The sequence below is a fragment of the Alligator mississippiensis genome, chromosome 5 (genome assembly GCF_030867095.1).
Source record: "Alligator mississippiensis isolate rAllMis1 chromosome 5, rAllMis1, whole genome shotgun sequence".
Lineage (NCBI taxonomy): Eukaryota > Metazoa > Chordata > Crocodylia > Alligatoridae > Alligator > Alligator mississippiensis.
Window position 1 is genome coordinate 217,762,524 of NC_081828.1, and position 242,890 is coordinate 218,005,413.

Genomic DNA, 242,890 nt, shown 5'->3' on the forward strand with positions numbered 1-242,890 from the left:
CACCAGTCCCCTAGCTCGGGCAGGCGAGGTTGGCCAGCCGGGACGCGGAGCCTAGCCGTCCACCAGAGCTGCCGTTTTGCCCGGCCCTGCTCTAGCTGGTTTCTTGCATCTACTGTATTTTAAAGAAGTTTTAATTTCTGCCGTTAGTGTCTTTGGCTAGCTCTTTCTTGGCCTTACCGCACTTTTGCACATGACCGGACAGAGGTTGAGCTTTTCCGTCCTCTGGGCACACCTCCCCGTTTATTTTGAAGGCTGCTCTTCGGCCTCGAGCGGCCTCCTTCGCTCTTCTATGAAACCATTACTGGTCTGCCTCGTCCCCCCCGGAGCTGCGGTAAACGCCTTTCCTTGGCTGTCAATGCTTCCCAGGTGCCGGTGGGACGCCCCTTGAGCCAGGCCAGGGTCCAGACGTGCTTCCCCTCGCATTGGTCCCAAGATGAACGGCTCTAGAAAGCAGTTGTGCGATTGCATTTGGAAAAGCCGTGTCAGCGTCCCGCCCGTGTGAGGTTGTTACCGGGTCGGCGTGGGGAGTTGGCCTCTCCCATTATTATTGCCCACCCCATTGCGGCAGCTTCGTTAATCCCCCTGAGCGTTTTGTAATCACCTCCGCCTTCCTGCGCGGTCACAAGCCTCGGCCTATATTTTTTATTATTCGACTTTGGGATTCTGGGGGTTTTCCTTTCCTCTGCTACACCCGGGGTAGAGCACCGCTCCCCCTGCCGCTCGGCCTACTCCCCTCCGCGCTGAGACTAAGGAAAGGCGGCAGAAGAAATGAATCCCGAGGAGTCGGGACGTAGGAGTTGGCTGCACGGTGGCATCCAAGCTCCTAGAAGTAGAGGAAAGGACGGTTCTCCGTCCAGCCTGGCTCTGCCGGGCATCAGTCTGTGCAGATAACCCGGCAGCGCTGTACCCTGGCAGCGTCCCCCTGGCAGGGCTCAACGCGACCTGTTGTGTCGATGTTGCCTGTGTTCCCACACCTCATCTGCTGGCATCCGGCGCTGCCGTAGGAGCGCATACTCGTGTTTTCCTGGCTCCTGCATGTGCCGTTGATGGGGGTTCCCACGCAGGGGGCCGTGCGCTGCTCCCTGCGGCACCAAATCCAGCGCCCTCGGTCCTGCCTCCTGCTTTGGGCCTGGGGGTGCTCCGTGCAAGAGCCGCGGCCCGTAGTATCATAGTAGCTTGGGTCAGGAGGGACCTGGACACATCATCTCGCCTGACCCCCTGCCACAGGCAGGAATGAATGCTGGGTTCACAAGACCCCAGACAGGCGATCGTCCAACCTCCTCTTGAATATGCCCAAGGTTGGGGCGAGGACCACCTCCCTGGGACGTTGGTTCCAGATTTTGGCCACCCGAACTGTAAAATATTGCCTTCTGATCTCTAACCTAAACCTATTCTCCATCAGCTTATGACCATTGTTCCTCGTCACCCCAGGTGGTGCTGGGGAGAAAAGGGCTCTGCCTATTTGCTGTTGATCTCCCCCGATGAGCTTGTAGGCAGCCACCAGATCCCCCCTCAGCCTCCTCTTGCTGAGGCTGAACAGGTTCAGGTCCCTCCATCTCTCCTCGTAGGGCCTGTCCTGCTGCCCTCTCACCAAGCGGGTGGCCTCCTCTGACCCCTCTCCAGGCTGTCCACATCCCTCTTGAAGTGCGGTGCCCAGTACTGGACACAGTACTCCAACTGCAGCCTGACCAAAGTCACATGGAGGGGGAGGATCACCTCTCTGGACCGGCTTGAGATGCACCTTTGGATGCGTGACAAGGTCTGGCTGGCCTTGCTGGCTGCGGTCTGGCATTGGCGGCTCATGTTCATCTTGGAGTCAATAATGACTCCGAGATCTCTTTCCCCCTCTGTGCTTTCAAGAAGGGAACTCCCCAGCCTGTATGTGTGCTGTGGGTTCCTTCTCCCCAGGCGCAGCACCCTGCATTTGTCTGCGTTGAACCCATCCTGTTCTCGTCTGCCCACTTTTGTAGTCTGTCTAAATTTAGTTGCAGCCTCTCTCCCGTCAAGTGTGTCCACCTCGCCCCACATCTTGCTGTCATCAGCAAACTTGGACAGTGTGCTTTCCACCCCCTCGTCCAAGTCGCTGATGAAGATGTTAAGAGTGCGGCCCGAGGACCGAGCCCTGGGGGACCCCACTGCTCACATCTCGCCAGGCTGAGTACAACCCATCCACCACTACTTTCTGGGTGCGCCCCATCAGCCAGTTTTTTTACCCTTCCAACTGTACAGGCATCAATGCCGCAGTCACTTAATTTATTGATGAGGATGAGGTGAGAGACAGTGTCAAAGGCCTTCTTAAAGTCTAGAAAGACTACGTCCACGGCGACACCATCATCCAAAGATTTAGTTACTCGGTCATAAAAGGCAATCAGGTTGGTCTGGCAGGACCTGCCTTTGATGCCCCCGAGCCTGATCTCCCCTGCAGCCCCCACAGATGTGCTCCTTGATGATCCTCTCCAAGATCTTCCCAAGCACCGAGGTGAGGCTTACAGGCCTATAGTTACTTGGGTCCCATGGATGGGCTCATGTCCCTCTGTCCCAGCCTGGTGCCTCCCTCCCCTGAGACTCACCTCCCTTGGCAGCATGCAGGGCAGGAGCCACAAGCATCGGCTCCGTGCTCAGCAGCCGTCACAGCGGTGGGGAAGATGAAGAAGGGTTTGTAAGCAAAATGGAAAGCACGGTGAAAAGCAAAGTGCGTGTGAGAGCAGAAGATGAGACGCCAGGGAAATGGTGGCCGTGGCGTGGCTGGGGGTGGTCACGCTGATCGGGGGGCAGGGCGGGGGTTAGGTGCAGTGATGTCTATTTTCTACCCCAGGGATGTACCGGGGGTCTGTGCTTGGCTGATTGCCCCTGTTCCCCACTTTCCCTGCTGTGTGTCAGGGTGTTTTTAAGCTGCCCCAGAGGCTCCAGCCAAGGGTGGGGGCTGACTGGGTTGTGCTAATTGCTGCCTCGCAGCTCTGGCCTCTCTGCTCAGGCTCAGCCCCATCTCCACGTTTGGGGTCAGGAAGGATTTTTTCCCCATGGACAGACTGGCCGGGGTGGTGTTTGCCTTCCTCTAGTGGGGGTGTGCTCCTCAACCCAGGACCTCGGTGCATGTTGGCATTGCACAGATGCAGGACACGGGCTGCTGCAGCTCCCCCATGGCTTCGGTTCGGTTGGGATGTGGGGGCACTTGCAACACAACCCCCCCCCCCCCCCTTGGGACCGCACCCCGCCTCCAAAGCCCTCAGTCCTGGGGATCTTGGGGATGCCCCAGCCTGCCGCAGCTGGGGCTGATGCCAGGCCGGTAGGAGCTGCAGGGGGTGCATGGTATGTACACACACCTGCACGTGCACACACTTACACTCCCACTCTGTACTGCCGTGCTGCTCCGAGGAGGCCTGGCACCACTCCGGCCCCGTGCTTGGCCATTTTCAATTGTCCGTAAATACACTGAGGGCTTGCAAACCCCCAGGCGAAATGCCCCTGTTAGTGAGGGGAATGAACCCTCCGTACAAATCAGGCTGAAGACATCAGGCTGATTGCAGCTGCAGCTTGCAGGGAGGGCAAGGGGCAGCGGGAGCAGAGCAGCACCCATGGAGGTGGGGCACAGCACCCCAAGCTTTGTAGGGCTCGCGGACCCCCGTTCTCCCCTTCCAAGCCATGTGCTGTCACTGGGACCCTTTCGCTGCCTCGGAGCTGGGGGCTCTCGGCGTTTCCAGGCTCCCGCTTTGTGGGCTCGAGGTCCCCTTGGGAAACGCCAGCTCTTCATTTTCACGCCTTTTGGGAGTACAGAAGAGCCCTAGAGCAACCCTGCTGCTGCTGAGCCTGCAGGCAGAGTGCTCGCGCCGTTCTGGGTGTATGGACAAGATGGTTTACTGGACATTTTACTGCTTATTAAATTAGTCTAGTGTCACTGTCTAAATATGTGAGCAAATCTTGCATGGTAGATTAGTCCAATGTGCTGTTTTCTAGCACCTGTAGCTACAGGTACTAGAAATCAGCACATTACACTAATGCACCAAAGTGCACGTGCAGATGCCGACCAGGAGCAAATTGCCACAGCAGATGGGGAGTGTTGTGGCAGCTCAGCAGGACACTGCTTGCCAGCCCTGTGGAGATAAGGACCAGCCCCCATGCCCCTGCCAGTCCTGGGCTGGCACCCAGCAGAGCCTGGAGCTGCCCCTGGGTGCTGCAGAGGGCAGAGCAGGAGCAGCCCTAAACTGAACTGCTCCCCATCAGGAGCAAATTTGCTCCCAGCAGCCACAGGTTCAGATTGTTGCAGGGGCAGTTTAATGCACCTGAACTATCTGCACAGAAAATTCAGGCGCACTCATTGCACATATAGACGTGCCCTCTGGGTCCCTATTTGCACTCCCTGGGTTTAGTGGGCAACTCCTGTTGGCCTGCCTCACAGTGCTGACATTGTGCGGCACCCCTGAAAGAAGCTCATGGCACCCCTGGGTGTCGTGGCTCCTGCTTGGGAATCGCTGCCCTGACAGCTGCTCACCTGGCACGTGCCAAGGCAGAGGGATGTGGCTCAAAGGGAGCAGCGGTGTGCTGGGATGGGGGCAGCAGGGACACAAGTGTGGGGGTGAGCTGCAGGATCACTAGGGCAGGGTGAGGGCTGTGGCGCTATCCCAGGCCTCTCTTCCCCAGCAGTGACACGCTGCACAGCTTGATCCCAGGTAGCCAGGACCACAATGCATCTGTGGGGGAGGGAAGGGAATGGGGAACTAGCTCAGCTACTCAGCCCACGTCTCCAGGGGGCCCACGTGCCATTCCCTGCAGTGCCTTGCCTTGGGCCACAGGGGCTTTCAGAGCCCCCCCCCAGAGCCAGCCCAGGCCCACTCCAGCAGGGCTACGGTACCAGGCAGCACATGGAGGCCATGACCTCCGTGCACAGAGCAGGGAGCTCGTCTCTTCCCCAACACATGCAGGAGGATCCTGTGAGCGATGCCAGGCTGGCCCCACAGCCCAGCGTTGTGTTCATCAGAGACCTGCAGGATGTGGGGCTGGGCAAATGGAGGTAGAAATACCCTTGCACTTGCATTTATTTTTTATGGACATTAAAAGCACGTCAGTAAAAAAAATTCCATGTCAGTAAAAAAAAAAATAATTCTTGGGTTGGCAACCGTGGCCAGGCCAGGCGTGAGGGAAGGCTGGGGTAGGAGGCTGTGAACAGATATCACATTGGTCCTGGGAGAAATCCGCTTGTCCTGGGAATACAGTGCCAGACATCCGCTGTGCCACTTCAAGTCCCCCTTGCCGTGTGGTGGAGCGATGTGCCAGTGCTTCCCAGGACACCCTGCTGTCCATCTGTACAGGCACCACGGTTCATTGCAGGAACAAGCCAGCCAGGGTGTGGGCTCTCACCGGCCGGCTCCCTGCTGGCGAAGGAGCAGCAATGCAGCGCGGAAGGGTGACGTGTGTAAATGACCATGACACACGGTCATTTTTTTGATCTGGGCCAAACCCGAGACAAATCAGGCAAATGAGACGTCTGCTTATAGCCTGAGTGACTCACCCACGACAGCTCAGGCCCCTCTGGGGATGGCCGGTGCTACGGCAGGGAAGGAGCAGAGCCCGGTTCGTACAGCACCAGGCACAGCCTGGGGGTTGGCTTTCCAGCGGCTCCCTCAAGAAATGCGACCTCACACTGGGGCCAAGGTTGAACATCTAGAAGCTTTATTTCAATCCTTTACAATAGTAAGAATCACAACGTCAAAAATCAGGAAATGCTGCTAATGGAGACAGTCGTACACAGCCCGAGAGGAGGGTGGAACAGAAAGGCAAAAGCAACCACGATGAACTCCCTCCCCGGTGGCGGCAAGAGGGGCAAACCCCCTGCCCCGTCCCACGCCTGTCGTCTCAGCCTTTACATCCATGCAAAACCTCCCCCCTCCCATCAGCGTCGCCCCCCACAGCACTGGGCCATCAGCACCACTCGACATTACAGCAAGAGCTGGTTGCACGGTCGCGGCCGTGCGGGGTCGGCTCCGTGCTCCCCTCCAGCGTTAGGGGGAGTCTGCCCGACGAGAGGGGCTGGAGTGTCGGCATACTACGCCTACAACACAAAATCATAGTAATACTGAACACTGAGAGCGTCACACACACACTGAGCAGCCTCACAGCAGCCCTGCGAGGCAAGTATTATTCTCCCCATTTTGCAGATGGGGGAACTGAGGCAGGGAAACAGAGTTGCCAAGACCAGAGGGAGCCAGGATTCGAACTCCAGGCTTCCTCGCTCCTGGCACCATGCCCAGACCACGCCTGCCTCTGCATCCACCTCCTCTTCCAGTCTCCTTCCAGCCTTTCCCCACCACGTCCTCATCTCTGTACCTACGTGAAGGGGGAGCGGAGTCTGCAGGCAACACTGAGTGCTGAGGACGGGGGCCTGGTGAGTGGGTCACACGAGACACCAACCTGTTACTAAGTGAAATCGGTGAGAGAGAGACTCGTGTCGGCCAACGCCGAACCTAGAGCCCAGCTCGGCGCTGGAGGGGATCGGGGGTGCTGCTTGCTGCTGCCTTCCCACGGCAAACCTCCAGCTCAGCTTCTCCTGCTCTCCGGCACCTCCCCGGTTCCCCAGGCCTGCAATGCCGAAAGGACGCCCACTGGCAGCCCGTGGCCCGGGTCCTTCTCCCTGGTGCCAACTGCACGAGTGGCACAAGGAAAGGGCTCTGAGCAGGAGACGCCTGCGGAGACCGTAGTGCCTGCCACAGGCCACCGTGCCCACGGGGCTGCTAGCCTAGCGCCCCGTCCACACCCCCTGCCCAGCACGGGCCTGAGGCAAGGAGCAGAGGGATGAAACCCCACTGGGGAGGCCGTGGCACCTGGAGGGCAGACCCAGAGCCCTGCCATGCCAGCTGCCAGCCCCAGGCTCCTGCCCCGCGGCCACGAGTCTGGGCACCCGTGTATTTGAATGTCCTTTGCTTGGCAAGGGAAGAAGCCCCCCGAGTGCTGCTGATGTCCCCGAGCTACAAGAGGATGCAGGGCCCCGGCATGCACGAGTCCACCAAGCTGCCACCGGCACCGAGAAGCCCTCTGCTCCTGCCAACGCCCCAATGTTTCCAGCTAGCGCACGCCCATGCTCAACACACGCACCGCTGCACGCCATGCCCCAACGCCATCCACACCGCTGCCCGCCCTCGCCACGTACTGCTTCAGCCAACCACGGACCCCTCCATGCTGCGTCCGGCGCTGCCCGCAGGAACGCCATGGCACGGCCACCGTGGAGCTGCTCCTTGCCGACGGGGAGGCCGTCACGTTCCTGCGCAGACGGGCGCTTTGGGGGGTGACTACGCCCCAGCCGGCAGGAGTCGAGTCCACCGTGGCCCGGACATCCCCATGGGGCGTGCTCCTTGCAGCCCACACCTGCCTTCAACCAGGTCCCTGTGCTCCCGCACCCAACAGCCCCCTTGCTGCCCGCGCCGCGCCGCCACCTTGCCGATCCCAGAGACCCCGCGCCAAGCAACCCGCAGGGAGTGCTGGGGTTTGCGAGAGGAATCTCAGGCCGGGAACTTGCACGTACACACCTAATTCAAGCCGCACAGGGAATGTCTGACCTCGTCCTTGGACCACCCCGAGAGCCCCCAGTACTCTCCTGTCCTGCCAGCCCAGCCCGATTCACCTGGGACGCCAGGGCGCTGGGAGCCCTGCACGTGGACCGTTGCCCCGCACGCACAAGGAGGCAGCTGGAGGAAGCCTCCACCCCGGCCAGGAGTTGTGCCGACCCTGCTACCCCTGCCCTCGGCAGGGAAGAGCGATGGGAGCAAGGAGGTGACCTCGGGGTCGATAGTCTAATGACCGAAATGCCCCCTCGCTGTTACGGTCTCTGCCTAACTCCGCTTTCGCTCCCATCCCTCCGCGGGGAAGCAAGTCACGTCCACCGCAGGCTTCGCCCCGTTCCCGGGCGAGCAGCAGGTCCAGCTCTTTCTTTAAAACAAACACAAAAGATGGTTAAAACAGGAAACCTCCTGACCTCCGGGATCCAGGCCTAGCTCGACTCAGCCCCACGCAGGCACAGAAGCGGAGGTCGGTCTGCGGCCGGGGCTGTAAGACGGCTCTGCACCGCGGCCCGGGCTCTTCTCCTAGACCCGCACCCCGTAAATTCGCCGGGTCACATCCTGGGGGGAGAAATGCACCATCCTTTGCAAAAAAAAAGAGGGTTTTGTTTCTGCAGCCATAAAACCTGAAGTGCGACGTTTCCACCTGCCCTCAGCACAAGCCTTCCCCACCACCCCCAGGGACCCCGGGGACCTCGAGGAGGCCCAGTGCTGCCCCGTGCTCCGAACCAAACGCCCCCGCGGCCTGCCAGCATCCCGCTTCCCTTTGCCGCGCTCGAGCCCAACCTGCCCGGCTGGGCCCTGCCTCAGAGCTGCCCCTGGTGCATCACCCGGAGCCGGCGTCTCGGTGCCCGGGGTTTCTTGCTGCCCCGGCCCACGGGGAGGCCTGTTCCAGGTGATGCGCGCCCACCCTCCTGTCACCCCGTCAAGCTGCCCGTCTCCGAGCAGACCCCGTTATTGCTTCGGGAAGCAAAGCCGACGCCGGAGACCTCCGACCCCCTCTACCACCTTCTCTGCACTTCAAGTGTTGGCATCGGCAGGTTTCAAAGGACCGGCCGGTGTTTAAAATTTAGTAACCGAGGAAGAGGAAGCCTCAAAGAAGGGCAGTGATATATACACCCGCAGGCCACATGCAGGGGCGAGGGATGGTAAGAGCCAGCAGCTTCGGAGGGAGAGGGGCTGCGGCGGTGCCTCGGGCATCGCAACGCAGCGCCGCTCTCCCACCCGGGGCCGTGCTGGACGTCGAGGGCTCCTCGCCGGGCCGAGGGAGAGGGACAGCAAGCGCAGCCGCTCTGTGTCCTCCACCACGGAGGCTGGGGAGCAGCTGCTTGGGTTTGAGAGACATGGCGCTGCCCTTGCTGCCTCCACCTGCAGCCCGGCTGGCACACCCGCGGAGCAAGCGCGAGGAGAGCAGACGGGGCGAGGGGGGACGAGGGTATTAGTGCTTTTCCGATGGCCCCCCTAGGGAATGGCGACAGAGGCAGGCAGCCACACCGCAGCCGAGCACACGGGCAGGCGAATGTGAGCAGCTTGGGTGCTTGTCCCTGGTCCTGGGATGAGTGTGCATGTGCAATGAAGGGAGGGGGAGAGGTGGGGGAGCGGTGTGAGGGCTGGGGTATATATAACCGCCCCGGTCAGGTGCAAATCTGCATTGCTTATCGAATTTCGCCTGGAGAGGAAAAAAGCACTTAACGCAACTAGCAGACCACTTGGATGCCAACTAGCACACTTTAATGCCGTTTTATTAGAAATCATGCAAACTTTAATATAAAAATACAAGTGCAATAAGAGTCTTTGTGTGTAAATACAGGCTCCGGGCGGTCGCGCCGGCGGCAGCTTCCCAAACAAGTATTCCCACCAGGCGGGGATGCCGCCACCACTGCCTCGCGGACCCCCAGTCCCACCCAGCCCAGCCCAGCCCGGCCGGCCCCCGGTGGAAGTCTGCCTCCAGCTACCTTTGATCCCAGTGTTTCGTTATCTGCTTGCTGCTTCGTGTTAGTTGGACTTGAGCGCACGAGGTTTATTTACAGTTCCTTTCTTTAGTGTTGTTCGCAACGTAAAACAAGGAGCTCGGACCACAACCCAGAACCCTCCAGAGCAAGGGCCGGCCCCCACCGCCTGCCGACCCGACCCGCGCCGCGCCAAGGCTCAGCCCCCCCGGCCCTCCGCAGACTTCCTGCTCCCCACTTTCTGGACGGGAGGCGGCTTCTCCGTTCTCCCGCCAGGTCTCGTCCCAGCCGGGTGATCGGGTCACCTGGCCCATCGTTGCCAACCTTTCCCTTGCCTCAACACACAGCCCGCGCTAACCCGCGGCACCCTCGTGCAAGCAGCCTCGCGTCTCTCCCAGCCACCAGCCTCCGGCCAGCGAGCAGGGCGGTGGTTATCCGAGTTCATAAATAAACCGCCTTCCCCCTCGCAGGAGCTGCTGCACGGGCAGGTGCTGGAGCACCCACTGGGGCTGGCAACGCGACCCGCGGGGGCGCGCCAGGCACTCGTGCCCCGGCTCCCCGCGAAGTCAGCGCGGGGCCTGGTGGAACGGCTGCGGCAAGAGACTTCCCGCTAGCTTGTTCTCGTGCCCTTCCCTTCAGACATGGCTTATTCCCATGAATTTGCTCCATTATTTTAAAATATTAAAAACAAACAAACAAAAAAATAAATCTCAACAATAAAGAAAAAAAGAAACCCAGTTACAATGGCTGGATATGTCGGTAAGAAGCCAGCACTGCAGCAGCGGTTAATGTCTTTACTCTCCTATGGTTAGGGGAAGAAGGGGAAAGAGAGAGCGAAACGGGGTGAGAGCGGGAAGGGAAGGGGCCGTAGCTTGAGAAATCATCAACACTGTCACGAAAAGAGTAAAAGGTGAAAGTCAACAGTTAAAACAGCCTAGCGTGTGTATGTACGTGTGTGTGTGATCTATACCGTCAGTCAATAGGAACAGCAGAAACTCAAGCAGCAAGGGGGACACAAAAAAAACCAACAAAAAAAGAGAGGAAGGTCACAGCTTTTCCCCATTAACTCCAGCCTGGCTGTGGCCCGCAGGCAGCGACGGAGCAAGGCTCAATGGCCCCCCGACCCAGGGCTGGCTTAAACACCCCTTCGGCTGACAGATCCCCGGCCCCCTGTCCTGAAGGCAGAAGCCTGACCCTCGAGCTCGCCCTGAGAGCCGCCTCAGCGCAAGGACGTCGGGTGAAGAGAGGAGAGGGTGGCGCGGGACAGGGGGCGGCTGTCAGGACGATGGAGACCGAGGCAGCCTCCCCGAAAGGAAGCTAGCCCTGCTCGCGTGCGGTGCCCTTCCCCTCTAGAGCCAGGCGCCGGGTTAAGGGGGCCAAGCTGAGTCCCCCTGGGAGCGCGGTGGGGGGGGAGACTGGGGGAGTCACAAGCCTTGCTGAGAAAGCGCTGCAGAAAGGTCTTCTGCAAGGGGAGCCGGCTGGTGCAGTGGTGACGAGGCGGCGGCCGCGCCGCGCCGGGCGGAGGTGCTGCTGGGGAGGTTGGGGGTTGGCGACGACGGTGTCCGCTCCGTGGTCCGTGCGAGCCGTGGCCTTCTCACGGAACGTCAGCTGGTGGGGTTCAATCTGCAGCGACACAAGGGGGGGGGAGGGAGGGGACAGCAGAGGAGACACAGGCAGGGGGAGGGACAGGGGACGGAAGACGATACCAGAATGTCATCATTAGATGCCTGGAAAATAAAAGGCAATTTTCTCCATTAAACATGAGGCGGCGGCAGCAGCGGCAGAGACATTGCTACAAACAAGCAGAGGCAAGCGGGGTGCTCGGGCACGGCCAGGCCACGGGGCGCTGCCACTCACTTGTTTCTTGTATCTGAGTGTCGAAGCTCTGACTGTCCCTTTGGTCACCACCACCCGCAGCCGCGGGCACAGCCGGCCCCACTCCGTTCTCCTGCGTGATGCCGCCCGCCTGGGGCACAGCCGCCGCTCCGTCCAGGGGGGCCACAGCTGGCAGCGCTGCCTCTTTGCTCTCCTCGGTCTACAACGAAACAATGGGATCGGGAAGGACAAGGATGAGTCGAGGGAGACGGATGTGGCGTGGAACGGAGACCGGGCTCTATCCCCCCCATGCTTGCCAACGTGAAGGGCTGTTCATGCAGCAGAGGCACCCTGCCCTCTGCCCCTCTTCTTGGGGTTGGACTAGATGACCCATGGAAGTCCCTTCAAGCCCTGCTCCTCTACGATTTCTTCCCCGAGCCTCAGTCCTTACAAACACGGCCATAGCCCTGGCTGATGGAAGCTGTGTGGGACTGGACAAGTCCCTGCATGTCCAAGAAAGAAGACCCAGATCCGGGGGCTCCCACATCAGCCCCAACCAAAAGCAACACCTTTCTCAACTGGAAGCCGTGCTGCCTGCACGCTTGCAATAGAGCTAGGCTAGTCCGTGGGCAGGGTCGGTGGGAGAGCTGCTAGCTGCACGTGGGAATCCCACAGCAAGTCAGCCAGGGCTGGGCGTGACGGACGTCTGTGCGACCCGCACCCACCACTAATGCCACAGGTTGACTCTCAACGGGCAGGAGCAGCCCTCAGCACGCTGCACTCAGGTCGTCAACGTGGCACCGGTCCATACAACCCACGGGCTGGAACAGGGGACTGCGAATACACGTCTCCTACCTCTGCCTGAACCTAACAGCTGCTCAATGCCATTCGCCAGCCAAGCTCCCATTGCCCGGAAGCTAAAACCGACCCAAAAGGATTCCAGATGCAATAGCGTTTTGAATTAAACCATGGGCACCGATGACCAATTGAAGAGGCAATCTCCAGCACCAGGTCGATAGGTGCTGCATCAGCCCGGGCACTGACTATTAACACAAGGACGTTTTAGAGGACATATTCATACCCACATGCAGCCGTCTCCCCGTTACACAAACTCCAACATGCTGCCCCGAGATTCCCAGAGCAGAGCTGGGGGCATGGGATGCCACATCCCTATGGCAGAGAAGTGTACACTAAGGGCAGCAAGCCATGGGAAAGCAGGGACCTACTCTTCCTCGTGTGCAGAGGAAGGCTTGGAGCCAGCCAGCTCCTGCGAAGGATTCCCAGCTGCTGTGAAATCCCTACCAGAGCACCGCACACACACATCTCAGCAGCCCGGTGTGGGGAGAGTACTTTCGATTAGCGGCAGTGGCTCCGAGAAGACAGACAGTTATGCACACACACAGCTTGGACTCGCGAGCTCCTACTCCATCAATCGCCACCATGGAGGGAGGGGGGCTGGAAGGCAGGTTTCCCCTGCACTCATGCCACCCCGGGCCTGACTATGGATCTAGTGCAGAAGGTTTTGCATGGTGCTGGCATCACTAGGGTCGGGGTGGGCTGCGCCCTGGAGGGGGTCCAGCAGCAGACTGCTCGAAGTGGAGCCTGGGCTCGCAGCTCCTGCCCCGGTCAGGGTGGTGATGGGCAGGAACGAGACAAGGAGGTGGAAGGAGCTCGAGGCCCGCCTGGCTGCGGGTCAGCACGTGGCACCCACCTTCACCGGGCCTTCAGTGGGGGTTTGCCCCGCGCTGTCCACGGAGCCCACCTTCCCCTGCGGTTTCTCCTTGAAGTTCAGCTTCTGGTTCTCAGTCTTGATGTCTCCTCCCCCTGCAGCGAGAGCGGGAAACTCAAACATCTGCTGGCTTCAGAGCTGGGGGTGCTCAGAGCACATTAAGTTGATCCAGGCCTGCCCTGGTCCCCCTTCCCCATCACCAGTCAGCCCACAGGTTCCTCTGGAGGCCAGGGAAACAATGCCCATGCCTCAGCCTTTCACCAACTCTGGCCCGGGCTCAAATCTGATCCCTGCCAAGACAGGGACCTGGAGGCCTCCCTCTGTGCAGACAAAGCCACGGTGGAACCAAACGTGACTTCCAGAATCAGACCTTAGAGCAAAAACTGGCTCAGAGAAAGCCAAGGGTCAAGAGAAGTGCATCGAAGCAGCGCACGAAAAACCTGCTGTCACCACCACCTGCAATCCTCATCCCCAACACGCTCCTTCAAAGGGGCTGAAAGGTCGAGATCAAGCAGCCTGACATGGTGGGCTGCTAACCCCAGCTGTCCTCTTGCATCTGCCTCTGCCCCGTGGCCAAGTCTGCAACCTCAACTCTCTTCTGCAGGGGTCTGCAAATGGCCTGAAGCCTGGCCTTCGGGGTGCCTGAGCTGAACTGCACTCCCTTTCCCTTCCCCCCTCTGCCAGCTGCAGCGGAGGAGCTGCCTTCACAGACCACCACTGCCGGGGGCAGAAAGACGTGTCCCATTCGGCCAGACCCCAGTGCCCGCAGTGCAATCCGTGCCGTGACCCCACGGCGCAGCCGATACGGAGGGGAGGCCCCTCCAGTCCCGAGGCTGGGTGCCCTAATCTTAGCAGGTGGCCACAAGAGTGACCTGGTGTTTCTGCCAAGCGCTGACTGAACTCAGTCAGCAACCTGTGGCCCACAGGCTGGATCTGGGCCACGGAGCCGGGGCTTCAGCCACGCTCGGCAATGGGGGCTGCAGCTAGGGGCTTTCCCGTGCCGCACAGGCCCCGAGCTTGGCCATTCCAGCCTGCTGCTGCTTTAAAGAAATGCCCCAGCTTTACACAGACGGACCGGCCAGCATCCTTCTGGCCCGGCAGACTCCATTCGATATCCAATGCAGCAGACAAGTCTGGCAGGGACGCTGCGTTTTAATCAGCCCTGACAAGAGCAGTTATTGTTGGGTCCGACTTGTGACTGCCGCGGGCTGCCCAGACAGGGGTCATGTTTGTGGCACCGTGTTCTCAAAGAGGGAGGCAGTTTTGGATGCACTGAGCCGTGATCCTGTGCACAAAGCTGGCTCCGGGCTGGGCACAGGGGCTTCTTGGGAACAAAGGCACAGGCAAACTCATGTTCAAGCAGGCACACTTCCTTATTGGGGTCTCCTGGGTGCAAAAAACTGCTCTGTTAGCAAAACTAGCAACCATCTGGGGCCTGCCCATCTGCTTGTAGAAACAAGCAGATTGAGGTAACTGGCCACCAGCTGTTACACCCTGCATTTGAGCTACACTGAACCCACATAACCAGGTCTGGTCAGTGCCGGGTTAGGAGCCCAAAGGAAACCTCAGACATGCAGGAACTGGTGCAGCGAGACTGCTGCGTTCCCATCCAACACATCCATGGTGTGAACAGCCCCAGGATACTCCAGAGACAGGTCTTCTGTACATGATACATAGAGTGGCAGTGCAAACAGTGCCCTGAGGAACTGGAGGGAAGCGACTTTACGGCTGAGAGCTAAGCAGCTTGCCTAAAGTTAAACACCGAGCTCCTATCACCAGCCAAAGTCTGAGGCCAGGCCTTCCGATTCCCAGCCCCTTCTCTACCATGTTATGTTGCATCCATAAGTAACTAGGCACCGCTTGACGACCATCCATCTGCCTCACCAGTCCCTTTGCAAACCCAAGTTATGTAGTAACGACACGCAATATTCACAGCCTGGCAGAGCATACGGAGGATGTGCCAGGAGACTCACCTGGCTTGTGCTTGATATTCGTTTTGGAGCCGCACTTGGAAGACACTTTGGAAAGGTCAACTTTCTTGGTCTGGATCTGCACCTACGGAGACGAGGGAGAACAATGCAGTGCACAGAAAATGTTTCTTGTGGAGCCAGAAACCGTGGTCAGTCCTACTCAATTAACCTTCTTCTGTCCCCTCGCCACTCAAACACCTTTTCCTATGAACTCACTGGCTCAGCAGTTCTTAAAAAGGCAAATATTCACCACCACTACCAAAAGCCCCGGCATAGTCAGCAGAGGGATAGGATGCGTGCAGACAGACGCATGTCACGGAAAGCTGATAGATGGCCAGGGGCCAGAGAGGAGTCACAGAGCAGAGCGCACATCCATGCGAGTACAAATGCACCAGCTCCACTGCTGGGTGCCCCAGAGTCTCTCCCCAGCGCCAACCCAGGCTCTGGGGATGCAAGGCCAGTACAAGGATGCCTCCAGCCCAGCATCAAGGAAAAAATCAGCAGCACTGCCCCAACTCCCTGTGGAGGGTCAAGTTCATACCACAAGTTCATAGCCTTTTCTTCACTGCATTACCAGCCAGCAAACCAAGGTGTCAACAGACCTCATATCAAATGTCCAATGGCTGCTTATAGGCATCCGGTCTAGGTTTGTACATCAGCTAAGAACGGGGAGAGTGAGCAATCCCTGTGCCCACGGACGTGTCTTGCTACTCTTACAACCAGGTCTTGCTTGGGGTTCTTGGAAATATGCTCTGAAACCCCTTGTCTTTCCCCACTGCATTTTATTCACTTCAGCCACACTTTCCCCACGTTGTTTCCTGGCCGTACCCCGTGACATATTTGGGCCTGGTCCACAGCCGGCTGGGAACCGCCAAGAAAAAAAAGGAGCGATGCAAGTAGTGATGTTAGTAGTTTAGTAAATGATCCGGAGTCGGTAACGAGCCAATATCCCACCCACCGTGGCACCGCAACAGAACAAGGGGGAAGAGGCCTCGTCCGTCAAGGCTTCACAGGCAATCCTGAAGAGGATTTCACGGCCTTATCCTCATGGGGAAGGGTTTGAGTCCTGACACCCAGGCTCAACTCCACCTTCGGCAGCTGCGTTCTGCTTGCCCCCGAATCCAGGCGGCAGCTGCAGCTGGACATGAAATGCTTCTAGTCTTGCTCTTTTACTCACAGTTTCATAGTAGCTAGGGTCAGGAGGGACCTGAACAGATCACCGAGCCTGACCCCCTGCCACAGGCAGGAATGAATGCTGGGGTCACAAGACCCCAGACAGGTGATCATCCAACCTCTTCTTGAATTTGCCCAAGGTAGGGGCAAGGACCACTTCCCTGGGAAGTTGGTTCCAGATTTTGGCCACCCTAACTAAAATATTGCCTTCTGATCTCCAACCTAAACCTATTCTCCATCAGCTTATGACCATTGTTTCTCGCAGAATAGTTACAGGTAGGCAGAAGTAGCACAGGGTGCTGCTACGTGGACCCCGTTCTCATGCCGATCAACCCCTGAAATGGAGAGCTGGGCTCCTTCATTGAGCTTAGATGCTAACTCGGAGGTGATCCACTGGGCAGAGACTGCCAAAGTTCCCAAAGCTTTTATGACATGAACATTTGTTTGCTTAGGACTGGATTCAGACTAACTTGATTTCACTGAAGCCACTCTAGTGCCTTCAGGTGGTGCTGCTCACTGTCACTACTGCCGTCACAGAAGTCCCATCACATCTTCCCGTCCCTTACCTGCCTACTCGTGTGTCCAGACACACGAATAAGCCCGTCACAGAAGTCCCTTGGCAGCTGTTGCCCGAAAGCTTCTCATGTTTCCCAAAGCTAGTTTCATAAAACTCACTGCCACCTGGAACAAAGCTTCCCCCTCGGAGGGTCAGGTCTTTTGACCCAGCGGCTCCAAGTTAAATGCTGTCTTTGCTGCCTGAATTCAGGGTAGGAAGTTTGGTCCTTTATTAATTTCTGTTAGTTGGTCACCTCTCTGCCCCTCTCCCCTTCCAGACAGGGTGCACAGCTACAACCCAAAGAACGCTACGTGGTCTCAGATGAGCCCCAAACCACCACACACAGCCTGACCGCGCAGAGAGGATGCACGTACACAGCAGCCAAATGTTCTGCTCCAGGATTAACGTCTGCTTGGAAGTGTGGCCTTTTCTACTGCTTCACTGTTGCATTTTCCACTTATTTTTTAAAAGCATAATACTACATTCTCTTCCTAGGTGGAATATAACACTGCAAAGGTGTCAAACTTGCAGCCCACGGAGCTGTGTTGTAGGGCCTGTGAGGTTCATGGAGGGGCCAAGAATTCAGGTAGGGGTAAGCAGGAGCAAGGCCGACTGCTCAAATTCAGTGCACACAGCCCCCTTGGTGCTGGGCAGCAGCAGTGGAGGGCGAGCAATAGCCGTGTTAACGCCCACGGCCGCTGCTCACCCTGTGGTCCAGATCCACAGGAGCAGTTTGACCCTGCTACTGCAAAGTGTTCGTACCAGACGTAACATGAAAGCAGCAGCACCACCTACAACCCCCAGATCCCAGCTTCTTGGGTATCCGCGCACACAACCAGCCCCTCTGTGCAAAAGAGGCAGATCAGATGTAGCTCTTACAGCATTTTTCCCAGAACACCATAGGAATTAACGGGCTAGGAAGTTCCAGCCATTTCTACCACGGCCCCACCATTTGTTTCAAATGGCACCATCAAGCCTTAACCTTGATCGTTGCTAATGACCGGTCCAGAGGAATTCCCAATAGTCGCTACTGGGGAGACGCGAATGTTTGAAGAGTCCATGGCTTCAGCACGGCTCATCCGCTGTCGGGTTCAAGGATTTCAAGGTGGAGCTGCCTTGAGCAGGACTAAATGAGATGGACAAGAACTGTCTTGGAAGCAGACACCTATGTTAGTGCCAAGCAGTAGCAGCGTGACGGATAAAAGGAAGCGCTATCAGGAGCAGCCAGCTAGGCCCCCCGGGGCTCTTCCACTCACACTGGCATTGCCCCGGCTGTGTTTAGAGATGACAGGCACCTGGGAACACTGCTGTTAGCTTTTGGGCATCTGCAACTTAAAAGCAGATATGCATTTTATTCTCTGTTCTCAGAGCAAGCGGCTTAGCTGGTGTACATACAGGAAGAAGTGCGGAGAGAAGGCAAGAGACTGGGAAAACCACGTGTGAAAATGGAAGCACCCCTCTTCTCTGCAAGAGGGGAAGACTTGGAGACTTCAGAAAGGTTTTAAAAGAAGAAAAACACAGGCCACAAACTAAAGATTTACCATGTACCACTTCTGCTGACAGCCAAGGAAGAAAACGTATGTGCAAGACCCTACTATAAAGATGCCAGTGATGGAACAGGAGCAGCTCCTAGAGAAAGCCCCTCTACACGCGTGCATGAACACTTTGGTAACAGCAGCTGCCCTGCAACCATTTGGTTTATTTTGGGCTGTAAATCCAGATGATAGGTACAGTCTGTCCAAGGCCCAGGGAGACAATCTATGGTAAGAAACAGGAACATGCCAAAGCTAGAGAGCCATACAGCGCGTGCACTCCCCACCCAGGTGGTGTGCTGGTCTAGCATGCCCCCCCGGCCTTCCCAACTGGGCTGCGCTGCTGGGTTGTCTTCATGGGAGATGACAGACACACGCTCAAACTGTAAGAACATGAAGACGCAGTGAAGGGTACAAATGGCTCACATTATTGCTGCCAAATAGTAGCAAATTAATTGCATAAATGTAAGTCTGAGCACCCATGACCCCTCAAAAGAACTGAAGCCCAGAAAGATAGAAATTACAGCCTTGCTCCTCCTAGCTGTACTCTGCGAGACCAGCTCTGACCACCCTCCAGAGAGGATTAATAAGGCTTTGGCTTGACAGATTTACTAATAAAACCATCACGAAGGATTCCTTTGCAGCATCTGGTGGAAAAATGTGTTGCCAAGAGAAAAAAAAGCAGAATCAGAGACAAAAGCATGTTTTCCAGGGAAGGCACTCACAGTCCACCATGCGCCAAGTCCTAGGGGGGCATCTAGAGCCTTCAAACTGAACGGGTGGCAAGCACTTAGGATGGATACAGGAGCAAGCAATGCTGCTACAAGGTACTCAGCACAGAGGGCTTTTCCCCATAGCTGGGATATTTGCAGAGGAGAAAAGGAGGCTGCCTCCACTGGAAGTAGTGAGAAAAGGATCTGCCCCAGTTTTGTAAAGGACATTTTGTGGCAGCACTTTTAAATCCTGTCTTGTTTGCAGCTGATGGATTGGAAGAGAGAAAGGCAGGTCACCATCCCAGGCAACAACCCCACTCACCAGGGGAGCAGGATTTTGTATGGCAGGGGCAACAACTGTCAGCATGGGGCACGGAGACGGTGACATTTTGAAGACACAAGACTTCTACATTTAAGCAGTAGTGAAGGTTGCTTGCTATCATTACTACGCTGCCTATTTTGAAACATCCAGAACATGCAGTCCTAAAAAATATCACCAACAACCGGGCAAATCAGCTCTGGCATTGACTTAAGGTAATGCAGGCAGTGCTCAGTGGGAAAAGCTGCCCTGACAGGTCAATACAGGATCACTTTAAAGCCTAGACTAGCGCTTTACATCATCTGGACAAGCATTCAGAGTTACCCAAACCCACTCAGCTCTGGGCACTAGGCAACAATACTGTCATATACTGATTACGTTCACAGCATCTTATCAGCTCCCCACGTCCAAAGAAACTAGATGTCTGGAAAGTTAGCAGGTTTTTTCCCTAGCTGCCTTCATTCCCTGCAGATGCAACACTCTGGAGTTGCCGCTTCTAACTGGTTAGTCGTGGCACTTTTAAACCATTCCAGTTTGCCTGGGATTGGCTCAGATCCTGGGTAATGCAGTTCAAAACCTCTCAGCCTTAGAGCCTAACTTTGGACAAATGAAAAGTTGTCAAAACCAGCAATTTAACTAACTAACCGCAGATCTCAATTGGTGACACCCAAGCAGCACGGCAGAGAGTCTCTCTTTTTGATACAGGATTGCTTTAGATGGCTGCAAAGTGGAGCAAGTATATTTGCAACGCCGTGAAGACGTCATGAATGTGCTCCTAACATTCAACCTATCGCATCTCAGAAGTCTCCTACCTACACGCCTAGCTGGAGGTGTTTAACTCTGCCCTGTTCATCTGCCTGAAAACAGAATAATGTCAGGAAACCACATACAGAAAGCAGTACATGAAAAGGAAGTTAGTAGAAAGACAGTGTGTCCAGAGCCCATACTTACATTCCCACCTCCAGGGACATGCTTAATATTGTCCTTGGAACCACACTTGGACTGGACATGGCTGTAGTTCGCTTTTTTGGAGACTATCTGGACCTAGAACGTTACAGAACGGAAAAAATGACATGGGATAAGGGCTGGTTAGAATCGTCACGAGACAGGCTGGAGCGGAACGGACACGGTGGGTGGACAAGGAGCCGTGTTAAACTTAAACCCAACTTCAGTATTAGGTGCGAAAAAGCTCGGAGGAGGAGAGTGAGAAAGCAACAAGCAAACAATGAGGCAGAGTGACTGAACAGACGGTGGTAGTGACAACACAGCTTAAGCACTACTGCAGAGGAAAACTCTGTCCTACGTGTTGCACAGGTCAGCATTTCACGAGTGCCTAGCTACCAACAGGCCACGTGTGTGTGCCCTAGCAGCTCCCTGTGTAAAGCTCGAGAACAACCTACTCTCTCTGACAAGGGCGTCCTCAGCTGTACGTTCAAGCAGAGAGAACTGCCTTCATTCCCCGCAGATGCAACACTCTGGAGTTGCCACTTCTACCTGGTTAGTCTCTGCACTTTTAAACCATTCCGGTTTACCTGATATTTCATAGATTTCATAGACATTAGGACTGGAAGGGACCTAGGAAGATCATCAAGCCCAGCCCCCCGCCCCAGGGGTAGGAAGTCAGCTAGGGTCAAAGGATCCCAGCAAGTTAAGCATCCAAATGTTTCCTGAATGGGTCCACAGTAGGTGGAATTGGCTCAGATCCTGGGTGATGCAGCTGAAAACCTCGGCATTACAACCTAACCTTGGAAGAATGGAAAGTTGTCAAAACCACCAATTTAACTTGGATGGCAGGAGGTCTGGTGCCAGCTGGACAAGACTCATTGTTTCTTTTCTAACAAGCTGAAATGGTTCCAGAGCCCACGACACACACAAGGATTATGTTAAAAGACCTGACTTGAACATCCCAAATTCAGGTTGAGAGAAAGCAACAGCTCAGCTGCAATCGGTTCGGACAGTAGTTTCCAAACTGCGCTCCATGAAACCCTGGGGGTCCATGAAAAGAGACTGGCGATTAGGGCCAAGCGGGCCGAGAGGTGGTACGTTACCATCACCCGACCTGGCCCGGCTGCCTGGCTTCATGTCAGCTCAGATGACTCGAGAGCCAGGGGCAGGAGAAGTGATATCAAAGGGTTCTGTGACATGAAGCAGTTTGAAAACCACGGGGTTAGGACAAGTGCCCAAGGTCAGTCCTACAAGTTATTTACTAGAGAAAATCTTCTGAAACACGGTACAAGGCAGAGGCTAGAGACCGGGTGGAAGCATCACACTGGAGCTCTTTTCTTGCATGCTTTCGAGTTATCACGTAGCTAGAAACACCCCCAACCCCCACTTCTGTCTTAGAGGGTTTTTCACAGGACACTCAGCCAACCTAGGCAGATTGGATTCATTGCAACAGGGCCCCTGGTATTACCCAGCTATGGGAATGTACTCATTTGCTCGCACTTACCCATTAACAGCCAGACCAATGCTGTTCTACATATTTGTAAGCCCCCCCACCCCGATGGTACCCAAGAAGATGGCACAAGATCACAAGTTAACGGCTTATCAGTCACCCCACCTCTCCTCTACTCCTCTCCCATAGCTCAGATGCTGGGATGAGATTGTGCATCAGACTTCCAGGTAAGAAGTCAAAGCCACGGTGAGCCCTGGCTGTGAGAAGTCCGAGAAGACTACTGATGCCATGCCGTCTGGATAGTCACAGGGAGGACTTGGGTCATAAATTCTCAATGATTGGGAGGGAGGGGGTGGCAGGGGTTTGGTTAAAAGTGCAGGAACTACTGATCCGTCTCCCTAGTCCATGAAGAAGGGCAGCTTTTCTTCAGGCTACCTCAATGTTTTGCTTTGCCCAAGGCAAATATAGAGGGCTTTCCTCCAAGAGGCTTTGGGAAAGAAAAAAAAAACCAAACTACATGTGGAGGTCACCAGCAAGGATACTTCTACACAGACTCCACTAACAGTGTCATGGGATTCACAGGAAGGAAGTGGAGAAAGGCGTGTGGAGGAACAGCAATACTGACGAGAGAAAGGCAAGAGTTCAGGAGAAGGGAAAGTGACTCGAAATAGAAAGTTTTCCTTTCGCCTTCCACAGGTAAAAGTCTGAAATCCAACTCACTTTCCCATTGGGCTGTTTTTGTGCACTCTCTTTTGTGACAGTTGTTTTAGTAGTAGCCATTTTAGAGACTGCATTGGACTCAGGCTTTCGTGCAGCACCGGCTGATTCAGGTTTTTTCTCTACTTTCCCCTAGATGGAGACAAATGGATGATGAATTTAACCAGGGAAAAAAAAAATCAAAGTAAATGTTGGAAGGAAACAATGGAATATAAAACCCGCCACTAGAAAGGTAGTGGACTGGACCAGACGCCCAAGACTTCTGTACAAATCTGAGAACTAGGAGGCCAGGTGGTCTCTTGGGTCTAGGACTGCTACAAGAGAAACCACGGAGAGGCTGCGTCTTGCTCAGGCACAGGCACTCGAGGAACCAGGCACTCGAGGTGTGCATGGCAGTATTTGCAGCAACTTCTCCACTCCTCCAACAGGACTGAATCTCAGAAGATCCCATCAAACATCAGCATTGCAGCACTTCCTCACAGGAACGTGGGGAAATGGATACGACTGCTAGAATTATATGTAGCGTCTTAACTAAGCAGTTGTGTTCAACCCTGCCCTGCTGACTGGGCTGGGCTACAGGTTTTAAGCTCGACTGGGCTACCTGGAGACGCCTTCACATCTCTCCACAACTACATGTGCCTACCTCATTCTTGGCTGCTTATTTCCCCCACATCCTGATCTGACTCAGGCGACAGATTGACTCGACTCATCCTACAGGTTGAGAGTTAGTTAATTTAGGCTGGGCTAAAGCAAAAAGTTAGTTTGACGCGATGATCTGCAGTTTTGGAAAACTCTAGTTCCACCCTGGGAGATCCCATTTGCTGCCAACTTGCACTAGGGTTCATTACAAAAAGGTGAGAATGTGAGGCCAAATTTAAGACCAGCAGCCATCCTGTACTCTAAGCTAATTGATAAAAAAAAGTAATAAAACAGGCAATGCATCTGCCATGATCTTATACTTTGCATATGTCATAAAAGCAGATCATAATTTTAAAAGTCCTGCAAGCAGCAAAACGATTCTCTAACAGAACAGTTCATCACAGCTTTGCTGCTGTCATGCAGTGGAAATGATCTGATAAAATAAGGGAGACAGCACAAGCAATGTTCCTTAGTGCCCCAAGGTCTTAGCAGAAAGCCTGGCAGCCGTCCCAAATGCTAAAACGGGTCTTTTCCCTTTATTCTTATTTTTTTAAACAAGTAGCGAGGAAGTGAACCTCTGAGTGCCTGCTGAGCAGAGTATGAAGACCCTCCCAAGCTCTCAATCTGGTCTCCACTTGCTTTACAGGTGGGAGTTCCTACCTTCCTTCGCACCCCAAAGCCCCCCAGAGCTAGATCTGGTTCACCCTTTTCAGATTCAAGGGTGCAAGTTTCTCCCTTCGGGGATACCAACTTCTAAGGATTATGCTATGACCTTCTACAGCCGTAAGTCTGAGGTTTCTTATAACTTATTTTCAAGCAGCTGATGCCATTTATGGCATGCTGCAGTGGTGCCTAGGCGGGCCCGTTGTTTTAATGTTTCTAATAGAGGTTACAGCTCCCAGCAATAAAAATGTTCCATTTTAGTGACATATCCTGAGAGGGAAGTTTACACAGCAGGATCTTCACTGCAGGAAAGCATGACTGCGATCTGCTCTAACCAATGCAAGGTAAAGCCTCTGATTATAGGCAAATTGCCAACACAACCTTTGGTCAGGCAAGGAGTAGGATATAGGATACTTGATAATGTAGAATGATCATGCATCTCCACGAGATGTATAAGATGGACGATGTTAATGACCGACTTCCAATATGCTGATGAATGCATACAGTATGTTAATCTCAGACTCCTAGAAAGGGCTCTGAAGGCACTACAAAGCTCTTTGCCTTTTCATGGTAAAGAGTCACAGTGAAAAAATTCAACAGAAAGCCCCTGTATTGAGTCAAAAGCTATGTCCTAGCCACACTTTCAGTTGCCTTTCCTCATGCAGGTCTCATGAGCCACTTCTCTCTTACAACAGCTGGCTCCAAAATTTGCTGTGGCTACCAGGGAGGGTGTCCTGAGAACAGGACACAGACTTCATTTCAGCTTCAGAGCTGCACATTCCCAATGTCATTTGGGACCGCCTGTCCTGGGACTTGCCCCTGAATCCAGATCTCCCAAGGGGTAGCACATGAATCTACCTTGCACATCATTTAGCACAGCGTTTCTCAACCTGTGGGTTGTGACCCAAACATGGGTCACAAGAATATATGAAATGGTTGTGAATAAACTTTAAAAATAGATCAAACTTAAAAAATGGATTCTCCTTTAAAGGAGAAGAACATGGGAAACTGTAGCTTTTCTCTTGCAGGCTGGCAGAGCTCCAGCCTGCAAGGGGCTGTACACCCCCTCCCCTGCCCACACACTGGGGAGCTGGGGCCTGGGGGCAGTGGGTCGGGAGTGAGGGGCACTGGGTTGGGACTGGTCATCAATGTGTACAAATGGGTCCTGGTACAAAAAAGGTTGAGAACCACTGACTTAGCAGACTGAACTCCTCTATTTGAAATAGAAAAGTGAGCTCTGAGCTTTCTCGCAAGGTAGGTTCTAGATAAGAAGCATGCCTCTGTTCTCGGCGGTGAAAGGTTTTCGGAGTCTTATTAAACATCCCCAATAAGAGCCTGTTATGTGTATGTGCTTGTCCTGCCACCTCGCTATTGCCTTGTGCAGACTGCAGGACCCAAGAAGAGCTCTGCAGGCACAAACACAACCAGGCCAGGGAGCGGTGGGAAGAGCGAGGAACACCAACCACTCTTAAATGCGAGTACACGTAGTTCCAGACTTACCTTTCCTCCCCCAGGCTGATGCTTAATGTTATCTGTGGATCCAATTTTGGAGCGTACGTTCTTCAGGTCTGGGGCAGAAACGCTGCTGGTTGGGCGAGACGGCTTGGATGTGGTGCTGGTTTTCAGCGGAGCTTTGGCTGCCAATGGTTTTTTAGCATCTGCATTTGCACTAGAGGCTGTGGTGGGTCTGGTGGCAGCTGGCTTGGGTTTGGGGCGACTGGTGGCAACTCCAGGTGAAGTCATAGTAGTAGTAGGGGTGGTAGCAGTAGAGGTTGTGGTGCTACTCTTCAGCGAGTTTCCAGGAGCACTCCTTGGGCGGCTCAAGTCGGCTGCAGTAATCATAGGAGAAGGGAGAGGTTGGGGGAAATGCCGTTCATGTCAAACAGAACATGTGCAGCTGTGAAGAAGCTAGCAACCCACTGAACAAACACTCCTGCCATCAAACAGACATGGGGTCAGAGGCAGGAACTGATCCAGGTTACCTGATGGTGATTTCACAGGGGTCTTCTTGGCATCTGCAGGCTTGGTTTCAGTCTTGATAGCTGCAGAAGAGAAACAATCAGCCTTCCCTGCATTATTTCAGCATAAACAGATTCATTACCAGCACTCGGAATGAAAACCAAAGCACACAAGCAACCCCTCAGGGTGCTGGCACTATTTCTTGGAGAGGCCAGACATTCTCTAGCATTACTCTGGTATCACGACTCCCACAGCACTTATGGGTGGCAATCTTCTTCCTTTGCTACTTGTTTTAGGGTTACACTCTTGCCTGGCCTTGGGAGGGAGCATCTTATTGCACACAATACAGCGCAGCTCATGTCTCAGATCAACCCACGGGCTGAGGCAAAAATAATTCTTGAAAACTCAGGAACGTTCAAACATGGCGAGGGCTGCAGATGGGGAGAGGGGATTTGGGGTTTTACTCTCTTCTTTTTAAATAGAAAGCGTTTTCCCCACCTTACAGCAGTTACTCTTTCTAGAAACATTCACCTTCCAACACCTTTAAATCAGCCTCTTTATGCACCCATTCAGGTTGCCTTTATTCAGTTTATGGCCTTTTCTCAACTTTCTTCACCACATGATAAAAGCAGGATTGTTGCTCTTTGAAACCTATTTGCCTTTATTTAGCCACAACCACAATACCATTGCTACCACGATCATTTTACCCAATAATTTTCTAATACACAAGGTAACGCACCCAACGTGAGATAATTATTTTGGACCTCATAATAGCAGATAAAGAAGAATTAATCACTAGACCAGAAATTGGTGGTTGCCTAGAGACCAGCAACTATGACCTGATTGCATTCCATATGGGCAACGAGAGGACAGGCACAAGCAGCAATAGCTATATTTGGCACACATAAAGGGCACATTTTTCAAAGATAAGAAAAATTATACGCAAAATTTGTTAGGAGGAAGAAGATAAATGAGAATTGGGGGGGTGTGTCAGCAGGAGTTTGATGGGCAGAAAGCCACAATTCTGCTATCAAGAAAAGGCAACTTTGCCCCTTCTGAGTCAGTGACAAAGTGCAGACAGTAATTCAAAATGTAAAAGTAACATGTAACAGGTGGGGGAAAAAAGGTAAATTATGAAGTACAAAATAAATGATAAAGGAAGCTGAGGGATTTGATAAAAATCTGTGGCTGGAAGAGCTAAGGATGCCAAGAAGCTTTTTTATTTACAAACAGATTAAAATCAAAAAGTCCTACCTATTGGACATGGCCCGGAGACTAGATAAAGTTGGGAAAGTCATTAATAGTGGTACAGAAAAGGCAGAAGTGTTCAATAAACATTTCTTTTCTGTACCTGAAAAGCAACGGGATAATGTCAGGGGGTGAAGCTGAAGTACATGCCTGCCTATTAATAATTAAGGAAGATGCTGATCGTCATCTAGTAGGGATCTGTCTTCTTAAATCGACTCCTCCATGTGACATACCCAGGAGTCCTAAAAGAACGGTCTGGTGAGATTTCTGTCCCATGGATATTTATTTTGCATTCAACATCCTTGAACTCTGGGGAAATCCCCGACGCCTGGAAGAGCGCTAATGTACCAGTGGGCAAAATGGGCGCGGAAGGAGGTGCTGGTTTACTCTAGGCTCTTAGGCTGACAACAGCCCTCTGGGCTTCAGTAAGGACTTGATATGTTGCCACATGAGAAATGACTAGTTGGGACACGGTACACTGACTACCACAAGAACCGCAAGGTGGGGAAGGGACCTGCTGAAGGGCAGGCGCTGAAGAGGAGCTCCTGGACTGGAAGGGATGTTTCTAGTGGAGAATTGCAAGGATCCCCCTTAGGATCAATTTACTCGTTCCCCCCCAGCAACCTTGGCAACAGACAAATAAAAACCAATGCTATTCTGATGAAAGGCTGGGGGAGACTGTCAGCACAGAGGAGAATCAGATCATCACACAGGAAGAACCGGGTGACCTTGAAGATAGATGTACCCATACAAAAGTCACGCACGTAGGAACCAATAACTAGGATTTCTGCTCATAAATTGGAAACGATGGAGGATGAGAAAGACCCGAGTGTACTAGTTAAGTCCCAGACAAACAATGTGATGCGGTTACGAAAAGGGCAAATGCAACCTAGAATGAATCAGACGAGGCAGCTCCACAGCGACAGGGAAATACTAATGCCCTGGTGACACGACTTCATTTGGAGCACTGCGTACCAGCCGGCAACCCACGCGCCAGGAAGATGGATTCAGACTGACACAGGACACAGCAGGGCTATGAGCATGATCGGGGGGCTGGAGACTTTGTTTTAGAAGAGCTTGGCTTGTTTAGCCTCAGGGAATGAAGAAAGGTGGTATACGATTGCTGCCTATAAATACAACAGGGCAGGAAGCACTAGGGGAGGGACAAAAGAGCTATTTAAGCTAGGGCTGTTCAACTTTTGAGTGCTTGGGGGTTGCAGAGCTCCCAGCCACAGGCTGTGTCATGCTGTGCCATGCCACACCAGGTGCGTTGCTCACCTCTCACTGTGCCATGTCGCAGGTACCCCACTGCACTGTGCCCGTCCTCCCATGCCATGCAAGGTCCCCGAGTCCTCTGGCTGTGGGCTCTGCTGCTCTGTCCACAAACAGACATGGGTGGCAGAAGCTGGAGGGCAGAGGGAAAACCCAGAGACTCCAGCAGCAGAGCCATGGGGGGAGCAGTGTCCTGGACCAGGAGCCTGGAGACAACAGGCTGACCCACCTTGAGGGCTGCAGCAGCCTGAAGACCACCTCTTGGGCAGCCCTGATTTAAGCTGAATCAGTGTGGGCACCCATTAAGTATATGCTGGCCAGGAAGGTGTTTTGGCTGGAAATTAGAAGAAGGTTCTCAATGATATGGAGTGAGATTATCTTTGCCAGGCGATGGACCTTGAGCAGTCCAGTAAACAGGCCGTCCAAGACGGCTGCATGGCACAGCAGGCGATGGACCTCCGTAAACCACAAGATCCCTGCCACTCCTCTGTTCAAACCCCAAAACAACGGGAAAACCAAGATGAGATTCAGTTAATCAAGAACAAAAGGCGAGGAATACCATTGCAATCCGCATGGTTTCATGGGAAACGTGTCTTGCCAAAGGACCCAGTTTCTTCCTTTGAAAAGTCCGTTACCTCTGCGCAGCACTCTCAAAGGCCTAAAGGCGAGTGTTGGCTCTGCACGCAGGAGAGTGGCAAACAGGAAGGCAGTGATTTGAGCTTAGTATATGGCCTTGGTGAGAGCGATACAAAACTGCGTGTCCAGTTGTGGCATCTATTTTTAAAAGGTGGCTTTAAAAGCTAGAGAAGCAGCAGAAGAAAGCCACAAAACTGGTGTGATGGCTAGAGAAGATGCTTTACAGCAGGGGTGTCAAACTCAGATCAGTAGGCAGGCCTCATTCCCTGCCAGCAGCCAGGGGATTAACATGACTGCTGCTCCTCCCATCACTGATTGCCTCCAATTTCTGCTGATTTTCATCACTGATGGCAATCAGAAAAATGCTACCTTCAGTGGTGGCAAGAGGGGGAAGCAGGGGTGGTGTTAACCCCCTGGGTGCTGGCAGGGAATACGGCCCACCAAGTAATATGGGCTCTACACTGCACCTGGGAACTGGCTCTGCTCACACAGCGGTCCCAGACACAGCAGTCTTTCCTTCTGGTTCCCCACAAGCCAGTGCAGACCCTGGGCACCGTGAGAAGCCCAGCTGTAGGTCCGACACCCCTGCTTTACAGCAGCAGACTTTGGGCGCACAAACAGATGCACATCTTGTCCGGGTCTCAAACGATGCCGATGGAAGGCTAGGTGGCGATCCGCCAGCCCTTTGATGAAGGTTAAAAGTTGCATCCGTCCATAGCCTTAGACAACTCCGACTGTCTCTCATAACAATATGACCGAGAGGTGACAGAGGGAATAAGTAGTTACTTGGGTACAAAGCCCAGGGTACTAAAGGACTCCAATCCAGCAAAAAAGAGCAAGAACAATAGGTCGACGAGTGAAGCCAGATGCTTTCCAACTAGGAATAAAGAGCACGCTTCACAGTGGCAGCGATTAACCACTGGAACAGGCAGATTCTCCACCTCTTGAGGTCGCGACATCCAGGCTAGAAGCCCTTCTGAAACGCAGTCTTTACCAAGCAGAAGCTATTAGGCTCCACGCACGGTGAAATTAAGTCTTTGATCCACAGGTCAGGCTATGTTCTCTCACATGCTTCTGGCTTTGAACTTCATGGACCTACAAGCCTTCAATTCTGTTTCTCAGATCTATGAATCACCGCGTGATTCCACCTCTCCTGCATTTTTCACCGCTATCCCAAACGCCCACTCCCCAGACACCCGCGGTGCGTTCTCTGCCATCACATCCTCCAGCAACAGGCTCTCCACCTCCGCCCATTGCCTTAGTTGGCTTTTTTCCCCCCCATTCCCAGTTCTAGACTAACTCTGCTTTTCAGCTCCTTCTGGATCTGCTCCGGCGGACCTTCACTCTCTCTGCCCCTCAGCCATGCAGCAGTGGGTCTCTTGCACTGTCAGTGCCCCTCTGCAGATCCTGCCATCTGGACCAGGCTTCCTGCACCTCTGCTCCTTCATCTTGCCTCCCTTCGAGATCTCATCTCCCCATGCTTATTATGCCTCAAATCGCTGCAGAACGAGAAGCTAACTGAACTGAAATCATTAAAATCTAGAAAGCCTTCTGGACTAGTATTGGCACAAAAGACAAAGGTGAAAGACCATGTGGACTAGGGGCTCTGCTGTATGTCACAAGGGATCCAGCTCAGCTGGTTGGTTCCTCTCCAGCTCTGTAATTGTTCGTTACAGGGTTTTTTCCACCTTCCTCTGAAGCATCCAGGGCTGCACTCCAGCGAGTGCTGGTCTCGCAGGGGACTGCAGTCCCTCGGTTTCAGTGAAGTTGAGGCTGGCTGCTGCTGTCCTTAGAGGGAAGAGGGTTTATAAATGCAAATACTGGCACCTGTGGGCCAGACCGGCTACCGTCACTGGCAAACTTCACTACAAGACACAACGGCTGAGCCGCGCTGAGGCACCATCACTTTGCAACGTCTGCTCTACGCTGATAATGCTGAATGGGATCAATGCCTACGTGCACAAATCTCCAGCCCCCTCTTCACATCACAACTTTCTCAGCTGAAGCAAGAGGGTAGGCAGCACTCACACCAAGACACCAGCCTGGCCTTCTTCCACTTCTTATTTCCAAATGTTAACCCCAAAACGGTGTGCTAGGTCAATCTGCCCGATACTCTATCGGCAGCGCTTTAACAGACTACAGCTTCGAGACAAAGCCAACGGGGTCCTTGAAGTAGCCTTTTTTGCTTCCAAGGCATGTCTCTGGATTTAATCCTTGGCCCCAATTACTAGATACCCTGACAGGCTCAGCCTGCTGAGAGTACGTGGCCCTCTTCCCTCACAGTTGTACTTATATCCTCTCTTTTACAAACAGATTCTCAGGCAGGGATTCACCAACTAGGGTGCCACAGTACTCTCGGGTGCCTTGACATCCTTTCAAGGGTGCCCCGGGGTGCTACAAGGTGTTGTTGGCACCATTAGGTTTATAAAATATGGTTCACAGATAAACCCGGAGACTTCAAATAGAAATCCATAGTTGTGGTTTTTCTGAGTTCTTTGCAACAGGAAAGCTGCTCTAGTATTTTTCCTGGGGCAAAAAAGGAGTGAAGAGAGCTGGCATTTTCCAAGGGGTGCCTTGAGCCTACCCAACGGTGCTTCAAGCCTAAAAAGGTTGACTAGTTTCCATCACCAGACACCGGTGGTGGCTATGAAGGTTGAGTTTAGTGAGGCTAACAAGCATCTAACCCAAGCAAACATGCATGTGAGAATCTGGTTATTAAAGTGATAATTTTTTTTAACAAGTCAGTTAATTACTGAAACCATCAAGAGACTTGTAGCTCAGCTCTCTGCATTAGACGTAAACAAGCAGAGTCATTAGTTATAAACGCATCGAATCACCAAATATTGACCCCTTGGCTATTGTTCTCAATTTTCAACTGGACCTGTAGAAGATGCTAGGTCCTGTGCACAACTCAGACCGATGAAAGAAAAGCCAACGGCTTCCACCTTTTAGTTCAAGGATTGGGAGAAAAGTGCTGGCCCTCTATTTGAGTTCATCTCACCATTCCAGACTCTGTTCATACTTCCAAGAGTAGCTACATGTTTCTTATAAAATGATCATCCATGAAAGCACTTAAGGTTCACCAAATATTTGAGGCTGGAAGGGACCAGCCTGCCTCCCCAGAAACAGGCCCTAACATTTCAGCCAGTGAATCCTGCATCAGGTATACAGCTTTTGGGTGCTCTACTGCACCTGTCTGCAAAGCACATCCCATCTTGATTTAAAGGCTTAGGGACAGAGAATGTATCAGGTCCCTAGGAGACTGTGCCAATAGGTAACTACTCTGTCTTATCTTAGGGTTCAATTTGAACAGCTTCAGCTTCTAGTCATTTTCTCTCATTATATCTTTGTTGACTAGACAAAGTCTACCTGTCTACCTTGTAGTCTAAAACATCACCTCAGCCTTCTTCCAGGTAACCTAAATAGACTTAGCTTCTTAAGTCTGACTAGGGGGCGTGTTTCCAGGCCATGAATCAGTCTTGTGGCTATTGTCTGAACCTTGCCAATTTTTCAACATCCTTTCAAAAAAACAGCTGCCAGAACTGGATGCAGTATTTCAATAATGGTTTGACTAGCAGTGTAGACAGAAGTTATAACTCTGTTTCTCCTGGTTGTTTCCCACTTATACACTTAAGAACTGGGTTAGTCCTGAACCAGAGCTGTATGCCGAGAGCTCAGGCCCACCAGAAGCCCCAAGCTCTTTTCAACGTCACTGCTTTGATAATCACGTGCTCCCAGCCCGCACCTATGACCTGTGGTCCTTATTCCCAGACGCATGACCCTGCGTGTGTGCATATTAAAAGTCCTGATGTTCAAATTGTTATTAAGCCTTCAAACTCATACACAACTGAGGCGAGTGGGGCAGCTCTCAGCTCCTGGAGCAACAACATCTGTCTGGTTGCAGACCTCACTGTTTGTGGCCATGTGTTGATAGTTTTATTTGCAACTTAGGCACCCTTTAAACCTATATTTAGAAACCCAATGAAGCCACCAGAAAAAAGTGAGAGCGTGCCATCTGCGGAGTGTCAGTGCAGTCAGCAGCACTACAATTTGCGAGAGCGCTCTGCATTACATAAGCTAACCCCAATACAAGAATTATCCAACAGAAATGCAATCAGGCAATACTTACACGTTGGCCTCTTGGGTGGGGAAGCAGAAGTATTTTTCATGCTAGATGTGGTTGTAACTGGTGAGGCTGCGGTTGTCCTGGGTGCGGCAGGGCTGCTCTTCACACTAGTTCGAGGTGTTGTAGCAGATGCTGACTTTGACAGTGAGGTCCGCTTTTCTGTGCTCTTGGCCTCCGCTACCTGGTAAAGCAAAGGCTACACTGAAGCCCAGAAACAGTACCTTCAACCCACTTAGTGACATGAAGTCTGGAAAAACGGATTCTCTCTCTCAGGGACTGAAGCACAACAGTCTGGATTCTTAAAATACATAAGCTAATTGCCACTAAAAAAAGAGTGTGCTGAAAATGATGAAAACAAGCATCCTAACTGATGCAGAAACATATGGGTGACCAGGTCTAGCGCAGGATAGATGGGACAGGGAGGGTGATGTATGGTGCCATTCGTTAGCATCTAACCATCTCCCCAAGATGCCTTTGCATAATGGACAGGAGTAGTGCATTCAGATTTGCAGAGCACTATGAGCTCTGCTGCTCTCTCACAGCTGTTACTTCACTAACTGTACAGGACTCCTTGCCACTGGGAAGCAAAAGCTTTTAATTATAGGAAAAAAATGCTTTCTAGGCTAGAAGGGCATTTGTCAGATAATGTGCACTGCAATAGATCAATCGGATTGTCAACAGTCAAAGCATGAGGGGAAGATGTAATCATTTTCCAAGAAGGAATGAACCATGCATACTTGATCGTGGAGTACTTACTCATTATTTTAGTGCTTCAAATAGATGGGATAAGTTTGACTACAACGTCGAAAGGATTTACTTTGGATTAATTTGGAATGATTTAGAATATTTTTTTAAAAGACACTAACTCATGATTTAGATCCTTAGCGCATCTGTGCTAGTTTGGCTTACCTAAAAATCTACTAGAAAGAGTGCAATAATCATGATAAATTTAGTCTAGTAACTATGGAAACAGGAAACAAAGCTAGAATTGCCTATTAAACGGGCAAAATTTCCATCAAGAGAGAGACAGACTTTGCTCAGACAGACAAAGGAACAAGTAAGTATTCCCCCTTTTACAATGATCTTTAGGACCAAACACTCAAAAGAAATCATTTGGGCCCATTGTGTGTGACGGTTACAGCTTTAACAGAAGTGCTGAAATGGAAAGATTAGGTTAAAACAGCTGAAAAAAAATCACCTTAATCTGCTCTTGCTGTTTTCAATTTTGTTGTATTAGACCATGAAAAATTTACACACGATACTGAAACAAACAGAGATGCCTCTCTTCAAATTGGATATAAATGTAAGCAGCTAAATGTAATGTATTTTTTATTAAGCGTAAGTGTCTAATAGATGCTGTGAGAGATGAAGTTAACAGTTTTATTTTCCAGTCTGAAGCGACGAGCCCAATGTCGATCAGATTTTTCAATTGCTTCACTCAAACTGTTGGATTTACAGTAACAGACTCAGACTCGGAAAGGTGCACTGATTAAATTAAAATCAAGTCTGGTCCCCTACAAAAACAAGCACGCTGGCAGCTGGCTCAGTTGTCTCACACCCCTGTTGGGAAAACAGAATGGGTTTCCCATGCTCTACCCCGAGCTGGACTGAGGCACCATCAAAACGACATGAAGTGAGATTTGAACTGGAAGCACTGCACCCAGTCCTCATATATACCAGGAAAGGGAAGGGCAGGTTATTTTTGCTGCTCTTCCCAAGTGGGGCGGTGCTAGGACATGCTTCAAGGCGCTTGGGAAGATGCTGGAAAAGAGCTATCTACCACTGGGGCCTGGCTACACTCAAATGAAAGCTGGATGGAAGCCAGCTATTGAGTTGTTACAGATTTTCAAGCACTAACTTTATATCTGGTTGGCTCTTTTGGTAGCAGGAGACTAAGTTCCATTTTGTGATAATTACTGTATTTACTTGCATACAACACGATCCTGATTATAAGATGACCCCCCCAATAATCAGATTCTATACAAGGAAAATGTATAAATTTGATATAATTTTCCAGGTGTTTCCTGTTTCTATAGTTTCTACAAAGCTAGAATTTGGAGTTTTGCCTTGCATTTGTCCCCCTCCCACTGCTAGAGCAGGGAAAATAAATATGGCAGATCAAGCAACCCCTTTGCCCACCCCCCGCCCCCTTCCTCTCTGCTTATTGTCAGACCCTGCTATCCCTGAGCACGCGGAAGTGAGGAACAAATTTGAAAAAACTGACCTTGAAATAAACATGGCTGTAGCAATTTGCATACAATACCCATAGACTTAGTTCACCCAGAAATGATGCTCTTTGTGAAACTGCTGCAAGTTTTAGCACAGGTACGCTATAAACACACTTAAGTAGCATGTAAGCACCTACTTGAAAGAGTACTTTATTTTTATTTATTTTTTTTAAATAATGCCCCCCCCCCCGGCCAAATCAGTTCCAGATTCAATTGGGCAAAGCCCAACAGTCAAGTTGCAAAATTTGACTGAGCAGAGCTCAATAGTTAAGTCTGTGTGGCTCTCTCTTCCCAGACCCATTGGTTTGGGGCTTTGGATACTCCCCAAATCCAGGCAGGCATGCTATGTGCAAGCCCCAGGCCCGGAGGCCTTGGGATTCAGATGCCCCCAATCTTGCTTGGTCTTGATCTCACTTGATCTTAGCCACGTGGCTGAGAAACAATGAGAGAGCACAAACTATGCATGATATTAGCCCAAAGCTAAAAGGCTCATGGATTTACCACATGGTTGACTGGGCTTGGCCCCACCAGTCAAGAGCGTTTCAAGCTAGTGACCTCAGAGCTCAGCATGTGTGTGTACTCCAGATACCTCCGTCCCCTGTCCCACAAAATAGGATCCTTGTCCTAATTGCTCCCCCTCCCCCGCAACTCATGACTAAAACTGGGTGTTCTTGTCATGAGTCCTGGGATCCTCCAAACATTTATATGCAGATGAAGCATAGGACAGCCTGGTCCAGCTTCCCCTCAGACGGCAGGGCCACATTAATCGTGTGTGACATGCTGAAAGAAAGGCTGACAGAGGGATTCTGAGTGAACTGTTTGGGAACCCATTTGGTGATGTTTGCCAGACATTTAAGGCTGGACAAAAAATAGGAATGGTTGGAAATGGGAGAGAGAGGCACAGCTCAGCTGTAGGAGTGAAGAGGAAATTGAAATGTATTTAATGCAGTGGCTCACCATGACTTGAAGTTGGTACTAAGAGGGACTGCACTCAATAGGTTCTACCATATTGTTTCATTCAGATGGGCTGCACTAACCTATCCTTGTAGTGCCACACAGACTTAAATCAGGGGTTTTCAACCTTTTTTGGTCAGTGTACCCCCAGTGGCCAGTCCAGAAGCAGGGAGTCTCCTGGTAGCCAGTCGACAAGAAAACCAGAACCAAGGCCCAAGACACAAAATTTAAAAAAGAGTGGCAGGTTCCCATGGGCTCCTACAGGCCATGTTTTATAGTTGTACTCAGTGCTGGCTGCATTTCATCAGTTTCATGCTTCTTTTAGCAGTGGATCAAAGATAAAGTGATGTATTTAATGTGGGTTCTTTGTATGTAAATGTAAGACGAGGGGCTTTTACATTGCCCAAGAGAAGGATTCTTTGGGTGACTGGCACGCAGGAAAGCTCTGCCCCTTTCTATCTCCCTATATATTGTATGTCTAGATCCTTAGCCTTTGCCTTGAAATGCATCTAGCAATTGCAGACTTCCATAACCTTTTTAGCAGCTTCCTCCAGTCAGTTGTTAACTGTCTACTCATGGATTCTATAGTATTTCAGATGGCTTGCCCATACTGTAAATTCAACTCATTAACTAACTAGGGTAAACAGTTTCTTCTTTGTCTCGCCTAGACTGCAGCTCTCTATTCCCTAGCACTTTTCTCCAATGGTCTCATTTACCTCCTGGTTCTGAGTCCTTCTTGCCGACTCATCGCTCTAGCTCTTTTTATAGACTATGGTGTTTAACGCCCACGCTCAGTTCTCAATTCAGTATTCCCAGGTCCCTGCCACAAACTCAGCCATACTCCAAGGTGAGTAACGCAGAACAGATTTGCTTATAAACTTTTGGAAATAGAAAAAAATAATAATTAAAATAAAAAGAAAAAAGAAGTCCTAAAAGTACCTCTGGGTAGCTCACGAGAACAACTTCTGTAAAAGCAGAACAGGTTTTATCCATTTCCTCTGCCTATCCCTCCATGTCACAACATGTACAATAAAGTATTTAGGCCTTGACTGATCAGAGCCACCCAGGCTGACCATGCCAGCTTGTGCAGAACCAAGCAGGGCATTCATCTGATAGCTCCACTCTCTCTGGAATTAGACTACTTCTTTTTGCCTGTCAGGTAAGACAGGTTTATTTAGCTGGTGGCCTAGGAGCTTTCCTGGGACAGCAAAACGCTTCTTACCTTTGGTTTAGTCTCTTTTGCAGTTAAAGTGGAGGGTCGCGGGGTACCGGTGGCCGGGCGTTTGGGAGTGGCCGCAGCAGGGCCTGTGGTAGGACTGGTGGATTTTTTGTTTTGGCCAGGCGTAGTGGAAGCTGGCCGCTTGGGGCTGGTAGCGGACAGTGGCTTGGCCTTCTCTGCGGCGGGCTTTGCTGACGGTGTGGATGCTGAAGGCTTTACATTTGACAAAAAGCAACATCCAATGGAAAACACAAAACAGACAAAAAAAGAAAACAGCTCGTTGTAAACAAAAATGTCAAGCAGCCAAGAACAGAAAGTGCTATCAAGAGGAAACAAAATAAAAATTACATTCTGTTTTCTGAGTGTAATAGAAAAAGGACGGGAAGTAGCAGACTAGCTGTGTTACAGACGAGAAGCAGGAACACGGGGCCAAATCCTGATCCACTGGAGTTGCGCCACTGAATTCAGTGGACACAGGATGTAGCCCGGAAATGTCCAAGGCAACACAGTCAGCAACAGGGTAAGAATGGGCACGAATGAGTTCTTGGCATGTAGGCCTACGCTCAACAAAAGCGCTGGGCATTGCTGCCTAGTGGTATGCATGGAGCCAACTGATTACTGGTTTCAGCAGGATCAAGAGTGTGAATCTCTTGAGTTCTGCTTCACATTCAGCTGAAGGCTGGAAGCATCCTGAAGCAGGTCCCATCACTGACCCTTTGTACAATACTGAGCATAACAGAGCACCAGGGTCTGAGCATGGCCTCTGGAAGGCGCTGCAATCATTTCCTCAAGTTATCAAAATATGAATTTTCAGAATACTTTGTGGCTTCAATACAGACATCACCTAATGTGCATTAAGTTTAGGATAAATTTGCCGAATTAAATCCGGTTCCAGGCAGATTTACTGCAGGCCGGTTTGTCTCGAACGGCACCATTTGTGTTCTAGTTACGTGGACTCCGGCTCAGAAAACAGAACTGTGTCATCACAGCTTGAGAAGCAGAGAAAAAGCGGGGAACCCAAATCAGCGCAAGGCAGAAAAGGTCCGAATTGATACCGACCTTGGTCTTCTTCTCAGGACTTGGGGGAAGTTCTTTGTTTGGAGGAGCTGTGATGTCACTCCCTGTCACAGTCTCCACTGGTTTGATCTCTTCTGGTTTTGCTGACAAAAGAGAGAAATTTATTTTAAGCAATGTATAAATTATTTTGAAATTCTTATTTGAAAATGCCAGTACAATGCCAGAGGAGGTTATATGGTGGCTGCTCCTGGAAAGGCTCTTGGGAGCTAGACTGATTTTTGGGAATAGTTTCCCACTGTGGTGGAACAGACTATCACTACAAAGCCTTTCCAAAGTTCAAAGATTTCCCAGGTACTCAAATGGTTCAACTGGGGAAGGAAAGGTTACCTAGAGAGGTTGCAAAATCTCCATCCTTAAATGTTTTGAAGACCTGGCTTGGCAAAGCCCTGGCTGGGATGATGTAGCTGGGTCTAGTCCTGCTTGGAGCAGGGGGTTGGACTAGATGTGACCTCCTGAGCTCCTTTCCACCCTCATTTTCTAGGCTTCTGTGAAACCGCCGATGGAAGGAAGAGCCACGTGTGCTAACGACTAAGAAAACCTTCCATAAATATCATGTGCAGGATGCTTCTCTAGTCTGTTCTTTCAGTCCTTGATGTGTGGCTATTATCCATCAGTATAAAAATCACTTTACACTGCCCCTCTTAGGTTTACGCTAGCGACACTGCTTCTACTTCTCATTCTCTTTAGCTCCTCTTGCATTGCAAGATGCAACAACTATCCACAGGGCTCTGAACACGGGCCATTCCCAGGAGCCAAAGGAACGCGACTCCTACAGCAGCCAAGGTTAGCGAGAGAAAGTAGGAAAGAGAAAATGCTGTTCAGACATGCAAGAGACACTGCAGATACTCGTTAGTAGAGAAGTCACTGGAGATATCATGCTTGGGTATTGAGCGTTTCACACTACTTAAAGCTTTAATTAATGGGTTGCTGAGTTACAAGTCAAGGGTTGCCAGGATTTTCGCTGTAAGTTTTAATTCTCTACATTGTTCTAGTTCCGCCAAGTTATTAAATTACCAGTCGTCTCCCATGCCCGCATTTCCCAAACAGGGACAACAAACGTAACAAAGTTTTCTGTACCCTTCCATGAGCAGGGTCTGAAAGCTCTGTCCGCATGCTACTGAAAGGCAAACAGCGGCCTCCAATTAAATGAAAGTATAAAGCAAGAAATAAGAAAAGCCTAAGGACGTTTCTCTAAACCTTTTAACTTAGTCTAAAACTACTTCAAATCCTCCAGTGTTTTGATGAGTTGCTGCCATGCACGCCCTGCAATACATCAAAAAGTGCAAAACCTACTTGACTAAAGACCGTTTTAAAATATTGGAACTAGATGCAAAATCTCTGAATCACTACCACACTGCTTTGGAGTATTTTACTGCTGTGCTTCCTTTGATACTTGAAGCCCAGAAATCTCATGGTCCATACAACGGTCTTGCCGCAAGCCGATTGTTTCATTCCCACGTCAGATGGAAATTAAGATACAGAATACCCCTATTGGGTGGGTTTTTTTAATAAATACACAACAGACTGATAGGCCACCACCCCACAGTCGACTTGGTGTAGGAGGTACGGAAAGTCGAATAGCAAAATGATCCCTTCCTAAGGTCTTCTCAGGATTACATCCTACCTTCCATATTTCCCGGCTTGTCCATTTTAGAGGCAAAAAACTCTGAAATCACAACCTGCCAGTGCAATATTTTGCTCACCCAAGCACTCTGAACGTCTTACCTGCTTTTTTGTCTGCTACTTCTTGTGACACGATGGGTAATGGTTTTACTACTCCATGCTAACAGAGGACATTTGTCTTTCATCATACTTGACTTTTCATCTCCTATCCTCTAAACAATGCTAAGAGCTGCACAGTCCTGAAGGTACACACAAAAATACTTCCAGAGAAAAATCTAGCGCTATTTTTTCTTTTAACTGAAGAATTATGGCCAAAAAATCAAGGACCAACTCAAGCTGCCATATTCTGACAGTCCATTTATTTTTGTTAACTAATCTGTGCACACAAGTAACTTTTTCTCTACTGGAGTTCAATAATCCATCATGTTATTCCCCTAATTTGTCAGCCTTTGCTGTAGGCAACACTGCAGGAAATAATTATTAATCAGTAGTTCTGGGATTTGAGGAGCAAAATTTCTGTCCATTAGTTGGCTAAAGCTAAATCTCCAAGAGGATTGTGCGTCTTGGAACTTATGTCTGGAGAGAGCTTTATTTATTTGGATTTGTATAAAATTATGACCCTCGTTGAAATACGTGTCGCAAATCATCTTATTGTCCCCAGCCAGCAGATACCCCAAGGCGATCCCCCACCAATCAAATTACCTTCATGCAATGTCAGCTGCTTAATGTTTCAGTTAATTCAGCAGCAACATTAAACCTCTTGTCTGATGAGAGCATTTGAACGCTCCGTGAATCAGCCTGAAGCTGCTAGTTCAGACCCGGATGAATCCTATTTAGATTCATTTGAAAGTCTCATCAACTTGTCCACAGGGCCATCCTGCTTTTGAGGATCGAAGTAATGCAAGAGTATTCTTACAGACTCAGCAGAGTATTTCATGCCTAAGGAAGCAGTGGACTGCCTAACTGAGACATACTGTCAGCCAATCTCACTGCAACCAAGATGGACTCAAGTGACAGCTAAGACAAAAAATGGGGGCAGAACCCTAAAAACAAGATAAAAGGTAAAACCTCTGCACTGTAATTCCTTGTGGGATAATGCCAGTGCCTCCCCATATGTAAGTCCTGGTTTGATGTAGACAAGGTTGCTGGGTACAACCGCCAGTAAAGCATCTGTTCATGTCCCCCCTCTCCCAGTATAACCTCCGAGGGTACTGGGCTACAGTGCCTTATACAGGCCCTTCAAAGGGCATTTTTGTTTTGCACTCTCCTCCTTCCGTTTAATTAACCACCCGGTTTACTCATCAGTACGTTTGCTTTCATTCAACGTTTAATTACCAGGCTGCTCTTTTCCCAATACCGAACAGAGCGCTGCCTGGGAAGGTTGGCTACTTGCAAGGGATAAGGAAAAGCTGCCAAATCTTAATCAAATGTGTTCACTGTCCATTAGAATAGAGGGGACCCTTTCAAAAACAGAACAGCAAAAGGTATCCTAAGGACATTTTGTTCAAAGCTACCGATGAACACGGCCCCTTTCCCGTGAACAGAGTTCTCCCTTTGTCTCCTCCAGCTCCTGCTTGCCACCGAGTTTGCTGATGGTGAAACAATTCAGCTCAGCTGATTCATCACCGAGAATCCAATTTCTCCCTGCCGGGGAGGCGAGAGGGGGGCTTGAAGGAGAGCGAAAAGGACATTCAGCCGAGCGACACGCTGTACGGAGAACCTGACTTCTGTAATGCAGGAATCGATAATGTTGACAAGGGGATAACCCATGCAGCTACTGCAAGGGGAGCAGAATGAGGGATCCTGTACTTCCATCTTTCTTGTCCCCAAACGCACCCATTCGCTAATCTGGAAGTAAATCTAGATGAATGGAAATTTAAATTTCAGTTCAGGGCCCTGCAGCCTGCTGTGGTCTCTCACCTCCTAGAAAATGAGCTGTCTGGAAAACAATTTGCAAGCACAAATTCGACTAGCACCATTGGGGCACCTTTGACGTAGCAATAGCTTTCCTCCGTTCTTCCTGGTCTTTTGCAATCCTTGTACAAGCAGTCAGTTTTAATTATGCCCAGTCTTTGATGTTGGTGGTCCAGTTTGTCCTAGGTCTTCCTTCTCTTCGTCTGCCCGCAGCACCCTGCAAGATGGTGTTGGTACAGGGGCCGGGCCTTCTTGTTACATGCCCACATCAAAGGTGCCCCAATGGCTGGTGTGACCTCGACACTGACTGGACTATCACAGAGCACTAGGGAAAGTCCACAAGCCACGTTTTGTTAAAGTTTTAAACACTTATCTCTAGGTCTGTCACTGTCTTTATTACAACCTTGGACATACATAACCAGCTCCAAGGGAAAAGAGCAAATGTGGTTCCTGCTTACTCAAGAAAGGGGTCAGTGTCCCTTTTACGGCTGCCTGACACTTCCTATTACACAACCCTGTGTTTTAGATGGTTATAATTTAGCTAAATGTAATGGCTTACGGTGAGGGTTTGATATGCTAAGCGTCTGCCTCCAGCAGATTTATTTGTATTTATTTTTTAATACCAGCCCAAACAGTCCAGCCATTTCCGAGAGTGAGGCTAAGGAAAAAAAAAAAAAAAATACATTTTGCTGATGCTAAAATGCCGGTGACCTTTTCTCCGAAAACCTCTAGTGTATGCTGTGGAGAACGGACCTGACATTTGGCAGGGGGAGACCTTCAGGTCAGGGATGTTTGCTTTCACCTTCTCCATAAAAATCTGTTCAAAGAAAGCCACGCTATAAACTGCTGAAAGCCTGCACTGCACACACGCTCAGAAAAGCCTTTGCTTTCAGTAGCTCAACTCCCAGACAACTCCATCCTCAGCGAGCATGGTCAAATCTGTCGGCAAGTACTGCTTACAAGTCTGTGTACATGCCAGCACAAAGCGGCGAACCCAATCCTTCCCTTTCCAGCTCCCACGTGCAACAGGACTGTGCATGCACCAGTGCCTAGCGTGAAAAACAAATCTCCCTCCAGCCCAGTGACACAGGCCAGGGACACAGATTACACATAAATGGGTATAAGCGATCGGAAACCGGTTCAAATCTGTAACACAACAGAACGCCAGAGCTTTCAAAGTGGCTGAAACTGGTTTAAGATAAACTTGGATGAATGCAGTATCAGACTCAACTGATTTAGGTTAAATTGCTTTAGTGAACTTCTCTTGCAGATCCCCTCCAGGTTCAAGTTAACTCACAGTCCCCCGGCATCCCAGGATGCTTTGCACCTCCCCTGTATACCCCCCCCACCCCTTTGCAGGGTGGGCAGGCTAGCCTTGGCCCAAGCTGTCTGCTCCACCCAGCAGGGTGGTGTGCTCTAGCACCCCCTGGTTTCTGGCCTGGCCATTTCTAGAATCAAAAGTGAATGTCTGTTCACTTGCTTATGGGTTCAATCTACGCAGTTTAGGCTAACCTGAGAAGACTGAATTGCTTCAGCCTTGGGCTTTTCGACTGTCTGTACTTAGCCACAGACCTCACCTGTGAACAGCTGGGCTCTGAACTGGACTGTGACTAAGCACTAGAGCCAAGACCATGGAGCTTCCTAGGATCCTTCTAGAATCCAGGCCATACAGAGAAGGAAGCCACCCAATTCAAACACAGAAGGAACAAGTGAAATCAGGAGGAAAGGGAAGGAGAAAACTGGGACAAGGAGACTGGTGAGATGGAAACTAGAGGAGAGGGAAACTGAAATTGGGACTCTTTAGACAAAGAGGCCTGGAACTAGCAAGAGCAATGAGAGCAGTGATGGGACCTGAATCCCATCAAGTTTTACGGGGAGAGAAATGATTGGGACTGGGTAGGCAGGGAGAAGAAATCAGGGTAAGGAGGGTATACAAAGATTTGGTAGGCAAGGAGAATAGGACTGAAGCAAGGCCAGGACTAGAACAGAAGAGGCTAACTCAAGGACTCTAGGGGCTTTTGCCTTCCTTTGTAGCACTGCAGGGGAGGACTGGGCCTTTTCCTTGGTTTGCACGAATGCACTACTTGCAGTCCTTGCAGCAGCAGGACAGTGACAGTGGCTCTGTCCCCCTGCTCTACCTGTGAGATTGTTTTTGATGTTTTGGGCACCGTGTCTTGTAGTTGTGTAATAGGCTCGTCTGTGCAGTCTTGTTGGGAACAGGCTAGATGGATGCTTGAACAGGATGGCTGAGACTGCAATGACCTTGCCCTGAGGAGGGAACTGGATCAGACTAGGGATTGCCAACCTACAGCCAACAGCTGCATCCGGCCTACAGTGCCATTTGACACGGCCCATGGACATAGGACTTCAGTCGTGGGGAAGCTTTAGTAGAAGTCACTTTCCCATGCCACCACAAAGAAAAGCGCCAGCAGCAAGCGCTCTCCCAATGGCACTGCAGAGAAAGTACCCTTGGTGGCTGGGTCCTAGCATCCACCTGTCCGCCTCCAAACCGAACTGTCAATCTGTCCAGCAGCCTTAAGAGGTTGCAGACTGCTGGACTAGATGACCTCTCAAGGTCCCTTCCAGCCCTGCTTTTCTATGATTCTTACACCACAATTTTAGAACCTGGAACGAAACTCAAGATTTTTGAGTCTCAACATGTTGTAGAGGTACCTCTAACCCAGTGCCCTTGCTTACCCAAGTGAATGTCATATTACATTATAGATTTTGGGGGGAGGGTTAAATCTGGCAAGTTCGCACCAAAAAGGGACACAGAAAAAACATGGTTAAGGTCACAAAAATCAAGCTTTCAAGTGAGGACACTGGAGAAGTCCAGTTGCTTGCGCAACCTCAGATTCAGCCAAAATTTAGTCAGATTCAAAAAGGGATTGGACATATTCTTGAAGGAAAGGGACATCACTAGCTATTGAGCATGGGAGCGAGAGGCACGACCTCCGAATCAGAACTTGAGACCTTAAGTCCTGGAGGCTGCAAGCGAGAGAGGAACAGTGGGGAAAAAAAACAAAACTGTGGTCATATCCGGTTCTCTCTCCTTCCCCGCATCCGTTCTCTGCCATTGTGTGAGACAGGAGACTGGGCGAGATGGGCCCACGGTCTGACTCAGTAAATTGCAGTTCTTATGTTCCCAACTCAACCTCCTCAATGCAAAGGATGTGTAGTTATGAAGAGGGGCTGTTCGCTAAAGGATCCTTGACTCATGCCTTTGTTTTGGAGAACTGGATTTTAAACCTGTCGCCTCCACAGAGTTCCCATGGGATGCCAGGCACGTCCTTTAAACCATGTTTTTCACAGGTGGTCACTAACTGCACGTTACTCATTTTGTGGAGGCTCAACTTGAAAGCCTAGCGTCTGGTGCACAAAAGGGCCGAGTACTCAAATGTGAACGCAGTCAATGGGAACTATGCTCAAAACCTAAGAGCAGTGTATTGCTAAAGACAGTGAAAAATCTGATCCATGTTGCGAACTGGACATCCAAAATTAGTGGAAGTGCTTGACTTTCTGACCATGCCTCAGCTCTGCCTCTGCGAAGCAGGGAAAAGATTATTCTTTCCCATCACAGGATTGTTGTGAAATGAAAGGCAGGTTCTCATATGGTGGTGATGAATGCTATGGAAGACTTGGGAGGAAATTCATAACTGCCTTCAAAGCAAGGTTGACATGCTCAAATGGGGCATGATGCCACACAGCCGACAGCAAGAAGAAGAGAGACCTGAACAGCTGTTTAGCTGAGCACTGTTTATGCCATGAACTGAATGAGGCACGAGCCCTTTGGAAATAACTAGGTGAGTAATCAGATAATTAAAGCTGCATTATAATGCACAGACCTCAGGGAGCCAAATTACAGTTGGCACAGGCAACCTTCACTCAGGCCTTAACTTTCCAGTCCTAGACTCTGCAACCTTAAGAGTAACATAATTTTCCATACACAGTATTTTTATTTTTGAACAAGACTTGACTTTTTGAAGGCAGACTAGCATGAGGACTACCTCCATAGGCTGACCGAAGTCAACCATGTCTCAGACATGCAGACTCTCCCAATGCTAGTCTCACAGAGCAGGGAACATCCACCTATTTAAACTCTAGCTGCTACTCATTTCAGCACAAAAGACTACTTAAACATGGAAACTATCCTAGTTCCTGTATCTAAACGTGTGTCCAGATACTTGCATAATTATGAATTGTAAACCAGCGAGGAACTCTGGTATCCAAGCAGATTCAGGATGAAAATTTATGTTTAACCGGCTAGCAGTCACAGGAAGAGGCAGAGGTCACTATCGCTGGGTGAAACTTAGCAGTCTGCAATCCAGAGGAAATCGGACTAGATCCAACTGTCCCTTGTAGCCTTAAAGTCTGCCACCTAGCCCTGCCGCCTCAAATCTAGAACAACCAGGGCCACAGGATGCCCACTGCACCATGCTATTGAAGATCCGCTGTATATCAGAACTAATGCAAAACTGAGTTTTGGAGCTATTTGTACTTTTCCCCTAAAATAGTTCTAAAACATTACAGGGGGTCACTTTCTACATGGCAAGTCTTCATGGAAGAATTAAAAGTCCATTCAAGGGTCACAACGCACACTAGACCAGCCACAGAGAACTGCTGCCTAGATTCATAGATGCTAGGGTCGGAAGGGACCTCAGTAGATCATTGAGTCCGACCCCCTGCATAGGCAGGAAAGAGTGCTGGGTCTAGATGACCCCAGCTAGGTGCATATCCAACCTCCTCTTGAAGACCCCCAGGGGAGGGGAGAGCACCACCTCCCTTGGGAGCCCATTCCAGACCTTGGCCACTCGAACTGTGAAGAAGTTCTTCCTAATGTCCAGTCTAAATCTGCTCTCTGCTAGCTTGTGGCCATTATTTCTTGTAACCCCTGGGGGGTGCCTTGGTGAATAAAACCTCACCAATTCCCTTCTGTGCCCCCGTGATGAACTTATAGGCAGCCACAAGGTCGCCTCTCAACCTTCTCTTGCGGAGGCTGAAAAGGTCCAGGTGCCCCAGTCTCTCCTCATAGGGCTTGGCCTGCAAGCCCTTAACCATACGAAATGCAGGCTTCTCAGAGCAGTGGAGGTCGTCTTTTTCCGCTGACAAAACAGAAAATAACAGATCCCAAAATAAGTCTTTATCAAGAAGATTCCAGAGTCAGTTTTCTCCCAGAGGAATCAAGCGGCATCCCCTTTACTGCATTAACCTGCAAGACAAGGTTCTTTGGGTAAATCTGATATCTTTTATTAGACCAACTCAAATAATTGGAAAATTCTTCTTTGCAAGCTTTTTCAAACTTCTTTGCAATTTATCTTTGCAAGATGATTTTTTCCATCTATTTCAGTTGGTCTAATAAAAGATATCAGATTTACCAAAGTACCTTGTCTGCCTGTGTCCTTAGACCAACACGGCTACAACCCATACAACCTGTAAGACAAATGTAATACATTACCAGATCCTCTCTGCTTGGCAGGACTCATGGAGAACTCAAAAACCTGAGGGTGTGAACTGAATCCACCCAAACAGGTGGGTTTTTTTAGAATACAAAGTTTAGCTGATGAAGAAATGCATTTAGTGATTTAAGGCAAATCTTTAGTGGCCATCTGTCACCATAGGTGAAGGTATTACACACTGTCATGTGTAGCATGCGCAGGGTAGAGGAGCAGACAGACAGGGATAAAATCAGGGATTCTTGCTAAAGCTTCGCGGGGGAGACCTGTACACCATGTCAACGCTAGCGGCAGACAGCACAGCCAGGTTCAAAAAGGGACGGGATAAGTTCAGGGATGATTGATCTATTCCTGGTTACTGAACACAACGGTTGGAATACGGGCAAGGAGGACCACTGATCCGGCCCAGTGTGGCACTTCTTATACTCTTATGTTTTTCTGCAGTCTTCAAAGCTCAACATGAACTGAAGCCCCCTCAACTTCCCATCAAACCTGAAACCTGTTCAGCATGAGGGTAAAGGGTAGGGCACCAAGGTCTAACACGCCTGGACAATTTGCTTAGTAAATTAAATGAAACTGAAAGTTCAACTCTCAGTTGGAGTTGTCCCAGTGAAAGGAGACACTTTCTGTACATCCGTATCCAGTTGGGTTCATCTGACGATACGATTTCTCTTCTCTATCTAGACCTCCTGTCCCAATCACTGGCCGTAAGGAATAAAGAAGTTAATCCTGCTACTCTACACATCTCTGGAGTTCAGGCCTAGACAATACAAGATGCACAAGTTCCATATGCCAAGGCATCTGCCTCCAGCTCCACAGAAAGTGAACAGCAAGGCTGTGTAACAGCTTTCAGTATTAAAAGGAACGTAACTAAATTGTTTATTATTCATTATTTGTCTGATTGTAGCACCTAGGAGTCAGACTCGTACACCGGGCCCCCGACTGGACAGACACAGAACAAAGCCAGACTCTGCCCTGAGGAGCTCCAATCCACATATAAAAAAGGAGCCAAGAGATGAACAACAGCCGGGAGTACCAGGAAATATAGCAGTGTTGGACTGGAGGGAGCTACCTGGGTCACTGAGGCCAGTCCGTACCACCACAGGTGTCTGTATCATGCAATGCTATAGAAAAACTGAATGCGCTGGTTTTGAATCCACCTGGAAATGCACACAGTACTCCAGATGAGACCTCACCAGTGCCTGGTACAGTGCCATTAGTGCTTCCCTGCTGGAGACTAAATATATTCTAGGATGATCAGTAGAGTGGCAAAGGGGAGACGATGGGGGCATCAACATTGGCAGAGAGAGGGGAGCTGTAACAATAGCAGCAGCTATGCTACTAGCATGGCTGCACCACCAGCCACACAGCCACTGATGCTGCCCCGTGCATAGCTGCTGCCCAGGGTGTGCAAGTGCCATTATGCCTTCGAGGGCAGTGTTGGACTTTTTCGTATCTGCATCACACTGGTGACTCAGTCATCCCGTGATCAAGCAATGCACCCACTTCCTTCTTCCCCATCAATTCCAACTAAAGAGCACTTACATTAATAGAAAGCCTTGCTACAAGTCCCCCAAGTATGCCTTTGCACTGTGTATTAGTTAATCTAATTAGACTCCTATTAACCCAGTCTCAAGGATACCCAACACTCCCTGCTATCGCATTCTGATAACGCCTCCAAAACTTTGCAAGATCAGAAAATTTCACTTATACACTCCTATATTTTGTAACCAGGTCAACAACGAAGAGAATCAAACTCTGGGACTGATTTCTAACAGCTCTACCTGTAACCTCTCCTCCAGCCCAGTCTTTTCAGCACAACACAGTTATTAGCATTTCAACCATTTCTCTATCCACTTACAATTCTTCTACTAATCTTCTTCTTGACTAGTTTAAATTAATCATCTCTTATCCAGCATTGCTTTGATTTGCTTTACTGAAGTCCAGATAGCTAGATCTACCCTGCCTCCTTTGTCTAAGAAAATACATTTTCTTTTCAAAGGCAGCAATTATGTTATCTGACATAATCTAGCTTTATAAAGGAGGACGGTGAAGCACTGGAACAGGTTACCCAGGGAGGTGGTGGACTTTGCATCCTTGGAGGTTTTGAAGACACAGCTAGACAAAGCCTTGGCTGGGATGATATAGTTGGGGCTGGTCCTGCTTGGAGCAGGGGTTGGACTAGATGCTACCTCCGAGGTCCTTTCTAACCCTCACTTTCTATGATTCTATTAAGGCCTGCTATATTTGATCCATTTTCCATTCACTCCCATGCCTTTATATTCTCAGCTGAATAGCATGCTATACTATAGAACAAAATTTGAAGGAAAGAACAGAGACATAGGAGTAAATGGAAAAGGGATCAAATACAACAGGATATATAGATACGGTTTGCTATCCTCCATCCATACAGCTCCATTCCTTATTTGACAGACTCAGCTTGAAGATGCTGAAACTTGATTGCACCAATCTTTGAGCTAGCCCAAGCACGACTTCCCTGAATAGTCTGACAATAGTACGGGAGTCTGCCAAAGACGTCAACGAACACATGATGTTATACATTGAGAAGAAGCTTCATAAGCTTTTAATTTAAAGGTAGTTGATCAAAATGGAGTAACAGCCATGACTGAAAGGACTAAGTGCTCAGGGTTTGTATGGCATGGTGGAAATCAAGATATTGGCAACTGCTAAGTGTGCAAGTGAATAAATGGGGCAATTAAAGGGCTACCAGAGCTCCACATCAAAAGAATCTGAAAAGGAAATGGTTTAAAACAATGAATAAACTGATATGGATACAGCTGAATGGGCGACTGACTGATTATGTAAATGTTACTGCCTAATGTAAAAAAAAATATTTGAGACTAGCTCAAGGCTACCTCGGGAACCGACTGGAGAAAGATGTCCAGACTGTACATGATTATGTATCTTCTTGAACTCTGGTGATGTGAGCAAGGATATGAAACGAGTGATTAAATCAAGAAGCCTTTCCCCACACAAAAGAAGAGAAGAGAATCAAACGTACTGGATCTGAAAAGTCCCCCATGACCTGAGAGCGGGTGATACAAAAACAGTCTCAATCACGTCTACAGGTTTCAAAAGGACTTACAAAAGAGGACTAGGCACTAATATTTCCACTTTTACAGAAAAGTGAGACACAAGGAGGTGCTGAAGTCCCCTGGGTCATATGGCAAGTCAGAAGCTAAAGGTAGGAGAGATACACACATGGGCAGTTAGCCGTGTTAGTCTATAAGGTGTCCTCTGCCTTGCCTTCTGCATGACCAGACTAGCTACTTCAGCAATGCATAAGCTTTCATAGACAATAATAGTTTGCTTCATCAGATGCTATGATACAGAATACAGGGCTCCAAATTTCTAATTCCTTCTACAATCCATTTAAATACAACGGCCTCTCAAAGAAAATACCACCAGGAGTGAAACCGTATGCTGGAAAGACATTGAACCTGAATAGCTGACATTTTCTGTTCTTTTCCCCCCAACTGTGCTTACAAAGATGGGTGCGCTACAGCGTGCTCATAGGAACATTTCTATAAAGGACATATTAGTACTGGAAATGCAGGTACTGCATGAAATGAAGTCATTTTCTAAATACTGTGCACTAAATGGTACGTTTAGGAAAGGCACAACCAAATCCATTCTCTCCGGCCCAAAGGAGGGAGACATAAAACTAAATGTACTAAGCTCGACTCAAAAGGCTCACAGCAGGGAATCTGATTTCCAGATGCAATGCTTAATTATCTGGGGGAAGCCTGGCAGAGCTGGGGTAGGGAGCACGAGAGGGGGAGGAAGGGTTTGAGGTGTTGCCCACAGCACATTCAAAAAAGCTTTCTGACAAAGTCAGCTCTTACCCCTCGCACCTTTTTTTTTTTTGTTTAAAGCTTTCCTGACTGCCCATGTTAAAGAGTATCTGTGAGTATCAGTTTATCACCACGTAAATCCGAGCAAAAACCCGTCGGGCACATGATCACAGCTACCATTTTATGCGTGTGATTTATTTCACCTGCCTGGCACCCACTCGCTGTTGTATCTGGCTCGTTAACACACCTCGAAATGGAGGTGCAGCTGTACTCGAATGCGACTGTGAATGAGGCCACGCACTCATCCCCTGTCCTCTTCCCAGCAAGGGATATACCGCAGGCTAAGCTGGACTGAAACATCATTCACGGAAATAGCTCCATAATTCTCATAATGGATTTCTGTTGATGGCTCTAATCCTTAAAACTAATAGATTAAGCAATAAGGGAACAACTATCTTTATGTCCCCTCTTCAGCTCATCCATGGCTAAACAAGTGAGAGCTTTTGGACCCATATGTAGACATTTTTGACAATGATTTTAGCCAGAAATGTTGGCGCAAGATGCACCAGTTTACATTTGTCCAGAAGGAACTGCTGCGCCATCTCAAACTCAACATTAACACTGCTTCTTCTGTAAAACTGTTTAGGAAAAATAGAGTATCTATAGATATAACAAAGCTTAGTTTAATCAGAAGTACAATCTTGGTCCTTTCCCTTATTCACAAAGAGTCTAAAGGAAATTTAAATCTTTCTTGACCCAAATGCACAAATCACTAAGTATTTTATCTGTATGTGTTCACTTAATATCAAGTATTGAGGACATCATATTTATTCTTCTGTGCTTGAATCTTATGTACTCAGGCTGGTTTGCTGATGCACTCTACTTTTATCTAAGCAAGTATAAGTCGAATAAGAGGAAAAAAAAGGGGAAAAAAGATTGCTCTGTCTCTTATCAACCATAATATCAAACATACTTAGGAATTACAGGAAAGAAAAAAAACCAAAAAACCAAACCATTCTGCAAACACAGCTTCACATCATCACCTCTGATTAGACTACTAACATTACAAGATAATTAAAATACATCTACTGAATGCTAATTTGTGCGCTAAAAACTGGACCCCAGGCATGAACAGAACCTACTAAACTCCTGCTACGTCTCTCATCACGTCTTTTTTCCCCTCTTCATGTTAATGAGATTCACAAAACAGCCGCATCTGCGTGGACGTAATTTGATGAATTGCTGAACAGCCTGCAATACAAGTGGCCCCCCTCGTCCCTGCCATTTAAACCGTAGTATTTCAAAACTGAAACCGCCTCACAATGTGAACTAAAAGGAGAAACTGCAAGGGATCTGCCAAGACACCGTACACCAAGCGACGGGGCAAATGGCTCTTTGTAATGATTTTTAAGGCCAGTCTCAGGGAGAGACTAAACACCAGGAGAGCCTCACACCGATTCGAGATGACTGGCTGTACTTCTGCTAGACCTACAGCACTGGGTAAGGCAACTCATTGGGAGAAGAGAGGCATACACCTGCCACTTCAGGCATTGGAGTCTCCTAGATAGCTTTTAACATTTGAAATTTCACGTGGCCAGAAACTAAACCACCCCCCCACTGTTTTGAATCACTAAGTAATTAGGGGCAGGGGCCTCTCTATACAGCAATCAGGCATTGCCACGTCAGACCTATGTTCGTGCACTTCACCTGAGTGATAACAAGCAGCTATCAAGTAACCTGCCCATAAGGAAAGTTTCTTCCCATCAAACCCCTTATTGGTTTATGTGCATGATATAACACCTTTATTCCATGCATCCACCACATCTTTATTCTATCTAACATTACTGGGTAGTTGTTATTTATACCAGGGGTGGCAAACTCATCTGGCCCAACAAGCTGGATAAGCAGCATAGAGCCTATCCATGGGCTAATTCAGGCCCTGGGAACCCAGCTGGATGCCTGATCCGGAGCATCTCCCTGGCCCTAGTGAGTGCCATGATGGGCGCAGCCTGGGACACCAGCCCCAGTGAGCACCGCAGCCCCTGGGTGGTATGTCTGATACCCCCGATTTATATAAATGTCCAATCTCGAAGATGCAACTAAGCTCCCCTAGCCTCAATGAAGTCGTGGCAACAATCTGACAGGTTAACCATATACCGTGGCAAACAGCTTTGCTCAAATTTTGAAAAGTATTGCTTTGCATTACTACTGAAAGTTGTGCCACAAGAAAGGGTAAACAGAAATACCCATTTTACTTTCTCTACAACCTGTCGGGGTGGGGGGAAATGTGTATATATATATATATATCATATTAGATATTAAATAGGACGTCCTCTTATTACAGGAGACCAATGTGGCTGCACAAAGAGCTTCTTCAAGGTCTCAAAAATCACAAGGAAAACAGACAAGCACCAGAAGGATGGGAGTGTCACCCAGGAAGCACACCAAGAACTTGCGGGGCCCGAATCAGGAAAGCGAAGGTAAGGAGTTAGACGTGTTGAGGGAAGTTAAAGACAATGAGAGGGGTTTGATAAATGTTGAGAAAGGAAAGAAAGACCAAAGCAGCTGCAGGCCCACTGCTTGATAGCCAGGGTGAACTATTAACGCGAGACAAAGAAAGTGACCGTTTACTGGTGGCTTTTCCTCGGCTTGCACAACAAATCAGGTGCAATCAGATAGCTAACCAACATGATACAGATATGGAAGGGGTCATGACAGCGAATAAGAGCATCAGACCGCTTTCTGATTCATTTAAACGAATGTGTTGGCACTCCCTGGTGAAAACCATGCTACAGCACTGGAGGAGTTTTGGAGCCATTGGAAATAATATTTAGAGTCATGGGAGATGGGTGAGGTTCTGGAAAACCAATCAAGTACCCATCTTAAAAAATAAATAAATAAAGGGAAAAAAGAAGGAATCTGTGAAATTACTGACTGGTCAGCCTGACTTCAATACCCAAGAAATGATAAAGTCAATTTGTACACATCTGAAGGGGGGAAGCCTGATCACTGGCACCCACAAGGGATTTGTTTGTAGATCATCTTCTTTGAGAAAACTTGATCTTCTTATTTGAGAAAGTAAGTGGAGCGGATGAAGTGAATGCAGTGGACAGAGCACACGTGAACTTCCAACACAGCCCCACATGACGCTCGTAAGTAAAGTGGAGCAAGGTGGATGCATAATTGGCTAAATAACCCCAGGGAAAGAGAAATTAAAAATGGATAAGTGTCAGAATGACAAGAGGTTTCAAGCATGGTTCTGTAGGCGGTTGTCCTGGGTCCGGCGCTGTTTAACGTGCTTATTAACGAACTGGATTTTGGAATAAAGAGCACTCGGATCAAGTTTGCAGACGACACGAAACTGGGAAGGACCAAAAGTACCTTGGAGGGCAGGACTAGAACTCAAAAGGAGCAGGACAGATTGGAGGGCTGGACTAGAGGCAACAAGGCACAACTCAACACAAAGTGTACGGTCTAGACCCAGGGAAGCATAACCCAATGTGCAAGTAGAGAATAACTAGCTGGGTAGAAGCACTGCTGAGAATGAGCTATAGGTTTTGGTGGAGTACAGAAACACGAATCAGCAACGGGACAGTCAACATGCAATTTTGGGCTGCGTTAACGTGAGTGCTGGGTAAAAAGGGAGGCGATATCACCACTCTACTCGGTACTGGTTAGCTATGGCTCCACATTTTAAGAAGGAGGAAAGAAGCTGGAGAGGGGGCCAGAGATGGATGACAAAAGGGATAAAAGTTTGGGAAGGTAAGCCGTAGGAGGAAAGGTTGAGAGAGATGGGTACGTTTAGCCACCAAAAAAGAAGAATAATGGGGTGGGGGTGGAAGGGATACATGATAGTAGTTTTCAAACCTCTGAAAGGCTGCCATAAAGAAGAGGGACAACTGTTCTGCCTTGCTGCAGAGGGCAGGCAGAAAGCAGTGGTTTGAAATTGCAGCAAAAGAAGATTTGGAGCAGAGCTCATCTCAGGGACAACTTCCAGAACAGATTGCCCAGGGAGGTTGTGGACTCTTCTTCTCAAGAGGCTGGATAAATATTTGATAGGAGATTGGACCAGATGGCCCTTGAGGTCCCTTCCAACTCAATGATGACATGATTTGTCTTTTCTCTACACTAAATCCTCCCAATCTTTTACTCTTTCCCTGGTGAAAACCTTCCCCCGATTCTGCCACAAGTCTATAAAATACCATCCTCTTTAAAATTTGATAAATGAAATGAAAATAAAATAAAAATAAAATGAAAATCGCAGCAGTTCATGTTTTTAGGTAATAGGACTGTGGTATTTTCTACTGTCTTCTAATTATGAATTCACTTTTAACATATTGAACCTCAGTACCACCATTTTACTCATTAAAATTGTTTAATGTTGGTCTTTAAAGGACATCTGATTGGAAACTTGGCTTTCCATCTACTTATCCAAACTGCACAGGGAACCAAACTTATTTGGATGAAGACAGCTGGCAGCTGCACATTACATGCAGTAGGATACATGCATGCCAATGAAATGACCTTTGGGATGGAAGGTACTTGAAAGGCAAAAAGGAACCATGAAGTGCTTGTAGATGGTATATATTTCAGACGTATTTTGTGACAAGTCTGACTGCCACCCATCCAGTGAGGTTTTGGATTACAAGATATAAACGTGGGGGATCAGAAAAGCTCTAGTCTGTTTGCACTGATGCAACAACACAAAACGGGGACATTCTGAAACCCCAAAATAGTCCAATTATTGGAGGAAGTTCAAAGAAAAGGGGCCACAATTTGTCAGGTGGAAAGCCGCCGGAGGAGGAGAGATGCACGTATATAGTGACAAAGCCAACATGGCAGGGGGCAAGGAATGTGGGTGCATGTAATAAAACTGCAATAAATGTCATTATCAAGGATGTGAACACCGTGGCAGTGGAGGCTGAGAAAGGGTGGTAAGAGTTGAGCACCAAGACAAGTGATTAAATAATTTGGGGCAGGGAAGAAGTACTGCTGCTCCAGAGAGTTATTTTGTAACTTGGATTACAAAGCTTTTGATAAGTATGGTGGTGCAACTGCTGTTGTAGCCATGATGGTCGAGAAATTATGTCAGAGGCAAGGATTTCTTAGTGCGGTATCTTTTACTGGACCAATGATGTAGTTAGGATAAAAGTTAGTCAAGCTTGTAGCATAAGTGAGTATCTCCTGTTGAGGCTGATCTCTTTTGGAGCAGGTTGGGCAAAGAAGATGGTTTCTCAGTTTTTCCCAAGTTCTCCTGAATAGCTGCGTTGCAAATATGGAATTGTGCATGTTAGCCAGAGGGCTGTAGATGATTAGCTCCTTTGGCATGATCCTCTGGGTATCTTTGGTGCAAAGACCTTTTGGACTTAATTATAAATAAACTTGCAATACTGCCCACATCTGGGTTCAGGAGAGAAAAATTCTTTAAAGTGACCCAGTGTATATTATATAGGAGTAAGTGGAAGCAAACACTGCAAAGGAAAACTAACAACAGTACAAAAGTCTACCTGACCAAGGTATAATCTTCCAAAGAAAACAGGCAGAGGAAACTTTTGAATCGTTCAAAAGTAACCTGGACAAGGCACTCCAGAATATTCGGAAGGAAAAAAAATGGGTAGGTGGAAAGAACTGCAAAGACTTAAAAATAAGGACTGTAAGTTTGAACTCAGTACTAAGAGCAAGAAGAAACCAGGAGAAGACTTCCAAGGGGGAGGAGGAATATGGCTGCGTCAGGGAACAATAAAAAGATTATTTTGGACAGACTGTCTTGTGCCAGGGGGCAGCTGCAAGGTGGGTGTGAATAGGACCAGAGAAGAGGATGCTGAAGATGATTAGGACGTGGGTGAGCAATTGAGCTGCAAGAACAGATAGGGAAAGGACAGATTTTGATTGATGTTGTACCTAAGCCAGAAGTCAAGGCGGCTTGCTTGGCTGCGTTGCTTCTAATTTCACAACCTCACCATTCAGAGAGGCAAAAAGCTCTTCCCAGATGCTTTGCAAGATTTGCACAAACTACCATGTTTGTCCAACTTCCTTTGCATTCCAAAAGGTCTTACTAAAATGTGGAAAGATGAAGCATTTCACTGAGTTTATGACCTATCTGTCCTACATATAAACAGAATTAATTCCTTTCCATAGCTTAACCTCTTGCTCATAGAAGAGTAATCTCCACACTGCTCCCAGGTGCCTGGATAACCAGATGGGCGAGAACGGTTGGTGTCACCGAGCACTCGGTTGGGAACGCTGGAAGGGGAGGAAGATACTTAAGCTGTCCGAATTGTCAGTGCTGTATCAGGTTGTGTGGCCTGGGCCCTACACGCTTCCTCCCCTGCGTTCCACTGGGATCCTAAAGGTCTGCTGAGAGCAAACTCCCGCGTGGCCCACCTGTGTGCCAAGTTTATTCAGCAGATATGCATGGGAGGTTGCTCTCAGTAGTTGCTCCTCAACTTTGGAGCTGCCTTCCTGCTGAGGCCTGCCAGTGCCTGGACACCTGGAAATGTTGTAAGATGCTCCCCCCACCTTCTATCCCCTCCTATTTTTTAGCAGGCAGGGTTCAGCTCTTGGGCCCTGCTTGGAGAACTGATCTGCTAACAAAGTACTTTTTATTTTTATCCGTGTCATAGTTGTGACAAGTCCCAGATGCCTGTCAGCTCTTTACCTGAACTTGCATTTATAGTCAAAGAAACAAGACTTGGGCTGGAAACTTCTCTTTCCTGTTTGCTTCTCTCACTACCTCTCTCTTTTCCTGGAATAAAAGAAAAACACAAAGTACCCGTGTCTTCAAAGCTTGCAACTATCATGTTACTTTATCAGGGAAAGACCATGACTCAGGTGAACTGGAAACCAGGCACAGATTCATAGACTTATGCAACAAACTACTGAGAGACAGTGGCTTGTCAGTGGGCCTCAACCTTTTTGCCAGACGGGCAGTGCCCAGTCCATCTGCAGGCTGGATCCTGCCAGTGGGACTGATCAGATGGGCACAGCAGGGCACAGCCCGGCTGCGTGGAGAGGACTGGGGCACTCTCACCCCAATCTAGCAGCTCAGGGAGAGGCAGCTTGGTCCAAGCTTGATCTGGCCGTGGCCCAGCCCCAAACCTGCTGCGTGAGGCTTGGGAATTTTGCAGTGGAGAAGGGGTGGCAATATTAATTGCCACCACCACCTTCCCTGGCCTGGGGGGAGCCCTGGGGACTCCATAGGCCACATTTGGCCCATGAGCTGGGGGTTGAGCACCCCTGGCTTAGGTCATGCAGCAGTCACCCCAGAGTTTCAGGCCCTCTCCCCATAGTCTGCTGTATATCCTCTGGCCTCTGATCAGACCTGGCTCGTGGGAGGCCCCTCCCTCCTAGCAAGCCTTTGCCTCGCCAGCCCCCGACCAGACCTTACAGCTTGGAGGAGGGGAGCCCCGAGGACACCTGGGGTTCCCTGGGTTTGCAAAGACAGGTCTGCTGTCCCCGTAGGAACGGCGCGCCTGCTGCCCCCAAATCACTCTTGTCACAAGACAAACTGCAGAGACAAAACCCCACGCAGGTTTACAGCATAAGACAGAACCATCTAGGGAAACCGGTGCTGGGTTTGGGGACGGTACGCAGGAACGAAACAGAGCTGCCTTACTGCTGCCTTCCACCTGGAGCAGCTTCCAGGGGCTCTCTCCGTTTCAAACACCGAGCCGACGACGATCCCCTCAGCTTTCCTGGCTGGGTGCTGCCCCCCGCCTAAGAATTTGGTGTCTCCTCTTCAGCCTACGATTTGGGCATGTCGCCCCCACCCAGACTTCCCCATCTAATCGGTCTCTTCTCCCGTCAGGTCCCCAGAACATTCTCTGCACTTCCCTAATGATCTCCTCCAAATCCCCCCCCCAATACATATGCTCACGGGCTGCCCATTGATACAGACCCAGCTATTATGCTGCGATGCCCTTCATCTCCAGGCTAACACAGGAGCAGACCATAAATGAACTGATCATTGTTTAGGTCTCCCTGGATTACTGAAATGCACGGTTTATACCGAATACATTTCATACAAGCACATAAACAATACGTTTTTCTCATTTATTTCATTTTTGTTTTAAGTCTCCCTGAACCTTTTTCTGGGGAAAGGCACGCGTGGCATCAAAATCAGATCAATTGATAAATAAAACAATCCAGATGTGCAACCATCAGGTATGAAAATTCTCTGTTTTTGAAATAATAAATTTAAGCCAACAATTTTTACCTGGGTGAATAGGAAATCGGGTACCAAAACGTGGATATAGGCACCTACGTAGAAGTGATCTAATGGTCGGGGTGGTGCACACCCAATAGCTTTGCTGACCAGAGTGATATCACGGACACTCAGCCTCTCTGAAAAAGGAGTCCACTTGAAGTGAAGAGACTATATGGCTTTTGAAGACTACCTTTACACACCTGTGGTTGGGAGCGGTTGCCCCTTTAGCTCATTCAGTAGGATTTCATGGCTCAATCGCACCCTAATTTCCCACTTGCCACTGGGCTTTTTAGTTCTTGGATATAATCCATTAGTAGCTACTGTCATTTGGCAAACTAGACTTCAGGTGCAGAACAGACTTCAATCACCCACGCCACCACAAATATCCCACAACCAAAGAGGTGTGTGCAAACACGATCTTGGTGGCTGAACATTTTCTCTTTTCTTGATTCTGCCCAAGGGCTGATAAACATTTGAGATATAGCAGTTGAGATGATGCTTTAGGCTGCTATAAAGTGTGGGGTCAGTAATGTTGGTTTCAAGAGCAAAATTCAGAGCAACTAACTTAGCAGCACCAATACTATTTTCACATAAAAAGAGCTGAGTTTCTAGCTGTCCAGTTCAAATACAGCTCATAACTCTGTTCCCGTCTGATGGCTCTTTGTTGGCCTCTGCGAAACAAGCAGACATCTCTGTTCAGACCCTAACGACCAGACATCTGCAATACAGGACACCACCGCTGGCGCTACCCAGTTCTCCGGGCTGGGAAGCACAACTGCAAACCCAAAGACAGACCGAGACTAAAGCAAATGAATTCTCATCTCTCCTCCCTCATCCACCCCAGGCTCGAAGCATATGAGCATTTCTGAGTGGGAAAGCCTATACCAATGCTGCACTCAATGTTTTCTCTGTGGATAGATGGCTTCAAATCTCAGGATCTCAGCCATGTACCCATCACTAGTGCTAAAAAGCTCAGATAAGAAGAATGAAAATAAAGAAAAATCCCTAAAGAAATTTAAAAGGAAAGAAAAAAGTAAAATATGAACTATGATGCATTAGCAGAAATATCTGTAACAAGACAGTTTTCTGGGTTGTTGCAGTAACTCTTTAAAACATCTGAGAATGAAATCTAGGGCAGGTTAACACTATGGATTAATCTAATCGGCCATTGGGTGTCTCTAACACTTCAAAAAATGGAGGTAGAAGATACTGAAGAGGATGGGTAAAATGCCATAAAACCTTGTTCTCCACAGATCATCATTCAGTTATGAACGATTGCTGTAGGGATTTCAGCACAGTGCCATACAGGATTTAATGGTAATTAGGTATCCTTTCCACTAGCAGCATATCTATTCTCTTGTTCTTGTGTTTTTTCCTCCTCACAGGAAGAACTATGTATAATTTAGTTGTAAATTCAAAATTTCCATTTCTCACCCATCCCAATCACTTTGATGCTTCATTCAACGGTGAGGCGACTACCAAGCAGCCGTTGGATTAAACATGAACAAGCAAGCCTTTATCCTTTATTCTCGCCGTCTCCCGTCTCAGGGATGAGGTTCTTCACAAACACAGCAGGGATCAAAATATCAATGTCGGGGGGAAAAGGAGCTGCACCAAGAACGGAGCAAATCAAACTGACCCCGAGAGGGACCACCCCCTGCTCCCCCCAAGATTAACTGCACTTGTTAAATCCTAGCAGACTGACCTCATGCATCATGCTGCTGTCTGAACAACGGGACACTAAGGAATAAAACAAGCTCTTATTGACACTTTGCGGTGGGGAAAGGCACTATTGTGACCAAGGCTGTTAGCATTTACAAACACTTGCGGAGAGGAAATCCTATTTTGGACGGCAACACAAAACTCCCAGGAAGAGACCGACTGTGTAAAGCATCACATTTCTCTGTTCAGACAAAGTCTGCTAGTTTTGCTGGTTGCTCCGGGCAGAAACGCCCCCGCCCCGCTACAAGGGTGCCAAAACCTAAACCCAAAGCACAATTAAGACCGACGACATGCTCCACGCCAGGCAAGGAAGGCCTGCCAGCCTCCAGAGAAGCGTGGCAGGCACAGGGTTAACCCTAAAGACAGACCCAAGAACAAAAACCTTTTCTTCGAGACAAACTAGCTGGAGCTTCTTTAAATCCAGCCTTCCTCTTTAAGCCTACAAGCAACCCGCGGTCCCACAGCCCCCGCCATCACTAACCGAGCGGCTGCTGCGAGTTTATTTTCTCCCTTACATCCAAATTTACCCTCTCGTATCTATTCGAACCTAAGCCGCTGTCAGTCTCCGGAGGTTTGCAGAGCCGCCCACCCTCCTGCTCGCAATCTGTCAAGTCGGTTAGTTCCTTCCCAGCTCCTGTCTGCCCGCTCCCGGGAGAGGTAAAATTTAGCAACATACCATCACGTGGTAGGTCTCCTCGCTGGGAAGATGGAGTGCGCTGCACATCGCTGACCTCAATTTCTTTTCTTTCCAGTACGGCGGCTTTGCTGGGCTCCATCTCGCTGCCTCCGCTTCTCGGAGAGTTGAGCCTGGCCGCTTCATCGGGGAGATTTCTCTTGTCCCTTTTCGTGGCTTCCTCCTCCTCCCTCCCTTTGTCGTGGCCGCCGATTTCAGGGATCTGCTCCAGTTTGCTGAGATACAACCCCGGGCTGCCCAGCTCCTTCTTGCCCAAGCCGCCGCTGCTGCTGCTGTTCCGCTCCTCTCTCTTCTTGGCAGCTGGCTCCTGCGTGGCCAGGGAGGGATGCTCCCGCACGACCAGGCTGGGCAGCTCTGCATTGTTCTGCTCAGCACCCTGGCTGCCAGATGTTTGCTCTTCTGATACGGTCATTGACCTTTTCATTGGAGCGCTGGGCTTCCTCGGCGCAGGGCTTGGGCTCTGCGTCAGGCTACTACTAGGGGAAAGCAGGCCAGTGGCGAGGTCCTCTCGAACTAGCGGCTCGGGGTATTTATCTGCCAGGTTAAGGGTTAGGGGCACGGACAGGTGGGAGCACTCCGACATGGCACGCCTCATCGCCTTCCTTTGATGAGTGGCTCTGGTCATGAAAATGCCGCCCTCTGTACTGCTCAGCTTCTCTTCCACTTCTTCCTCCATTTCACCGATACTATTGAAGTAGGCACTCTTGGAGTCGTCCTGGGCAAGCTCTATTGTCGTGGTTGGAGGCTCTGGCTTCGGAGCTGTGGGGGAAGAAGGAAATTCGCTCTGGACGTAGTTATCGTTAACGACCCCTATTACACAATAGCTGGGGGCTCCGTCTTTTTTCACGCTCGCTTCTTTAGAGCCCGAATGGTTCGGCAGGACGGGGTTGAAATTTGGATTCCACACGCTGATCTCCCGCTCCTTCGGGGATTTGCCAGGCTCGCTCTCGGACACGGACAGGTTGGGCAGGCTTCGCTCTGGCTGGCACTTGGTCTCCATGCCGCTCTTACCTGCTGCTTTCTCCTGATCAGTGATGGCTTCATTTTTACCCAGCCCAGCACCCGGTTTCTCAGCTCCTTCTTTCCCCAAATGGGAGTCTGTGGTTTTGGGGTTTCCCAAGTTCCCCTCTGCAGAAGGAAATGGGTCGGAAATCAAAGACCAGCTTTCAAGGTGACCTGGAGCTGCTGGGTACGTTTTGCCCTGCACTTCAATTTCTCTTTTGTCTTTCTGAGCAATTTTCAGTTCTTTGTCTAGTTTTCCTTCAAAGAAGCAGAGCTTATCCTCATCCGTGAAGCCAGCATTTTTAACGAGCCCATCTTTAATCTGTCCCCCCGAGTTCACGTTCAGACCAATCTCATTAAGCTTGCCCTCAGTCCTCTGCCATTCAAATTCAGTTTTTCCGAAGCCTTTCTGGGTTTCCATGCAGCGGTAGCTTTCAGAAAAGCTATCTGTGTTCTTGGCTTTGCACAACTGGCTGTATTCGGAGAGAGACGCCGGCTGCTTGTTTGAGAGAGACATCTCCGACTGCTTCTCTTTCTCCCGTAGCTGTAACACCACCTACAAGCAAGCGGAGCTTGCAGGCTGCCGGAGCCTGTGACGACACACCATGCCCCCTGTATTCATGATAAAACTCATTCTTCCCCATCCCCCTCCTGCCTAAAGCACTCATTTACTGAACTCAGCCACTAGTCCAAACAAAACGCACCAGTTCGGATTCTAAAAATCTATTTTTTCCCCCTTTCCTAAACACACCATGGACATTCATCTTGCAAATGTAATTTTTAATTTTTTCCCCCTGTGGAGTTATTCTGATGTGCTTCTAATAACTTCACCGAAACAGATTCTTCTGTGAACAATGCACCTAGTATAATTATACAGGTTCTGCTGCCCATGTTTTACGGTTATGGAGAGCCTGCGTTGCATTTTTCCCTTCCAAAGAGCATTGTGACAGACTGTTCTTTAACAGGCAACATGGATTTTTTAAAATACAAACAGAGGAGAACCATTCCCGAGGCTTGCTGGAAAATCCGCTCGGTATCATTTCCCCCCAAAAAACCCGAAAGGAAATATTTGCCTACCAAAGGCAGAGTTTTGCCATCAGAGGAAAACATTCGATATATACTTCCTGTATCAGCAGAGATCACAAAAGACGCCACTATGGAGAGTCATTCATTCAAGAAACAGTGTCGATCACACGAGTTTAATCCTGAGCAAAGATCAAGGCAGAACTGAACGGGACGGGTCTGGAGTGGGCTCGTGGCTCTCAATGCAATGACTTCTGGCAGTTGTCAAAAGCAGTTTATTTTTCATTCACTACAGGAAATGTTTCCAGTATAAATATTTTACTCTCAGAATTGCACACCGCGCAGATCTGTAAGACAAGCCCCCTGAAGTGTAATAAGTGTATAATGCAGCTCTCTCAACATTTCTCTTTCAAACAGCTCTGTGGCAAGACATTTCTGGCTCCTACTCGGAGCGAAGATATCACCTTCCTCTGAAAAGAAAAAATCCTGCCTTTTTCTCTTCGAACTGTCAAGATCATTCAAGGCTTGCTCTTTTGGAAAAGGTTGCAGATGGTGCTGTCTACTGAAGCCATTGATTTGCAATGGCTCAAGTTATCCTCTGAGCTACGAATCAGTCTGCTGGGAGCAGGAGCAGTCAGCAATGTGAGGTGAGCGGGGAGGACAGCAAGACTTGATGGAGAACCAACTGCGTGTAAAGGTACAAGGCCAATTAACTGCAGATAGAAAAGACAGCTGGCAAAGGGAAGCTGGACTGATCCAGATTCCTCCACCCACCCGCCAAGTCCTTCCGCGGGCATCGCGAGCTCCTTCCAGATACGAGTGGAAGAAATGACAGATGCCCCCGAACGAAGGCTTCCAAACTCCGACGTGGTCAAATCAGTGAGCGAGGAGCAGAGTTGTCCAGAGTCTGCTCAATCTGTTACTAGCCCGGGATCCTACAGAGCTTTGTTCTCGAGGCATTTCGGCCTTCAAATTCCTCTCAACTATCCTCATGAGAGAGCCAGGTTTGATTCCCAGCACCTCCCTCCCCACCTTACCCAAGGCAGAGATGCTCCACCCCAGAAATTCGGTGGGACAGATGCAGGCTCACTCTGACAGCAGATAAACACCCCTTTGGACCATTTATATCACTCTGTCAAACTTTAATTAAACTTGGGTATTAAGGACGGGCCAAATTACCACTTTTAATACTTTACAGGTTTAATTAAAGGAATGTCCAAATCCAACCAGCTGCATTTAATTACACATGATCGACTCCCCAGCAAAACCTGGAGACTCGCTGAAAGTTGTAAAGATTACCTCTACCCCTTGGTCCATTCACTCCCTGTTACTGGGAGTGACGAGGACCCCGACTAGCAACGAGTTCTGGAACTGCCTTCTCTCTGAGCCACGGCCACGCTGGGGAAAATGATCATCAGAGACCATTCAAAAGTGCCGGTCCAGGAGGAATTTCTTCCTCCTTGCTAGCCAGCAGTAAGGAAGAATTGCTGCTTCAGTTTAATTGGGTAGAGATTTATTTTTAGACCTCAAGAAGCAAAACTGGAGCTACATTACAACCCCTGAATTCAACCTGCTCCAGACAGATGCTGTGATCCCCGCATTTATTCGGGATTTGAAATGTTCCTATATTTTAAAAACAATGAGTAAGGTACTGTAAATTATACCCATCCGTCATGACACCCTCCAATTAACCAAAATACTTCCACCCACCAGCCCCACTCTTCTCAAAAGAACTAGGCATTTTTAAAAATATTTAATATTCATAGACATCTTGCTACATTGACATTCACATTTGTGTTTTCTCGCATAACTAATGCAGGACTAGAGCATCGATGTGCTAGCCAAAGTGTTTATAACTGCTCTGCTGAAGTGCCTGACTTGTCACAAGATTTCAGACTTTTAAAGTCATTTTATTCCCATCACCTACACTGCTCCCCTTTCACTTCAGTTTATTCGGAAAAGGATTTTAGCAGCTCATCTCAACCTATCAGTAGGGACCTACTCGTATCGCAATTGTGCAGAAATCGCAAAAATCGGGTAATCTCTGCAAAATCTGTGCAGAAAAAAAGCCTCATTAAAAATAAAGTGCTGGCTCCTCCATGGGATCCACCAGTCCTCCCGGCTTGCTACGGTGAAGGGCAGAGGGAGGCTGCTGGTGCAAGGCAGGCAGGCTAGATGGCTGCTGCCCTGCCCCTTGCTACTGATTGGCTGAGGGCTGCCCGTCATGTGGCCCTGCCCATCTCCACCAATCAGCAATGAGGGACAGGGCCACGAGACAGACAGCCCTCAGCCAATCAGCAGCAAGGGGTGGGACCATGATAAGCCCTTGAAAATTGCAGCCAGACCCACGACCTGCCCATATCGCCCAGCTGCCTCCTCCAGCTGGGCAGACCCCGACTTACCGGCGATCGGGTCATGTTCTCCACCAGTCGAAAGCCGACTGTTAACCTTTTCTAATGGTCAGAGCATTGGTTTCACGTTCCAGCAAGTCGTGAAAAGAATCGTTGGTTAAATTAGGTGGAAAACAAAGCAAGAAAGATAAATTAAGGTGGCAGGATCCGACTTCACAGTCACTTGGGGTAGAGAGGAATGCTTGGTGCCACTGGGAAGCAGACCAATTCCCATCACTCTTACAGGAGAAAATACTCTGGAAGAGATCTCGTGCAGTGGCCCTGAACTGGGGTGCTACGAGAGCCTTTCAAGGGTGCCGCAGGGCAGGCAGACTCCTGCTGGCATCAGGGTTATCTGATAAACCTAAAGCAGGCAAGAGTGCTTAATCCTGACAAGCCCTCCCCATCCCACCTTGTATGCTCCTCCCAGAAACAGAGGCACACGGGACACCTCCTCCTGGCCTTGGCAGAGACATCATTGCAGCTGAGAACCGCCGAGGCAAGCCAAGGCAGCACAACAGTGACTCTCAACCGGGGATGACACCAAATTAAACTGAGGGAGGATTGAGAACCATTGCTCTAGTGGTTTGCAATACATCACACCCACGAATTGTCACCAGATTACACTGCACTGCTTTTTTGTTATGGGTCCAAAATTAAATATCAAGTCCTGGACCTTGAAGCAATGTAAAGCAGGTAAATGAAGGCATGGTCTTCCCCCCTCATGTTCCCACCCTCTAGGATCTTGTGAGCTTCACACCGCTCTCGAAAAGAGAGACATCAAAACACGCTCGAGACAGTCCAAAAACTGTTTTGTCCCAAGGCTGAATAGCTCCGGCCTAACAAGTACATTATGAAGACTTCACAGAGCAGAACATAGGTGACCGGCTCATGAATGGATGTTTTCATTCCTTTCCAACCGAGATGGACGCCGTGCAGCATACTTAATGCTACTCGAGAAGTTACGTTCAAGCAGCTATTGGCAGCAATACCGAGTCGTGCAGTGCCCTACCAAGCAAAATTAAGAGCCAAAAGCCAGAGTTTTTGCTTTGATCTTCTCCTTTTAAGTTTTAGGTTTTTTGTATGTTGGTTGATAAGCGTGATTTATTATTTGGATCCCGGCAGAAAATCCCCATTATCCCAGAAAGTGTCAGCTGTCAATCAGGATTTAATAATCTTATACAGCAGCTACTATTCTGAAAGGACAACATCAAAACAGAAGGATCCCAACTGCTTCAGCACACGCTGTGCAAACCCTGGGAGGACGACCTGCCGCGGTCACCAACAGCTCGCTGTCCCAGAACAGGCGAGCGATCTACTCTGCTGTTCCTTCTCCCATGAAGCCCCTTGGTAGCTTAATTCAACACACACCTGTCCCTGTTTAAACGCACACAGTCCTTTCCCTCCGATTTCCATGTGTATTTACAACCCCCTGAAGCCAATCCAGCCTGCTAATCACCATCATTCTCTTCCAAACACATTTTTCCTGAGCATTTCTTGATGCATCCCTTTTCAGGCTAAAAAAAAGTGCATTTCTTCCTGCCACACCTAGGCCAGAAATCATGGTCTAATGACTAAGGCAGAAGATGGGAGTCTTGAGACTTAAATTGTGTTCCCAGATCTGCCACTGGTTTCTTTGTGGCCTTAAATATTTAAAAAACAAAATCAGGTGTTGCACCGGCAGAAGAAAACATGCCATTCTGCAATGAATGGCCAAGCAGGAAAGGGTAAGTGGATAAAATCCCAAGCCTCCCTGCTTATTCATGGATCCCTCCGTTATGTCTCAAGACAGACATAGGAATTTCTGGAAGTCTGAATTCTGCATTTCACAATCCCCATCACTCCCCATGGCTTTCCTGTTGTGTGCGTCAGACAAAAGCAGTGAGATACTTGTGAGCTGCAGCGAGTCAGACTTCGGTGATGCTTCAAGGCACAGAGAGGGTTTACTGCCCAAGCCCTCTCCCCCTTCCAACAGGGAGCATATCTCCTTAGGGAGATGGCAACTGGCTTGTATTTAGTCTACAGACTTGATCCAGCATAAAATGACAAGAGCAATTCTATTGATGAGGCTGGCAAAACCCCCCAAAAAACCCAGTGAGCCCTGTGTACTAAAATACGTTTCCTTATGACATTAGAAAACCCACACAGATGTACAGACATCAGCACCTTCAGCTGCTTAAAGATGTTTTGAGGTTTCTGTTGTCTCTCTGAATTTAAAGGACAATTTTCCAGAGAAGATGGACCTTTCAGTTCAAGAAACTGCAAGGAATTGCTGTTCATTTTACTAGGACTTTTCGGACAGGTGTACAAGATGGTTACCGAGGCTCTTACAGTGCCAATACCAAAGCAGACCAAGGTCACTATATATCAATACATCACGAGCTAAAGCCCAACATGCAAGCTTCCATCCTCAGCAGATGAATCAGCCTGGTGTTTCTATTTCTGTTTCGTTCCTGAAGCTATCACTTATCCTGTTTAATGCTTTTTTTTTTTTTAATCTAACACGATTGTTTCTATGCAGTCCTTTGCACTGGTTACCAAGGCAACATCACTCTCCAGGATGATGAACAGCTCCTCACCAGCTTGTCCAAGTGACACGATCGTTAATTAAGTGGTATTACCGATAACAGTCAATGATCGGTTTATCAGATCCATCAAGGATATACCCCCTTCATAATAAAAGCCAAGCCCGTAAAATTGCAATTTGGATAATCACTCAAGTGGAGGTTCATACAGACACATACCTCCTGCTGTTCAAGCAACCATTCATCGCATATAAAACAAACTCATTAAAACACTGCCGCGTGGTATCTGCACCCTGAACTCGCACGCCTCGTTTCTTCCCACACTTTGCAAGAGGTCAAGAAGTAGACGTGAACTTTCAGTAATCAAGCTAGTATTGCTTTAAAGCAAAGCTGTAACGTTTAGCAGGTGCCTGGGAAAATACAGTCTGCTGCTACCCATCTGAGGCAGGGAATTTATCAAGTCTGACTCACTTTAGAGTCTGTAGGAAAAATATTTAAAAATCCCCAAGAGGAGCAAAAACAAAGCGTCTCCTTTCTTAATTCCAATACAAAACAGCTTTCATGAAAAAGCGTCCCTACAGCGTTTTGTAACCGAAACACTGCAACATGGGGCTAGTGAGCAAGAGCCTGAGCGGAGAAGCGGGATGGAAACCAAACAGCTTCATTCTCACGGTTTGGACTGGGTGTCGTATAGGCGAGCAGATAAAGCTAATAGGAAAAGAAATATTATAAAGTTTTGTTCTACTGGTATTCACCACCCACTGATCCGCTGTCATTTTGGCCCATTCTGGAAAAAAAAAACCATGGGCCAGACGGCTGTTGAAGGGGTGCAAAGCAAAACTAAGATGTGAAGTTGCAAGATGAATATCCTGAGACTCCAGCTTTTGCTTTACCTCGAGATGCGCGTTCCTGACTAGCCTGGGTCAGATATAGGAAGAGCCATTATGGGTACAAGAGAAAGCCAGATGGTTTGCGCACAAATGAACATCCTCTTACCAACCCTGAGAGCTACAACCCCCCCCTCCCCACCACACAGGAGATGCAGAAGTATTTGGGTTGGCAAACAAGAACGAAGTTTAGAGGAATTACAAACCTGAAGAGATTTGCCTGCACCAGCATTAAGAGGACATCAAGTACCCCGCTATTTTCTGGAGGCAGAAATCACCTAAAAAGCTTTTGCAACTAAACGACTATTTTTTTTTTAAATTAAAGAACAAGACTTGCTCTAAATAAGACATGAGCTTCTTGTCTCAATGGGACTGAGTACAAACCCACAAGCGTGCAGATATAGGGGGCAGAGAGAAGATGACAAAGGCTCTTGATGTTTGGTAGATACACACAGCAGAGAGTTTCTCTTCTATAATGCAACACTTGCCTTGTGTTACTCTGTGCAACTCACTGCCACCAGATACGGAGGCCAAAAGATTGAACAAACAAACACGTGCAACCATTTTATTAGCAAGAACATCTCCAGCTCTCCGAGACATGCTAATGAACGAGAAGCCACCACTCTTCAGGATAAGCTAACCTCTAATTGCTCCTTGGTTTGAAGAAATGCCTTCGAGTCACGGGTGAAGCACACCTGTCCAAGACGGGGGCTCCAACACATTCCCACGGGGTGCCGTCACAGGTACAGACACATGAATTCGAGTCTTGCTCCAGACTCATGCCAAAGGCTGCCCGCTTAATCGCCCCAGCTATAAAGGAGTACCCAATTGTTCTAGCCGGAGAAGCAAAGGCACCTGAAGGCGAGGCTGGCCATGCTCCATCCCTTGCGCTGCTGCTGGCTACACAATCTGGCCTGCCTCACCCACCCCAACGAGCCACCTACGCTCAAGGCAGACCTCTGCCTTTTTCTTGAACTCTTTAATCAAATTTCTGATGCCGGCTAATTCTGCAGATCAGCTGCTGGTAAGAACACAATATTAGTCTGACACAGTACGGCACGACTAAGGCCACTAACAAAACGCAAGCATTCATTTTATTATGAAGCATTTGGGCACAGAGTTCTTGTGCTCGAGGTCCTGAGGCGGCAGTAATTTCAGTTACATCGCCAGGTGTAATTATGCCTTTATATGGTCCCAAAACCCGTTGTGCTCCGTGCCTCACCAGGCTGATATCAACTATAACCCGTTATAAGCTCAGAGTAAGTCACAGCAGAGTTATAAACCATTAAAAGTGCATGTGAGGGGAGTTATAATGGAAATGCTAACAGACTTAAGAGCATGAATGGCACCACTATAATTCAGCACTGCCAGGAAAAGAAAACATTCAACAAAAGGGCATCATTGTGGCTACTGAACAGAAGCAAACATTGTAATTAAATAGGGGTGGCTCTTTTGGCTGCCGAACATATTTTATTTACATAGGAGGGATATAAAACTGTCAGATTAAAAAATGGGCATTATGTTACACACCAAGAGATTATGCCAATGATGGGTATTGGTGAGCACTGTGAAGACAGCTGGCTGTCATCAGCTAAAGGAATGGGTACTGGAAGGACTCCAGCGGAGGGCAGCGAAAGGAACGGGACGAAAGCTTCCGAAAAGAGAAGGATGCTAAGGAAGAGACCAGCCCTTCAAATCCCTGTCATTTTCTGAAGCTTAATAATCAGTGTTACCCACCTGGTGTGCAAAAAGTGGCTCAGTTTCAAGCTAGCTCTGAGACAACCCAGTCAAGAATGGGGTACCATTATAACAGATGCTGCAAAAACGGTAGGGAAAGCCCTGGTCCCAAGCTGACACAATGCAAGTGTGGGAGGCCAAGCTGCAGGTGGACATGATCAAACACACAAGGGCTAAGAAAGACCGTTCAGAATATATTGTTTCTTAAGGCAGAGGATGGAAGTCAGCTTTTTTCTAGGAAGCCTGGAGTGGACACAGATACTGGCAGAGCATAAAAGCTAAGCAAGAGAAGGGAAAGGAATACTGTCTGGAAGTCCTGGGGCAGAATGGCTCAATAGCGGGAGAATAAAAATTTAGTCCAAATGATACTGCTGCCATCATTACTATTAAGTTAACTGCACTATTATCAGTAGGAGTATTTGCCTGGAAATACCTACATGATTGAATTCCTTACATATCATCTACTACTACCAGTAACTCCAGGCAGGAAGAAGCAGAAAGGTTGCTCTAAAATCCTGCTGGGAAAACAGCATTTCTTGTCTAATAAACATGGATCATCAGCTTGGCAGGTTTGGGGTATGAAGTTAACTGCTCAGCAGTACTAAAGATGCGAACCAGGTTTCCAGAGTAACCTGGCATATTTCTATAGTGGCAGTAATAAGGAGCCGATGCACAAGGAGCAGAATTCACATTGCACAGGCAGCCGCAGATCTGACATTTCCCAAACCCCAACAGTGCAAATTTGCAATCTAAAGCACAGGGTTTTGCATATAATCCATGTGAAATGCAACCGAGGACATTACAGAGCTGCAGCTGCCACACTGTCCAAGACATATACTGTATGAAAACCTCTTGTGGGCAGGCATGAAGAGTCATCCTGTGTTTCATAAAGCCACAGCACTCCCTAAACATTTCCATGTAATCTAGAGGGAGCCATCCCAGTGTACTGAAGTATATACAAAAGTAATAACCCACAAAAAATAGGCGCTTTAAATTTCAGTTCAGCAGAACTTCTTCCGATGAACCCAGATTTGCTATTCTGAGAAGGAACATGAATGGATAACAAGCAGGAAGAACAAGAGATGCAACGTGGACAGTAGACATCTGATCCAACATTAAAAAATGCAGCTATATATGACAATGCACAGGGATCGTTAAATGTCCTTCAGGTCATTCTAAGCCATTCAAAACCTTACTTTTGAGATCTGTATCACTCTCAGGAACACCTGAAAATAGCTTCTTTTTTTTTTTTTTAAACCCAAAAGTTACAGTTGAGCAAAACCACACTATATAGCTAGGTTGGCAATACTTACAACGCTTCTGCAGCATCTTTTTTTCAAAGATTTGACAGTACACAATTAAATGCTACAGGAAGTAAAGTAGAGTACAGGAGCTAGGCTCATGGCTTATGGTCAGAGCATCAACTCCTACACTAATGGGCAAACAAGAGCACTCGCTGTATGCCATTTCCAAACTCAGACCCCTCATCTCATCGATAAATGTTTTTAACATGCATGGTTTGGACCTGATTGCTTGCCACCCTGCCATCCATCCTAAGCTGATTTTGCACAAAATCATTTCTTTAAACTATGGAAAGACCTACTTTTTGTAGGAATTCGTTAAATGGTTATTTCATTCGTAGTTGGAGGGTGCAGATGGAAAGAGCAAGACAAACACCTGGACAAGCGCCAGCCCAAGGAGCCTGCCTCTTTGTCCCTACGCTGTTCCGCACTTTATTGAAAGCGCCATTGTCACTCAGCCGGATGCTGTGCAGTCACCATCAGACTGCCTACAGCCATGCCAAAGGCCAGATCTGTCCCTCAAGCCTTCCTTGCCAATCCTGTACCCGACAGCCTGTGCATTCAAACTGGGGTGAGGAAAGTGTCAACAAACACTCCCAAAATAATCTCAGTCGTTCACAGCTTCTCGAAAAGGGAACTGCAAATCTCCCAAGTGTTGCTTGGTGTAGTCAAGAACGAGGGCAAACGTGATTAATTAAAACCCTGTTACCATATATAGTACCATCTTGACAATGCAACCTGCACATCAGTCTTCACATGAAAGATTCGGTATTGTGCTGGAGCCCTTTGATGCACTGCACAGTTTACAGCAAGATTAAACTTGTGCAACATCTTCAGGAAGATTTCTTTTTTGCTGTAATCCCATAGCTTTAAAATTGGCCCTTTCTGTATCGCACTTTGCAAAGGGAAAAAAGCAATTCTAGCAGATCACAATAAGTGGGTTTGTTCGGTTTTTAAAGATGCTGCCTAGAGCATTTTCTCTCCTTTTGTACCATCATGCACCAAAGAACAATATTCGAAGGGCACAAGTTCATGCACAGCACACCACTTTACCAAAATAGAACCACTTGGGGTTACGAAACACTCATTAAAGTTACAAAACCTCTCCAAACCCTAACCCGAATGGGAAAGCTGACTTCAGCTACACATCCGTTACGTTAGTGACTGCATCATGCAAGCTGACAAGGTGGCAGTCTACGGAAGGAGAAACGGGGAGTTTAAGCCTAAGGACAAGGCCAAAAATCAGAAGGACAAGGCAAGGGTGAGCTTTGCCAGGTTACCTCATTAGATGGCAATCGGCCGATAAGAAGAGACACCTCATTTCTAAGGGGGTCTGTAGTTGTCAGAAGCCCCCGGGCGTTGTTTTGCTTCCTCTTTTTAAATATATATCTGCATGTACACACAGCAAGTAACAGAAGTCTGGACATCAGCCCCATATCAACCCTAGACCTACAGGGCGAGAACCGTGAAAAGCTCTACTAATCCTCCCCAAAGTGCTTTGAGACCTGAGAAATCTTAAAAATTGCATCAATGTGATTACTGTTTTACTCAAGCTGGTAGAGTCAAGTTAGTGTCTCAAGTTATCAGCAAAACCCACAATGAAATACAGATTTCTCCACCTACCAAAGATCGGTAGGAATGTTTCCCGCTGTCGAAACAGGCAGTTCCCTGCTCCCCAGTGGTGTTCCAGGTGCTTCACCTGAAAACCTTTTCCCCTCAACCAAACAGTCTGTGTCAGGTCCAAGACAGAACAGAGTCCTGCATCTTGGCCAAGTGTCACTTACAGCCCCCGGTTTGGAGAAATTTAAATGTCATGGGACAGTCAAAGTACAGTTTAATTTGTAGAGTTACAACACACACGGGTAAGGTTAACTTGGACTGCCGCACAAAGAAACGGAGCACTGGAATTTAAACCAATACTGTCGATTCTTCGAACTCTGGGAATTAGCACCGTGAGACAGGCAAGCAGAACTAACAGCCTTTTAAGATCAGCCAAAAACAGTCATGCCATGTTTATTTGTGCCACGAAGGATTAACAGTTATGTACTCATGCCAACGCACTGACAAGTAGCAAGGTCTTGCACGCAAGCTGTCTGCGTTACTGCTGCTAGCTCAAATCACAAGCACACACCTCGTTCGTGCCGTTGCCGGTTCATACCATTGCTTTTCAGCTGCCTTTGCTTCTCTCGGTCTTGGACAGCAGGCCTGGGCGGTGGAGCTGGAAGTCCTCTCGATTTTGTGGGTCTCATGTAGCCTTTAATCTGTTCTGCAGCTTTGACTTTCTCTTCTTTCTTTTTCTCTTTCACCACTTTTTGTCCAGATCCAGCTACTTTTTTCTGCATCAAGTCTGCTTGCTTATCCTTTTCAGGCTTCAAGGCTCGGACGTCCTTCAGGCCAGCTTCCAACTCAGCAGCACCATCCTCCCGGGAGGGCTCACAATGGCCCTTTGCTGCATCAACAGGACTGATGTCTTCTGTCGGGGCACCTCTCCCAGCTGCATCGGCTACCTCTGCCTCGTTTCCTGACCCACGCGAGCTCTCGAGGAGGCTTGGTTCACTCAGCCCGGTTCCTTCAGCTTTGTTCTCTACCAAGGCTGCAGCTAAAACTTGGAGTGCAACCGCTTCTGCTTTGTTTTCCCACAGCATCGGACGCTCGGGAGCCACAGACCCAACACCCTTCTCAGCTACAAAGCCAGTCTCTCCCGCTTTGTCCGTCACTTTGGCACCTGGAAGAACCGTTTCATTTTTTGGGTCTGCCTCCTGCACTACATGCTCCAAGGACGTGCACTCACTTTGCCTTTTGTCCGCGAAACCTATTTCTTTGTCATCCTTCTCTGCCAACGTGGGAACGTGCACGTCATCCCTTCCTACCTTAGCGTCCCGTATACCTTTACAATCCGGGGAAGGCTGTTTCCCCGTCAGCTTATCCTCAGCAGCAGTTTCTTTGGCTTTGTCACCCTCCATGCCTGAACTGGAAGCCTCTATTCCAGCCCCTCTGCTTTCCAATTTGACAGGATGCTCATATGGTTTCTGCTTATGTTTCCCCTTTTTATCCCTGGTCCTGGACTCTCTGCCAGTGTCCTCCAAGGCTACTTCAGGGAGAGGGAGCACCTGGCCTCTTCCATCCTTTGCTGGGTGCTCTGGCAAGGTACTTTCAAGCCCTTGATTTTGATCAGAACAAACTTTGCTGGTTTGGCCAAAGCCAGCTGCTCCAGCCTGCGCGAACGGTGCGAACAAGTCCACTTTATGATCCCAAAGCATCCGATGCCCAGGTGGAAAGTTTCTAATATTTCTGTTTTCATCTACAAACCCCATTTCCTCCATGCTATACTCCAGCTCTGCGACCAAGGGAGGCTGCACTTGTCTCTTGTCCGTCTTAGCCTCCACAACTGGCCAGTCTGAGACACTTTTAACCTTTTTGTTTTTTCCCTCACTCCCCCTCTTTTTAGGTTTATCAGGCACCAATCCTGGACTGGGATCTGCCACGGCTGGATACTCGAAAAGAGTAAATCCTACTCCCTTCTTCTTTTCCGGGCAAGTGCCTTCTGTCATTTTGTCACCTATCTCTGTACCGCTGCCAGGAAGCCCGGCTGCACCTGCCCTAGGCTGCAAAAAGAACGGCTGCTCTAAACCAACCTCAGCTTTTGCACTTTTCCCCTTACCATCTAATTCGGTTTTTTCTGCTTCCAGCGGCATAACGGGAGCCTGAACTTTAGCCGTATCAGTTAAATCCTCCAGCAGACTCTCTAAAGCAGCAAAATCAACCTCCTTACCAGCAGCACAGGGTCCTTTTGTTTCATCTACCTTCTCTGCCATCCCGGGACTTTTGCTTTGGTCCATCTTTGCCTCCAGAGCAGCATGAGGCTCAGGCCTGCTCTCAACTTTTTTGCTTTTTACACCGACAGCCTTTTTCTTAGGTTTTTCGGTCATCGCTTCTGGAATGGGAGCGTGCGCCTTAGCTACATCTGTCCTATCCTCCACGAGGGGCTCTAACATAGCAAAATCAAGCTCCTTGCCCTTCTCTATGGGAAGAGGTTCTTTACTTTTGATGACCAGCTCTGGCTTTGCTGTGTCCATTTTAGGATCTGAGGGACCCAAGTTCTCACATAAGCTTTTGCCATCACTCCCTTGGATTTTAGGTTTTTCCTGCACTGGTTCAGCAATGGGAACATGCACCTCAGCTGTATCTGTCAAACTGCCCAGCCAACACTCTGCTGTACTTGAGTCAGGCTCTTTGCCTCTATCGGCAAAGGCCGTGTCTTTAGGTTTTTCAGCTGTCTGCACTACAGCAGGAAGGTTATGTGCCTCTACCTTAGTTTCCAGAGGAAGAGCCTGCTCAAAAGCACTTTTTTCACTTTTTTTCCTTCTCCCATCACTCCCCCTCTTCCTAGGTTTGTCCATCACAGGTGTCACACTGGAACCTGTCACAGGCGGTTGCTCTAATGCACTACATTCAGAATCCTTGTTTTTCTCTGTCATACTTACTCCCTTGGTTTTACCGACTCTCTCGGCACTAGCAGGAAATCTGGCTGCATCTGTCTTAGCCTCCAAAACAAAGGTTTGCTCTGACAAGCTCAAGTCACCTTTTCCAGCAATACCCTCTTGCCATGTTTCAGTTACCAGTGTAGTGGGGCCTTGCACTTGGGTTGCATCTGTGCTGCCTTCCAGCAGGTGTTCTCCAGTAGTTAAACCACTTCCCTTGCTTTTATTATCAACACTTATTTCTTTAGTTTTGTCATCTGTCTCTACGACAGCAGACAGACCACTGGGGTCTGCCTTTGCCTCCAGAAAGATCGGCTGCTGGAAATAAGTCTTTTCAACCTTTTTGCTTTTTCCATCACCTGTCCTTTTCTTTGGCTTGTCTGCTGCTTTTGGAGCACTAGGATATGTTATCTTCTCTAATAAATGCTCTGCAGTTTCCTTCCCTCTCTCAATAAAGCTTGAGTCTTTAGTTTTGCCATCTGTCTCCACTACAGCAGTAAGTTTGCTGGTATCTGTAGCCTCCAAAAGACCTGGTAGCTCAGAGGAACTTTTGACCTTCTTGCTTCTCCCTTCACCACTCTTTTTTTTGGGTTTGTCCATCACCACGGCTATGCTGGGGTCTGTCACAGCCTGTGGTTCCAATGCCATGAAGCCAGTCTCCTTGCTTTTATCAGTGACATACGCCCCCGTAGCTTTGTCAGCTGGTAGAGGAGGAGCAGGGAGTTTGACTCCATCAGTCTTGGTCTCCCAAAGACATGGCTGTTCTGAAAAATGGGTGTCAGCCTTCCTGTTTTCTGCAGCAATATCCTTGGGTTTCTCTTCTACCAGTGGTAGGACTAGTTCTTTGGTTGTATCTGTGGTAGCCTTCAATAACTCCTCTGAAGTGCTAACGCCAACCTGCATGCTTTTAGCAGAGGAATCTGTTCCTTCAATTTTGTCAACTGTCTTCAGCACATCAGGGAGCTCGGTCATCTGTGCCTTGGTGTCTAAAACAGCAGCCTGCTTGGAGAACCCATTTTCAGCTTTTTTGTTTTTTCTATCACTACCTTTTTTCTTTGGTTTCTCATCCATCAAAGCCCCACCGGGAGTTTGAATTTCACTTGGAACCGTCACATTTGCTTCTCCAGCCTTGGGAGACGTGTATTTAGCCTCCTGACTTTTATCAAAAGGGAAGATTTCTGCAGGTTTGGCCTCTGAAGGACTTTCCACTTTGTTTAGACTGATGCTTTCTGAAAGAGGTGCCTTGAGGTCAGAATACCCCAACTCTTTATACTCCATCTTTTCATTTTTATCAACAGGACTTCTCTCCAAAGGCTTGAGCTGTGTCGGTGCCGAGCTGGGTTCCCCCATCTTAGTCTGTTCTGTTTTGTACCCTGGCTGCTCCATGGGTACCCGTTTTCTTCTGCCTTTGGATTGCAGCATCAAGCTGTCATCTTTCATTTCCTCCGCTTTGACGACTTCTCCAGTTTTTGCATGCGGCAGGAGTTTAAGTGGTCCTTCCTGCTGCCCTGCTGCTGAACCAGAGACCACATCTGGACTATCTAAGAAGTGGCTTTTGCTTTCTGTCTTTGTATTCCTCGCCATGTCAGAAGCGCCCGTTCTTTGCCACTCCCTTGAGACAGTCGAGTGCTCTTCAGGAGGTAGGGGGAAGAACGCCTCTGGTTTTTGCAGCTCAAGAGCAAGCGGAGGAGCCTTGAGACATTTAGAAGTCTCTACGTTTTCTTCCCCCGGCTCCGCTGTTCTCGGCTGCTGGCTCCTCTTTTGCTTTGGTTTCTTCTTCTTCTTCTTTATAATCACTGGAGAACCTTCAGAATCCCAGCTCTCTCTCTGCACGTCTCTCTGGCTGTCCACGAACTCGGATGGCACGCCAGATAGCTGTCCAGCTGCCTTTTTATGTGGCGTTCTGGTTCGAGGTGGCGTTCCAGTGACGTATCCACATTCTGCCACAGAAAAAGGGTCAGCGCTCTTCTGGTGAGGCAGACCTACTAGAAGCTCCTCTGGGACATCTGCAAAAGGCACTGTTCTGCCAAACCTGCGTTCACTTGATTTGCTAGCTTGCCTTACTTGTGCAGTAGGTACACCTGCAATACAGGAAGTGTGCTCAAGTACCAGAGCAGCTATTTGGTAAAGTCCGGTTTTAGGCAACTTTTATTTTATTTAAAAAAAACCAAAAAATAAAACCCCACAAACAGGTCTCGTCTGTCTTATGTGCAGAACTTTTAAAAGACAATAACCCCAAATCCATTTCAATAGTGCTGTTTAAGAGAGCTAGACTTACATAGCACTTATGTTTACTTTCTACTACTAGTAAATCAAACAGCTCAACATAACGAAGATGAAATTTAAATAAGTGGTTTTTGATCCAGTAAGTGGTCAACTGCCCCCCCCACCACCCCGAAAAAAGTTTTGCAGTGAGAAATTACCAGTTTAAGAAAGGCATTAAGAATCTGTGTTGTCTTAGCAAGGCAAGACAGCAGAGACACTAGTTAAACCCCTCTAAGTTTGAAAACTTTCCATATTGAGGTAAACTGTAGTTCAGTGAAAAGACAAGACTCAAGAAATTAGAGTTGTATGTAATGGAAAGAAACAAAAGCTAAGCAATTTCCCCACAAGACCCATAAAACAGCAGAAGACAAAACCTCTGGCTAAATGAAAACCGTTTGCGGTAATCAGATGTAGACAGCACTAGTTTCTTCCATTACAAGACATGGAGTTTAGAGTAGGTCTCCATCATTTCTTACACAGCCCTGGCCCAAAAAACAGCCTCCAGTCAGAAAAGTAAGCAAATCTAAGCTCAATGGAGGGGTTGGGTTAAGAGAGCAGGAAGAAAATTGCTTTCCTTTGATAGCTATGCAACTCAATTTGGAAAAGGGATTCACCATAAATAGTATTTTATTGAAAAACAAAAAACAAATCAAGGAATGCTGATTTGTCTGTCTTAATACTAACATAAAAACCATACAGGAAATGGCACAAAGAAAAGAGGATGAGCTTTTAAATCCTGTAGCAGTGGAGACACAAGTCACTCCTCAATGATAGCATAATAGTAGCATCCCAATTTGTACTCAGTTGTAAAAAACAGGAAGAAAAAATCATTTGCAGGAGGGATCGGACGGGCTATAGGTAAATGCAGGTATGGTCACTGTGGTAAATGCACAGAACCACAGAGGAGCTGGCTGTAGAATGACCCATTTGCTTGCCATGTGGCTACAGAGTAAGACCAATGCAGCCAGCAGAAGGAAGAACAATACCCAGAGAACATATCCTGCACTAAAATACAAGCTACTGCCAATTTTCTACCTGTAGGCTCCTGGGGAGGTTTATCATGCACCGGTTCCAAATGCTGCACGTGGCCATTTTCAGGTTCTTCCTTTGGCTTCTCCACTGGGGTGAAGTCACCTAAAGGAGCTGATTTTTCTGGAAGAGTTTCTTTTGCTTCTGCTATTGTCACTGGTTCTTTAGCTTCTGCTATTGTCACTGGTTCTTTTGCTTCTGCTATTGTCACTGGTTCTTTTGCTTCTGCTAGAATTGCAACACAAAGGCATAAATCAAGAGACACAGTAAGATGGGTGTTTCACATCTGATGAGTTTGCATAATCAATCATGATAATGAATTACAATGGTGGTGCCTTTAGGTAACGTTGCAGAAGTTTCTAACACAGCCCTGCTTTCACATGCTTAGAACATGACAAAACATTCAGGTCGAGTCAAAATCTTCCTTGCTTGGTCTGTGCTAAAGATAAAGGAATGATGTCTCTGGGTGCATAGGGGGTGACTGACGGGGAGAGGGAAGTATCATTAGCTCAATGCTGACTCCACAGCAGAACACCTTTCAGTTCTGTACTATGGTTTAGACTTCTCACCTGCTGGCTCTGGGACACAGGTGACTGGCTCTGGAAGATGTTGGTTGGGTGATGGTGCTTTGTCCTCCAGCTTAGCTAGCACAGGAGCATGTTCTGCCTCAGGAACAGACACTTCTGGGACTGGAACTTCTTGTTCCCTGATCACAAAAGGTGCTGAAGATCCTGTTTAAAAAAAGCAAGCAGAAGTCAGTGCACTTTTCCATTTGTGATCAGTTCAGATCCCACTTTGCCTCTCCAAATAGCATCCTCCCCTTCCCCTTGCCTTCCTGCCTAACTCCCTGAAAGAGTGGTCGATTCCTACTGCCTTAAATTCCTGTCCTCCAGTTTCCTCTATGCCCAGGCATCTCCTCCGGTGGAACTGCTCTTCTCAAATGCCTGGAAATATATGAAGCAAATGGCTTCCTTCCAATTCCATCTAAGGGAGTTTCCTAAGCTCATTCTACAGTCCTTAATATAATTGGTTATTCATTCCTGCTTCTCTTTAGGCTGGGGTTTTCAACTCCCCCCTCTCATTGCCCAGGTAGCTCCTTCGACAGTTCCTCCTGCCTTCTATGATCTCTTCTCAGTCCTCTTCTTTCTCTCTTCCCTCTCCATATGACTGACCCCATTTACTCTCATGGCTTCAGATATCATTTTTACCCATATAGTCCAGTCTCACTTCTGCCAGCACCCCTCAAGACTTAATTCTGGCTGCCCTGAGACCATCCTCAACCTCCTACCAGTGTCAGCATGTCACGCACACGATTTGATTCCTTTGCTCTCTTCTCTCCCTAGACCTGCCAAGGCAAACTCAGGTTACTCTCAACTACAACCAATAAGTGACCCCTTACAAGTTCATTCCCCTCTGAACAAGTTTAACTATAAGGTGGGGTGCCACCCTACTCTGCTTTCCCCCCACCCTCCTTGCCTCTAAGCCTGACTAGCTCTCTAGATGCCTGTTTAAGCATTTTCCTACCAGGTGGTTCTTTCACTTGCACAGTCTTTCACCCCATCAATGGTTCTCACTGAAACCTCTCCCCTTACATCCTATTTCTGTCCTAAAACCTATAAATATTCATATGTGGCACAAAGTAACAGCACCATGTCCAACAGACCAGGGAGTCAAACATAAGGTCTTTGGGCTGGATCCATTTGTAGAGAAGTGTCATCTATCCCATGGACCTCCTAGAGACGCCTGAATTTGGGAACAGGGTGACTCAAGGCAGGGCCCACTGCTGAAATGCAGGGTATAGAGCCCTGCTGAGGATGTGTGTAGGTGAGCAATGGGTGCATTAACCCCTGCAGCTCCCTGCCACCACTGCTGCTGGTCTAGATCTGGGTCCTAAAGAGTCCCACAGCTCAGGTGAACGTGACTTCCTTGGCCATCACCAGACAACCAGCATTTCCCATGTTACTGCTACGCTCATTTCCTGAGCCTGGGGGCTCCCCATGGGTCCAGAAATTTGGCGGTGGGAAAGCAGTGCCACCACTCCCTGACTGCCAAATTTCCAGACCCACGAGGAACCCCAGGCTTTGCACCATGGATCCCAGAGTGGGGGGTGCTGGGTCCTGGGACTCTATCCCAGCACATGAAGAGTGGGAAGGGGCAGGGCCAGGCCTCCAGGATCCAATCCCAGCATGCACAGGTGGAAAGGGATGATGCTGGACTCCAGGCCCTACCTGCCCCTTGCCACACATCTGGCCTGAGAGGCCAAAAGGTTTGCAGACATCCATCTACCTGCTGGAGGCATATGAAGAGCTGGCCCTTGCTGCTCAATGGAATGGTCAAACGTCAGCAGCTCTTCCATGGCAGAAACAGCCCCAGCCTCGGTGGTGGGGACACATGCTGCAGGCGAGGAGCCAGCATCTGCTGCAGTGACGGGCACTGCAGGAGTCACCCAAGGATCTGCTGCGGGACCTGCCCAAGAATCCATGGTGGGAGCAGATGCAGCATTTGCTGCAGGAAGGGACCAAAGACCAGCTGCAGGAGCTGACCCGACTCTCCAAGGATCCATGGCAGGAGCAGTCCCAGCATCCACTGCAGGAGCAGCCCACGAATCTGCTGCAAAAGCCAAGGCTGGAGGAGCAGGAACAGACCCAGTGTTTGCTGCAAGATCTAGCAGAAATGAGAGCAATCAGAATATTTAATGTTGCTGAGGATGAAGCTGGCAGACGGGGGAGGCAGGAAGAGGGCAAAGACCCCACGAACCATTTTAAGAGGGAGGTGTTCCCCTCTCTGCACCACTGAACAGTGGCAATGGCATTGACAAGGCCATGTGCAGGTGGCAGCTGCAACTAAAATACGAACAAACCCAAGACTTCCTCTTTGCTTCTGCTCCTTCCACGTTCAACATGAGACCTCAATCCACTGCCCATTCCCGTATTTTAAATATGCCTAATTTCTAGTCCTTTACAACTACACAGTACTACATAAAGGCCACTCTGAAGATAAAAGCATCAGCAGGGACATCCAGACACATACCAAGGTGTACTACACACTGCCCAGGGATGATGATGCTTTTTCTTTATCTAGTATAACATAAAAGGATCCCTTGGGTGGGTGCATATGAATGCACAGTTAGCTATACTCTCCCACCCTTGAAAAAAGAGAGATGCCATAAGAACTATAGCAATCACAGGTGCCATTTGTTGTGATGCTAGCACATCTAGCTCCAGTGTCCATGGACATAGCGAACTGGAGCAACGGTTTGCTTTCCATGTAGACAGCAGTGCTATCCCTGCTGCCACCACATTCCCATCCAAGCAATGGCCATGCCTGACTACACTTTTGGTAACATTACAGCTTATTCAGAATACAGCTCGTACATTTTTTTCTTTCCAATTAAAACATCAATTCTGTCTCCATGTTCTCAATTACTTCAAAAACTGTGAAAAAAATCTTAAAGGATACTGCTCAGTCAGTTTACACCCAATTTCAGCTTTTTGGAACTAAAATTGCCCACGGCAAAGTTAGTTTCAATTTAAACATTTCCCTTTTGCACATGTGCCATTACAGGAGGTAATAGTCTGAGAGCATTATGATTCAGAATATAAAACAGGTAAAAAAAATGACACAAGCCTATCTTTACTGTCTGCGCAGAATGAAAATCCAGTATAAATAGTGGGAGGGGGAGAGAAATCACACACTAAACAATAATGAATATTAACAAGCTCCTTTACACAAAGCTTTTTAAATTTGAGAGCCACCTTCAATCAACATTTCAGAATCCACTTGCCCAGACACATGCAATACTCTCTGTTTACAGGCATCTGAAAAGCAGCAACAATGCACTATGCTTCGGTTTACCCCAAAACAGGGCACGAGCCTGTCCAAAATGAGCCAACTGATTGCTATTAAGTAGATAATATGAACAGGAATGGTGTAGTTGATTAGTATTATGGTGCAAGAAGCACTCCAATAAACCCTGAAGTGAACCATACTGTAAAAGATCACCAAGAAACTGGCCCTACACATACATGTATTAGACAGCTGATCACAAGAATAACTTACATAAAAATAATTTAAGCAGAGCATTAAATCACAGATAAAGACAAGCAGGGAACTTCTTTTGCAGCTGTAGGTTTGGTGGCAGCAATCAGCATCTGGAGTCATGTAGAGCAAGGGCTGATAACATTCAACATTAGCAATCTCCTAACTGCAATTCATCCCCAAATATCTGCCTAGGAATTTTCAGTCATGGCTGGCTTTGCTGAAAGCTTTAACACCACGTTGCCTTTATCGCACTGGGCTCAACCCCTGATCCCCAAGCCCCCAGCACTTATTGTGGGGGGCTCAGGCCTTCCCCTGATCTTCAGCAGGCAGAGCCAAACCTTACCTGCTGGTGCGGCTTCCTGGGGCGCGGCGGTAGTTTTGGTCTCTTTCGTGGGCTCCGCTACTAGAAAAGGAGCATCTGCTATTGAACTTTCTGGCAAACATTGCTCTGCTGCATCAGGTATCCTGATGGGCACTGGACATACAGAAGGAATAGTTATTGATTACATGCGAATGAAAATGGACACTACCAGTATATACTGCGATTCCTTCAGCAAACGACTGAGAGAAGTGGAGCCTGCACACAGCCTAGCAAAATAACTGGGTCCTGACAGTAGTCACAACTGAAACAAAAAGATATCATAATAGTAATGTTAAACCATGGAAGTAACAGAAATGTGGCTCAGTTCTGAAAAGTGACACAAAATACCGCCAGGCTGTTCCATATTAATGGCAGCTCGGTGACGAAACAGCTAGCTTACTTCATTTTTCTAGGTAGGAGCACATCACCACAAACCTGCATTCTGCGCTAAAATACATTTTCCTGAACAGGGATGATTTAGGAGTAGCATTCCTGACTTTGCCAGGAACTGGATGGACCAGGTGTCCCTCAAGGTCTCTTAACCCCACAATGCTGTGACTCACCATAAATCAAATGGATTAGATATAGCAGGAAAGAAGGTGCCACATTACCCACCCATCACCTGGGCAGACGTACAGGACCCTGATGCACATATCACAGCTTTGGACTCCCCCTGCCTTGAGGCCCACCAGAGCCCAAGCTTGGACATCTTCATTATGACCTTCCCATTTGGGCAGACTTTTATCAGATGGGTTTAGGTTTGTTTGGGACTGTGTTTTTTCATTCACCACTTCATTAAACCTCTTGTCTGCTTTTATGACTTGACCTGTTTTCACTGCAAGATGCCCTGCGCCTTTTTTGGCTAGTATGAGGATTGTCAATCAAATCAATCAATCAATATTCCCTCCATTATTAATGTACTTACTATACATCCACTAGTACAGAACTTGGATACAAATCTGATACAATGCAATTAATTTTGTATTTTCTCTTACACACCCACACCCTGCACACAGCTCTCCCGTTTCATGGATCCTATGGAATATGCAGGACTTAATTAGGTTGCTCTGTTGACCCAATTATGGTTAAATACTGGCATCATTGTGCCAGACAATATCCTTAAATAGGTGCTTCTGGCCAAATAAGGAATATTTATAACACCACAGACAGAATAAGTACGACTCCTCTTTCCATGTGCTATTTTACACTGTCAGAGGAAAACTGGATAAATAGGAGTTAAGACTTCAGAACGCAGTTTCAGGAAGAATGACTAAGTCATCACTGAAAACATCAGGACAGACGTTGCTTGAATAAAAGTTGCCCCAGAAAGAGGTTTTCGGTTCAGTAAGGGTATATTTTCAGTTGGGCTGAGGGCCAGCGATCCTGTCCAGAGTGCTGAATCTACGCCAGCAAAAGCAAGTCATCTACGCAAACCAGTGATTTTGGCCTGCAGGTGAACTGCAGGCGTCAATAATAGGGTTGGTAAATTGGAGAGAGACCAAATGAAAAGGCAGCAAAAAGCCAAGAGGAGAAGAACAGTCCTGTACAGAACGGTCAATTCCCTTTTTCCAGCAACTGCCCGAGTCTCTGGGAAATTTACTGAATTTGAGATTGCCCCAAAATGCCGACACTTCACTTCATTAAGCAGAACTAGAAGCAAGATGCCTCAGTTAGTTCACAGCTCAGTTTGCTTTTCCCACTTTTTTTTTTTTTTGAGCATTGTGCTGCAAGAAACATGCTGCGACCGCGGATGTTTTCTATTCCACGACTGTCAACAGAAAGAAAACACCAGCGTCTCAGTCATGCGATACCATTTCCACAGAGCATTCAACCTTCCTTTTGAGGAGGCAGAGACTTGCGTTTCTGCTGAAAAATCCCCAGAAACAGTTTCCTTCAGAGGAAACCTTTTTTTTCTTTTACCTGTTGGCTGAACAAAGAACGAGGCATCCAGTGTCTCCTCAGCGTACTGACTTCCAAACCAAGGTTCTTCAGGCACTCGGTCTCTTGCAGGTGCTAAAGGAAGCAATTAGCACATATACCTCATCAGCGCCAACAGTATTGGCCCTAGACTCGGAAACTAAAGCTCAGTTACATTCTCTGACATCTTCTCTCACGACTTGCAGATCCTGCTCTCAAATGTTGGCACTAGAACTGCAGTCTAAACTATCTACAGGGGGTTCCTCTGGCCATCAGGAAAATACCCAACATGCAGAGTGGGCTGTTAATCCTTCTAGATCAACTCAATTACCATCAGGGTTGGGCTATTAAAAACCTTTAAACAGTGATTTCAGGGCCACTATCGGGGGCAATGCACTCTGAGTAACCATGTAAGCAGCCTTAATGAGGTGTGAACAGCAGGGAGGAGGCTGATCCTCCATGAATCTCCAGCCAAATTTAAATCAGTTTAAGGGATGCCATTTATATTTAAATCAAGGGAATTTGGGAAATCACTAACACCATCTGCATGATTTAAATGGCTGCCTGTCTTAGAGCAGGTTACTCTCTATTTACCAGGAAGATTCAAGATAGGAAGGATTTATCACATGTAAGCAGTGTCTGTATGTACTTACCACCAAACAGAGGAAAGCTAGATCAGATTAGGCCTGAGGGAAAGCGTATGAGGCTGCCACAAGTTAGTTTTTATCTACTGAAGGATGAGAGCGCACAAAAGCAGTTACTGGGCACATCTACACATGCATTAAAGCGCTTTTTCTAATGCGCATTAAATGTAGTACCTCCAATGCGAGATACTAAATAAATGCGCATTAGGCTGCCTTAATGTGCAGTAACAAATGTGTATGGTTTTTAAGTGACACTTCATTCACAGTAGCCTACTTCATTGCGCATTAGTGTAATTGCATGGTTTTTTTACATGATGCTTTAATGTGCAGTAAGATAAGCTACTGTGCTTTAAAGCGCACGTGTAGTCGCACCCACTATGAAGCAGGTAAATCCCTGGCCCCTGCTACATCACAGTAACTGCTTCCTCAGCAGGTACACTCACGGATCATTTGAGGACAGTCTCTGGTACTTAAATACTCTCTGAAACATTGTGGATCAATGAGATTGCTTCAGAGACAGGTAGTGACTGAACCCTAGGATTCATCCTCATGGGAGGGTGGTTACACAATGAGTCTTCTGCCCACTAACATCTGCAGAAATCCCTCCGGAGATGAAAAGTCACTTTGAATTGAGTCATTTCCTGCCATTCCTAACGAGATTTTTCCTTCATAACTGGAAGAGTCTCAGAGAAGACTTTAGAAACAACACACAAAGCTTTTGATCCACAGATGCTCCTAGCTACGAAGTAACATGGAAAGTAGCAGAGGGGCGTTTCACCTGCTCTTTCCTGCAGATATTCTGCAGCCGAGTCCATGGAGAAGACTGATGAGTCTAGGGCTTCTGCAGCAAAATATGGGGCTTCGGAGGAAGGTTGCTCTGATCCCACCATAGCTGCATAGGGTGCTATAAGAAATAAAACACTCGTCATTACTGCTAACATCCTATTGCTTCCAAAACTTAAAATTACTTATCAGATCCATTTACTTCCAGAGTAACCTAGTTTCTTCTAATCACATAAACAGTGCGCACAAATTCTGCAGATAAACTTCCCAGGATGTGTCCTCTGGGAGGCACTCAACCTGCTTTATAAATTACATGGTGCACCGAGGAAAAGTTAACGAAGTATTACTGGACAGGAGAAGGGAAGATATGTGCCTTTCTGGTACTGCGCCCAAATAAACTTTTCTTATGGCAGCTTTCAACTGCCACGTTCCAAATGTCAAAAGTGTGTTCATGGAAAAACCGACCATTTGGGACTAAAAGGAAAGTATGAAGGCAAAGGTTTCTCTGTAACCGAGTTTTTCTGAGCGAAAACAGATTAAATAAATATAGGAGAAAAGATGCAATCTACTTGATAAAGAGAATTATCACAAGGTGTGACACTCCTTGTTAACAAAATGGGAAGTGAAGAGGGACGATTTTCATTGTTTCCAGTTCAACAGATTTTAAACACACAGCCTGGAATTTCATCTGGAAAAGCAGAAAACCAAAGCCCTGAACAAATGCGGTGGAAGATTATACCATGAACTTCTTCTGAAGCATCTACATGTTCGGCGAGTGGTGGAAAAGTCTTCGTTTCAGAAGGAATTATCAGATCAGACAGGTCAACTTCTCTGTACATCAGACCAGGCTCTGAAGAAAGAAAGAATAAGTCAAACATTACTCCAAGGAGAAAACACCACGCAAAATAATGTACCCAGGTATCAGTATTCTTCTGGAAGATGTTATAGCAAACTAGAGCTTGTTGGGTGGCTGCTCACAAGACGACTTGTCCAAGACATCTTCTCTCATAACAAGAGCTTACATTCAAAAGGAAAACGTGACCACCCAAACTACTCTGCAGCTAAATGCGGCTACGTTTTAAAATATAAATATTGTAAGAGGTACCTCCGTCACGCTCCCCAAGGACTAGCAGCACTTCATTTCTGGGTCAAGGGACAGCCCAGCATAGCCAAGGTGAGTCAGAAACAAAAAAACAATCTCTGGCTCAGTTCACAATGCTGTTATATCCCCCACAGTATATAGAAAAAAGTCATACTAAACTAAAATGCTCTCCCCTCAGAGCAGCATGGGGATACAAATGGGCCATTAAAAGAGGAGATTTCAGCAAAATGATGGGCCAGGCAAAAGGTGACACCTAGTTATTCTCCAAGTCAGTGGCTCCACCCAGACCGGGGCAGAAAGGTGGATGAAGCAGATGATGGCCTACACAAGCTCGTGCCTCCCTGAACCAGTTCGTCTAGCAAATGCCTCCCTGCCCTACCTTGTGTGAGAATAACACATGTCAGCAGTCTTCAGCGTTGGCCCAGACGGACACACTGGTTATAGCATCTCTACTGGCACACATCAGCAACTTGCCCGAGGCAACAAGTAACTGAAATCTCTCCTGTCGAGTCAATTTTTAGTTGGCTTCCACTTCAGCAAAGCTGATGACCTGTGCAAGTGTACCTCCCCTCCCACTCCAAAAGATAGCCAGCGCATCCACTTCAGTGAGGCACAGCAAGAGCTCTACTATATTGCTTATATTCAATTATTTAAATGAACTGACAATGAACAATGCATAATACAGGGAGAGGGAGCTGAAAGAGAGGAATTGAACAGGGACTGGTCATTGTATCTTAACATAATCAAGAACATGTCACTGGGCGAAGGGGAAGAAACAACGAGCGAGGGCTCAATCATCCGTGACCTCTGAACAGTTGTTAGGATCAAGGATTGTACATTATAGCTTGCTGGCTTGCACCAGGTATCCATTACAACCTTCACTAGGTGAATGCAACTGTACAACCTTTAGCTGTTCATAGAATAATACAGGAGGTCACGTTTAACCCAACCTCCTGATCAAAGCAGGACCAACCCCAGCTAGATCATCCCAGCCAAGGCCTTGTCTAGCTGGATCTTAAACACCTCCAAGAATGGAGACTCCACCTCCCCTCTGGTAACCCACTCCAGTGTTTCACCACCCTCCTAGTGAGAAAGTTCTTTAATATCCAACCTCAACTTCCCTTGCTGCAGCTTGAGCCCATTGCTCCTTGTCCTGTCATCTGCCCCCACTGAGAACAGCCCAGCTCCATCCTCTTTGCAGCCCCCCTGCAGGGAGGTGAAGGCTGCTATTCAATGCCCCTCAGTCTTGTCTTCTCCAGACTAAATCAGCCCAGGTCCCTCAGCCTCTCCTCAGATAAGCAACATTTCAGATGACAGTATATCCCCCAGCCTATGGAACAGCACACTATCTGAAACCATGCATTTCTGAAAAGACAGAATAAGAGCTGCCACAGCTCAATTCTGATGTATTCTGCATACAGAGATCATAAGATGCAGCATAATTAAAAGGATCCCAGTCACGTGTTCAATTCAAACAACAGCTTTGATGTCAACTTGAAGGGAGAAGTTTTAAAACACATTTACATACGTAGCGTGCCAGGCATGGCATGATTATGAACCTCAGACAAAATTCCTCTACCTGTAGTCATGAGGCTAGGTGAAATGCAGAAACAGAAGTATGGCCTCAATTAAAATCTTGGCCAATTTTAGCTCGCCTGTCGCTCACCAGCATAAATGCTACTGCTAGGGCTATGTGAATAATTGATTTTTCAGTTCAAACTGCACTCGTGTCACGATCCCCAGGGCAACTATCAAAGTACTTTGCAAATTTCTCCATCATCAACATGCGAGACCTCTTCCCGCACAAGCCCAGCCAACATATTTCACAGCAGAATCTGAGAACCAGCAACGCGCAGCCAGTGCTAGTCACAACCGCTCCTTTGCCGAGTGTCCATTGTGCGGCTCAATACGCTCGCTGCTTCCACCGGTTCAAGGAGGCGATTGTGCTCTGCTGTCAGCCTGAATAGCCATTTTCTTCTGGGGGGTGGAAATCAGACGGTCCTGTGCAACCTACACAGACCCCCATAAAAGGGCACTCTCATCTAACAATTTTCCTTTCTGGCAAAAGTGCTTATGTACACAGGGCCTACAGGAAACCGCTTCTATAGTTCGGGAAGCCGTGATAATAAGGATATATTCATTCTTCCAGTGTGAGAATAGGGTGGTGGCCTGGGAAAGAGGTTAATTAGATGACAAGAGTACAAAGCAGGGACTCTTTCCAACTGCAGAGAACCGGTGACTTCTTTAGTATCTGAATTAGTCATATTTATAAACTGTTCGGTAAAAAAATTGTTTCCTACAGCCTGAGAACATACAAAGAGCCTATAGAGCAACTGTAACTACAGGAACGCTAATGCCAGAAGTGCAGCTTTTCTCATGGGTTTTACTGTTACATAAAGAAATGGGACACTTGATGTAGCTGGCAATACTAGTCAGATGATATGCCAGTTTATTGGATACAGTTTGTACCACTGCTGGGTTAATCCTTTACTATTCGAGGATCATAGGGCGTTTATACACATGGTCTGGGAGGCAGGAGGGGCACTTTAATTAAAGCGTCTGCAGCATCACGTGCACCAGCATCCCCATGCTGAAAAATGGTGGCACGGGCACTTTGATGGATACATGTGACGGTGGAGCCTGCTGGAGCGTGGCAATGACTACGCTCCACCAGACTCGATTAATCAAGTCTGTCCAACGCACTGCAATTACAGCATGTTGGAGCAGCCTCAATGCACATATATAGGTGCCCCTAGACTGATAACTGATGCCTTGGTTAACTACTGTGTGAAATTGCATTGCCTCTGGATTTCAAGACCACGGAGTGCCTTATTCTTTATCTACGCATAGAGAATGGCATTTTGCCATCTGTTGTGCTGAGAACGAATGCCCAATATTACACTTATTGGTGCTATATGAATAATAGATAAGCTTTAGATCAGTGATTCTCAGCCAGGGTGCCAGGAGCTCCTTTGAAGGGAGCCCCATGAAGCATGAAGAAATGAGGAGATAAGCAGATGAGGGCAGACTAGGCTCTCCCTGCCTAGCCAGTCCCCTGCCAGGAGGCAAGGACTGTAATAAATAAATTAGGTTTTGAAATTGCTACTCAATTCACAAAAGTTACAGTGGGGGCCTTGAGTCTAACAAGGCTGAGAACCACTGCTTTAGACAGAGACATGAATAGAGACAGGCAAGCACAGGGAAGGGAAGAAAGGGAAGCTTTATCTTTAGCAGCTAAAAAAAAAAAAAAGAGGTATAAAAACCAAATCTCAAGGAGGGCTTCTGTTTAATAATCTATTTTTATCCAAACTCCTAGGAAAGTAACAAAGACAACATTATTCCTCCCAAAAAGAGTGCTCTCAATTAAACGTTTAGCAAGCATGAGGAGCACCAACTGCATCTGCTAGCCTCCCTTGAGGAGACCGCAGCAAGTGGCACTTCAGCTCAGTTCGGGGAGCTCTCCAGGGCCCAGGAGCAGGGGCAGAAAGCAGCGCATTTCGTTCCAGTTTGTGTGCCATTGTTTACACAGTAAAAATCCCCTCCGGGCTCAAATCTGGCAGTAGCACCCGAGCCTGGAAGCAGTCTGACAGTTGTGAACGAGGGGGTCAGAAACATTTTTTATGTTGTGTCTCTGGTAAAGACAGATGTGTTTTTAAAACAAATCATTGTTAATGCAAAGCGAGTATAGGGCAGATGCTAGCTGATTTAAAAAGGTGCTGTGACTCATCACTGCAACTACAGATAGGAGCCTCCCAGCGTGGAGCAATGCTAATTTAAGGGTAGAGTTAAACAAGCAAGTCACCATGAGGCAAGCCAGCTTTGTAAGTTCACAGAGCATTAGTTCTTCTGTGGGAGCTACCCACATGCACGCTCTTAACTCCCGCTAAATGCATGGGAACGTACTCCACTTTACTCCCCCCACTCACTCAGGGGCAAGAACAGGCCCCGGGGCCGTTACAGTCAAGTAGCTAATGCAATGTAAACTCCTACCTCCGCGCTGGCTAACCTGTTTGTGCTGCCAAGCTAGAGGACTGGCAGACTCGAACGACATGTCCCAATTTCCAGCCCTGTGCTCCCCTGGGCAGTGTTCAACAGAGACACTACAATCCTAACTAGGCAAAACTGGTGACACCCCATGCAATCATTAAACATGAGACAGGAATACCAAGTCATCAATTCTGGTTTAAATATGTAGTGTCTCATGGGAGCTTAAAGATGCAAGCCTGGCACTCTACATTAACTTACTGCTGTCCAAGTCTTGGTGGATTTTTGAAATACTGGGAACCAGATCGCAGAAGGGAGGTAAGAAAGTGAGCATGTGATGAACATGCACTACCAGCGAGACTCACACGCCAATGCTTTGCCACGTCAAGCCGCAGCCCAAAGTGGATTTCAATTATTGTGTTGGGTAATACAGCTGTACCTGTTGCCTCCATGGGCTTCAACACTGCCTGCGGATCAAAGCAGAGGTCTCTCTCATCCACTGCCCAGGTCTCTTTGTGATCCATAAACTCTTTGTGGGACAACTTCTCATCCATGATCTCTTCGTGGGATACTGAAATGCAAAGAGAAAGCACTAAATCACTAGGCCAAATGACTTTCATGCATACGGTTAACGTTATATGGCGGGTCAAGGCTTTTGAGAAAGCCGAACGGCCGCGTGATTTTTCAATGAAGTGTTCTTCAGTTTTACAATTTCAATATAGCTCTTAAAAAGGAAATGGAAGGATCTTGATACAGGTACGACATGAACGAAGAACGTATACCTCACGCTGTGCTGAGATTCTTCTTTGTTCTGTTAAATACGGAAAAGCACAAGACATCCACTCAAGCCCTCCAGCATGTACATTCACTAGCAAGTTGCATCAAATTAGACTAATCTTAATTACCAATAGTAACTAATGCCACATTGACTGTAGTCAGGGTAGACCTGGACCAGTTGTGTTCAGCACTGCGAGCTGGTTGTGTGGAATATCAAACTCCTTTCCCTTCCTACACTCTGGATCTAACTGTAACTGTATTACCGTCAGAATAGAAAACTTAATACAAGTGCAATTAAGGAAGAATATGAGGAAACACAAGTGCAAAGTGTTAGGAGCAGATAAGGCAAACAACAGGGGCTGGGAGTCCCAGACAACTTAGGGAAAGACAGGAGATATTCAGGAAGAGCACTAATACTTTATTAGTAGTTCACAATTGCAGAAGACAGCTACAGACAGATAGATGCCAATGAATGATGATCAGTTATACAGCATCAATGCAAATATACTGCTTGATTCTAGAGGTACCTGTGGAGGGACAGAGAGTGGGAATTTAAAATGAATACTTATAGAATGGAGTGATCTGAGAACACAAAAAGCAACTCTTGTAAGTGCACGTGGTTCTTCAGTGACACCAGAACAGGAACAACATTCTTCAGAAAATAAATTCCTGTAGAATAAATGAGACACCCGACCACCATCACAGGGGGCTTGCAGCTATTGCAAGAGAATCCCGCAGGTGCTCCGAGGTCTCCTTCGATCACTCCCGAGCTTACAAGACTGCTGGTTTGCTGCCAGTGGCTCTCAGCTCTCTTAAAAGACTGAATCCAACATGGCTCGGTTCAGCAAGGAGCAAGCTTTCCAGGCCAGGCCTTAGCACAGCAATGCTTATATGCAAAAGACAGGGCTGAATTCGAGCCTGAAGCCAAATCAGGGAGGGCTGATATGGGGAGGGAATGACTTGCCAGCCTGTGGTAGGGGATCAATACAGACAATGCTGTAGGGAAAACCACTCATACTGGATGAAAAGGAGACCATACAAGGGCAATATTTTATCAAAACAGACATCATTAAGTTTTGTAAGGGCTTTGAAGATGTAAAGCACCCTTATAAATGTCAAGAGACACCATTATTCACAGTTATTTGCAATGTGGAGTAGCAAGGGATTTAATTAACACCTCTTGTAAGGCCCCCTGGACAGGACACTGCCATTCTTTTGGCTGGATATGAAGTGTATTTGCCAAATAGGATGCAAAACATGCAAGCAGTGAGAGGATTTAGTTGCAAGAGGTCTGGAGGAAGCAAGAGACATTTTATAGGGATTTCCCCAGTGGGCGTTTCCCTTTAATTTCGGCTTGACCAAAAGGTCTATTAAAATCTCAGGCCCAGCCTACACCAAAGGCAGAGCAGCTCTGCTGCCGAGTGGGGCCCAGCTTCTGCCATTGCTCTGCAGCAAGTGGAAGGTATCTGGAGGGTTGTTGGTACCCGTGTTGGTCTAAGGACACAGGCAGACAGGGGTCTTTGGGTAAATATGATATCTTTTATTAAACCAACTAAATAGTTGGAAAAACTTTCTGGCAAGCTTTTGGACACAAACACCCTTCTTCAGGCATAAGGCGAGTCTGTCCCTGAAGAAGGGCGTTTGTGCCCAAAAGCTTGCAAAGAACAATTTTTCCAACTATTTAGGTGGTCTAACAAAAGATATCATATTTACCTAAAGAACCTCATCTGTCAAAGGTATCTGGAGACACCCCGCACCTTCAGGCAGCTGGCATGGCCCGTTCAAAAGCTGGCGCCTTCTCAGACTGTACTCCGACAGCACAGCTGTCGTAGCGGCATTGCACAGGACCCCCAGTAGTGCCCAGATGTCAGTAGAGACCCCCCAAGTACAAACAGGCAGTCTCAAGGACCCCAGCAGACACTGATCAGGCTCCAAAAGTTGAAGGAGCTTCTAGTGCTAGAGCTGGACTAGCAAAGACAACCGTATCGCTGCTGTTATGGGGAAGAGAACCCAGGACTTAACAGCAGGAGCAGCTGAGCAGGAGGAAAACACTTGGAAATGTTGCCTTCAGATGTGTTTGTAGATGGCAGGTGACTTTAAAAGGGAGCAGGAGCTTCTCTCAAAGAGAGGGCACTCCGGAAACGGAGACAGGAGGCAAGAAACCGGCACACAGCTGCTGTAGTTTGAGGAAGCCAGCCCTCTAGGAACGAACAGGAGACCGCTTGCTTTACCTTGCAGAAGCACTCCTCATGTAGCACATCTTATCAGTACACCTTGGAGCCCTTTACAAAGGCTGTACCATTACCCCCATTTTACAGATGGAAGAACAGAGACATGGCAGACCCTTGGGTGCCCAGCAGACCGATGGCAAAGCCAAGACTAACACCCGGAGGTGTGGGTCAGGGCTTCATCCACTGCCTCCGTTACACCAACCAACACTTCATTTAACCTGTGCTCAAGCATCACAGGCACCAGGCAGGGCCCCGAGTGGGCCAAGAACAATGACAGATTTTCACTTACACATTTTGCCAGCAATCAGCGCTCAGGTCAGGAGTTCAAACATAAGGCTTCCAGTCCGCCCTATTAAACACACTGCTTCTCCAGGCAAAATTTCTGTGCACTTAAATGGACTGCGTTATAATTGAGCTAAGCTGCAATGACTCCTCAAGCTCACTTGGCTCTTTTCCACGTACAATATTCAACACTGGACCTCGGGAAAAGGGGCTCCTGAGTCTAGGAAAGAGCAAGGGAAATCTTTCAATTTGACCCACTGCCTCCCATAGCAAATAAAGTAACCGAGGGTCAGTCAGAGCCTTGCTTTTCAACTGCACAAATGAGATCTTCCCCAGTCGAGAGCAACGGAGCCAGCCTCCAACAGGGGCAGGCCAGTTCCCAACTACTAGCAGACCTGTGATCTAATATGATGCGCTAATGCCAGTTTGAAAACTATCGGAGCATCCCCACTGGTGCTACAGCACCGGCTGGAATGGCAATGCAAGATACTGGACTGGGGGAAATGCTGCATCCAACATACTCACAACGGAGCTGCTCCTGAAGGCAGAAAATGGAGTCCATGCAAGCCGCGCTTTCCATGAACACCTCCTGCCGCCGGTTCCAACGACTGCGAACGTTCAGTACAGTTGCTGACAGCGGCGATTTGTTTGTTTTATCATCTGCTCTGCAGAGATCAGCGTGCCCGCATAAAGCCAACTGCAAAGTTAATCCATATAAAACAGCACTTCTGGCAACCTACAGCACGGACGCTCCCGAAGTGCAGAGCCCGCTGTGCTCAAACAAACACTCGTGTGAAGCGCTGTGCCCACTATCCGGCATGCCATCGCACAGTGAACTTTCAGCAAGGAGCACTCTTTGAGAAGAGGATTACCATGATAAAGCCTTCTCCCTGCAGGAGATCCTAATCTCCCTAGGTCACTGACCAGATATTTAACTCGAGGTTAAGTATCTTCAATATTAATGAGTCTGCAATAAGGAGCTGCACCTGCCAGCACCAAACTGAGCTCGAGGGCGAAACAGACTGGGTTTAAGGCTTCATTTCCTGCAGTTGGCAAATCCCAAAGCTAATATATCCAATCACTGTGGCGATTCAGTCCTCTAAGCGGATACGAATTTGTCTGGCTAAAATTATTTGCTAGCACAATACTTCTACTGCCTTGTAAACTCTTAGCAGCAGCAAAGGAAACAAAGGAACTGCCCCCGCATTTCTCGGGGATGCAGCGTGCTCGCATATTTTGGAAAACATCATTTCAAAGGGCTGCTAAGAGGCAGATGGTTGAAAACTGGCTGTGAACAATTCCCTACCCAGCTTTCCAGCCATTTGAGCAGTCAGCATTCTGGTTTTAATGTCTTGCATGGTGCCAGACACCCCTCTCCATAGTGCCACAGTCCCACATGCTGCCGTGTAGATTTGCTAACCCTGGAGAACCTTTACAGCTTCACATTCCTGTTCTGGGCCTTCACGACTCAAATCGACGTATGCCAGGATATTATTTGTTCTTTTTCCCCCCCCTTATTTGTCAAGCAAATGGTTATCTTGAGCACGTCACACTAATACGCATTTCTGTATAGCGACTTGTGATATCGAGAGTGCCACTGAAGAGTGTCTACAGTTCCGGGTTGTAGTCCTCGACTCAAATATAGCCTAATCGTATGATCTGGAAACTGTCGCTAGAAGACCCTATTTTGGTTGCTTAAAAACTCTGCCCAATTTGAATGGGTTCGGATGAGATGATTGTTTTTCATGTCAGATGTTGGCCTCGGGCTGATTTTTCAATTGTCAGAATGCTTCTGGAAATAAGTTCAGGGGAAAATGAACCATTTTCCCCATGTTAATTTAGCTGTGAGAAGTCTTCAAAGAGTTTTCCTGCCCCACGTCTCATTATAAAGTCTCGAAATACAGCAAAGGAAGAGGAGTTGCCTGGTGTTTCACGTGCTTCCTGCTACTATGCATGAACAACTGCTCCAAATTGACCAAGCTATGAGTCGCTGAAAAGAAATCCTTACTGAACTGACTTGTCAGTCTGGCAGCTAAATTTCTTGAAGACTCCCCATGAACCAAAACCCTGAAGACTCCCCAAAACCAAGACCCTGTTTCCCGCCGGGTGTTTCTGGTACAACAACCATCTGGACTTGATTTCCCAGCTGGCCCCTGAGAAGAGATAATACTCCTCTTCTACAGAAAGGGATGTGAGGCACAGGGAGAGTATAGATAAAGTCATGAGGAGAGTTTGCTAATCTTGGGTGACCAATTTGACACACCTAGGACCCCATTCTCCCCCCGAGGACTTTGCATATATAGTCAATTTTCTTTATATCAGTGCCAATCCAAAATAACATCTCTGATATCTATATAATATGTCATCTACCTGCATTTTAGGAAGGCCTTCAACACAGTTTCGCATCCTATTCCCACAGAGAAGCTAAAAGGCCGTGGAGTGGACAACTACACGGTCAGGTGGGTGGCCAACTGGCTTAGGGACGCACCCAGAGTGGTGGTGGACGGGTCGTTCTCGGCCTGGAAGGAGGTGGGCAGTGGGGTCCCGCAGGGTTCGGTCCTTGAATCGGTGTTATTTAATATCTTCATCAGCGATTTGGACGAGGGCGTGGAGAGCACCCTCTCCAAGTTCGCTGACGATACCAAGTTATGGGGCAAAGTTAGTACACCGGAGGGCAGGGAGCACATACAGGCTGATCTGGACAGGTTGGATCAATGGGCAGAACGAAACAGGATGCAATTCAACAAAGATAAATGTAAGGTACTCCAGCTGGGAAGGAGGAACCCCCGCACACCTACAGGTTGGGGGATGACCTCCTCAGCAGCTCAGACGCTGAGAGAGGTCTTGGAGTCATAACTAACTCCAAGATGATCATGAGCCGGCAGTGTAACGAGGCCATCGACAAGGCCAATTGCACCTTGTCGTGCATTAGCAGGTGCATAACCAACAGATCGAGGGAGGTGATGCTCCCCCTCGATGCGGCACTGGTCAGGCTGCAGTTGGAGTACTGTGTCCAGTTCTGGGCACCGCACTTCAAGAGGGACGCGGGGAATCTGGAGAGGGTCCAGAGGAGGCCACTCGCATGATTTGTGGCCTTTGTGATAGACCCTGCGGGGGGAGGTTGAGAGGGCTGAATCTCTTCAGCCTTCACAAGAGACAGCTAAGGAGAGACCTTGTAGCCGCCTATAAGCTTATCAAGGGAGGACAACAGAGAATTGGTGATGCGCTATTACCAGAGCGCCCCAGGGACTAACTAGGAATACTGGGTGTAAACTAGTTGAGCGTAGATTTAGGCAAGACATTAGGAAGACATTTTTCACAGTAAGGGTGGCCAGGACCTGGAATGGGCTTCCAAGAGGTGGTGCTCTCAGCTAGCTTGGAGGTCTTCAAGAGGAGGCTAGATAGGTGCCTGGCTGGGGTCATCTGACCTCAGTCCTCTTTCCTGCCAGGGACAGGGGGTCGGACACGATGATCCGTTGTGGTCCCTTCCGACTCTACAATCTACGTACACCAGGAGGGAATACAAGCCGAGGTCGCAGACATGCAATCTGGAGTTCCCCAGCTCGAGTTATTGACTCTGCCCTTAACACTTGCTCAGCGTAGCGCTCTCACGTAATCTATATAACAAGTCACGTTGCAGTGCTTTGAACTAAATACGCGCTCTTCCTTTTCCTTACTCTGCACAAGCTGTATGTTCCTTCAGGCCCAAATGCCCTACAATCAAACATGCACAAGTACCTGCAAAAAATAAAACTATTGCTCTGCTTTACTGCTCAGCCAGCAAAACTCACTCTCAAGTGCACGTTTCCCAGTGGGAAAAATCCGAGGTTTAGGAAGCAAGACCTTCGGTTCCTGCATTTCAAATCAAACTAAGCAGCCCCGTCAGCGACCTGGCAAGCCTCAGGGCTGCAAAATAAATCTACCGTTCAGCCTCCGCCGTGGACGCATTCTTCCAGGTTCCTGTGCAGAGAAGCCCATGCAGCTGGGGCATCAGTCAGATTCAGACATTGCCCACAGCCTCAGACAGACAGTTGGCAATTACCTACTGAACCATACATGCACGCGGCGCTCTGGAAAGATCACTCATTCTCCAGCATGCTCACCCTAGATTTTTAAAATAGACTTTTGTGATTTCTAGATACTGGCGTTCCTCCACGCACACAATTCAAACGGGATCCGTCTCTCTGGGAAAAGGAAAAGAAAGAAGGTGCACTGTGCAGGGCAGGCAAATTGTGTGCGTGTGGGGAGGAGGGTGGGGAGCTACATCCAAAAATGCATAATACAGGCCCAAATCAATCTCTAATTATAGGAAGAAGGAAAAATGGCAGGTAGCGATCTGAACTGGATTGCTGAACAGCCATTGCTGAGCCGGTTTGTATGACAGTGAGATACGTGACCCATGAGAGAGCATCTGCTTACGAGTAGATTTTTTTTAATCTAATGAAGGCACTTCAAATCCTATTTTTATACTAAAAAACAAACCTCTTTGGCGAGAGTCTCACAATTGTTGTCATAGGTACAGATGAGAGTGCAACAGCTTTACTAAAGATCTTGCTTCTACCCATAATGCCAACTCAGTGCTGTACTTTAGAACAAGACTTTACCTGAAATTAAGAGACAGTCGCATCAATCTTTTAGAAAAAGGCTCTTTACCTTTGGCTACTAAACCCCTTTTGGCAGCGGGGGCCAACCTTTTTGGCAGGCACAGGTGTCGCTCCACTTCCCTTCCCTGAGCTGCTGCTCAGCTTATTGCTCCCTGCCTGGGCTGCGGCTCTGCTCCCTGCCCTGTGCTCCTTCCCTGGCCTGCTTTCCGCTCCCTGCCCAAACTGGGAATCTACTTCTCTGTGCTCCCCTGTCCAACTTGATGCTCTGTTTTCTACTCCCTCTCCCAACTCCTTGCTCGATCTGGTGCTCTGCTTTCTGCTCTGTCTGCCGCTGTGCTGCCTGTCCCCTCTCCAACCTGCTGCAGACCACAGGCCGGCCACTCCTGTCTTAGAGATTTACATGTGGGATGCATGTGTCAGCTTTACTCTCTGCTGTTCATGCCCCTTGCTTTCGGAGGTGATTTTTCCAGTTAATTTTTCTGTAGCCGCTACAGGGGATGGTTCAGCTCAAAAGGGAGAAAATGAAAAAATTAAAATAACCCCATCAAGAAAACCTGCACCGATTTCTTGTGCATAAAACCTAAGAACCTGAGAACAAATGGCTCAACGTGATATGCACAGATCAGAGCAGGATGCTCAGGGCTTGCCTGCACCGTGGTTTCAGCTAGGCTGGCATGGCTCAGCAGTCCTCTACTGTAGACACAGCATATGCCGACAGAGGAAGCTGATCTGCTAGCGTGCCTGCACCACCTCCTCAAGTGACATAAGCCAAGATGACAAAGGCGCCCTTCTGTCAGCATAAGTGCATCCACAACAGGGGCTCTGCCAGCACGTACATCAACCAGGGGGTGGATTTTTTCAACCCTTAATTGACCCAGCTAGCCAACAAAACTTTGTAGTGGCAACCCGGTCTTTCAGTTGGTGTAGGGTGAATTCCTGGGTGCTGTGACAACAGACACCTTAAAGGCATCTCAAGTAGGTAGTGGATGTCCTGCATGCAAGAGGTGTCCAACACAGCCCACGGACTGGATCCAGCCCACAGCTCGTTAATCTGGTTTACTGGGCTGGAGGAAGTTGTGGGGCATGGCCTGCCACAGATTCAGGGCCCTTCGGCCCCGCTGGCCTTGGTCGTTGACAGCAACCACGGCCACCCCCATACCCTTGTTGAGTCCTGGACCCCGTGTCCTTAGAGCCACTACCCCCCCTGGACTCACCACTGTTGCTACAGAGACCCCCGCAGCTGTCCCTCTGCCCCAGGCTGGATCTGGCCCACAGGGAGCCCCACGGTCTGGTTCCAGTCTGGGGCCCCAGATGAATTTAATGTCCCCACCATATGCCAGTGGCAACACCCCCACCGACTGCCAGGGACATGACTCAGCCTTTAAAGAATCAGAGTCCTTACAGACTATTGCACATACAAAGGATGCTGCAGCACTTGAAACAGTCCAGCATGTACTGTGCCTTGAGTTACAGATGCATTTCTCTTTAGGGAAACAAAAAAATAAAAATAAAGCTGTAAAGATACAGCGGGTAATGCGAGCAGCATGAACACCTTGGGGACAAAAACAAATAGAGATTGCAATATGTTTTGGTAGGGCTGGGATGATGATGTAGTCATGGAGGCCCAGGAGCTATGCAAGAGGCAAGGATTTCGTGGACAATATTTTTCATTGGCCCACTGCATGGTTAGGAAAGACTTAGACGAGGTTTTGAAAGCAATGCAACCTTCTGGTCTCAGACTCCATCTTCCCTAGGCCTATCCCAACCATGCAGCTGATCCAATAAAAGATATCACATGAAGATCATTGCCTTTTTACACAGACTGCGATATCAGATTTCCTCTCAAAATATCTGACGGGGATAATTATGAGACACTTTACATGCAACAAAGGCCGCTCTAGTTGACAGCTTGGGGAAAGGCGGTAGTGTCACACATTGTTTGGATTATAAAATAAGAAGTTGAGAGACCTTGAAGTGAGACTGGGGCTCCACTGCGCTAGGGCTTATTAGAGTTGATGCTGCTGTAATAATTTACAGAAGCAAGCTGCTCCCAAGTATGCTGCTAATTCCTAATTTGAAGCAAGGGGGAGATTTATTGCTTCTGAAGTAGCTGCTGGCAAATTCTAACACACACTGATGCAAGGGACAACACACCCGTTCGGCTACCTGCTAGCAACAAGCTCGGCGGGGCAACGAGATGGGATGGCAACTCTTAACCCTGGCAGTGAGTTTTCCACCCGAGGGGGTGATCTTCTGGCTCAAACTATCACGAGTCCAAGGCAGCTTTCCCCCAAACACTTACTCATTCAGGAAGTGGTTTTTAGTCATCCAGTAGGCTAGCCCTAAACCAGCTTTCTAACGTGAGAGTGGGGCTCTGGAAGAAATCATCTTCCAGGAATGATTTCAAGATATTCTGACAGATCACTTTATGAGCAAAGAAGAGTTTCCTTTGGTCTCCTGTGATGAACTAGAGGGTTTCACGTTTCGTCGCTTCTATAGATCAAGCTCAGTACATCCGCTGGGGGCTGGTCGCCGAGCCCCATTTTAGTTCCCTTGGTAGGAGCAGGGGATACCACAGGCACATCTATCCCAATAGCTCACGCATGGGGAGTGCTGTGCTGGACACGCCGCTCCTTCACACGTGCTGCCACCTGCACTGGAGACGGTGTGCGCAGCTGACTGGCCTCTGCACCAAGGCAGCCCTTGCAGAGCAGCACAGGGCATTGCAGCACGACGCCGTTAGGAGCACTATGTCCTGGCACGGACTTGCCCTCAGACAGCTCACAGGGACATGGAGAGACCAGCAGAGATTCACCAGAGAGGCGGTGGACTCTCCATCCCTGGAGGTTCCCAAGACCTGGCTAGAAAAAGCCTGGGCTGGGATGATCTAGCTGGGGAGGAGAGCGGGGGGTCGGGTCGGACTAGATGCGACCTCCTGAGCTCCCTTCCAACCCTCATCCTCCACGATCCGAGGATTTCCAGCTTCAGATCCCCGACTGATGCTTCCCCCATGGGACCCGGGTTCCACAGACTTGATCTGCAAACTAAAAGGCACCGAGCTAGAAAGGAGCCAAGAGATGTTTAAAGACAAGCAGTTTTCATGTAATGCAGTCTGGCAATTTGGCAATTTATACTGAATAGCTCCAGCAGAAATAGACACCCACCAGCATTTGAGAAAAGTGAGTGAATACCTCCGGGGAAGAAGCACGTGGCATTCAGACGCTCTGTAGTGACAGGATTTGGAATCAACGGTTGTAAGCGAAGGCAGCACATTACCTATTCCACCTCTCTGTTTTGATTGTGTTTTACACGCACCACCCGCATTCATCTAACACAGGCTTATCACCACCGGTGAGGGAGATTCAACAGCCTTCCCAGGCAGCCTGGGAGGTTTGACCAATCTCCCCTAAACCTTCGCTGCGAATTAAGCCGATTTCTTGTTGGCCTATTCCCTGTACGGACAGAGAACAAATAATCACTTGCCTCTTCTTAAAGAGCCTTTCGCATGCTGAAAGACTCCTGTCCTCTCCCCAGTCATCTCGTTTTCTTGGCTAATGCAATTCTGACAAGCACAAGGTGCTGCACCTGGGGAGGAAGAGCCAGCAGCACACCTACAGGCTGGGGAATCTCTTCTCATCAGCGCAGAGGCAGAAAAGGATCTTGGAGTCATTACTGACTCCAAGATGAACATGGGCCGCCAATGTGGGGACATAGTCAGGAAGGCCAACCGCACCTTGTCGTGCATCCACAGATGCATCTCGAGCAGGGCCAAGGAGGTGATCCTCCCCCACTGTGCGACACTGGTCAGGCCGCAGCTGGAGTACTGCGTCCTGTTCTGGGCACCGCATTTCAGGAGGGATGTGGACAGCATGGAGAGGGTCCAGAGGAGGTCACCCGCATGATCGGGGGCAGCAGGGCAGGCCCTACGAGGAGAGGCGACGGGACCTGAACCTGGTCAGCCTCCACAAGAGAAGGCTGAGGGGGATCTGGTGGCCGTCTATAAAAAGCTTACCGGGGAGACCAGCAGGCATTGGGAGAGACCCTGTTCCCCTGCGCCTCCCAGAGTAACAAGGAATAACAGCCACCAGCTGTTTGAGAGTAGGTTCAGGCTGGACATCAGGAGACGCTACTTCACAGTCAGGGCGGCTAGGAGCTGCAACCAACTTCCAAGAGAAGTGGTGCTGGCTCCTACCCTGGGGGGCTTTAAGAGGAGGGTGGATAATTACCTAGCTGGGGGCATATGAGCCCAGTTCTCTCTCCTGCCCAGGGCAGGGGGTCGGACTTGAAGATCTACAAGGTCCCGTCCGACCCTACATCCATGAATCTATGAATTCTTTCAACCCTTCTGCACAGCTTGTTTTCTACACCCTCTGATCCTTGCTGCTTTCCTCTAGACTCTCTCCACGTTGTCTACACCACCCTTAAAGCGGGGTGCTCGAAACCAGACCCAGTGCTCCACAAAGAGCCTCTGCAGTGCCAAGGAGAGGTCTACTCACCCTTGGCACCTTGCATGACGCTCCTTGTCCTAGGTCCCCGAATGTCATCGGTCCCCGAGGTTGACTCCTGTTCTGGTTGTGATGAATTAAACCCCCCTGAACCTTTTCTGCAGGCGGACTTCCTAGCTATTTAACCCCTGCTTTATATTTCTGCGCTGAATTTAGTCTTCCTAAACATGTAGCCTTAAATGTTTGAGAATTTTGAATTATTTCACCAACTGATTAAGTTTATTTTGAGTTCTCAGCCAATCCTTTAGGAGAGAGATCGGGTAGTTCCTCGTACTTCATCAGTCAGCTGAACTGAATAACTCTGACTTTTTTTTTTTTGGTTGGTTTTTTTTTTAAAAACAGCTTTTTCTTTCCGTCTTCTGGCCTGCTTTCCTACTTCTTGTTAAAGCCACAGTAAGCTGTGGTCAAAATGAAAATTGTCAGAAAATCAAAGCAAAGGAGGCAGTAAATAACCTCAACCCTCCGTGCTTCATCTCTTATTCACTTTTCTCTCTCACCAAGTGAAGGACAAATGTTTTCCCCAGTCTTCCTCTTTCATCTGATATATCCAACACAATTTTTTTCCTGTGGCTTTTATATTCTTTGGCAACTGAAGGTCATTTTGCATGTTAGCCTGTCTGACTCCTGCCTGCATACATGTGCTACTTCTTTGGTCTCATACTTAATCTCGCACCATCGTTTCTACAATACTGGTTTGATTTTTCAAGTCCAAAAAACCACATTTGCACCTCTAACAGCTCTAGATTGCAAGCACTATTTTGCCAAAACACGGCTGAAAAAGGAGCCACTGTCTATAACAGAAGTCCCATATATTTCCTCATGGACTGAGCTACGAAAGAACAGTGCTGCACTACAAACCAGGCGGTCACAAGATACGATCATCTCCAATCCCAACCACAGCATCACTCCTGCTCACGCGGTGCTCAGACTTCAGATGCTTTATTTCCCCCTTTCCCCATATGCTCCTCCTGTACTTTCCCCCTTCCCAGCCCACCTCTGCATTCGACCGTGGATGTCTCTCTTCACACCAGTCCCAGTCAAGACTGACACAGCAAGACTGCGTTCAAGCAGCAGCTTATTAAAAACCATTGTGGGTGCAGCACACCGGAGTCCCCATATGTTTGTTCTGCAGAATCAGAATGATCATGGAAATCTGTGCTTAAAATAGCAAACTTCCCTTCAGCACTGCTTTGTTTAATACTGAGATTATAGTCTGTTCCTCAGCCTATATTAACACACACTGCTGCTGACCTAGTTTCGGCTCTGAAAATCCCATGGCAAAAGCAATACGCTCCCATGCTGAATCAGAAGCCGTCAAGAGAAATTTATCTACCGCGTTTGAAATAGATTTGCAAGGCCATTAATTCCAGATAGTGTCAAGCAAATGACACAAAGGGCATCAAAGCAAGGAGCCATTTACATAATACTAGCAAAAATCATGATTCTATTTCTATGTATCCGGGAAGCATCTGCATAGGGGGATGACGGGGAAGTGACAGGCTGCTTCTGCTCTTTTGAAATCACTATCACTTCCAGCCTTAAAGAAAGGGTTATCCAGTATTCAGGGAACCCTGAAATCCCTCAGAGGAGAAAACTCTTTTTTAATTGAATAGGATTTGGTAACATTTCCTTCTGCGTGCAGACGCAGGATCTAACCAAAGTCGGTTATTATTCTGGCAGACAAGCCACTCAAGTTAATGCAAAGCAATCGTTTAAAAGGACATCCACCGCTGTTCTTCACCTGGAACGAAGGACTTGCGTCGGTCTGCATCCAGGCCCTTTATCGTAGCACTTGCTCCAGATGGGCAAATACAAGGAGAGCGCAGAGTGCGCCAAAGAGTAGGAGACTGATCTCTTCGGCAGATCTTCCCCCGGCTGCGGCACTGTCTCACCTTCATGTTTTTGACAGAGGCAGGTTGCAGGCATACGGCCAAAATAGAACAGCTCATGCCCCCTGCCTCTTCCCGCGTGACACTAACTAGACTGGACATTTCCAGGGTGGTCGGAAGACTTTCACGGGCTCTGCAGCTCCAGCTACATTAAGAACGGGAGCGGATGTACTGCGGGGCTTGTCTCTAGTCAAGACGGATGATTCTTTGGTTCTGTTGTAGGAAAAATCCAACATTGCAACAAATAGCAGCTTTGCCCTTGAAACATAACTCGAGGACTGCAGCGCACTTGCATTCTGCAATCGTTTAGCCCAAATTTGGGGAGTTTACTGCAAAGACGACACTGTGCAAACAGCTTTTACACTGCTATTCCCATGTTCTGCTATACTTCGGTATCGATAGTAGTATGTTGCCAATGATTTGAATGTCTATTTGGGCACTGTAAGTCCTGAGCCCATTCCAGCAACAACAAAAATTAAATACTGATTTGCTCCATCCACACAGCGGCTGAATCTCAACTGATACCAGTCGGCTGCTTTGCTAAATATATTTTGTAACAGGTCAAATTGAAATTTTGGGTTAAGTAGGGAGCACAAATAGGTGCCCCATGGTCCAAATGACTGAATAACATCTTGCGTTACGGAGATTTGGTACTGCTTGAGTTTTTACGAAGCAAGATCTGAAATCGTTCAGAACGTCGCAGAGAAAGAGCCCAAAAACCAAAGCAAGCTCACGGTGGCAACTACACGAATGAAACAATGCTATTCACATGCACTTAAAAACCTTGCATTGAGACTAAGAGGTTGGAAAGCCAACAAAAGGAGAGAGAGAAACAATGAAACCTCTGAAAGCTTGGTTCACTAGTAGAAAAAAAGAGCTTTCAAAACATTATTCATCAAGCCTAGAGTTCAACGCTCTCATCTGTGGCAGACCATGAAAGCTAAGTAGTAGGTATCATGGAAAGAAGGTCAAGAAAGCACCCCTTTTTTCCTGCTCCGTAACTTCCGAAAAGATATATCACCAGGAGTGCTACAAATACCTAAACTTATAAGTTGTTTCTTTGCAATGCATTTTTCAAAAGGAATTTTTCAAAATAATTTTTGGTAACTAGATCACTTAAAATTGAACGCGAGAACAGATATTAGCAAGTGGTATGGATGGGCAAATGCATTTCATTGGCTAGTCTCCCATCTTGAGGCTATTCATCCCATAAACCAACACAAGAATCAGCATAATTAGCAGCTGACTATGTTTATCAGTTTGCATATTTTTTTCTGACCTGAGACTAACTCGTTCTGACTGTGTTGGTCACCAGCCCTCACCATGTTTTAATACCTCCATCTGTGCTCTAAGAAAGCAAGCTGGACTTGAAAAAAAACAAAAACCAAACAAAAAACCCCCAACAAAAACACCAACCCCCATCCAAAAAAATCCACTTTTGGGTAGACTCATCTGAACCAGACACTGTGCTCTCTCTTGAAGGCATTCGTGTTACCCTCCCCGATGTACAGAGTGCAGCCGCAGGTTTTCCTATTGCTCACGACCCCAGAGCACGGCACCGATTCCAGGATAAAAGATACCCAGGTTATTTTGTTTTAAGATTCTGTTCGGTTCTCAGCTGCGCGCTGCTACACTTCATCTGTCACCATGCAAAGTTGTATGAGGATAACCCTTTGCAGCTCTGCTTGGGTTTGTATAATATTTTCACTTCCCCCACAACAATACAAGAGTTTTCTCTTCCCCCATGGGCCAAACTGGAAAGGCCTTTAAGCACAGAAGTTCAGCTTTGAGGACTCTTACTAACACATCCTTTGGTTTGTCCTAGTTTTTCAAATTAGCCAAGACAAACATCCAAAATTTCATAACGAAATGGGATTGGCAAATTTTGGCTGGAGGCTTCATCTTTCAACACTCCCTTTTTTTTTTTTTTGCACATGCCTTATCCAGTCCTTTACGCTCTTACCCTTCTTCTCCAGTTTAACTAATTTCATATGTGGCACCACGGCCACTGCTCCACTGAAGTCCACGAGAACTAAATGATGCTGACGACTGGAGAAATGGACAGGAGACGAAATTCATTAGAAATAAAGAAGGTAAGGTCAGGCACTTAAAAACTAGTACGAATGTCTGCTGTGCAAGGACTTGAAGAGAATGGCCTTGGTGCTTAGACCAGGAGGCAGCAGCTTCAGGCCCGTGGGCTGATGGTGGATCCGGCACCCCCAGCAAATCGCATCCGAAACAGCGCAGGAGCACGAGCAGGGCCGGACAATGAGGACATCAGCGCCGGATCAGAGGTTTCCCCCACCTGCTTGTGCCCCTCCCTCACCCTGCTCTCTCATATATAACCTTCAGCCACTGTTCCTTTCACCACTAAATTTGTCGTGGAACAGGAATCGGTGGTGAGGGTAAGGGCAAAGGTGCTGGCAGCGGCGGCAGGGGGGCAGAAGAGTAGCTCTCAGCTCAGCGTGGCCGCAGCTGGGTTGCAAGCGCCAGCCTGCCTGTAGACTCAGCTCCCTTATTTCACTCCTTCAAGCCTGCTGGCTCTTGCATTAGATGATCAGAAGCTGTCTGTGGATCAGAAGATGTCTGTGTCCAACGCATTTAGAGCCTGAAGGTAAAAGGATATTAGGACTGCACTGGGGATCTCAGTCAGGACATGGGAGCAGTTTTGATCATCCATATCCAAGTAAGATTAATTCAAACTGGAACAGGTACAGAGAAGAGCTACTGGGGGGAATGGAGAGCCTATAATGTAAGACACGACCAAGAGTTTGGCCCACTTAGCGTAGCAAGATGAAGGCTTGCTGGCTGGAAATCCATCAGGGGACACGTCCGACAGACAAGGACAATGTGGAATAAGAACAAATGTGTCCAAACTACTTGTGAATACATCTGGGCTGGAAATCAGAGCAAGGCTGTAGCTCTCCAAGCAGTGGAACAGCTTTTCAGCAGGATTAGTATGAGCAAACCCTCCTCCCCGCACTACTTTTAAGACGGCACTTGTTCAATTATAAAAGGGACTGCGTGATGCGACTCTCCCATCCAGTCTGACATCTTTTTCTTTGTTCCTGTCACCACTTTGCAGAGCTGAAAAGTCACATCATTTATTTTAAGCTGTAATAAATACTGTTAGCTCCCGATGGCAAGACCCAAAGGCAGATACGACAGTTTTGTAGGAGACCACAGGCAGTCTGCAGCTTCACAGAAAATCCTCCTAAGGTTGGTGCTTACATAGCATCTCTCACAGGATCTGAAAGCACCCCCAAAATTAACTTTCATGTTAACCTAGCTCTGTGGGAAAGGACTGGCCCGTTGTACAGCTGGGCAAAGCGAGGTACCAAGGAAGGAACCCACTTGTCCAAGGTCATGCTGGATATCAGCAGAGCCCAAGTAAGGGAAAAGACCCAACAGGTTCTGTATTTTCAGCTCCGTGCTTTTAGCAGCAGACTGAGCTGCTTCTGTGTTTCCTAAAGAGGATTCACCCTACTCAGGCATCAACATTTGGAAATGGGCTCATCTTGCAATTTGGGTGCGACAATGGGAAGAGTTACAGAAAGGAGTGCTCTAAGAAACAGCTCCAGTTGTGCTTCGAAAGGGCTGCTCCGATTGTCAATATGTTGGAAAGATTTCCTTTTCAAGATGTAAATGAGGCAAATGTATTTTTCTAAAGGCTCAAATACAGTGAGCTGCAAATAAACTGCTCAGCCCTTTGCTTTGATAGGTTAAATTGAAAGTACCAGGTTGGATGCTGAATCACGACACTGCAAGACGTCGCATTTTAAACAAAGCTAGAGGATGCGGGAGATCTCTTCTGAGCATACAACAGAAGTCAGAGGTGGAAAAGATCTATTAAGTTATCTGCTGCGTGCCAAAGGACCACCGGGCTATTTATTACCTAAAGTTTTATCTGGTCTAGTTTAAAGCGGACAATCAACTTGTAAAATTACTCTCCTTTCCAAAAATGCTATATCTACTATCTTTATTAGTAACATCTAACGTTACTAAATCTAGAACTGGAGCATCTTTAAAGCATTTCCTCCGGTGGCCTGTGCAGGAGAGCCCTGCATCTCCCTCAGCTGCATTGCTGTCCATGTCAGCTGCAGCGTCGCGAGGCCACTCGGACCATCCTGGAGCCACTCACCTACGCACTGCTCCCACAGGGAGAAGCCTAAGAGTGGTAAGAAATAACTTCAGCTTAGCCGGGTCTAACTGTGAAGCCTCTCTGGACTTAAAACCTTCTGACAAATGGTTCCCAAGGTTGCTCCTGGTGGTAGTGCCCTGTGGGAACAAGTCTAGTTAAAACTCCCGCAGCTGCCGTTTTTGACAGTCCCTCTGGTCTGCTGTCTGCACTAGCACTCCCGCCAGGGAAACTATTTGCCCCAAACCCAATCCAGCAAAGCTTCAATCTGCCTTTTTCCCCCCCTCCCACAAAACTGTCATTCTGTCCACCCCAAGTCCTATTTGTGTTTAAACACTGAATCATACAGCTAGAGAAGTGGGGCTGGAAGGGAGCTCCAACCTGTGCCCGAGGCAGGGTCAGCCCTGCCCAAGCCATCCTGTATGCTGGCGTCAAGTCGGATAAACCAACGGCTCACGAGCCATCGTTTGGTAAGAATCTCACCACCTTTCCATTCACATCAGGTTACCAGAGTAAATGCGCTTCACCAACACGGCAAAAAAGATACGTATCCAGACAGGCTCGGAAGTGACCGCCGTGGGATGGCACCTCTCGCACCAATTCTGACGGACTCGGGGCCAAGATGCTACTATATCACCCCTTTCCAAAGTAGATTAAATACCTACTCTCTCTCTACCGGATCAGGAACAGTTTTGGACTTTTCTCCACCTTTGACGAATTTAATCCTGCCACGGCATGTTTCAAGTTGGCACCAAGAAAGGAGTTTTGACAAACAAAAAGCTGTGTACCGACTCGGGAAGAATTGCTGGCATCCTATCAAGAACCCTGGCACCTCTGACCTCTTTTCCCGACTGCCAAGTTCCTATTACACAGAAGCAGTTTATACAGCCATTACAGATTGATGATCTGGGATCCAAGACTGCTTTCTGCTGGCAGACACTTTGATGTCTTAAGTCGCTGACGCTTTGCCTGCCAGTTTTCATATACGAGACAACGCTTTTAGTGGTTGGCTCATGATGTGGGTCCTACTCCCCGCTCTGCATTAACCTGCACTAACAATCAGCTTCTCCATGCACCTGGCCCCCTTCCAGACATCTGAAAAAAAAGTTACCTATTTATCTAACATACACATATGCATGCACGTGTGCCCTGTGTGATATACATATGTATAAATTATCTACAGACATGTACATGCACAATTCTGTTATAAATGTTGAGATGCTCAGGAAAAAAAGGCAGCACCAGAGCAGGCATGAAATCTCATTCTTTGCTTTCCGTGGGAGCTATGCAGGACTTCAGTTCTCACTCTGTGCAAGACGAACACATCCATGTAGACAATGGTACCACTTGCTACTACAACCCAGTCCAGCCATTACACAGCACTGGGCAGCCTGCTGGCCAGGACATAATGCTACAGTCCAAGAGCAGAGTGCAGGACGTGAGCCCCCCTCTTGCCAACTGCTATCTGCTCAGGTGGGGAAGAGCAGGACGATCAACCTGGCTTACAGTTTAATGAAAACATACAGGATACTGCAATTCTGCTTTAGTTCAGCAAGGAGCAACACTACATGACCAACCAGACGGTCTTCTTCCAGACAGCCTGTTTAAATGAACTGTGTGCTATTCTGCTTCCTGCAATCTCATGTCACTTCTGTTCCTGCTCACTAACTCGTTTCTAATTATACAGTTGCCTACAGCTTCAACTGTCTGCAGAAGAGTCTGCAACCCCGAAGTTGGATGTTGGCTCCTAAGGGAATGGTTAATCTTGCATAACTTAACTGCTACTGATTGCATGTAAACAGCTAGATGCGCGGCGATGGCTTTTGGTTTCTACTCCTCATCTCTAGAAAGTGATTTTGCCATTTACTGTTACTGAAAGGAAGTCAAACGTCCCCGATGAGCCTCCCACCCTGATGTTACAGCAGTAACTCGTCCCTGAAGTCACCGCTCTGTGTTGCTCATTAAAGTCAAGTATAACAGCTTCGAGTAAAAAGGCCACATTGACAAACAAGGTGAGCTTTTATGATACTATTTGGAAGAAAGGAGATGCCTATTTTGGGGCAGCCTCTCTCTTGGAAGGAGTCGGATAGTGTGCACTTGTGCAGAGCGCAAGGACCAAAAGCCATTTTCCAGACAGACTCCCGAGGGAGCAGCAGGAAGCCCATTCCTGTGGCTCTGGCTAAAAAAGCAACAGCAGCAGACAGGTCCCTCGCAGGTGGACGGGTAAACAATCACAGAATTTAAACATTTTATAGCCAACCTCTTCTTCTGCTTTGAAGAGTCTCAATTATGGGCCCCTGAGGATCTGTCCCTACTTAGTCTCCCACACACACACGATTTACAGAACTAAAGTTTTACGATCACTAACATCAAGTTTTACCTTTGGAAGAAGAAAAAAAAAATCCCCCCTACTTGACTAATGAGTGCTGAGACATTCACAGATATACCATGGCACTAAGGCAATTGAAAGCACTACATAAAGCAGCCCTGCTCCTATTTTCCAGGTGGTGAAACAAAAGACGGGAAGCTGAAATGTTCATCCTTGGGAGGAGCAGCAGTGGAGCCAAGATGAGACTTGCTTCCTGGGTTCATTCCCAGTGGTACCTCATGGCTCAGGGAGGATTTTGAGAATCAAAGTTAAGAAAGCTCTTGCCACAGAACCTCTCTCACCAAGAAGCAGGCTCTCAATTGAGGGCATAACGTTTTGCTACAAGAAAAGCAGTCTTCCCCCATCAACCCCAGCTGTCCAGAATCACCCCCAGCTCCGAGGACATCGGTGCTGGCAGCTGGTGGTCACCCTCCCCCGTTTGCACTCAGATGTGCCATCATTGCACTTTTCCAGAAATGCTGCTATAAGAACAAAAGCACCAGCTTTAATTCACGGCACGATTCCTCTCGCAGCCTACTTTGTGGCAAATATTTTTTTCCCTATTCACTCCTGAGGTTTGGGCATGTTACCAAGACAAACAAAACCAAATATTTAGTTAACTTACCTACCATTCACAATTAATCCTTGCTACTCTGATCTTTAAGCTCAACTAGGTCTAACAAACAAAAGTGAAACTCGAAGTCTAGGCTCAGCATAACGGTGATATTTATATCTTGTGACGTCCTGGTTCGTTTCCCTTGATGTCTCTTTTGGCACAAGTCTTACGGCAGGTCTCAGATCAAGCCCAGCAATCTAAAGGTCAACACAAAAACCTCAGATGGAGCAATACCAACACGTGAAGTTAACGGATGGAGCGCCCGATACAGAAAGCTTCTCCTGTGCGCAGGGCAGAGACCTTGGCTAGTAAAAGAATATAAAAGGAAGACAAACGCAAGGAATAAGCAGTCCTATTTGGTTCAGGCTGTAAAACCCAGACTCTTTTCCTAGCTCATACATCTTTAAAAAACCCCAACCTATTCTATTAAAAATGCAGATGCAGCCTTTAATAGCCTAAGGAGGTTCAATTTACCCAGGTATTTTTACTAGGAAAGATATATTAACAGGTACATGAAATTTAGCTTCAGTTTACTAATGGCACAAGACGACCTCACACCTGGGTTGGTAAGCTCATAATGATGCAAGGAAAGGGGTTCACATTTATCCTGAGGTCTTGGTTTTTATATCCTTCTGTGCATCCTAAAAATTCAATTTGATACATCAGTACCATTTTGAATGTGGAATATGTATATTAAGTCTTAAACAGCATCGTAAAAACCCCCACATGGATTCATCCAGCCATCAGCTGCCAATTAAGATACCTCTTAAAAGCCACTAACGGAGACAATTTTAATGAGGCCTTAGATTGCCAGGCCTTCTTTTGAACCCCTACTAAACCTTGTCATAACGCTTTTAAATATCTTTCCTAACACGTGTAACTGCTCTCACTAGAAACTCTCCATAATCTGTTGAACAGTCCGAGTCAAGGCTGTTTCATCTCTGAAATGAGCCTTCGCAAAAAGTAAAACGTAAAAGCAGCAGGTTGCTAGGGAAAGTACCATTTAACAAGGCATGGCCATGACAACAGTATTTTTATTGAAACAAAAGGTTCCTCCCTTTCACTCCTCGTCGTCGTCGCAGCTTTCAATGCATCCCCTGGAGCTGCACACGTTCCAGCGCTGACTGTCCTTCGTGCGTCAACGAGGAGTCTTTTTAAGGAGCCGAGAGTGGCAATCACTACAAAAAGAAAGCTGCTTTCCTGAAAACCCTAGGTCCTTATTAGTTTCCACCTCCTTCCTCCCTTCTAATTTCACAACTTTCCCTGCCAGCATTCAATAATGCTGCAGTACAGAAGTGCTGGCACTTTCCAATTACACACTTGAGTCTTCAGATTGGTAGGGAACAGTGCGTGTGTGGGTTTCACTTTTGTTCTCCGCGAACCGGAGCATCTCGCAAAAAGTTCCAGCAGGTCTCTGCTTGCTCACAAATGACAGACCTTGCTACCCAACTGCATCAACTAATAAAATGTGGGCAAAAGCCTATGGCGTAGGCATGAACAGGGCAAATGAAACAGGGTGGAGCGACACAAAATAAGAATAGTTTGACTCGCTTGATCTTAAAATCGCAGTTTAATCGGTTCTCTTGGTCTTGCATTTATATTTTTGTTCTTTTCCTAAGGAAGTTTTGGTTCTCGAGTGGCAACGGATAAATCGGGATTCTGAAACTGCGCAGCTGTTACACCAAACACAGCACTTTCCACTGACCAGGAGGACAGAAAAGTGTATACACAGTCCTTTACACAATTATATAGCTTACATCTATGACAGTTCTTTATTTTAAAACGCATAACGTCCTGTGTTGCAAGGTTGTTGGTAGCAGGCACAGTGGTCGAAGGACAGAAGCAGGCAAGCTTCTTTGGGTAGCCGTGCTCTCTTCTACTAGACCAACTGAGTAGCTGGAAAAAACTTCTTGACAAGCTTTTGGGCAGAAGCTCCCTTCTTCAGGCATAGGGAGTCTCCTCAGAGGGGTGCTTGTGCCCCAAAACTTGCAAAGAACTTTTTCTACGTGCTACCTGATTCACTTGTCAAGATGCAAGTGAAGAAATAAAATTTGGGCAGAAATAAACCACATTTTAATATTAAAATTAAATAAAATCTACCTTAAAGGTGTTGAACAGAAGGGAGGCAAAACTACATCAAAACATGTTTTCCATTTAAAATAGACTCGAACATCAAAACTACTATATATAGCTCACAAATTGAACTTGGTTCCTGATAGTCATGCTCATCAAGATTTTACAGTCATGAGAGTTAATTCTTTCACCCCTCATTTTTTATTTATATAGTGGAGCAGGAAAACAAGTTTTCCTGCCTTTCCATTTCTGATATGGTTTTTCAATATTTGGTTCTCTACTATGACTGCTCAACTTTCTTGGCAGGTCACTAACTGAGATACTAAACTGAAGAAAATAACACATTTTCTTGCATACAACACATACAATGGCATCCTGGGCTGCATTGGTAGGAGCGTTGCCAGCAGATTGAGGGAAACGATTCTTCCCCTCTATCCAGCACTGGGGAGGCCACATCTGGAGTGCTGTGTCCAGCTGTGGGCCCCCCACTGCAGAAAGGATGTGGACACATTGGAGAGTCCAGAGGAGGGCAATGGAAATGGTTGTGGGCTGGGGGACAGGACTGATGAGGAGAGGCTAAGAGAACTGGGCTGATTTAGTCTGGAGAAGAGACGACTGAGGGAGGATAATAGCAGCCTTCACCTCCCTGCAGGGGGGCTGCAAAGAGGATGGAGCTGGGCTGGTCTCAGTGGGGGCACATAACAGGACAAGGAGCAACAGGCTCAGGCTGCAACAAAGAAAGTTGAGGTTGGATATTAGGAAAACCTCTCATGAGGAGGGTGAAGCACTGGAACAGGCTACCCGGAGAGGTTGTAGAGTCTCCATCCTTACAGGTTAAGACTTGGCTAGACAAAGCCCTGTCTGGGATGGTGTAGTTGGGGCTGGTCCTGCTTGGAGCAGGGGTTGGACTAGATGTGACCTCCTGCAGTCCCTTCCACCCTCATTCTCTATGATCCTATCATCTTTTTTCTTGATACTCCACTCATCAAGGTAACTCGTCTTAGGGCAATTTTGCTTTCTGTTAAGTGCTTCTTGTTTTTCTCCTCCTATTTCACAGAGTTGGAGACACTTCAGCTCTTCAAAAAAATCACAGATCCACCACAGAGACCAGTCTGCAGCAACACCTCGGGTTTCAGGTTTAGTTACACAGGAAAGGGAAGATGAGTCAGCTGAAGAGTCTGCTCTTTACAGCTGTAACTCTGGAGGAAAAAATCTTTTTTCTCCCCCTTCATTCTGCCTTTAAAAGACAAAGGTGTATGTTATACTCTGGGGCATGCTATATGTGATAAAATGCAATATTCTTTTCACACCTTCAGAAAATATTCCTGCAAAAAACTGGTTTAGCGCTTCAATAAACTCTGGCTGCGTGCTCACTGCCAGCAAATTCCACCAGTGCAGGGGGCCAATTCTCTTCAAAGCTTCAGCATCAGATACATGCATTGGTGTACTAAAAACCACTTAAACTGCAGTAAAGTTTGAGCCTTAATGTAGGCTGTACAATTTAGTTTTAAAAGCTTTTTTTTAATGTTACTTGCATTTAAATTAATTGATACTTATATGTCATTTACTCATGTGTGTGTAACGTGCATGAAGTGCAGGCAGCATTCAACACACCAGAAGAGCTGAACAAAGCGATTCCCTGGTAAGGACATAGCTATTTGGGTAATTTGTTGAATCTACCCACTGCATCCCAGATATAGTTCAAGCAAGTAGTATATCCCAGCTGGCAAGCAAGCAGCACACTATACAAAGATCAAGTAATCCAGGCTGTCTGTTTTGACATTTGTTAACTGATTTGACACACTGCTAGCAAGACAGACTTCTCTTCACCTTGCAGAACAATGTCATTAAAAAGGAAAACCCCGAGGTATTTAACAGCCTGAGCAGACAGGCTTTTTTACAAATATAAAGGCAAGCTCCTCAAGGGAAAGGGCCTTACAAACTTCAGAGCCTGAACGACACATTTATACCAGTGTAATGTATACCGGTTTTGTGCAGCAATGGAAATCCCGAGCGGACAGACAAGCGGGCTCTGTTGTAGGACCTCATCATTAGTCTGGCCTACAACGAACGGCTTCCCGAGGACAGATCCAGACAGGCCCTTACACCAGCGCTTTTTCCCAGGCTGATTCCAGACTTTGATGAAGATTGCTGCAAAAGAGCATCCAGCACCGGCATCACTCCATCCCGCCCTGAGCACTACAACACTTGGGAGAGATTTGGAAGGGTCGGGAGGGAGGAACAAGCACAAGAAGACAAGAGCCAGATAGACAAAAATACACAAATTGCTCTTGCAATCTCCTCACCCAGGACAGAAGCAGTACAAACATCCTGGAGCAGGGAGCTGGAAAACACTTTTGACTGAAGCAGAGAGAAAGAAAGAACAGTTATTAGAGGAAAAAAAAGTATTCCTTTTTCTCATACAGTCAATCTGTCGTGTTAAGAAAACCCAAGACCTCCAACGTCTTCACTGTTGTGTCACAGGAGCGCTGCTATAAGCAATAGCAAGGTCACCCCAAGGGGAACATGTCTGCAGAGGTCACTCCTGAACCTCTCAGATGTGGCAGGCACAGCAGGACAGCACCTACGTGTGCGAGCCACGTACACAGAGCAGAGCGCTCACCAGCTCCAGAAGCACCTGGAAACCGTCACGCTCGTCAGGCTATTGATCATCTCACTACAGCCTCACACAGGTGCCATTTTGAGTTCGTGGTTTTTTCTTTAAATGATATTTCAAATACTTGTTTTATCTCAGGATTTCAGTCTAAGTATTCAATCTCTCATAGCCGAGCCTTCCTTATTAAAAGGGCATTGCCACAAGCAAGTCACTGATGAGTGGTTTAACTGAAGCTGCAAAACGAGAGGAAGTTGTCAGATTTTTTTTAAAAAGTCACAGAGCATCTGTGCTGTTTATCATAGGACACTGGATGGTGCAAAGGTCTTCAAGGTCATGTAAGACTAATGTCAGAGCACAGAAAAGTAATAATTCCTATTCCCCACAGCCAGATGAGCCTTTTAACTGGACTCCTCACTGCCAATTTTCCCGAGCTCGTCCGATGCCTCAACACCAGGCTCGAAACTCAATTTGTCAGATGTACCACGCTGCCAGCTGGAACATCAGTTACTTTCTAATCATGCCCAAGGTAAGACCAGGATGGTAGCAGCTCTCACAAATGGAGCTACTGACTTCCCTTCCATCTCCGTAAAAAGCTCAAAGATGGAAAGGACGCAAGGACTGGATTACCTCCTCGCTTCCAGATGCGCTGTGGCACTAGCAGCATGTACGTGAGACACCGGGGCCTGCAGTGATGCACGTCATTGTGGTTTAATGGTCTCCAAGGCTGTCACAATCCAGTGCTGGTTTACAAACAATTGTATCATTAAGAAAAAAAGCCCAAAACTATTAAACATCGTGAGCTTTTCATTAGAGGTTATAATCAAAGATTAGTGCACCAGCTTGACAAGGTAGCTGCGTGTTTTAAAAGAGGTTTAATTCCAGTTGCTGACATAGGATCATATGAAAGTAAGACAGGAACGGACCTCAGAAGGTCATCTATTCCACCCCTTGCTCAAGGCAGGATCATTCCCAACAACACCATCCCAGCCAGGCATCTGTCCATCCCGTTCTTGAAAACTTCCAAGGGTGGAGACCCCACAATTTCTCTAGGGAGCTTATTTCACTCTCTGACCACCCTCATGACCTCCAACCTAAAAGCTCCCCCGCTGCACCTCAAGGCTACTGCCCCTAGTCCTGTCCTCTATGACCACAGAGAAAAGCTCCTCTCCATCCTCTCTCTAATCAGGTATTTGAAGACTTATCAATTCCCCCTCCAGTCTTCTCTTCTCCAGACTAAATAACCATAGCTGTCTCAGCCTTTCCTGAAAAAAGTCTTGCTTCCCAGGCCCATAATCATTTTTGTTGCTCCTTACGGGACACTTTCCAAGCTGTCTACATCCTTTTTGAAGTATGGGGCCCAAAATGACATCGCACTCCAGAGGAGGCCTCATCAGTGAAGAAAGGAGAAGAATCACTTTGCTTGATTCGCAAGTGCCATTCTTGTTAATGCAACCCAATATGCTGTCAGCTATTTTTGCAACAAGAGCACATTGCTGGCTCGTATTCAGCTTATGGTCCATGTAGTCCCCAGGTCCTTCTGTGCGGTCCTGCAGCCTAGTCCCCAGGTCTGTATTTGTGCATGCAATTATTCTGTCCAAAGTGCAGGACTTTGCATTTGTCCTTGCTGAATCTCATCCAACTAACTGCAGACCATTTGTCCAGCCTAGTCAAGTCATTCTGGATACTCCACTCCCCTGGGTATCTTGCAGCTCTGCCCAACATGGTGTCACCCACAAATCTGCCAAGCATGAACTCAATCCCATCATTCAAATCATTAGCAAAGGTATTAAATAAATCCAGGACAGACTCCTGGGCATGGGGGTCATGTGACCCCAGCGCTGTTTGCTGCCCGGGGCAGGGAGTCAGACTCGATGATCTGCTGAGGTCCCTTCCGCCCCTAAGAGTGCACATTGCTGCAATCAAAATCATACTAACGTTTTAAACTACGAAAGGTCAAAGCATGATTGCACCTCCATTTTTAAAAGGAAAGAAAGTGGAGGCACAGAAAAGAAACAACTTGACCATTTCAAATTTTGGAGTGATGGAGCTATAAACAGAATATTGATCCAAACCAGGTTCTTCAGTTTGAAGGCTGTATGGGCAGATTTACAGCTGCTCCATGTCATAAGGAAATTTAAATCTGAGCTGTAAAAATATTACTTTAGTTCAGCTACAAGAAGTCTGAGGTGGCTAAATGATGGTTAAAAAGCAATTGTACGTAAAAAAAACTCCCTACAGAAGGGTCTTGAATCTACAGGAAAACTTATACTGGTCGATCTTGTTTCTTTGGAGCTAGACCAACTTCAGAGTAGAAATAAGGAAGTGAGCTACATATAAAAAAAAAGTCAGGAATCAACCATTGGAACAACTTACCTAAGGAGCATAGGTGGAGTCTTCATTTACTCTAATGCTTTAAATCAAGATTCAATCTATTTCTTAAAGATGCACTACATCTTAAAGAACCTATTGGATTTATGCAGAAGCGATGTGTTGGGGTTCTTTGGCCTGCATTGCATAAGTTTGACCAGGAGATTATAGAAACACAGAAAATGAGGGTGAAAAGGGACCTCAGGAGGTCACATCTAGTCCAGCCCCCTGCTCCAAGTAGGGCCAGCCCCAACTACATCATCCCAGCCAGGCCTTTGTCTAGTCAGGTCTTAAACACTTCCAGGATGGATATGCCACCACCTCTCTGGGGAGTCTGTTCCAGTGCTTCAACACCCTCCTTGTGAGGAAGTTTTTCCTAATATTCAAATCTCAACTTCCCTTGCTGCAGCTTGAGCCCATTGCTCCTTGTCCTGTCACCATCAAGAACATCATAATGGTTCCTTTTGCTTTTAAAATCTATGAATTTAAATTACAAAGTACATTTTCAAAACTTTCATTAGGCCATTTTTCTAAATATTTCTGAAGTCCCGTCTCCATCCTACTCCACCCTTTCCTCTCAACCTTACAGATTCAGGACTTCTCAGAGGAGTTACTATCATTGTAATAAGCCATGTAATTATTGTATCTATGATTTATCAATCAACGGTTTATTACCATCATTGTAATACTCCATGTAATAAAAAAAAGTGCTTCATCACCACCACAGGATTAAGCTGAAACAGGACTTTCAGAAGAAAAATATTTCTAATCAAGATACAAGATGTTCATAAAAATGGGAACACTGATGTCAAAAACAACTATCACAGGAGTGTTACACTTTTTTCCCCCCTGTATTTATTCCAGATCCAAATCTCTAAAATTTATATTTAATTGATGCAAGTCACTAAATTGTACACAAGGCAAAAGAATAGAAAACTCTTTGAGGGCCTTTTCAGTGAACCAGGAGCCATTGAAAACATTAAGATATTTATACTTGGCTGAAAATTAGCTTATAAATTGCTCTACTCTTTAGCTGTTTCAAATGTTAAGAAGAGATCTCAAGTAGTGCGGTCAAAAAGTCAACCCACCAGATGTATGGAAAACAGTGATACAATGCATTATTGTTCCCTTTTCGTGAGATGCCAGCTTTACATCTAGGTCCTTATGCGTCACCCTCGAGTTCTGTGGGTGCCTGACTCTACCCGCTAGGCAGCAGCCCCTTGGAAGCCCTATTAAATAAGAATTATCCTATTCATGGCATACCCATAAATGTGAAGTAGGAGGAACAGTTCAAGCTGCACTTTACAAATGTAAATTTATAAGCTTAATGATAGACCAAGTTACAACATTTGAAAAGGGTTTTCAACTTCAACACTATTGAGATTATGCTCAATCTCACTGCTAGTTTAAGAAGTTAAGCTTTTAATTAAGTTTATGCCCTCCGAGTCCCAGGCAGAGGAAAAAAAGAGGTTGCAGGACAGGGACCTTCTGTCTGCTGAGCTTTGAGTGGGTCTAGGAGGGCATCATGGGGTAGCAAAAAAAAAAAAAAAAAAGCAGCAAATATTCTCTCACCACCCAGGGCTTTCCTCCGTCATGCAGAAGAGTCATTTACTGGGCCCTTCTGGCTGCCTTACGTAGCTAACAACACTGCCGAAGCCCTGCTCCCAAGTTATGATGTTCTCCAACTCTTTTTTTGTCTTACTCCTTTATCCCTTCAACAGTCTGTAAGGAATAGGACTTTTCAGCAACTCTTCCTTGGTGAACGTATACTTTGATGAAACGCCGCTCAACCCCCCCAGAGAGCCAGGCGCAAGGTGTGAACAGTGGAGAATTCTGAAAACCCACCATGGCTCCAAATGTAGGAGAAACTCGGCACAAGATGCAGGGGAGCAACTATAATTGGAGTAGGAAACCAGACTCTTTAATGCCCTGCCTTCAGTTCTCTCAGAAGAAAGTCTTCATGGGCACATGACAAACATTTTTACCTGCAAACCACCTGGTTTATACAACCTGAAGTTACAAGGTAGTGCAAGAGAGACAGATTAGATTCCATCTTGACCATGGGGTTGCAGCCAAAGCTCTGTCATATTCATTATGAGATTTGGTACAAATACCCTTTAAGAAGTTTCCTCCCATTGGAACAACATGCAGTTTTACTCTTTGCAGGTATCTCCTCTTTCTGATGAACCCTCCAAAAGAGGCGTTTTCCTTCAGACTGCATGCATCAGTATTTGAAGTGCCAAAGGGACCAAGGCCCCTGGCAAACGTTCATTTAATGACACAACAGGATCTGATCCCCGATCCCAACAGTTGTGCCACCTGTTATGCCACACGTGCACGGCAGGAGGTCAATTGTGGAATCGGGGATGAGATCCAAACTGCATTATTGCTACTTGTCAGTGCAGAGGAAGCCTGAGATTGTATCCAGGCTTCCCCCTATATGGGCAAGTTGGAAAAGTGCCTGCGGGTCCAGCCTGGCCGACAATTAGCGACTGTCAGCTGGTCCCCAGGAACCTACAGGGGACTTGAACTGGGACCAGGCTGGTAATCAAGTGACTGTGAAAACCCCACAGCCCACAGCAGCTCAGGCCAGGCTGCCAGCTGCAGGGAATCAGAGGCTCCCCGCTGGGGAGAGGGAGCCGAGGGGTTTCCCTCCCTGCCAGGGACCTCCGATTCCTCCTCCCGGAGCTGCTGAGCCTAACATTTAAAACCCCCTATGGGGAATGCACCCCTGTGGCTCTCTGGAAAGCTTCCCGTGTGCCGAAACCCACAGTGCACAGCTGCAGACCCCGCTTTTAAAAGGTCTGAGCCAGGGAGCCAGATGTCAGGGACATGCTCCTTCATGTCAGGCTCAAGGCATTGCCTGCAGGGATCAGACAGGTCTAGGACCTGATGCTGCCCCCAGTCTGAGCCCGCTGATCAGGTAGGGGACAGTTGGGTGCCAGACGTCTATGCTCTGCCAAGCACGGGGATCCGTCATGGGTCAGCCCTGACATGCCATACGCTCAATTTAAGGCAGAGTACGAACGAGCCACAAAAACGTTACAGATGTGGAATCTCTTTGTGGTTTGTTTGATGTATTATCACATCATAAATTGGCTCTAACATGGGACAGGTTACTATTTATATCATGACGAACACCTTAATCGTGTCTCAAATGTAACGTGTGCCAGGGCCCTAAATGTCATGGGCAATCTGGTTTTCACATGCGGGTGCCTATAAACAATACTTGAGTGGTTAAGTACTTAGTGGCCCACATGGGATTGAGCAGCTAGCTCAGCAGCCCCCAAGGGACTGTTTTGTTCCCTGCAAGTTGCAGAAGAGGCCTAATTCTTGGAAGTGGTGTTCTGTGATTTAAACAGTGAATCAGACTGGACTTGGAGCCAGCTTTACTATACCAGCTACCCAAAAATGGTTCTTCAGTAACTAGAGAGCAAGTTCTTCCAACCTTCAGATCACTTTCTCTTTCGGGAAAACGGCCTCTGGCAAAGCCATATTTGCTGGTGGCAATCAAGGGCAGTCTGCATGGCTTTAGCTACAAACAAAAGTCCCTCCCATGTGCTTGCCAAAAAGATTTGCACTCACCAAGGCATTATTGAGAGGTTAGTGTAAGATGTTTATTAAGCCAAATGGTATACAGCATCACAATACATACACTACGAGAATCCAAAATCATAACATACAGGCTCAGAGACGTGAATCAAGTTATAAAATATTCTAAGAAGTTTCTACATCATCTTTAGCAACTGGGCAACACACACATGGACAGCATATGAAGTTTAAATAAAAGCAACTCACAAGCATGGTAGCTTCCTGGCTATTTGTGAAGAGCACTTCGGCATGTTCTGTTACTGCACTGAGTCATCGGCAAGATGCAGAGTACATTTTTCTGTGACTTACAAAAGGCATAATTGGAAAGCAGTGCCAGGATTAAAGGCCCCCTTCCCCCTCCCTCCGAAAACATGCATTACATTTCACTCCAGAAAGTCACAGCATCAAACGTGCATGACGTCTTTGATCTGTTTGTTAGTAAATTCTCCGTCAAGAACATTTCAACGCGACAATGAAATCAAAAGATTTTTTTTTTTTTACTTTCAAAAACAAAAATCCCAAACAAACAAAAACCATGATGAAAAGAAAATACAGAAATAAAGGAAAAACAGAAAAAAATTAACTCCATAGGTAGAGGCCTCGTGATAAGTATAAAGAAATGAATAATTTACTGTAGTATTTGACACAGGGACTGGATCCACAGGGGTGCCCCAGTTTAAGATCAAATTTTGCTTTGTTCGGTGGGGCAAGTGCCAAGCCGGGAACTTGCTATAGTTCTTTGAGTCTTTTGCAAGGCAAGCTGACCTAGCCAAATGTCACCAGAACCAGCCATTTCCTCCTAAGCAATCCTTCAGAGATGCCCATTCAGCAAAAGAAAGTTGTTATTGGGAAGCTGCATCTTTAGTCACTCATTCCTGGCATCTGGCACTATTGCCCAGGTACAGAGGAAGACTTACTTGGCTCACCTTGCCCAAACGCTTGTCTGGTAACTCACCAAACTATCCGCTGGTTCAATAATATTGTCTCTTTCCTCTCCACCCGACTCCCCAGTCACACCCCACCCTGGTCTCATCACTAAGCCAAGTCCCTTCCAGCTAGGCAGAAGTGTTAACCTAATTTCAAAGAAAGTCTAGATAGTCGTCGTCTCTCTACAAAAAGGCCTACATACTTTGGGGTTGAGTAAATAAAAACCGAGGGGAAATTCTAGGTGCTGATAAAGGAAGCTCTCACTCCACAACTAACCAGTTTTGCCTCTCACATTTTGACTGCAGTGACAAAGCAGTCACCACCCACTCGAGACAGAGGGAAAATTGCTTTTTTGTTCCAACAGAAAGTCTACAGTACTCGAGTATAGAGGTATCCTTCTCTGGTTTCCTCTCCCACGCAGCACTTACCGGTCCTGCTTCATACAAGCTCCTCAATATTAGCAGAATTGCTCCCTTGCACTTTTAAGAGACCAACCTGCCCAAGATGAGGAAAGCTCATCAAATCGATAACGTTTTTCACACCCCCAGAGAAGTGGAAATCCAGTGGTCATAACCAGAATATTTCTGTCTACAAGGGACAGACAGATTGCTGCTAAAGACTGCTTACCACAAAAATGCAGAAAGGCCGAATGCTGAACTTTGGCAACACAGCTTCAATCCTAAGTGCCATTTTTACCCCATTCCTCAAGACAAATTATTTTAATAAAATACTTCAGTCACGACCTAGTAGTCTAGTCCCGACCGCTAACGAGACTGCCAGTCTGTAGAAACCATACGGCAGTTCTGCAATGCCTACAGCCACGGATCAGAACAAGACTACCGAACGCTTTCATTTTCCTACGTAAGCCATTGTCTGATCTATAACATCTCATCAGAATAAACTGAATGTGCACCCATCTCATAGGGCAAAGCTAATACCGGCTGTTCAAAGACCTGGAAATTGGTATCATGAAGCTGTCAGCCTTAACTAGGCTTTGAATGGTGAGTAAAGGCAGCAATAACTTCCTGTCAAACTGAAAATTAAAAAGTCTCTCAAATTCTGATACACATCACTTAACAGGCTGATTACAAGCAGGAGTCAACATAGCAATTCTGATGCGTTATCTTTTGGAGGGGCAGGTGAGCCCTCCAGAGAGGGATGCGGCAGTACATCTCCAAAGAAAACCCCGAGAGCTGCAGCCAGGGGCCGCGCCAATTCAACAAGCGACACGTGCAGCAAGTCACTACCGAACGCCGTGGTACCGTGTTCGGTACCGCTCTGATGCTGTCAAGTGTTTGGGTGAAAGTCTCCTCATTAAAAGTTGATAGATGCCTTTACCCAAATCAGAGGACTGGCCTCCTAGCTCTTGCCTCCTGCCAATTTGAAAAGTCTCATTCTACTTCAGACTGAATTGCACATGGTATCCTTTTCTTACAGCATTTGTGACAGCTCTGTGCTCAGCCAAAGCAATTGTGCTCAACCCCAAAAGTGGCTTTATTTGGAGGGTAGGTGAAAGGAATACAGTGGCTGAGTGATAGTGCCTCCACGAGACAAACTTCAAACCCAAAAGACCAGAAGTGCAAGAGGCTCGCTCTCACGAACACTGCGTAAAACTTAGCCTTGACTTGGTTTTTGATTTTATAGCAGAGCAATTCAGAATAGTTCCTGGTCTAGAAAAACCTTAAGTCTTCATCCTCTTGAGTTTATAGTTGTTCCTATGTTCTAGCAGTTTATGCCTATGGAACGGACTGTATTGACTCGCATACCAGATGCACCTTTGAACAAAAAAAAATAAAAAAAATAAAATCAGCCCTCCAAAATTGGGGTGGGTCTGGAGCTGATTTTTCTTCGTTGGAATAGAAGCACGGAGATGCTGTGCTACAGGGGCCAGGAAGCTGCAGGGATCGAGTCCAGTGTTAATGCTTTCACAGCCACAGCCAATGCGGTGAAATGGTTTCAATACTAGCTGTTTTGAACAAAACCTAGTGAGCTGACTGAGGGCAAGTGAGCTGCTGCATGCAGCCAGGTCTCTCGGCTGCGACTTTGGAAAAAGTCTCTTTTCCTACCTTCTGCCTTCCAAATACAAGATGTGGCCTTACTGGGATAGAAGCAGGGTGGTATGCAAGAAAATACAGTTATTTTTAAAACTACATTAGTAGCAGGAAAAGGCGCATGAAAATGAGAACCATAAGAGCAGGTATATATAAACAGAAACAATACTAACCCCCTCTGAGCATGGAGACTAAGGGGGGGAAAAAACCCTTCAAATTTGCATGCCAGTTCTACACTCGTAGTCATTTTTCACGTGAATTGCAACTACGTGGGGACAGAACTAGCCACTGCCAATGATCTGCCAAACCTACAGAGCGAGCTATGGGAGGCCAGAGGCGCTGTCGCTTCATTCGATACGGTTGGCACCACATCAAAATTACTAATGGGAGAATCATTCCAAGTTAGATGCAATTCTTGACAGGTGGCCTATATTTTTGTTTCTCCATTAGTCAAATTCATTCTTCAGATATTTTTTGCCAATGACAGGCAAAAATGAATTTGTAGCCTAGTCTCATGCTATTCCCACAGCAGCAGTCAACATGCATTAAACTTTAATGAGACCAGAATTCTTGTCTTGCTTTCGAGGTTGACGTAACCAGTATGGGATCAAAGCAACCGTGCTTTACTGAGACTTGCAGTCCAACAGCAATCGCTCTTTTCCTTTTCCCCACCCCGCCCTCAATTACTGATTAGCAGACACCAGCTGGATGACAACGGGATTGTGTGCGCCCCGAACGGGAGATCAATATACTGATGTCTCAGGAGATACCGATTTGAGATGCAGTTATCTTTAATGCTTTTATAGTAGAGTCTATGAAGGAGACACTTGTTCAGATCAAAAAGAGTAGTTAGAAATTAAAATCTTATCAAGGTGTCAAAGCAGTAGGGTGAATGCAGGTGCAGAACAGGATTACTCCCAGGGTGTGGTCAGTGGTGGGGAAGAGGGCAGGAGAGCTGCAGTCGTGGTGGACCCACCCCTATGAAAGCACAGCCTAGATTTATTGGTTAGCCCCAGTGAGAAAGGTTTTCAAATGAAATTAAAAATAATAATGATTAAATAAAAAAAATGGAATTATAAAAAAGGTGACTGGAAAAAAAACCACACACAAAGACACTGATGAGTTGCTAAAACAGTGCAGTTAAATCAGTCATGCACGTTTGTGCTTACACAAAGAAAGGAGGGTTTCAACAAGCACTGCAGAGCAGAGGGAGAGGAGGACTGATCGGCCGACAGCAGTAGTGGGACAGTACAGCTACCCTTTGGTTTCTTCTACACGTAAAGTCCAGGGATGGAAAGCAAGAGCTCTGTAAAATGCTGAAGGTTTTAGAAGTGTAATAGCAGGTACAAAAGTACATTGGTCTTGTGTCAGTAGCAGCCCCAGTATTAGGAGACAGTCTAGGCTTCTAGGAGGAGAAAATAGAAAAGGAGGGAAAGAAATAGGAGAAGGGAAAGGGACAGGGATAGGGGCAAAAAAGCGGAAGTCATTAGTAAACATGAACATTAACTCAACAAACTGCGCATCAAGCAAGAGTTCATTTAGTGCAGGCAGCAGATTTTCCAGACACCAGATTAGGCGCACAGGAAAAGTTTCCTTTATTATAAATCTGAAATCTCACTCACGCTGCAGCATGACAACCATCTGACATGCAGAAATTGAGCATGTATCTGTATTCGCAGCAGAGTTCTGCTGGCAGTATTCTGCCGGGTTCAGTCTCACGCTGTAAACTGCCTCAGCAGCGACCGACATCCCTGCGTGTTGGAATAGCCAGACACTATCTAGGGGAGTTATTGCTCATTTGGCAAAAAGAGAGGGGAGAGGACGGGAGGGAAGAGAACAGAACAATGCATTTTTCTGAGATCTGACTAATCCCAACTTCTGCACACATCAGATATCTGCACATAACACTGCATGCAATAAAACTCAGCAAGTCAGCGTGCCGGTCAGACTCCGCACACATTCCACAATAGAAAAAAAATGGCATGCGACCACCTAGACCGGGGGTTTAAAAGTCGCATGCATTCATGCGCCCAATTCCCAGAATTACATTGCACCCATCTCCCGAACACCTCCAGTAAAGCCTGTTAGTTTCAGGAACCCATTTAAACGTGGCTTAATTTTTTTAAAGCTCTCCAGGGCCTCATTCTAGTCCATCTATTCCTCTAGCAGCTGTCTGTCTCAACTGGTCTGAGGGTCTAGAACATGAATGTCCTTTGCTGCGCCTGCTTTCTGAAACGGTCGGCTTGCATTTTTGCAGCTCATCAATTCTGCATCTCACTTCCAACCCCTGAAAACTCCCTGTGTCTGTGCATCTAAATAGCATTCTCTGTCTATTATTAACTAACAAGCCATATGAGCTTCAGTGTTTGAGATATTTTGAAAAGACGAGGAAATAAGCTGGCATTGTGTGCATTTCCCATCACTCTGAAAACCCTAATTAAACTGATGCCTGCATAGCAACTTAGCTTTCCAGAGTGCCATTCCTATCCCTCTGATGTTGCCTTTAGACAGGCCTCACCAGAAGACTGCGAACTTCACCTGACAAATTCAAGTTCCAATCTGAGCCTCAATTAACAGGCTGCAGATGCCTACAAATATTTGATCATGTTTTTAATATTTGGAACCTGAAGGGTTAACATCCACTCATTACTGTCCAAGACAGGCCCCTATGGAAGGTGATTCCCAAACTCTCAAATCAACCATTGAGAAGAGAAAAGCACGAGCTGGTGAGTCTTACATACGGTGTCACTGCGGGCCAAGTCTGGATTTCACTTTTTCCAACATCTATATAAATACTGAGAAGAGCATCCAAAGCATTTTTAGTGAAGGTCAGGGGGACACCTTAACTGCAAGATCCGCAGCCCTACATTGCCAAGTAGGTACACCCCCCCCCCCCCGTTTTAATTAAAAATTCTCATCCTTTGCCAAAAATGTAGGTATGTGTGGGTATGACCACATGCAACTAAAGCTTGAATATTGACATGCATAAGAGTTTTCCGTTCCCTTCAACCTCAGGTTTGCCTTCCTCACAGCTAGACCTGCAGCAGCAAAGAATGCTATTGCTGGACAACACAGATTTGAGCCAGGCTGGATCACTGCCATTATAGTGCATTTGGCTTTAGTCTGCCAGGGAAACACCTCTGATTAGTGCCAAGGATGATAAAGAACTGCCAAGAACCCCATCCTTATCCTTAGTGGAGTAAGAATTGCTAAAATGCCCTATGTATGTACTGGCATATAGTGCTGTGCTATTTCCCTTTAATGGTTACCTACTGGAACGCTTGCCATTCTCAGTTAACTGGAAGGTGTCTTCCTCAAAGGGACTGCCTTGACAAGTGAAACAGTGATTTAACACATTGCAAAGTACTGTACATAAAGATGACTCGCTCATTCAGGTCCCCCATAACGTAAGATTTGCCCACCTATTCGTGTTTGTTTCTCAAAACTGAAAGTTATTCTAGAATTACTGTTAAAAAAAGAGAGAGAGAGAGAGAGAGAGAGAGAGAAGAATAAGTTTCAGAATGTCCTTAAAATTCCAGCATGTTGCCAAAGTGAGTGAGTTTAGGAGAGGTTTTAAGGGAAGAGGAGTCTGGGAGAAAAGAAAGAACATACCAGAGAAGATGAACAGCTAGATCAGAACAACCAGGGAATTTTTGCTGGAGCCAGTTAGTGGAAACCCAAAACTAACATTAAGAGAATATGTATGTAGACTGGAGGTGCATCATGATGGCAGCTGCATTTGGGAACTGGACAAAGAACCAGTAGAAAGGTACACACTAGTGATGCATTAGTATCTGTAATCCCTTAAAAAGTTAAAGTTTAATATCAGTATCTTAGATAGCATCTGTCCTAGGTTAACTATGGATAAGGTAGGTGAAGTTTTCTAGAGTCCTTCATACATTCGTGTAATTCTGGGACAGAAGGAACAGTTCTAACTTAAAAGTTCAAAGAAATAAAACTCAAGATGGGCTGGGAAGAGAAAGTCACACAAAAGAATGCTCTTTGCCAGAATGAAGCTCGCTTAGAGGCAAGCGTTTCCTCCTGGTGCAGCCAAAGCCCTATGTTTCACCCAGATCTCCCACACTTACCTGTGTTGTAGTCTCCTATGCCATGGTCACCATTCTCCAGTACAGCTGCTGGTCCGGAAGCAGAGCTACCTGTAACAACCACAAGGAATATCAGTTTGTGGGCAGAAGTCATTCCCTGCCTATGCCGAGTCTTCCTGACATTTGATTAACAAGTAGTTCAAACTCTCTCTCCAGGCTGGGTCGATTCCTCTACGCTGCTACAAAAGCTCTCTAGGCAGCCACTCTAGGTGCCTTCTCTCTGCAATAAAATACTTGCCATCTTCTGAGAATCTTAACAGTCCCACGAAACAGGCCCAAAACAGTACAACTAGGGACTAGTGCAATCATTCATTTCACAGTTCCCACTAGCCAAGTCATAACATTTGGTTAATCTTGCTTCTGAAGGAAGGCCTGTAGCAAATGTCCCTTAAAAGGGATGTTAATAAGGTGCATCTTATCTTTGAAGTTATATGCATCTATTAATGCTAGGCTCTCCTGGCTTTACTGCTGATTGCTATGTTGCATGTGGATGCTATCATTATAATCAAAGGCTGTACATTAGCCAAAGAACTTGAGCACAATGTTTAAGAGAAGCCTGCATGTGACTTTCCCAAACCAGTTCAGGAGTGAGCTCATATCACACAAAGCTCTGGTTACAAGTAGAGCATACACTGACATATCAAGAGTCTCCAGGTGTTGCAAGGTCCTTTGGCAGGTAATATCCCTTTCTCTTACAGAGAATATTTGAACCTTAAAGAGACTGTAACACTTAAATCCTATATTTCAAACTGCTTCAAAACAAGACTGTGACTTTATCCTTTTAATTTATGAATCTTCCAAAACACCGCATAGGACAGAACCTGGCTGGTTCCATCCTTTAACTATGTTAGAGGTAGGAAGCTTGAAACAGGTTGAGTTAATTTTCTAGGTGATACAGCAAGACTAGAGTCCCAAACCAAAACTTTTCTTCTCCAATTTACAATTCAGGACCAATGCAGAAAACTGCTGTACTTCTCCTAGCCAAACTTTCAATCAATACATATGGTTCTGGGTGCTTACATATAAGAACATTTCAGTTTGGACAGATTACAAAGTGTAAATGGTGAAGAGGTATATGTGAGGTTATTTATATGCGTGTCAGCTACATAGAGTACTTAATTGATCTTATCTGCATGACGCCTTAGAAATCAGAAGGCGGCGCATTGCTGAAGAACCAGCACTTATCTAACTCCTTTAGTTTCCATCAGCACTTTCACTATTTCAAGAGCAGGCAGAGCCCACCCCACTCAGACTGCTTAAGGGAGAACCTTCCTAGAGTATTAGGATCTGCACCCTACCTGAAAAACTCAAAAGGCAAACAAGCCCCGAGGCCCCATGGACAGGTAAAACAACTGGGAAGGAGAGGAAATTAGCTTTAATCCAAAACGCTGTTATCAAGGTACTCTGCAACCTTGGAAGGTCGCATCATTTTGAGTTTCCCCAAGCATGAAATATGAAAAATGCTTATGCATCTTTGAAAAGTTATTTGAGATCTATGGACAAGCAGCATAATGGAAATTAGCAGCCTGCAGTACTATAATTTTAAAGAAAATGCATGTATTGCTCTATTACCCAAGCAGCTCTCTCTGACCCCCAAATATGCTGAGACAACTTGAAACCGATGCCACAATTCCAACCCGGGACTGTTTAGCTAGTTGGTAACCATACCCACCCTGCATCCTGCTCCACAAAATTTGTAAAAGGACTACAATTTAAATCAGAAAGCAGTCATTTTCTAAAACGCATCATAACCATTTAACAGCTGGATCCCATCGGAGTTTAGTTTGCCAGAATTCTTGGACTTCAGGCAACCACTTCAAGCAGACATTACAAGGCCATTTACTAAGATGATGAAAATCAAACCCCTTGCAATAAAGACAATCTTTGACTACTTCCTTATCTTTGCTTCCAAGCAGTGCTGCTTAACTCCTAAGAACTGATCCCATTTTTTCAGTTGTGAACGGTAAAGATAAGAGACTGCAAGGATCACAAAGCAGCAATAAATCTGCTACTTCCTAAGAGCAGGTTTAGCTCCTCTGGTTCCTTATGCACCGAGGTAATAATTCAGCCTGTGGCACCTTGGGGTGCCACGAGATCCTTTCATGGGTGCCACAAGATGATAGCACTATTAGGTTTACAAACACGATTCACAAGATAAACCCAGAGATTTCAAACAGGAATCCAGCTGTGGTCTTTGCAAAAGAAATCCTGTTCTTTATTTTCCAGTAGAGACAGAGTGAAAACTAAGAGCTGACACTTTCCCAGGGGTGCCTTGAGTCTACAAAGTTTGAGAACCACTGCACTGAGGCATCAGTTTTTCCTAAGCCGTCTCAGGCACAGTGACCCTTTAAAATGTCATTTGCCCAACTACTTAGGGGTACTAGTTGCCCTTTCTGGCAGTCCAGTGTTTTAACTGAGAATACTAATATTAGTGGTAAAAGCAAATCAGGACTCGTAGTAGAGATGATATTTTTTATTAGACCAATATCAGTGGTAGTTACCTTAGACTGCTAAGGACCTGACCCACTAAAGCAAAGAGAAGTCTTTCCATGTACTCCTACAGGAGTTCTCTCTGAGCCGACCCATTTTTCCTAAAGGAAAGTCTAAATTAATTTTCCAGTTTCTTCTATAAAAAACTCACACCAGCCAGCTCTTCAGATACTAGAGGAACCCCAGGACCTCCTACTCCTACACTGTCAACAAGAACAATGGCTGCACCGTCTTCAGGAGAGCTGGAATTTTACTACTACAATAGGACCTCATTAATTTACACCAACAACTGGAAGGCCTATGGCACGTTGCTGAATTTTGTGGAAGGGTGAACAAACAAATGAAAAGCAAAGCAAACTTAGCTCCATTTATAAAGTTGCTTCAGTTTGCCGGTAAGCGTGCTGTACATTTTGCAAGAATAATGACAGCTTTGCAATGAGATCTGAGTGCTGAACAATAGCAGACGGGGGAAGCATGAAAATATGTGCAGATCAGGCAGATTCTGCTGTAGGCCCCAGCGGTGTGGCATCTGTAACAAAGGAAGTGCTGGTCTCCACACAGGCAGGAGACATTTGTTATTAAAAATGAAAAGAACTTAAAATAGCCAGAGCTGTTTAACTACGTACACGTTAAAAACATCCCATAGAGCTCAATAGCTCAAAGTTTCCTATGCCTCTATCACGTGTTTTTGTCAATCTGCATCAGAGGTAGCAGTTTCCCTTTTCTTTGGTAATTTTAGAGGGTCTTTCAAGTTACAAAAAAGTCAAGTCCAATTTTAACCTAGATTAAGTGATAACATATTACTGACACTTACAGTCCGTTCACAGGGGGTTGGTCATACCTGCAGAAACGAGCATCGTGTCCTGAACGAAAAATGGCTGCAGATTCAAGGCTCAAGCATCTGAGATCAAGTATCACATGGATGGGCAGTCATCAGAGGCCCGCGTTTCTATAGACCACTACATTTGTCAACCAAGTCATTAGCAATCCCAGGCAAGTCTACAAAAGAGCAGAACCACACCTGATTGCAAGGAGCCCCATTGAGTGGGCTGCACTATCAGATGTGCCCCATCTATTGGCAATAGGATTATGCGCAGCAGTCCATAATTAAGTTTTGCTTGGACAACGATCTTAGCCAGCAGCCACACTCCCCGTCTTTTACCATTGAGCAAGATGGAGCTCTGTAAACACCTTGTGAAATTATCCAAATTAGACTGTTTAATCCCCAAAAATACTAGGACTAAAACAACTGCAAGTACGTCAATGCCCAAAGTCAACTGTGCTTCCTCGCTTCAAATTAGCTCAGCAAACATGGCTTCCTTCGGTGCGATGTTAATCTCCTGCAATACACTGCATCCTGTGCATCACAGAAGAAGTCAATACAAGGTCTACTCCTGTATTGCAAAAAAACAGCTTCAAAAAAAAAAAAAAAAAAAAAAAAAAAAAAAAAAATCAGGCAAGCAGAGCACCTCTTTTAAAAGCACTCAGGAGAAAGGCAGGATCCCCTTCTGCAGCCCCCTAACCTGCTTCAGGAACCAACTGGAAAGCCATAATCACATTCACTCCTGCCGCCCCAGGTATGCTAACCCTCCTTGAAGGCACAGGCTTAAGCCTCACCTTTCCCTACCCAGCAACAAAGAAGTGTTCTTAAAAAGGGAATTTAAAAAGAAAGAAGGAAAAACCACTGAATCACACAAGTGGCAGGGGGGCTAGGCAACAGCTGTGCCATTTGTAATAGCTTACATCATTTGTGTTCCCAGAGAGCTGGCATGACTTTTTAAAATATATCTATCTATCCATCTTAAACAGCTTCAAAATCATGCAAGCATATAAAAAAAAAAAGAAAAAGGTTTAAGATGGAGAGGAAATCTGTGTGCATTCACTGGTGACCCCAGATGCAAGTGTGCAGACACCTCCGTATATCAAACAGTTAACTGGGCAGAGCTTGGAGTTATCCCATCAATAGATTACTGTGCGGTGGGGCAACATCTGCAGTCAGATATGGGCTGAACAAAAACCAGACTCTGAAGGCCTGTTCGCCAGGCGCCCAGAGGCAAACACCCACCCCTTCCCTGCTGTGCTCGGGAACATGACTGACCCCCTCCTTTCTGCTTTTAAGTAGGATGCTGTAAGCAAGCCGCATGAAATAGGAACCCCAAGTCACGAGGGACTGTTACCAGTACCGTCTCCTCCCTCCCCGCATCATTAGGCCATTGCACAAATCAAAATTTATTCCTAAATTCTGCTATTTTGAGGGAGAATTTACAACTTTCCCAGCAATCTTCTCAGGCCCCGATCCTCTATCCTTGTGAACATAACTGTTTAAGAACCAAGCTGTAAAGATGCCCCAAATAACCCTTGTCATAAACCACAACAAAATATTACTTGCATTTGACAAATGGATCAAAGGATTGGCTTTTTACATAAACATTTTTAAGATGATCTGCTTTAACAAATGCCCTCAAGCAAAATGGATGGAGCCAATATATTAAATAGTAATCCCTACATCAGTGATTTGGCCTGGTACATAACGTCGGCTCAGCCGTGCCGTTCTGAACATGTTTTTAAAAACTCAGCAATTTGCAGGGGTGAGGGGAGGGAGAGGAGGAAGACAGAAGGGGGGCCTTGCAGGCCAACCCTCTAGAGGGAGGTCCATTTTATTGCTTATACCGTGGCAAGATGCACAGAGGGCAGGTTCGCTTGGATATATCAAAGGATCAGTAGAAAAATCTTGCCTCGAGAAGCCGAGACAAAAAATGCCGTGGGAACAATGCACCTCAAACAACTCTGGGGATAAGCGAGACGTGCGCATGGGCACGAGGACCTGCAAGCCCCTGCAGAACAAGTGGCTTGAACCCCCTTGAGGCCAGGAACTCTTGACTCGGGCACCTGCCGCGCTCCCGACTGCATCCGTTCAGAAGTCACACGCCAAGTCCTAAAGTAGCTAAAAGTAATTACTTAAATATAATACTTTGGGGATTTATTTTCCCTCATGCTAGAGTTTAGGAGATGTGTAGGCCATGCTTAGAGCTCTTCCTTGAACTTTTTTTTTTTTTTAAATGAAAACCAAGAGGCACCTGATCGCATGCATCCAGAATCGAGGGCTAACGACATGACTGGCAATAAAGGCAGGAGCCAACCCTGCCTGACATCACATGTGAATGGCACCGTGTGTTTTGCCCATGCAGTGATGGGCTAAGCAAAACACGAAAGCATACTGACAACAGTGCATCTCTCCACTGGGACGCCAAAGAATTTACGATTCAAGCCACATATAGGTTTTAAGAGAGATTAAAACAATCAATTTTCAGCTATACACTTACACAGAACTGCACAAATACTCTGAAATCCCAGTGGATTAGTAATTCCTAGGATATGAATCAACTCCATGTTCTTGTCTATGCCATGGATGCTCATGCAGGCCCTGTCTCCCGCCTCGACGGCTGCACTCCCGCCTACTCGAGCCCATTCAAAACGCGTGTGGATAGCTGCTCCGGCAAGAGTCAGGCTCCCCTTTGGAGCGTCAAACTACAAGCTTGCCTTTTTTCCAGCCTTTACAATGTAAGCCTAATAGACCAAGTTGGTCTAAGCCCATGCACACACATTATCCCTTTGAAACGCAATGTCAGCTATGTCCCCAACTCAGAAGATCAACAAACAGCAACTCTGCCTCCCATTTTTCCATCCACAGCTCTGTGCATAGGATTCGCAATCGTAGATCACCTAACAACTATGAAAGGCAAGAGGCAGAGGAAGCCGTGTCATGCTGCTACCAAAATAATGTACGTCAAGCCCCACCTTCATGCCTTTTACTGAAGTCATAATAAGCTTCACTTCTATTCCCCAAGGTTAATTATCTTGCCTGAACGCTATCAACTATATAAAAGACAACCCCAATGGGACTGAATATAAAACCTCTCATCAAGGTCTTCCACACTGCTCTGCTAGTCAACTTTAAAGATGACAGCTGGGTGATATAAAGCTGATCTAAAGACAAAAGCAGGGCTGTAGGGCTTCCTTAGCTTGCTTTGTGTGCTGTACCAAGATTCAGACTAACCTCTGTGATTCAAGAGCCCAACGTGGGCTAGACAAACTCAAGTATTATGCCAAGATTTCTACGGCTATGCTTAAGCTACTTCATCTCCAAAGTATACTCTGAAGTAAGGGGGACTTAGGATGGCACCCGTGGAGTTTCACCACAACCAGCCAGCTCCCCAGGGACTACCCGTAGCAGACTCAGCACTGCATGCTAGGACCCACGGTTTCTGCAGCCCTGACTATTTAAGGGAGCAGCCAAAAACTGACCTGCCTCCTGCAAATTAGCTGCAGCAGCTACACCTCCCGAGCGCTGCCAGGACAGCCCCCCAGACAAGCAAAGATTCAGAAGCTCTCGCATTAAGCAAAATATATACCAGGGCAAGAATGAAGAGAAAGGCAGATTTAAAAATGCAGGCTGTCACATGCAGCCTCTCTCACTGGATCCAATTTGCTTCCCAAGCTCTTCACAGCAATGCACCAATTGCTGGTCTCAAGTGCCCAGACAGATAAAGGCTCAAGTCAACTTCTTGCTGCAGACAATGAAAGTAACAGTTCTTACTAACCTTAGGGGGAAAAATGAAGTACATCTAGTGGTATAAATACGGTCCAGACATCTACATACATTGGCTGCCTTTTTTTTTTTTTTTTTTACTCCCTCAGACATGCAGCTTTCAGGATGGCTTTTATGCAACATTCACTGTCCTCAATCTCCTAAGTGTCACGGTGTTTAATTTCTCTGCAAAACTACTGTACGGACCGACGTGCAGCCTGCAGCAAGGAAAGCAACTCCTGCTGTTGTGCAGATGGAGAGGTATAGGGAGGGAAATGCTGTGGTTTGGCCTCAGGCTTTCAGGCTCCAGAGATGAGCTTTGTTTTCCTGCAGGGGAGGGGAAGTGTCTGCTCTGCTAAACAGTCATTTATGCCCACGACAGCAGCATCTAGAGCCATCAATGCCCTCTGGTGGCCGCTTGGGTCCTTAAAAACAGCGTCTACAATGGCAGACAGGTAGGTTTGTAATAAGGGGGACCAAAAAATAACCATTTTTTGTAACGAACGTGCCCCCAAAGATTTAAAATGACACAGCACCTTCAAGGAGGATGCTGCCAACACAACTCCTCCTTGTGTCTTAAGAGCAGCAATGAACCCAGCTTTGCAGCAGTCTGGTGTTCACATGCCTATATGTATTTGGAAGCAATTAAAAGTAGCTTAGTGTCCCATGTCATATTGAATGTTTGTGATGGTTGCCCATTAGCCAGTTTCAGGAAGAAGATAAGATCTATCTCCTTATCTAAGTCATTGTTTTTGGACTACGTGCAAAAGGTCCTGACTTTGTTTAAAGTCTTAATTTAAATTTTATCTTTAGAAGTCTTTTACAAAGAGCAAATATCCTGAGTTCGGAGAGATCAAACCCTAGGGCCTTTGACCAGATTGGTAAGAAAAGGTCATTTGCAGTGGTATGGAAGTTCCCCAAAAGTAACTTAAAATGCTCAACAAAAGAAACTAATTATTAAGCAAAAGAATCTGTTAAGTAAGATCCGAGCCCAAGTTTGGGAGTAATGACAGGTTTGAGTAGGAGTGGCCCAAGACGGCAGCTCACTCAATAAAAACTGTAACTTACTGTTCCAATTTGGAGGTGACTATACTTGTAGAACAATGAAGGGAGAATCGCAAGTGTAGGCCGGATCAGACCGATCACCTGAGCCACCCTCTCCGTGAACACGAATCTTTTAGTTCACGCTGAAGCCACAGAGCACCTGAAAGGGACTGAAGGAAGGGGACTTGGTCCTATCACTGCTGAGGCCAGCCTATTGAATTGTATTGCTGAGGCGAGCCCATTGAACCGTACTACTGAGGCCAACCCATAAATTGTACTACTGAGGAATGAAACCATATTTTGGTATTTGGCTTCTCGGAATTCTAGGATTGTAAGTATATTATGAAAAATAATAGTATTGATTCAAATTTAACTTTTAGTTGTAATTGTAGTTGTTTTTGTAACACTAATTCTTATAGCATTGTTTGGGAAGGAAGTGCATTCGGAACATTGTTTCTGATATATGTAATTATTGTGTTTTTAATGTTTGTGGTGTTTCTTAAAGCTAAGCAGTGTTATATACGTAGCAAAGTTTTAAAATAAAATTGTGTTGTATAAATTAAGTGTGTAATCATTGTGAAATCGTGCAATCAGCTAACTACTCCCCCAGCCAGTGCATCAAAACGAATCAGTAAATTGTGTGGGATTTTCTCTACTCCATAACCCACTAGAGACATCCCGCAGGGTATTAAAAGCAGGGCATTTTCAAGACTCTTGAAATCTTCCTGGTTTTACCAAATTGGGGGTTTTGTAGCCTTTATTCTCAGTGAACCAAAACACAGGGCTCACAAAACCTTAGTCTTACAGCCACAATCATTTTACCACCAAGCGCCTTACAGGTTTGAAAAAACTCCAAAAGCCCAAGTTTGGGGCTAAAAGCTTGAGATTAAGCAAATGCACAGAGCAGCCAGATGCAAAAAGGGTACAGCAAGCTTTGCACACACCCAAAACAATCCTTCCGCATTACATAAAGACCAAATGTAATAAAGAGGATTACCCAGAACTTGCCAAATTATATCAGGCCAGTTGCTGGGAACAGCTTGAAACTTTCTAAGCAATAAGTGATACTTTTCTCATCAGGATAAGAGGAAGGCTTTTAAAATTTAACCTTAAATATTCATTGGAGGGCAAGTCCACAGCTGCTGTACTACTATTGTCAAAACAGTTTCCTCCCTCTTCCCCACCCCTATATGGTTCACACAGGTCTGTACTGGGCCCAGCTGACTCTTTGTTAAGCTCGTCTAATCTGGCTCACGGATTTAAAACACAAAACCTTGAGCAGAGATGGAATAGCTGGATCCTGACAGGACATATGATTAAATCCCTTCTGACTGAGGAAAGACTAAATCTCAGCAGCGATGATCCTGCTGTCAAAATACATCCCTGCATTTTAACATGAATAAATTAACAGGCGGAGGCTGAAAAGGCCTGATCCATGCAAATTGGTTTCCTCCCTCAGGAAAAAACAAAGAGCTATTTGCAGTTGTATCTTGAGCTGGGAATGTGGGGCCCTTGCTGCGTGTTATGTAAGAGTTTCTCTTCCTAAAAGTTTCACGTTACAATCAGTCACAGCACGGCCCGAGTCTTCAGCTCCAGAAAATACATTCCCCAGCACCACCCCGCGGGCAGGTGTGACGTATTGCACCGGACTCGGTGATGGGGGGGACTACGCAGCACCTCTCCAAAGGCTTCGTCCACCAGAAACATTGACTTCATCATGCGTTTGGTTGCAGTTCCAGCTTATGACCGAGACCACATGACCTTTTACTGAAAGCAGCTGGTCTCCCATCGCCTCTTAAAAAAAAGGGATTGAACATATTAAAAAAAAAAAAAAAAGACGACATAATGGGATCAAGGGCCAAGAACGCTCGGTGTTAAAAATGACACCCGTTGAGACTGATCTGGACAATCTTAGCTGAGCATGCAGGAGGAGATGCAGCTGAAAAAGCCTAAGCTTATTGGGCTTTCCCGTTCTTCTGCAGAGATCAAAAGAAAACCAAAGTTAGGAATTAGGATCTTCTCTGCCAGCCTCCCCAAAGCAAATTTGTACACAATTTTTTTTTTCCAGTTTAAAGGTTGCTTTCCCAAGGCTCAAATGGTTTATTCATTTGTTTAAGGCTAAGATAAGAAGGGATGCTGTTCAAAACCAAGCTGCAAATTTAACATCTCTAAGCAGCCAGAGGGAGCATAATACAAAAATCATACCAGGAGAGTGGTCTGCTAGCAGCGCACAAAAGGCATCCTAAGAGATATGAAAGCTGCACTCCCCCCAGGGCATGGACTGACACGGGTTTCAACTGCTAACGAGACCAAGGACATTGGGGGCATGTACCTCAAATGCCCAATGCTGCAGTGCCACGAGCTCGGGCTGAACCTGCAGGTCACATCAGGAGGTTTGCATTTTAAAGCAGTACATATTTGTGTTGCCTTATTATATAACATAATACTTTGTTTCAGCACTTCTACAGAATAGTTCTGGGCAGATGTTTTACCTGTGCTCCAAACTAGATTTCACCAGAAAAGAGGAAAAAAAAAAAAAAAAAAAAAAAAATCAAAAAAAGTGAAACTCTTAATGACTCCCCACCTCCAACTTTTTCCTGCAATGCCACAATGCACAAGTCAGTATCTCGCATTAAAGAGCCTGTGAACTTAACGAGGAGCATACATGACTAAACTGAGAAAAGTGACAGGATGTTTTGCTCTAGCCTCCATCCCTCCCCTCGCCTCCTCCCTACCGTCTCCTACCATCAAATGAGTTGTGCGAGCGGGCTAAGCAAGCTCTTGGGGGTGGGAACCTTGTTTTTCGGTGTTGTAAAGCACTTAGCGCACATCGTGAGATGACAGCAAACTCAACGAAGTGGATCACTGCCTTCTACGCACTCCAAGGCTGCATTAGACAGAGACTTTAAACACTGCCCTTCATCGTGGGCAATGACCATCTTAGTCCTTTTATACCCAACTTGGTGAGTAGCAGGATTAGCATGACATTTTCCTTCACCCAGGAGGACACGGTGATGCCCTTAGGAACAATGCTTCCCTTTTCTTTGCTCAGCGTCCGTCTCAAGGAGAATCACAAAGCATTTTCCATAAATCAGTGATTAGCCCCGTTTTCTAGAAATGGAGAGGCACCCATGGAATTTAAGGGACTTGCCCAAATTGTGTCCTGATGCAGTGGGTAGAGTAAGAGGAGCCAAACCCAAGGCTCCTGGGCCTCACTTGCTTCCTCTCACCCAGTCATGCAAAGATATTTACCGCTCCACCCATCTAGAGCAAGGAAAATCTAAATTTCACAGTTCTACCACTGTCGCCAGAGAGGCAGCTCTGCATGTGGGCTGGTAAAACTGCTCACCCAGCAGAGAATGCTGCCACGTCTCTTCGCATACAACCCCCACAAAGCATGTGCATGCAGCAAGGGCCTGTGCCCGCCTTCCCACCCAAAGGTCCCATGGGATCTCATCCAGGGTATCTGTACACATGCTTGCGCCGCAGCGCCAGGAGCTTTGAAAAGCACCTGGCGCAAAAGCAGCCAGGTGCTTTTCAAAGCAGCAAAATGCATGTTAGTGCTGTGGAAATGGCTGGAACTAACACACCTCGAGGGTGGTTTAGTTCAAAAGCGCACCGCCACCATCTTCTGCGTGCTGACAGTTCACTGCTTATACAACGAGACATGATGCAGCACGGTATGCGTCAGCTCACGTGCGGAGCAGACTCGAGTTGGATTAATCGAGTCTGCTCTGACTCGCAGGATAAAAAGGTATGTGTGTGTATAAATGCCCCCAGCCATTACAGCACAAGCCAGTCGGACAACACAGATTCTGTTAGTCAGACACAGACTTCAGCATTCACCCACCTTTGCGCAGCTCTGGGATGAACCACACTATGGTACATAAAATATTGAGTCTATGCAGCCGTTAGAACTTTTAGTAAAACTTTCAAAACGCTCTCCTAGCATTAAATCCCATGATATGCATGTCCTGTGAAGCAGGAGTACCCCATATCCTGTTTTACATACTTGGAAATTGAAGCATGGAGAGAAAGTGACTTGCTCCGGGTCAAACACTAAGACCTGCATGCAGCCACAATCAGAATCCAGATCTCTTCACTCCCAGTCAAAAAGTCTAATCATGAGCCAATGCTCACTTTAAAATGGTATATAAACAGCTGAGTTTTAATGGGTAGAACATCCTGCAGCTTTTTATTTTGATGATGATAATAATATCATCGATGGAGTATGTAACACTTTGGTCTCGTGTTTAAGACACTTACGTTGCACCTGAACACCTTCCGTGTGGGATTTGGATTTTTGATCCTGGCTCCCAGCCTTTGCATCATCGTCATCATCATCATCCAGTAGAGGGACGTAGTCAGTTTTGCCCACCGTTTCTCCAACCACATCATCAAATTTCTCCGCTTCCAGAGTGGCAATGAAGTCCCGTTTTATTTCTGGCTCAATCTCTGGTGGTGGCTCTGTCAGGGCGTCTGCGAGACTGAGATTGTTATCCAAGTCAGCCATGGCTCAGCAGCTCTGTAACCTGGAGAATGAGAAGAGAATCAAATGTTAATGACAGCTTTCATACAGCTACTTGGATGTTGATGCTGGCAACCGTTTGCTTGCCTCCCGTCCCACAGCACAAACACAGCCATAACAATTGCTTCAGGGCTCCGTAATTCCCTGATGCTCAGAAAATGTCAACAAAGCTAAGCCATACTCTCCCGAGTTTGCTAAAGGAACATACAATTTCTAGCAGTGCTTGCAATCACAGCATTAAATAAATGCCACTACCTGGCTGGAACCAAGAATAAAACTTAGTCTCCTGCTCGGTTTAGTCTCCACCCAGGGCCAGGAGTTAACCAAGTATCCTCAGCAGCAGAAAACCAGACAACGCACGGGAATCGAGTTCTTGAGCAAGTCGCCACCAACCTCCCCTGTGGAGACTAACGTTTTACCACAATCCCTAGCATATACTGCAAATTGGGGTGCTACTTTGCATCCTTTCCATACAGCGGCCTGGTTGCAGGTTGTTCTCAGCAAACATTAGTAACACCAATTAATGGCCACACCCCAGCACTGATGTTAGACGGTGATGCTTTAATAAATTAAATGCTAAAAACCCTCAACGCTCCAAGTTTAATTACTGGCTAGGTATAAAGAGCATCATCCAGTCCTTTTCTCCATATGCATGGGTGTTTATTTTAGCTCTCTGGCAAGGAGCAGGCAACTTGTGCAAACCCGAGGGGTGCAAAAATTCGTTGAGCAAACAGCAGAGATCCGTTTGTCAAGTAGAGTCCCAACTGCACATTGCTTACTTTAAGGCATCAGTGCTTAAGTAGAGTTAAGAAGAGATTTAGAGAGACATCAGGAGAAGGCAGAAAACAGGAAGATATGCCAAGGGGGCTTCCTTGGATGTTGATTTATTTTTTCCCCAGACTAAATACTGTCTTACAGAAGACAGGCCGCCAACTAGTGTCACATTATGATCTCCCAGCCACAGAGTAATGAAGGCATGATAAATACATACCATTTATGCAGTTTTTGCATACGGCGTTAAATACGGAATAAAAATCAACAACAAATCGCTTTGCTCCATATTTGAATGTGAGAATATGTTGCGTTAAAAAAAAAAAAGAAATTCCACCCTTTAACCAACAAAAAGTTGTACCATTTAAAAAGGAAATCTAGAAGCTACTTGAGAAAAAGGTTGTTCTAGATGAAAAATATAGGGAAAAACCAAGTACAACTATAACAACTGAAGTAAAGTAAGGCTCAAAGTGCAGCTCATTTGATATATTGTTAAGGAGATTGGAAAGGTCATTATCTGGGCAGCGCAACTCCTCATTTTGCAACCATTCAAGTGCAACACTGCACTGGACCCAAAGATTACACATTTCAAAAACACCAAGGCTGAAAGTCTTGGCCGTAAGTAGCCAGATGCACAAAGGCAAAAAAGCTAATAACCAGGAAAATATTCAAGGGTTCCTTTTATACATATCGCTGGATGCGTGGGACTCGAGTAGTCACCCCTCAGCATCCCCCAGCCAGTTATACTTTTCTGGCAACAGCCAAACCAACCTCCTACAGCTTCCAATGCACAGATACTTTCTACATGACATCAAGAAAAGGTTTTGCTACTGGTCCACGAATTTTGATAAATCTTTACACACTCCAAGGCAGTGTTGCACATCCTTCTGTGTATTACTTTAATTAGAGAGATTATTATTTATGCACTTTGGGTCAAGCACAAATGGAAGGTGAAGTTTTCAGTTAAAACATACACCTCTATTTGCAAACTGCAGGAAATGAAAGCAGAACTAGTACTAAGAAGGTAATCCCCTAAAATACAGAAGTTTCAATGTCTCGTAGAGCTTAAACCTTTTACCTTTAGATTTTTATTTGGCTGCAGTTCAATGAATGCCTAGCCTCCAGTCACAAGGAAGGAAACATCAAGGACAAGGTTCCTCTCTTCACTGGTTCAAGGTCAATGTTTAAAAGGTAATCGGGCATTTACCATAATATTCAGAAGCACCTCAGTAGAAAATTTAGGTTTCCAAATCACTTATTTGATCAATCAGGAGCCTAAACCACTTGAGAAGTTTAGTCCTACCTTGGCCCCGACCCCGACAGGAACAACAGGGATCGCAAAGCAATACAAATGTCAACCACCACCTTCCTCGCTGCCTACTTTGCATGAGATTAATCCAGAGCCCACTACTTCAGGAATAATCAGCGATGGGAACAAACGTCTTAGCCCTTTCTTTTGAAAGCTCACACAAAGCACTGGTTTTCTCTACAGTGCTGTAATCTTTAAAAGAGCAGTTTGAAATATCCACTACTTAAATCACGTCGTGAAACCAAAATGGAAGAACCAAGTCTGTAATCAGAAAAGAGTTATCAAGTCCAATACCCCACAAAGACTCGGTACTAGAAAAGAACAGCAGGAATTGCATTTCTATTTCTTTGGTCTTAATGATGGCACCAGCACCTCATTCTGGTGGCACTGTCTTTTGTTCAAGGCCAACACCAATACCGCAATTCCTAGACCACAGACTTGTGTAATGGTCTCTGAACCGCAATCTAAACAGTTATCTGTAGTCTAGTCCCAAAGGCATCGCCTCCCTCCTTCTAATACTTCCATGTGCTCATGACCACACAGCCCAGCGAGCGTAGACCACAATGCCAAAATATTTCCATCAGCTTGCAATTTTCTTGCAGTCAGTCAAGACTCAACCATCCATTTTATTTTTATTTGCATTAGTTTCAGTCTTGAGTGTTGTTTTAGCAGAGCCTCTTCTTGATGCCAAAATTTAGTGCCATCTGTGATGGTAAGTCACAGCCACGTTCTACTCGATATTTTTAGCATCAAGGCACCCCCTTGTTAGACTCTGGGCACCCCTTGGAAAATACCAGCTCTTAGCTTTCCACTCCTTGGACTACGGAAAGATGTTAGATCAATCCTTCTGTTGCAAAGAACTCAGACCGACCACAACAGGGGAGAATGTTTTTCAAACTATGGCTTCCTATTTGCAATCCGTGGGTCTCATCTTGTGAATCCCCCGTAGATGAAAATACCCAACAGCAGAAGAATGGACATGCCAGCTGCTGAGTCCTTATCACCAGGGGCCAATGACCCCATTGCATGCACATGCTGTACTGGATTTGTATATGAACGTCTCAACCACCTACGTACCGGACGGAGTCAGATGCTCCAAGAAAGTAATGAAGTGGGGCTGTATCATTGGGTCAGCCACCTGCGACTGCAGGGCAGAGCCCTATGCAACACCGCACATGTACAATGAAAGACCTCACAAAGTACAGCAAACAAGTGCAAGCGCGTGTAACAAAAATGATCAAATGCGGTGTAGGGACACAAGAAGATGAGAAGTGTTTGCATGCCTAACAATCCTTACAAGGCTTAAAAATGTACACTGCTTAAGAGCAACTCATGGCACCCTGGCTCAACCAGAAACCTGTACTGACTTCCCTGAAATAGAGGGCTGACTAATATTCAGCTGCCCAGTATAATCGTTGTCTGCAGTGGAAATCCCTAGGTAAGAGAACAACAGTCTTCCATTAAGATAGGGAAGTAATAGGCAAGTCCAAAAATAACTGAAGCGGCCAATTTGCGATCAGCATGTTCAACTGCAAACAGCAACTAGTCCAGGAGGAAGATGCAGATCCTACTGATGCTGGATCACAGCTCACCCTTTGTCTCTCTCATCTATCTGCCTCCAGAGTGAAGCAAGTTTGCTCAAAATGATCGATATCTTGTGATGCACCGGGGCATCACTGGGTATGATTCAGAGCTCAAGTCTCCCAGGCAGTGATGGTAATATGGCATTTCTTCAGATTGGCCTTCAAGATATCCTTGAATCTCTTCTTTTGCCCACCTCTAAAGGAGAGACCATGAGTGACCCATGATCACCCAGCATTACACAGGTCAAATAAAGTATTAAGAGAGTCATAAAAACTTGTACATCCCTACAATTCTTGTCCTGTAAGGAAAGTGAGTTTATGGGAAGCTGGAACATTTGAGAAGCAAATTTAGCAGCCCTTGTTCCACAGATATGTTTGGTCATCTTCCTTCATAGCACAATGCTATTATTCAGTGCATTCAGCCACTAAAGGTAGGGGAAGCTGCAGTGTAAATGGTGCTTAGAGCAGGAGACATTTTGGATCCTGAAAACTGAGGTGGTCCCATCAAGACTAGGAAAAAAAAAGTGTGCCATGATTTCTCTCTCCCTGCACTTTTTGCAAAAAAGAAGTTGTAAGGATTGACCCTACCCTATCTGCATAACAGTTTGCCAAACTCAGCACCTTCAAACCTAGGCAACAAGACAAACCTACCAACTTCCTGCAACTGGAGGGCAAGGGGAGGCACATGCCTTGCTGATGCTTCATTTCTGCAGACTTGAGAAATGAAGCAAAGTCAGCCTAACTAAACCAGAGACCTTAGTCACCCTCTATTAACCTAATGTAAAATGTACATGCAACTGGGGCACCTGAAAGCCTGGCAAATTAGCAGGCTGATGCACCAACAAAAGCCATGCTCTGGCAAAATGGAAACCCCCAGAGATCTCCTGCTGAATTACTGGAGGACTTTGGGGTCCACAAAACTGGAGGTGGAGAAAGGGGGATCCTGGACTTCATGCTTCCAGAAACAAACATTTCAGTGCAGGAACTCCCAGCCTGAATGAGGAACTGCAGTAACCAAATGACATGTGAAGTAAAAATGCACCTCTGAAAGGAGATTCCAGCCAAAAGCAAAAGCTTCTTCAGGTACCAATGCATGGACCCAACTGGAAGAGGACATTGGGTGGAGGTAGCAGTGTAGAGAGGCAAGCAAGTGAAAGCTGATGAGGAATATGTGATGGCAGATGCATGCAAGAACCTTAACCTTTGAATCCTAGTAAATGCTGCTCATGAGTCTCTGAAAACCAAATGTGTTAGAAGACAGGGACATTTTTTTTTAAATGGCATTAACCTTTTCAACAAAAGGGTAGGATGGAAATACAAAGCACCAAGCATTTTCAAGAAGTAGCTGTTTGAAATACGCTGAATAGCTCCCCAGCTGTGAATCCCTGCCCAAGTTCCTCTAAAAATTGCTAAGAGGCGGCAGAAACAAGAGAGCCAGGATCATTCGTTAACAGCTCGCTGCATAATTGAAGACGTTTATCTCTGGAAGAGCCCTAGCTGACTCTCACATTTTCCCCCAGTGGGCCCAATCACGCAGCTCCTTTGCTCCAAAGAAAAGGTGAGAAATGCACAGCTGTATCAGCTCCACACCAGCAGTGCCCCAAAACAGAAAGCCACTGTAAAAGCCGAAACACAAAAACATCACTTCTTTTGGAGCTAGCCATATCTGGCCATTGCAGAAAGATTAAGACATCCCCTATCTCAGGGGCTGCATCCCACAAAATTAGGACGTTTGTTCAGGGAAAGGAGTGTGGAGCTTTCTACAGAGCAGCCAACACTGAGAGCGCCATACAGACTTATTCCACACCCCAATATTTTGGGCATCTATTTTTCCATTTCTTTTAAAGCCAGCTTATGACTACATAAGGGCCTTTATCACCACGAGGACAACCACAACCGTTTCTCCAGACCAAAAGATGGCTTTCATAGGCATTAACATCAAGGAAGTCGAGGTGTAGAGAGAAGGTGACCCTAAAATTTCTTCAGTTTTTCTCCTTAGAAAAAGGGATCAAATGCCATTTTATCGGCGTTTGCCTCTGTAGTAACCGATTCCCACCCCAGAGGGTCAGAGCCGGTGCCGATGTCTGCACCATTCCCAAGCTCCTCCCACTATTTTTTCCTTCTTCCTATTTAGGGGAAGAGAGCGAGAGACATTTCCTGAGCTCCAGTTTCATTTTACAGCTTGCATGGCTTTACTGCATACCATCCTCTCCAAAAAGTCTGTGTACACAGAGGCTCTGCATTTAATATGGCAATCAGTCTGGTACAGACGCTACTCATCTTCCGGCTCGGGGATGGGGCAAGGGAAATACAAGACAAAGGCTTTCAGAGGACAGTTTTATGGACTTTGTGCGAGATGATTTACACCTTATGCTGAATGTTTCCATGTGCAGATAAACATGCTTCCTACAGACTGGCAAAGAAGATCTGCTTCTTCTGGAGGAACGCGCGGCCTCCCCCGAGTCCTGCAGTGCAGACAAGAGTATTTGCTGAAGTCTAATCATTGCAGGAATCCACACGGCCTTCAGCTCCGCCAGACACTAGAGTGACACAGCACTTGCAATCAGCTTCTCACAGCCACCCGGAGCAGTACTGTAAATGCAAGCCCATTTGCAGAGAAGTGAACGGCTTCCAACCTGCACCAAGCAAACTTGACTAAGTCCCCCCTTGTCTGACTCCAGCAGCTAAGGAAGGTACTTTGATTTCTGATGTTAAATCTCAGAGCACCGATTCTCAACCGGGGAGCCACAGAACCCCAGGGTGCTGCGAGATCCCTTCTGGGGTGCCAAGCAATTATTAGCACTGTTAGGGTGTCCGAACCCCTACATACAATTCACAAGATAAACCTAGAGATTTCAGATAGCCTCCAAAACATTCGGACCTGTTGTGCTCTGAGTTTTCAGCAGAAAAAACTGCCCCAGTATTTTTCTGTTGTCAAAAAGCCAAGTGAAAGTCAAAAACTGGCATTTTGTGAAAGGGAAACAATGATCAAGACCTGCTGTCCTAGAGTATTAACTCTACTATGTCCTCCCCAGCCAAGGGGTCAAACTCTGCTCAGGCCTCAAGGTCAAATACATTTTGGTCAGGTCATTCTCTTACAAGGCGCAGCGTTTAGAGCAAATTACATTTCCTGGCATTTAATCCAGGTCCGGTTTGTCACGCAGATTTGGTAAGCCATTTGTATTCTTTCAGTATCTTCACGCTCCTTTAAAATTAGCTTCTAATTCAGAGAATGAAATCTGTGTTGTAAGGAACAGAAGCAGCTCTGCCATAGTTGTCATCTCTCATGTCGTAAGTCAGCCTGCTTTTCTTAGGCTGGGTTACTACATGAGCTACTACTGCACGCTGAAGCATACGCAAGAGTATGACAGACAGACAAGTCATCCCTTCTCTTCCGTACTTGTAAAAATAATCTTTGTACAAAGGGGTCTCCAGTTTCTTAAAGAAAGGAACAAACACTGTTGACTTGCTCGGTCAAGATACCAAGCACCATGTATACTTCATGGACAGGTAAACCATATTCACAAACTCTAATTGCGTCAAGCTATGCTAAAACACCTTTGTATCCTCCACCCTTGCATGATTAAAGCTCATTTGTTTTCAAAATCTAAGGTCTGGATGTCCTAAATCACGCGCAACTACCAAAGTCACTGAGGTCTGATTTTTTAAGAGGCCGACTACCTGGTAGCCCATTTGATTTCAGTAGATAATGTGAATGCAGCTTACCTATGACAAAGGGCAGACCCAGAGTTCATTTACAACAATTGGATTGTTTTCCAATAGGCATGTTAGATACAGTGCTACATCCTCTTAAGCTAAGTAGAGACAGTCAAAAAGCTCAGGGCTGAATCGATTCAATCTTGGCAGGTTAGTCAAAGTTGTGTAGATTAAATCGATGAGCAACTGAACAGACATTCACTTCTGATCCCAGAAATGCAGCCACGTGCCTGCAGTGGCCCAAGCCAGAAGCTGTAAGGTGCTAAGAGCCGGCCGCCCTCCTCGGCTGGAGCAGGCAGCTTGAATCTGGAGGGGATCTGAGACAGAAGTTCAATAAACTGATTTAACCTAAATCAGTTAAATCTGATACCACACCCATCCAGGTTCATCTTAAACTGGTTTCAACCATTTTGAAAGTGGTTTAAGTCCACTGTACATCTGTTGCGTTACAGATTTGAACCAGTTTATGATCACTGATACCAGTTTGTGTGCAATTTCTGTCCCTAGTCTTAACTGTCCTATGCTAAAAATTTATATTAAGGAATGCAGGTATTCATTTCCCCATAATGCCGACTTCCTTCAGGTCAAGCAAATTATACATAATTTCTTAAGAGAGTCTTACGTAGGAATAAGTGCAGGCTTACGGGCTAGCCTTTCACTGGGTATCACCTAATAGGTTAGATATTAGTTACAACAATATGCTTAGGGTGATGAGACTAAACACAAGGCCTCTCTCATGCCTTGTGCCAGCCAATGCATTTGCTCCACTGTGCAGTGGTATAGTTTAGCTAAACCAAACCCTGACTCTTCCCAGGTAGCAAGGATCCAAACCCTCACCTGCTCCCCTCACTGAAGCATCTTGTTGCCTTGTCTCCCTTTTGGGCATCCAATGGTGGCATCTTAGAGGCGAGGAATGTCACACCCTGCCCGACTCCCCATGCTCCAGTCCTGAAACAGTAAACCGATAAAAGTGCCATCTACTCCAAACCCAAATTAGCCCTTTTACTTTCCATCAGGCCTACTGCCTACAAGCTGGCCCCAAGGTACTGATCACTAGGAAACCTTCCATCATCACCACTGCAAGTCTATTTTTCCAAGCACCACTTTAACAGAGCCCTCATTGGATTCCCCTTCCACAGTGCTCTTTTGCACATGCCCCTCACCCCACCCCCTCTTCAGCCCTTCCACATTTCTCCTACACTGAAGAAGCAGAACGTGGCCATCTCTGCCTCCCTCGAACTGCCAACCTTATAACCTGCAATTCCACATGCTCAGGGAGCTTCAGTCCCCAGACTGCCTCCTAGCTGGCTTTTGCACAGGAGTGGGGCTGAGCTGGCTAGGAACACCACCCCAAGCCAGCCTGTCCAGCAAAGTCACAGCATGTCAACACAAAAGATATCCCAAGGTAAAGAAAGGTGTGGCCCTACAGTGGGTCTGCAACAGGTGCCCAGGTACATGCTCATATCCTGCATTAAACAAAACAGCCTGCCCCTCGGTGAGAGAACGGGGAAAAGCAGGACACCAACAGCACGGAGGCAATTGCCACAGAGTGGCTAACAAGCTAGGCTAGAAACTTGTTTTAAGGTTTAACTGGTGAAGCCATAAAATTTACTATAGCACTTTCTGTATAGTATCACTCACTCACTGGGCATTGGCTTGGTCTGGGTGATCTCTCTCCCCTTTCCATCTGGCTGCTTACTCCTGTATTATCCACAACTAAATAAAAAAAGTTCACCCAAAGCACACATCTTTAACAGCTCACCCAAATGATGTGCCAAAAGTTACAAATCCAATCCCAACCATGCTTTCTTAATGTAGGAAGCTACAATTTACAACAGACAGGACGTGCAAAAATGATTAGAAGTCTGGCTATGTGCGTCAGCCACGGATGTAGGTACATGTATATAAAGAAGGTGGTTTGTTTTTTTTTTATAAAAGCATAAGGGTTCCCTTGATCACCTCACTTGATTATGCCTGGCTAAATAGATTTATTCAGGTTTTCCAAATCCATGGGCAGAATCAGTGGTTTCCATTATAACAAAGCACATCTCTTAATATAATAAATGAAGTTTTGGGGAAAACGTCACAGCTCCTAGCCACACCTTCCACCATTCGTACCGTCAGGTTCAACAGCACAAAAGGTAAAGACCAGATCACACAAGGTACCAAACAGTCTCTGGACTTCACATGCAAGCGAAGAGTATACGGCATCTGGCAGGCCCGGGCTCTGAGAAGTCCCATGACTTAAGAGGCCCTTCAGGATCACAAGTAAACCTCCAGCCAGTCCAGAAACATCAAGCATTCAGGATGTAGAAATACAATACCAAGAAATGTATATAATAGCCTTTTTTTTTCCAATCCAGAATCTGAATTCAGAAAACCTTTTCCGAAGGGTACAAAAGGTTTGTACTTTTGTTTTAAGTGACCATTAAATTGCTACTCTCTCCGTACCTGCTGTATGCAGTATATCATTTTGCAGCTCTGCGCAGAGCGGAGAGCACTTAATGGGTGCACCCCTGAAATAGTGACTTAACTGCTCAATTGATACCTTAAGAAAAATAACCCCTTTGAGAAAGCTTGTTTTAACTGCACTGGAAGTGTCTCGCTGCTTCACATGACTGGAGCAAAAGACCATCCAAACAAAGAGTACTAACCCAAGATGTGGAACAGCCAAGAACCCCTGTAAAACACCTAGGCTTTCTTTCAAGCAACTAATTTGACAGATCACTATGTTCAATGCCAATAAGCAAGTGAAGGTGCGATGCCTGCATCTGCATCCCAGTTCATTTCTACCACCAAGTGCCACATCAGATAATAAGCCTCATTTCAGGAATGTTTTCATTTAAATGAAACTATAATTCACTTTGCTTTTAAAGCAAACAAAACCCAGTTGGAACCATTATTGTTTCCTCATGTTGCTATTGCTCAGTCATTTCCTCTTTCCAGATGTCTGATGAGAAGTGGAAGTGGTGACTTACCAGGGCTTTATTAATGCTTCCTCATCTTTTTGAAGCATCCGCTTACCCTTTTCTGAATTTCTTCCCTTTTGTCACAAGGCCTAAGCAATGAAATGGATTAAATGACCCTAAATGAAGAAGTTTATGAATAAGCCCATGGCTCACTAAAGGTTGGCTCTTCCAAGAAGACCAGACAGAACTCGAGGGTCAGCCAGAAGGGTTCTCGTTTCGGCACGTGGCACGTTTTCCCCTGCTTGGGTGGAACATGTTATGTTCACAGGACTAGGAGTGCTGCGACTTCAGGCCTGAAGTCTGCAGTCCAGAAACGTCCATATAACATCACTAGTAAAACTGAATCTTGATTTAAATCAGTTTGCTACAGTATTAATGAAAGCTTGAATCTGGAAGGTTATGGACAACACTAATGTGCAACTAGTAACAGGAAAATGTATCCATACTTCCCTGCAAACTATAGTAAGGTTGATAGAGCCATTTTAATGACGCTTCAGCCTGTTTATACCCTGCCATAACAAAGCTCCCTTCAATTGAGATAATGTGCACATTCAGGATACTTCAAGTCTGCTTTCCTAAACTATAGTTTGTCTCAACTATAGTTTGGGGGGAAGGTTGGGAGGGCGGGTGGACAATTACTGTCGCCAACTGCAAAGTAAATGCCACTCCATGCATCGTATGACTATTTGTGTCTGCCTTTTCTCTGTACAGAAACCCAATCAGAAGAAAAAAAAATGGTCTGTGAAGCAAGAAAATTTTCTCCTCTAAAAGCCACTATTATTGGTAGCAGGATCCTGGAAAGAGACTTGGATACCACCTGGGAGATCAAATGGTAACAATCAAAGTTGGGATGGGAAGCAATGCCACAGCCTGCAAAACAGATGGGTTAGCTGCAGACCGCAACACAGGAATACTCCTAAGAGAAACCTCCTTTAGGAAATTAAGAGGTTTGGACAGGGCCATGTTTGCCCCCGATTCTGAAGTGCCAAGAACAGCTGGTTGTACTGTTCAGACCCGAGGCACCACGAGTGATTTCACTCATTTAGCAGTAACCTTCCCTAGCAGGTCTAACCCTAAACAGGACTGGTTAGGTGACAGGAAAACGGCTAGGACAAGGGGTGATCTACCACGCCCATGCTTCCTCCAGCTGCAACTTGCAAAGATCCTCTTCTTTTGTATTTCATGAGCTGCAGCTTGCCTGTGACCTCCATTCCCTTTTCTATAAAACTTCTGGCCAGGAGTCAGGATCATAAGTTGATTTCTTTGACGACTGAATAGGCTCAGACTTCCATAGCTTCCCACTTTAAATCACTAAGACAGCTGCAAGTGGATGCAGGCGAGTACCTGATCCCAAGAACCAGGGCCCCATGTATGTGTGTGAAACCGTTCCAGGTCTCGCCTTTCCTTTTTCTGGAGAATGAACACATGCAATTTTTAGTTTGGAAAGGGCCATGCTTGCATTCCCAATGACCCATATGGGTATTGCTTGTGACAGCATGTTGTAGGGGGGGATTAATCAAACTGTCACAGTTCTGATCATATTGGTTTATTTTTGTTGGCCCAACACCAACCAAGAGTCTTCACATCCAAAAGGAAGACAATGAATTGATGCCTGCCTGAGCTTGGCTGCTTCTGGTAAGTGGCCTGTATAGCAAGAAAACCACTCCAGTTAAACAGGCTAAGTTCCTAAAAACAGGAAATAGCCATGTTTATCTTCAGTGAAAAAGCCAGGTGACAGTTTGGCTGGTGCAGAATGAGATGCTTCCTGCTCTTTGAAAATGAAGCTGGAGAGATGGAGCAGTAGAAAGTAAGTAATGGTGATCCAAGAGGCCCCTTCCTCCTACTGGTTCTTCCATCATCTCAGGGCTGTTGTCCCTCTTGCCTCTCCAGTCATTTCCTGGGGGCAGGTGGTGGAAGCAGTAGCAGGGGATGAGACTCAGGAACAGAAACCGGGAAAAGCAAGTTAGATATCAGGACGTGACAACCCAGAGCAACAGGTAAAAACGATAATGTCATGACCCAATGATTGTGTGCGCGCTTCGGCACTGCAGAATTATTTCCCGCCACGTGGAGCTTTCTTTGCATGGTGCAATTCTCAGCTGCAGAGAGAAAACCCCGGTGCAAAGGAGTTCCCGCCACCCGTATGTAAATTTGTTCCCCATTATTGGCTGTTTCTAAATTATTCCCACGTGAGATCTCCGAGGATCCTGAGAACCCCGATTCCGAGAATTCCGGGAGAAATCCGAGAGAATTCCGGCAAGGAGTCCACGATTATCTCGTGGATTTCTACGTATCTCTCGGACCGACTGGTGGTTTGATCAGCCATCAAGAATCTCTCCCCGTCACCGGACGATCCCTGACGTACCCCTGCCCTGCGCGCTCGTTGAGAGTCACAGCACGGACTCTCGTATCGGTTTAGAGAGCTCTCATCGTTCGAGTTTTCTTCTTTTCTTCTATCTACAACTGTAACCAAGTTTTCCAGCCTGCACCGCGACCATCTACGGTGTAAGTAAAATAATCTTTAATCAACCTCTACACGTGAGTGCCTAATTCTAGTCCGCCGTGCCAACTTCCCCGGCCCACGTGCCCGGGCTGCTGGCCACAGCCCCTCGGCCCCGACAGATAATCCTGACACTTTCCCGGCCTTTTAGGTGGGACAAGGGAATGCCATTCTCTATTACACCTTCCTAGGATGCATGAGAAGGGAGATTATAATATCCTTTATTTCATGTAGGGCCTAGACCAGCGATTCTCATCCTGGGATGCCACAAGATACTTTTACAGGTGCCACAGGAAGCTGCACAATATTAGCACTGAGGTGTGCAAGCAACTACATTACTCACAAGGCAGACAGAGATTTCAAACACTGACCCAGACAAACGCTTTGGGTAGAGGCACTATCTTTTATCAGACCAACTAAATAGTTGCGCTTTGTGCTTAGACCAATAGCTACAGCCAAGATCCCTGAAACATTAACTCGGAGCATTAAAACCCATTCTGCCCTGCTGTGGTCTTCTAGTCCTTGAAACGGAAAAATTACTTTTGTATTTGTCTGTAGTCAAGAAGAGTAAAACCGGAGCTGCCATTTTGTGAGGGGGACCTTGCGTCTAGAAAGGGTGAGAACCATTGGCCTAGACAGATGCCATTTATACCAGTGTAAATACGTAAGGGACAGAGGATGCAAACTCCTTGACTGGTGTAAAATACAGGTGTCATGTCTGCAACTTGTCCCAGGAGAGCCATTTGATCGGGGCAAACCAACTATCACCTGTCTCCTAGTGGAAAATGCACAACAACAGTAGCCTGCAGTCCGAGCTATCCCCAGGATAAACCGCACACCCATCTGTACAAACCCAGCTATCATTTATGCTGTTGTACAAAGCCACTATGGATGACACTTTATGCACTTACCTGTCCCGGCACACAGAGCTCACCTATCACAGCTACAGGTATTTAAATGACAGAGTCACAATACTAAACCCACTCTTGACGAAGTGTATTAATGCTGTTTTGTAAGAGATACTTTACTCTTTGACCAGACTGTTAGCCTTCATCCTTTAAGCAGAGCTTCTCCTGCATCTCGGGGATGAGCTCTCCCCAGAGGCATAACCGAGCAGGGGCTGCAGGCAGGCTGTTGGCAGTGATGGTTGCTATTTTTGTGCCCCCCAAGTCAGCACCCCGGGATGTTGCTCTAGTCACCTCCCCTCCCCTTTGTCATGCTACTGGCTCTACCCCCAACATACAGGATCCACCTGGACCAGATGGAGGTCTCAGCCTGGGCTGTGTGGAGATCATGCAGGGGGCTGTGGGTAGGGGCAGTGAATTGGGCTCAGGATGCCCTTCATGGGCTTGAGTGCTGTGGGCACTGCACAACACCCAGGCTGCATCCAGTGCCCTCCTTCCTGCAGCCCACCAAGAAGCAAAAGGACAAGGGCAAAGTGGCTGGTCGGCACCGTCAGAACTGCTGTTACTGGCGAGGACAAAATGCCACGTTCCCACAGCCATCTGCTATGCTGCCTTTCTGGCTTTGCCACCCCCTGGGAGAATAGGTCTACTTGCCCCTGAAGCTGCTTTTTTCCAAACCTGCCGATTCCCTTTCTGGACAGGGAAGTGGGGCAGAAGTGACCCTGCTGGACTGGGTGGTGAGGAAGAGTGCGTGCTGCCCAGAGCCAACAAAGCTCCCTATAGAAAAAAAGTCACAGAAGAGCACATGAAAGGCTGGAGACAAAAACCTTCCTTCTGCCTCTGGCTCTTCTCAGCCAAGCTGCCGCTCCAAAGCGGGCAAGGACACCATATGCCTATGAAGGGCAAGCAGAGGTGAGGAGATAATCTCCTGTGGCAGCAGGACTGCCAGGAACAAGACAGGCAGGATACCAAGCAATCTTTTCATCTAAGAGCGTGAAATGAAGGGTCCTGCTTTTTATACAAGGAAGCACTAGCCCAGCCTCTCGCCATGGGGGTGGCCAAGGAAAGACGATACGCACTGCTCCTCCTGCCAGGACTGCGCGCAGGCCGATGGCCCCACTGCAAAGGATCTGTGAACCCTAGAAAGATGAATTGGGAGTTCCCTCACAATACTGGTTGAAAAAGTCTTAAAGCCAATATTGTTGCTACTTTATTGGTTCCAGTTTACATTAAATGTTCCTTTCCTCCCAAAGAGACAAGCTGGTGTTAGAACAGGGTGCTGCCACGAGATCCTGGATAGCGTTCCCGGGTCCCATGCAATATTCAGTGATAGGTGTGAAAACACCTACACAATTCACCAGATAAACCCAGAGAGTTCAAACAGGAATGCAACCTAAAAACAAGCCTGCCCTGCGGTGGTCACCGAGTTCTTTGCAACAGGAGAATCACTCTATTATTCTTCTATAGCCAAAGAAACCCCAAGTGACAGCTAGGAACTGGCATCTTCCAAGGGGTGTCTGGAGTTTAAAAAAGGTTGAGAACAACTGCTTTAGAAGAACAGTTAAGCTGATGGGGACACGAGCAAAAGCAATAGGTTGTGGAGAAAAAAAAGCCATCATTCATTTCCACTGATGACGCTCCAGCCTATACCTTTGAGCCAAGGGAAATAACTCCGACATAACTGTGGAGTTATTAAATCAATGTCCAACAACAAAAGTTACATACATTGCATTTTTGCCTTCAAAGAGAGCTTTACGAGTGTTAATTGCACCAAGGCGCATTGGGAAGAGAGTAGAAGAATACCCACGTTCAAAATGAATGTCCCCCCTTTGAGCAACTCTCACTACTATTAAATAATCAGAGCTGTAATGATAGAAGTGCCCGGGTAAGCGATGGTTACATTACGAAGTTGCCTAGCCTCCTGGCCAATACAAAACACTCTAATACACTTCTCCTAAACTGCAGCATGATAGACTCCCTGCCAATGCAGCTTCATAGGGTATACAAGAATAACTTGCCTATAAGCCTTTGTAGAGATTAGGGAATGTAAAGGTGGGGATTAATGGGCTTGGACAGCTCTCAAAAAAGCCACATGGAAGATGAGTTCATAGACAATAACTGCAAGGGGCTTTCTTTAAACTTTAGGGTAAGTATCTGGCTGCGCATGACTCAGAGCTTTTAAACAAGGGGCCTAAAAATGACTGGTATGTAATCTCCAAAACCATAAATGTTAACTCCTTTAGATAAAAGGTAAAGGGCGCGTCTCTGCACAGCCTTGTGTGTTTGAAGCCACACAGTATCAATTCAAATGCTTTTCTGTTCTTCAAGGAAAAGCCAGAGAAGACAGAACTGCGTGCTGGTTTCTCGTGCCACAAGAACCCCGGGCTCTTCTAGATATTACACACCCAAAGAAGAGGCAGCACAAAATAAAGGCATTTATATCATTAAGTTAAGGGGAAAGAAATCTCTGGTTTTTAAACCTGGCAGGAGACAGCAGAGGAAGGCAATTAAATGCAGGGGGAAGGGTTCTGAAAACTGTTGGTTAATAAAGCAGTCTCTTTTTATGCTACATATTGACTGCTAAGCCACAAGGCAAACAGGCAAGGCAACCAGCTGTTCCTGTCAGCTGTTTTCCTTTAATAGTACATGCATCAAAAAGGAAAGCAGCTTCCATTTAACTAAAAGCAAAACAAGAGAATAATGCATTTGCCAAAAAGCCAGGACTGCACTGTCAAGGTGTTAGAGTTAGACGTCCGCTTTAGCCAACCACCCTGCACTCCCTCATCTCTGAACCTTTACCTGGAGATGTCTACCGAGTGTAGATACACCCAGGCAACTTCCTTCTGCAAGCAGACTCCTTTGTAATGTTCTCAGCTCCCACCATTTTATTATACATGTCGCAATATCCTGAATCCACTAATCCTAGAGACATGAGATTATGCGAGCATCTCAATTTTCATTTAAAAAGGCTTCTAGCTCCTTATGGGGTAGAGAAAGTACAAGATTATGAATGCTAAGAAGTCTCCAAGCTAGAAGAAAAATGATAAGAATCATTAAGTTATAATGATTTAAGAAAATTGTGATTCTCTGGCAACTTGATTTGATTTTTTTAGAATAAAAAAAAATAAAAATGGAGGGCTGGAAGAAACCTCCAGAGGTCACATCTAGTCCAACCCCCTGCCTGAGGCAGGGTCATCCCTATCCAAACTATCCTATACGAATCTACCGTCTAACCTATTAGCAAAAACTACGCAGGCAATCAAAACCTGACAATACAAGGCATAACTCCCTAACCTGCCACAGGTAAAACAGGGGGACAACAGTGGCCACTGCCCTGATGCTGCAACAGTTGTTAAAACACACTTGAGAGCCAAGAAGAGGGCTACAGAGGATGGCAACCCCCCCCCCTGTACCAATCTGACCACGGGATAAAGCTTCCTTCCCAAATCCATAGCTAGCAAATCGGTCTGACCCTGAGCAGAGGGGCAATGCCCTCCAGCCACAAATCTCTGGGTTTTCGTCCCAGCAGGGACACTGCACACCATGGTCAAAACCCGCAGCTTCCACTGAAGCCAGCCAGCATTTCTGAAAAGGATCCCACCCCACCCCTCCACCAAAATGTGTGGCAATGAGAGGGGGAAACTCCTTCCCAGCCCCACGTGGCAACCAGCAAGTCCTAGAAGCATGGGAAATACCCATGTCCTGCTATGGGCACAGCTACTCCTAGATCATCCCCAACTCATGCCTGTCCAACCTAGTCCTGAACACCCCCAGTGATGGCACTGTTTCCACAACTTCCCTAGGCATCTATCCCGCTGCTTGCTGCTCTAACAAAGACGACATTTTTCCTGATATCTAATCTAAACCTACTTGGCTGCAATGCTGGGCCACTGGCCCAAGTCCTGCTCTCTGCAGCAAAAAAGAAAAAGAGGCGTTTCCCCTCTACTTTATGGCAGCCCTTCAAGTATTTGAAGACTGCTATCATGTCTCCTCTGAAGTGCCTTTTCCATAGGCTGAACATGCCTAAGCTCCTTCAGTCTGTCCTCGTATGACTTGCTTGCAAGCCCTTAATCATTCTTGTCGCTCCCCTCTGGACTCTAACTTCTTGTCCTTTTTAAATGCAGAGCCCAAAACTGCACGCCATGCTCTAGATGAGGCCTATCCACTGCTGAGGAAAGAGGCACCATCACCTCCCATGTCTTGCACCTAATGCTTCCATTGATGCCGCTACCAAAAAAAAAAAAAAAAAAAAAAATCGCATTTACTGCTTAAAAAGTTTAACAATACAGCTATCCAGAGCCTGTTACAAATTCTATTATGTATTAATTAGGGCTTATCTATAGAGGAAATGTTCAGAATAGGCACTGCATAATAGAGATTCCAAAATTAAATTATTCCAAGCTTAAAGTGCAGTTTTGTTGCTTAAATATTCACATGGGGCCTAATATGAAATAGCTATTGCATTTTAAAATTCACACGATACCTTATTTTGCAATAGCTTCTGCATGCAGATAGATTTTACAAGTTATCCCTTCTGGTGAGTGGCAGAAACCATTCCAGCTGGTGGGAAATGATCTGGCAGGAGTGGGCGAGACTGAATAACAAAGGGATACTAGAAGGAAGTGGTGAATAAATACCCCAAGGACATTCCCATGCCAAGATTCACATGGTCAATTTTGTAGCCCCTCTTGCTCAACATGTAAAACGGGATGGCTACAGCCAGGCCCTGTGTGAACTGCTGCAAGCTGGACCTTACCTCTTAAAAGAGCCCCCCCCGTCCCGTATCCTGCACCAATACACTACGTAAGACTAAAAATTGTGGTATATTCATTTCTTATGTGGCGACTTCAAATGACAAACAGAAGAAAAATCATCATGACAGTGGGGTTACCTTAATAATAAACTCCATTTGCTATGAGCCACAGACATTTGCAGTTGCAAGCTACGCGTTTGGCAGCTAGGGACTGTTCACATACCGGCTGTGCTGCTTTATACAAAGCACCTATATATGATATAAAACTGAACACCCACATTAGGGGTTGGACCAACAGCACCTTCAATGAAAACATAAGCCCTGCACCATAATTACACAGTACAATTAAAGCTGGTGATCAGAGCACATCGGGTAGCTTTGAACTGAGAAACAATTCTACTAGTAATTACTAAAATGAAAACACAGTCTGACTGTTGATGCCCCATCTCCAAGTGTCAGAATTATTAATCCTCTGAAATATATGAAACAGCTTTACTGGTCTTCAATTACTTTATTTTATCTGGTTATGAAAAACACTGCAATGACTTACATTTGAAAGCAATCTTCCTTATGATTATGAGGGCCAGCAACTTCAAGAGAATGAAAGTAGAGACTCCAGGGACCACTCCGCCCCACTGTGAAGCATGCAGGACACCACCGGCTACGGGAGACTTTCAGAGATTTCAACCTACAGTCTTAGGTTGGGCGGCAACACCATGCCTGGTCATTGTAGCTGACGGTTCAAGGAGCCTTCCCATTGGACACGTGCAAGAATCTGGAAAAGGCTTCAGCCAATTAAGAGATTAAGCTGGTTATAGAAGTGGGCCAATAGATCAATCAATCAAGATGGAGAAACTCTCCTGGTTTACAGGCCAAGAGTTTTTTTAGGGTGTTTCCTCCTACGGTCTGGAATCCTCCCATCAGTTTCTGGATAGCAGCAGCAACCCTGCTCAAACAGGTAGGAAGGCTTTCGTGACTACTGAAGCCATGACGACACAGATTGTCAGGGGGGTCTTGAATTTGGGGTCAAGCAGGTGTCAGAGGTACTTGACCATCTGGTTCTTCCCAAACTGCTAAGTACAAGATGAATCTTTGAAGGACATGGTATAGGAAATGTTGAGAACCACTGGTTTCCTGCTGCACTGCAGCTGTCCAGCCTGTCAGTGATTTGTAGGCTATCCACAAAGACAGTTTTAAAGGATTCACTAGTCCAAATACACCAAAGAGGGTCCCTGCCAGCCATGCTACTTTAGAGTGGGCACGATCACCCATATTTAGTGAAATGCAGCAGCTTTCCACTTGCTCAGTATGCATTCAATATGCTGGTTCCAATGTAAAAGGTGAACTGCTTGCGTGTTTGGCTACCTTAGCAACTACTTCGCTTTGCATGGGCCTGAGCTGCCAAAGCTTGACTACCAAATCCCCAGCCAGACACTCATGGACTTAAAGCAGGGCAGCTCCAGAAAGTTTGTCATTGTAGAACTTGATCCATCTTGTGCCATCTATCCAGGGACAGCCGTTTCCAAGTACAAATCTCTTATGAATACAGCCTCCAGCCATGCTCTTACTTCACAGTGCTGCCTTGGTGTATGACGGAGCCAGTAACACGGAGATCTTTCAAACATATGCATGTAAGCTAGCATGTGAACATGCAATTCCTGAAAAAACAGTAAGAGCTGGGCCACCTCATCCAACATGATCTGTAGTGTAAGGCATGGAACATATTTCTGGACCAGCACCTCCGACTTTGGACGATGCTGTGTTATTCCAGTTGGTCTGGATAGTACAAAGAGGCTGACTGTGCGTGTGCATTTTTTGTGCACAGATGGATCAATGAGATACTATGACAATTACTTTATTAAGACCAGCTGCATTAGACACCCCATGCTGTTTGCATTTGTTTATGCTTATGCACAAATATCCCCGTTTTAAAATGCAAGGCTACGGCTTAACATGCAATTGCTCTTTTAAAATAATGCTTAAAAGCATACAGCATTCAACTTTTCAGAAGCAGTTTGGGACATCTAAATGTCTGGGAATAAGTCACTTTTCTGGTCAGAACTGCTCTGGAAAGTGTCTAAAACAACTGGGAGTCAAATATTCCATTTATAACACAAAGGAAAAGGGGCAGCATCATTCAGCAACCATACCACTTCAGAACAATATAATCATGGGGGAAGTGCTGGCAAGGCTCTCAGGTCACATTTAGTCCAAACTCCTGCTCAAGGCAGGAGCATCTCACTCAAGTTTAACCTGCTCTTAATAACCTTTAGACTCCACAGCCTCTCTGGGTAAATAAAAACCAAAATAAGGACACAGGGGTATAGGTTGTAGCCATGTTGGTCTAAGGACACAGGCAGACAAAGTTCTTTGGGTAACTCTGATATCTTTTATTAGACCAACTGAATAGCTGGAAAAAATTCTTCTTTGCAAGCTTTCGGGTACAAACACCTTTCGTCAGGCTGAGGAAGCATCTGCAGTTGGTGCGCGCTCTTCCTGGATGGACTGAATGATGACGACGTAGGCACTGCCTGCAAGGCTAACTAGGAGCATCTTAGGTGTGAGTATGGAGTGGGGTTCAAACTCCCCCACCAGCAGAACCAGTTTCTCCCTCAAAGAAATTATTTGCCAGACCAAAAACTTATTCCAGCATCTACTGCTGCCTCTGCCAATCTGTGCCTAGACACATGTATGCCCATTAACAATTTCAGAAAGTGCTTGAGGTCCTTTAGCCACTATTGGCTCCGTGTTTAACAACTGAGACCTTTAACACTAGCATAAAAACACTGAAAGGGATTGAAAAGCAAGCAGCAATTATGTGCCTCTTCTTATAACCTGACTTATCAGCTCCTTGCATTAGACAAGGGTATTCTACGTGAGCAGAGCCGACTTGTAATGTTCAGTTTAGCAGTCAGTTCTGAAAACACATAAGCTGTAAAACAGTCGAGTTCTTCTGCCTTACTCTGAACTTCTCATTTGATTGCTCCAAGCCATACATTGGGACAAATACACAAAACAGACCTCTGGGGGAAGCAGCAGCCAACTCTCTCTAACAGGAGACTCTCAGAGTGGCAATACAACTTTTTCTTAAAGAAGATCACAAGGAATTTTGTTCAGCTAAATTCAAAACAGGCAGTTGGCCAAATGCTTTAAGGGCTTCATGGGATTCACCAGCTCTGAAAAGGGAGCAGCACTGTTCAGGGTAGAAATATTAGTTGGTTGTGATAGAAAATGGTGGCTTAAAGAAGTAACTGCTACTACTGCATTAAATTCATGGCAGCTTCTTGATGACATGCAGTCAGAAAATGGAGAAGCACATGCATCTGTTGCCCATTCAAAATGATTGGTAATAGGGGAGGATGGGGGAGAAGAATCCTCTGCTCACTAAAAAAAATTAAGAGATTCACTCCAGAAGTGTTCCCCTGCTATGCAGGATCAGAGAAAAGGTAGGCTGAAAGGGATCTCATCAGGTCCTGCTCAAGGCAGGATCATCCTTATCTGAACCATTCCGGCCAAATGTCTGTCCAATCTGCTCTTTAAAATTTCCAGAGCAAAAACCACACAGCTTCTCTAGGCAGCCTGTCCTATACCTGAAACCTTCAGCCCTAGCAGCAGCAACCCATGGTCAGTTCTGACCCATTTCCACCTGATAACCTGGGACAAATTAGCTCTTCCTGACAAACGCAGGAAACAAACATTTAAAACCACATCCCAAATTATTTTGGATCCTTTAGGAGGCAGAAATCTTTGAAGTATATTCCTGCATATTTAGAAAGAGCCTTAAGTAGTGGTGGATAACAAAATTGGAATATTATTCGAGTTAAATGCTATATAAACGGTCTTATTTCTATATAAGGATATGCTCTCTGCTTATGTTCCAGGAAAATGTGCTATAATCAGCAAAGGCACTCCAGGAAAAAGTAACTGGGACAAATTCTCTGCATGTTACATAGAAAAGCAGGGTAGTAAATGCAGATTTTAAAGGCAGTTTAAGTAGAGACTAGAGTCTGTCAGGAACATCTGTAGAAGGCAGAGTAGATTTGTACCCTACAGACTAACCAAAGCAGATTGATCATAGGGTTGAATGAACATCAGTCCCCAGCCATAGCTTAGTTCAGAAAAGCAGTCTTGTGGAGGAATAGCTCCCTTTTTCTTGTAACCAGTCTCCAGCGGTGATGAGATCCATGAAGAAACTGGGTTGTCCCCCCAAACTGCTGAGCATCATTCACTCATTACATCAAGAATGAAGGCAACTGCAGTGTATGAAAACAAAGAAGCAAACACCTCCAGCATCTACAATGGGGTGAACAGGGAGTCTTAGCCCTATGCTTTAACGTCTACTTTTCATTCCTGCTTCCTCTTGCGTTCAAGGACAGCAATGATGGCATTTATCTTTGGACCAGAATAGACAAAGGCTTGTTCAACATTGCAAGGTTTAGAGCAAAAACCAAGGCGAAAGAACTGGTATTGAGAGACTTCCTGCGTGCAGATGACATGGGCCTGGTTGCCCACAGTACATCTTCCTTGAAAAATCTCTTGGGCGGATTGAGTCATGCAAAAGCTTTAGGAGAGCAATTAGTCTCAAAAAGACTGCGATCATGTACCAAGAGATGGAAGCACCAGTGACTGACACCACCCTGGAGAATAAGTCATGGCGTCATTGAGTTTTTGCTACTTGGGTTCTAGAGTCAGCAGAAATCTTGACCTTCAGACTGAACTGACCAACAGAATTGGAAATGAGCAAAGAATTTCAGGCTATTACAGAAACGTGCATGGAATAACAGTAAACTATCAGCTAAGGTAAAGATGAGAATCTATGAGACTCGTGTGCTGCTCTTCCTGCTTTATGGTTCCACATGAGATGAGCTACCTGTGCACGCCCCTGAAAATAAAGTGGGAAGACAGAATACCAAAACACAGAGGTACCAGAGTGCATAGGACTGACACACTTAAAAACCACCATCAAGATGAGGAGGTTGCGATGGATCAACCATGTCGGGAGAATGGGAGGAGACCGTATCCAAGAATATTTTGTACAACAACATTCAAGATGGCTTTACAAAGCGGGGTTGTCCTTTAGGGCAGTCCTGTGCTGTGTGCAAAAAACGATAAGAAGTCATTCAACTTCAGTGCAGAAAGCTGGGAGGAGCGTGCAGAATCCCATCTGGTCTGGCACTGGGTGCAGCTCAACATGAAGCAGCTTTGATCCAGAAGGTGGAAGCAAAGTGAGAAAGAAGGAAGCCGTGCATTGCAAACTTGAACTCCTACTCAGACAACACACGGATCTGTGAAACTTGTAACAAGCTGTGTTGCTCTCAAATTGGGCTCATCAGCCACAACGGGATTCATCATCAGGCATCTGACTAGACCTCGTACATGTACACCTTGATCCAGAGGATCAGTGGTTGCCTACCTCCAGAGAAGTGAAATTTAGGTAGCCCAATGCCTCTTCTTCCAAACCTAATTAAGGTAAAAAGAGCAGTTTTCATCTTCCTAAATGCATGCAGGAAGCCAGCAGAGGAGGAAGGGAGTTGCTGCTGCAATCCAGCTGCCATTGTATTTATATTTCCGTTCTCTCAACAACAAATATATTCAACTGGGGACTAAAAATGAGGTGCCGCTTACAAAACAAAGACCTGGTTTCTGGAGAGAAAGGAGTGAAAAAAGGAGGTTTGGGTTCCTTGGCAGTGTTATCAGGTGTGCTCAATTAGTTTTGAAAGAATGATTCATTTCCTTGTGGAAGCTACAACTGCAGTAACTAGGAAGTTATTGACTCTCAGCCAGCCAAGGTATTATGCACTCGGGCACAGGCAATTTCCCCTTGCAAGGGGAAGGAGAAAGGACTGGACAGATTCCTCTTTCTTGTATAGGTCATTACTATTAAAATAAAAGCACTCTGACCACACTCCTTTTAGGTAAGCAAGAAACAACAACTTCTTACCATCTATCCCCATATATGACTCAGCACAGTACACTGAAAAATCATAGCTCACTTACTTCTCTGTCCTGCTATTCAGGCAATGCTAGCACATCTACACCGCAAACTTAAAATGTCCGGCAGCAGTCCTTGCACACTGCTCAGAGCGCACAACCTTGCAAGCTGAAAGCAGTGTAACACCACTCCCAGAGAAAACAAGTAAGATGCCCAACAAACCAGTTTTCCATCTTTACAAAGATGGTAAAGGAAGAAAACAGGATGACCAGGTTTTCCCAGAACTGATCAACTTTTTATTTAATTATCCTCAATTCTGGCTTTAGAGAACTGCTCTCAAAAATTGTGTTTCCACGTGAATGAATCATGAAATTCACATTAATGTTTAATTGATGTATAAGAACATATTCAGGAGGAAGTGCTTTGGATGACCTTAATGCTGGCTGGTCATCCAAGGTCCATCACCAACATCAAGGTCATGCAAGGCACTTCCTCCCAAGCATGTTCTTGTACTACCTGCTGCCCCACACTCAGCTGGTCGCCCAAAGGAAGTTACCTTCATACAGCCAGACACTGGACTGGGGAAAGAGGCAATGAATGTTGAGTCAAACACGTGCACCAGAATTAAGTACCTCAGGAAATAAGCCATTTGGGAAATCAAACAGGTGCTTCCACATCCTGAATGTGTGGAACAGCAAATATTGGCGGAAGAAAGGGCAAGGAGGATACAAGCAACATATTCCTAGCACCTTTCTTGCAAGCCTGCCTTGACCTAAAAATGTAATGAAGACTCATTTCCTAGACAAAGCAGCTGGAAAGACTGACAATCAGTTTAAGAAAAAAAGCTTTGAGAGGCTGTAATTGTCACCCAAGACAACGGCAATATTGTAGACTCATTAACTGCTCTACACCCACAGGGCTGTTTAGCCAGGGCTACGCAGACAGGCGAGAGAAAACAAAATGGAAAAGCTGCATCTCAGGTGTGGGTGCACGTACTCGAGTGTTCCTAAGTTCACATGTTCTTTGTTCAGTCGCGTGTCTCCTTAAATCCCTGGCCCGGGAACGTAATGCACCACCTCCTTGGATTTTTCCCTCTAGTGCTGTCCAAGGCCAAAAAAAACAGCAAGAAGCATGCACAGAAATCAGAACCACCCCTCCCAGCCCTTCCCCTTCCCCCAAGTGTGATATGCCAGTCCATTTGGCATCCACCCAGACCGCTCTTAAAAAAGGAAAATAATCCAAGATAGTTTGCCTCGTGCAATAAGGTGCTCTGACAGTCAAGCGGCTGCATTCCTCGATTAGAAAGAAGCCAGTTTCTGTGATATTAGTGCACAAGTGGATTCTGCAGAGGTGTATTCCAGTCAGAACTGAATGAAACCAGTCTTTGCTCCCTCTAGACCAGTAGCCAGTTAAGAGTCAGCCCTGTTTCGGAAAGGAGTATTTTAAATGAAGTTTGTCCCAAACATAAAAGGGAAACTACTTAAATGCAACTGAAGTGATTGTAGGCTTCAAGGAAGGTTTGAGCAGACAGTTTTATTTAACAAGTCTTGCCCAGTACAATGTTTGACAAAGGCAACATTCACCAATCTTGTGAAATTTTGTCCATTCAAAAACCTCAGTATTAACTGTAGATAGATACAGGCTATGTGGATGGCCCCGTTTCCTTATCTTATCTGTTTCCTTGGTTTCAGTATTGCTATGTGGGTGAAGACAGGAAGAAGCCTACTGCATTCACCAAATGCACCCAAGTCTGAGGAACAGCAGAAGCTTAAAGAAAAGGGACAACTTAGTATAAAACTATGATTTGAGTGCAGCATCACTGATTCGGTCCTCATCCATTAAAATTTATGTCACTTTTATTCAAAGAGGAATCAAAGGTTAGAGTTCTAGTTCATTCTTGATCTGTTTGCTAGTACGTGCGTATGCTCAGGGAACAAACATGCCTACCCCTTAAACATCCTTTGTTTGCAGGCACACCAGTGAAGCAGTGCGGCTACATGGTACTATCTGTTAACCAAGAACAGTAAGTGTAGTATTTGAGCCTAGGGTAATAACAAACAGCTCGGGTTTGTTAATTCATCCAAATAAACTATTCAATCAAATCAGACCCCCTCCCTCCTGCAAAAGGCAGGCATTGTGACCAGCTGGGTCACTTAAACACCATCAACAGAGCAAGCAAACAGGCTGGGGTAAAAAACAACATCCGACAGAAGAAACAAAAGAGGAGAAGAGGCCAAACTTGCCAGGAATTATATTCTTTGAGCCACACGTGAGTCCTGCTAGTTAGAACTGAGCAGAAACCAGTGCCAGAAGCCACAAGGAGATGCAGCTTGGAGAACCTGAGCAAAAAAGCAAGCAAGCCTAAGAACCTGTTGAGTGGAAGAGGAAAGGATTGAATTTTGTTAAATGGTCCCAGCAGGCTTCCATTCTGGGAGCACCTCATGCAGAAGGCCTGGAGCCACAGCTTACAAATTCCACCCGAATGCAACTTAGCCAGTGGGCCAAGTGTTAACAGACAGCACGAAGCCAAGCACTACTGCTACCTAAGCAGTTTCTGAACTCCAGGTGGTGGCCGTCTTCCCCGCTGAAGTTTCACGACATCCACATGACCAATTCTGTTTAAAATGTTTGTGGATACCAAGTGTGTGCTGCTCTACTTTTAAATGGAAGTAGTTCATACCTTCAAAAGCAGATGTTCTTAATGTGTCCTTAATCTCCACAGACAGCTTATCTGTAAAATATAAATGAATACACAATTAAATAAGGAAACCAGAGTTTTAACAGACTACTAGGATGTGATAGAGACCACAATCTTATCAGGGCTCAGCAGGCCAAGTTTTAGTCCATGGCTTTAAGTAAGCATAATCCATTGGAAGTGTTGCTAATTTTTTTGCCATCCTCCCATTTCTGTAGCTGGATCTCCTTTAATTTGCTTTGTCACCTAATGGCTACACAAAGCAAAATAGGCTTTAGATTACTGACCCATTCCTGAACGCTAAGAGAGTGTACATTTACGGTACGGCATGGACCGCCATTTGTACAGCAGCCTCTGATAAAAACTAGCACCAGAGGGGACTACCGTGATAATCTAGTTTGAACACCTGTGTATTGCAGCCCACAAAATCCCCAAATTAAATCCTTCTTTAAAATTAGAGCCTATCTTTTAGGAGAAAAGGAAAAACCTCCCAGCTCAATTTTAAAAACTGGTTTCTGATTAAGTAGGTTGCTGCCTATGAAAGCTTATGCCTCTCTGAATCAGTCAGTCTTCAAGGCACCCGCCTGCCCTGCCTTCTGCCCAATTTTAAAACTGTAAATGATGGGCAACCCATCATTATCCTTGATAATTAACCACTGCAACAACTTGCACTTGCTTAAGTTCGTGCATTTTTTTCTAATTTGAATTTTTCTGGCTTCAACTTCGAGCCCTGGATAATTTTATACCACTGCCGGTTTGATTGAAGAGCTCTGTGCTATCAAAGTCCTGCTCCCTGTAATACAGGTACTTCTACTGATCATGTCACAACCTTCTCTTTGACCTCCAATAAGCTAAATAGGTTCTCTCTCACCATGAGACAGGTTTCCAAGTCCTTAAATAAATGTTTGCAGCCTCTCAGACCCCTTCCAATTTGTCAGTATCCTTGAAACCCCGGATATCAGAACTGGACCAAATACTCCAGTTATTTACGGAAGATACAGAAGCAGGAGTAGGGAGATTTCACATTTTCCTGTTTCTATATCCAAGAATCACATTGGCCCTTTTTTGCCGCATCACTGTACTAGGAGCTGACTTTTGAGTAATTATTCTTTAAAGTTACTTTTTCTAGGTCACAGATTCCTAAACTGTGGTCCATCACTAGTGGTCCAAACACTGCCGACTCAAAAATGCTGTTGCTTCTCTTGGTTTCTGGTTGAGAGGAGAAAGAGCAAGAAGAAACAGCACAAGCAACATCTCTCAGAAAGAACGTCACCCTTAACACAAGAGAGAGCAAAAATGCAGTGTGCCTTCACAAGTGTTACTGCTTTATGTAAGCAGTTGTTCTACGTGCCACAGGTATGCCAGGAGATTGTGAATAAGGATACAGGTCACCATGTGACGAGCTGTTAAAATGATGACTACATCATGAAAACATCTGAGAAGCTGTAGGCAGTTTGATTTTATTCTCGATTACTTCATGCCTCATTGTTTTGTGTGTTTATATACCGAAAGAACACGCCGCAGCCCCCGCAACAGCCCTCCATGCAGAAGTGTACGTAGCATATCAGCTGACGAAGCCCTAATCAGAGCTGAAGGTCAGTGAAACTTTTCATAAAACAGTAGAAAAGTTGGGCTGGGAGGGACTTCCAGATATCATCTAGTCCACTCCCTGCCTGAGGCAGGGTCATTCCTATCCAAGCCATCCTATACAAATCTATCCTCCAACCTCTGCCGTCAATCCTGACCCGACACAAGACATCACACCCGAGCCCACCACCATTAAAGCAGGGGGACCACAGCATTTGTACCAGTGCTTCCCTTATTCACTTAGTGCCCAAAAGGTTCCCAGACCTTTGACATGGCAAAACTTACTTTAAAAGTGAAGACAAGACAAAAACTTCTTTTACTGCGCTTCAGGCAAGACGAGCTGGTACTTAAAAGGCAATACAGAATATATCTTTCCATGCCAACACGGGGGAATGCTTATATTCCCAGATATAATAGAGCTAAATTTGTCCCAGATTCTAGGAGATGGATATTTGTCAGCTTTGCCCTTACATTACATTACATTACTGAAACTATGCCCCAATACTAGTACTGGAAGGCTGCTCCAGAAAGTTGTTCTGGAATGGTTAAAAACTTCTCATTTCCAACAGAAATATACTCTTGGCCAGTTAATATCTATTTGCTCTTGTGTGAGCGTGGCCCTTAGCTTAAATAACTCTTCTTTGCTGTTTGCTCACCACCTGGCATATTTAGAGGGCAATCAACCAAACCCTCTTTACAGTCTTCGTTTTCCAGACCAAACAAGTGAACTTCTAGGAAAAACAGGCTCTTCACTCCCCTCAGCATCTTCACAGACTTTTTCTGTACCTGCTCCAATTTAAAGTCGGTTTTCTTCATAGGCAACCAGAAGGTGAAGGAACCTCTTGGCTTCTCTCATCCAGGAATATCTAGGTTCTTCCGCTGTTAGCGGTATTTGTTCTACAGTCTTTCCCTTGGAAACTAAAGTCTCCCACGATGACACTGTTGCACCTCCCTCTCTAGCATATTAGTAAGACAGACCCTAAAGCGTGGAGCAGACGGCTAGCACAGTACCGCAAATACTGTCACATTCACCATCTTTCCCTAAAGTGATTTTGATACAAGCCAATTCTTGTTTATCCATGTTGACCCTTATTTCCTTACAGCCTATCACTTCATCACACGACATGAACCCCTTCCTTCTATTGCTGTCCGTCCTAAACGGCACCTTTGTTGTCCCACTCGTGATGATCACTACTCCATTGCCTTTGTTTTCCCTACAACGTCCAGGTTCACATCCTTTCCTGGCAGTTCGACTTCTCCTTTTCCTTGTCCAGGCTTCTTGCATTACAGAAGAAATATTTCAGTTGCCTTTAGTCGACTTTGCCTAATTTTCTAGCCAGGTATCGACTACTTAACTCCTGCTCCTGGGGGGTTTTGTTGGGTTTTTGCTCCTACTGTTACATTCCTCGGGAAGGCAGAGCAAGGTGGAGCCTGGGAGATTAACCTGTTCAGAGAGACGCAAGCTTTCAGGGGCAACAGCCTAGCATCTGATGAAGTATGAGAGCTCAAGCCTCTCTAAACAAGCTGCTGTTTACAAAGTGCCACTCTATCAGGCCTTCTGCCCGGCTTCAGACCCACACACCTAACTAACCTCCTTTACATTCCTGTATTCACTGATGTATCCTCATCACGTATAGGATGCATTTAGTAAACCAGGACACTGCTTCTTATAGTCCCAAAATGACATGCATAATCCTTGTAACTGTGGGTAACAATTGCCCTTCCTCACCATGCTACCACTTCCTTTCTGGGCATCAAGTGCACATTTGTTCTGGCAGCAAGTAAGCCCGTGCTGTCCCCTGTCTATCCCACTTGCTAATGAAGTAACCTAATGCCACTTGTTAAGCACGTGTGTTGAGCAAAAAGGCTGCTCCCAATACACAAATGAGAACATAAGAAATGCCACACTGAATTACCCAAGTCCTCTTTAAAAAAAAAGTTTTAAAAGATCCTTTGACTAAACTGCATGCACTTTCATAAACAGTGAAAGGGTAGGCCACCCCCAGGACATGTGCCAGAGCATGACATATGAAGGCATTTTGCTTGGTATATGGCACCTCAGGGAACGGGCCAGAGTTGCACTGCCACAAGGAGTGGGTCACTCATGGCTCCCCCACCATCCAACCCTGGCACAACATCTTACAAGTCGAGATGTGTTTTTGGGGGTGTTGGTTGTAGCCACGTTGGTCTCAGGACATAGGCAGACAAGGTTCTTTGGGTGAATCTAGTATCTTTTTATTTGACCAAATAAAAAATTGTTGGAAAAACTTCTTCTTTGTACCCAAAAGCTTGCAAAGAAGAACCTTTCCAACTGCTTTAGTTGATCTGATAGAGATGCATTTTTGTCACTCTGCCAAAAAATGATGCTAACCCCTGGTATATAAATGTAGAAAATCTCTTCAATCAGATTCATAGTACCAAATGTCATAACAGATTCCCCAAACTACCAAATATTTTCAGTGCCCTTCAAGTCCACAAGTCAAGACTATCTGCTTCCCTATATCCTGGAGAGGGGGTCAGACAGACCTTTAACACTTGAATTTGTGCCTTCTCGCCTTCATGTTTTACTACTTTATCCCAAGACAGGGATTTTCTTCTAATGCTTGCTTTGTATTTGAGGGATCACACTAACACCTCACTAATATTGAAGTTAAAAGGGAAGGACGCAGCACAGCTGAAGTGTTCCACATGTAAAGCAATGTCACTGCATATAGCGTCATGGGTTTAGTCCAAATTTTGTAAAGTCTGATCTATCCAACCTGAGAGAGTGGTCATGAAGCCCACAGGTACCTACATCTTCCATTTCCACCATATTTCTTTGCTATAGAAAGAAAAAACAAAAAAAAACAAAAAAAAAACACCAAAAAAAACACACTTCTCTTGGCACTACTCCCTCTCCTGCCAAAGTAATATAAACTGTAAATAGTTTGCATCAGCAACCTGAAAGCTAGGAGAAATTAAGAACGCACTTTCCCTCGGCTAGTGCCTCCTGCCGATTCAAGATGACCATTTCATAGATTTCATAGACATTAGGGCTGGAAGGGACCTCGGAAGATCATCGAGTCCAGCCCCCCGCCCAAAGGGCAGGAAGTCAGCTGGGGTCGTAGGATCCCAGCAAGATGAGCATCCAGTTTCATCTTGAAGGTGTTCAATGAAGGCGCTTGAACCACCTCCGGTGGCAGGCTGTTCCAGACCTTGGGGGCTCGGACAGTAAAGAAATTCTTCCTTATGTCCAGCCTGAAACGATCTTGTAGTAGTTTGTGACCATTCGTCCTCGTCATCCCTTGGGGCGCTCTGGTGAACAAAGGTTCCCCCAGATACTGGTGGTCACCCCTGATAAACTTGTAGGTGGCCATCAGATCACCCCTGAGCCTGCGCTTTTCCAGGCTAAAGAGCCCCAGGGCTCTCAGCCTGTCATCGTAGGGTCTGCTTCCCTGAGCTCTGATCATGCGCGTGGCTCTTCTCTGGACTCTCTCAAGCTTCTCCACATCTTTTTTGAATTGTGGAGCCCAAAACTGGACGCAGTACTCCAGCTGCGGCCTCACTAAGGCCGAGTACAGGGGGAGAATGACATCCCGGGATTTGCTTTAGAAGCATCTATGGATGCAAGCCAGCATTTTGGTCGCTTTACTAGCCGCAGCATCGCACTGCAGGCTCATGTTCATCTTGTGGTCAATGATGACCCCCAAGTCTCTTTCTTCCATAGTGCTAGCCAACATAGCACTGCCGAGCCTATAAGGATGCTGCGGGTTTTTCCTCCCAAGGTGGAGAACCTTGCATTTATCGGCGTTGACCACCATCAGATTCTCATCCGCCCACTTGCTGAGCCTGCCCAGGTCAGCCTGTATCATCCGCCTGTCTTCTGATGTGGATGCTTTGCCCCAAAGTTTGGTGTCATCGGCGAACTTGGCCAGTCCGCTTCTGACTCCAGTGTCCACATCATTAATGAAGATGTTGAACAGTATGGGTCCAAGGACAGAGCCCTGGGGGACCCCACTGGTCACAGGACACCACGATGAGTGACTTCCATCAATTACTACCCTCTGGGTCCGACCCCGGAGCCAATTTTCCAGCCAGTGGATCGTGGAGGACCCAAGGCGACAATTGGCCAGTTTCTCCAAGAGACGATCATGGCACACCAGATCGAAGGCTTTTTTGAAGTCAAGATATATGACATCAATCTCATCTCCTTTGTCCAGGTGATAGGTCACCTGGTCGTAGAAGGAAATGAGATTGGTCAAGCAAGACCTACCCACAACAAACCCGTGCTGGCTATCCCTTAAGATGTTGGCATCGGCCAGTCCATTAAGGATGGCCTCTTTAATAAACTTTTCTAAGATCTTCCCCAGGATAGAAGTCAGGCTGATGGGCCTATAGTTAGCCGGATCCACTTTCCTCCCTTTCTTGAAGATAGGCACCACATTGGCCTTCTTCCAGTCTTCGGGCACTACACCAGAGCGCCAAGAGTTTTCAAAGATCCGCGCTAGAGGCTGGGCTATGATGCTCGCCAGCTCCTTGAGTACCCTGGGGTGAAGATTGTCAGGGCCGGCTGACTTGAAGGTATCCAGCTTCTCAAGATGTTCCTTCACAAAGTCAGCATTAATGGAGGGCAGGGGATCACCCTCACCCGGACTTCCCGGCCCTGTAGCGGGCACGGGCGTCCCATGGGGCTGATGAAAGACCGACGCAAAGTACCTATTTAATAGGTTGGCTTTTTCCTGGGCGTCAGTTGTCAGTTGCCCCATCTGGTTCAGCAGGGGTCCAACGTTGCCCCTGCTTTTCCTCCGGCTCCCCACATATCTGAAAAAGGACTTTTTATTGTCCTTGATGCTCAAAGCTAGCTGGAGTTCAGTTGCAGCCTTGGCTTTCCTGGTCAGCTCCCTACAGGATGGGACCAGTGCAGAATAATCCTCCTTGGAGGTGACTCCCATCCTCCATCCTTTGTAGGCCTTTCTTTTTAGCCTCAGGAGGTCTGCTAGGTCCCTGGAGAGCCAGGGGGGCTGCTGTGCCCTCTTGCTGCCTTTCCTCCGAGATGGAATAGACTTAGTTTGTGCATTGAGGATCGCTCCCTAGAGGAGCAACCACTCTTCTTGAACTCCCCTCTCCCTGCGGTCGCGGTCCCTTAGGGCCTCACTGACAAGCCTCCTGAGCTTGTCAAAGTCGGCTTTCCTGAAGTCAAGGACTTCCGTGTTGCTAACTGACTTGCCAGCTTTTCGGCGGATGGTGATTTTTCCCCGAGGTTATCTAAACTGATTGGTAAAACAAAACAGTGATGGCAAAAATGTTGACCTTAGTTCATACAGCCAGGTACCATCACTAATACAGATGGCCAGCAGCTTGACAACAGCACAGTGGTGCCAAATGCTCTTCTACATGAAGTCCACCCTGTCTAGAGAAAAAACAAAAAACCAACATTTCAAGTATCAGGAATCGGACTTGAATGAAACCACGTTGTGACATATCCACTACTTCTAAATATCGGGATCAAAGAATAAATTGCATAGGGATTCTGGAGGCCCAGGCAATCTCACATGGCTCGTTAGCTGGTAAACGCCACACGGGACGCTGACCTCTGGCTGACCTAGAAATCAGAAGAAACTGGACAACAGGACAAGAGCTAGGAATGCACAAGACAAGACAAGAGATGGGCAGGAAAAGACAGCCTAAAAGAAATCATAACCAGAAACAACCTTCTAATACAACCCGGAAGACAGAGTGGCTTTTCCAGACAATTGCCAAAAGCAGGTCTTGAATTTCTGAAGAGCCTTAATTGATGTGGTCAGCGGCAAACATGGCCATTAGTAAAATGTTCCTTTCTTTGAAAGCCCACTCAAGCCACTTTCTACACAGCCAAATGTTTTACTTAATTGCTGCCTTGGTAAAGAGAATGAACGCCTGCTGCTACCTGCACCAATTTGAAGAGTACATTTCTAGCATACAGCTTTTGTACTTCCTTTACTAAAGAAATGTAGTCAAGAAGACTGATATGAATTAAAAGCAAGATGCATATTTAAAACAGAGTAGCTATTCCTGACTAACTTCTCATATGGGGGGCTCTGACTACGGAGGAATGGCACTTTATTTCCAGTCAACTTAATCCACCTCTCAAATATTTTATAATATTTCCCTGTGGAGAAATACCCTCAGAGTTAACCTAATTATAGTCTGGAAGAGAATTACTAATCAGCAAGGCGACTGCTGGAAAAATTGGCTTGACAAAGTGTTGGCTGGGATGATGTAGCTGGGGCTGGTCCTGCTTTGGGCAGGGGGTTGCACTAGATGCGAACTCCTGGGGTCCCTTCCCACCCTCATGGTGTGCGATTCTAATGTTTGAGGTCCTTTCCAGCCTACTTTTCTACCACTCTATGTACTCTCTTTGTAAAGACCCATCACGGCTCCAAGGTTGATATTCCACCCATAAACCAGCCAGGCATCACTGTCTAGCAGTCCACCTACCTATTCTTTGGACAATGAGAATAAAGGAGTATCCACCTCATTTTGCTGAACAGCAGATTCTGAAGATTCAACGAGTTTGTGTAATAAAAAGTTAAATCAACTCAATTATGTGCATCCCAGAATGAACAAGGTCAACTTCTACTAACTAAGTCTCTCAAACCAGAGAACATGTCAGCGCTCTACTCTGTGCACTTTATTAGCTGCGACTAGTTTTAGTACTTTCAACTTCCATACTGCACGCCGCTTTCATCCAATGAACTCAAAAGTTCTTACAGGGGTAGAAAAAGGAGTCAAAAAAAGATTAGTTGGAAGCAATTTGCTCTGGTTCCTAGTGAACATTACACAGCAGAGTACAGAACCCAAGCAACCCAACCCTGACCAACAGCCACCTAAATTAGCATTAACAACCCTGTTGGGAAAGTATAGGGCAGTGACTGTCAACCAGGGTGTTGCATCACCCTGGGGTGCCACGAGATCCTTTTAGGGGTGCCACACAATAGGAATAGAAATCCATGGTGTCCAAAATATTCCAATCTGCTGTGATCTTCAAGTCTTTTTTAAAACAGAAGAATCGCTCTATTTTACCATAGTCAAAGACGTGCGATAGGCAAGAGCTGGCATTTTCCAAGAGGGACCTTGAGTCTAAAAGGGCTGAAAACCGCTGGCATGTGAGACTAACAACTGGAATCCCAAGGCAGCCTGATGTCCACAGTCTCCAATATTAACAAGATCAAACACTAAAAAGGGCCTGATTAAACAACAATATGGATAAGAAACGGAGCAAAAGCTCTATCACTTCCCTTTCCACTTCCATAGGAACATGAAAAGCTCTCTTGCAAGTAGGTTCATAAAAGCGCAACAGCAACTTCATTTAGGAGCTTTGTTGTACATTATTTTTGTCAGCTCAGGGAGATTTTAACCCCTGTATCATCTACACGTTAGACACGTGCAAACTAGTTTTAGGCACTTTAAAGCTATGCTCTCCAGCCAGGTGCATCTTTGATCTGTTACCCAGCTCATGCTCCACAAATGTGTGGCTACTTCCCAGAGATAAGCTGCCCAATTCCAGTCCTCTAGCATCCCAGGATGCAGTGTCCCCTCCCCCCCCACCCTCCTGTTCTGTGTAGACAAACTTTCCACCCTCTGAACTCTACTGCCTAAGAGGTGGTACTGGCACCAAACCAACTCTCCCTCCTGCCCCTGGGGGTGTGACCTGGCCAGGCACCTCCCAGGGGCACAGACTGGGCCACAAGGGAGGCCAGATCAAGGCTCCCATGAGCTGGGGCTTCCCTCCCAGGGTAGAGGTAGTGTCCCTATGACCTGGGGCTACACAACCTCAATTTATTAAAATGAGAGACTCTTTAAAATTTACTTCTTTTCTCTATTTTATCTTTTAGCAGCTTCACTGGCTGACCTTCATTTCACCACCTAGCCCCCATTCCTACTCATTGCCTCTCTGCCTCCCATTTCCCATCATTTCGTTACCCAGTCCCCATCATTAAACTCTCCCCTTCCAGCCCCATACTCTGGTCCTCCCCAAACCCTTTCTCCAACCCACCCCCACCTAGAGCAGCGATACAAGCCGCACCAGCCCCCTTAGGGCAACTCAGAGCGGTATCTCCTAGTCAGGTCCCTGCTCACCAGCCCTCTAATGAAAAGTCACAGCTGTGCAAGTCGGGGACAGTCAGACAAGGCTTTCAGCCTGAATATGTAACTACTCTAGAAATCAAGCCAACGCTACCACCGATCAACATTTGAGAAAAAGTGTAATGTGTAACAAAGCCCTAACACTCCTAAATTTGGTTTAGCCCTCGCGCCAAACCTAACCCTAAAGTCAGTCTGACAGCACATGATTCCTACCTTTGGTTGCCAAGAATACCCAAACCTATTACACAAACCCAAGAAATCTGCAGAATTAACATACAAATAAGTCCAAGGGGCTGACAGCCCCGCAAGACACTACAGAGAGGGGTACCATCAGCCCCAAGACGTTCCTAGCAGCTACAAAGGCTCTTTGCATCGACCTTCTGAACAAAATGTTCTGATTTCCTGACCTGTTGAAGGTGGCCACCTATTCTGACAGATGCTACTTACTTTAAGGCTCCTTTATGCGAAGTTACTGTCAGACTTTACAACTACTGGAAACTCCACGTGAAACCACTTGTTGCTCAAAGAGCAAGTTTTCTGCCACACATCAGACTCCTGCGAGAGAATCCAGAGCATCAGCCACCTCCCTGAGAAAGCCGTACTTGCAATCATAGATGTCACCAGCCTGTAGGCTAACGTCCCACACCATGATGGCACACCTGCCTGCCTGACACACCTTCAAGAACACAGAGTACGCTCAGATTTGTGACAACATATTGCACAAATCATCCACAACTTCACTTCCAGCAATTATCACTTCTTCCAAGCCATGGGCATGGCTATGAGCATTTGCCAGCCTCTTCATGAGCTATCTGAAGGAAACATTTCTAGAAAACTGCACTAAACCTACATTACATAGATTATATTTTCATTATCTGGACTGAACACCTAGACTCACTTGGCGATTCCCACCACGTGTTTAAACAACCATCACCCTTTGATCAAACTCCTATACTAAAAAACTTTCTAGATACCACAGTCTACATCTGTGATAGCACCCTACAAACTACTATATACAGAACCACCCATGGACCACCAACCATACCCATATCCACAAGACCAACAATCATCACGAGCACACCAAAAGAGCTGTAATCTACAGCCAGACCTGCATCTGCTCTGAGAACACTTGTGATGCCCATCTGACCAGCCTAAAATTTGCCTTTGTACAACAAGGATGCTCCAATAGAGAAACAGACTGTTCACTTGAAAGAGGTATCCAAATACCCCACAGTAACCCACTACAACACTAAACCCACTCCATGGCTGCACACCTCTGCTGGTTACCTACCACCCCGTGCTGGGACAGAGTCAGAATCACTAAACTACAGCCTATACTCAACAAAGATGAAACCTTGAGAGAAATATTCCCATCCCCTCCACTGCTGGCTTTCAAACGGCCCCCCAGCCATACCCAACTCATTGTCAAGAGTGACCTCACCACTGCCCAGCAGACAGCAAGTGCTGGCAGGAAAGACAACCTGTTCAGCACATCTCCACTGTCACTACTGCCAACACCTCCGTTACAAACAAACCAACCCAAAAAACAAACACCAGAATTCACAGTGCTGATACAGGTCTTTCCCAAAATGCGATGCACCTCATCCAGTGCACCAAATACTCTCATGGCAACTATGTGGGTGAGAACAAACAGCAACTATGCACCAGGATGAACTCTCACAGAAAAATACAAAGGATGGATCATTTCTACCTGGGAGCACTTTTACAGTCTTTGCTCCTATGCCCAAGGAAGGGCACTTGTGCCCAAATGATTGCAATTAAAGAAATTGTTTTGCAAAAATCTAGTTGGTCTAATGAAAAGATATCACCTGTACCACGAGTTCTGATTCCTAAAGGATGGAGATGCGCACATGCCATTAGCAGCATATTTCTCATACAACTACTATTCCCTCTCTGACTTCACAATCCTTGTGCTCAAGGAAAATCTACCCATTACCTTTTAAAGGCAAACTCGGAAGCAAAAATTCATAGGCTGGGTGGACACCGAGAACAAAGGACTACACACATTTGATTTTTTTTTTTTTATTTTTTTTTATGGCAAATTATAATTTTACCCGACTCCTGAATTCTTTCCATATTGGAAAGGTGAGACTGGTCCTCCCTTTTGATAGGCTTTGATCACCGGTAATCAGCTTCTTTTCTTCTGCTAAATATATGTCTGCCACCCCAGGGAATTTCCCTCATCCCCTTCCCACTCCTGTTTGGTTTTACTTGCTGTGTGTGCCTGGCTTCTTGGGGATCAAACATGAGGAAGAACACATCTTCAAACAGCTTTTGAATGCAACTATCCCAGCTACGCAGTTGGACCAGTAAGAGACATCACCCTAAAAATCCTTGCCTCACTTTCTGAACTATCACTACACCACTCTTACACTACTAAAAAACCCACACCACTTTAAAACAGTCATCCTATAAAGGGGATAAGAGTTTTCTAGATGCTTCAGGGGAAGAAAAAAAAAGCTTTATTAAAAGAGTGCTTAGGTTTCTGCTGCAAAAATCCCAAATGGGAAGAACCAGATGAAATGCACTGTTCAGCCACTGCAAACAGCTTGTTTTTGACGACGTGTATTGCAGCCAAGGAGGTTGGAGGGATGGGGATTATCCCTTGAAGAGCACGCAGTGCCTCTTCATGTGATCTGATGATCCTAGCATTTTCACCTGGTGATACATGTGGAAGCTCAGGAACGCCGCACCGCCACACACTGTCATTACACACAGACTTGCTGGGCAAAGGAAACTCCCTTGCCCTCATTTGCCTCAGAACCACGATCTTGAACAAGCTTCTGCATAGGCCTCTCCCATCAATGCTAGTGAAGGCAAAGCACTAGAAAAGACACCACTGGCCACACTGGCATCGCAATGGCCAGGGCCCAAAGCAGCCAGCTCCCCAAAACAATCAGGTCTTCTAGACCAAAGAAAAAGCCAAGTTCCCACAAGAAAGAGCCAAATACAAAAGCTGGCCCGCCTGAAGGTGCTATTGAAACAGCAGCAGCCCATACCAATGGTTTTATTTTGTTTGCTGGTTCTTGTTTTGTTTTTTTTAGAGCCTTGGACCATACAAATTTAGGCTTCATTTTCCACAACATCAGATCAAAAGAGTTGCAAGAAAGCTAAGGATTAGATAAATCAAGGTTTAGAGAGAGTGTAGGAAGAAAGTTTTTAAAAAAAATCCCTACTTGAAGGGGAAGTTAGCTCCAAATGCAGACGTTTGGCACCAACCTCGGAGAAGCCTCCACTACTGACTTAAATATAATTAATGTCTCAGGGCCGACTTAAACAAGTATCAAAAGGCCACTGGGATTTGGACTGGGATCCACTGATGCTCCTGCTGAGCACTAAAGAGAAAACCCAGAGGTTCCTGGCTACAGACTCTTGCTTCTCTGTTCAGGGTCAGCCCAATAAATCACCACATTTGGTTTTAGGAAGGAATTTACCCAATGACCAGATTGTCGTGGATTGTGGGGGGTTTCATTTGCCTCCACAGCTGGGAGCATGGCTCCCTTCCTTGGATCTCTGCAGCATATTAAGAAACTCCTTCCGGTCCAGTGTCCTGCAACGGCAGGACATTGGCAATGCCTTCACACCCCTGCTGTACCTATAGCAAGTTAAACAGTGTTTTTAATGTTTCACGTTTGGTAGTTATGGGTGAGGGGTGTTTCTAGGAGTTAAGGGATAAAAAAAAAAATCTCAGACAAACCCCTGTCTAGGATGGTTTAGGCAGGAATGATCCAGCCTTGAGCAGGGAAAGGGATGGACTAGATGTGACATCCTAAAACCTCTTCCAGCCCTACTTTTCTATGATTCAATTAACTTGGTTTCTTCTGGGGGAAAAAAAAACCAAGCTGGTTACACATCATGAAAAGTGGAAAGATAGAAATGAACATTTTTGGTGTGCATTTAAGAGCACTATTAGAAAGAGCATCTGACAGAACTAGACTACAGTAAATGGATAGGAATATGAAGCTACAGGAAAAGCACTGTTTTTAGACGGTTTGCAAAAAAAAAAACAAAAAAAAAAAACAAACAACTAACCCCAGTTAACCAGTATTAGCATGGAGGCATGTCAAACAGGCTGCCGGTGTATTGGACACTGTACTCCAGAGAGAGCCAAGAACTCGGAGCTGAACAATCACTTTGCAGACCTCGCTGCTCTCAACTGGTAGCCAGCAACAGGCATACCAGAGGAAGGTAATTCAATAGATACAGCTGATTAAGAAAAAAAAACCCTCCTAGATCACATGGCCCAGGCTACTAATCTCGCCTGTATTTGATCTAATTGCTTCACAGCACAGAATCCTTCCCTGGTCTGAGCCAAACACAGGACTATGATTATAGCTTAATAGCTGCCTCCTTCAATCTCATCATTTTTAGGCGACTCAAATGACTGTTTGATTACCATTGGGCAATCATTAATAAAGTGGAATCAAAACTAGAAACCTTTCATATTTCAACTCCAGTCCAAGGGTGAGCAGCTCGAGAACCTTTTCTTCACTATGGGTCACTAGACAGATCAAGGAACATAGTGATATTAAAAGATCGCACATGAAAAGGAAGAAAAATCTTGCATTAGAGACTTTTCAAGTACATACACTGCCAATTTCTTGGGAGTTACACTACTTGCTCATGGCTCCACCCTTAACTGCACCTCCTATTATCTTTCTGCAAAAAGACAAACCCTAGGACAGACAGGTCCATCCTGAGTCACCGAGTCCAGGCCTCCATGACTGCAGTAACCACATCACACAATCCCATCCCTTGCCCCACCCCCAGAAGATCTTATCCAAAAATAAGTAGAACTTGTGTGTCAATGATTCACAAACCTTCCCCAACTAGGTTGCATCCTTTCCTTCTAAATTCTTGACATGTCCTTCTGACATCACTTCGCAGCTAAGCGGGAGCTCCCTATTTTCCCCTCCCACAATCTTCCTCCTTCACTTCAGCAGAGACCCGCACCCATCTTCCTTCCACGCCCTGACAATTACACCCTTCGATTCTGGCTGCCTCTGACTTAATCATCTCTTGGCTCACACCTTAAGGCAGTCTTCCTACACATCTTCACAACTCAGCCTTTCTTCTGTCCATGTTACTGAAGCGCTATCAAGAACGGCTTCAAAAATGCCAGGTTCTCTTCTCCAAGTGGATTTGTTTCCTCCCATCCTGCCCCTTGCAAATAAAAAAAGCTTCTAGCCAAAAACAAGTGAAGAATATCATAATGGTGGCTCTTCTTCCACTTACCTTTTTAACAAAGAGAACCAAAACCTCATAAAAGGCGAGGCAATTGGCCAGCTGCAATTACTGCTCTCAACTGGCCAAGGAAACTCCACGCCCTATTATTTTTCATTGCACTGACTCTCCCACCCTCCCTCCTGCCCTGGTTTCATCCCTCTTGAACGTCCTCTTTTAGACTGTGCGGGATTTTGTGTCGCCCATCACTTAACACAAGAGGGCCCTGTGCTCGAGAGCCGAGGCACTACTGCAACACAAGTGTTAAATATAAACAGCACTTCCCCTTTGCAGTTCCCACAGCTTCCTACTAAAAGCTGCACAGCTATACAGGAGCCGGAACATTTTGTGAAACTTTGCTTCTGAACTGTACAAGGACAACAGTGGCCAGGGACCCTAAAACCTTCATTTTGTCTAGTTTTAAAAATATAAATAATAAAATAAACACCCAAATAATCAAAAATAAACAACCATGAAAATAATAAATAAAAAACAGCATAAGTAATAAATAAAATAATAAAAAAATAAATAAAAATAATAAAATAAAATTAACGATACCATAAAAATAAATGATAAAATAAAATACTATTCAGAAAGAACTTGCAATGAGTTCACTGCAAAGTCTGTAGCACTTCTGCCTCTCTGATTTCAGAAGTACCAGTCTTCACTTCTCCCTAGACATCCTGTTATAACATGCGCAGAGCTTTCATTCAACAGCAGCTTTAGAAAATGAAACCATGCTGCTTGACAGAGCTTGCAATGCTCTGATCTTCTTTGCACACGGAGAGGCAGAGTGTACAGGATTTCCAGCACTTTTGGAGCTTGGTACAAAACAGCTTCAGGAGTGACATGTTCCCATAGCAAGAGATTTAAAAGCAAAAACCAGGTATTGGAAAAGAAAAGAACTTGGAACTGCTCGAGGTTATATTTCACTATTTATAAGAAAGCATGAAAATTAAAGAGAATTAACCAAATCTACTTATCCATTCAACGTTGCTGCCTGCCAGCTTAGGTGTTTTAGCGCCAGAACTGTGTGCGAGAGGATATTCATTGACAAGTGCCCTCCATAGGTTAAAAGCCTTTCCTTATTTCATCATCCCCACAGAAGCAGGCTCAAGACAGAGGATGAGGTCATATAAGAATGTACATGAGGATGAAGAATTTCATGTCTGCAGCCCAAATTTTCAGAAACACTGCTTACTCCATCGGAATGGCAGGTATTCACCAAATTTTATACCAAGAGATGCAAAACTAGCAACCACCAGCACTGAATACCAAATTCTCTTTTAAAATCTTGCTTATGTTTTGTACTTATAAAAGATCCTCTTGAAAAAGAGCTAGTAAGAGTACCAGCAGTATTAACGTACTTTTCTTTATGGTGACAGAGGGCTGCATCAATACTAACTTGAGTGAAAAGATATAAAACAAAACAAAAAACAAAAAAACAAACCCTGCCCTGCCTTGAATTTGCAACCAAGACAGCCAAATTACGGCTGCAGGGGTGACATAGACACCTGTTAATATTAGAGTATTACAATTAAGCAAAAACATGCATCGGCATCAAGGTATCATAAATCCGGGCTGGATTCAAAACAGATTTAAAAAGTACTAACCAATAGGTTTAACTCCCTTTACAAAAAACCCACCCAGGAGACTAGGACCAGGATTTGTACCCACAAAAATAAAATCACTAATTCAGAATAAGTTGTGATCTCCAGCTGTGTTCCCAGGTGAGCAAATCCGGCTAACAGGCTCAATAATGTTTTGCCGCGTACAGCCAGCCTCCTTAGAGGCTTTCAAGACCCGGGCAGACAAAGCATTGGCTGGGATGATGTAGCTGGGGCCAGTCCTGTTTGGAGCAGGGGTTGGACTAGATGTGACCTCCTGAACTCCCTTCCAGCCCTCATTTCCTATGATTATATGATTCTATGTATAACCTGAATAGCAGACCACTGTCACTAGGCAGCAATGTTATGCCACAACATGGTAGATATTTTGGCCATCCTCAGGGTCAGCATGACACACAATTGTACCAAAGGGCCCAGCTATAACCTACTCAATCCCATGATATGGTTAAAACCATATATGATATACAAATAAGACAGCTAGAACTGGGTTTAGGCACATGCTTTAGAGAGGAGTACTCATCTAGAAGGGATATTTGTAACAGGAGAGAAAAAAAAATCCTTCCTGGTCCCATGTGGTAAGCAGCATGGGAAAACCAGACACCTTCCACTCTGATCTGCAACCCAAGGACAGCAAACCACTCCACGCATCACACCACCTTTGTCATCCTTCCCCTCCATTAAATTATCCCAGCCCTTTAATCTTCTTTTGTCACTTAGCCGGCTGTAAAACTCTGCTTCATTCTCCTACTGCCGAGTATCCTCCTCTCCAATATCCACCTGCTCTGGGCTGCAGAAATCTTCCTGCTACTTCCCAGTGATCCACGAGTGTGGACTTGGGGGCCTCCGACCGCTAGTCTTCGCAGCATGCCCCAGGCATCGCTACTCCGAGGTCAGCCCTACCACACGCTACCTCTTCTTGAGGAATCAAGTGGAAGAGGTTGCACAGCTTCTTCCCTGGGCATCTAATTCCACTGAGAGAGAAGTAATGTTTCCTGATATCCAGTCTAAACTTACTGTGCTGCAGTTTCAAGCCACTGCTGTGTGTCCTGTTCTCTGCTGAAATGGAGAAAAGGCCTTCAGGTATTTCAAGATTGCTACTATGTCCCCTCTTATTTGCCTTTTCCACAAGCGGAACATGCCCATTTCCTTCAAACTCTCCTCATCTGGCTTGCCTTCCAAGCCCTTTATCGTTCTGGTCACCCTGTTCTGGACCCTCCAAGTTCTCCATATCCTTTTTAAAATGCAAAGCCCAAAACTGCACACAAAGGTGTAGCCCCTTGCATTTGTTAGCACAACACGTACAACATCCTGTTCTACAAACATGCACAGCCAGCAAGGTTGGGGGGAAACGCCCCCCAGAGTTGCTGCCCTAACCTAACTTGAAAGAGCAGAGGGCCTCTTTCGGACAGACAGCAGACAACAAAATAACCAGAGATCCTTTCCCCTCGCCCCACTGGTAAGGAAGTCAGAGATCCTCTTCCCTCTCATCAGCAACAGGGATTTCCCTCTGCCCTTCGAGATGACGGGCTGACAGTAAGAATCTGGCTTGATGTGGTTAATACTTCTCTTTTCTGGCCAAAGGCTCACTGTGAGCCCAAAACCAAAAAGTCTGCTTGAAAAGCACTGGAGCCTCACATCAAGAGCTTTTTGCTAATCAGACTGGACTCCAGAGTCTTTAAACAACACAATGCTACCTGAGAAGCATTTCCAACTTTATAGAAAGCCAGTTCCAGCATTTACATTTAGTTTAAGATGTACAAAAGCCGACTTACACTTTTTGCACCTGGATTTCTATGCATACTTGTTTGAAAAGTGCAGCAAAAACTAATCGTGCCACATCAGGGCTAGGCTTTCCTAAGGGCATTTGTGTGCCTGTTTTGAAGTCTGTTAGTAAGACAGAAGCTGGGGCTTTAAATGCAATCCTATCCTCCCTCAAAGAGGAGTCCGAAGCTGCAAAAGCTGGCTCTGTGTTACCCTCGCACACTTTGGTTTCATAGGTTACTAGTAGTTTCTAGTGCTTTGTTTCTCCATTACAGTAACTGGACACTGGGGCAATCCTGTTGAGCTCTTAAAAGTTTATAACACAGCAGTATCACCCCCAGAACAACTAGATACAGCCCATGAGAAACACCTAATGCTCCTCATTTCTCACAGGTCAGTACAAGTTTCCAATGGGTGCCAGCCTCATACAAGTTACTTCCTAAGAGAGGAAAGAGAAGGAAAGCACCATCTCCTTTCCTATTAATAGGAGTTGCTTTATAAAAAGTACATTTCTTCTACCTTAAGCGTTGCTTTCTTTTGACTATTTTTACATAACAGTTAAAAAAAAATTTTGTATTCTGCTTCTTATTTAGCATAGACTGAATCCGCTTCTTTCCCAGACATGACAAAAGCCATTTAGTGCCCAAACGTTTGTTTAACATCTCTCCCAACTCGAGTCAGCCCAGTAAATAACATTACCAAGCAAACTTTGCTTTTATTTGGGCTACATCAAGATCAACAGTGACCAATTCCACTTGACAGCGCACGCAGAAAGCATTTTTTCTCCGGCAAGAGTAACTAGTAACAGCTAAATTCATGTTCGAAGGGACATTTTAGACTGATCCTCAAATGTTTTAGCATTATGTAACTTCTATCGCACAGGAGACGAGACGGGAGATCAGAATTTGCAGCCTCACTCCCAAAGGCAGACTGCGTGCTGCCAGTCCCCATTTTTCCAGATAACCATCAGTTGCTACCCACCTCACCTCTTAAAAAGGACAGAGGAGCAGGCAAAAAGGACTTGAGAGTGTCAAGGAATAAAAAGCTTATGGCCAACATGACTCTGAAAAAATTCTGCTTGAAAATAAAGGTTTAATTAAAAGTGGTTTAGAGCCATCTGCTGCATTTTATAGGCGAGTACTTCATAGCCGAAGAGCAAACTTCAGTCATTTCGGCATCTGAATTAGCTTATTAAGGAATTAGCTAATTGCTGCATCTTACGTGTGAAAACACACTCCTACATTTAGCTGTAATCAACATTACAAGATGCATCATTTTGTCTTCGTTTTTAGCCCCAAAACAGTGTATTTGAAGACTTCAATTTTTCCCCCTTAGTCTTCTCTTTTACAAACCAAATAATCCTAGTTCTTTCAGTCTACCCTCATAAATCACGTCTCTCAGGCCTCTAATCATTTTTGTCATTCTCTGCTGGACTCTTTCTAAATTTGTCTGCCCCTTCCTTGAAGCAAAGGACCCAAACCTTGATGCAGTACTCTATGTGAGGCCTCACTGCTGAATATAACTACAACAGTTGCTCTGATTTCAAAGTTTATTCAAATGTAATATCAACACTTATGGCTATATATGGAAATGATGAAAGTCTACACCACTGGCCCCCAATCCTTGGCTCTCAGGAAATATGGTGCCCATGAGAGCTACAGGAAATCAAAAAGTTAAAGCTGAGATTGCCAGGTGGTTTGATGTTGCCTGCAGCACATTACTATTTCAGTTTTATTGCCCATGTGGCAGCAAAAGGTGGGACCTCTAGTCACCTCTATATTTATTTTAATACAGAAACTACAGCAGAGTACAAGGAAGTGCCGCAAATGGCAGAGAGTATGAAGTGGTAGGGCAAATTACATTTAAAAAGGGATGCACTTAAGGATGACAGTGCAGAAAAATAAAAATAATGGAAACAATAAATAATTGAAGAATGTTTAGTAGTCAATATTCAAGAGTATTAGTGTAGATTGGAGTAAAAAGTTAACTCATTCTGGACTACAGCAGAAAGAAAAACTCCATACTGGGTGAAAGGAAAGAAGGGGAGACAAAGGTCAGAATACTACAGCTAGATCATTGTAGGCTCATCAGCATATATAAGTTAAAGGCAAATATCACATTTCCAGGACAGAAATAAGTCAGCCTCACCTGCTTCTCCCACAACAGTCCTACTTTTCCCAGGACTGAAAATCTCCCTATGCTGAACTGTAAAGTCACTAAACTCGATTCACTCAAATCTCTCCCCAAAATACAGGTTCTGTCAAACCCACAAGTCAATTGTAAACCAAGACTTTGGGCATGATAGAAGCAAGTAGCTGCACAATCTTGTTGCCGTTTGCCCCTTCCTTCTCCCTACAGTATGCCACTTTAGCTAGCCGAGCCGCACAAAGACTAGGCTGTAAGCTGCTTGCAGGAAGGGACTGCATCGGTTCTAAAAACTGCCGGGCAGCTCGGAGATGCTGTCCAGACAGACACTTCCAGGGTCGCCGCTGAAGTGACTGCTGCCTCTCCCTCCACGTGCCTACCAGGAAAGGCTACATGAAGCCAATCTGTACTGGGAGGGGGGGCATTTTCCTCTTGTTCAGCAGATTGAGAAGTGAGACAAATTGCTGGCTGACTGGAACTCAAGTGTTCTGGCTCAAACTACACCTCATTTGCTTTATACCTTACAAATGACCAAAATCATTGTTTTCCCTCTCCCTGAAGAATCAATTTTTGGCTACTTCTAGTGACAGAATATTGGTCTTAACCAACAGTCTCACAAATCCTGCACAGACAACACAAAGAACACTTGCCGCAGCTGTCCGTCCTACGAGCCAGTTCAAGGGGGAAGTTTTAAGAGTTAGTGAAAGTTAGACAAAAGTGCAAAAAGGGGAGGAGAGCACCAATTTTTTCTTGAGCAACCTGGCTTTCAAAAAGCTGCTGTGCTCGATCTTGTGTCCCGTCCCGAAATGAATTTTGGCACTCGCCATCAGGTGGAGAATGGACCAGATCGTCAACAGGCATCACATGGCTAACTGGAGCAAGAGCTGGCTGCAAGGGGACTTCTGTTTTATGAACCATGACGCATGCAGTGAATACTGTACTTAATAGTAGGATGGTAACAGTTTCCAGAAGATGGATTTAAAATGAAGTGTCATTTTGGACCTTCTCCCCACTACCCCTTCTTCCAGGAACACTATGGTGCGCAGCAAAAGAGAAATAATTTGTTTACCATGAGAAAGGCAACAGTTGAGGTGAAGTAATATCTTTTATTGGACCAGCTTGTGTAGTTTGCAGAGAGCGACAGAGAAAGGAGACAAGCTCTTGGCCTTTAAATATCCTTCCCCAGGTCTGGGAAAGAGCCAGTTATAGTACAAGCCAAAGTCTAGCTAAAAAGGTGAACAAAAGCAAGTTTTAATTTTCTTAATGATTTTGCCTACTTAAAAAAAGGAAGTGGGGAAGGGTTTTTACCTGTGAGATAAAGAGAATTTACCAAAAGGGTAAAGCTAAAAAGTTAAAATGAGCCACAAAACCAATGCCTCAAGTCCATGGTTTTAAGTATCCAGAGGAGTCATGAATCTGTTCCCAAGCCCATCTTTAGAGGCAGTGGGTGCACCTACACAAGATGCTACTGCACCCTATCAGGGCCCTCTATTTGGTCTACGTTAAAGATCATCCCAGTTAGAACAGAGCTGTTGAGTTCAAGTTTCTAAAACTTAACTCCAAAAGTTGAAGTACAATTGTTCTTCCAGATACTTGCTCCATACTAATCAAGAATCTCCTTGCAATACAATCTGCTCTCTCAGTGTGAAGACAGGTCATCAGCAGTTTCCAATTCCAAAAATAAGAATACTATTGTGTAGCCATTTCATGCCCAAAGAAATGATCATATAAATCACAGTATATACCACTGAGGATGGACATTTTCAAAATCTGTAAGAGGTATTTCCTGTTGCTGAAATGCACAAGTAACATTTGCTGGAGACAATTTCTGTCTCCAGACATCCTATGGGTAGTCATGTCTCAAATGCATAATAATAAAAAAGAAAAAGGCTACTTTCCTATCTTTGTTTAAGCACAATACAATTTCTGCTCATTTCAGCTGTTATTGGGGTTTAGGAAACTCTAGTAGAGCAATAAAATGCACAATAGAAACAAGTTCCAATGAAATCTTATTCTCCTCAGTTGAGATGCACAGTGCCAAGTATTACAATTACTGGTATACTGAAAAAAAATTAAGAATAGAAGAACTAGTAGTCAATGTGGATACCAAAATAGGAAACACTGTCCAAGAGAATGTCTTCCTTCTCCCACCTGAACGCTGTACACAGACAAACAGAGATGGTCAATTATAGGATGGATTCTGCTATAAAACAGTAAAACTAAATAAATACACTCATTTTTAACTCTCCCATCTGCACCCATATTTTAGCCTGAAAGTACTTGTTTACTGCAACTTCTATACCTGACCAGCTCCCTGGCCCAACTGTGTTATTTCCATTGCACAATGGTCATCTCACCAATAAAAGGCCTGCAAAGGGCCATTATGCCAGTTCCCAGGATGCAACATTAACACGTCAGATGAAAGTCTATTTGCAAAAGCTTCAAGTCACAGTCACTTAAGAGCTTGTGGAAAGTGACTGGAAGCTTCAGGTTGGAAAAGGGAAGGGTGTGCATCAGGTCTGCCCCTGCCATGTCTCTCAAGGAGCAGTTCTGCCACTGCACGGTTTGCTTTGATAGGTGCACTTCATTCCTTATCAGAGAGATAAACCAAAGAAACACTCATCCAACCCCACCCTGTAAATATATTAAAGTTACTGGGGAACAAAAGACAAGATGCTAACTCCAAAGCATCCTCCCCAGCCCAACCTCTGCTAATCATGTTCCCAGAATCTACACTGCAAACCCTGTAGTGCTTCAAACTAAAGTGTTAATAATGCCAAAACTACTATTTACTTATTACACTCAGTTATGCTGGTAAATCAAATTCATACAAAGGCAAATGAAGACTCAATAAATTAAGTGACTGCGGCATTGATGCCTGTACAGTTGGAAGGGTAAAAAACTGGCTGATGGGGCGCACCCAGAAAGTAGTGGTGGATGGGTTGTACTCAGCCTGGCGAGATGTGAGCAGTGGGGTCCCCCAGCGCTTGCGCCCGCGCTGTTTAACATCTTCATCAGCGACTTGGACGAGGGGGTGGAAAGCACACTGTCCAAGTTTGCTGATGACACTAAGATGTGGGACGAGGTGGACACACTTGAAGGGAGAGAGAGAGGCTGCAACTAGATTCAGACAGACTACAAAAGTGGGCAGACGAGAACAGGATGGGGTTCAATGTAGACAAATGCAGGGTGCTGCACCTGGGGAGAAGGAGTCCACAGCACACATACAGGCTGGGGAGTTCCCTTCTTGAAAGCACAGAGGCAGAAAGGGATCTCGGAGTCATTATTAACTCCACGATGGACATGAGCCGCCAATACCAGACCACAGCCAGCAAGGCCAGCCAGACCTTGTCATGCATCCAAAGGTGCATCTCAAGCCGGTCCAGAGAGGTGATCCTCCCCCTCCATGTGACTTGGGTCAGGCTGCAGTTGGAGTACTGTGTCCAGTACTGGGCACCGCACTTCAAGAGGGATGTGGACAGCCTGGAGAGGGGTCAGAGGAGGCCACCCGCTTGGTGAGAGGGCAGCAGGACAGGCCCTACGAGGAGAGATGGAGGGACCTGAACCTGTTCAGCCTCAGCAAGAGGAGGCTGAGGGGGGATCTGGTGGCTGCCTACAAGCTCATCGGGGGAGATCAACAGCAAATAGGCAGAGCTCTTTTCTCCCAGCACCACCTGGGGTGATGAGGAACAATGGTCATAAGCTGATGGAGAATCGGTTTAGGTTAGAGATCAGAAGGCAATATTTTACAGTTAGGGTAGCCAAAATCTGGAACCAACTTCCCAGGGAAGTGGTCCTCGCTCCTACCTTGGGCATATTCAAGAGGAGGTTGGAACATCACCTGTCTGGGGTCTTGTGAACCCAGCATCCATTCCTGCCTGTGGCAGGGGGTCAGGCTAGATGATCTGTTCAGGTCCCTCCTGACCCTAGCTACGACAATACTATGAGACGCTGTCACCTAACTAATTCAATTGCCTCCACCACTTGATTAAAAACAAAAGGATGCATTGGAGGCTGCTTTTTTTTTTTTTTTGCTAGGTTCAAACTTTTGGATTTGCTTCTAAGATGTTTTAAAGCGACTTAGGAGCATTGGTTGTAGCTATGTTGGACATAGGCAGACAGTTCTTTTGGTAAATGTATTTTCTGTTAGACCAACTAAAATAGTCAGAAAAATTCTTCTTTGAAAGCTTTCAGGTACAAACTTCCTTTTTGTACCCGAAAGCTTGCAAAGAAGAATTTTTCCAAGTTCCAACTATTTTAGTTGGTCCAATAAATTAAATCCAATTTACCCAATGAACCTTGTCTGTTTATGCATTCTACCTGCAATATATAGTAAGACTGGGCTACTGATAAACTGTTAAAAGTAGGACACCATCCATGCCCCATGTAATATGGAAGGATGGAGAGAATAAATACTTTGCCAAGTTTAAGTTTTACTTCAAAATCACACACTTAATTTGAATCAGACAGTCAAGCTGGTTTCTTTCTGGCTCAGGCACCATCACCAATAATATATTCACATTTTTAACACAGCAGAAACCATTAGCGAAACAGTCAAATGCAACTACTGCCACACACACAGAAATTCAGTAAGATATCCCTTGTATTAGGCTTATTTTCAAACCAAAAACAGGTTTTCAGGAATTGCTTATTTAATGTTTTTAAAAAAGCATTCCAATTCACCTTTATCATTTTATAGATTGGGGAGGAGGGCTGGCTGGAAAGCATAGCAGTTTGTCACCCCCCAGGAAAACCCAGGTAAGCAGACTGCAAGATTTCTACTTGTACCAGACGTTCTGCTTAGAGACTAGGCCAGCATTTCCTCAACCTGCGTTGTAACCCAAAAGCAGGTTGCAAGAATATTTGAAAGGGTCACAGACAAGTTTAAAAATGGATTCTCCTTTAAAAAGGAGGAAAACATAAGAAACTGTGGCTTTTTCCTTGCAGGTTGGCAGTTCCAGTTTGCAAGGGGCTGCCTGGGCCCCACCCCACCCTGCCCCACACACACATCCACCCACCCCCTGGGAAGCAGGGGGCACCAACAGAGCCAGGGAGCCGTTTTCTACTGAAAAACTATTACTGGGTCAGGACTGGATGCTGATGGTTACAAGTAGGTCCTGGTACAGAAGAGGTTGAGACCCACTGGACAAGGCAACTGAATTCCACTCGGGAGTAACAGCCGTTGTTGCTGCCCAAACAGTGGGAAAAAGCCTTTTATCAGTCACAGGACCACATACACGTGTATTCAGTAGTTTGACAACTCAACTCATTCATGAGGAATCATCATACCTTGAAGATGGCCATGTGACAGTTACTGTAATCATCTTCCACATCACAATCTCAAAATACTTTACAGGCCTAGACTGTCACAGATTGTAAACCTAGAAAGGACCACTAGAATAGTCTGACTTAATTCAGGCCTTCACAATCCTCCACCTTGAGAGACAGATAAGGAAACCAAAGCCAAGGCTCCAATTTACCACCTTCCTGCTTTTTAGTTCCAAGAAAGCAATGGTCTGGTTCGTCTCCTTGACCTTTGGATCTTGTTTTCACAGACTCCACAGACTGGAGTGAGCAGATCCTTTTTGTGCCATTCACCCCCAGCCATGCAGTACTGGCATGTCAGCCAACACACATTACATGTACCTTGGTCAGCCAGCTCAACTTCATACCTATTCCCATATACGGCTAGCATTTCAACCTCCAAGCATCTCCACTCCAATATACAACATGACCAAACTGTGGTCAACCACTTTAACACCCTTTTGTTTCGGCAAATAGTTGAAGCATTGCACATCGTTCCAGTCGGTCACAGAGATGAGATCATTCCCAACACCCAACTTTGTCAAACAGCTTTTTGTGAAAGTTGTTATACTTCACTAAACCAGTTCCATTTTTCACAAAAAGCAGCCACTGAAAGCTATTTTGGAAGTTTGCTTCATCACCCAAAAACTCAGCATTCCCAGTCCCCACTTTTCTCCCTTTTCAGACAGTTTAATAGTGGAGGTGGGAGGGTTAGTTTTAGTGGAGTCAGGGCAAAAAGTTTTTCTTCCAACCTCTATTTTTTTTAAACCCACCTGCACAAGGTTGCTTTAGTTTTCTTTTGCCATCATGTGTATAATGAGAGCAGCAGCAGCAGCTCTTAAATTGCCAAATCCTGACCACCTGCAAAGAGAAGCATGAACTGAACATGACCATCCCAGTAGTGCCCAGGTGCAGATGGCCTCCATTAATGCAGGCTGAAGTCATGGAGATCGGGAAATGGGAGATTTGGCAAAGGAGAGAGGCAGGGAAGAAAGCAAATAGTGAGGCAGGCAGGCAGGCAGCGTGAACAAAGGCTGATTAGGGCAGACACTTCATTACTCTGCTACAGAGGCAATTATTATCTTCACCTTGGAAAGCAGGTGGGATAGAAGATTTTGTGGATGGCAGACAACAGCTGACCTTGCTCTGAATTCCACATTTTAAACAGAAAAGGGATAGGATTCATTCCCACTCTATGAGTATCCAAAGCACAGATGACAGTGGGGTTTGAACTGATAAACAGCATTAGCAAACCAAAAAAAAAAAAAAAAAGTCAGAAAATTTAGGAAGAACTTCAATCAAGTTAATCAAGGGTAAGAGTTTTCAAGTAGTGCTCAGTCCCACTGATGGTCAATGAGACTGGTAGCATGCCCCTAAATCTCATTTTCAAGAAGGACTTAAGCACTCCTGAAAATCCGAGCAGCTAGTTCACCCACCCCCTGTAAAAGACTGGTTGTAATTTTATTTTCCCCCATTCTCTTTTAAATAGACTTGTATGTTTGACCTAAAAATACCAAGAGCTTGTGCCAAGTTAAAGTTCTACTTTTTAGGCTTCTCTTTTGATCTATTAGTCATTAGATGGAACTGGGAGAAAGCTCTCTCAGGGCACAGCGAGTTATCAGCTTCCACTTTCAGACTTTCCCATTGGCTCTTAAGGCTCCTTAAAAGTGTCAGCTAAGTCTGTGCAAAGTAACAAAAAGATAACATGCAGATCCTGAATAAAGAACACCCATAACTGAATGTGTGTACAGGCTGCAAGCTATGCAAATGTGTTGAATCTGCACGTTTGTGAACTCAAAGTTACTTTCTGCTGAATCTGCTAACACCAAATGAATGCATGGCTTGACTTTGCCTGCAATACCCAGTACTCTGTACCTACCAGTCTGGCAGCGCCCTTTCCTGCAATTGTGGCCGGAGTCATGTATTCATGAAACTGTTCCACCTTTAATGCTGCATCATCCAGAGCCAGCGCTGGAGTAAAACTGCTCCAACATTGGCTCTGGATAACGCAGCTTTTGTATTGCTTCCTGCTCATCCACATAAGTGTTCAAATGCAACAGCGGCTGTATGGATTCCTCCTCCCCTTTTGAATCTACTCCAAATGCACGTGTCCGTACCCTCAGGGGATAAGCAGCAGGGTCTGGGCATCCAGGTTAGCCCCAGTAGCTACACCAACCCTCCACGCACATTGGCGCGTCATTAGGATTTCTGAGGGCCCCGAGGCTGACCCCCTGCCACACCACGTGGGTCCTCACACCCCCCAAGTCCCCATAAAGACTCCCTCGGCCCCAAGACCCCAATGGTGGAGGGAGCAAGAGAGCAATGGGGAAAGCAGTGCCCATTACCCAGAGCCCACAGACCACCGGGGAAAAGTTGAAATATTTAAACATGCTGATTCTTTTAATATTTAGAAGAAAAAAAAAAAATTCACATAGCCAGTTACCCAGAGCTTTTGGAAAGGCTCATGGATTCAGCATTTTTATTTCTTTATTTAAGTCTTTGGAGAGACAGTAAGTGTAGGCCTTAAATGAGACCTGAATTTAATACAAAGATACATTTTTAAACCAGTTCTCTTTTTAAAAAAGAAAAATTATAGATTTAAAACTAAATTTAGAAAAACATCAACCCTGTTTTTGGACTAATTTTCTTGACAAGAGAGAGCTCAAACATTTTTAAAAAATGCATTGCTCCCTTGTTTACAGACTATTTGACTTGTGTGAATGAAAGGCATTTTTGTTGTAATAGGTCATTCCACTGGCATCATAGCTGAAAGGACTATTTAAAAAGCCATATTATGCATCTAAGCGACACACGGACTCACCCATGAGAAGTCTGAAGTTACAAATGGAGAGCAGGACAAAAGCAACTGCGAACAGTTTACATTTCGCCCTTATGCACTTGAAACTCAGTGCACGCTGACTTTCTGCAAGTCTGTTGCCCTGAACAAGTTCCTGCTTCTGTTTACAAAGCGGTAAGACATGTCTAAGCTTCTCATTTTATATTTTGTGAAGTCAGTTAGATGGAGAACTTCCACAATACCCAACAGTGACTTGAATCCTTCTTCATCTTCTCTTTTTGGCATCATCACTGTTCAGTTCAAACTTGTTAATGCACTTTGTGTTTCCAGACCCAAGACCCAGAAAAATAAGTTAAATACATTAAAGAGTAAGGGCAATTCTTTGTTGGCTCTTTAAAGTTTGGACCATCACAATTAAACACAAGCCACTAGTATCAAATTGCAGCAAAACAGGAGACTAACTGGGCACATATCTTCCCCCCACAATAGCCCTCCTCTGTATAAAACAGCTGCCTCTGAGAAGATGTCATACATCTTCTATTAGTCTATGCAACAATTTTAGATTTGCACTGCACCCCCAAAAAGTTTGGAGGAAACAGATTAGCCCCATGTAAACTGAAAAGCAAGCATCCTGCCTTGTCCCTACTTGGATGGTTTGGAGAAGAGCAAACTTCAGATCAGAATTCTTGTTATTCTTTGTATGCCAGAATTGAATAGTGCTACTTATGCATTTTTGTTCGTTATCAATTTCCAAAGCTAGATTGAATGGAAATTGTCAACTAAATAAATGTACTATTCATTTTTGGAAAGTGAGGTTGATGAGCTCATTTCACTGAAGTCAAAATAAATTGATAAATTTCTACTGAAATAGAAATATTTTACTCTTCGCTACAACTGGCTAGAAAACCAATTTAAGCAAAATGTCAAACAAAATACTTTGATTAATTTTCTTTCGTTTCATTAACTAAGCTATAGAGCATGCTTGCTGGTAAATGACAAAAAATTGCCATACTCACTTTCATCCAATCTTAAGTGTTTGAGTTCTCAATGGGGTGGATCGGGGGGGGGGGGGGGGGGTGTACACTGGTGCACTTGCACCCCCATTTTGATTCCTGCTCTGCCCAGTGTTTAAAAACCAACTGCTTACCAACAGCAGCAGCATTTCTAGTCAGGCAGTGCTGAGGGAGTCCATTGACTTGATGGCTCGTTGCAACCTACCTGATCCCTCCTAAACTATTAATTTCACAGGTGTTAACAACCCCCTCCTCTTTTTAATAATCTTGATGTTCCACCAATCAAGTCATCCTTTGATCTATAAATGGTGTTGTCTGTTACCTGCTCCTGGTAATAAAGCTCTTATTTCACAGCCCTGCACACTGTTTTTAAGTCATTCCAACAGAGTCATATTTGTTGGTCTCTACACAACCCTAGTAACCCTGGCATATTAGTAAAGCTTCTGGTTTATTTTTTTAAAATGGAGAAAACTGTGCAGTTTCATATGTCACAATGCACCTCACCATCTGCACCCCCTTTTCAGAATTCTAGATCCACCCGTAGTTCTCATTCATTAGCACAAGGATCTAACAATTGGCTGAAAAAGCTTCATAAGGTGTTTGAAATCCCATCAAGGATTGTTTTTCAGTGGAACTGGAGGTGGAGGGAAGGTTATGACACATTTATGCCAATCTCAGGTTACGTAAAACGAATAACAGATACACTCGGAGTGCTCAGTTTTCAATAAGCTAAAGACTTGGTTTATTTTACTGTTCAATATCCAATCCTTCCTGTGGAAATCATGGGCCTAAACAGAAACAATTTTATCATGGAAGTAAATGCTTGGCAGAAAAAGATGTTAATGTGAAGACTTTGGATTCTTTGACAATGGACAGATAATATTCTGGGAGAAGACTGCTATAAAGAGACAAGAGAGTGGATGCATCTGACCAGAACTGGAAAAATAAATAAAATTAAATTAAATCAAAAAAAAAAATCAATCTTTGGCTGTCATCTGGCCAGCCTAGTAAGGAGGACATTATACCATCCTTTGTGGAATCTAGTGAACAAAACCCTCCAGCAACAGAGCAAACAATCCAGGCAGAAAAAGACCTCAAAAACACACTGGCTCAGCTCTAAGATCCTCCACCAACTCTAGGAGACGGCCAGAGTCATAGGACAGCAACGAGTGATGCAAAAGGGAAACAAGAAGGCTGGAATGCAAGCTACATCTGATGCATGTATACAAATGCAAGATGCATGGGAGGAATAAACAGGATAAGCTGGAAGCTGCAGCCTGTGAAGAGAACTATCACCTAATTGGTATCACCTAGACTTGGTGGGACAGCTTGCAAAACTGGAACGTCAGCACTGCGGGCTACACCGTTTCAGAAGGACAGGGCTGGGATAAAAGATGCTGGTGTTGCCCCACGACAACAAACAAAACAAAACAATACATAAGCTTGCTCTTCAGGAGGAGGACAATAGCAGATTAGAATGTATTTGGGTAAAGATACGAGGTGAGAGATGCGGCACTGATATAATGGTGGAGATTTATCACAGGCAGGAAGAGGAGGTGGATGAGGCACTCAAGCAGGTGACAGATTTTTCCAAAAAATACCTATGAGATGGCCCTGAGGATGGTGGGAGACTTCAATTTTCCAGACAATTGCTGGAAGAATAATATGGCCAGACAAAATGCCGAGCTAGTTGGTAACAAGGAGGACAACAACTTTCTTTTCCAGAAGGTGGAAGATACAATTAGGGAATCACCCACTTGGAACCTATCCTAACTAATAGGGAAGAACTGGTGGAGGATGTGAAGGCGATAGGAAGTTTCAGAGGAAGCGATCACGACACGATAGAGGTCCAGACCCCAAGACAGGGAAAGCAGGAGATCAGAAGAGCTGGGACACAAGGTTTCAAACCATTTCAAGTGTTGTGGAAGATCCTTCTGAAGTACAGATGCCTGCTGAAGTTTGTCACCATTCTCTGCCTGCTCCATGACAGTATGCCAGCGGTGGTTCTCAGCAACGGACCCACCACAGATCCTTTTGAGGTTAAAACAAGAGTTAAGCAAGGCTACGTCATTGCTCTTCTCAATATTTCTTGCTGCGAAGCTACATCTGACCAACAAACTTCCAGGTGGAGCCAAGCTAAACTACCGAATGGATGGTAAGCAGTTTAGCCTCACTTGACTCTGAGCCAAAAATCAAGACAACCCTGATGTTAATCAGTATGCTGATGTAGTGTGCGCTCACTCAGAAGCAGACCTTCGGGCAATCAATGATGTCTTTACCAAGGCATACAAGACAACGGGATTGATGTTTAACATTCAGAAGACTAAGGTCCTCCACCAACAAGTTCCTAATGAACAGTCCCTAGCTCCGGTAATTCAGATCCATGATGAGACTCTGAAAAACACTGATTATTTCCCATATCTTGGAAGCCATCTCTCACAGAAGGCTGACATCAATGAAGAAATCCAACATCGCCTCAAATGTGCAAGAGCAGCCTTTGGACGGCTGAAGAAAAAAAAAAAATAAAAAAAAAAAATATGGGTGTTTGAAGACCGCAACATCAGATCTGAAACCAAGCTCATGATTTATCAAGCAGTCATGATCCCCACCTTGCTGTAAGGAGCCAAGACACGGACAACGTACAGGAGACACCTTAAGTCGCTGGAGAAGTACCATCAACGCTGCCTGTGGAAGATCCTTCAGTGGGAAGACAAATGCACCAACATTAGTATCCTCTCGCAAGAAAATACCACGAGCATCGAGGTAATGATCATCTGATATCAACTTGGCTAGGCCAGCCACAACAGGTGGATGTCCAACTCCAGACTCCCAAAGCAAGTCTTATTCTCCCATCTCAGTCAAGATGTACACTCAAGAGGAGAGCAGAGAAAGTGCTTCAGGGAATCCTCAAACCCAGATTTTAAAAATGCAACATCAAATGTCAACCCATGGAAGACTATTGCCCAGGACCGCCCCAAACGGAGGAAGAGTCTGCTGCAGGGATCTTAGTACTTTGAAGCCTCGTGACACCAACAGGAGATAGAAAAGCAGGAGCAGCAGAAACAGCATGTCATGGACCAAATCAAGAATCCAGTGCCACGGGTCCACTGTTAACTAGCCAGGGGGAACTCCTGACAGGAGACGCAAAGGAGGCAGGGATACTCAACAGCTGCTTTGCCTCAGCCTTCATAAAAAAAGATTAAGCTACAACCGGACACCCAATAAGGATTTATCTGGATATGGAAGGAGACCAGATGAGGGATGAAATAATGAGACCATCAAAGAGCTTTTGATAGGTCTGAATTAATTCAAGTAAGCAGGACTTGATGAACTTCATCCCAGGGTACTGAAGGATGTGTCAGAGGAAATCTGAGCCCTTGACAACGATCTGCATGAAATTGTGAGAGACAGGGGAAGTACCACAGGACTGGAAAAGGGCCAGTGTAGGCCCCCCTCTTTAAAAAGAGGCAAAAAAGGAGGACCCGGGGAACTACAGACTCGTTAGCTTCACCTCAATACCTAGGAAACTACTGGAACATATTCTAAGGAAGTCGGTTTCCAAGTATCTGAAGGAGAAAAGACTGATCACAAGCAGTCAGCATGGATTTACCTCAAGGATACATCAAACAAGGTCTGTCTCCTCCTTTGACAGGGTAACTCCTTTGGTGGATGAAGGGAATGCGGTGTATAGTGTATTTGGATGTCAGCAAGGCTCCTGACAAGGTCCTACATGACCTCCTCATAGCCAAAATAGAGAAACGTGGGCTAGACAAAACTCCTACAAAGTGGATAGATAAGTGGCCCAATAGTCTCAAGAAAAAGGGAATTATAAATGGATCCACGTCAGAATGGCAGGAGGTTTCGAGTCGAGTGCCACAGGAGTCTGTCCTGGGGTCAGGGCTGTATTCAGTGTCCTTATTAATGATTTGGATGCTGGCACAGAAAGCTTCTTGAGCAAGTTTGCAGACAACACAGAACTGGGAAGGACTGCAAACACACTGGAGGACAGGAGTGCAATTCAGAACAATCCTGACAGACTGGAAAGCTGGGCTGGAGTTATTAGGATAAAGCTCAAGGCTAACAAAGACGAGGTACTACACTTGGAAAGAATAATCAGAAATACAAATAAAAATGGGTGACACCTGGCTGGATAGCAGTATTGTGGAGAAGGATCTAGGAGTCTTGGTAGTCCGCAGACTTAAATGCGAGTCTCCAGTGTGATGGGACTGCACAAAAGATTGGATATCCCTAAAGACTTCTTCACGGTTAGAGCAGTGAAGCAGTGGAATAGACACCAAGGGAAGTTGGGGAATCTCCATCATTGGAGGTGTTCAAGAAGAGGTTGGAAGGGCATTGGTCAGGGATGATCTAGGAATAGCTAGGCCTGTGCTCTCTGTGGGTATTTCCCAGGCTTCTGGGCTTTGGTGGTTGCCACATGGGGCTGGGAAGGAATTTTCCTCCCTTCTCCTGCTGCTACATGTGTCAGGAGGCAGAGGGGTTTGCCTTCATCCAAAGCACTGGGTATTATGCAGCTCAGTCTGGGGATTCATCAACCCCAGTCTGAGCTGCAGCATAACACCCAGTGACTACTGGGCTGTGCCAGTGGTCTTGCTGGGACTAAAATCTATAGGTTTCTGTCCCCCTGCTCAGGGTTCACTTTGCCACATCTGGGGTCAGGAAGGAATTTTACCCCATGGTCAAACTGGTTTGGACTGTGGGAGTTTTTGTGTAGTGTAGTGAGGGGGAAGGGGGTGTAGCCCTCTTCCTTGATCTCTTGAGCATATTTTAACAACCACGCCAGCAGCAGAACATGGGCCACTGTTGTCTCCTGCTTTACTTGTGGCGGGTTTGGGAGTTATGTCTGCTGCTTGTGTTAGGGTTGACTGTAGCTTTGCTAACAGGTTAGAAAATGAATTTGTATGGATAGTTGATTCATAGATTCATAGGTGTTAGGGTCGGAAGGGACCTCAATAGATCATCGAGTCCGACCCCCTGCATAAGCAGGAAAGAGTGCTGGGTCTAGATGACCCCAGCTAGATGCTCATCTAACCTCCTCTTGAAGACCCCCAGGGTAGGGGAGAGCACCACCTCCCTTGGGAGCCCGTTCCAGACCTTGGCCACTCGAACTGTGAAGAAGTTCTTCCTAATGTCCAGTCTAAATCTGCTCTCTGCTAGCTTGTGGCCATTGTCTCTTGTAACCCCCGGGGGCGCCTTGGTGAATAAATCCTCACCAATTCCCTTCTGTGCCCCCGTGATGAACTTCTAGGCAGCCACAAGGTCGCCTCTCAACCTTCTCTTGTGGAGGCTGAAGAGGTCCAGGTTCTCTAGTCTCTCCTTGTAGGGCTTGGCCTGCAGGCCCTTAACCATACGAGTGGCCCTTCTCTGGACCCTCTCCAGGTTATCCGCATCCCTCTTGAAGTGCGGCGCCCGAAATTGCACGCAGTACTCCAACTGCGGTCTGAGCAGCGCCCGATAGAGGGGAAGTATCACCTCCTTGGACCTATTCGTCATGCATCTGCTGATGCATGATAAAATGCCATTGGCTTTTCTGATGGCTTCGTCACACTGCCAGCTCATGTTCATCTTGGAGTCCAGTAGGACTCCAAGATCTCTTTCCACCTCTGTGCCACCCAGCAGGTCATTCCCTAGGCTGTAGGTGTGCTGGACATTTTTCCTCCCTAGGTGCAGCACTTTGCATTTCTCCTTGTTGAACTGCATCCTGTTGTTTTCTGCCCACTTGTGCAACCTATCCAGGTCTGCCTGCAGCTGTTCCCTGCCCTCCGGCGTGTCCACTTCTCCCCATAGCTTTGTGTCATCTGCAAACTTGGACAGAGTACACTTCACTCCCTCGTCCAAGTCACTGATGAAGACATTAAAGAGTATCGGTCCAAGGACCGAGCCCTGCGGGACCCCACTGCCCACACCCTTCCAGGTCGAGACCGACCCATCCACTACGACTCTCTGGGTGCGACCCTCCAGCCAATTCGCCACCCACCGGACTGTGTAGTCATCCACATCACAGCCTCTTAACTTGTTCACCAGTATGGGGTGGGATACCGTATCGAAGGCCTTCCTGAAGTCCAAGTATACGACATCCGCCCCTCCTCCTGTGTCCAGGCGTTTCGTAACCTGGTCATAGAAAGAGACTAGATTGGTCAGGCACGATCTGCCCGCCACAAACCCATGCTGGTTTCCCCTCAGCATAATTTGCCCTGCCGGGCTCTCACAAATGTGAGCCTTGATAATTTTTTCAAAGACATTACCAAGGATGGAGGTGAGACTGACTGGCCTATAGTTGCCCGGGTCCTCCTTCCTCCCCTTTTTGAAAATGGGGACCACGTTAGCCCTTTTCCAGTCTTCTGGGACTTGGCCCATGCGCCACGAGCGTTCGAATATTCCCGCCAGTGGCTCTGCAATGATGTCGGCCAGTGCCTTCAGCACCCTTGGATGGAGCCCATCTGGGCCTGCCGATTTAAAGGCATCCAGTTCTTCCAAATGACTCTGCACCACCTCAGGGTCTACGTATGGACGTCTGGTGCCTTGCTGCTGCCTCTCTACAACCCCAGAGAGAGACTTGTCGTGCCCCTCGCTTAGGAACACTGAGGCAAAGAACTCGTTGAGGAGTTCAGCCTTGTCCCCCCTATCTGTCACCAATTGTTTCTGCCCATTTAGCAGCGCTCCTATTCCTCCCTGGGCCTTCCTTTTACTCCTAATATATCTAAAAAACAATTTCTTGTTGTCTTTTACTTGGGTTGCCATCCTCAGCTCCATGGTAGCTTTGGCCCGTCTAACTGCCTCCCTACAAGCACGAGCAGAGGAGGTATATTCATCTTTAGTGATCTCACCCTGTTTCCACTTTTTATGTGCTCCCCTTTTGGCCCTTAGGCTGCCCTGGATTTCTCTGGTCAGCCAGGGGAGCCTCCTGGCCCCTTTCCCTCTTTTGCCTCGCTCGGGGATCGTCTTGCTTTGTGCCCGAAGGATCGTTTCCTTAAGGCACAGCCACCCTTCTTGGGCTCCCATCCCTTCAAATCTCCTACTCTGCAGTGCTTCTTTGACTAATCGCCTGAGTGCATTGAGATCAGCTTTCCTAAAGTCTAGCACTTTCACCCTACTAGTTACCTTACCCACTCAACGTCTTATGGTGAATTCTATTATTAGGTGATCACTGTCCCCCAGATGGCTACCGATCTGGAGGTCCCCTATCATGTCATCCCCTGTTGCCAATACCAGATCCAGTATGGCATTCCCCCTAGTGGGACTGTGTACCTCCTGTGTCAGGTGGAGGTCCTGTACACAGGTTAGAAACCTGCGTGAGCGATGGGACCTTGCCGTCTGCGTCTCCCAGCAGATGTCCGGGTAGTTTAGGTCCCCCATGACTACCGCCTCTATAGCTTTTATGGTCTCCGAGAGTTGCCTCAGGAGCCCCGCATCTATTTCTTCCCCTTGGTGTGGGGGTCTGTAGCAGACCCCTACCACCAAATCCCTTTCTCCTTGCCCCCCCGTGTTACCTAACCCACAATCCTTCTACTTTCTAAACCTTGGATTCTGTTTTGATGAGGGTTGATGTATATTGCTCACTGACATAAAGTGCAACCCCCCCCCCTTTCCTCCCCGACCTGTCCTTTCTATACAATCTATAGCCCTCAATATGTACCGCCCAGTCATGGGATGAATCCCACCAGGTCTCTGTTAGCCCCACTAAGTCATAGGTGTTTAGTGCAAGCAGGAGCGCTAATTCATCCTGCTTGTTCCCCATGCTCCTAGCATTAGTATATAGGCACTTGAGCCCTGCGACTGGATAGAGATTATCCTGTCCCAGGCAGGGGGCTGGACTAGATGTGACCTCTGGAGGTATCCTCCAACCCTACTTCTTTATCTAAAAATCACAGAAACATTAAAAGAAACTAACTGCTGGAGCATGCACATGCACACAAATGGTGTACAAAACAGGCTTGTGTTCCCATTTGCATTTTACCAAGCAGCAAGTTTCAATTATACCCTGCTCTATACATTTTGAAACTTTAGAACCCATTTAATTTAATTATATAGATCTGATAATTATATACTAGCAAGAGCAAATGAGCCTGAGATTCCAAAGACAAAAAAAAAAAAAAGCAGAGTAAAATATCCAAAGTTAAACAGCTAAACAGTTTCTAAACTATAGGAGTCTCTGACACAAAGAAGGAAAGGAGATAAAGGTTTTCTGCAAACTGAATTTGCAGTTGTGCCCAGCACTATTTACACAGTAGCATCTCCCAGTTCCATATAGGAGCATCTTGTCTGTGGGCTGTAGTGTAAATAGAATTAATCTGATCTTAGCCAACCATACCATCTGTGAATGGTGTTACAGGAAGATCATCAATGAGCATGGAGGCCCTCTGAGCACAGGATAGTGAATACTGCTTCACTTAGTTAGCTGACTGGCTATGCCAAGAACATTTCTCCCAACAGCTACAATCTGTATTCCTCCCACTCCCCAAATGCAGCTTCTTTAAGTAGAAAAAGCTGACAAAGAAAAGTCTTGTAACAGTACAGAAGACAAAGAAATGGTTTTAACTAGCGCTTCCACAGTAGGAATGTGTCGAGGCAAAGAGTTCAGGCTTCACAGCTCCAGACTTTCAAATCTAGATCTTGCTGTAGGCACCAGAAGTTCACCTAAAAAGAACTGAAAGCCAGGCCAACATTTATATTGCTGTATGCTAATCATGATTAGGAATAATTAATACTGGATTGCACGTTGCAGTTCAGAAACATCCAACATCTAAGCTGTTTAAGACATCTGTGGCTTGAGTGGCATATTCAGATTCTGCAAAATCCAAGCTTTCACTTAAAATTAAATTATATTTTTATACCTTGTTGCAAAAAAATTGACTGCTTGCATTTTCAAAAGGTAATAACTGGTCTTCCTGGTGAACCTAAAATGTCAACCAGGATATAGGGGTGCCCTCATTTCTTATTAATCTCATGAAAACATGTTCCTTTACAGTTAAGCATCATTATCTATCCAGGACCATAAAATTAAAAATTATATATATTTTTCCACCTTCAAGCTCCATGCAAACCTCACACTGACATGAGTAGATCAGCTGTGGATCACATTCATGCCTGCATGCTACCATTAAACTCTGGTGCAATGGGCAATAATTAAAAAGACAAGGAGTCTGCCATCCCAGGCAGAGGGCTAGCATTAAAAACAACCGCTGTTTAGGTGACTACTAAAAGATACCTGTTAAAGAAGCCTCCCCTTTCACGTCACATTCGATAACACCACTGCTCTGGACAGAAGTAGAGGTTTCCCTATAGCGCTGTTGGTGTGCAGGACTCTTTCAGAGTGCCACTAGCATAAAGAAGGGCAGAGGAGCGAAGCCTTTTTCAGTCAGCTAACTGAGCAAACATTTACCTCCCAAGCCAAAACCAAAGGGAAAACAAACAAACCAAGAGCCAAGTAAGATCCATATGCTTCCAAATGACCAGAACTCCTAGCATTTCACATCTGACAAATCCGTTAGCTTGAACAAGTAATACAGTCCCATTCTCTTATTCAGAGAAATAAAGCATAGCTTTGAAATAAAGAGTTAATCATTGGGAGCAGCATTCAGAACTGATATCATGCACTGCTAATGACTTGATCTCTCCTCCACCCTTTTGACCTGGTCATTCCTACACTTGAACCCCTTCAGCACACCCATCTAACTTTTCAAGTCGGGCTCACATTTCTCTTTCACCCTGCACACCTCTGCTCATTTTCAGCAGCTTCTGCCTGGTTAGTCCACCTCTCTCTCTCCAACCTCCCAGTCTCACCTCTAGACCTTCTCCCAGCCACACCTCATACTGCATTTAAGAAAATCTCAAAAACCTTTTCCATAGAAAGTCAACCACAATGTTTTTCTAAAAAGTCTGCTGCACTATATAACCTCACCAAGTGCTATTCAACTGTTCTGCTCTTATTTAAAAGTGCAGATCTTTAGAATCAAGAGACAACGCTCCAACCCTACAACGAGCAGACGTAGCAAGCCATATCAGTCAGTAGTTAGGCAGAAGGCAAGGTAGATAGAGATGCACCTCCGAGCTCTTGCTCATGGACACTCATGCATCTCCAATTCAGTCTAAGGTGCATTTTTACCTTGCTTTCTGTCCAGTCCTACTAGGACACTCAGAGAAAGACTCACAGAAAATGAGGGTTGGAAGGGAGGTCACGTCTAATCCAACCCCCTGCTCAATGCAGGACCAGCCCCACCAAGATCATCCCAAGAACCTTACTTCCTTCAGTATAGAGAACCTCAAATAGCAATAGTTCATATTAGTCTTGAGTTTCTTTTTGCTGTCCAAAAAAAAAAGTACCTGGAAAGCAAGGAATGAGGACAATGGAAAAACCTCTGATTCTGCTGGGAAAAAAAAAAAAAGTCATGAGTACATCCACATTCAGAGCTCCCCTGTGACTGCAGAACTTCTTCCTGCTGACAGTTTCCCATCTCCTCTCTGACAAAAAGTAGGTTACTAAGTAGATATGCCCATGCCTTTTGCCAGCTGTTGCAATCCCTTCAGCCACTGGTGCTTTCCCGGGGAGCATTTTGCTTCTGCCAAACCTACTGTGCAGTTGTGAAACTCAGATGCTTGTGGGGCCAGAAGCTATGCAGGTGTGAACACACTCCAGCAGCTTCCCTGTAATAGTTACTGGCTACCCACAGAAGCGGGCTAGTGTAGACAGAGCCTCAAATACAGAGGGAAGAAGCGCTGCAGAGGGATGTGGAATAATGTGCCCACAGGGGAAATGTTAAAGTAATCCCAACAGTTAGGGATAAGCGACAGACTGCAAGGTGAAGAAAGTTACCAAGCAATGTGTCAGTGGTAGAAACCACATGCGTCCTTGCTATAACAGATCCTGTGTAAATGATTAACTCTTGTATCACGCTGTGGCGGCTGCACAAGCCCGTGTATTTTTGTATCTCCTACTGTTGAATTGAAGCTTTTGTTTGATACGTAATGACATAATGCAAGCTTGCACCCTTTTTTTAACTGCCAGGCCAACATTGCTGATGTCCATCAAAGAAACACCCAGAGGCTAATGTACAGGTTACTGGACATATGTACTGGCTCTTGTGCACCCCACAGGCTCCCTATGTATTAATGTATTCAGAATGGTAGTTAGTCACCAAAATTAAGATGACACATCAAGGACACAAACACTCTGCTCTTCAGATGAATTCAGTTCTATGCTGAAAAGTGGATTTGCAAGTCTGACACAAGGTTGGAGGGAAAGCAAATTAGCTTGAGTTACACATCTTCACTGCTAGCATCCGATATGCGTCTAAAATTCAATTATTCACTAGCGACATTAATACAGGTCACTGTAGAACAAAATTCGTAAAACTCGGTATGACCCTTGATCCTAGTGACCTATGTTTTGTGCCCAAGTCCTTATGTCAAAGTCCACTTTACCCAAAGGATGAGCAGAAAAACACTAGCTCAGCCCTTAAGGCCCTGGCAGCAAGAAGAACTACAATCTATCCTGCAGAACATTTCCAAAATCTTAACTATGAAACAAATCTTTTAATTTACATTTAATGCAAGATGGTCATTTCTTTCAGAAGACCTTCTTTGCCGCGCTGAGAATTAGAATGTATATATTTTATTACATCCATATGCACACAGCTAATTAAAGCAACACTTTTGGAATGCATCATGAAGCTGAAAAACAAACATATAATGTAATGTAAAGTATAAACTGCCTTTTTGGAAGCCACACAGGGTATTTACACATATCAGATAAAAACACCCTGTATGGAGAGAGAGAGAGAGTTTTTCAAATTCATAATATAATCTAAAAAGAAAAAAAAAAGTTATTTTAGTTACCTGCATCATACTGCATGTTTCCAAACAAAATAAACCTAATTTTTCTGATAATTCTGAATAAGTGGAAGCATCCTAGAGTGATGAATCCATACACTGATTTAAGTTTCTCTAGCTGTATTCTGCCTACCTCAGCAGGAAACCAAATTCTTCAGTCAACAGCACCAATTGCTGCTCTGACCAAATCTTTCCTGCAGAAGCATGAAAACCATCTTTGAATGTTCTCTCTCTCATTCCAGGTTTCTCTTGACGAGGTTTATTATTGAAGTCTTTTCACTGATCGAATCACGGAACTGGAAGGGACCTCACAGGTCACGTAGTCCAACCCTCTGCACAAATGCAGGATGCTCTATCCCTAAATCCTCTGGAATAAGTGCTTATCCAGCCTTTTCTTGAAAACGTCGACCGAAAGAGGTTCCACAGCTTCCTTGGGCAGTTTGCTTTACTGTCCTACTGTTGCTTTTTTTCTCCTGAGATTCATTCTAAATCTACTTTACTTCAGTTTAAATCCTATTGGGAGAAGCAGTTAACAAGGGTAAGTTGTGTGAAATTAATATTTATAAAAAACCCCATGCATCAGAAGTTAGATACCATCTTTTAAGACTTGTATAACCAACTTTTACAGGTGGTATTTCAACAAATATTAGCAATCTATTTGATTTACTACAGGATATACAAGCACAATTCTAAAAATTTGCTTTCCCTTCCCAAGCAGTGGACCCTAAACCACACATTTCTGGCCAAGCTCAATTTAAGAACTGACCTTCTAGACGTTATGACTAAGATACTGAGCCAACTTTTTGACTTTCTGCAGTCTTCAGGGACCTGTCCAGAGCCTGCTGCACCTACTCGCTCTGCTGTAGCTTAGCACAGCTGAAGGCACAGCTCTGGCTATTTTCACCTTTGTTAATGAGATACCCATCAGCCCAAGCAGAAACTTGCTTGCCTCCATTTCCAAGGGACACTGCCTTCAGGCAAAAGCTGCCATTATCAGAGAAGGACCTCTCAGAAGAGGCTGGCAGGAAAGAACCCCCTCCACAAAGCAGCCAGAAGGTCGTGGGTGGAAGAAAGTATGTAGATAAGCCACAGGTACACAGAGACTAGGAAGGGATCAGAGTTAAGGGGGGGAAAGTGCACACGCACTAGAAGTTTCATTAAGTTTTATCACTGCTGGTGACACCATTTCAGTTCACCTGGTGTTCGTCACATTGGGAGCACCAGCATAGACAGGCCACTGACTATGAAGTTATGCACCCATCAAATAAATCTGCTCTAAACTGGGGTGGATGATAGCACTCAAAATGTTGGCAGCAGAAAGCTGACTGCTTACATGGGGAGGCCCCAATGTTGCTCACACAGGACTCATTCTGCAAAGTGTACAGTTTTGCTTGCACTAGGGAAACTCTCCCATTCCTGAAGCCAGGATTCCCAACTTGAAGCCCAACAGTCAGAAACTAATAAGAAATACAGGGTGGAGGATTGCAAGGATATCATCACCCGAGGGACCCGTGTCATCACCAGAGCCTGCCTTTTGAGCCTGCTGCTGTTTTGCCCCCTCCTCCTTCATAAATCAAATTTAACTTCAGCTAGAAAAGTAATTTCTTTGTGCCTCGAGGCTTTATACTTCTATTACTCATTCGTAAAACTTAAAATGTTATGCTCCCTGAAAGATAAAAAGAGCCTTGCTACCTAAACAGAAAGTGCTGACAATCTGATGACTGACACAAAACAATAAATACAATTTGAGAAATGCTAACTGGGAAAAAGAATGGAAGAGCATGTAGCATTTTCTCTCAAAAGTTTCAAAGTAACTCACAAACCTCAATTCAGTGACATGTAGACATGCTAAACTCCTCCATTTTAAAGTTCAAAATCCAGCAGAGGGGGGGAAAAAAAAAATTGCTTTCTGACCATGTTTATCTTTTGCTATGTCCTAACGTAAGAGGATTTTCAGCAATGACAATAAGCCGATATCTGGTATGCTAAACTGTCAGGAGTTGTAATTCAAGTGTACGTAAACAGGCTTTAACATTCATTAGATAAAAGTTCCCGTAGTTTTCCTTTGTTTAAAATAAGTGTTAACACCCTACACTCAGCTGTGAAGCAGCTTTCCAGGATGAGGCTGATCTAATGCAATTTTATAAAAGGAGCAGTGACTCACTCCCAGACAAGAATGTGTTGGAAATATATGACCTAATCGCATTAAAAAAAAAAAAAAAAGTCTTCTTCTTCCCCCCACCCCACCCCACCCAAAATCTAATTTAAACAATATGCATGTTACATTTTAAAGTGAAGCTGCAAAAAGAAAGATTTCGGAATAAGGGAGGTATAAAATTAATTCCTTTTGACTTAAAATTCAGTTCCAATGAGTCCACGTCAAAATCCTCAGCCTTAGTTCGGTTAAACCTGAGCATCTCCATGCAGAAGTATAGCAAAAGGCAATCCATTTCCCAGGCCACTTCAGCCCTGCCCTTTAAATCAGGGCCAGCAATGATGTGACGGAGGGAAGCAGATGCCATTTCACCACATGCAATCTGAAGGGAGGATGGGGGCGTTAAAATTAAAATGTCAGTATTTGCTAGTGACAACACATCCAAAGTATTAGCACTTGAATGACTAGCAAGACCAGCCTAACACGTGTTCAACTGGATTCTTGACAACTTTGCTAAGGAGTTGCCAGCTACACAAGGCTAGCTTTAAAGACTGACACAGATTCACATGCCCCAGCCCCTGAATAATTTTCACTGCCCTGCACTGGACTCTCTCCAACTTGTCCACATCCTTTCTGCAGCGGGGGGCCCACAACCGCACACAGCAGTTAGCCATGTTAGTCTGAAGTCCATCAAAAGGCCAGGTAGCTATGCACCTTTATACTACAATATGTATGTAGGCATATATCTTATTTAACTGATAAATTTTATGCACTAAAAATGCCTTTTCATTCCATCCAGGAAGAGCACACACCAACTGCTGCAGCTTCCTTAGCCTGACAAAGGGTTTTTGAACCCACAAGCTTGCTTAATAACTATTCTCCAACTATTTGGGTTGGTCTAATAAAAGATATCAAATTCACCCAAGGAACCTTGTCTGCCAGTGTCCTTAGGCCAACACAGATACAACCCAAACCCCTGCACTAAATATGATATACACCAACACACATTACACATACACCCACACACAGTTTTCCTGAAGCCAAGTTCATTTCACCAGAGGCTGTGAAATAAGAGCAAAGTACAAAGTGGAGGGAGCGATTAGAGTACAATAGGTAGGAAAGCAGGAGGGAGGAGAGGGAAAGGCTGTGGGAGGCATACAAAAAACCCTGTGAGCAACTTGGCACAATAGTTGCGTATTGCAATAATTTTTTATTTTTATTTTTAATCTCAATTAAAGTCATCATGACTGAAATAAGTGCATGACAACACTGGCAGACAAGGTTCTTTGGGTAAATGTGATACCTTTTATTAGACCAACTAAATAGTTGGAACAACTGTTCTTTGCAAACTTTTGGGTGCAAACGCCCTTCTTCAGGCAGAGGGAAAGTCAGGGAGAGAACAAGTGAGGACTACTGGTTTTAAGTGGAAATAGCTGCAATTAAATCCAGGGAATAGTTGCTGTGCTTCGCCCTGTGTAGCACTGCACTGAGGACACCTCGCTAACTCGCCAGCAGAAACGGCGGAGTGTGGGGATGACATGAACTTAAGCATGACTCTAATCATGCTGAAGAGGTGATTAGCTGCACGCTGCTGTCTCCCTGCCCCCAGGTTTCCTGCTGCTACAACTGAGCAATTGGTGGCCAGGCAGCAGGCTGGACCCTGGCAAAGGGCTCAAACCATTTCCATCTTGTGACAATGCTCTCTCATGTGCCATCACATATACTACTTAAAGCTTAGTTGTGCCCATGCCTGATCCCGACCAGCAAAACCACCTTGGGCTGTGTACCCTGAGGGAGAGAAGGGGCTTGCCTCTAATCATTAAAGAGGTATCTAAATTCTTCGGAAAACTGTTCCAGTCCATAAGGCTATAAACCTAACCTTGCAAACACAAGGCAATGCAGAGCCTACCGTCTTAGAGAAGCAGCCTGCCCATTCAAAGCTTTTGGTGCTATGCATGAGTCATTTTGCTCATCAGCAGCAAATGAGTTTTTTCAGAGGGGGGGGGAAGGGGGGGGACTGGGAAATTTTAAGGGGGAAGAGAGAGAGGGAGCTTTAGTCGCCTGGGTTTTCCTCACTTGAGCAGCAGCTGCTACTGTTGCTGCTTTAACAGCACAGGCTGGGCTGCTACCACTGAGGGATAGGCAACAGTGCCAGGAGCCTCCCTGTCCCCACAGTACCCCATTTGCACCCCTCCATCCTACGGAGCAGGGCTGACCCTTCCCCCCAGTAGGAAGGGGTGTCAATTCACCCATCTCCCCCAACCCCCAAATACTCTGCTGGACATGGCTCTGCCCCTGCCCAGGCAGCATCCCCTAGAAGTCGGCACTCAGAGCTAGTGCCCCTCTCGCCCTGCCCTAGTGACACTGCTGATGTCACTACTGGTGTCAGCTCCTCTCCTCCCGCACAAAACCTTTGGACAGTAAAACTGACAAAGAATATCAATTTCACTGTTTCTTCTCAGAATCAGAAAGTTAGGGATTCATAGATGTTAGGGGCTGGAGAGGACCTCACAAGACCATCTGGTCCAGCTCTCCTGCACTTGGGCAGCAAAGACTGCCAAGGTCAGATGGAGGGGATGGAAGGGACCAGCCCCAACTAGATCATCCCAGCCATCTAGCCAGGTCTTCAAAACCTCCAAAGATGGAGACTCCACAACCTCTCTGGGTAACCTGTTCTTCTAGTGAGAAAGTTTTTCCTAATATTGAACCTCAACTTCGCTTGCTGCGGTTTGAGCACATTGCTCCTTGCTCCGTCATCTACCACCACCGAGAATGGTCTAGCTCCAGTCTTCTTGGGAAGTCTGTTAACATCACAGGAAGATACTGGGGCTAAAACTAAAACCAGAGGATAAGGGGAGAGGTAGAACAAGAAGAACCGTTTCCCCTTATAGGAGCCCAGGGGCTTTGGGCTAGGAAACAGTAGGCCTTCACCTTTCTAGCCACAAAGAACAACAGAGACTTTAGCCTTTGTTAGGAAACTAACCAGCAAAAGGGCAATACAATATATGGACCCAGTTCTGGAGAATGGTATAAATACATCCCATCATCCATTTCCCAATAAAGGACTATAGGGAGGAGGTGGGAGTGAAGGGATGAGAAGATTACTGAAAATTATTTTTGAAGTTCACTCATGCATCCACTTTACCTTTAGTTTAGTTCTTAAAAATCTTTAGTTTAAATTCATCTCTGGCTGGTGGATCTACTCCTCTAGGGCAGCTGGTTGTGTAAATTGTTTGAGGCCTGACTTCAATCATGCTACTGCAAACTATGCTAACAGGTCCATGTGAGCACATACACAACTCACTGCCCCAGGGTATGGGCACACACAGTAGGGCAGGATAGGAATCTGCAGCACATCAGCCCCTCCATGATTACTGTACCTTGGGCTACTCCATGGTAAATGCAAGGACACGTCTCTTTGCCTTGTGATAATTTGGACACGTACTCATATGTCTTCAGATATATTTTAATATTTGGCTGGTTTTTCCCCCCCACATTCCATAAAATAATCCTGATGTATGGACAATCTTAATTATTTTAGCGCTTAAAGGCTTTTTAAAACATCACACTAACAACATCCATCCATAATCTCTGCCCTTTAAATTGTGGAGAATCAAACCTAAAGCTCTTGATATACAAGAATTCAGCAAGTATCATCATACTTTTCTAACCTGCTCTGAAGTTTTAGCTTCGAAAGACTGTGCCTGGACACCTACCCAAAACATCTTAGGGTATTGCTGTGGGCCAAAATGCATTCTTCAAACGGCAGCAGAATTAATGTCTGTGGAACATTTGCAGCAATAGATTTCATTGACATTTCCTTCCCACTGAGAAATTCCTTTGCACATGCACATCGCTATATACCAGGTCACAGAAGAGGCTAAAGAAAGTCTGAGCCAGAGGAACACATTCTTCAGTCTTTTGTTTCTTATAGCAAGATGTCTTGAGCAAAATGTAGAGATGATTGCTCTCCATCCAGCAGAGCTTCGAGTGACCCCCTACACCCTTCCAAAACACGGGCTGTCAATGGCCCTGGTCACCTACCTGAGACAACATACCTTTGTCCTTCTCTTCTTTTGAGGGCCTCCTGTTTCTAAACCAATTCTGGTGGCTGCTGAGCCCTCATCCTGCCACTCCTCAAGCTGTTCTGCTGCCATCTCACTTACACCAAGGCAAAAGCCCTGCATTATTTTGGTCACTTGTGGGGGAAGGCCTGTTTAATTATACTTCAACCAGAAGTGTCAGCTGAAGACTTCCACTGGAAGAGCATATACCCAACCCTCATAAATAAAACAAAATAACATTTCTCACCTTTAGACATTCGTTTTAAAGCTACAGAACCATGTCCCACATTGTACCCAGCTACAGTACAGCCAAAATAAGATTATGTGCTACAAACCTTAAAACTCCCATTCTCCAAGGAAACATTTGAAATTTTAACTTGCAGACTATGTTTGAAATACTGTAATAAATTATTAAATTGTCTTTAGATAGGAAACATAAAAGCCTCAACTAATGCACAAATATATTGTGAGCAACCTTTAATTTCAGTTACATTTGATCTAATGTATCTTGACAGATTTATTCACCGTCTGACCAGTGGTTTCCCTTAGTCATAAATTTGGCATGTTCCCATCAGTACCACGTGTGTGTAAACGGGGTAGATTCAGCTAAGATGCACAGTTCTAGCACCGAGGTTAAAGGGTTTCTTGACTAGAAGGAAGGGATCTGATTGCCAGCCAAGAACAGCTTTCCCCTGCTAATACTGATGGGCCCAAATTAAAACTCTAGACCTAAACCCAAACAGAAATCCAGATCTGATCCGATCCTGTGGCTCAAGTCCACGTACAGAGATTGCGAAGGGGAGGGAGAGAGGTAACCACTAGAATACCACAGGGGCTGGGACCTCAAATATAATTACAGCCTTGTTCACCAAAATTAGGGCCATGTCAGCACTTTTTACAAACTGCAGAAAGAATATGCAACTCATCTGTTTAACCCAGGCACTCGCTAGCCTGAAACAGTCTTAAGAAAAGACACGCATTAAAATTCATATGGTTGAAAGAATGCTGCGTTACAAACAACCCATTGGATTATGAACTGAAATAAAATACGGGAGATGCATTGCTTTCTTCCTGCAGCTGCAGTCAATCTGACCAGTTAAAATGGTGTTTACCTCGTTAGAAAGAAAGGCTTTCCCCAGAAGCGTTTATGCTTTTAATTTAGTTTAATCTGACTCTATTGATTAGGTTGTCTACAGTTTTTCCAGCCAGAAAGGGGGGGGAGGGGGAGGGAGAAGGGGGGGGTTGGTTGGTTTAAAGTGACATCTAAAACTTCAGTTTTGTAAATTATCTAACTGTGGATAAGGAGCTGAGACTGCTTTCTTTCAAACAGTGTTAAAGGTGAAACACTTGGCTGTTTTACAAAAGCATGTACCTGCATGGAGTACATTTCAACATGCCGATCTGAGTTTAGGTCAGGGAAGCTGTAACTCATCCATCTACTCTGAAACCTTGTTGTGCCCTGCTCAGGATCAGGCCCTCTGTTAATTTACACCTATGGGTTAATGATCTGATCCAATTACTATTAGCTTTAAGGAGAGAATCAGATAAAGTCAGATATCAAGGCTTCCCAGAGTATCTGTGGGCATCAAATTACTAAGTAGGCTGCAAAGCATCCTATTTTTCCGGGACACAGAGTGACTCAACCTTTTCTAAATGCTGTTCGAGAGAAAAAAAGGCCAAAGAACTGAACCAATGAGAAGACCGTGGTCAGGCTGTGCTTCGACTGCCCTGACCTTCAAATCACTGAAACATCTTTGTATCTGATATTTCCCCCTAAAGTCATTTCTGTAGACACAAATAAAATAAAGAAAGATTTATATGATGGTATCACAGTCCTATTTTTATGAAGCACTAATCGCATTCCCAGATGGCTAAACTATCCTGCCTTTGGGCTCAGCATTGATCGCAAAAAAAAATCTGATTACTGCCAAAGAAAACAGTGGAGAAATGATATTATTGCTAATGTACAAGCTTAATTAAGCCATCTTAAAATTGAAAAGCCCCATCTGCTTTGATTCTAGGAGGCCAAACAGCCACAGAGCCACTACACATGGAACTGAGAGCACTTCAGAATAGTCCAAATTCTCTCACTAGTCACCTGAAACACTGGTAAAATAATAATTCGTGTAATTTTTGCTGCACAAAAGTGATTACAACCCTTTATTCTGATTGGCCAGCAAGTCACATGCCCTGCTACTGGCAGCTCTACCCAAAATCGACTTTGCAAATAATAAATAAATCATAATTCTGAACGATCTGGATTTTGCAAGTATGGGAAGACTACACAAAATAAGTAGGCAGCGTTCACACTGACATGCAGCATGACGGGGATTACTCAGACCATAAAGAGCAGGAAAGGAAATTAACAGTCACAAAAATTCTTCAAGCACTTCACAGCGGTTTGCAAGCTCAAGGGACATTGAGGGACAAGGTAAGCTGCTGATGCTACACAAACAGCAGAGCAGGAAAGTCACACTCATCGCTGAATATTTAATTCTCTCTCACACACACAGGGCTGTAAATGAGACAACAATCCCAGCATTAACCCACTCGTTAAAGGCAGGAGTACAACTCAGGCAGCCCACAAAGTACTACATTTAGCAACCTATTTCCTGAAGGAAGACTGAAATTAATAGAATTGGGGTTTTTTTGTTTTTTTTAAGCAGAAGAAACCCCCGAGTGACTTTACCAGAAACTATATGCCTCCACCAACCACTGAAGTGCTTCCTAGGTTTTGAATGTCTCAATCTGAGTTATTATAAAGTGCATTCAGCTTCATAGGCTTACTAGGGCATGAATTTAATGCACACAAAGAGAGAGCCTGCAAAGTGCAGTGACAAAGCACGCTGGCTGGAACAGGACACGCTTGCCGGGGGATGGGTTTATTTAGCCGTGGCCTTTTCGTACCCAACTCCTCCGCAGCCTTGTGTCTAAACTTACTTGTGGCAGCAGCATTCAGTGTCATAGCAAACACTCACTTAATACTTAAAATATGACAACTGTTCCTTCTAAATCAGGGCGCTCCGCTTGAAACGAGGCCCGATTTATATAAATAGCTCGCCGTTTCGAGCCCCATGCCGATGACTGGGCAGGGTACAGGCCTCGTACGCCGTATCCAGTCCGCTCGCCACACCCATCTCTGCGAGCGGCGAACGCTTATCCTTGCTGCGTTACTGAATTACAGCGCAAATATCCCCTGATGCAATGCCGCAACCATCCTGGTAAAGTAGGGAAAGAGACCAGCCAGCCAGCAGCGCGGCCAGGGAGCCCAGGGGAACCACAGGGCTGGGAAATAAAACTTCCCCAGGCCCGGCGAAGATGCCCCGAAGACGCGTGCCATACCGTGTGGGCCAAACGCACACGGAGTCGAGCTGGGGGGACTCGAGGGGGGATACCAGTCCAACCAGTGGCCGGCTCCAGCAGGGACAGTGACCTCAGCCTCTTCTGCTCCAGCGCCACAAAGACTTCCCCAACGGCTCCCACTTCCTGCGTCCGGGACGACCCAGCCCCAGCCCCAGACAGATGCTGCAGGATGCGCCCCCCGCCGCTGCGCTTCCTGTCGCTTGTGCCAGGGCCCGGCAGGGCTGCGCTCCATCCCCCCCCCCCCGCCTGCCACACCCATCAAGGCACCCCCCCTCCCCCCAAAACCCTGTACCCTCCCCCACCAACCCCCCACCCAGGGAGGGCTCCAAGACTGGGTTCAGGTGTCCAGAGCCAAGCATTTGGGGGGGGGGAGGGAGGGTTGCAATGGGACTTGGGGGGGGGGGGTCAGAAGAGTTGCAAAGGGGTAGTTTTGAAAAGGGGGGGTGAAAGGGGAAGCGTGTCGGGGGGGTGCAATGGGGTGTTTGCAGGGGGGGGTCAGAAGAGTTGCAAAGGGAGAGATTTGAAAAGGGGTGAAAAGGGGGATGTGAGGGGCGGGGCTTGGCGGGGGGGTTGAAAAAGGGGAAGCTTGCGGGGGGGTTCAAGGGGGGGAAGAGCTTCAGGGGGTTATGGGGGGGGGTGTTGCAGGCGTGTCCCAGCCTGGTCCCGGCTCGTGGGGGGCAGCATGGGGGGGTTCCCCCACCCCGCCCTGCCCTGCCCTGCCCAGCTCGAACATGGCGCCCCCCGGCCCGCGTCCCCCCTCACAGCCCGGCGCGGCGCTCACCCGGGGCCGGTGCGAGCCGCCTGCGCCGCCAGGACGGAGCCGCCGGTGAGTGTCGCCCCGCGGGCCCGGCCGGGAGGGAGGGAGTGAGGACGAGCAGCGTGGAGGGCGGCGGCCCGCGCGGGGGAGGGAAGGAGGGAGGGATAGCCTCCACACGCCCCTGCTGCCTCACCGGGACGATCGACCTTGCTGGGCGAGGAGGCGGGATCTCCATCGCCGGCCAATAGCGGCGCGCCGCGGCCGCCGCCGGCCAATGGCGGCGAGCGCGGGAGGCGAGGGGCGGGGCCGGCGGCGGCGGCTGCTGAAGCCGGGCAGCGAGTTCGGGTGAGGCGTAGTGTGCGGGCAGGAGGCTGCTGCCCTTCCTTTACACCGGGATACCTGTCCTAACAGCTCAGCTCAGCTCAGCTCGGCATTGCCTCCCCTACTGTAACAGTAAATCTAGATAGTATCACTGTCTAAACGTAGGAGTTTGCTTTCCAACTGCGTTCTTTTCCCACTGCTGGGTAACCACTGTCCTCTGGAGAGTGGATCCTTTTGGGAGATTCCTACATTGTGCATCAGGTCTTTTTGGGTTTCCTTTCCCCTTTTCAAGGAGAGGATGGATTTGTAATAAGAGACTAGAATAGCATTGGGCAGGGGTGATTTCAGGGCTGCTCCGTTTCAAGCACGGAGCAAAGCCTTCGAGATCTGCTAGCCATGCAGGATGAGAGATGGTCCGGGCTGCAGTTTATAAATGCCGTATAGACCAAAACAAGACACATTTGGATGATCTGTAAGGTCCCTTCCAGCCCCAAACACCTATAAAGCGATGAAGACAACCCCTCTGTCTCCAATGTCTCAGTTCGAAGCCTCAAAGGGGATTTACAAAACACCTTTCACAGGCGAGCCCACGAACTTCACTTCATAAAGCTACTGGATACAACAAATCAAGGACTAAATACAGACATTGGATTTATGGCACATCATAACCTGCCTACCATCGGATAGCCCCAGGTAATCTCTCTACATTTTACCAGCTACCTTGTATCACTAAGTCAACATACCCCTCTTTCCCCACCCCGCACCTACCTGTCTCACACCCATTAACTCCTATCCCCTCTGATCTTCCCTGCCATGCACCGGCATTTACATTTGCATTTTCACAGACCTGCATTTTGCATGTTGGCTTAAGCTATTCCACCCAGAAGAGCACACAAACACCAGCAGGCTCTCCCTATGCTTGAGGAAGAGTGTTTGTGCCCAAAAGCTTGGAAAGAACAATTTTTCCAACTATTTAGTCCGTCTAATAAAAGATATCACATTTACCCAGAGAACCTTGTCTGCCTGTGTCCTTCAGCCAACAAACAATACCCCCTGAGAGACCAAAAGGACCTTGGGAAAGATATTTAAATGTGTGTGAGTGCTAAGGATGCAGCCATCCGGATACCACGTGAAGAACTGCTGCAGTACAGAAGAAAACCCCCCACAAATCGCACACCGCTGGTTATGACGTATCACCCCTCCCTCGAACCTGTACAGAAAATCCTCAAACAACTGCAACCCATACTAGAAAGGGACCCTATTCTTAAAAAGATCTTCCTAGAGCCACCCATCCTAGCCTTCAACCAAGCACCAAACCTCGCCAACCGCATCACCAGAAGCAAACTTCCTCAGGCCCAGAACACACCAAAAGGATCCAGACCGTGCCAGGACAAGAAATGCAAACCCTGCCAACACATCTCCACCACCCCCACTATTACTGCACCCCACAACAGAGCCATCGGCATCCCTGCATCTTACAGCTGCACCTCCAGAAATGTACTATACCTCATCCAACGCACCAAATGCCCTGATGGAAGATATGTAGGAGACCAAACAACAACTGCGCACCAGGATGAACACACACCAGACGTCCATCAAAGACAAGAATACCCAAGTACCGGTGGGGGCACATTTCTCCCAAGAAAACCACTCTCTCTCCAATCTCTCAGTCCTGATCCTCAAAGGGAACTTACAAAACACTTCCCAGAGATGAGCCTATGAGCTCCACTACATCAACCTCCTGGATACTAAAAATCATGGACTAAATATAGACATTGGATTTACGACACATTATAACCTGCCTGACATCTGACTTCCCAGGTATCTCTCCACTTTCATGCCCCTTCTCTCACCCTCCCTCCCTCAGCCTGTCTCTCACCCATTGACTCCTCAATCTACATTTTCACTGACGGCCTGTCTTGTATGCAGACCAGCCCAGCCACTGGCTTTACTTTTCATTCCCTCCAGGAAGAGCACACACCAACTGCTGACACTTCCTTAGCCCGATGAAGAGTTTTTTAACCCGAAAGCTTGCTTAATAATTGTTTTCCAACTATTTAAGTTGGCCTAATAAAAGATATCAGATTCACCCAGAGAACCTTGTCTGCCTAAGGATGCGGACAAGCACCAGCCCAGCTTTCCAAAAGCACTTGGTTGCCTCCTTTCCACTGATTCCAGGAGGAGTTAAGCTCTGAGGCACTTCTGAAAATCCCACCAGATGCCTATGTGCATCCTTAAGCACCTAAACATTTTAAACATCTGGCCCTTGGCCTTCAGTCCCACAGTGCTGCCTTTACTCGCTCTTCCTCTTGAGTGACTGTGCCATGAAGACCGCATGCTGCAGGCACGCAGAAGGTAAAAGGCAAGGGAGCAGAATACAACTGTGTGGTCCTTTGGAGATGCAGGAATGTCAGGAATCCTGAATCTCAGTGATTCAGAGCCCAGAAGGGACCGTTGTGATCACCCAGTCTGAACTGCTGCAATAATGGGTTTTATCCTGGCTGGTGCTGTGATCTCCCAGAGGGGTCATCCTGTATTTACTGAAGTCAAAGGGAGTTTTCACATTGACTTAATTGAGGAGAGCATGGAGTTAAAGGCACTTGCAGAAGGCGCTCAGGGCCAGACCCACAGGGCCTCTTTCTAGTCTGGTCCTGTGAGCTCTGCCTTTGAACTTCATTACAAGGCAAAAAAAATAGTCTCTGTGCTGGGATGACAGAAGGAAAACATCCTGGGGAGGTCATGTGTAGCCTTGAGTTACCTTTCATAAATACAGGAACAGCTGGAAGGCCCATGTTTGATTAAATAAGGGAAAAAGCATACAGTACATGCCCTATATGATATTCTGGGCCCTAAGCAGTTCTGCCATTCTGCTGATTTATAGCTAGAGATTAAGGGATTTGCTTTTCAGTTAAATGATTCTCCTCAAACTACCAAGTGGGGGAGAAAGGGGATTTCTAATCGTGTCATTGTCTCTATGAAACCAACCCTGGGAAACACCCCCTCACTTTCTCTTTTACCATGTTCAGTGCATGACTTGCAAATCACTGGGTGAATCTACATGTTCATTAATGCATCTTAGATACTGCACATTTCATTTACTACTTCCTTAATAAAGGACTAAAGTTACTGCTCATTAGCACTGGCGCATGGTTATTTAGTGATGCCCACTGCACAGTAGCCTAATAACACTGTGCAGTAGGCTATTAGCACAGCTTTTGCTGTGACACACTCCTGTGCAGCGTTATTATGCCAATGAGCAGATAGGGCACCTACTTGTAGATGCACCCACTGAGAGTCACTTCCATCATGAGCTGCTATTCCCATACCTGAGTGGGGCCCAAGGACCGTGAGAGGGAGACATCCTGGTACCCCAAAAAGCTTCCAGCTGTAGAGAGCATAACTAGAGATGACAAAAGGCCATGTGATGAGGAGAGGGAAGGAAAGGCTCCTGGGAGAGAGCTGTGTACAAAGAGCTCTGCTCCCTTGGGCCCTGCTGCTGTCAAGAGTTTTATGCAAACAGAGCCCGGTGCCAGCCAAGAGCTGTTTGGGAGACTGGGCCTCGGTTTGAGTACTTGGGTACCCAAGAGGAAGGACCTAGCTACTTCTATGGGACCAGCAGGATATTGTCCCCCAGCATTAAGTCTCCTCCTGATCTCTGATGGCTGGATTGCTTTAAGGCCCTGAAGCATGGTATGGAAACCCCTTCCAGAATTGTGGCATATTCCTGAGGTGCAAATAAACCACCAGGTGCATTTTCCATCTCATGAAGCTGCTGGCCACGACACTCACCTGTGGCAATGAGTCTTGCCGTGTAATTGCACGTGTGAAAAACATTTCCTTCTGCTGGTTTGATAGTTGCTGCTTTCAATTTCACTGGCTGTGTCTACACAAGACACCTAATAACACTGCAGTAGTGTGCCAGGCAACACCCCTGCTAATACGTGACCACGCTGTAGTATTACACTACTGTGCACTTAGTGTCTGAAAAAACCCGTGTGCAGTAGCACCAGTTACCGCTCATTGATTTAGTTCTTGGTTATGCAAGTACTAAACGTAATGCGCAGTAACTATGGTGCGTTAATGAACATGTAGACACATACACTGTCTTATTCTTTATTCTGGTGTTATCAGAAAGGATGGGCAGAAGTTCCTGATCTTCCCTCTTCAGACCAACTGCTAGTTGTATATACTTTTATCACGTCCCTTCTTATTCACCGCCTTTCCACGGGAAACAATCCCAGACTTTTCTCTCTCTTCACACAAAAGCTCTCCCAGCACTTTGCACACTCTTCTTGCCCTTCTCTGAGCTCCCTTTAATTCTGCAATATCCCTTTGGAGACAGAGAGACTCTGCAGACAGCATCCCAGAGGAGGCTGCAGCACTGGTTTGTCCTTTCATTTAATCTTTTCTGTCTCACTCTCCATCCCCTTCATGATGGAAAATGAGACAGAGAACATCGTTTTTGCTTTCTTGACCTCAACAGGATGGCAAGCTGTCTACAGCTCCCTTTCCCAAGTAATTTAAGTAATTAAAAAATCCGATTCTAATGGAGTTACTCCTGCTTCTTAGAGGTGACTGAGAGAAAGGTGAAGGCTTGAATAATCCTGGAGCTATAGTCCATTGTTTATTTCCAATGGGTGCATCTGCACATTCATTAATGTGCCTTAGACACTGCATTTACTTTAGTACTTGCTTAATAAAGTACTAACTAAATGCGCAGTACTAGAGTTACTGCACAGTAGCATTAGCACACTCTTTTTTGTAACGCCTACCGCACATTAGCCTAATAATACTGTGCAGTAGGCTATTAACACAAGTTGTAACCTCCACACTAGTGCACAGTGTTATTAAGCTAATGCACAGTAAGCGTCTTGTGTAGACGCGCCCAATGAATAGTTAAGACATTCTCCACAGATTTTATGATGGACATTTAAGATCACACCACCTCACATTTGAGTTTTCTTGTTGCAACACAACCAATATGCGCCCATTTTATGTATCTGAGCATCAATTTATAATGCCCAAAGGAAGGGCACAGAGGCCCCATTTATACACTCATGTGTTCTTCTGATTCCCCTATTAAAATATTTTTGTGCAATATTATTGTAAAAAAATAGCCCTTATGGTCAAAACTTCGGTCTTCTGTTGGGATGCCGGATAATCTCACAGTAGCAGCAGCAACAAGAGAATTCACATCCTTTTGCTCCAAACCACGCTGTGTCTTCCAGTTGGGCAAAACAAAAATCTCCACTCCTTGCTAGTAGTACAGTAGCTACGACACATGTGAATAGTTCTCTTTCCATCCAGCACAGAGCAGCATCGTACCCATGGACGCTGGCCAGTTCTTTGTATGTATCATGGTATGGACAGAGGTCTCTGCCCTGCTGCTGGCTTTCCACTAGCAAACCAAAGACTTAGAAATCATAGAAATAATAGAGAAGTAGGGCTGGAAGGGACCTCGAGGTCATCTACTCCAATCCCCTGTCCGAGGCAGGAAACGGCTTGTGTCCCGACTTGTGTCTCCCTAAACTACTCAACCCTCAAGAGTGCAGGATTACAGTCTAGAGCTTCCAAAAAAGCCAATTAAAAACAAAATAAACCTCACTCAAAAGTCTTTGTGGGGAAGCCCTGCCAGACTCCAAATGAGGACACAGCTGCCAGAACAGGAATTTCGGGGGCTGAAGAATAATCGACTGGCCACCGGAGCGGACGTTAGGGAGGTGATCTCTGAGTTTAAGGCCATGAGAAATAATCTCACATCCAAGATTTTAGCAGGGAAGTAGAAAGACGCTGACTTAGAGCAGGGAATCACCGTGTTAAAGCTTGGCCGAGGAGAAACATTGAGAGACAGAGAAGCGCTGAGATGCCCAGCGCTGCCGCGGCAGGGAACACAACCAGCCGAAAGGAGCATATGTGGACGATAAAGGGTGAGTGACACCAGCACGCAGGGGCTGCCTGAGACACGGAGGAAGTAACCCAATCTGTGTATGAACTGTTAATGGCAGGGTCCTCAAATCCAAGCAGTCTGGAGGAGGTGCAAGCGGACAGAGAGCACAGGGCATGATTCCCTCCCCCGGGGCCTCATTGTGAAATATCATTACCCGCAGAAACAAACTTAATTATAAAAGAATCCAGAGAGCAGCCAAGCTCTTACATGAAGGCCACAGCTGCAGTGCTTCCAAAGACATTTCCTTTCTCACTTTAGAAGCAGAGAGATAGGGAAATGACAGCATCACTCAGGAGGCTGGACAGCCCCTGCAGTTGAGGAGTCCCAGCTCAATCCCCATTCACCTTGTTTGTGAGACCTCAAACAAGACAAGATATGTGCCCCCATCCCTGGGGACGGAAGTCCAAATTGGGGGCAGACAGGAGGAGGCTCCAGAGGCAGAAACTAGTGGTAAACTGATGGAGGAAAACTCTCAGCAAACAGCAATACTGAAGAAAAGGAGGACTGGAAGAGATAAAGGCTTCTAGGGTGCGTCTACATGTTCATTAATGTGCTGTAATTACAGTGCATTACATTTAGTACTTGCATAACCAAGTACTACATTAATGTGCAGTAACTGGCACTACTGCACGGTAGCATCAGTGCACGGCTTTTTAGTGACGCTAACTGCACAGTAGCCTAATACTGCTGTGCAGTAGCATATTAGCAGGGGTTTCACCCAGCACGCTACTGCGCAGTAGAATTCGGCTACTGCAGTTAGTGTCTCGTGTAGACACGCTCCTAGGGAAGGTATTGGCGGTGGCAGAAGGGAAACTAGACAGGAAGACTCCACCCCCGAAGCATTGCCTGAAGGTTTCCTGGGAGCCATCATAAATGAACAGCTGAACAGTAATTTGTTTGAAATCAGGGGAGGCACGACCCTGCTACAGCTGTGCTCCACTTGCTACTCAGCAGAGCAGGACAAGGGGAGGAGTGGACACGGGGGTCCCAGGCAGAGGGAGGGGGTGCACTTCTGAATACACCTTCCTCGTGGAGGGATCAAGTAGCAGTCGGTCCCTAAAGGCGAGGCTGTCCCAGAGCTGGAGGATGGATCCCCTTTGGACTGCAAGGCAAACAGTTAAGGTGTTCAAGGGGACTGCACAGGGGTTTGGAGTCTGGCTTAAGCCATGTCTCTATTTGCCCTGCTCTGCTGCAGCAGACTGCGGACATCACTGCCAACCTGCACGAGAGGACCCCTCTGACAGCTCGACGTGGATCCATTCAGCCGTTGTGCTGAAGCATGACGTGCACCGAAGGAAGGCACTACTACAGCCAGCAGACAGCAGAGAATCCAGACACACCTCCATCCAGCTTTTGGAGGGCTGCAAAAGTCTTACGTCACTGCCCAGAGGTAGCAGAAAGGAGAAAGGCAGTCACTGTAGAGGGCTTTGTGCATGCACACCCAACATTTTGCTGGACACATTAGGCCTTCTGTGCTATTATTTAATGTCACACTTGTATTCAAATGATGGCAGATGCAGGAACCAGGAAACTAGAGGGGAAAGTGATAAAGGAAACAGCTACGGAGGTTGACCAACAAATCCATCATTATTCAGGCGCTCCGATGTGAATACAGCACCGTCAGAAAGACGGGAGATCTTTGCTGCGCAAGGATTCATGCCTTCAGACATCTGTCATGTTTCTCAATAAGTAAGGAGCTGTTCTCAGCTGGCTCTTCCCATTAATGTCACATCTTTGTTAAAGGGTTCAATAATGACATTAAAAGGGAAACAGCCCTGGCAGAAACCTCTCCAGGGAAAAACTATGCTTGAGTGATTTTACTTTGTGAAAAACATTTCTAGAAGGGCTTGTTTATGGGCACTTCCTGGAAGCTGGCACTCTGCTCCAGCTGGACAAAAGAAAACAGGAGTGGGAAAAACACTGGCTAAATTGGCGAAACATTTACCTTTCCAGCTTAAAGATGGGTTTAAGCAAGAGGAAGGATGTTTTGTGTTATCATGGGCACGGCTGCTCGGTCTCGGGGTAAACGCCAAATCCAAAGGGAAAAACAATACAAAGAGTGTTGAAGATTTTTTTTAATGCCGCAACACCGTGGCATAGGGGCTCACAGGTTGGATGAAACAGGAGAAAGACCAAACTGTATTAGTCAGAGGATGAGGCCCCAGCCATGAAAAAGGCAAATGCAATCCTAGGATATATTTCCGGTAGAGAGGGGGAAATGTTCATTTTAGCTGATGAAGACACGCTGAGACCTCACCTGGAAACACTGTATTTCCTTGCGTACAACACACCCTGGAATAAGATACCTTGATTTTGAACGGCAGAACAAAGAAGAAAAGATCTTTCCTTGTAGGAGCGGACTAGCCAGAGCTAGGGAACCAGGCCTGCTCATTGCCTTGCTCCCCGTGGATCCCCCGCAGGCTTTATTTTTGCTTTTGCCTGGCAGAAGCTTAAGGCAGAAACTGCTGTTACCATAATTCCTCAATTATAACCTGCACAGCAATTCCCAACAGCTGGTTTGGGGAAAAACGACGTGTACTGTATGAGAGAAAACATGATACTCCTTCACTTCTCTCAGCAGTGCCCTCCCCATTCTCCCCCCTTTCTCTATTCTTTGTATGTACAGTACCTTACTCCTTTCTGTTTAGTGCCCCCGTGCCTTGCAAGTCCACCCATAGCACCTGAGGAAGCAGGCCAGAGCCTACGAAAGCTCATGCCTCCGAGCAAGTTGCATTATACGGTGCCACGCTACCCTGCCATCTGGACTTGCAAAGTACACCTGGGGTTGGGTATGTTCGCGAATGAGGATGTGAACTGGAACAAGCTCGGAGAAGGTCTGTGAGGCCGTCAGTGGACCGGATGACCTGTCTTACTGAGAGGAGCCTGAAAGAGCTTGGTTTGTTCAGCCTGGCAAAACAAAGACTGAGAGAAGCTAGTGCTTGTTCTCTAGAAATCCCTCAGGGGATAAACACCAGGAAAGGAGACAGCGATTTAAGCTGGAGGACCATGCTGGCACAAGAACAAATGAACACAAACTGGCAATGGCAATGAATAAACAGAGCCTGGAAATTAAACAAAGGTTTCCAAGCATCGCAGGAGTCAGCTTTCCCAAACCAGCGGGGGCAAATCACCTGACTGCGTTTAAGATGGAGCTGGTCATTTTATGAATGGGACTTATAGGATGCCCTTGCCTGCGGGAGCAGGGGATAAGCCTCAATTACCCAAATGTCTCTTGAAGCCGGGTGCTCTGTGCTCCTATGGAAGGAGAAATGACCCTTGGAGGAGATTTGGACTGCACACCAAGTCCTTGCTGGGGAGGCTCTGACAAAGCAGACAAGCTAGATAAGAAAGCAGGTGCAGCATTAATCTTTCTGCATCAACAACACCCATTCTCCGATTGCTGGGGAGAATTGCACCCCGGGGAATGAGATTAAGTTTTTTATTCACGCCCTCGGCATTCAGATACTGCAAAATATTGAATGTCAATCTCTAATTCCTTAAGCAGGCAAGAGCTGGAGAAACTAGCACCGCTACATGGTCAGATCACACCCAACTCTTCAGTCACATTTTTGAGCGCTGGGATCAGCTCCAGAGAGCGCTTTCTTGGAAAAGGGTTTCTTTCTCCAGGGGAAATATCAGTTTGCAGTGATTAAAGAGAGCATTGTTTGGCCATTTGAAATAAATGATAAGGACAATATAAGGATAGGTCTTTGATGGGGGGAACAGGGAAAGCATTAGTTAGAGGTCATCTGATATGCATGGGGAATAAAAATAAAGGTAGCAAGTTCACAGGAGATTCGTAACAATCTAGGTTAACTATTAGTAGGACGTAATTGCATGAATTAATGACAGAAGCTGCTGAAAAGGTCCTTAGCCAGAGGAGATGTTTTGTGAAAAAGGAAATAAAAATTATTGGCTTGTAAGTTTAAGGGATTCAAGTGCAATATATTATTCAGAAAATTAAAAGCAAAAGATGGATATGCATCCTACAGAAATCTGTGCTGCTTTGGTGGATCGGAGACTGCAAGTTCTGGAGTTATTACAGATATCTGGACGCAGTGGGCTTGGGCAGGGAAACACGAAACAGGTTTACAACTAATTCAGAAAAAACTTTAAATAAAGATGTCACAAAAGAAAACATCTTTGGTGCAGTAGCCTGTATGAAAACCATGCTCCAATATTGGTCCAGCTGAATTTTAAAGGCATTTAATAGGACATTAATAATTCTATTAGTAATGCTTTTAAAGCCATTCTGTTGAGAAAGGAGCTTTCAGAGTCTATAAAAGAAAGGTGTGTTTTTCCCCAAAGGCAGGCAGCTCCTACGGCCTCCATCTCTGCTGAATCATGATAAACAACACTGAGCAAAAACAGCAGCTCTCGATGTACATAAACCCAGATCAAACTGGATTAATTAAGAAGAGATAAACATCAGATAATATTCAGAGAGCACTTGGAACCATTCCTAGTCCCGGATCAAAAAGATCTCCTCCTTTCTTTTAATCACTTGATGCAGAGAAAGCTTGCGATAGAATCGACTGGAACTTTCTGTTTCAAAAAGGACATTGGTCCCAGTTACTCATTAAGTATAGCTTCAAAAGCAGCTTCGTGAATCATTAGCATTATATTGTCCCGGGATGATTTACCCATAGGAGGAAGCAGAGGTGTCTGTGGTCTCCTTTCATTTTCATATTAGCGATGGAGCACGGAGGGCAAGGAATAATCAGCTTGTCACAGGAATAACAGTTCCAGGAACGCATCAGAAAAGAGCTCTCCATGCGGATGACATATTATTATTTTGATCTAAAGCCAGTAGTTCTCTAAAATTAGTACATAAAACAGTGATTCTCAACCCGGGTTGGGGAGCACCCTTGGGTGCTGAGAGATGCTTTTAAGGGTGCCATGGGGTGCCACACAGTATGAGCACTGTTCGGTGTGCAAACACCTGCACACGATTCACAAGATAAACTCAGGGATTTTGAAGAGGAATCCAGTCTCACAAACAGCTGCCCTGTTGCAGGCTGAGATCTTTGCAAGAGAAGAATTCACTATTTTTTTCCATAGTGAAAAACCAAGTGAAAGCTCAGAGGGGGCATTCTCCGAGGGGACCTTGAGTCAAATGAGGGGTGCCTTGAGTTTAAAAAAGGTTGAGAATCACAGGTGGAAAGACCACCGTTACTTTGGGAAGACACCTGGCTTTAACGCCAGTGATGCCAAATCTGACGTGCCAGCTATAACTGTGCCAGTCCTCAAGAAGTCGCCCTATAAAAACATGTTTGGGTTCAAATGGGCACCAATTCTGCAAGGGACCTGGGAGGTCACAAGTCATCTGGCCTGGCAGAGATGCCTGGTATCATCAAAGAGTTTGAGTGCTGTAGAAGCTGGCACTATCTTGGTTGGGAAGAACAGTCGCTATCATAATGAATAATTCACTAAAGATATGTGTCTAGTTTCAAAGCTTTCCTATAATCATCTCTGATAAAGTGTCAGGAGTACAGAAGATTGTGTAAGATCCAGAATAAAAAGGACTAAGGAGGAGTGCAGATGCTCTGTACAGCCCCATGGCACGGGGTGGGCCAGCTGGTCCCAGTGCTGCCAGCTCGAAGTGCCAGTCGTGCATCCAGGAGGAGCCAAAGGGGGTGCAGCCCCACCACTGTGGTTGCCCCTGTGTTCACGGGGAGCTCTGAGCTCACTGCTGCTGTTCACCTTCCCTTCCCTCCCCACTGAATTCATCAGCATGGGAAAGGAGGGGACAAGCCCTGACAGCCATGCTCACCCCCTGGCCTCTGGAGCTGTGCAAAAACAGGGCTCTGGCCAGACCCCGTGCTGAGAGCTCACGGACAGCACGGGCAAAGTGGGGGTACAACCAGGCTGCTGCAGCCCGCCAGATGCATCTGCAAAGTGACAGTGGATTAGCAGTGCTCTACTCTAGTTCAACGCTGGGTCTTTACTGAGCAAAAAGCGTGGGTCACGTAAATAGTGGTGCATTACAGTGGATGATTACACATCCCTCCCTCTGCAAAGTTACACACGTGCAGGGGCGGATCCAGGGGGGTGCATTGGTGCATTCGCACCCCGCTTTGCTCCCTGCTCCACCCAGTCTTTAAAACCAACCTCCTGACAGTGGCAGCAGCATTTCCAGCCAGGCAGTGCTGAGGGAGTCCACTGACTTCAAGGCTCATTATTATCCTTCTAAACTCTTCATTCCCCAGGTGTTAACGGCCCGCTCTTCTTTGTAATCGTCTTGTAATAACCTGGATACCTGACACATGGAGGATATCGAATTTTAGCCTTTTTTTTAAATTAAATCTTCATATTTTCCTAAGCAGGAAGCAACTGACACCACCTAAAACCTGAGATCCTGCTCCTGCCTTTGTCTCAAGGTAATTTGCACCATCAGAGATCCTCACAGGAGGTGAGAGGCTCCAGACCAGCTATGAACTGCCTGCCCAGGGGAGTTTTCCATCTACTGACTCCTCTGTGAAATCCTATGAAATATGAACTTTCATTTCTACCCAGGAGAACTTTTATAATCTTTTCTCCAATGCCCAATGAAGGGTGTTTGTGCCAAAAAACTTGCAATTAAAGATTTTTTTTTTTGCAAAATCTTGTTGGTCTAATAAAAGATATCCTCTCCACTATGAGTCCTGATTAATTGCCTTTTCCTCCAGACCAGTATGGCTACAACCTGGATATCTTGTAATGGTCTTGCTGTTCCACCAATCAAGCTAGCCTTCATTCTGCATTTCTGCTGTCTGTTCCTGACAGGGAAGCTCCTATTTCACAGTCCTGCAGATAATTTGTAAAATTAACTTGTATTTGTTTTTGCTTCAATACAGTGCCAGGCCCCTGGCATATTAGTAAAGCTTCTAGTTTCTTTTTGAAAAATATGTGCTGTTGCATATGTGATGATGCACCTCATGATCTGCTCCCCCTTTTCCAAATTCTGGGTCCGTCCACGTTCACATCCTTAGCAGCAATATGGTGGTAGCTGTGTGGTTTAGGTATATCCACTCTACAGATCTGAGATAAGACTAGACATAAATCATTTTCCTTCCCCACTCTCAACCGTGGCAGATAATCCTGATTTCAACCCAGGATTTAAAGACTGGGAGAGCCATGGGATACATGGGCTAGCTACTCCCCAAGGAAACTTTTCTGACTCAATTAGAAATCCAAGTAAGCTTTAACTATTTCACATTCCAGTACCAAGACCTCCAATGAGGCCCGATGTTTCTCAATGGTCTAGAAAACTTGTTTTATCCATAAGAAGAGCTCAAAACAATGATTGTCAACTGGGGTGCTGGGGCACCCTGGGGTGTCGCCGGATCATCTGACAGGTGCTGGGAGGTGTGAGGAGATACATGGGGAATTAGGAGACAGGCAGACAAGGTTCTTTGGGTAAATCTGATATCTTTTGTTAGACCAACTCAAATAGCTGGAAAACTTTTTCTTTGCAAGTTTTTGGGTACAAAGCAGATAAACTAAGCAGAGGCTCAAGCTTGTCCCTGCCTGGACGTCCCCCACTCCCACTGCTGGCTCCCTCTGCAAGGAGGTAAGCATGGTAATCTGTACATTAGTTGTTGAAATGGGGTGCCACCCTACTCGCAGAAGTCATAGGGGGGCCCTGAGTCCAGCGAGGGGTGCCTCGAGTATGGAAAAGCTGAGAAACACTGGCTTAAAGAGAAGCAATGGCTGTTTCTGGCTGATTAGAGAAACAAGGAAAGAACAGTTTTTGACCAGATTATATCAGAGAGAGAGAGATGCCCGGGCGTTGCAGGGTAGGAGAAGCATTTAGATGGACAAGGGAAAAGAGGACCAGCTCCTCCAGTTGCATGAAGCTTTTTAAAAAGATTCTTTCAATAATACTGTTTGATGGTACATCACATTTCCTAATGAGAAAGCCATTTCCTAACAAGTGGCTTCCCCAGTGAAGCCACTGAGGAGCTGTGCTGCTAGTAGGCATGGATGGTGGACACGGCCAGTCATTATTGTAAGCACATCTTACAAGCTGTTGGGTTTTTATTCCCAAAATGACCATGTGGTCATCTTCCTGGGACCTCCTATGTCCTTGTGTTCCTTGCTGGGACAGTCACTCAAGGAAACAAATCACGAACCTCTCATCGGTGACGAGCACAGAGAGCCAGCCAGTGAGAAAGAAAATCCATCAAAAATGAGAGGAATGGAAAGTGGTTGTTACGGAAAAAATGAGTCAATCCCATACGCAGCCAAACAGAGACAGGACAATCAGATACTTCGGTCTTTGCTTTCCAATTATTCTGTATTCACATAAGGCAAATTGTCCTAGGGAAAAAAATCACCCAATGGCTCGTTTCTTAATATTAACACGTGATAAACACACACCGGAGATGGTGCACATGACCACAGTCGGTCCCGTCCCTCAGCGTAACCAGATCAAACGAAACGACATCCTTGACAGTGTAAAGAGGTCCCCATTGCAATGTGGCAACCCCTTGCCCCTTGGACAGGTTTGGTGGGTCTGCTACCACACGGCATTTCCCTAGATCAGAACAAAAGCTCACAGTTGCAATGATGCTGGTTTTGCTCCCAATATTTACATGGCAGCAATTTGCAAACCTGTTAGTTTTCCAAACTAAACAGTTATGAAAAAGCCTGGAGTTGAAGTCAAATCAATCACATATATGTGTACAGAACTGCCCGGCTATGTCTTTGCATACAGTGGTCTACATATATATATATATATATATATATATATATAAAAAAACATTGTTATATATAGTAAGTGTTATATATAGCTGGTGTTATCCCAGGTGTCATGTGGCTGCTCTGAGTATTCCTCCGCATACAATAGATATCTATCTATCTATAGATATATATAGATATGCAGATAGAGAATCATTTGTGTGTGTGTGTGTATACACACGCATACATACACACATACAGTCGGACCCCGAGTTATGCGGGGGATACATTCCTGAAAAACACCATGTAAGTTGAAACCACGTAACTCGAGGCATTAAGTCAATGGAAAACGGGGATAGGGACCTGGGACTGAGATTTGATAACATTATTTCAGCAAATGGCTCGGCGTCACTGCTCTCATCTTCACTCCCGGCTACGTGCTCATACAGAGACAAAGTATTAGCCCTAATTGCTGCGCCATCGACAACTGCTCCTTTTGTATTGGTCATTTCATTGATCCAAAGATTAAGGAGTTTCTCAACCTTATCTAAACGAGGAGTGCTAGTCACCAATGGCACTCTCGAACTCGCAGGGGTTGCCGTTTTCACAGTCTCTAATTTTTGCTCGCTTTTTTTAATGGTACACACAGTCGATTCACTTAATCTGTATTGGCAAGCAATCGACACAGCACTACTGGCTTCTCTTAATTTATCATGGATTTCTATTTTCTTACATTCTGTTTTGGGCACAACATCACAGGCTTTCTTTGACACCATTTTCACAAATATTCAGGGGTAACGTAACCAAAAATGATGGGCAGTCTTGGAGGGGACGACAAGTGATGCTAACGCTATGTAAGCAGACTCCAAACTAACACCCGCTCTACCGCAAACAGCATACATGTGAAGCAGGGTATCGCGTGAGTTGAAACATGGTCACCTTATATAAAGCGTGTATACGTGAATCAGTGTAACTCAAAACCGCGTAACTGGGGGTCCGACTGTACATATATATGCACACAGCAAAGTGTGTGTGTGTGTGTGTGTGAGCACTGTATGCAGAGGCATAGCTGGGCAAGTCTGTATGCAGGGCAGCTACACAGCATTGAGACTATCCCGGTCAACACTGTCAAATGTTACCTCTGGACCTGAGAAACTCCATTTTGTCAGGGCCTGTCAGGAGACACCTCAAAGGGGCTGATCCTGTGAGCTCCTGAAGAGCCGGGCCCTAAACCGTGCTTTTGGTTGGGCATACAAATGACTGTAGCTGTTAGCATGCATACACCGCCCCCCCCATACACACACACACAAATACATATATATATGCTAATGGCCATGATCATTTTGCATACGGTCCTCGGGCCAGTGCTGTTCAACATCTGCATCAGTGATTTGGACAAGGGTGTCGTGAGTGAGCATACTGTCCAAATTTGCAGGTGACACCAAATTATGGGGCAAAGCAGACACACTGGAGGGCAGGGAGCAGATTCAGGAGGATTTGGACAAGCTGGAAAAGTGGGCAGAACAAAACAGGATGCAGTTTAACAAGGATCAGTGCAAAGTACTGCGCCTGGGGAGAAGGAATCACCAACACACACAGACTGGGAGGTGACTTTCTAAGCAGCACAGCAGCAAAAAGGGAGCTCCGAGTCACAGTCGACTCCAAGATGAACAGGACTCACTGGTGTGATGAAGTGATCGGTAAAACTAACTGCACTCTATCGTGCATTAGCAGGTGCATCACGACTAGGTCCAGGGAAGTGATCCTCCCCCTCTATGCGACACTGGTCAGGCCGCAGCTGGAGGACTGCAGCCTGTTCTGGACACCGCACGTCAGGAGGGATGTGGACAGCATGGAGAGGGTTCAGAGAAGACCACCTGCATGGTCAGGGGCTTACAGGATAGGTCCTATCTGTTGGAGGACCTATCTGTTGGACTTGATGATCTGCTCAGGTCCCTTCCGACGCGACCAACTATGAAACTAGGAGAGGTCGAGAGACCTGGATCTCTTCAGCCTCCATTAGAGAAGGCTGAGAGGGGATTTGGTGGCCGTCTACAAATTGGTCAGGGGGCAGCGAGGAATAGGAGATGCTCTGTCTACCAGAGCACCCCTTGGAGTAACTAGAAACAACGGCCACGAACTGATGGAGAGCAGATTCAGACTGGACATGAGAAAGAAATTCTTCATGGTGAGGGCAACCAGAATCTGGAGCGGGCTCCAAGGGAGGTGGTGCTCTCCCCGGCCTCGGGGGTCTTCCAGAGGAGGCTAGATGTGGCCCCAGCGCTCTTTCCTGCCCAGGGCAGGGGGTCGGACTCGATGATCTACTGAGGTTCCTTTCAACCCTGAAAATCTATGAAATCTATACATATCTAACTTTGTATATGTATCATGTTCATATATGTATATATCTTGCTTAGTCTCTAAAGGCGCACATCCACCCTGCCTCGCAGCTGCTGGTCCCACTGCTGCAGCCCCTGCCGGGAGCCGCGTCTCCCATCTGCTCGGTTGCAGGAGGGATAAACTTGCCCGTGTCGGTTGTGTGTGTGCGGGGAAGGGGCCACAGGTTGAGCACATCTGTTCTATGGCCGTACATGTACCCTGCCCAAATCCCTGCCTGTGCTGCCAAGCCAGGAAGAGGTTAAGCATTTTCTTCTGCCGAGTCTGGCAGTTTCTCCTCCTGGACGCATCTGGATCTCTTGCTCCAGAGGTTTCCAGCAACCCGAAACCATGACTCAACTTCATTCTCCTCCCCGCGGAGCAGGCTGTGCAGAGCTCTGCCTTGGAGAGGCAGCTCCTGCCAGGCCCTGCCTACAGCGAGAACAAAGCAGCGCTCGCTCCTGCCCGGAGATGCCAGGGTTACGCGGGGGACTGCGGGAGACAACGGCGAAGCCCGGCCCAGCTTGGCGAGAACGGAGTTATTTCTGAGTGGGAGGGTGTCTACAAAGCCACGTATTCTTGTCCAGAGCAACGTCACGGGAGAGAAAGGAAGAAAGGAATCGTTCAGTCGCTCCGCCCGGAGAACAGAGCGGCTCTCTGGCGAGACTCGTGTCCTCTAGATCCCGAGGGGAAACGCCAGGCCTGGGGCCCTGATTCAGCAGAACAAACTTATTCAGAAAAAGTGCCCACGTTGGCATTCAGACGGGCTCGCGGGCCTGGCCTGGACGTCAGCACACTGAAGCGTGTTAGTACGAGGGTTGCAGAGAGTACACGGTGTCCCCTGCTCTGCCAGGACAGCCAGCGTTTGGGAGCTCTGCTTCTCCCCGGTGCTTCAGAGCGGGAGCCTGAAGCGTGTCCTTAACCAGCACCGGTGTTTGAGCAGTCCATGGCATTAGCCCAGCTTGCAGAAACAGTCGAGGTGTCTTCGACACGGCGTTATACCTTGGAGAGACAAACGTGGCACAGACTCCAACGCAGGGATGCACTGATAGCAGAAGTGGGACGTACAAATCAGCCCATGGGATGAGGGAGGAGGGTCAGTCTTTACAGGCCTTTTCCCTTCTCCTCCACATTTCGCAAGGACGCAGCTTTATTAGAGGACAGCAATTATTAAGCAGGTCCTAGCACTTAAGCCACCATGTCCTCTAGAGCCATGACGGAGCACGTGGAGGCAGCCTGATGGATCCAGACCAGCCTCCCCCCAACGCCATTCCTCCCTCGTGATCCGGTTTCTAGGGCAGGGGATGTCCTGGAGCAGAGAGGCGTATGGGGACTCTTTGCCAATGCCCTACAGGTAGCTGCTGTTCAACACATAGCAGCCCCACCAAGGAGTGCTGGGCTGAGGCTTAGATCCAGCTCTGCCACAGCCATCCTGCATGACCTTGGGCACATCACTTATCTCCGTGCCTCAGCTCTGCCGCCTGCAGAAGGGCTATTCCTCCTCCTCTCTCCTGCTTCTGCAAAACCGCGAGTTCTCCAGGGCAGGGACTGTCCCT

General features: G+C 46.4%; 1 protein-coding gene across 9 annotated transcripts; it reads right to left on the reverse strand.

The window, feature by feature from the left end:
- Window positions 1–5,645: 5,645 nt before the first annotated feature.
- MAP4 (microtubule associated protein 4) lies at window positions 5,646–224,228 on the reverse strand. Of its 9 annotated transcripts, none has more exons than XM_006260507.4 (24): window positions 224,054–224,225; window positions 172,247–172,297; window positions 144,866–145,131; window positions 132,460–132,528; window positions 93,775–93,906; window positions 88,989–89,099; window positions 88,245–88,370; window positions 86,826–86,918; window positions 84,888–85,019; window positions 82,790–83,167; window positions 81,073–81,234; window positions 80,510–80,731; window positions 74,860–79,290; window positions 38,419–38,519; window positions 37,363–37,572; window positions 32,962–33,139; window positions 25,700–25,759; window positions 25,218–25,546; window positions 22,419–22,547; window positions 20,255–20,347; window positions 15,014–15,095; window positions 13,023–13,135; window positions 11,354–11,531; window positions 5,646–11,119 (listed from the first exon to the last, which is right to left on the reverse strand). In XM_006260507.4, the coding sequence occupies exons 3-24, from the start codon at window positions 145,110–145,112 to the stop codon at window positions 11,115–11,117; spliced, it is 7,581 nt and encodes a 2,526-aa protein (XP_006260569.3). In that variant the 5' UTR covers window positions 145,113–145,131; window positions 172,247–172,297; window positions 224,054–224,225; the 3' UTR covers window positions 5,646–11,114. The 9 variants fall into 9 exon arrangements, with proteins under 9 accessions (XP_006260569.3, XP_059585255.1, XP_014459943.2 ...); XM_059729272.1 differs by lacking the exon at window positions 5,646–11,119 and adding an exon at window positions 11,126–11,223 and having other exon boundaries at window positions 80,510–80,701; window positions 224,054–224,226; XM_014604457.3 differs by lacking the exon at window positions 5,646–11,119 and adding an exon at window positions 11,126–11,223 and having other exon boundaries at window positions 74,887–79,290.
- Between the last annotated feature and the right edge of the window lie 18,662 nt (window positions 224,229–242,890).

Bases quoted from the DNA above. Each gene is read 5' to 3' on its own strand.
- MAP4 (XM_014604454.3), bottom strand. From the start codon at position 145,112: ATGGCTGACTTGGATAACAATCTCAGTCTCGCAGACGCCCTGACAGAG. The intron at 86,919-88,244 runs GTGAAACGCCCC...TGCTTCCTTTAG, and splicing joins ATATCTGCAGGAAAGAGCAG to CACCTGCAAGAGACCGAGTG. The intron at 11,532-13,022 runs GTGGGTGCCACG...GTTTCGTTGTAG, and splicing joins CCACTGAAGGCCCGGTGAAG to ACCGAGGAGAGCAAAGAGGC.